Here is a 243875-nt window from a genome sequence, read left to right as displayed (position 1 = left end):
GAAGGGAAACATACCTCAAGCATCACAAATGAGCCTACAATTTATGAATTGTATCCAATTCTGTTATAAATGACATAGAAGCTGTCATCTGAGGGATCATTTGCCTTCTGTAGTTTCTGCCCATTCTTATTATCAGGAAGTTGGCATGCTCCAAATCCTATCATGCAAACAATGTTACTGGTGGGATCCAGGAAGTATATCTTCTCTATTGCGATGCCAGTCCTCAGGCACATTTCACCAGGGATTCTCCTGGCCTTATTTAAAAGAGCCCTTAAAACCCAGCCTTTTCCTGGGATACAATATATGGCTTAGAGATTTCCAGACCCTTGTTGTTTCTATTTTTAAATTGTTTTATATTACAGGTGGGTGGCCTTATACATTTAATAAATAAAATAAATAGATCAACATACCTTTTGTCTCCAAATAGCCTCTTTATTATATTTTGGGGTTTGGCAATCAAAATAATAAAATTTAGTTAATGTTCACATTAACTGTCCTTCTGTAGAATCCTTATGAAACATTAACATTTAAAGCCCTCTTCCCTCTTGCCTATTATTTATGGTTGTAGAGCATGAAGGTAACTTTTCATTTTTAAAGAAACAAACTGCTTTCTCTTCTACCAACACGCAGGAATTAAAATACATTTCTGGAGAGACAAAAGAAGTTCTTACAGATTTTATTTAAAAACAAATGTCGAGAATAATAAATGTAATATTGAAAATAGCAGAACCAAGTCTGCACCAGAGAAAAACTGAAACAGAAAAACTACATTAAAAAAATACAGATTATACATGGGAAGCAAACAAAGTATAATTACTCTTGTCCACAGCTGAAACTTTGAACTGAGTATCCAGCACCCAAGTGTATTGCAGAATATCAACTGAAAACAGCATGTGTGTATTAAAGTAGCTGGAATTTCCTACATCATTCTCAATGTTGGTTACAGGAAAAAGATAATAATTTTGTATATTTAAAAAGCTAACAATTTAAATAAATGAGCTATTCTGAATTGATACCACATGTGTTTTGTGCTGTGATGGTCATACGTAAGTTCTATTGAATAAAGCATACCGTACATAATATATCTACTAAACATAGAGAACCATAACAGAAACTTGGTTTAATTCTCAGGAAAATGATCAGTTAGTGCCTGGCTGTACATAAAAAACTATGAAGAAGTATGCTATTGTTAGAAACCATTTATAGTGAAACAATTTTCTACCTAGAAGAAGAATAATCCAATCACACAAATCCCCTACATATGAATTAAAGTTAAACAGCTAGGCTTAAGTTTACCACTTCAGCAGAAATCTCAGCAATTTGGGTCTACTCACTGTTCTGAAGAATTGAGATTTATATGTTAATATTGTGTGTGTGTGTGTGTGTGTGTGTGTGTGTGTGTGAGAGAGAGAGAGAGAGAGAGAGAGAGAGAGAGAGAGAGAGAGAGAGAGCGCTTTTTCCCAGATCCAAATCTTTCCCCCTGCTGTTTTTTTACCAATACATTAGGAGGCATTATCATGTTCAAATAGTTTCCCGTGGTCAAAAAAGCATCAGGAAAAGCAGATTTTTTTTCAATATATTCTCCCTTCTTTTCCACTATTCTGAAAAGAGCCTCTTCTGCTGCACTAAACAAGGATTATTACAGTATTAAGATACATTCTATGCTTATCCTGTGCAACATTAATTGGAGCCACAAGTAAGAATTCTGCTTCATATTTAATCCCTGAAAAACATGCAGTACTTGAAATCAGAAAACTATCTGGTTGTAGGCCAGAGTGGCCTATCTTGGGCCCTCCCGTTTTTCCCCCCCAAATGCAACTCCCAATATCCCTCACAATTACCCTTCTTAGTTATCGCTGATGGGAGCTGGAAGACAATAACAACAGAAGAAAATCATGTTACTCATCCTGGTTGCAAGACATTGAAACATGAAAATATCAAGTTTTAATTTAACTAAGCAGAAATATATTTTTTAAAAAATAAATAAATAAATGAGACTTATAGTATATCATAGCAAACAATCTAAAATGACATGACAAGTTATTCACCGATGCAGTAAAAAGTATCAACAACAAAAATATATCTGCCCTGGTAAAATTCTTAAAATATATATTAAGCTATGAGATGCTTTGTCTATTATTGCCATTAGATCATGCCTCCGAGCTTTAAAATATAAAAACATTCTGATTACATAAAATACAGTCGCGATTGTTCTCATCACCAGCATAATCTAATATAAAAATAACTTTCATGTTTACAAGAGGTTTCTTCTAGAAGGTATATATATGGAGAAAGTAATAGAGGGAGTGGGAATACATGGGTGGTTGGAGCAGGAAGCTACTATTCATATACCAGACAGCCATTTTGCTTGCAAGATTAATGCATCTCAGAACAGACGTGGTGACAGAAGCATATCCATGGCCAGGTAACTGTGGGCTCTATAAAACTGAGGCTTTTGAAGGAACCAGCCAATGACTCCAAAATCAGAATATACAAGTTTTGCAAATTTATCTCGTTCACACATTTCCTGGCATGTAGGCACGTTCACAGAGTATGGTTAAAAAAATAAATCAGAAAGGGCAACTATGATGCTGCAATCAAAGTTTCATCCATTTTTATACACATCCAACACACATAAAAACAAGTGGATCTTTGAACACACCATCGTGGCTGCCACCTTGAATATTTTCATCATATTCTGCAAACACCCCTCCTGGCATGTAATCACAAGTCATTTAAGCAATTTTGTTACAGCCTATAGTGTGGGCCTCTTTCAGTTTAGCAATTTGTTTTGTGAAAGACTGCATGTTGGAAAAAATGCTTGTACAAATAAGAAACTGTTACAGCAAAATAATGCAGAGATATATCTATAAATCGCAGTTGATCAAAACTATTTTCAGAATTACACAGAATCCCTCCATCCTGTATTCTCATCATCCTAAAATGATTTTTCCCCTTCTTTAACTACCTAAGTTTCCAAAGGCAGGATGCCTGGGGTTCCTTTGGGATTGGGCACTCAAAAGCCCCTTGTGTCACAAATATGTAGAGATAGTGCTGCTGCTAAAACCAGATTTAAAATGATGATTAAACTTGACTGTCCAAGAATCTGATGAACGTTTAGCATTCTGACTAGAATATGCTATGTCTAAGTAAGGAACTTTTGGGACATCAATTATTAGAGGCAAGTAAACTTTTGGTGAATTAAGCTGAGAGAGTGAACTGTTGTTGGTACCTGGCAGCCTCAACAGTTTCTTCAGGGTTACGAGATTCATTTTGTAGTTGGATGTGGGGATTTTGAAGTAGGATAATCCAGTAATGTCTTTGGCCAGACAGATAGTTCATGGAGGGGTAGGAAATAGTAGTTTCGTGTTAGGAAGATCCTAAAGACCTCGATCCATCTGAGGGTGAGGATGAGGCAAATTACCACAGTGATGAGCAATGGGAACTATGAAAGAAGAAGCTGTTCCTAGAGAAGTGGGGGTTGTCCACTTGGTCTGTCTCTTTTTCTTCAGATGCCTTTTCCCCGAGCTCAAGAGGCAGATTGATGCATACTTTGGCCTTGGACTGCTATGAATGTTATGTCCATATGTTGCCATTTTCAAGCCAGAGCAGATGGATTGAGTTATGAAGAATATGGCAACAGCCATGATCAGATCACTTCCCAGTCAATATGTTGTCTATTGGCACCAGTGACATCTGAAAGGGTAAGGACGGATTAGAATGAGCTACCTGAACACTTAACACTGCATCGTTTTCGGTAGCCGCTTATGGATTTTTGGTAGATAGTTGTGCCATGCAACTAGTCAAGCTCTGAAACTGAGAGATGAGAATGCCAGATGTGTTCTCTCCTGAGGAGCCTTTCCCTCTGCTTTGACTGCCCACTCATTTACCAAAAATTCTGGGAGATGAAACGGATGAAGTGATGTTGTATTACATAACTTCCACCTAGATTCATCTTCCCTTTTAATGAAGATGAAAACAGTATAGGACATTCTGGTAGATTATCTTTGTCAAGACCGACAGAAAGGTGAACTCTCCTGATCCCATAGACCTCTCAAAAACATTCACACCCTCCATGCTTTTCTTCTGGACCATCTGCTAGGATTTGGGGTATGTTGCATTGTTTTGCTATGGTTCCACTTCATTCTGTTGGGGGAGCTCCAGTCTTTAGTGCTGAGGGTCAGCAATGTAGCCCTTGATCATTTACTTCATGCCATTCTTGCCTCTGTGTTTAGCATTTGTATGAAACCAGTAGGAGAGATCATTTCTGGATGAAGTGCTATCAATATGTTAATATTCCATGGTGTAGCTCAATCTCAGGTCAAACTACTGATGCACTGGTAGTCCTCATATGATACCTGTAGTCTATATCGGATTAACAGTTGAAACAAGCTGAAACTTAAGTCCAATAAGAGTAAGGTGCTGCTAGTCCAGAAACTATCTGGTCCTTTGTTGATTACTATATTAGCTGTAGATAGGGTTGCATTCCACCTTAAAAAGCAGGTTCATGAATTTTGAACTCATAGCCACAATATGATCCACAGGTGGAAGATGTGGCCTTTGCTCCACTTTGACTGATGCACCAGTTGAGGCCCTCTTTGAAGAAGGTTTTGACAAGCATGGTTTGTGCCCTCATCCTCTCAAAATGTGGTGATGGCAATGCATTTTATTTGAGGCTACCCCGAAAACTACTAGAAAACTGCTGACAAGTGAAAGCTACTTCAGCCATGTAACTTCAAGGTACTGTGCTGTTTCAAATTAATTTCAAAAGATAATTCAAATTGCCGTTTCTGGCCTATAAAGGCTTTGCTTGCCAACTGTACATTCCAAATATGTGTCTCAGGAGATGTGGAGAAGCCTAGAAATGATCTCACTGGCTGCCATCATTATGAAATAATGTCTCCACAGAAATCCTGTTATCCTGGAACATTGTATCTTTAAGAAAGTTAATGAAGACGATTTCGCAAGTTATTTTGGATTTAAAATGCTTGGATGTCTTATTTGCAAGACAGAAGTTATATCTCTGTTACAATTTCTTATTTGTTCTTTTTCTCATTCCAATGATTTACCTGACTGGTTTAGAATTATACAACTGGTTTAGAATTTATACAGTATTTAATTAATCTTGTTTTATTTGGATATTTTATGATTGTGAGAGAATTGAGTCATTTTAAAATGCTGGGGTAAAAATACTGAAACAAATAAAAATATAAATTGCCACTATTAAAATAGCTAGGGACGAGGCAATGAGTGTAAAAGCTTTATTAAATGCCAAAAATTATGTTAATCCTCCTCTCTTAGTAGGGAGCAGGTTCCAAAAGTCTGGAGATGCTACAGAAAAGGCCAGAATCAGGATTACAATCAGACTAAGCAATGGCAGCTCTGATGTAATTCTGATGATGGTGATGATATGGGATAGGCACCATATTGAAGAACTCTGGTAATTCCTGGTTTGTAAAGGGCAAATTGCATGGACAATCATACCATGTTTCCACTGAAATGGCAATGTGACAACAAACAGCAATGTCTGTATATTGAAATACAAAATAGGAAACTGAACATTTAGAACAAAATCTCCCCAAAGCAATAAATCAAGAATGTTTGACGATCAAGTCTGAGATAATTGTTTAGAGAATATAGTATTTTTTTATTTTTATTTTTAAAAAAGAGCACTGCAGATTTAGTAGCCATTAAGTACTTTTGGGGAGAGTAGCAAGAAATAGCCTATGTAATTTAGCAGTTACATGATGTACTTTGTCATTTGGTTCCAATTCACATTTGATGATCCAAACACTGAGCTCATAACACAGGACAGGAACTATCCTATGTGTGCTCATGACAGTATTTATTACCCAGTGCTGAAAGTGAACAGGGAAGCCCTTGTGAATGTAACTCCATATGGGCTATAAATCGTGGTCTGTAAATTTCTTCTCTCTTAATGCTCTTTGGGACTTGTTTGTTCAAGTGAACTACAAACAAGATAAAGCATTTAGCAGTTCAGGTGATAATCCAGAGTTGTGAAAGAGAAATTTCAGAAATTGAAAATAAGGCTTTAATGCCATAAAAAAAAGTTTCACAGTATATAGGAAAAGCTACTATGCTAAAAATTGTTTTTTTAAAAACCAATATTTGCCTTAAAAATACATATACACTAAAATAATGTGTGACAACTTTAAGTCAGAAAATTGAATAAAAGTGTACTGTGTTATATTGTTTTAAAAGTTCTAAAACCAGAAGTGTTATTATAGGTTTAAAAATGCCAGAAGGCAAGTTTTTCATGTTTAACCTACATTTTAGCAACATGAGTGATTCACAAATCTCTTGTTGACAACCAATTATCCACACTACCATTTAAAATAGGTATCAAATGTTTAACACAACTCTTAAGGATTTAAAAAATAAACATTTGGCTAAAAATAAAGCTTCTAAATATATTTTCATAATTTAAAATAAATATGGGAGCAGGTTTCATTATTTACATATATCTAAATGACCAAGAAAAGCTCTGTGGGCAAGTTTGTTGTGCTGTAAATGCACCAGGCAAGTTTCCAGCTCCATATCAATTGGCTTTTAAATATAGCTATATTCATTTCTATACCATACTGAAACAACTTTATAATATTGTTTCTATGAAAAGGTTCCTTTCTACAGAAGAATGAATAAGCTACTCAGAAATGGAAAAATATTAGAAATCAAGCCAATAATGATACAGAAAATAAGTGTGTGGTCATTGTTGGTTCATTTGTACAGCCACTGGCTATGATCTCCAGCTTGACAAAAAACAACAAAAAAGACATATCTAAGCATTGGAACTAAAGGACTTTAATATTCAAAGGAATTCTCCAGCACCATCCCCTGTGTGTGGGGCTGGGCTTGAATACAAAGTCTAGCTTCCCCTAATTTAAAAAGGACTTATGCAGGAGAAATCATCATTTGTTTGAGCCTAAGGTCACTTAACCTTTTTGGCTGAGTCCTTAATTGTTGAGATTGTTAACATTTTTTCATCACCAGCTTTGCATCTTTAGGAAAACATCTCTTGCACAGGAAGGTTTTCTGGAGGAAAGCTCATCTTCCTGACAACTTGGTCCTCAGAGTGCAAAAGTTGAAAAAGAAAAGATGAAAGCATTTCTGTTCATCACTGGGGGACCACTTCTTTCAGAGAGGCTAATGCTGCGTGGATGCGAACATGCAGCCTGTTCTCAAAATCATACCCTGTGAATTCTTCCTGTGATAGAAAATAAAGGTAAAAATTAAACCCACAGCAGTAAAGAGGCACGACAACTTAAAAGGGATGTACGAGATAGTGTCTTATTTTAATTGTAAGTTTTTGAAAGTTAAGCATGTTTTCTAATTCCCCATGGCAAATTCAATAGTAAAGAGAAAAGAATATAGGGGGGGGGGTTTCACCCTAGTTAATAAGCCGCTTTCATGCAGGCTATGCACAGTGGTGGGATTCAGCCAGTTTGCACCACTTCAGCAGAACCGGTAGCTAATTTTTTGTTGCCCAGGCCCAGAATGCACTTCTGAAAGCGGCATCCACATGGAGAACCGGTTGTTCACATATTTGAATCCCATCACTGGCTCTACTGCAAAGAAAAAGAGACCCCAGCACACAACCAAGAAAATACTTAAAAGCATTCTGAATATTACCTTTGCCTGAAGCAGTAACACTTTACCTCTTGGGACAGACTGTAGGAAGAAGCAAATATCATTTTAGAAATTTCCATGTCACCTTCCAAAAACGGAAAACAAAAATAGTAACAATACAATATTTAGCTCAAAACAGAAAATAAAACTAATTAATATGCTACCCTTTTCTTAAAAGAGAAGGGTGTTTTCTCTTAGGTGCTCCATGTGGGAATTGTAAGAGAAGAGAAGAGTCATGTTAATCTATTGTAGCCCTTACTCACATTGGTTCTCTCTCTCTCTCCCTCCCCTCCCCTCCCCTCCCCTCCCCTCTCTCTCTTTACCTGAGGGTTTTCTAATAAAAGACAGCCAAGTTCATAGCAAGCATATGGTTGAACATAGAGGTTGTTCTGGTGGCAGATTTCATCTTTAAGGGCTCTTTGAAAGAACTGCAAAAGAAAAATTATCCCATTGTTTCTAAGAACAAAACGAATTTTTGCACTCAACTCAGAAACTTTATTAGTTATCCAGTCACAAAATCTCTTCATTTGCCAATTATCATTTCAAACTGATAAATGAACCAAATCAAAACCAGATGGGGAAATAATTGCTAGTGGCTATGGATAAATAGGTGACAGTTGCAAAATCTGAAACCTGCTGAATAGAAAAGACTTGACACATACACACAATCTCTGCAGTCACTATCACTAAATGTCATTCTTTCTTAAAAAAAGAAAAGAAAAGAAAAACTGTTAAAAGTATTCCTGAAATTCTCCGGGATTTCAAACAATTAATTTTTTTAAAACACACTAATTTACTGCAAGCAAAACTAGGCAAAAGAGGGAATGGGAAATAAATGAAGAAACAAAAAGGAAGGGGAAGAGTAGAAGAATTCTATGGGTTGGATTATGATTTGACAGTTTGAATTTGGCCTATAAGGTGAAGTTACTCTTGGCTCTACGTATTCTCATACTACAATTTTCATTTGCTTTATTACCATTAATGGTATGTTTTCTTGTTAATTGGTGTTTTTTTCTTATATGCTCAAATATACTAGCACATTTTCACAATTCTTAATTTACCTGAACAGCATCTTCAGCATTTCCTAAGCATTTATGTATGGCACCAAGTAGCAAGTTCTTCAAACCAACAACTGTTGAATCGTCAATTTCCTGGCAAGCTTTAGAAAGACAAAGGGATAGGGACAAATCACAATGATTAGAGTATACATTTTACAATGATACTATTCTTCCATTCCACAACCACCCATTCTCTAGATTCAAAATTCTTCAGAGGCAGGCCTACTTAAAAAGCTGCTAAGAAAGTTTTTAACCCAGCCTTTACCTCTAGTAACATTTGGACAAAAAGGGCTAATCTATTCTTAGCAAGGTATGTGTCCCCTTCTTGAATATTTAATTTTCATAATGCTAATTTGACAATTTGACATCGTATGTACTTCTGTGAAGTTTTTTCTAAAAAATTTGGATTCCTCTGTTCACATAAAGATAATATGCAAATTCCATTGCCTTCCTCCTTCTCCCCAGCTTCCAGTATTCCAACAGCCTCTGTTAGATTAGATTTTGTGAAGAAAAACAGAAATGATTCTTTCTTCTGGTCAGGAATTAAAATACTAAATGATTCAAGTATTTCTGAGTCAGATGAAATCACAGATGGCTAGTTTTTACAAATAAAACAAATTATCCAGTTTTGGAGTGTATCTTACTCACAAAATGTTATCATCTGTATTATTCCTTGTTCATTCAAATAGGTTACTAACATTCTGAAGCCAGATAAAATAATTTTTGAATTGTTTTTTCTAGTTAAATAGTACAGTTAAAGCACTTGTACAAATTTATTATAGAAAGAAATACAAGATTGGCTCCTTAATCAAATGAGCTATCGCTAAGTGCAAGGAAAAATCAAACAGAGAAATAAAACCAAGATGTAGACTGATATTAAAAATATCACCAAAGAGAGATACATGTTCTGTTTTATGTTCTTTATTATTTTATCCCATTGGGAATCAATTTTATTTTGTCTGGACTTGAATAAATTGCAACCAAAATTAAAAATATTACATTTTTACTTAATAAATATTTACATAAAATGTAAATATGTGCATTAAATAAAAGTTCAAGATTAAGAAAGGTACTCCCAAAAGAAAATAGTGATTAAGTTATCAATGCAGAACTAATGATTTAATGCGGTACATGTTTTTATTGTTGAAAGCTGCCCAAAGTAACTCCAACGGCAAGATGGGCGGCAAATAAGTTTAACAAACAAACAAACAATAAATAAAAAGTTGGCAATAACCTATCTCAATACATATGCACCCATTTTCTCTATCAATTCTATAAAAATTGTTATAAAGGTTTTTTATATATATAAAATGACTGGTGTACAAGCAACCAAATCAATAAGCTACAATAAAAAAGGCATTTACTAAAACACATTTGACACTTTAAAATCAAATTGTTAATGGTAGTCTTTGGGACAATTGAGACCAAAATTTCTATCACAAGTGATGTGGTAATAAAGTGCAACATTATGCGACCATACTACTTAATGGCAGTCCCCATTGCTGTCATTAAGTGAGGACTGGTGAAAAGAGGCAGAAATTCAGGAAGCAGTTTGAAAGGCAAGAGGTAGGAATAGGTGGGCAGGTGCTGTGGTCGGGTACTATGGTGTTTGGAGGGATGAGCAGTGCCACAGGAGTGTGGGTGGCCCAGCAGGTGCTGTGGATGGGTGCTACAGAAAGTGGGCAAGCAGGCCCTCTGAAAGGAAGAACAGGTATAAGGATGGACAGGTGAAAAAGTGGCAGAGTGGGAGCACCTTGTGACTTCCTGCCAGCTTCCCCAATGATTTTCCTTGTGGGAAGCTAGCAGGAAAGGTTGCATATGTGATATGGCAATCAGATAATTGGCAGGATGCTGCAACCATTGTAATTATGAGTTTTTGAGTGCACAAATGACCATGGGGAAACTGCAATGGCTGCAATTTAAAAGACTAATCACCTGGTTCAGTGGCATCTTAACTTTGAATGATCCCTGAACAAGTGGTCTTAACCTAAGGACTACCTGTATTTTCAACTTATTTCTTAATATGTTATGCGCTAGAATTAATCAGGTCAAGGTACAGGAATAAGATCAGGAAATCAGCTTCTTGCTTCATAGTGGCACAAACTGCTTGCTAGCAGGAACTGAAAAAAGGGACAGGGTAGAACATATTGTCTTGTAGAAGAAAGATTGTATGCAAAAAATAAAGCAGAATTCACACATGTACCTTGACTCATGTGCTGTAGATTGGTGAATGAACAGTTTGGAAGGGCCTTCCACAAGTACAATACCTCAATGGATGCCAATACACAAAGCTGTTTGGTTGGTTTTTGCTTTCTAAATCTATCTGCCTGCAAAACAGAACAGATACTGGCTTTATTTTCAAAATAAATATATATATAATTAGATTACACTGGGAAAACATGAAAAGCACTGAAAGTTCAACATAAGGGTCAACAATTTCAGAATGCTGAAACATCAGGAGTGAATGTAACAGAATAGAATAAGAGAATAACAGAGTAAGAAGGCATCTTGGTCTTCTAGTCCAGCCCTTTGCTCAAGCAGGAGACCCTATATTATTTCAGCCCAATCTTTTCTTAAAAAGCAGCAAAAACTTCCAAAGGCAAGCCACTTGACTGATGAATTGTTTTAACTGTCAGGAAGTTTTCCCTTAATTCTAGGTTGCTTCTCTCCTTGATTAGTTTCCATCCATTGCTTATTGTTCTGCCTTCAGGTGCTTTGGAGAATAGTTTGACTCCCTCTTCTTTGTGGCAGCCCTTGAGATATTGGATCACTTCTATCATGCCATCCCTAGTCCTTCCTTTCATTAACCTAGACATACCCAATTCCTGCAACCGTTCTTCATATGTTTTAGCCTCCAGTCCCCAGAATGTAGAGCCCTGTGACTCAATTTTTAGGGCTCCAGTCAGCCTAAGATAGGAACCCAAGAGTGCTGTTACTAATCTTTTTTTTAACACAGTAGTAAAGGTCACAAGAATAGAGACGGCTTTGTGCTGGCCCTGAAACAGATCGACAGAGAGATTGGGAGAATAATGATCCAGCTTTTGATTGTTGTATAACTAGGAATTGGAACGTAGAACAAGAAGACTGCTTGATCTCTGACACTCAGCTTGAACTTAGAAGCCTTGGCTCCAAATAAAGATTTTATTATTATTATTTTTGGAGGAGGCAATTTTAAATATACACATGAAAGTACAAACTACCCACATTAATCAAACAGTAATGAACAAATAAGTAGGGTTACAAGTCATAAAATATTTTTTAAAACTTACTGTTTCTTTAAGTGTAGCTTAAAGTGTAGTTTTTCCCCTTTTATAGTTTAAGATATTATCAGTTATTATAAATCATTGCAAAGAACAAGAGAACGCCTGTATTTCCCACAATTCTTGCCTTGGCTGGTACAAGCTAGCACGAAATAGGAATGACCATGACTTTCCCCCACAGTGCCATTTGGAGTAACGTATCTAAACACATTGTTAACAGAACATGGTTTGTACATGGTAATCAGATACAAAAATGTACACTATCTCATCTATTACATTTTGACGTCACTTAACCTTATTCCTCCTCCCCAAAAAATCACCTGATGCAAATAGAGCTGGTTCTCATACCTAAACTAGATAAACAAACTACAGTTAGATTATTGTCTGTCACTGTACCCACACTTTAACCGAATCAAGACAGAATATGTAGCTGATGCAAACTGGGGGGGGAAAGCAAATTAGGGTTTCCTTTCTTCTTTTTAAATTGCATTTGTTCTACCTTAGAGGCTTTCCTATCATTTTCCAGGGAGTTTTACTAATGAGCTTTAGCAGCACAGTTAGAGGGGCTGTTGAGGATCACAGAGGAGAGGGGAAATTTGAGATTTACATGTGGCCCTTTAGTTGCAGATTGTCCACCCATGTACAATTCAGACCAGTTTACATTCACCTGACCTTTTTGACTGAGAATTGTTCAATTTGGTTGTTTTTTCTTTTGAAAAGCTTCTGGACTTCCTTGAAAATAGCCTGCGCACTATTCACTTCACCAGTAGCTCCTTGACACACTGTAATAAAAAACAATTCCTTTCATTAATTTAAAACAAAAAATCCTGTCCCTTCAATTAGAATCCAACATGCCCATTAAACATTTAGAAAATTTTATGAATCATTGATTCTTAATTTGTTGGCTTTCCTTTTTCCTTCCTTTCTGAATCACGTCTGCTAAACTGCAAATCTGTAGGCAGATTCAGTGTTACTGAAATATAAAATGTGGTGCATTTGCAATTTTTTTGGTGAGATAATTGCTGTTTGTTGGGTTTTGCTCCATTTACCTGTTTGTTTGCTTTTAGTTGTTTTCTATCATTGTTACATTTAATATTAGGCACCCAGGGTCACATTTTGATTAGGTAGATATAGACCTATCAATAAATAATGCAAGACCAACGTATGTTCAAAAACTCATTATAAGTGACACGACAGAAATGCGCCCAACACAGGTAGTCCTTGATTTACAACCATTCATTTAGCGACCATTTGAAGTTACAACAGCACTGAAAAAAGAGGCTTACAACTGGTCCTCACACTTACAATCATTGCAACATCCCTATGGTAACATGATCAAAATTTGGGTGCCTGGGATCTGTCATGCATTTTCAACAGTTGCAGTATCCCAGGGTCACATGATTGCCATTTGAGACTTTCCCAGCTGGCTTCTTACAAGCAAAGTCAATGGGAGAAAAAGTTAGATTCACTTAACAACTGCATAATTCAGTTAAAATCTGCAGTGATTTGCTTAATAACCATAGCAAAAAAGGTTGTAAAATAAGGTGTGACTCACATAACAACTATCTTGCTTAGCAATGGAAATTCTGGTCCCAATTGCAATCATAAATCAAGGACTACCTGTATTTTTTGACATTGCTGTATTTATTTATATGAATAATTTTCTTAATAAAATATGCTTACACCAAAGAACAAACACTATATTATTTCCACCCCAACTGCACATACTTCTGAATCATATAACAATACTTCCCTGCTGTTAAGTAGGCATAATAACACTGGGACCATCTTGATTCATTTTTAAGACGTTCAAATGATACGAATGCATCCTTGAAGTTCATTTCTATCATGCTACACCAGCCTAAAAGGGACAACCAAAATTGTTGAACACAAAAATTATGTACGTCCTATATATTATTCATAACAAAAGAAGATAATTTTTAAAATAGCAAAATATAGTCTGCGAGCTGGCCCCCAATAGGTTTCTGAATGGAATTCGAAGTGCTAGTTATTGCCTTTAAAGCCCTACGTGGCAAAAGACTGAGTTTCTTGAGGGACCAACAGAAAGTGTATGCTCCAGGTTGCTTTTAGAAATTTTGTCATCTTATGAGACCTAGAAAAAAGTGTGCCTTTTCTGTGGTTCCCTCTGTTCTCTTCAACACTTCCCCCTCTCCTCCCATATAACAGGCCCCAAATCTTCTTGCCTATCTGACTCTTTGTTGTGATTCAGGGTCAGCCTGTGGGTTCGGCAGTTGAGTCGGACGACTCAGAGGAGGAGGAGGGGGGTGTTGAAGAGCTTGCAGATGATGGCCTTGAGGCTCCGCAGAGCCCTCAGCCGGGCCCCTCCCACCTGGTCACAACGGAGACCCAGCTGTGTGAGCCTGACAGCGTGGATGAAGATGACCCACAGCTGGCCCTGTTCAAGGACGCCCGACGCAGGAGGCAGTCAATCAGGAGTAAACAGAGGAAGGCAATGGGGCACCTCGGAAGGAGGCAGAGAGAGGCCACGCCCTGAACTGTATTTAAGGGGAATGTGTGGGAGGGCTGGTTTGCTGAAGGCAACCGCTTGGATAGTTCCTGTTTCATAGCTCCTGTTTCATGGTTGGTGTCTTGTCTTGCTCTGTTTTATGTTAATAAATTTGGCAGGCTTTAAAGGGGTTGTCCCTGCTTTTGCTGCAGGGCCGGTAGCAGGCTGGTACAGAACACTCTTTCCCTTGGCATTAATGGCTAGTTGTGTGCAACATGTAGTCGTTTTCTTGTCTGCCTGGTTGCCATTTTACATTTTATATTTATATGCTGTCTGTTCCTTGTTGTATGAGATTTTGTTTTGCTTCCTTTTGATCTATTATATGTTTATTCTATATGTTATCCAGAATCACAATGTTTGAATTGGGCAGCCCTATAAATTTTGAAAACAAATAAATATGTATCTGTTGGAGAGTGATTCATTCAGCTACTTATTATATCTATACAGAAAGGAAACATTAATGTTATCGTATACCAATTTCATAGAGGCAGACATGCTGAATCTCTCTCTGATCAGTTGCAAGTTCCAAAGCAGTATTGAAGGAGGTCAAGGCACTGTTGATTTGACACTAAGAAAAGAAGAAAAAAGCTGCAATCGAACTGTGGAAGTACATAAATATCAACTTTAGAAGTGTTCATTCAAATCATGCTACAATGATAGAAAAGAAAGTTAATTGCAATGATCGTCTTGTGAAATGCTTGCAAGAATTACAAAACGTGGACTAGTTATTGAAATCAATGTAAAATTCAGCACTCTAATCTTGTACTTCCTTGCACTCATGTTCTCCAAAACTGTCAGCTCATATGTGATAATGACAGAAAAAGCAACAACCAGGAGAAATGCCATAAAGAACATATGATTATATTTGGCAAAAGAAACAATGCTCCTGAGGAAAATCTCTCACTGTTTGTTGAAAAACAAATCAACAAATTCCCACACTATTCTGAAATATTTATCACAAACTACCCCCTACTGCAGGTCCACATTCAATTCTGAGTCCAAGAACCTGAATAACAAGGACTCAACATATGTGGACATTCTTTTTTTTAAACTATTACATCATAGAAGAATCTGAAGAACACCAAGGACAAAGCTTTCAGTACCTCTAACCGCTGTATTCTGCCTTTGAAAAACATAAAGAGAGATGAGTTGGGATAAGCAGCTTCTTTTTTCTGAAGAATCTCCTCAGCCTCTTGCAATCCTGCCTTGGTATCACTGCCATCCAAAGCAAAGAAAGGGCGAACCACTGTATGGTACCACAGCAAGGCTAACCTAAAAATATAAGGAGATATTGACATTAGCTAGTTCCATACTTTGGAAATTCAGAAGCATCAAAGAATATACAGTAATATGGAATAGTCAGTCCATTAAACAAATTGCTTTTTAAAACTTCAGCAACTTAGACTGGCAGGATGAGAGCATGCACACAGTATTATCTGCTGCTCCCAGTCACCCTCTGAAACAAGCAAGCATTCACATCTTTCTTTGGAACATGCTTGCAAGTAAATTACATGAATGGCTATAATAAAAACTTCCACACCTATTTTGTGTGAAGCAGTCTAGAATTTGATTGAGTTATGGCAAGCATGAAGAATATGTGGCCGCAGGATCCCATTTTGCACCTGAAACACTTCTGGTGTCTTCCTATGTCTCCTTTAAAAAGTGGCATAGTTTCATAATGTTTAGATAGACACTAAATGAAAACTGTACTAAATCAGTCTCATTCAGATATTCCTTTTGCCTATTTAAATAAAAATGATGTTACTCTCTATGAAGCATAGCTTTCTGTAACACAGATCTTATGTCTCAAAAAGTTTAACAGTGTCCAGTCACTAAATTATTACTTTACCAGAGATGTTTTATCAAAACATTAAAAAAAATAAGTTAGCTTTTACTCAACAAAAGTGGAATGAAACAACCATTCTTCAATTTCTGAAGCTGAAATCTGATAGAAGAGATATCCAATTCCCTAGAAAATGCCACTGAGCATACCAATTATACAAATTATAAATAAGCCTTCTAAATATATACAAATTAGTACCCAATAATTTTAATGCACAACAAAGTCACTCACAATGTCTGTTACTTCAGACATCAGAAACACTGCCACCATTGCCAACAAAAAAATTAAAGGCTCTCACAAGAGGAAATAAGAGTCCTTAATTTATTCTATTAGTTAGGGCAGCCACTAAGTATGAACCAAAGTTTATATATTCATTGTCTCATTGCAATCACCTAGGAGTTATCCAGATGGTTGAAGCACAGAACTAGAACCTTATGGTAGCTTAAACAGATTACAGACCATTTCAGGGAGTTTCAGTTCCAGATCCAAGATAACCTTAAACTTGCAGAATCTGTTAAAGAGGCTCCTCCATTGTGTTATGATGTTAAGTTGAGAAGAAAGGCTATATCTAAGAAAGATTTGTGTGTGGAAACCCTTTCACTGAAATGGAACCCGGATACAAAAGCTCCTTGTCAGCTGAAGAACAGAAGAGTGCCAACTCAAATATTTGCATTTTTTAAAAAGCATTCCACTACCGATTTACACAGAAGCATACAAATACAGAAAAATTAGTTCTCAGTAGAATGTTTAAATATGCATACTGAAGATATTTTACTAAGAGCTTAATAATTTTTTAACTGGAATTTGTTCTGAGTGCAACAATTTGCACTGAGTAAAAATAATTTGAAGACACAATAAGGTTCTTTTCTGACTTAAAGGCCCAATTCTATAACTTAAAGCATATCAAAATACAGCTCCTAATTTACTAGGCGATGTTATCATAAAAAAAAAAAGACAATGTTGCTATCTTACATTGGCTTGAAGTTTACTTACTTACTTCAGTTCTAAGCTATTACCAAAGCATTGCAATATAGCTACTCACGTAGCTAAAGGGGCCTTCATGTCCTTACTTTCACTTGCATACACCAAGGAAGAAAGCCCCTGCAGGCGGTCTCCAGGAAAACCCAGCAGATTGATGATTTTGAGCAGGTTTGGGGGCACCATAGATATGCAAAGATGAAAAAGTCCATATCCAAAGCTAACAGCACCTTTCAGTCTGTTAAGAGAATCCTCTGTAACACCTTCTGCAGCAATATGATTATCATTTGTAGCATCAGAAGTCAAAGATTCCTGAGTTATCTTCTTCTGATATAATTCCTGAAGTGTATTAATGTCTGTATAGCACTTATTGTAGATTTTCCAAGCTTTTCTAAGGATCCACCCACCTTTTATATAAGCTGAGGGGAACAAAAATATATAAAGAGATAAAAAGAGTTTAGTCAAAGAGAAAGGATTTTCTAAGTTAAGAAATTAACAACCTATGTCCCATCCAGATTTCCACATCTGTATGCCCTCCAGATTTGTGAATTACAATTCTATTTTCTCCTAGTCAAAATGTGAGAAAGAAGGCGTCATTATGTGTAGAAAGATTGTCATAATCATTTGGAAATATTAACAAACTGTTATAATTAAATACAGGTAGTCCTCTACTTACAACAGTTCATTTAGTGACCATTCAAAGTTACAACGGCACTGGAAAAAGTCACTTATGGCCATATTTCACACTTATGACTGCTGCTGCATCCCCATGGTCACGTGATTTACATTCAGATGCTTGACAACTAGTTCATATTTATGACGGTTGCAGTGTCCTGGGGTCATGTAATCAAATTTGGCGTCCTTCTGACAAGCAAAGTCAGTGAGGAAGCCAGATTCACTTAACAATCATGTTACTAATTTAACATCTGCAGTGATTCACTTAACAAATGTGGCAAGAAAAGTCATAAAATGGGACAAAACAAATTTCTCACTTCTCAACATAAGTTCTGCGGTCATAAGTCAAGAACTACCTGTACAATTCAACATAGTAAGCAATAAATCATAATAATCTGAACACTACATATTTTTAATTTTCTGAATTTGTGATTAGATAAATCCAAAGCTTTGCAATTGTAAAGAAGCAAGACACTCTCCAATTTAGTGTGTTGTATGTGCCCAATCATAAGGTTAGAGAACTAAGAAAACATAGTGTTCAATTTACTGTAGCACAAGCAAAATTGTTATATCCCTATTTATTATGCAATGGCCTGTAACACAGGGATGAAGATATTTAAACAACAAACATGGCCTGTAACACAGGGATGAAGATATTTAAACAACAAACATGTAACAGCAAAGGAAACTCTAACACTTTTCATCATATCTAGCAATCATTTGAATTTTTATAGTCTAGATATGGTAGATTTATTCTAAAGGATTAATGAAGCAAGTGTCCCCAAGATATAGAAAATCAAGCTGTCTATTGCAATAGCGCATTTGTTCCAGAAGCATGATTCAGCTTTAACAGGAAGCTAAAATTACTGCAAGACTGTGCTATTCAGTCACTTTCTGCTGCATAGCATATTTAGTTCTCATGTGGTTCACCACAAGATAAGCGTTTGGCCAATAAGTGCTCACCAATGCTTCAGTAACCATGGAGAAATGGACAAAAATTCTACCCGTTTCACCTTGGATGGTGCAATCACAAATAAAGTAAGAAATATGAGGAACATTTCATAAAAACTTTATATAGCTTTGCTGTTTTTCTAGCCAGAATATCTTTCTGTTAAACATCATTACTTAATTATACTTCATTACTTAAAGTATCTGTTACGATACCTTATATATTTCCATATATATATATATAATTAAAAATATTTTTGCCACTATTAATAGAAATTAGCAATCATATGCCAACAAGTGACTTGTGGTGTTTTAAAATTGTATTTTGCCATGTAGAAGGAAGCTATGATCAAAGGGAAATGTTAATAATAGAATGTTTAACAATAGAAATTGTGTTACCAAAAGGTGCTAGAATTAAAACTGAATTTCATTATTAATTTAATTAATAACAAAACATAGCACTCCCTTCTCATAACACAGAATGCAAGTGACGGAACTTCCAACCACATGCTACATCCAAACACACAAAATGTATTAGAGGCCCCAGCTTATTTCAAGTCTATATAGGTCGTCCTTGATTTATGACCACAATTGAGCCCAAAATTTTGGTTTAAGTAGTTGTGGTCATTAAGTGAGGCACCCATGGGACTGCCTCGCTCAATGATTGCAATCCCTCTTCCCAGTTGTGGTTGGTAAGTAGACAAAGTGAAAGAGCTGCCAGCTGAAAGAGCACAGGCAGTTCTCTGTGCACAGAAGGGAATTTCTCCACTGGGATGGAGAAATGAAGCTTGGATCCCCAAGATCTGAGCTTTCTTTCTCTGGCCAACTCTCCCCCCCTCTCCCTTCCCTCCATGTGCAGAAAGCAACCACTATGTTAGGAAAAGCCTTTCCACACTTCAGGAAGATCGTGTTTGCTGGAAGCTTAGCTCCAACCTGGCATCAAATGCTCCATGCTGCAAGTGTCCTGTGCTAAAAGAGCCATGGTGGCATAGTGGTTGGAATGCAGTATTGCAAGCTAACTCAGCCAACTGCCAGCGGTTCAATGCTGACCAGCTCAAGGTAGACTCAGCCTTCCATCCTTCCAAGGTCGGTAAAATGAGGACCCAGATTGTTGGGGGCAAACTGTTGCCTCTGTAAACTGCTTAGAGAGATTTGTAAAGCACTATGAAGCGGTATATACTGTAGGCCTAAGTGCTATTGCTATTGCTAAAACCCCTTTTGGCTTTCATTATGGACTTTTTCAGCCAGTGTCTTTGAGAGCGAAAGGGCTGCTTGGTGGAGAGACTCCACTCCACATAGGGCAAAATCAATCTGGCAGACAGCCCTTCAGCTCACAAAGAAACTGGATGAAAAACGGCATTCCAAAATGGGTCACAGCAGATTTTTTTCAGCCAGCTTCCAGGAACTGGAGGGAGTCCTATGGTGGCGGCTTGTGACTTTCCATGCCAGCTTCCCTCTCTGAGGAAGACAGTAGGGAAGATTGCAAATGGCAAATACAGTACATGATCACAGGGGGAGGGAAGGGGGGCAGGGACAGTAGTAAGGTTTTGTAAGTGTGAAAGGGTTGCTAAGAACCTAGACCATAATTATGTGACTGGGGGGGAGGTGTTTCTGTAATGGTCATAACTTCAGGCACTGGTCATTAAGTCCTTTCATTCAGCAGCATCATAATTTCAAACAATCACTTGCCAAATGGTCAATAAAGATTTATTCTCATATTCTGCCCAAATCACAAATTTTTGTATCAAAATAATCTATAGGTAAACTGGCAAATATAACTACAAATAAACTATATTCTGCTTGTATTAAGTATAAAAATTAGACATTTGTTTATAGATATGGTGGATATAACCAAAGATTAGAAGCTACCTAGCATTTAGAAAAACAGGTAATGTATTCACACACAAAAATTCATTAAAAAGAGAAAGTAACAAGCATGATAATAAATAAACATTGGAAGCGATGATTTTTTTCCTTTGATGAATGTTAACTTTTTTTGAGATACAGCAAGACTCGATACCTACCATCAATCACAAAAACTATGACAAAGGCATACCTGTTTATTACACTTAGAGTTGACTTAAATTAGAAATATTTATAATATATGTGGATCTTAAATTAATGGCATTCATAATTTATACAAGTTTTTATACTGTATGCTACGAAGTCAGGGGTGTCAAACTGCTGGCCCGCAAGCCGGATGCGTCATCCCAAAACCGCGCCCACCCCATTGCCGGCAATGGAGAAAAAGCTCCGGAATGTTGCACAACGTCACGTGACATCGCGAGTTTGACATATCTGATTTAAGTCATTGTAGTTTTAGATAATAAATGCTAATTATTAAAAAAACAGAAGTCATAGCTTACCCGATAATTCTTGTTTTACAAAAGAGAGCACAGCAAGGTAAACTTGACAGTCTGCCACAATGATTTGCCTTTGCAATCGATCCATCATGGATGAGGCAGTCTTCCTCCCATCAACCTATTTGAAAATAAGGAACAGCATATAAATCAGATATGGATAAAACATACCACTCTAAGAATGGAACATTCTGGGTCACACCAGTTACAGCCAAACGATGTGTGTGTATTTGTTTGTGTGTCTGTCTGTGTGTGTTGCGGCACTTTTCTGGAAGTTAATTCTCTGAATCAGAAATGCTTTATATTTTTTCCCATGTCACCCAGCTATTAAAAAAAACAGTGCTACAGAATGGTAGTTTTAATCTTATTAAAATATTAATCATTTAAATTTGGTCAGGACAGGGTGAATTGCCTTGTAATACATTCTATTCAAAGTAAAAAATCCAAATGGAAATTAGGCAGGCCTGTATTTCTTAACCTTTTTGAAATGTGCTTTGTTGAAGGAAAAGCTAAAACATTCACTATCCTTTACTTAAAAACTTAGGTTCCCTAAAATTTTTCATCAATATAATATGACACACAATATATTAAGTTTGCATCAATATAATATTCAGATTTAGACGTTTATACATACGTTATATCAAAAATATTTAAAGTATCAGTTAAGATATCTAGAATATCTTAATATCTTAATATGTGAACTTTGTAAGATATTTTTTTGTTATTATCTTTCACCAACCTTTCCCCCCAGCTCAGCAATGCCATTGCTTAACATGGTATACTACTGTCCCCCCAAGTAGATTGGCTCTCTTCTCCCTAGTCTTTTACAGCAAGTTTCCTACAGAGACTACATCAGGAAACAGATACAAAGACCAGCTCCACATAATCCTTTAGAAATTATATAGAATAGTGATACTAAACAAAGGGTTCGGATTCTATGCACGCAACATTAATAATGGAGTATGTTCTCAAAGGAAGCCAAAACTTAAATTATTTATAGACTATGACATTTATTACACCTAATTCCACAGAACTAGGAAAGATATGCAGCATGAATGTGACAGTTCAATAGGAATATTAGTTAAAGTTCACTCTTTTATTTCCATTGAAGGTAGATGCTATTATATTTACATGATGCAGGCAGCCAATTAAGTAAAAGCTATTTGTAGTTATGGAATAACCTAAATTGTTAGTTAAAGGCATAAAGTAAATTTGTGATTTTAATTTTTATTTTTAAGAGCTAGCAAGACAAACAAAGCTCCAAAGGCAAGCAAAGACATAAACTAAATCATAATGTTGCAAATATTTCCATCAACTAGGTAAAAGCATTAGTAAAATTCTGAATTCTGAAGGCTACGTGATAACTATGGACAGATATTATTGGACAACAGCTGCCATTTACTTCTTACTTAAAAAATGGAAACAGAGGGGAAAGAGAAGATTGGATTAAAGAACCAGGTAAGCATTTTGATGAAAAGCTCACCAACTAACCTCATTAGGGAAAAGAAAAGTTTTTATATATAGAACATAGCCAAATAAGATTATATTTCATTTAGGATATTAGAAGACAATAGACCAGGGGTGTCAAACTCAATTTCATTGAGGGCCGCATCAGCATTGCGGTTGCCCTCAGGGGGCCGGGTGGGTGTGGCCAGGGTGGGCGTGGTCTACTGGGTGGGCGTGGCTAGAGTGTGTATGGCCTACTGGGTGGGCGTGGCCAGCTCTACATCGTTCGCATCAAGGGTGCCTATGGGGGCCTGGGCAGGAGTGGGACAGATCTGAGGGTCTCTGGCAGAAGGGGGGTCTCTGGGCCAGGGCCAAGGCAGTGGGGGCCGTTTCCTCACTGTTTCCAGGATGGCTTCGCGGGCCGCATGAAACCACTTCGCGGGCCTGATCCGGCCCCCGGGCCTTGTGTTTGACATGTCTGCAATAGACTGTCTATCAATTATAAGAGCTAACTTTTAGCTGGAATTATTTTCTATCTGTTTAGTGATATAAAGGCCAATTTTTGTATAGAAATGCCTATTTGAATGGTCATTTGTCAGGTACTCTTGAAATAGGAATAATAGGAGACGAGGCCTCAGCTCATAAGAGAATATCAAATTTTTAAAAGCAACAAAACTGAATATGAGATTACTGCATATTACATGCTATGGAGTCCCATAGGATAGGCATATATAAACCAGTATCATATTGGCACAGGACTCGTTCATCCATGTATTGGCAATGTTTCACTTACATTCTTCTTAATTTTATTTTTTATTGTTTCTATAACTCCTGCTTCTTCACTCTCACATAATTTTTCGGTAGCTTTTAAATCGTCACATGCCAGCTGCATTTTCTCTTCTTCAAATGTCATCATGGCATTCTGTTAAAACATAAAAAGACTACTGTATTTAAAAGTGCCAAACTAATCTAAACCTATTTGCTATTTTACAAATTAATGATATTATATTGTTCTTTTAGAAGCTTTTTGAAGCAACTTCATTAACTAAGATATAATTATATATAAGAACCCTTCACTTAAAAGTAACTGTTTGGGAAGTTGAGAATTTAATAAAAATATTATTTTTCTGGCCTTTTAAAAACTAACAAATTATCATATAATGAATGTGCTACACTACAAATTATCACATTATGCAACAATAAATATATTAATCTTTAAGGTTTCACAAGGCTCTTTGCTGAAGAAAACTGGCATAACTTTGCAAAATCAAAAAAATACCCATGGTATATTTACAGTTGTGAATTACCTACAATGCTAGAAGGATGAAATCTTCTTAAAAGAAAAATAGTATACTGTTAAATACAAAATCAATGTAACTACTAAGATGTCAAGTAATACTCCTTCATAATCACGATGCCTCAAGTGTTTGTTTGTTTGTGTGTATGTTTAATAACAGTTTATTTTAAACTCTGTTTAGCAGTTTAGATTTAAGCAAATCTGAATTAGGATTTACAACAGAGCATGTATACTCCTTAAAATCAATGCCTTGATATATATTTTTTGCCTTTTTACATATGTAATAAAATAAATTTTGGTAATATAAAATATTAACAAGAGTCAGTCTATTTCTCAAATCGCTCCTCATATATTGCAGGTGTAATTTTATTAAAGCTGAAAAGGAATAATTAGCAATCAACTTGATAAGATTGTTATAAGATTACCAGATCATTATAAGATTTTCTACAGAGCTTATCTACAGTAACTACAAATATAACTAAGATATATAAATTCTCTTCTAGTTACTGCTATTGCCACAAATTATATCTTTATAAGTTTGCTAATGGAAAACAAAACCTATTATGTATTAAAAGAATTCTATGCCTTACACTCAAATTAAAGATATGAAGAAATGTGTTAATTTAATCTTTATTTCAACACAATACATTTTCCATTTTTTAAAATAGAATATCTAAATTACACTGGAACATAAACTACTGCAGCTATATTTAGAACAGAAGAAGCATTGCAGGATATAATATTGCTATATTGGATTGTTATACTCACTCAAAGATCCTACTTAAGTAACCAATCCATTTAAATAAAGGAGGAAAAACATATTTCCAGTCTCTTTACAAAAGACAAGAATATATTCAAATAAAACTCTTCAATTTAAGACTTATAAAACTACTTGTACATCAAGGAGCTTATCAAACAAGTTTTTCCTATATTTTTAGCGGGATTTCTTACATAATACCAATAAAGAATGGAAGTAGAGCTATTATATTCATATACTTGGCCTAGAAGTACCACAACGTCCTTTGTTTTTATAGATAGTGAAGCAACTACGTATAGTACATTAAAATCTTTCATTAACTTTCTTACATGCTCATGCAAATAGGATACTTGTTTATTAGCATCATAATAGATCATTTATTATAGAAATTATTGAATGGTAAATTCCAAACAAACCACATTTAAGCTTTATGCAATGTATGAATCTAGTCAGAGTGACAGAATAGAAGGGAATACTGACACATAAAATAATACTGCTAGATTTTGGTGACATATAACCCCAGCTAATATGGTTACATATGAAGCAGATCACAATACCTTGTTCAACAACGATTAAAGAACTGGCTTGGTTTTGTGCAGACATTGATAGCGAACATAGTACATATGCACATGTGAGGGGATAGTCTCTTATTCTACAATCTCTGTGTCCCCTGATTGAAAATTCTTTTAGGAATGTAGTAGTAAAACTAAGAGAGATACTTTAGTTCTATTCCTGTTGGGAAGCACCCGGCCTGGTAGAGAGGAGGGATCAATTGTGCAGTTAACCTGGAGTCATTGCAAAAACTGCAAAAGGCTAGGACTGACCCTTCCTAAGTTTCTTGGAGCTTATTCCCAAGAGTAGACTGCTAGACAGGAGAGATTCCTGTATTATAGGAAGAATATAGTAAAGTAGTTAGCTCGAACTCTGCACCTGTGGGCCTAGTTGCTCACATGTGACAATTCCCCAGAAAAGTAAATAAAATGCATAATGATCCATACAAGAACTCTTACACTTCTCATTTTATTCTATTTCATTGATGCAGCATTGGATCTTGTTGGGGAAAACGCGTACCGGTGTCTCCAAATAACTTTTTACTAAATCTACAGTTTCAAAATTAGTGATACATTTTCAAAATCAGTAAGGCAACAAAGGAATGCCATGCAGTAACAATATAAGTGTTTAGACTCACTTACCAAAAAGCTGACAAAGCTGGCTCCAAAACTCATTAAAGGACTATGATTTCTGTTAAAAAGAAGGGAAAATAGTTACTACAGATTAAAAAAATTATCCATTCAGAATGTATACAATGTTCAATTTTTCAATCATGAATCATCCCCAAATTTCCCCGTTTAAGCACAACAGTGTTATTCTGAATGTCAAATGAGCTATTTCAATCATTTTGGAAGTGTTTTACACTTAACGTAAGCCTGTTCTAAGTACAAAACATTTTATTTTGATCTTGCAACTATTCCAAAATGCTTAAAACATCTTGTGTCATGCTTAAAAACTATTTTCTCTTGAAATTAAAAATGTTATGATGATTTGCACTTGAACCTAACCAGTGTCTGTTGCTGGAGTTGCACAATCAATTTCAGGCCCTGCCCCAGCGTGAGATTATGGACTTCTGAAAATGTTTTTTTCCCTCTTTTGCCACAGTGTTTCAGGTTTAGGGAGAAGAGAAACTGGCTTCTTCAGAGAAGAATTCAATGGTGGTCACAAAAGAGAAAATGCCTGTGGTGGTGATGCTGATTCACTGCTGAAAGGAACAGGTTGTCTTTCACATGCAAAAATATGGGATGCAAGAAGAGAGGCTGGACTGAATAATCCAACCTGACTGCTATATTCTGTTTTGTGTTGGAATAATACTGACAGAATGTGTGTGGTAGAAGAATAAGGACGAACTAAGGAAGGAAAATTACAGTATTTGAAAAACAAATTGTTTTTTCATCCATACTTCTAAATGAAGGTCATGTCCCAAGGAAGGGATAGAGGATTCTGGAAGAAAACCATTGGCTCAAGAGCTGGTATGCCAAGATAGGCTGGATCTCATAAAATTGGGAAGAATGTATTTCAGTTCAGGCAGGCTTTAAACTAAACATGGGAAAGGAGGGAAGACCATACTCAAAGCAATAAACCTTACAACAAAAAATAAAGCAGCACTTAAGAATACATCAGGAGATGCAGTAAGAAAGTAAAGGAAAATACTAATCAATTACTATTCTGAGTACTAATGGCTCAGAAATGGAGAATACTGAGGATGAGGCAAATATGACATTGTTGGCATTAGTGATACCTGGTGGATATAACTCAAGTATTAGTATATAGTACTTAAAATATATAATTTCTTCATACCCAACCAAAATGGAGGGGGTTGCATTATACATTAATGAGTAGACCTAGTCCTAGATGGATATATGGACCAATGGTAAAAACCCAGCCTAGTATGAAATTCTGAGAAATGAAATAATTGAGGCCCAACACAAACAATTCCAAGTCAAAAGATAATAATAGGAGACTATTGACTGGCATAGCTGTATAAAGAACTTTGTGATGAACCAATAAACAAAAAGTACAAGTTTAAAATAAGAAAGAAGGGCATATATAAAAAAGAATATCAGGAAGGTTCAAATCTGTAAGGATAAACTCAGAAAGGTTAACACCCAGAAGGAACGGACACTCACAATGAATGCAAAAAATATATTAAAAAGGGGGTTCTGGATATGTATAGAATTGCCACTCTGCTGGTTGGAGAGGATGGCAAGGTGATGACAGACAGGAGGGAGAACTTCTAAATTCCTATTTTGCATTTTCTTCTTAGAAAATAGTGATGTCATGGGAAGTGGTAGTTCTTTCTGGGGGAGGTATGGCAAACTAAACACAATGACTGAGAGAAAGGATAAGAAAAAGATATGAGATCGCCAACATGTGTTCCAGATGGCTGCTCCTTGTGAGAACACAAGGGATAGCTTTTGATCTTAGAAATATTTCATCTCTTTTAATGTTTATTTAAAAAAAAATCTTCAAAAGCCTAATTATCAAAGACATTTTACATAACGTTTGACAATCTAACATTTAATAACACCAATATTCAGTGCTTTTTTTCTAAAAGAAAAGTGCTGTAACTCTCATCTTGGCGGGCGCAGGAGGGGTGGGTGAGTGGGCAGCGCTGCTGTGGTCACGGGTGCAAGGGGTGTTGGTGGCGGGCTGCCCCCCCGGGGCTGGAGCCAGCGCAGCTGGTGCAGCAGGGCCTGCTCTATATGGCGGCGCTGCGTGGGGTAGGCGGCGGAGGCGGTGCGGGCCAGGAGATGCAGGGCAGCCGCTTAGGCGCACAGGGCAAGGCAACGGTGGCACAGGTACAGCACCAGGTAGGCCACCAGCCTGGCTGACACGGGTGAGCACAAGGAAGGAGTGCACACGGACTCCACAGAACCCACCTCCCACTCCTTGTCCTCTCTTACTTACCTAGTTGAGATGGTGTAGTTAGGCAGCAGGGAGGGATGCAAACTTCCTGCCTACTCACCTTTGCTGCAGACAACTTGCCGGTGCAACGTTTGCCGGCCAGGTCTTTTGGCATGCTCAGCAGCAATTCCTATTGGCTTTCAAAAGCCAATAAGCTTTTGAAAGCCAATAGAGGGAGTAGCATAGCTTATGCAAAAGTTTTTGTGTGTAAAAAAAGGTGCCAGAACACCATTCTGAGCATTCTATGAGAAAAAAACCCCTGCTTTTATGTTTTAATCTTATGATTTTAAAAATATATTTTTTCCTATTGTAAGTTGCCCCAAACCTCGCCATGTGGATTGCATACAAATATTATATAATCGATAAATAAAGGTAGAACGTATGTTAAATATACATCAAATGATAATATGCTTCCCTACGAAGTCAATTCTTTCTCAATGACAGACCAAGGAGTTAACTCAGAAAGGCAAGAGGAAAATCTAGAAGAGATCTGTGCAACCTGTAGAAGGGAAAGGCCCACACTAATAAATTAAAAATCTTTGTGGTCTGCAAAGGAATGCTGGTGGGCTAATCAATGATTTGGTGACTAGAAGAGCATCTACAGTGTTGGAGCTTGTGGTCATGGTAAGCCATGGAGGCACTAGGCAACATGACTTTCAGGGCAGTGGTGGTGATTTTACTACTTTTTTTAAAAAAAAAGTCTGTGCTCTGTCCAAGGGTGCTTGGTAGGCTGTATGTACAGGCCTGGTCTAGAATTTATTTTGGAGCATTCATGTCAAACTCATTTTGTTTGAGGCAACTTCTTATAAAAGAATTGCTATTAATTTGTTTTAATAAAATAATTTAAATCAATTTTTCACTTGATTTCAAATTAAATGAATTATATTGGTTGACAATGAGATATTTTTTTAGTACAATTGCCAAATGCAATAAATTGGTTTTAGGTATATGTTACTGGAAGGAAAAAGCAATCCCTGCTGCGTTACTAAACCCAGAGAAGTATTTCATTGTATGCAGGTATCCTTAGGGTACCATAGTTATGGATGAGAAATATTGGTTGCAAAGTTGGCATTTCTGGATGTAATACAGATATTTTGGACTATTTTTGTTTCTTTGCATGTTTGATATTTTTAAAAAGGCATATGCTACTGATTACGCTTATGCACATATGTAACGTATTTTGCTAGAATACATGACCACTGCTTGTCCATAATGTGAAAAGTGAAAGATTGTGACTAAACATCATATATTGTTATGTATAAGGTAAAGGTAAAGGTTCCCCCACACATGCATGCTAGTCGTTTCCAACTCTAGGGGCCGGTGCTCATCTCCGTTTCAAAGCCGAAGAGCCAGCGCTTGTCCAAGGACGTCTCTGTGGTCATGTGGCCGGCATGACTAGACGCCAAAGGCACACGGAACACTGTTACCTTCCCACCGCAGTGGTCCCTATTTTTCTACTTGCATTTTTACGTGCTTTCAAACTGCTAGGTTGGCAGAAGCTGGGACAAGTAACAGGTGCTCACTCTGTTACCCAGCACTCGGGATTCAATCCGCCAAACTCTCCCTTTCCCCTCAGCATGACTGACTCAGGATTTCTGGGAGTTGAAGTCCACGAGTCATAAAAAAGGGCCAAGACTGCCTAGCCCTGCAATAGGCTTAGGAAAGAATAGAGGGAGCTTTTTTTGCAAAAATAAAAGGTGCCGGAACGCCATTCTGAGCATTCTATGAGAAAAAAAGCCCTGCCAATATTTACATAACTTGAACTATCAGCATCGACAAAATCACCACCAGTCAATTGCAAAAGACTTGGAACAGCTTACATCCTGCAACAATACTTTTAAGACTATCCAATATCCACATCTACCTAACCCAGGTCCTTGGGAAGACAGGGGGACAAAAATGTCAAATTCAGTCTGAACATCTGGCTAACTATGCAATGAACTATAAAAATATTCAATTTAATGAAAGCTAAATACTATTTTATATATATATAAAAGGTAAAGGTAAAGGTTCCCCCGGACATGCGTGCTAGTCGTTTCCGACTCTAGGGGCCGGTGCTCATCTCCGTTTCAAAGCCAAAGAGCCAGCGCTTGTCCGAGGACGTCTCCGTGGTCATGTGGCTGGCATGACTAGACGCCAAAGGCGCACGGAAGGCTGTTACCTTCCCACCGTAGTGGTCCCTATTTTTCTACTTGCATTTTTACGTGCTTTCAAACTGCTAGGTTGGCAGAAGCTGGGACGAATAACAGGCGCTCACTCTGTTACGCGGCACTCGGGATTCGACCCGCCAAACTGCCGACCTTCTGATCGACAAACTCAGCGTCCTAACCCACTGAGCCACCGCATCCCTTATATATATATACTGTATATATATATGTTTACTTCAGTGGTGGGATTCAAATATGTGAACAACTGGTTCTCTGTGTGGATGCCACGTCCAGAAGTCCATTCTGGGCCTGGGCAACAAAAATATAGCTACCGGTTCTGCCTAATTGGTGGGCTTTTATGTGAAATAGTTAAAATGCAACATTTATCTCAAGGGATTTTAAAGACTCATGATTGGCCACTTACAAAACTTTTACAGGTTGTCTCTTCTAATCTATAATTAAACCAGACAATTTTACTTTTTGTGTCTCTACTTTGCCAGCTTATATCCAAAGAGGTTTGCTACTGAACCAATAAAATGTACAGGATTCAAAGAAATATTTCAATTAAATAATTAACAGTTGAAATTCTACCAGTTACATGGTATTACAAACTTTGTCCCCCTTTCTGGGTGGGACATATGAGAAATCAATGTAGACTAGTATCGCATGCACATCTGTTACTAGCTGATTCTTACAACCATTTTATCCATGTTACTTCTGGGAGACTAGGTAAAATTTCCCCACAAGAGTTATAAGTAATGCCTAAGGCAACTGCATAATTCTGCTTTTTGCCAAAATTTTCTGGTAACAAACTTCTTAGTTCTATGTCAAGAACTTTGATTCACAGTTTAGGATATTTAAAAATAATGCCATTTTCCCCTAGTGTTAGATAGGAACTTCAAAACAATAATGGTAAATACCTAAAGAAGTATAATAGCTTTAGTTCTACTGGTATCCGCAGGATCTTTAAGTAATGTTAAACCATCAGATTTATAGGAACATTATAGCAGCAGTTCAACTTATTGTGAAAGGAAAGGGCCTAACAGACAGCTAGGAAGACAGAAAATAATTCTAAATTTATGATATTAGATTACAATAGATATGTTAAAAACGATTTGGGCACAGAAGCAGTAAATTTTATCTTCACAATAGCATTTAAATTCACTGTGCAACTGTTTCTTCTCATAATTTTACAATAAATAACCATTCCCCTTATTTTATTAGTCTGGAGACTGAAATGAAGCTATTATCTGAAACCAGAAAATATATGTCCATCTTTTAACCTGAAGTACAGTAGCATCTTGATTAAAGTATACTTATATATCACTGAATGAAAAAAGAAAAAAAACCTACATTACTGTAAAACACTGTAAAACAGTGTTTCTTTGTCTTTCAGTAGACATTCCCACTTTTAAAAATTATAAGAGTACCTCAAAAGCTTTTATTTGTATGGGTTATATTTATTAATATTATCTTATTAAAAAAAATATTTTTATTTTTTATTTTTATTAAAAATTTAAAATGGTGCATTCACTGTCACTACTGCTTCTCACAATTGTTTGGTAGGATTTTAACATAGCATTATTTTTCTTGATTTTCTTGAGTCTTTCTTGAGTCTTGAGGTCCATGGACCGCACTTTGAGAAACACTACTTCAAAAGAGAAACAACTGTAGTGTAGAAGTACAATTCAAAATTAGATGGTCATTTCCCAGATTTCTCCACTGTCACAATCAATCAGATTTCAAGGTAAGGTTTAAAAATAGAATATTAATGTCCCATACATTAAATTAATTTAAATTGTTTGACAAAATCTTAAAGGGTCCCAAAGTAAAGAAATATTAACAGGTTCCTTTATAACATCTAGTCCACAATGAACCACACAGATTACAACTAACTGCAAGAAAAAACAAGTTTTCCCAGTGCTTAATTAGAGCACACAATAATCAACAAAGATAAAACTGATCTGAAGGTCATTCTCCACAGCTTCAACTGCATCTACAAATCCATGCATATTCATATGCATAAATTGATATTTAGGTGTAAGGGTACATTATTATTGTATATTGATACATAATTGTAATATGTTCATTATATTTTGTACATTAATGTAATATATACATTACATTATGTATACCATAGTATATAACTGTACAACATTGTTGTATAAGTGTATATGTTCTGTATTAAAACATGACTTTATGACAAGGTAGGCCGAAACCTGTATTTCAAGTTTACTTACAAAAGCTCAGTTTTTCAATGTGAATGGCAAATACTATCACAACAAAATTGTTCCATAAATTTCAAAACATAATCCACAATACATTCTGGCTATATATTGGGGTACAGTCATACATTTTGGAGTTAAGTCTGTTTAATTAAACTAACTCCATCTTGGTTTTTTGGCAACAATACAACTGGTTTGCAATTTCTTTTTCTAGGAGGATTGGTTCTTTTTAAATTTCCCTACAAGTCTGGGATTTTTTTATAGTTTCTTATCCAAATACACAAGGTTCTGCTCAGGTGTTTTTTTTGAGACAGTTAAGAACAGCTGTGATTGTAAATTATCTAGGGACAAAAATCAAAAGCCATTAAGGCAATTTTAGAAGTCACAATATAATCTGAAAGCTTTCAAAATCTTGTCTTTACATAAGGAAAACTGATCAGGACAGGATAGGGGGGAGAAAAGAAAACATGTTAATATTTGAATATTCTTTGTGCCTTGTTACAACATGGGAGTGGACTGCAAACATGCAGACTTCATCTAGTAGGTGTGAAGCTGCTGTTATGTTAAATTCTCGAAGTTTGCTGAGGGAAAAGGGCACACAATAGGCATATCAGATACAGGTCTATAAAGTACATATAGGTGGAGTAATATTTGTTGGCATGCTGGATTTTCTGACAATTTAAAAATCTGTTCCTGTATCTCACTTTAGGAAATAATAAACTCATATTTGAGCTGATTTATCCTTAATTTCCACTCCAAAACAACTAGGCAATAAAACAATTGGTCAACATGATTCTCTAGAGTTGACACTCCAGAACATGGCTAATACTAAATACTCTTACCGAAGTTTATAACATTTCAGAATAATTAAAATCAGTAGCTCAAAAAAATTAGGTATAGTATAATAACCCTCCTATTTTCTTGAATGACTTCATTAATTAAAGGGACAAGAAAAAAGGTGCTTAGACAAGGAAGTAAGGGGCAGAAGAAAAGGAAATGTTCTAAACTATTATTTTCAACCATTTCTCGTTCAAACTGTTTTGATTATGTGGACAGTATGTTTACATTTTAGCAGCATTAAACAGAATGCAGTTTGTTTCTCCAAGTGGGCTACTACAGTTCAAACACTGTCAAAGCCATGGGGGTATTCAGGAACAAGAAAGGATCAGTCATCCCACCGCAGATATAAAAGATCAGTCTTTAAAGGAGCTGATGACATTAGGATGCATTGACTCTTGATCAGTGACCATTCTTATTTGTTTCCACTGGCTACTATGTAACCAAAGAAACTTAAGTTCTGGAGTTTATTTGTTCTTGCTGTTCACCATTTTCCTTTCCAACAGAATTTCAGAGTATTTGTAATCATCAAAACATTGAGCCTTATGTAACCTTACGAATATTTTCCAGAATTTTGGCCCAATAGTCTCTTTTTGAATGCCCCTCCCCATTATTTTCCAAAGCTACCAGAAAATTTCTACAGTTCACCTTAATATTGTCTTTTCTAGTTGTTTTCACAGTTTTTCCCCAGTACTATTGCCTTGATAAGGCTCGATTCCTTTGACCTAGAAATCCTCACAATGGGACTTATTGATTAAAAAAAAGAACAAATCTGTATTGACTACAGTTCTGTAGTTCTCTTCTCAAAAGGAAGTGGGGAGAGGAGGGGGGGAAGAACAGACAGTCATGCTGAAATATTAAAATATTGGACAATTGTAATAAAATTGCAATTCCTGTAGGGTGTACTGTAATTAAGGTGTTGGATTAGGAGTGGGAAGACCCAGATTCTAGTATATTCTCGGCCACAATAATTCCGTTGTGGCTTTGAACCAGTCACTTTCTCTTTCAATCCAACCTACCTTCCAGTCTTGTTTTTGGGGAGAAAATAGGTCTTCCCAAATATTAATATTAGCAGTTGCAAGTATTCCATTGCTTCTTCTGAAATGTTTTGAAATTGCCTAGTATAACCTAGAGCCCCTCAAATTTCCTGACAGTTCCCATCTGTGAATTAACCAGTCCTGCCCTGGTTAGCTTCTGAGTCCAGGTAAGGTGACTTATTGAGAACATTTAGTCTAATTATCTAGGGCGGCGTTGTATTAAAGTTTGGGAACCAGCACAAAAGTTGAACAAACAGTCAATGTAGTTAATTACAGAAAAGTATTAGTCCAATTGTATTTATATTTTATTTATATTTATATTCTACTTAAGCACTCAAGGCCTGAAGGCCAAACACTATTTTTTTTTACTTTATTACAGTTTCTCTTCCAACAAGTCATTAGATAATAGGTTACTAAGTCGATGGGAACATTACTTGTTTTAGGTAATTAGAAGGAAGGAACAAATGCACATGGAAAGAAACATAGTTTGAGCAGGATTCTTTATAAATAGTATGTGGCCTAGTAACACCACTCTAATTAGAACTCATAGGCACAAGGTATGCTTTTGTGAAAATTGTGGAGAATGTATTCAAGGTTTTATTGAAATGCAAATAAATACTGGAACTTCCCAGTACAGCCTGGTATTGTGTGCCTCAGATCAGACTGCACTGAATTCTTACAAACCTTGACCTTATTTCTGCCATGATCATCAATCTTCTGCTGTGACATGTTTGTCTTGGAATCCTTAATCTCTTTCTTCTCCTCGGAATCCAGTTTGCCTGTAAGAACTTCGTATATTAATTTGGACTGAATTAGTTTTATAGCACCATTTAGCTGAAATGTTTCTTTAATTTTCAGTTAACTAGACTGATCAGACCAGGATATGAAAACTCACAGTCAGCAGTTTCAAAGAAATCTAGTAAGCTTAAAAAGAGGTAAGAATATAATTTAGGAATGTTTAAATATTTGGAATCATACAGTAATATACAGAAAAAGACGGGGAGGGTGCTGTAAACTAAGAAAGTATTGCTAGCAGCAAGTCAAGGTAACTCAACAAAGACTGGAAAGCATCTGTTTAGTTAAATAATAATAAAAAGTTAAATATAAAAATATAATTAATATATACACATAGGGTAATTATTAAGCAATAGCTGAATGAATAAATACGCCATAAATATTTGATATATCTTTACTATTAATAAGGAATGCTGTCTGTGGAACAAGTATACCACTTCTATCTTACTAGAAACCATGATTGATCAATGCTATGAAGGTCAATATCTATAATCTTGTCTGTTGACAACCATTGAATATAGAATACTGGAACTTACAATATAAGATAAGAATAAATGAAACAACACATACACCCTGGAACAGTATTCCTGTGGATCCCACCCCCAAGGAATTTGCAAGTCTGGGAAAATCTGGTTTTGTTCTGAGGCCTGGGGTTCAGCTGTTTGTTAAACAATTTAACAGATTTTTGCAATTTATGGGTGATTTTGTCAGGGGATACATGTCCCCTTTCTCTTGTTACCGCTTCCCTCCCCTTTAATTATATAAGATGTCCAGAAGCATTTGGGGGATCAATCCATCTTAAATATATAATAAACAAACAAACAAACAAACATGACATAACAAATGAAGTGATAGAATGAAATGTTTCTATATTGTGAAACTATAAGAAAGGGAAAATATATGTGAATAAAGTTACCATGAACGTATGGTGTGACGCAGATGAATGCAAGAAAAAAGTAAAGATACAGATTTTAATTATAAATGAAAATGGTAAAATGTATATCCGAATGAACTGGTGTAATATAGTTTGTTTTGGAAGTGTATAAAAGTTAGGAAGTAGAAATCTAAAGGTTGTTGTTAGTTATATATTTCCTCATGCTCTGATGACCACTCAAATGTACTCTAGGTGGAGTTAGAATCCCACCAGTATAGAATAACACCTATATTAAAGATTAGAACTGATTGGCATCACATTTTTGTTGTTTTTAATGTTTTAAAACAGCTTTACAATATAAAATGATTTTATGGGTCTTTTAATTTTTGATAACCCTGAGTTGAAGGATGGATTACTATATAAGTGCTTTAAGTGAAATAAAATAAAAATGCTGCAGTGATGGCTAGTAGTCTTTGGGACACAATTCAAAGGGCTAATTGTTACCTTTAAAGCTCCACACAGAGCAGGACTGGAATTATTTCAGGTAGCGCCTTGCTGGAATTGAACCTGCTTGTTCAGTGCAGAAAGTAAGGATGATGTTCACAGAGATATTGTCATGTGGCAGGAAATCAGGAGTCCAGGCAGTTCAAATGAATATAGGTTTAATGTATGCTAATGTTTTCCTCAAGAATCTGAGCTAGTAATGGTCAAAACAAATTGGCGATAGATAACAGTCAATGGAATTCAAGGCAGGCTGGACTTAAGATTTCTTGTGGGCATGAAGAGACTCAAGACTGATGATGCATTTGATGCCTCCCTCAGGCTCAGCCTGGTGATCTCCTACAAATATGGAGGAACCGTTACCCAAGTAATGAGGACCGAAATATTGTTTAAGGCCTGATGAACTAGCTAAGCTTGTAAGCCGCCCTGAGTCTTCGGAGAAGGGCGGGATATAAATGGAATTAAAATAAAAAAATAAAATAAAACATTCGGATGCAGCTCAGATATATACCTTCTTGATTCACTGAGGTATAAGTGTGGGGAGGGGGAGTGACTTGCAAGGTTATGTATGATTTGAAATGTCTACAGGCCAGTATCAATAAATGTAATTCCAGTTTTATTGAAAAGTTAGTTTATTTATTTAAGAGACTTATATGGTCATGAAACATATGTGCCATAATTCCAGGCAGCTAACAACAGCAACAAAAACATAAAACGAGATAATAAAATACATTGGTGTGGCCAAGGCAGCAGGTCTACTCTCTGATATCGCCACTTTATGAAATACTTTCTTCCCAGAAATAGCTGTGAAAATATCTACAGACCTCTCACATCCTGGACATAAACTATTGCAACTTCTTCCCTCAAGACGACGCTACAGGGCATTGCACACCAGAACAACTAGACATAAGCAGAGTTTTTTCCCCCATGCCGTCACTCTACTTAACAATTAATTCCTGCAACACTGTCAAACTACTTAGTAAAGCTGTATTACTATGATACTCATCTTTTCTATTACCTATCCTTATCTTTTTATGACTATAACTTTGTTGCTTATATCTTACAATTTATATTGTTTTTTTAGTATCCTACTATGATTTATGTTGTTTGCTTAGCTAGTACTCTATGACTATCACTAAAGTGTTGCATCTTATGATTTATCAAGTGTTGTATTTTACAATGTGTAATGAAAGTATTTTCATATTGTTTATGATCATGATTATCACTATTACTTGTATGTACACTGAGAGATTATACACCGGAGACAAATTCCTTGTGTGTCCAACCACACTTGGCCAATAAAGAATTCTATTCTATAAGCCAGTGCCAGCATACCACAGGCTGCAGATATATATATTCACTAGTGTCATAAGCATTGCAATGACTGTGTCAACATTATGTTACACTTTCAATGATTTAAAAAACTCTAGTAAATCTTATATGTAACTTCTGAAAAAGATACACCGTTTTGTAGAACTTTTTTGTACATTTTTTTTAAAATGGCATCCATGTCATGCTAAAGTTCTTATTGGAGGATCTCCTACCTTTAGTTCAGACATGTCAAACTCGTGACATCACATGACGTTGAGCAATGTATCAGAGCTTTTCCCCATTGCCGGCAATGGGGTAGGCACGGTTTCATCGTGACACGTCCGGCCCATGGGCCAGCAGTTTTACACCCCTGCTTTAGAGGATTGGTTTAAGCATTTAAAACGTAACATCTCCTTAAGTCTGAGCTTGATTTGGGGGCTTCATGGTCATATCCAGATCATTTTTGTAGAAATAAAACAAACATGCACTGTCATCTTCTTGGTTGTGTTTTCAAGTTCCCAATCTAGTTTACAGCTCTGATATATCCCACTAGTCTCCCATCTGTGCACCAAGCAGTTTTGATTATTAAAGCTTTATGAGATTAAGCAAGATCAGCTGGGTGCTAGAAACTACATTTCAAGATATATATATATATATATATATATATATATATATATATATATATATATATACACCAAGTTCACTTTGACTGCATAGAAAAAAGTTATCTTGAAAGAGAAAGAAAGGGAAAAGGCTAAGAAAATTAATCTGCTCTATTGAACCAGAAGGAAAATGTAATAGAAGATGACAGTACTCTTCCAGCAAATACCTGCAGAAAGCAGAGAAATGCTCTCATTAACAAGATATGTGTTATTTGCATTTAAGCTTCTTTCTCATCAGTAGAACCAAGTACATCAATATGTTCTGCATCTTGTGAGTGAATATGGAGAGAGGAAATAGAATACACCCACACACACTAATAAAAACAAAGGACAAGTCAGGAAGGGGCAGAAATGGGATCAATGAAGTCAAAATGACATGGCAGTTTGTGCAGTAAAAAACAGCTGATCACAGGTTTCCTTGTCCAAGAGTGTCATGGGAGCATCAGATAAGATTGTAAATAAGATACACTGAAGAAGAATGTCTAAACCATTTTCCACTGCAAAGGTATGTTAAGGCTAACAATACGACTAGCAAAATAAGTCCCTTGTTATATAACTGGGGGAAAATTATCACCTGCTAAGTCTAGGGTTGATTAATAGTAAACAAAGGAAGCTTAAAATGAATCTTGTGATCATTACTTTTTCATTGCAACCGAGCTATGAAGACCTCTTTATGTCTCTATGTCCCAATTTGAAAAATCTGCTGGAAATGCAACCATGATCAGAAAATACTTGACAGATTTTTGTCTAGAAAGCAAGCTATACTATACTATACTCTAAAACCTAACTCACAGTGCTTTGGAGCAGTCTTCCACAGCTTGGTGCTTTTTAGATATACTGATAGTACAATTCTAGAAGCCTTAGCCAATCTGAGTCCTGGAGGTAGTTGGCTGGGAAAGGATGTTCTAGAAAAGCAGGAAAAGGAGAATAATAATAACATTCCACTAAATAGTATTTAAAATTGAAAAATAAATGGAAGAAATTCTAGGTGGTTTACTAGGTTGGGAGAAGGAAAAGTAGATACTAGTAGAAAGAATCTGATATCAAGAGCAAAGTATGGGCAGGAACAAGAACTCTAAGGAAAATAAATGGATAAATGATTATCGGTTTTAATACCACTACATTCTCCAAGTGAACATTAACTAGCCTACAGAAGAATGAATTTAGACCAAATACAACTGTTTATGTTCCTGGAAACCTCTTTAATATGGTATATAGGGAACCTCTGTCTAAACACCAAACTACTATCGGCAAGATGAGAAGGAAACATGGATGAAGATAGGAAGGTAAGTATATACACCCATAGAGAAATTAATATAAGGTTTGCTGCAATAATTCATGACGACAATGACTCTTGTATTCATTTATGGGTAAGTGAAGCACAAGTGATAGTGACTACAGTGAGAAGAATTGAAGGTGTCCCAGAGAGGAGTTTCAGTAGAATCAAAAGGAAAACAACAGCAAAACATTTCCATTTTATTGGTCTTCTTGTGACAGAGTGGCATCAAACTGTACTATAAGCATTTGGGGGGAAACAAGAATATCTGGGAATGCATAGAATCTATGCAATATAAATATAAAGCACAAGTCTGAACTATACCTTTTTTTCCTATGGTGCTTGGAATTATGGAAGTTCATTATACTAGCAATGATACATTGGAGCATTATTCCATTTCATTTAATTTAAAACTGATGTTCATGCATTTCTTTACTATAAGTCTAAACCTTTTAATCCAAAGAAATTTTTTTTTCTTGAAACCATTCTTAAACAGGTTGTAACATTTGCTAATAGGCAAGGTGTTTCGATATAGCGGTTAAAGTACCAGGTTACTTAAGACAAGCTTGATCTTTTCTACGCTGTGACAACACCCCTAAAGAAAACAATCCTTCATTTGGAAGTCATATTCTAGACTTCCACATCCAGACGCAGGCCAAGGCAATCGGCTCAGAAGCCCTGCTAATTAATTCAAGTAATTCAAACCCTAATGCAAAAATCAGAATTAAAAGCTGCTCCAGCGGTGCACTGCCTCCAAGAGAAAGTAATGCGTGGAGACGCGAGGGGTTCACCGCAGAGCAACAAAGCAGGAATAAGAAAAGCTGAAGAGGAAGCGCTCATCCTAAAAAGACAACAGAAAGTGCAAGGTTTTCTGGAAGGCAGTCACAATGACAGTCTGAAAAAAAAAGAAAAGGAAAAAAGGGGGGAAAAAAAGAACCCAAGTTCGGCGGCAGAGAACCTCGTTAAGGGCTGAATTACTCGTTCTTACCCCTTGACAAGTGCAGACCGCGCGGCCCTAGGACAAAGGCCTTTTTAAATATATATATATATATATATATATATATATATATATATATATATATATATGTATGTATGTATGTATGTATGTATGTATGTATGTATGTATGTATATATGTATATATATATATATATATATCGGCGCTGTGGTCTAGCGCTGGAAGAGCTGCACTCTGCTCAGTGACGCTCACATTGCGGGGGTCGAGGAGGCTCGAGGAGGGGGGGAATCCACACGGATCCGCTCGCCTTCCAACCCAGGAGGTCCGCTCAGCCGACCGTCAATCAGCCCCGGCTGAAAAATTCTGCCAGGCAAGGAAAAGAGCGAGAGTACCTGTATTTCCTGAAGAGCTGGTCGGATTCCCGGAATCCGTTGTTGAGCAGCATATTGATTCCCGCCAGCGCTAGGTCGGCGTCCTCGAAGGGCAGCGGCGCTTCTCCGGTGTCGCCGTCCTGCTCGGACCCGGCCATGGTCGTCCGCAGGTGGGAGACCCACCCAGCAGGCTCCTGGCGCTCCGCAGCTCGGGGGGGGGGGAGGAGGACACTGGAGCAGAACGAGCCACCCCGGCGTCGAAGCCGGCTGGGCAGCTCGCTCCTTGCCGCTCCTTCGGCCACGGTCGGCCGCTCCACCGGCTAACCGCTCCGACAGTAGCCGCAGCCGTGGCCAGAAGCCCAACCGCTGAGGAGAGACCTCGCAACCTTCGAGCCAAAGCTGGCGGCTGTCGCTTGCCGCTCCTAGGGCGCCTGCGCGGGAGGGCAGGAGTCTGCGCGCTGCCAGCTCTGAAGCGGCTTGCCCTGAGCGCCGGCCTGGCTTCTTCGCTTCAGAGCCGTTGCTCTCTTTTCCACGGGGAGAGGTCTTGGGCGGGACCCTATTGTGCGCTCCCGGTTGCTCATCCTTCGGGGAATAAAGGAGATTTTTTTTTTCAATATAAAACGGGGGCGAAACGAGACGGCCTACTAAAAACCCAAAGCAAGACGAAAACAGTACGCGGTCCATTGAAGGCAGCAGAGTAGGTAAATACACCATTAGAGAACCAGTTTGGTTTAGTGCAGGGGTCGGCAACCTCGGCTCTTTTATGACTCGTGGACTTCAACTCCCAGAATCCCTGAGCCAGCTATGCTGGCTCAGGAATTCTGGGAGTTGAAGTCCACGAGTCATAAAAGAGCCGAGGTTGCCGACCCCTGGTTTAGTGCTTTAAAGGCAACCTGTCTAGAAAGCAGGAGGAGACTTGAGTTGCAGTCCCGTTTTAGGCATGAAAGCCGGCTGGGTGACTTTGGGCCAGTCACTCAGTCTCAACCCACGAGTCTTCGGCAACAAGGTCCCTGTCGCAACCAATGGATTAACACTCTGGATCCGAAAAGCAGATCCTCTTTTTTACGGGGAAAACGCTAGGAAGAAAAGTTAAAAAAAAACAACAAAAACGGGTAACGAACAATGTGATTACAATTGGACAATCCCGTCCGAAGTTTCAGTATGGAAAGACTTTTCTGCCACGAGCTTTGGAGTTAGATCCAATCCGTCCTAAGCTACGGGGTAGGCAACCTCGGCTCTTTTATGACTCATGGACTTCAACTCCCAGAATTCCTGAACCAGCTTGGCTGGCTCAGGAATTCTGGGAGTTGAAGTCCATGAGTCATAAAAGAGCCGAGGTTGCCTACCCGTGATCTAAAGCCGCGTTTGATAGGAACTGAAACTGTCATCTCCCACACGTACCCTGAGACGGAGTCCTCTTGAATTCATGGGGGATTTCCACTAGCTTCATAAGTAACATAGGACGTATCTTTCTGAGTTTGGAAAGGAACAGCTGAAAGTTGAGAAATACTGAGTTATGCGGGCGGGATGTTATGTTTTTTTTTAAAAAAAAAAATCTGCCGCATGCTTTATTAGTGAAGATGCTCAATGGCCTTATCAGTGAGAATAGCAGTCAGATTTATCCTGCATTCCGTTAACGTTTTAAGTCAGGTTCTTAAAATTGCTAATTGGTCATTTTGTTACTGTTTTAACCGATACAAAAGTTCTTTTACATAACGAATAGTTAGTTGGGTTTTGATATTCGATAGCAAAAACATTACTGTTTAAAGCTCAATCAACATTTTTAACAGGTCTTCTTTCTGCACTTTTTTTTTAAAAAAAAACCTATTTATTTACACATTTTAAAAAGATCAATGCACCAAAAAATATTCCATAGATTCCTGAAATATTTCGGCAAGGATTTGCGTACTGTAAAATCTCAAATGCTTTTTGTTTCTTCCCGTGTCAGACATTTATTCATGTAATTGTTGTCAGTTCTAAATAAAGTACAAATCATCTCAAGATGTAAGCTAAGAGTTTATTTTTAGTCTGTTAGAGTAGAGATAAATTCTAAAAAAAATGGACTTATGTTTTTCATTAAGCTATAGTTAGTGTGCTTGTTCGTGCCACAGCATACTGTGAGAATTCAGCTGCTGTGCTTTGTAAACAATTGCTACCGTAATAGTTTTATTGTGTTTTGCCAACCCAGCCAATAAACTATAGTCAAACAAGTCATGCGCTGAATTCACTCACAGTTTCATTTTTCTTATTCCTTACCCTTCTTCCAGAGACATATGCTATGGGATATCAAAAAAAGTCAAGATTACAGCCACAACTGTGCAATTGAAGCCCCACCTCTTTTAAAGTCCATATATTGAAAAGGACTGTTTACAATTACAAATGCACAGGTAAGAAGATTCCACAACCAATTGCACCCTGATTTCCGTTGACCCTTAGGATCCAGATCAGAGTGATAACAACCAGATGACTGCAAAGAAATACAATCCTTCCACCACCATTGCCATCCTATCAGAACCTATCCTTCCATCCCCCTCAATCAGAACTGATTATGCTTCTTGGATGAGAAATGTTTTCTTCTTCTTTCTCAAGGAAAAAATAGTCCAGTTGCCTTTTGAAGAAAAAAGCACCTTTGAGACACATGTTCTATCTTGCTTTTTTTTAATTTCTTCTCTGTTCTTCACTCAAATTGGGAACACTATAGTGACATTTTAATCTTTATCATATAATTTAAGATAGTATTCTTAATCATAGAACTAGTCCAGAACATTTTCTCCAAAGCAAAAAGTAATTTCACCCATTTGCAAAATTCATACTGATAAACATCCCCCATATATGGCATTTGTCTCAATGCATGTTTCTTCAGAGATTTATATAATAGATCAGGGCAATACTATTGGACCAAATTCAGGTCCTTGGGAAAGACTTGATATGTGAGTAAAAATGCTAAATCTAATCTAAACATCTGGCTGACTTGTGATCAACCATAATTTATTAAACTTCTATGCCACCTTATTCTCCATGACTCCAGGAGGCTCACATCAATCAAAGAAATTATGATAAAATCAATAAAAACAAAGATAAAAGGTGATAAGCATGATGCAATGAAGTATTTCATTCTCCCCAATGAAGGCCTGGTGACAAAATGGAAAGAATAATAACAGCTGGCTACAGAAAATAGGAGGAAATTCTAGAAGCTCCTTGAAGACTGGAATTCTCATCTAAGGGAATCCATCCACTTGTCAGCTCTGAAAGAGAAGCTGAGTTGCTAAATAATTAGTTCAGATTTTTAAGCCCTGGCCTCATGTCATCATTTTATGCTTCTTCCAGACTTTGCTTAAGGACTGATTGGATGAGGAAAGAACAATGACTTAAAATGCAAAATCCAGTTATTAATGCTGAATTGTCCTTGATGATAGGCAAACATACAGCTTTAGTGGCAGTTGGGAAGCAAACACTGGGACAAGTCTGATTGTTTTTCTATCAGTGAAACTGTAGATAGTATATTGGAATTATGGGGAAATGTGCAGAATTCAGTGACAATACTCAACCCATTTCCAGATATCATAGCAAATAGATTCAGTATCTGGCCACTGACCACTGGTACTGGTTTTATATGCATATTATAGGGAGAATCAAATTAGGCAGGTTGGGATGGATTGCAGCATACATGATAAGGGACATGTATCTCTCTAGACAACGTAATGTAGAGATTACACATTATAGCATCACCTGAGAATTGAATAATCCAGGTTCATTAGATGACTCTCATAGGGAAAACTACTACAAGTTTATGATAGGGATAAAATATTGGGAGACTCCATTTTCACCTTGAGTTTCCAGAGAAATAATTCAAAGTGTCATAGATTATACGATAGATAGATAGATAGATAGATAGATAGATAGATAGATAGATAGATAGATAGATAACCATATGGCCTCTGCTTAAATATCTCCAGTGAAGAGTCTACCACCCTGCCAATGAAATCTATTCTATTACTAAATGGCTGTTACTATTAGAACATAATTCTTTTTGTCCAATCAAATTTCTTGTAATTCCTTGTAATTTAGACACTTTATTTTTGCTGTCTTATGTACAGGAATTCTACTCCCAATTCAGATGAAGAAAAGAGAGGAGGCTATTCAGTGTGTGTATTCTTTATGTATGAACAAGTGCTTCACCCAAATTAGGAAAACAATTTTCACACTGCAAGGCAGACATTTTCAAATTTAATATGGTAGCCCTATGGTACAAATATATAATGTATTGATTGATATCCTGTCTTTGATGTGATTGTTTGGCCCTTGACATTTGGATGGAATGTAAATTACTCTGCCGTAATAGAAGTGACAGATACATTTTGGGAGCAAAGTATTCTTCAAGGCCGGTTCCACTAACACTGATGCTGAATTTATTTTTACTCTTAGCCTTTTTATAACCACACTGACTGTTGTTGATACTATCATTAGAGGCTGTGAACATCAGTTGTGGTACATCCAAAAATAAATAAGTAGGTGTCCTTTGGGGAAGGCTGTAGAGTATTGTTGGAACTCTCTTATAACAAATACAAGATCTCTGTGTCACAAAATTCCTATAATTGGAATCCTATTCTTTTTTAAGTTTATGGAATTATTTCATCTATTTGATCCATTGACAAAGAGCAGAAGAATTACAGCAAAAGAATATAAGCTAATAAAACAATTTGAAAAATAAACATACTAAAACAGCAGAAGTTAATGACAAACGTTATATTCTTCTGCATGAAGCATAAAACCATCCAGGCCTGAACATCTAACAGTAACACTTAATAGCAATTTAAATTGGGGGAAATATGTCATCTTTTGGTATTTTGTGAGGTTCTTAGCTATCTTGCACATGGCTACTTGCTTAGATATATTTTAATGATCTCTTTTATCTTCTCCATACATCGTTGAGGCCACAGAATAAAATATGAGAGGAGGAAATAGGTCATATTCTTTTAAGTGAGGAAATGTCCTTGAAAAAAGAGCTAAATTCTTCCTCTCCCAACATGTCAAAAGTGGTCACATGTGGCAACTTGAAGTAAAAATATCCCACAGTTTCCATAAGCCACCCAAAAATGCTATCTAAGGATTGTCTTCTTTTAGAGAATAATATGGTGCCCACATTTGCTTGACTATGTAAGGACTTTTTATAGATTATTTTAATTTATAAACTTTGTTTTTTAATTTTTAAACAACTCCAGAGTGGGCAAGCATGTTTCTTTCTGATGTCTCATGTATAATTTGAAGATAATATCGTTCTACAGATTCTGCTGTATGTGCTTGAAACAATAATAAAGCTTAGTCTATAATTTAGGGGTGAAACTGATGCAAGTGCTCATTTTATTCAGTAACTCCCCAAAGTGGAAGAATTTTCCTCATTATACATTAAATGTGCATCTTCAAACATAATAATTTTCATGAACATTTCAACAACAGCATTTTCTGTATGCAGCAGAGCGTTAATGCTTAGAATAATCAGCTCAAGGCTTCTTGCTTTCATTCTGAAACTCTAAGCTTCGTATGACTATATTCTTCTGTCCTGGTATTAAAGAAAAAGCAGGTATGGAAGGCCAAAACCAGCAGTAAAGCAGCAGCAGCAAAGAATGCTGTTTACAATTACTCCTCTCAAAATGGATTTACTAGTCAAAATAGATACAATGGCACTCTGTTCTTCATTCTCAGGACAAATGGCCTGAAATGCTAAGGTAAGGGAAAGAGAGGGCTTGAAAATATATAATGGGAAATTGTTAATTACTACATTCTGCTGGTTTTCTATTCCAGCACTAAGTTTTCCTCTCTGAAATGTTTATGTAAACATCTCATCATCTCTGTGAGTAGATGAAAAGCTAAATATTAGCATGACCGATAACAAACTGTAGCAGGAGAACCTGCTAGAGGCACTGGCACAAAAGCGTATTTTCTTCTCTGTTTGCAACTTTGAAGCATCACAAAATGATGGGAAATGTTAATTATACTTCTTCCAAATATTGTATAGCTTGGCCTTCAGTGCAATTGCCATATTAGTTTATTTCTAGAGCACGGGCTTCAAATAAAACTTTCCCCAGTTTTATTTGAAGTTGGCAGTTTCAGTAGTTAAATAAAACCATTAGGAAATATATGATGTAGGGTAGAGAAGAGTAATGAGATTTCATCAACAATTTTTTTAGTATCATATGGCCTGACTTATGCTTCCTAAACTTGGACAGATAAACTGGTGCTCTCTAAGTCAGTTTTAACCTTGGCAACTTTAAGATGTGTGGACTTCAAATCCCAGATTTCCCCTATTAGCAGGGGAATTCTGGGAGTAGAAGCCCATTTTAAATTGCTGAGATTGAGAAACACCAATCTAGATGTTTGTGGGGGTTTTGATTTCTGTCAGTTTAAGTCAGCATGGCCAATTGCAAGTGCTTATGGGAGCTGTAATTCAAACCACTTTGAAAAATGTCTTGCGTTGTCCTAATGTAGCCTTATGTATTGAGTATATGAAATAATATTCCCCTGCTAATCATGTTAGGTATTATATACTGTATGTTATTAAAGGACGAGGAGAGGAAGCAGAATTTTATCCTTTATCTGAAACAACAAAATATGTTGGGCTCATCTTAACTGTCATTCCAAATCAGAAGAAACTGCATGCTGAACTTAATCTGAGGCTACGGCTGACAAATGCTGTAGCCTGCTTGAGAGAACATTGCTTCCAAAAAAGACATATCTGTTGTATTTGAAAAACAAAGCTGTGCATGATTTTTGCATCAAGATTCCACTGTTGAGCAGAAAAAAACATAGAATGCTGTACTAAAGCATTATTGAATTCAAGTATTTTTAAAGGTTATAATTAAACAAGGTATTTAATACATCAGTATTGTAGTCATAATCAAATCCTCAAAATTTTAATTTAATTTAATAATTTAATTTGTATACCGCCCTTCTCCCGAAGGACTCAGGGCGGTGAACAGGGCAATACATAATAAAAACCAGGATACAAAAAATTAAAAAGTAATTAAACTACAATGCCCGTAATAAATTAATACATATTAAAAGTTAAAACCGATTATAAAACCCAGCCCCAACCCATCAGACCAGGCCAGCTTGTTCAAAAAGAAAAGTTTTGAGATCGCGCCGAAAGGAGCGAAGGTCGGGGGCCGTTCGGAGCTCAACCGGCAAGCGGTTCCAAAGGTCTGGCGCGCCCACAGAGAATGCCCTCCACCTGGGGGCCACCAATCGACATTCCTTGATCAGAGGCACCCTGAGGAGGCCCTCTCTGTGGGAGCGCACTGGACGGAAGGAAGTTGACGCCGGCTGCAGGTGTCGCCGTAGGTAATCCGGACCCATGCCATGTAGGGCTTTGTAAGTCATCACTAACACCTTGAACCTCACCCGGAGAGCAACCGGCAGCCAATGCAGCTCGCGGAGCAAAGGTGTAGCATGGGAGTATCGGGAAGCTCCCAGCACAACTCGCGCGGCTGCATTCTGCACCAGTTGGAGTCTCCGAGTGGACTTCAAGGGCAGCCCCATGTAGAGAGCATTACAGTAGTCTAGACGAGAAGTCACGAGCGCATGAGTGACTGTACGCAAGGCATCCTGGTCTAGATAGGGTCACAACTGGTGCACCAGGCGAACCTGGGCAAAGGCCCCCCTAGTCACAGCTCCAATATGCTCTTCTAAAGAGAGCTGTGAATCTAGAAGGACCCCCAAGTTGCGCGCCCTATCTACGGGGGGTAATAGCTCACCCCCCATGGCCAGAGATGGAATAATCGGAATTTCCCGGGATGCCGGCACGAACAGCCACTCAGTCTTGTCAGGGTTGAGTCGAAGCCTGTTCTTCCCCATCCAGACCCGGACCGCCTCCAGGCAACGGGACATCACGTCGAGGGCATCACTGGGGTGGTTTGGGGTCGAAATAAAAAGCTGGGTATAAAATAATGTTTTATTCACCAGATTACTGAATGCACAGTTCCTTTCTAGAGTTAATAACTCTAAATAGAAAGATAGATGTACATATTGTGAGCTAGTGTTGTCAAACCTCTGAGGCTTTTTTACCTGCTCCAGGTTTTTCACTCAACAGCATATTAATTTTGTTACTGCAAAAAGGCTGTCAGCATATTATACATGCACAAAGAAATGATAAAATTTTAAGAAAGCAATGAATCAAAGGAATTTGCAAATGGAATAATGTCTTTTCTATTACAGTGTATGCAGAAAATGAAGGCACTTGCTTTAACAATACCACTAATTAACAGTTTCCATCAAGGAGTTTGAACTCTCAGCCTTCACTACTATTATTTATCAGATTCTAGACTGTGACATTCTAATAAGTGCATTAAGAGTTTATGATCTGTACTGTAACAACTTGTTCAGATTCATAGGTTGCCTTATGTCGGAAGTACATGATGGATTGAGTGTTCAAGAATTATTACGTTCAAGACTAAATGAACCATTCGAGGGGCAAGAAATCAGCAGAAAGAGATTAAGCATAGGTTCCTGCTACATATGTAATTTCCAAGAAAAGAGAATATTTGTATTTCAGGGCTGAAGCTGTATGTATGTAATTGTTAGATCTGTTCATTTCAGCTATCTAAAGGAAAAGCTTTTTCTTTCTTTCTTGTTTCTTCCTTGATAATTTTTGTTTTCTCCAAGTCAGAAATCAGGAAAGTTAAAGCAGAGCCCACATCTTTATAAGAATTCCATTAAAACAACTGCAAAAATGTTTTTGACCTGTCTTGGAGAAAATACAGATGGCCAAAGCACTTTTTCAAGTCCTCCATTAGAGTATTTGCAAAAACAAAATACTCTTTTTGGGCACCTTTCATTTTTCTCATTTTCAATTACAGGTTTCCTTATAAATGAAGAAACTATGCTTAGAGAATCTTAGAAAAAGTAATGATGGCCATATTTCATTGGATGAAACAAAAGAATGAGCAATCATAGCAGAAAGAATTTGTTGCAATATTCTGTTGAATTTCCATAATGTGACTTAGTTATTGTAAATTTTCTGTGTGCATTTGAAGCTTTTCTTGTACAAGAGAAGAATATTTCAGCTGACTTTCGGAAGCAGGAAACAAGAGGAAAGGAAGCATGGGAAAATAGTAGGATGAATAATTGCTAGTTGCAGCTGCAAATAGACACTTGTTTAATGATACATTAGATGCATATGAATGTGTTTGTCCCCTTTTTTAGTCACCAGATGTTTGTATACATATTATACAAAGTGGAACAAGAGAAGAGGGCAGTGGTGATTAGAAAACAAAAGAAACTGGTAGGGGCATGACTCTTTTATCCTGTGGTAAAATATAATGTCAAATTTCACTGCTATGGAGTGAACACATAGATCAGGGCTCCCCAACCAATAGTCCGTGGCCTGGTACCAGGCTGCGGCCTATTGGCCGCTGGACCCCAGGAATAGCTGGCGAGCCCTGCCCCCCTCACAGTAGCAAGAAACCCTGCACACAATCACAATCTAGGATATTTATAAATTGTTCAGCCAAATCATAAAATTATATTTTTAAAAAAGGCTTTTGATTACAGATCTTGCAACTTCAGGTTGAAGCTCCCAAAGGATTAAATCACCTTCATTTTCTTAACAGAAGCAAAATATCTGTTCAATTATTGCTTTTATTCAAAAAGCTAAATCTATCCTATATACTCGTTGTCTTTATTCAGTCAAGCTTTTTGATTAAAGTCAACGGGTGTATGTAAGTGCAATAAACATACTGATATTTTCCAAAATGAAAATTGCATTTATTTGGTCATAGAACTCTTAAGACTATCACCTCCAGTATGCCACATTTTTAAAGTGCTTCATACTCAATTTATATTATTTTTTTATCAATTACTCAATACATACAACAAAATAATTCAACAATTCAACAATGTATTTTATTTTTCCAAATTTTATCTGTGAAGTCCGGTTCTATTTGTGTCCAAGGACCTTCCAATTCTTTGGGGAGTTGTTTTCATTTCAGGAGCCTTATAAATCAGCATTTTGTCAATGTAATTGCTCTAAATATACACAACTGTTGTTGAAAGCAGAACATCACCATATTATATTTGAAGGTCATTTTATATTTCAAATGGCTTTTTCATAGACAGTTTGTACATAGGACAACAAAAGCTTCAAAAAAACCTCAAAGAAAGGCAACAGAGACCACAATTATGAAAACATACTTTTGAACTGTGATGGTAACGAGGGCAAAAGACCAAAGAAAGAGATCAAACCATATTGTGGCTATCCATACAGCACATTAGATGACTTTATCTTCAGAGTGTGTGTGTGTGTGTGTGTGTATTTGTTTTCGTACATTTTCACGGGTACAGGTATGTAGGTCTTGGCATATTCGGGTCTTTTCCCATGTAAGATTGAGAGTGTCTTCGCGACGTTTCAACGAGGTCCCACTCCTCATCTTCAGGCTTGGTGTCTTCGGCTTCGTGCTTTGCTCGCACAAGCACGAATCTGAAGACACCAGCCTGAAGATGAGGAGTGGGACCTCGTCGAAATGTTGCCAAGACACTCTCAATCTTACACGGGAAAAGACCCAAATACGCCAAGACCTATAACACACACACACACACACACACACAGATATATATATATATACATATATATATATATATATACATATATATATATATATATATATATATATATATATGGATATATATATATATGGAACAGTTAATAGACGGGACACCCTTCCAGGCTGACAACACCATGAATGTTTGACATTTTGTTTAGTAAGATAGATTTGTCATTAATTTTCATATTCTTTAAACAGCCAAGAAACACATCCTGAATTGGAAGCCATGGTGTTTCCAAATTCACTGTAAAGACAAAGCATAAACATTGATTAAATATATAATGTATGAACAATTGGATATTGTTGAAAATTACAGTCTCTGAGAAATTTTAATATTTTTATTAACATATATTTGAATGAAATAAGCTGTTCTTATTTCCATTTAAAGCAAACTATCAGTGATGCATAGCAGTGCTATTACCATTTCTTAAAATTTGCAATAATACATATTAGATATAGTCTGCTATAATATACATATAATATACTCCCTCTGTTCCTGGAGGAAACTGATTATCTGGACCCGTACCAATCGGGTTTCAGGCCCGGATACAGCACGGAGACGGCATTGGTCGCGCTGGTGAATGATCTCTGGCGGGCTCGGGACAGGGGTTGTTCCTCTGTCCTGGTCCTATTAGATCTCTCAGCGGCTTTTGATACCATCAACCATGGTATCCTACTGCAGCGTCTCAGGGGGTTGGGAGTGGGAGGCACCATTTTACGGTGGTTCTCCTCCTATCTCCTGGGCCGTTCGCAGTCGGTGTTGACGGGAGGGCAGAAATCCGCCCCGAGGCCTCTCATTTGTGGAGTTCCTCAGGGGTCGGTTCTCTCGCCCCTCCTGTTCAACATCTATATGAAGCCGCTGGGTGAGATCATTCGTGGTTTCGGGGTGGGGTATCATCAGTACGCTGATGATACCCAACTTTTTCTTTCCACCCCAAACCAACCCAGCGATGCCCTCGCCGTGATGTCCCGGTGCCTGGAGGCGGTCCAAGTCTGGATGGGGAGAAACAGGCTTCGTCTCAATCCCGCCAAGACTGAGTGGCTGTGCATATCGGCATCTCGGGTCAACCAGACTATTCCATCTTTAACGATGGGGGGTGAGGTGTTACCCCCCGTTGATAGAGCTCGCAACTTGGGCGTCCTCCTGGATTCACGACTCAGTTTTGAAGACCATATAGGAGCTGTGACCAGGGGGGCTTTTGCCCAGGTTTGCCTGGTGCGCCAGTTGCGACCCTATCTGGACCGAGATGCCCTACGCACAGTCACTCATGCGCTCGTGACCTCCCGTTTGGACTACTGCAACGCTCTCTACATGGGGCTGCCCTTGAAGACCACTCGGAGGCTTCAGCTGGTGCAGAATGCGGCCGCGCAAGTTGTGATGGGGGTTTCCCGATACTCCCATGTAACACCTCTACTCTGCGAGCTGCATTGGCTTCCAGTTGCCCTCCGGGTGAGATTCAAGGTGCTGGTGATGACCTATAAAGCCCTAAATGGCTTGTGTCCGGGATATCTGAGGGAACACCTGCTGCCGGCATCAAGTTCCCTTCATCCAGTGCGCTCCCACAGGGAGGGTCTTCTCAGGGTCCCACCGGTAAGAGATTGCCGGCGGGTAACACCCAGGGATAGAGCCTTCTCAGTGGGGGCGCCTGCCCTTTGGAACCAGCTGCCAGTGGAGCTGAGGACTGCCCCCGACCTCCGTTCATTCCGCCGGGGCCTGAAGACCTGGCTCTTCGAGCTCTCTGGCCCAGGCTGAGGATCAATTTTATTTTAACTGGGGTTTTATTTGACAGGGGCACATACAATTTTTTCTTTTTAAATCTGTTTTAACTTTTGTATTTCAGTTTTTTAATTACCCTGTAAACCGCCCTGAGTCCTTCGGGAAAGGGCGGTATAGAAATGTAATAAAATAAATAAATAAATAAATAAATATAGGAGCCATTTCTCTGATTTAGTTTGAATAACATTGTGAAGAATTAATGAACAATGACAATAATGATATGATGATGATGATGATGATGATGATATAAAGAATGTGTGATACTAAATGTCTGAACATTTTCCTGCTAGACAGGGGTGAGAAATTCAGAGTAATTTTGTCATCTATTAATCAGTTGGAGGGTGACATTCAGCAGCATTTAGAAAGCCGTAAACTCTTCTGTCATTTTTTGGTATATAAAGCCAAATATTAGTCATTCTAATAACTAAAACATTATATTATTTTAGTTGATCTGAAGGGGGTTAATGCATATTTATACAAATAAGCAGAAGGATGGGTTTCCTATGGCGAAGACAAGCGTGATACGCATTTTGCTTTTGCTTTTTGCAAAGACGACTCCATTAAGCTATATGTTGCACTCAAAGCTGATTTGTGAATATTTTCCAAACCTTGACATGTATAATTTCCAGTCTCCCCTGATAGCTAATAAAAGAAGATCCTCAACAGCAAAATGGTGGCTAAAATGATTTCTAGTACAGTATGAAACAATTTCGGTGATAACATGGAAAGTCAGAATAATGGAATACCAGAATACCAGAGTTGGAAGGGACCCTGGAAGTCTTCTAGTCCAATCCCCTGCTCATGCAAGATACCCTATACCAGGGGTAGGCAACCTCAGCTCTTTTATGACTCATGGACTTCAACTCCCAGAATTCGTGAGCCAGCATAGCTGGCTCAGGAATTCTGGGAGTTGAAGTCCATGAGTCATAAAAGAGCCGAGGTTGCCTACCCCTGCCCTATACCATTCTGAACAAAAGGCCATCCAATCTCTTCTTGAAAACCTCTAGTGATGGAGTACCCACAACTTCTGGAGGCAACCTGTTCCACTGATTAATTGTTCTCACTCTCAGGAAATTTCACCTTATCAGGTTTTTCTGGTATTTATTCTCCCAAATAATTTAAAGTGTCACCATCCAAAAGTAATCAAATATCCCAATATTTACAGTATAATCTTGAACTAGCACTTTAGGAAATTTATGGTACCTCTACATTGTTCCTTTCCCTATGTGTGCATACATGACAATAGCACCATAATTATATAGTTGTAATTAATACGTCTCATTTAAAAATGTATGTAAGAGTTACAAGAAATCCTGATCAATATTTAGAATGCATGGTTGGAGGGGACTGTAACCATTCTTCTGCTACACCTGTGCCCAAAAGATATTGTTCCCTGTAACAAACATCACTATAAGTTGCTTCAAATAAAGAAAAATAGAAGCAATAAAACCTTGCTTCCTGATGCAAAATAGCTAGTCGAGAACAAGGCCATATCTCAAAATGATAATAAAACTCCTGCTCTTGAGTGGTCTGATTATTTCTGACCCCCAGTTCCTATACATGTTTATTTTTTTAAAAAAAAGATAATAAAATACATTCAGGCAATTAACAATGGATTTTGCTTTGATCATCAGAGAGATGAAAGTTCATAATGGATGAGACAGAAACTTAGCTGTTTTTAAATGAGGATTATCAGAGTTACTTATTTTAATTCCAAAACAAAGAAATCTCATACCTGGAACTCTTCCAAAATAGAGCGGTTGAGCATGGCTGGTAGAAAGCTTAGATGATAGTGCAGCAGTATAATTTCTGTTTGTGTCTACATCTAAGTAGATAATATTCTGTTTCTGAGACACTATAAAAAAATCAGATGAAAAAATCAGTTCCATATCCCACCCAAAACAATAACTGGCTAACTAACTAACTAACTAACTAACTAACTAACTAACTAACTAACTAACTAACTAACTATAAATAAATAAATAAATAAATAAATAAATAAATGCTTTTCATTTAATTCTGTTTCTCAATGTATCTGAAAATAATTTGCTTTGTAACATTCTAAGTCAATCCCTTCAGTGATGGGCAAATGCAATAATCATGAAATTAAAAGGAAAATTATGCTATACTTCATGAAATATGTCTCATATTTACATTTTCTACCTTCAACCTGGTCTTTCTCATTTATTTATTTAAAAAAAATGTATACTGTAAGTCCACCTGCCTGTCCAACTCTACAACTACTCTTATGGAGTTGGTTATATTTTTATCCTGCAAAACCTTTTGCAGAAAGAAGCCCATTAAGGAGAAATCTCAGGGATTTCTCCCTTCTCTATTGCAAAATATTCCTTCCTCCAAAAAATAATTTTCAAAAGAGAAAATAGAAGTTAGGCCAATCTTATATTTTGATGACGTACAAAGTCATTTGATCTTCAATCACATACTTTTCTACTTTCATATTTTCATAGGAATTTAATTTAGAACATTCATTTATTTCTCTATTATTTGACTGACAAAATATATCAGAAAACTATTGAGGATACATTATAAGGAAATAGCAAAAACAATTATGCCAACTTTCATAAAACTTTGTTATGAATAAGCAAACCTCTAGTTGTCTTTAGGGATTACTTTGAAAGAGTTAAATTTGTCTCTTGGAAGAGAGCCTATACTTTTGTAAAGTTCTTTCACATTGACTTACACTTTGCCCTCTCCCTAAAGAGTGAATGAATGAAACTCCACCATACCTGCTACAGAGTGCCACTGTCCATCGCACAGAGACTCCTGAGGTGTGACTGACAGAGAAAACTCTCCAGCACCATTATTTCCAGAGGCAGTGAGCTGTGAAAAGGAGAAACCTTTTCATTTGCTACCAACAATAAGAATACATTTAAATATAAAAAATAGACACAAAGAACACATCTTTCTCAGATTTTCTGAGCTTTACTAATATTATCAGTAGCTTTAGAAACAGACTGCTATTCTTCAGATTGCTATGCTTCGAGAAGGTTTCCATCTCCTGACAATTCCCACAGAAAAGTTTTTTAAATTCTGTATTTCACTAACCTGGGGTTTTTCAACTGGTTTCCCCTGGGCCGAGACTGCTAATTTTACTGGTCTCTGGTAACTTACAATAACACACATATAAGAGACTAAGCTAACTAGTACTGCCAATAACAGGGGAAAGGGATAGATTTTTTTAGATTTTTTTTTACCAATCTCAGAAGCATTCACTCTTGAAGCATAAAACTCAACAATAATCTTTCAATATAATTCCATCCAAATACTATTTATAGAGCACCACCCTTCACCTGCCTTTTTTTTGGATACAACCAGACATAATACTATTGTATGATTTGTGTACTGTAGCCTAGTAGTTTGTAAAAGTAAAGAATATGAAAACCACACCTCCATAAAATTTCTATCTTTGGGGCTGATGGCTTTATCTGGAATGATGACTGCATGTTGTAGGTATTCAAATAAAAGGACTGCTATGAAAGGTAAAGCTAATTACAAAGTATTTGTTTCTTAAGGAGGCAAACTTTGAAGATTTTATGTGTCCTTTTGTGAAACTCCCAGGATACTTTTTACCATTTCCTCTTTATTGTTTTTGGAATTCACCCTCTAATAAGGCCTAGGTTGCACCATTTCATTCTTTAAAGAATTCCTAAGGCCTGTGTAAAGCCAGAGGCATTCTAGGAAATAAAGTGATGGCGGGATTTCCTTTGTTCAATGCCAGCTTCCCAGCTTCCTTTTAAGTAATCAGATGAGGCAAAGGGCATAATAGGCACCCCAGCAATGTCCATTGATATATTGGGCGATCACAGCTATGAAAGATCCTCTGAAAGGAGATTCAATAACAAATGGTAATGCACTTCAGGAACTCAAGACCAGAAACATTCCCTCCCTTCCAGTCCACAGCACAATGTAACATTTTAGATAAGGAAGAGGAAACAAGATAAAAATCATTCTTACCATGCCTTCTTCCATGTAAAGAGTTAAATAGTTTTCTTGGCTGCTGCCCGCATGGATTAAAATGCCAGTGAAACTTCTTGGGCGGATGTTAAATGCAATCCTATATTCCATGCTTATTAAAAAAGTGTTTTCTGGAATTAATAATGGGGGAATAGTTTTGTTCAAAAGAAAATTAAAAGTATTACCCAGTTTTACACTGCTTTCTACAAAAATTCTCTGAGTATCTATTTAATAAAATAGGGAAGTGCTATGGATTCCTTTCTCTGTGCCCATGGCGCTATGCTCATGTGGTAGGATAGCAACATACATACAGAATTTCAGATCAGAATAAATAACTCATCCTATTATACTCACCAGTCACAATGTATCCCCCTTCGTTGAAAAATGAAACACCATTCTCCAAAATATTGTCCAAGCAAGGCAGGACACCATTATTTTGCTGGTAAGTATACATGTGTTTTCTCCCAACTTGAAAGTTTCTCAAGCAACCCACAAAACTCTTCTCTGGAATATTCTGAAAATGCATATACCCAATACAGATTGCAATAATGATATTATTACATACATTATATTACTACCATCACCCCATGTAGCCTACTGATTATGGTAAGGTACTATATGTCTAGCAAAATGAAGACAGTCCTTCTTAATGAGGAGCAAATTACTTCAGGTTGAGCAAGCCCTTGTTTAAGGACCTCCAGTGATTTGCTCAATAACATGAACATCACATATGAACAAAACATGCAAAAAAAAAGATTTCTAGAATATTCTTTGGATGAAAATGACACTGCTCTCTTTATTAGCCTAGCTTCCATTCTGATGCTACATAAGGTTTTGTGTAGCTATAAAGTACCTGAATGTGATTATTCAAAATTGGAATTGAGTTTATATATTATCATCTTCATTTCCCAGTGACAGTCAAGATGGAAATATGATATGAGTATTATACTTTAGCTTTCCATTAATAACAAGGAATTGAAAGAGAAAAAGAAACATTTACTGCCTTGGCAATTTTAGATAATTTGAGGTAAAAGTGTACATAACCATTTAAATTCATATTGTACAACTTCTCAATTTTTACCTGAATGTTTAATGAAGGAGCAGCTCCTAGATATATTGATGCATCAATCTGGGAATAAGGATAAGAAAATGGTAGGTTTCCTTCGCGAGTCTTCAAACCATCAATTATAAGGCGCATTTTCTTTTCATTAATGCTGAATGCCACCTTTTTAGGAGAGAAACATAATCTTAAACCGATATCTTAAATGGTGATTAAGCAATACTTAATTGACCTTAGATTTTAAAAAAGCACATTTTAAAAATAAACACAATAAACAAAAAAATAGCATGCTGTGGAATTTTCACACTGTACTGAAAGCAAAATCTATTAATACATTTATCTGTGTGTTGGCTTTTGAGGCTACCTGATTTCAAAACAGCTCTGGGAATCTTACCATATTTAAAATACAAAACACAAGAAACATGCCTGCCCACACTGAACCACATCAGGAACATTTAAGAAACAGGGCAACCCAAATCCTCTAACAGAGGGGTCCCCAACTCCTGGTCCATGGACCAGCACCTGTCAGCAGCACGCCAGCAACCGGGCCAACAAATAAGTGAAGCCCCATCTGCGGGATGCGGGCAGTTTGATTAACCTATTTTTTGGGGGGAAACCCTACTTTTAAATATTTTTTTTAAAATAAAAAGATGCTCATAACTTTACAATAAGAAATGTAATTGTGTCCAATAGTGAAAGTATTTCTGACTTCTGGTCTTGAGTGTCTAGACATGTGATACATTGATATACTGTAACAAAACAACTAATAGCTGTTTAGAAAAAGCAACATAAGCAACCCATCCTCACCATATGCCACTGTCCATCATTGTATTTGGCTTTGCTCTTGATTTTTATCTTTTTTCCATCATAGGCAACTGCAAGGACATACCGTCCTTTTGAAAGATGAAGAGCAACATATCTGTTCCCCATCTGATCTCCCATGAAGAAGACCATTCCCCTAGACGATGATGTACGAACATCAACAGCAAAATGGGATCTTGAATATACAAACATATAAAAAATAAGAATCAGAGAAGGCAGAAAAAGAGAAAGCAAAGTGCAAGTAGAATGTGTTTTACTTCTCATTGTTTTAGTGTTAATACTCTGCTTCTATAGTTCTTATCTGATTTGTATTCTGATTATTATTATTATTATTATTTGGTAAAAGATGGTTAGGGCTTGCTAAAAAATTATCCACTGAAATTCTTGGTTAAACAGACATTTTAACTGACTGCAATCATGTCAAAGCCGCATTATCATAGAAATGACCAAATGCTATATATCTTTTTATATTACTTCTATTAAGCATAATTTGTTACATAAGGTAATGAGGAACATGAAACATGGGCTCATACAGCAGCATGTAGACACAAGGTGTATCCCAATGAGACTAAACCTAGGACCTAGTTGCCAGCTATCCAATATAAACATACACTCAAGTGTGTATATGAGAGAGAAGAGAGAGAGAACATACACACACATGATCATGTATACATATATGTTATATATTCCAAAGAATCAAAAGCTTGGACTTTACCTAAGGCTTAAATTTCATGTACTGGTTTCTATTTGGAATAAAATAAAAATTAATCCCATTACCTGTCTGTTGATGTTTGGGATACTGTAAACAATAAATAAGTTCCTGGATTATTGCCAAAGTGGTAGGCTTCAGGGACAAATTTTAAGCCAGCACGCAAAGGACAGTCATTCTTGTTCCGCTGTCTATTTGAATCCATCAAATGGGCAATATTTTTCCTCTTCTGGAAATGGAAATAATATATTTAGAATTGATGATTCCAGGAATACCAGATAGAGGTTTATTAAGAGGGAAAATCATTCAGGATTATGTTTTTCTTATAATAATCATGAATTCACTTCTCCTTTAGCAGGATGGGTAACAACTATTATTACTATTTGTATTATCAAACATTTCACTTTACTTCTTAGTTCCTGTCACAGATCTGAAGACATTTTTAGAGATATCCTTCAAAATGAATTCATCACTTCTAAATTTTCCTTCTGGGATTTTTATATATCATTTTACATATCATCCAGCTTCTGTTCTGTTCTTTAAAGTACACTTTACTTATAAAAATATAAATTCTCATGCTTTTTGAAATTATATTCCAATAATTGGAAACGAACAACAGAAATGGATATTGTTTGATTTTATGATTGCAAATTAACTGTTATAAGATGTGAAGAACATTCACTCTGAAACAATTATACCATGTTTGAAGAATTCCTTTTGTATGTTTGAACAAGCATTTTATTAACAGAGTCTTCACTAAAAGACTGTTTAGAAATTGGGACTATATCCACTAACTTACATGCATAATTTTACTTTTTTCTTATAGTTTTATAAACTGATTATAGATACAGTTACAATTCAATGAACAATGCTTACTGATTAATGATATAATCCTGAATGACTTGTTTATTTTCTGTATTATTTTTCATGATAAAAATAGGTAGCAAACTTTCTAAAACTCAGAAAAATTAAAACTGATGGTACTTGCAAATGACAGCATTGTAAGATAGCAGCCTATCACTTTATGAAAATTACTGACATGTTTTTTAGCTAAAGAAAAAGAGGGGTCTATAAGGATCTTAAACTATTTGCTTCTACTTAAATACCATGAGAGAGAGAGAGAGAGAGAGAGAGAGAGAGAGAGAGAGAGAGAGAGAGAGAGAGAGAGAGAGAGAGAGAGAGAGAGAGAGAGAGAGAGAGAGAGATTCATACATCTTTCATATGTGATTGTGCATTGTTATGTTACTACTTTGTTTAATGTTCATTTTTATTAGTAATGAATTTCACTATATGGGATCAATAAATTGTTGTTGTTCAGTTGCTACATCATCTGACTCTTCTCAATCCTATGGACCATAGTACCCCAGTCTCCTATGTTCTCCACTATCTCCTGAAGTTTGCCCAAATTCATGTTCATTGCCTCGATGACGCTATCTCATCCTCTCCCACCCCTTTCTCCTTTTGACTTTAATCTTTCCCAACATCAGATTCTAACGAGTCTTCTTCTCATTAGGTGACCAACAAATTGAGCTTCAGCTTCAATTCTAGCTTATGATCAGACTGCTATTCTTTACTCCTATCAATCAATCAATCAATCTGAGTTTCCTTATAAAAAGATAAAATTTCATAGCAGATTTATTTATTAAATCCATCACCTTCACCTCTGAAAGAACAAGCTGTTCTCTGCAATAAAAGTGGTGAAGGATGCTTCCCATCTCATTTAAATCAGTGCATAGATATAGAATACCTATTATATTGAATTATCTCTAGCTACTCTTCCATGAACTGCTAATGAAGATGCTGCCTTAATGTTCATAATTTGCTATTCATTATGGGACAATGCTGCAAAGAGCATTCTGAATATATGTGTTCTAATTGTGCAGTTCTACCCCTATTAGCTAATATTTAGGTTTATAAACTTTCACTATCAGCTGAAGATTTATTCCCTCCAAATTTTGCCTGAATTGTCACTGCTGCTGTTGTATTTTTTGACTGCTTGTAATTTTACATGGCCCTACTGTTTATTTTCTGTATTATTTTTCATGATAAAAATATGTAGCAAACTTTATATATACGGTTGTATAACAGAACACAGAAAAATTTAAAGAATTTTCTTTAACTTCATTCCCAACCTTTGAAATCTTTGGATGGTGTGCATCTGGCAATTCTTTCAACAGCATTGGCTTTTGTCGTTCTGGAATCATACAGAACCCTAGAGACACATCTCTCTTAACAGAACCGGTTAAATTTTGAACCTGAGCAGGTAGCTCTGAACTAATATGGAGATAAAAGAATAATGATACAGCATATTGTTGTTTATATAAATTGGTTAAGAAAAAGAACTTGCTGAAAGCAAAGCATGATGTAGATAAAGAAGGATGTAGGAATAACAAAAAGGCTTATTTCAATAAATTCAGAATAAAAGGGAAAGAATAAATGAACTAGCTGTTCATCTGACTAATACATTAGCTGCAAAGGACCTCAGCTTGCGTTCGAGAAAGGCAAGGACAAAGTCCTGGAGACTTTGAGTTTAAGTCTCCAGGACCAGAGTAGGACAAAGTATTTTTCTAAAGTTAAATAAATATTTTTTAAAAAGAAGAAAAAAATCTATCTAGTCCTGGAGATTTAAACTCAAAGTAAATAGGTATAGACAAAAGATTAAGATACACTTAAAAATGAACTTGCTGAGGTGATGCAGTACAAATCACACGTATGTTGTGTACTTTCTCCTGAATCACCTATCCTGGCGACTAAGAAACAGTAAGGAAAACAGAAGCAATACTGGCATGATGACTGGCATTCTGCATAATATAGTCTTGTCTTCTTCCAATATGGAATGCTATTGTAAATTTGCTTGGTCACTAAAAATATCATAAAAATCTATATACCAGTAAAATTCTTGTGACTGTAACCTTTAACTGGTTGAAACAATGCATCATAGGGCAAAACATTTTCAACCAAAGTACTTCAAAAGGGCTAAGTTACAGAATGCCGGGACTAATTATTCCCATTGGAATGAAATTTTGGAAAGTTCTTCCTGTTTCAGTGTTGTTAGCTGCTACTGTATACCATCATTACCATAGTAATTTGATCCTCATTTACAACATTCCCTAATATCTTCCCACAAGTCAATAAGGAAGCCTGGGAAACTTACAGGGAAAAAGGGTTTGTGTGATTGTAGCTAATGGTGGCAACACGTTAGTGGATTTGGACTTGCAACTTCCTTTCTGGGAAGCTTGCAGGGAGAAAGTCAGTGGGAAACTTTGCAGGGAATGCCACAAGTTGCTCCCACATCTATACAATCCCCACCGGTCCCTGCACTTCCAAATATATCTAAAAGAATGATCCAATTGATCATGGATTGTTTAGTACTTTAAAAAATCATGTTGGAAATTTCATGCTTTGCTCTATTAAAATGGTCACCATGTACAGAATATGATTACATAATATATTTACCTTTCTATAAAGACATTGGACATACACCCTTCAAAGTTAGTCCCACCCAGTTTTATTGGTTGATTCATTAATTTCCTTTCAGGTGTTACAACTGTTTTGGAGTTAGGCATATCATCAACTAATAACGTCAGCCTAGAAGGACAAAAAATGCATATAAGAGTGAAATTATCATCGCAAAACTATGATACTAAATAATAATTATTTACTTATATCATTTGTACATTCCCTTCCAGCAACTGTTACCAAAGTTCCTATTATACATCACATCACTATGTAATTTGGCTTAGAATCTGCCACCCTTCAAACACAGTAATTTTGTATTTTATTATTGATAATGCTGTCATATTCAGGAATACCTCTGTGAAAAACAAATCATTTTCAGGATCCAGATCCATTGACTTATTATTTCTAATACAGTTTAAACATTCACAACCTTTATAACCAAGCATCAAATTAAGCAATAAAATTATATTTTGACCAAAGCATTACTCAATACAATAATCATTTCAACATACGTATCATCTTCTTTTATCACTGTTATGTAATGCATTGAACCAATTTCACATTTTTTGCTAGATTGGATTTCTTCATCAGCCAGCTTTACAATTACATAGCCATTTCTTAGGAAAACAGTAAAATCAGCAAGCTAAGAGAAGGAAAAAGAAACAGACATTTTTTTTAATATTGAGATTTTGGATTTTGTAGGAAAGCAATCTGACTGAATTTTAGAAGACAACAAAAGATAATTCATGTTTCTTACCTGCATTTTATAACTTAATAGCATTCCATTAACTGCCAATGTGTGAAAACCAAATCCAACTTGGAAATTATCAGGGAATGGAAAATCTTTATCACTTAAGTCAAGAACTCCATTCTTGAAAAAGTTTGCGTTTCTCACCAGCTAAAAAATACAAGTAGATGATAAACACTTCCTTTTTAAAACAAGTGAGTGATCTTTATTTTGCTTGCTTCTCTATTATTTATAATAAGATTAACAGATCTTTCATAGTTTTAGAAATATTTAGAGGCATTATGATTAAATAATGAAGACGAATTGTGAACTAAAGAATTGTGAACATTATGGAGTAATAAAGGTAAAGGTAAAGGTTCCCCCGCACATGCGTGCTAGTCGTTTCCGACTCTAGGGGCCGGTGCTCATCTCCGTTTCACAGCCGAAGAGCCAGCGCTTGTCCAAGGATGCCTCCGTGGTCATGTGGCCAGCATGAGTAGAAGCCAAAGGCGCATGGAACGCTGTTACCTTCCCACCGTAGTGGTCCCTATTTTTCTACTTGCATTTTTACATGCTTTCGAACTGCTAGGTTGGCAGAAGCTGGGACGAGTAAGAGGCACTCAACTCTGTTACGCGGCACTCGGGATTCGACCCGCCAAACTGCCGACCTTCTGATCGACAAGCTCAGCATCCTAACCTACTGAGCCACCGCGTCCCTTTATGGAGTAATACCAAGTAATAAAATAAGTGGTGATTAATTACCTTCCAATCCTCCGGGCACTTTCTGCTGACACCAAAACTTTCAGAGAAGCTTATAGAACGTTCAAATGAGGTTTTAATATTCATCATGCACCCACGAAATGGTGGTGTGGATATATTAAACCTGCTTCCAAAAATAAGTAAATAACAGCAACGAGCAAACCACAGCTTTAAAGTTGATATTATGCAAATCTCTTGTCTTTTGGGGTAGATAAACTACTCTACTATCAGAAAGAATTCCATAAACTATGCAGGAAGAAAAGGGTTGCACTTGTAATCACTTCTTTGCTCTAGTGTTTGGTCTTGGCGCCAGGCTAGAAAGGAGGAGACCCTGAGTTCTAGTCCTGCCTTAGGCATGAAAGTCAGCTGGATGATTTTGGGCTAATCACTGTTTCTCAGTCCAGTTCACCTCACATGGTTGTTGTGGTAGGAAATAGGAAAAGGAAGGAGCATTAGGTATGTTAACTGCCTTAAGTTATTTATAAAAATAAAGGCGGGATAAAAATCTAATAAATAAATAAACTTTCCAATTACTGTAAAGCCAGGGTAAAGAATTTACATCCTCTTTAATGTTGTTTTAATTTTAATTCTAAGTGTCTGTGATGACTGCATTGTTGAGAGCAGAATTCACCATACAGGAGAAAACAAACAATTCTTACTCATCTCTAAATTATGTTTGGGTGTTCTCTTCAAAATATATATTTATTCAAAGAATAACGTATTTTTAAAATTATATATAGAAAATAAAGAGGTTTTTTTTCTTACCATTATTTATAATTACACACGTTTATACCAAGTGCACTTTTTTGTACAAAAAAAAGTATACTATGGGAAATTCTGGAATCCACATATATATTATAAAACTGTAGTTTTAGAAACTACAGAAAATAACAGCATCCTCATGCTTACTTCTTTTGGAAAAAAATATATTATGATTGTGTATTATGCCCAGATCATTTGAATGGCAAGCTCAATTTCCAGAAAGGAAAAGCTTTAGTTAAAAGTTCTTCATTCCAGCTTAGAAGAAGGAAAGAATTACCGTATATACTTGAGTATAAGCCGAATTTTTCAGCCCACTTTTTGGGCTGAAAAACTCCACTTCGGCTTATACTCCAGTCAACAAAAAAAAGAACTGTCCCTTCGTTCGGAACAGGCTGCTGAGAGAAGCTGCCTCGCCTGCTGCGCCCCCAACAACCGCCGCTGCCGCTTTCCCCCCCCCATCGCTCACCCGCTGCCCCCGAAAATGCCGCTGCCGCTTTCCCCCCCCATCGCTCACCCGCTGCCCCCGAAAATGCCGCTGCCGCTTTCCCCCCCCCATCGCTCACCCGCTGCCCCTGAAAATGCCGCTGCCGCTTTTCCCCCCCATCGCTCACCCGTGCTTTCCCCCCATCGCTCACCCGTGCTTTCTCTCCCCATCGCTCACCCGTGCTTTCCCCCCCCATCGCTCACCCGTGCTTTCTCTCCCCATCGCTCACCCGTGCTTTCTCTCCCCATCGCTCACCCGTGCTTTCCCCCCCATCGCTCACCCGTGCTTTCCCCCCCCATCGCTCACCCGTGCTTTCTCTCCCCATCGCTCACCCGTGCTTTCCCCCCCATCGCTCACCCGTGCTTTCTCTCCCCATCGCTCACCCGTGCTTTCCCTCCCCATCGCTCACCCGTGCTTTCCCCCCCCATCGCTCACCCGTGCTTTCCCCCCCCATCGCTCACCCGTGCTTTCTCTCCCCATCGCTCACCCGTGCTTTCCCCCCCCATCGCTCACCCGTGCTTTCCCCCCCATCGCTCACCCGTGCTTTCTCTCCCCATCGCTCACCCGTGCTTTCCCCCCCATCGCTCACCCGTGCTTTCTCTCCCCATCGCTCACCCGTGCTTTCTCTCCCCATCGCTCACCCGTGCTTTCCCCCCCCCATCGCTCACCCGTGCTTTCTCTCCCCATCGCTCACCCGTGCTTTCCCTCCCCATCGCTCACCCGTGCTTTCCCCCCCATCGCTCACCCGTGCTTTCCCCCCCCATCGCTCACCCGTGCTTTCTCTCCCCATCGCTCACCCGTGCTTTCCCCCCCATCGCTCACCCGTGCTTTCCCCCCCCATCGCTCACCCGTGCTTTCTCTCCCCATCGCTCACCCGTGCTTTCCCCCCCCATCGCTCACCCGTGCTTTCCCTCCCCATCGCTCACCCGTGCTTTCCCCCCCCCATCGCTCACCCGTGCTTTCCCCCCCCATCGCTCACCCGTGCTTTCTCTCCCCATCGCTCACCCGTGCTTTCCCCCCCCATCGCTCACCCGTGCTTTCCCTCCCCATCGCTCACCCGTGCTTTCCCCCCCCATCGCTCACCCGTGCTTTCCCCCCCATCGCTCACCCGTGCTTTCTCTCCCCATCGCTCACCCGTGCTTTCCCCCCCATCGCTCACCCGTGCTTTCTCTCCCCATCGCTCACCCGTGCTTTCTCTCCCCATCGCTCACCCGTGCTTTCCCCCCCATCGCTCACCCGTGCTTTCTCTCCCCATCGCTCACCCGTGCTTTCCCCCCCCCATCGCTCACCCGTGCTTTCTCTCCCCATCGCTCACCCGTGCTTTCCCCCCCCATCGCTCACCCGTGCTTTCTCTCCCCATCGCTCACCCGTGCTTTCCCCCCCATCGCTCACCCGTGCTTTCTCTCCCCATCGCTCACCCTTGCTTTCCCCCCCCATCGCTCACCCTTGCTTTCCCCCCCCATCGCTCACCCGTGCTTTCCCCCCCCATCGCTCACCCGTGCTTTCCCCCCCCCATCGCTCACCCGTGCTTTCTCTCCCCATCGCTCACCCGTGCCGCCCCGAAAATGCCGCTGCCGCTCGCCCGCTTGCTCGCTTCCTCGCCCGGGGACCAGCACCAGCCAGCCAGCCCGCCGGCGAGAAGCCCGGCCCGGAGGTGAGGGGAGGGAGCGGAGTCGCTCACCCGTGCTTTCCCCCCCCATCGCTCACCCGTGCTTTCTCTCCCCATCAAAGATCCTTGGAAGTAATGGTTGGAAAAGTTTGCAAGTCTTTGGGAAAGTTCAAGAAGTGAAAGGAATACCCTCCTCTTGAAAGACCAGATAAGGCAGACAGGGAGATGAAGAGTTCAACCGAGTTTCCTCTTTTGTTCAGGCATCTGCACCCGCTGCTTTTAAACTCGCCGGGCGCTGCAACGGCACCCGTTTTCCCCGGCGAGTTTTCCCTACCTGGCCCCTGCAGAATCGCGGCGGCGCCCCCGGAGAAGCCTACCCCGAGGCTGCGGCCGATTTTTCCTTCTCCTAGACTCTGCCACCCAGAGCGTTGTTTCTCCCCCTCGTGCGTGCGTGGGATGAGGCGAGAAACCAACAGCCTGCGTCCGTCTCTCTTTATGTATATTTCTGTATATATCTTATCTCGGGATCTAGACCTTTCGAAGGAGAAGGGGCGGCTGGAGTTCGTGAGTTGCTGTGGGACCCAAGGGTTGGGGGAAGAGAGATGGGAGGGAAAAGGGGAGAAACCTGCCGCTGGCTAGTTCTTTGTCTGATCGGGGAGCCTGAACAAAAGAGGAAACTCGGTTGAACTCTTCATCTCCCTGTCTGCCTTATCTGGCTTTTTGAAACGCACCACCGGCTGCTCCGTCCAGAAGCCCAGATTCGGGAGGGCTGCTTGGCTTCCACTTGAGTCCATCTATGTCCGCGGGCCCCCCCCCACTACCCCTAGACCTCCGCCGCCAGCGGAGGCTGGATCCGCGCTCCGCAGCGGCAGGGCGTGGATCCAGCCAGCGGCAGAGGCTTGTGGAGCACGGATCCAGCCTCCGCCGGCATGCAGGCAAATCCTGCTAAAGGGCTTTTCCCCCCCACTGGATCCGCGCTCCGCAAGCCTCTGCCGGCGGCAGGGCGCGGATCCAGCCGGCGGCAGAGGCTTGTGGAGCACGGATCCAGCCTCCGCCGGCATGCAGGCAAATCCTGCTAAAGGGCTTTCCCCCCCCCACACTGGATCCGCGCTCCGCAAGCCTCCCCAAACCTCCCCAAAAGAAGCAGGCAGGCAAGGCACGGAGATCCGGAGACCTGCCGACGTTTGGGGAGGTTTGGGGAGGTGCCCAAACCTCCCCAATCATCAGCAGGTCTCCGGATCTCCGTGCCTTGCCTGCCTGCTTCTTTCCGCAGCGGAAAGAAGCAGGCAGGCAAGGCACGGAGATCCGGAGACCTGCCGACGTTTGGGGAGGTTTGGGGAGGTGCCCAAACCTCCCCAATCGTCAGCAGGTCTCCGGATCTCCGTGCCTTGCCTGCCTGCTTCTTTCCGCAGCGGAAAGAAGCAGGCAGGCAAGGCACGGAGATCCGGAGACCTGCCGACGTTTGGGGAGGTTTGGGGAGGTGCCCAAACCTCCCCAAACGTCGGCAGGTCTCCGGATCTCCGTGCCTTGCCTGCCTGCTTCTTTCCGCTGCGGAAAGAAGCAGGCAGGCAAGGCACGGAGATCCGGAGACCTGCTGATGATTGGGGAGGTTTGGGCACCTCCCCAAACCTCCCCAAACGTCGGCAGGTCTCCGGATCTCCGTGACCTGCCTGCCTGCTTCTTTCCGCAGCGGAAAGAAGCAAGCAGGCAAAGCACGGAGATCCGGAGACCTGCTGACGTTTGGGGAGGTTTGGGGAGGTGCGCGCGCACCTCCCCAAATCTCCCCAAACTTCGGCAGGTCTCCGGGCGGCGGCGGCTTGGGAGAGGTGCGCGCGATCCTGGAAGCACCGAAGCCTCGGCCGCGCGCAAGTCCTCGGTAAGCTCCGGGCGGTCACTTTCTTCGCGTCTCCTGAGGGAAGGGGGGGCGACTGGAGCGGGCGTGTTTCCTCGCCTGCTGGGCGCCGCGATTTGCCCGGGGAACGCGCGGGCCCCGAATGGCAGCGTGGAACGAGGAAGCGGACAGCCAGGGCTTCCCCGAGAGCCGCGGCCACACAGGGTATTCCTGTGTATTCAGGCTTGCAAAATGGCGGATCGAGCCTCTGCTGGCGGCGGAGGCTTGCAGAACGGCGGATCGGCTTATACTCGAGTCACGAACTTTTTCCAGTTTTTGGGGGTGAAAATGGGGGTCTAGGCTTATACTCGAGTCGGCTTATACTCAAGTATATACGGTATTTAGTTATCCGGCTGGATCTTCTTTCTGTTAACTTACATCAAGCATGAACTTATAACCTACCAAGCCAAATGCACCTCGGTCATTATAAACAGTAATATTGCTTCTAGATGGCTGACAATATCCATACCAGGCATTAATACCAAACCCAAGAAAGGCAAAAGTCTCCAGCTAAACCACAATCCAGGTGCAAGAATGCATTCAGCATGGCCAAGGCCTAACATGCATCCTTACTCTGCACCAGTCCCTATCTTTAAGATGGTGCCACTTACCGTTCTCTTAGAGAGTTTGGAATTCCTCCCAAGTAATATGAATCAAAATGAAATGTATTCACGCTGGCAAATAATCTAAGTTTGTCAACCCCAAAAATATATTGTTTGGGGGAAACGTGTAAAATAACCTGAAACAAATAAAACAATCAGGTTTAAAGCCTTTTGTGTTATTCGTTATTTCCTTATGATTTCAACATTTACATTTACAAGGAGTATCTTTATTATTTCCAATACTGTGCCTTTTTATGTTTTTTGAATTAGTTTTTAATAATTAATTAAAACAATGAACAGTCAATATTATAGGTAAGAAACAAAAATTAAGACAATATTAAAGTCTAGTCAACAGGAAACAAAATCAACAAGAGGGGAGAAGAAACCTGAAGTTCCCTTTTAAAATAGAACATTGTCCATAGGGGTCGCGATGGGTCGGACACGACTTCGCAACTAACAACTACAACACAAACTTTGCCAGAAATATATATTAGCTTCTAGTTCTTTCCTAAAAGATAGAAAATGTTGATATGGCCAACAAGCACAAAGCATTTTCATTCCCCCCACCCCACCCATTACTTTCAAATTTCAAACTTAAAAACGTTTGCTTTGAACAACACGGGTGCCTCCGCATTATGCCGATCTTTTCCTGTAACCTTTTATTTTAATACCATCAAGTCCTAATGAGGATTTAACCTTCTTTAAATCTCTAAGACAATATAACTGAATGTGGGAAAGATGTAAGATAGTGCAGAGCCTTGATTAATATAGCAATAAAAGAGTAAGTGGATTTTTGCTAAATAATGATCCCAAAATGGAATTTGAAAAGAGATCTACTGATTTCCACAGATTATCTCATAACTGCTACCCCACTCCAGTTCTAAAATGACTCCTAACCCTCTTTCTCTGACAGGTATTCCTAGGCTTGGGTTCTGCGACTATCCCTCAAAATCCCTTTCTCTATATTAATTCTCTCCTCCTGCTAAGAGGGAGTGCTCAGCATTGCTAACCTTTGACTGGCAGTTCCACTCCACAGTCATTGCAGAGACAACCAGGCATGAGGCCTGAACATTACAGGCAGGGGATACATGAGCAGCTGGGGTAATATCTGCTGGCAGCAACTTACTGTAAATAAGATGTCTTTTTTCTCAGATCTGCATGAAAACATTCCGCTGCCTGAGGCAAACAAACGGACAACACCCCTTGCCTTTTTATATATATTTTTTAAAAAGCAACTGGGCTAGTAGTTAACAGGGTGATGGTTCCACAACCCAAAAATGCTTTGTTTATTCAGGAGGAATAGGGAAAGGGTATTCCTGTTCTCCATCAACTGCTACCTGAGACATTTCTTCATTGCTGGCTGACTCTGTCCATTTCCTAATTTTTACATAAACACTCTGCTGAATATTAATCATGTTTAGCCTTTTCCAACCTAAATGCAGTTTTCAACTCCTGCAATTCTCTAGCCAGCATGGCCATTGCCAAGAAGCCTAGGTGTTGGAATCCTCCCATCTTCTGCATACCCAGAAGATAGTAAAGTTGGGCAAGACTGTCTTATAACCTTCTGATATCAACCTTCTGATAATATGGAAGTTCCCAAACATGTTAATACAACCTCCTCCTGAGAACCTTTTGTCTGGAGGGGCAAAGCCAGAGTATGACAAATTTGGTGGTGGGACTGACACACAGTCCTAATCTCCTACATAATGTCCCCTTATGCTGACATATATATTTGGGAGCAATCTCACATATTTGTTTTAAGGATAAACTTTAAAAATTTCCATATGTGTAGCTAAGGTTAATAAAATAGCTAGCACATTGCAAAGGGTCGTTTGTGAGCATTTTCATAATGATAACAAGTCTGAGATTTGTTTTGTGCAGAGAAACTTACCAGTTTTTCTGCTACATTTTTCATGGTTCCATTTGTTATCTCTCTTGGAGGTTGTGAATCAACTTTGTATGTCAATATTGGGCGGTCATTTTCGATTCGCAAACTAATAAACCTGTCCTATAATCCAGAAATAATGTTTTATGCAAAATAATACAGAAATAGGCATTAACTGAAACAGGCATATTTTCTTTTATACTAAATAACATATTAATATTTATATCTTTTCCTAATAGTTTGATTGTTTCAGCTTTCATTTTTTAAAGAAAAAAAATGCATTGTTCCTTCTTAAGTGGAAAAAGAGGGCTATCCTTTCCCACAGATTTGATGAATTACAACTTGAAACATTTTTGAGCAACAACTGGGGAGTATTGTTGGGAAAGACTGATTGAAGCCAATGAAGACCAACATTTTCACATCCAACTATAAATCCAACTACAAATCCAACATCCAACAATTTTTCATTTTTATTCTATGAGAAAGCCATAATGCATCTTTCTGCTTTGTCATTTGGGCTGCTTGTTTCTATCACCAGACAACTATAAGATCAGGAACCTAAAATTTTATATATGCTCACGAATACAGGCAACAATAGCCCTACATTTGCTTGAGCATAGGCCAAGACTGGCAAAATATATGAACTAAAAGGACAGAGGTTTTAACAGGTAAACATTGGATTTTGCTTACTGCCATTCAAGCCCAACTACCATCCCTATATCTTTCATTTTCTTCAGGTGAGGCAGTAGCTCATGAAGCATCAGGGACTGGATCTGAGTGCTCAGTCTGATCTTTATAGCTACATTCAGACACTACAGTGATCAATTTTTCATTTATTTAGCCCCCCCCCCCAAAAAGACTCAGCATAAAGTTGTGAGAAAGTTAAGGTTATGTTCCAAAAACTTCAATGCAGTTGGCATCATAAGGGCTCAGGAAGTATTACTAAGCTGATCTGCTTGACACAATGTTAAGATCTGAAAAATGAGATTCAGAAAATATTATGAAACCTAAACCACACATCTGTAACCTAAAGGAAAACATAAATTCTGCACTCCACAGTTTATGGCTAAATAACTCTCCATGCAATATTTGAATATTCCTAGCTTACTGAGAAAAACAATGAAAACAATTTATTGCAGTCAACAGATATTATGGAAATTACAGCTGAGAAAGTAATGCCCAGAATAACATTTTAATATCTGGACATCTTTATTTAAAATATTTTAAAAACTATTCCTTTTCTTTTGGGATTATGCTAGTTAATACAACTATTTATGAGATGCCTTTAAGGTAAAGGTAAAGGTTCCCCCGCACATGCGTGCTAGTCATTTCCGATTCTAGGGGCCGGTGCTCATCTCCGTTTCAAAGCCGAAGAGCCAGCGCTTGTCCGAGGACGTCTCTGTGGTCATGTGGCCGGCATGACTAGATGCCAAAGGCGCACAGAACGCTGTTACCTTCCCACCGTAGTGGTCCCTATTTTTCTACTTGCATTTTTATGTGCTTTCGAACTGCTAGGTTGGCAGAAGCTGGGACGAGTAACAGGCGCTCACTCTGTTACGTGGCACTCGGGATTCGACCCGCCAAACTGCCGACCTTCTGATCGACAAGCTCAGCGTCCTAACCCACTGAGCCACCGCGTCCCTTGAGATGCCTTTACTATTGTTTAAATCAAATATTACTGAAGAGACCCTCAGGATGGGTGCAAACTGCAAACCGACAGTTCAGTTTTCCCACTCAGCTGGCCTCAACTCTGAATACAACATCACCCGCCAACAAACTCCATATAGTGGAATGAATGAGGAATCTGGATAAGGTGGGATCACTCCTTTGCTGGACATTTTTTGTAAGTTTTCATTAAAAACATTTAAGCAGCTATTCTTTGTTTATTTAAGTCTTAAAATAATTGTGTATTTTAAAACTTCCTCCAGATGCATTTAAGGCAGGGGTGTCAAACTGCCAGCCCACGGACCAGATGCATCTTGGCGAAACCACGCCCACCCCACTGCCAACAATGGAAAAAAGTCACGATACGTCACGACAAGTCATGTGACGTTGCAAGTGTGACACCCCTGATTTAAGGTAACATCATTCCTTAATAAGAGAAAAAAGATTTAAATGAATTAAGAGTAAGCTAATAGATCTCTAAGATGCACTTCCACCAAATCTATTTCTTCATATCACAAAACTATCAAAACTGTTTATGAATAATTTTTCCAACAGTACAATACAGTGTATGTTGGAATCTGAAATGACTGACTATTTGAATATGTGTTTCAAATTATTTTCAATTATAAGTTAATAGATACAAATTTGGGGTTGACATATTTACATTGGTTCAGAAATATTTATTTGCATGGATCTTCCTTTCCCTGTGCCTAATTTCATTCTTTTTTCTTCTCTGCCACCTTCCAGTTTGCCTGGAAACATTTACATGAACATTAATTACCTGATTTTCTGCAAAGAACACCAACCCGACATCTGAAGTAGTTTGAATGGTTTGTTCATATCTTATGACTCCTGGGCCTGGAGAAGCCTTTATTTGTGCATAACCTATGCCTTCAAAGTAAAATTCAGCAGATTGTTCTCTGTATCTGAAATAAAGAAAACTGCGGATGAAAATACTACCGTCCTACCAAGCATATTTGATATATCAAGAAATGTTTTAAACAAAGAAAACAGTCAAGCTAAGTGAAAATTGTGTTTCCCTTCATAAGGAAGTAAACTATATGTTAAAGATATAATCATTCCTTCAATTTGTTTTCTTATTCTTTTTAACAGTCCAATTGCACATTTATGAAGTTTAAATAATAGCTTACACTTGGTTTTTTGAATTCTAAAATAAAGCTGTGTCGGAGAAGAAAGTGAAAGTTAACCAAACTTCCTTTATCTTTCTTCAACCTACAGAGGAACAAATTTCCTTGAATTTCAAAACTCGCTTCACGAATTGCCCTAAGCTGTTTTTGTTTCAAACGTATTTATTGAATAAGTCACAATTCAAACATCATGCTAAGCACCAGTCCTCGTTTCAAAATCATGACCAGTGTTCTCATAAAGAGCTCAGGCATAAAGAGCTAGCATGGGACAATGGCTCAAAGACTGAACTAGGATACTGTAGGGGAACTCAGGTTCTCCACTTTCAGCCACTGAAGTTCTCTGGGTGACTTGGGACCCCTCCAGTGCATTGGGAGGGGAGGGAAGGGGAACTGAAGGAAAAGGTGCTACATAAACCTGAAGAAAGGTGGAATATATATCAAATAAATAACATACACTTGCAATTCAACTTTGATTTGAAGTGTGTGGATCACATTGCTTCAACAGGAAGCTTATAGCACCTGCACAAGAGTTAATCAAAGTCTAAATCTATTTGAAGGGATCCACGTAACCTGCCACTTTGAATCGATTCAGCAATTCAGTTCCAAGTTTTGATCCAACTGCTTACGCAAAGTCCTACCTAACATATTGCAATGGCATGTATGAATGATCTTGGAGAGACAGGGTGAAGAGCTGCAGACTACACGAGTGTTAAATAAGAGGCAGCTCAGCCATTAGAAGGAATGTAGATATGGCCAACATCTCAAAAGTGACCTTCCTTAGTTTGTTGGATTGTAAAGGGGAGGGGAGAGAGATGTACTTTCAGACTTGCAAGATTTTCCTAATGTAACCTTATAATAAAGATAGAACTAGTATTTCTGGGTGTGCTTCTCATCTGACTACCTCGCAAAGGATGATACATATGAAGTCAAAAGCAAACAAACCATTGCTTAATGCAATGTCAAAGCTCAACCACAGAATGAGGAAAGTATCAGAGAATGCACGTAATATTTTAACTGAAGCTCAGTGGGAATTGAAATATAGGTTCTCTACTGTACATGTGAAGGAGAACTTTGGCATACAGAAAAAAAAAGTTGTGAATAAGCTTAACTGTTGTTAGTCTAATTCCTTCTGCTCTCACTGACTGCATTCTTCAAGTGGTAATAAAATGCCCAGCCAATGGCAGCCTACATCATGCATTGGTCTCCTCAAAAATGAACCTAACCCAGAGGCATCCATAGGATCTACCTCTTTCATAAAAAAAGGACAGGAACAGTGCTGTGCCATGAACTTTATCCCTTTAATACATGCACATATTGTCACAATACATGTGGGAAAAGATTAAGGCTTGCATCACATTGGCACCATGCAGGTTTTATCCATTTTTCCTTATGACTCTATATTAATGCCACTGACTCCGTCTCCAAGGTTTCATCGTTGGAGTCAGTACACTCTGAAAGATATTTTGAAACTACTATCTCAGGAGGTGTCTCAGTCAAGGACTCCAGAGGGTACTTAAGTCACCCAAGCTCAAAGCCAAAAGGAGCCCTTCAATATTAATTCTGATCACTTGCCAGAAAATATTTCTTTGCCCTTTGGGGGGGGGGGTTACATAGTTTCACCATGCAGATCCTCAAAAATCATAATAATAACAAACCGCTAAAAGTTTCAGCCACCTATATTTGATCTTACAGATAACTAATAATACCTCACTAAATGGAGAGGAATACTTTACTGTAGATCAGACGCCAATAGGTGGAAGAACAAGGAGTAGCATGGCTATGTACGTGACCAACTTAAAATCTGAATATGATTTTAAAAGATACATAGAGGTGTAAGGCTGATAAAAAAAACTATCCATATCTGAATAGGAGAAACAGAATGTGATAGATTGTGCTTGATAACATTCCATAATAATTAAAGCACATCTAGTTTTAAAAAAATTACCTCCTGCATGGTTGCACCGCAGTAGTATTAAGATTAAAAGTCCTCTTGAAATTGTATAAGCTGAAAACTCTGTCATTTAAGCTGTTTAATTCAATGCAGCCTTTGTAATGTTGATAGTCCAGTGTACTAGGAGGCTGTAAAAATAAGAATACTCTTCAAGAAAAAAATAGCAGCATATTTCTATCATGCTCAATACTATATAAACATAGAAATTGCAATTGTCATGAGATTCTGTAGCCCCCAATGCATTTTCATTATTGCATTGCACAGACCCAATCATTATAACTATATTCAAAATTCCATATCCTTAAAATTCTCATTCTTAATTAAAAGAACTTAAAAAGAAAAGTTTTGGCTTTTAAGATTGCAAAAATAATTTTGAATATTTGGGATTTACTGATTCACTGAATGTTCAGCCTAAACTAAAAATCACACTTCCACACAACATTCCTCAATTCCTCCAACTTATTTTGAAGTCAACCATGCAGTTATATTTGTTCTTCAGAATAAAGAAAACAGGCAGAGAAAATGATGAGACAATTGGTGTTTACTCTTCAGCTGATCTATAGGTATGCAAAATCAATTATCCCCTCAGTGTCCCATCTAAAACTATTGCAACAAACCCTGTCACTCTGTAATGCAAAAAGAAAAGAAAATAGATTGAGAGCAGTTCTTCTATCCAGTACATATTTCTCATTGGTTGCAAAATAATAAAAAAACCCACACACTGACACATTTGTCACAGAGATAAAGATCTGGCTCTTAAGTTGTCATCCTTACAGTATAGGAAAACTGTGAAAATAGTGTGGTATCAAGTCAAGTTTGTAATCAAATACTTCTCACAAAGCCTCTAGCCATAGTTGGAAGCTAGAGTGATAAATGAAGTGGAAGAAACGGGATAATAAATCCTAAAGGATGCCAACAAACATACATCTGGAACAGGAGGCTGAAATTGCCTCCAGGGGCAGGGGAGCGGAAAAAGGGGTGTTCTAGAATAAGCAAAATCCCCCCCCCAATTTCATATTCTAAATAAAATAAATACAGTTAATAGCATGCCTTCATTCACAAATGAAGTTGGAATGGAAATTTTGAGCTCAATTGTGATTGTAGGTTTAGGACTCTCTGTAATCAGAGCATTGCATTCCTGTTCACACCATGCTGAAGAAAGAAAGAAAACAGACAGTACTCCAGCTAATGGTATATGATATTTTAAGTCTTTTTTACATGGGATGATAATTTTTGGTTATATCAAGCAGCAAACAGGAGTTTTTTTGGAATGTAATTGAAATTCTAACTAGCCTGATTGTAAGAGATGTATATAAGGCTTATAAGGTGGGTTATTGTCTCTGTGATAAGCAACAATAGAATACCTGGTTGCAAATTTATGGAAAATATAGTTAAAGAATGTTTACTGGAATGTGCAAAGAATCCCACAGTTTACATTCATCCAAGTGGCAGATGGATAATTTTTAGATTGTTAGATTTCAAATTTTCTTTGAAAATATTGAAGTTAAATATTGGGAAAGTAATGAAAAAGATGGTAATGTGCTAAATAAGCACATTATTTAAAACAAGAGAAACACAAGATAAATGGGCAGAGAATCACAGATATATTAATTTACAATTTTTCAAATGTATTTTAATATAAGTAATTTTATGATCTTGATGATATGATAGATCAACAGCAAACAAGTAATATTTTGAGTAAATTTGATATTCAACTGTTACTACAGAATTGTGCAGGGATTTTGAGAGCAGCTTTGAAACTTAAAGAGATATTTGAGACAATTCAGCTGGTGAAAAGTAGAAAGCCTCCAGCCTAAATGGTTTTCCTATTAAATGGTATAAATATTTTATAGATATTTTGAGCCTGATATTCTAAAAGATTTATACTAAATAGTTTACATATGAGTAATTGCCTTTATCTTTTTATGAGGCTTATATAAACTGAATTTAAAATCAGGTAAAGATTCTAAATTGCATGGAAAGGTATAGACCCATATCATTAATTAAGGTAGACACTATTAACTGTTTTGTTGGCTAGATCATTGCAGTGTTAACATACATAATTTATCCATCTCAGTCAAGATGTATTAGATTCTGCTACATTAAAATCTTTAGAAGCTGAATATCTTTTGAAATGGTTCAGATTAATTTTCTAAAGCAAGTTACATGTGGATGTGGATTTCCCCCTTCTTTAATTATAAGGATTGCAATTATATTTGAGAGCCAGTTTGGTGTAGTGGTTAAAGGTATTAGGCTAGAAACAGGAGACCATGAGTTATCATTCTACCTTAGGCATGAGGTAAAAGCCTCTCTCTAACATCCTGGAAGAAGGCAAATGCCAAGTCACTTCCAAAAATGTGGCCAAGAAAACTCCGTGAATTGACCATGTTCAATTTTACTCTAAAAATAGATGGCCCTACTTTACTTGAAAGTATATGCAGAATTTGGAATAGTAACTTTAAATCAATTATTTTATACTTATTATTTTAAGGAATTTTAATGGCTTCTTTTTTTGCCTAATACACCACAGGGGTAATATAATTTAACTGAAGCCTGCCTTAAGCAGATGCTTCAGATGCTTCAAGGAAACTGAAGTATTCTTGTTTTTAAAGAAATCTGCTTCTGAAATCAAATTGATTTTATATTTATTAAAAAAATGCAATAGGTTTGACAAATCTATACATACAGGTCGACCGCGAGGTCTCTCATTTGTGGAGTTCCTCAGGGGTCAGTCCTCTCGCCTCTCCTGTTCAACATCTATATGAAACCGCTGGGTGAGATCATTCGTGGTTTTGGAGTTGGGTATCATCAGTATGCTGATGATACCCAGCTTTTCTTTTCGACCCCAAACCACCCCAGTGATGCCCTCACCGTGATGTCCCGTTGCCTGGAGGCGGTTCGGGTCTGGATGGGGAGGAACAGACTTCAACTCAACCCCGACAAGACCGAGTGGCTTTGCATACCTTCATCCCAGGTTTATTCGGACATTCCACCTCTCGCTATGGGGGGCGAATTATTACCCCCCGTAGATAGGGCTCGCAACTTGGGAGTCCTCCTAGATTCACGGCTCACTCTGGAAGACCACATAGGAGCTGTGACTAGGGGGGCTTTCGCCCAGGTTCGCCTGGTGCGCCAGTTGCGGCCCTATCTAAGCCGGGATGATCTATGCACGGTCACTCACGCGCTCGTGACCTCTCGACTAGACTACTGCAACGCTCTCTACATGGGGCTGCCCTTGAGGACCACCCGGAAGCTCCAACTGGCACAGAATGCAGCCGCGAGAGTTGTGTTGGGAGTTTCCCGATACTCCCATGTCACACCTCTGCTCCGTGAGCTGCATTGGTTGCCAGTTGTCTTCCGGGTGAGATTCAAGGTACTAGTAATGGTGTTTAAAGCCCTACATGGCAGGGGTACGGAGTACCTTAGGGAACACCTGCTGCCGGCGTCAACTTCCCTCCGCCCTGTGCGTTCCCACAGAGAGGGACTTTTCAGGGTGCCACCGGTCAGAGAATGTAGATTGGTGGCCCCCAGGGGGAGATCTTTCTCTGTGGGCGCCCCAGAGCTATGGAACCAGTTACCGGTTGAGCTCCGGACGGCGCCCGATCTTCGCTCCTTTCGCCGCGATCTGAAAACATACCTGTTCGAACAAGCCGGCCTGGCCTGAGGGGGGATTGGTGGGGTTTTTTACTATCATTTTATTGGGGTTTTTATTAATGTACCAACTGTTTTTATGGGCATGTATTTAATTATCTTTTAATTTTTGTAACTCTGTGTTTTATTCTTGCCCTGTACACCGCCCTGAGTCCTTCGGGAGAAGGGCGGTATAGAAATATTAATAAATTAAATTAAATTAAATTTTAACCTTTTTCTATAACTCCAAAAATCAAACAAATCATGGAAACTGAGTAATTTGTTCCATTTTCAAAATTTTGCTTCTTTGTTTCAAAGCTGGGTAATGCTTGACACAAAATTTGACCAAAAATAAACAACATAACCTCTCGAGGTATATCCTGCAGTGGAGATATTCTTTCCAAGTACTTTTTTTGTAAGAACAATATGATAAAATTATGAGAGGTGTCATCTATTGGATTACAAAAAATAATGATCTGTTTTTTCTAATATTTGCATAAGACATAAAGCCGTTACCGTAAATTCTGGTGGATATCCTCCCACATAGAAGACCACTTTGTCAGGATCCAAGTTAAGAAGATTGTTACTATTCCTACTGGGAACTTGAAAAGGTTCGTATTTGACTGAAAAATCTGAAGGTGCAGCATGCTTGTATTCTAATTCTGCATACTGGTAAATTCTAGAGAAGAAGAAAAATGTATAAAACTTCCAATATGAGTGCAAAATAATTGGAAAGGATCTATTTTAAGGGTCCATACCTCTTAAATGTGATTTGATCCAAAGCTATGTCCCTGGTGTTTTTCTCATACATTTTTTCCGTCACTCGTATTTCATATTCAGAGCCTCCTAGGCTATAGGCGCAAATAAGATGACCACCACGAATAGCCATACCAATATAGCTGGAACGCTAAACATGAAAGCTTAAGTTAATTCTTCAGACAACAAATTATATAATCCTTTTTTTAAAAAAATCAGCAAACATAACACCTGCAAAGGAGGAGTATGCAAGCAAGATTCAAAAAAAATAAATAAATTCCCACATAAACTTGTGTTCACCTTGGGACAAAAGCTGCCTTAGAGATAAATCGAAATTCAGTATAGATATTCAATTTAATTGGATGGTTCAAATTCTCCACAGAACCCTGGTATTTACAACCCTTTAATTATCTGATAGATAATGCTTTCCCCCACCCAGAACAGACCTCCAGAGACCCACTGCTGCTACTCCCAATCTTCATTCTGGGTGGAGACCAGGAGGAAGCGTCCCCTGCCCAGAACGGACCTTCGGAGACCTTCTCCTGCTGCTCCCAACCTCTGTTCTGGGTGTGGAAGGCTAGGAGGCCTCCCCACCAAGAACAGACCTCCAGAGACCCACTGCCATTGGTCCTGACTTCCGTTCTGGGTGGGAGAAGCCCAGGGGCCTCCCATGCCCAGCATGAAGTTTGGGAGCAGTGGCAACAGGTCTTCAGAGGTCCATTCTGGGCGGGAGAAGCCCGGAGGCCTCCCATGCCCAGAATGGGTCTCTGGAATGAGCAGTGGGTCTCTGGAGATCCGTTCTGGGTGGGGGAGGCCCCCTCCAGGCCTCCCATGCCCAGAACGGAGGTTGGGAGCAGCGGCAACGGGTCTTCGGAGGTTTGTCCTAGGTGAGGAAGGCCTCCTGCAGGCCTCCAACGCCCAGAACGGAGGTCATGAATGGTGGCTGCATGGCTCTGGAGGTCCCTTCTTGGCGGCAAAGGCTCTTTGCAAAGATGGCAAAGGCTTTGCAAATGGATGGAAAGCTTCAATGTTTTAGCCCTTACCTCCATTTGCAAAGCCTTTTGCTGCAGATCTCATCTAGTCCTCCATTTGCAGAGAACAGAGCCCTAAAGTTCTGTGAGATCATGCAAGATCAGTGGCATGAGATCTTGTGTGATCTTGCAGTATTTTACATCTCCATTCTCTGTGAACACACAGAAGGCCTGAAGCAGCAAAACAGCTAAGAAGTGAAGACTCTCTAGGGAGACCCAGGGTGGGGGGAGGGTCATTTGTAAGGGTGAATGACTGCTGTGGTGCAGCAACATTCATAATTTTGGGACTTTTTTGTAAACACTAGGTGGCGCTTATTGAGTAATTTCAAACATTCACTAAGGGAACGTTCGTAATGTTCGGGGATTATATCCCGCCCTGAGTCTTCGGAGAAGGGCGGGATATAAATGGAATAAAAATAAAATAAAAATAAATAAATAAATTACCTGTACATACACAAATGCACACATAGTAATTACTGATTAACAGATTAAAAGGTGAAGTGGTGCTCATTTCAGCCAATGTCCTTTAAAAGGTGAATCAGACTTATACATGTCTAAAAGTTTCATATATGGTTCACAACGTATGGAAAACACACAATGTCCAAAGCTTCACATGAAACAACAGGCTTAAAACATTACATTGAAAGAACCAATTAGAAGAATTATAACAGGATGGGTAATTAAATAATCCATGACAGTACACATTTGCTGTTTTTAGAAAGTAATTATGTGGCTGCTTTGACATAATGACAGGAGCTTGGCTCTATTTTTAGCTATAATTCTGTTTATTTCCTGCATTAATGATATATTTGGAAGATAATTTTGAACGTTATTCACATGATAAATCCCACATTGAAAATAACAAGTAAATAATTTATTGGGGTGGAGGAAGTCACAGAAAAGTATGGTTTATGTTAGATCAGCTTATTGTTTAGTGCCTAAAACTGGTGAGACATGATCACTGATATACAGGTCCAAGACAACCCCATACATAAACATGGAACTGATGTCTCAAGGCCCAGAATAAAGTAAATATTTTGATTCAAAACAATAGAAGTCTTAGGATTTAAAATCTGAGTCTGCCAAAGAAACATACTTTCTCCATTCTGTAGTAGACAGACATTTTGCTTACATATGATTTCTTTCATGACAGACTCTTTTTTTAAAAAAATTGGAACACTGTTACATTGTTTTCAGTTATGAATTTTCTATTGATCTAATCAATATTGCTTGCTATTATTTCATGTGATCTTCAAGGATGTATTTAAAAATTAAGCTTAATGATTCTCTATACATAATACAATATTATTTATTGTTATTTTCCTTCTGTTTCTGATTTTTTTTCTTTCTCTTGTTTTGTTTGCTGATTTTTTTCCTTATCTTTTTTGGCATATTAAGGTTATACAATTTTAAAAATGCTATCTCAAATTAAACAGCAGTGAAGAAGGTGCCTAGTGCCATGTTCAAAGATACAAACACAATGCGCTTCCAGCTCATATACAGCATAGCAATCCACAAGAGGCTCCTTTTGGGGGGAAGAATGAAGAGCTTTTAGAGATAACAGAATCCAATAACTTAAAAGGTTCTGGATTGAGACCATGTTATAGCCATGACTTTTCCCAAAGGTGAGGAGATGGCCTCTGCAACAAGCAGAATGCCTCCCTTCACCTCAAATTTATTTAATTATGGTCAGCGACCAGCAAAGTTTAAAAAAGAAAACGACCCTCAGAAGCAATGTTAAAGGTAAAATTAAAAAATAAAAGTATTAGGCTTAAAATCAAAATTGCAGAAAAAAACGAATAAATTATAGTAAAATAAAATATATTTTGGCTATAGAGTTATGATCTTTTCAATAATGGCTCAATACGAAATATTCAATACTCACATCTTTGTTACCCAGATACATGACAAACATGTTAGGTGTCTCTGGTTGTGACGTGTCTTCCTTTTCATTAGGCCTTTGAAGAAGGAAAGAAAGGAATGTGTAGCCCTTCAGATCATCCAGGATATCAGGAAGTCGAACCTCAACTCCCGATTTGCCATTGAATTTCATAGGGATGGCCACCTAAAATAAGGTTTGTAAGTAATAACAAACTTAGGAAGCAAAGCAAAACTTCAACTTACACAGAATTCAGTATTTACAGTATATCATTCTTAAACAATTCAACCAACTTAGACTTATACAGTTTTGTGAATATTACTCTTGTCCCCATTGGCCTGACCCATGTAGGCATCCAAAATAAAATAATGTTGAGAAAGGATGCCTAAGAATATTTATGTAAGTATGTGAGAATAATTTTTAAAAAGGAAGCAAGAAATTTTTTGCCACACACCTTATTTGCAGCATCTCTGGCTTGCTGTATGAGCTCCCTGATGCGATTTATATTCTCAGTTATATTGCTTGTTGATATGACTTGCTGGTTGATATTTGTAATCTTGTTAAACAGATCTGGGAGCATGCTTGTTAAGTTATTTACTGTTGAAAGCATTTTAAAATGAGGGAGAAATATAGGATAGTACATATCACATAGTGATTGCCAGTCTACGTACTTATTAAAATTATGGCTAACATATCTATAAACTTAATTTTTAGTTATTAATAATACACTAGTTTAATTACTTGTCAATTATTAAACCCAAGTGGGAACGGAAAGGAAAATGATAATTGACTAGCTTGCTATGCCCTATTTTGTTTTCAAGAACACAAACTAGAAGGAATAGCTACACTGTTAAGATTAAACATATGAGAAGCCTTTTTCAGTCTTTCACATCCTCCAAATATCTTGGACTACAAAAATTATTCACCCATACTGTAATGTATTGGGCCTGTTTTACTTGAACTGTTCCACATCTTTGAATGCTGCTTGAGATTGCTTAATCAGGGAGTCTGTGTAATGGTCACTGACTTCCCAGACATGCAGTCTCCAGGACAATCATTGGTTGGCTCTAGGGCGGCAATAGGTTCCTTCAAACCTATTTGCTGCCGCCTACTGGCCAGCAGTATAAGTAGCTGCGTAGAAGCCTTGGTTACTAGTTCAGTTCCTGTTATTCAATAAAGCAATGTTCCTGTCTGAACTCTCTCGTCTCTCCTCCTTCTTGCAAGAAACCCAGTACACAACACATACCCTACATTCAAGTTGAGGAATTTGAGACTCATCTAAACACCCACTGGGAAATAGAATTATTATTTTGGAGGAAACATGACTAGTATTGTGTTATAAGCCCAATAATCACTCTCAAACAGTGTTATACAACAGAAAGTGGAACCTTTTCCTATATACAAAATGAGGCTGATGCAGGAAGTGATAGTCCTGTGCAGAGTTGCTTCACCATATAAACTTCCTTAAATTTAACAATGTGATCTGTTAAACCTAAACCTACCACCACAAGAAGTTAAACCTACCCATGACTTGATTCCTGAAATCATTACAAGCTGTATTCCCAGCTGCTTCAACCCAATGACTATGACATTAAAACGGAGGAAGGGGATTCAAACATTTTACTACTGCTTAGATTTTATCAAACTCTTATTCTCTAAAATTAGGTATCCTAGAGCTGCCTTCCATATGTCTATGCTATTTAAGTTTTGACAGGTGTTGCTAGGTATAATTCTAGAGTGAGGATCTAAATTATTTTGGGTTTTGATCATTCCAGAAAATTCTCCACAATGTTTGGTTCCATAACACTCACAGGTGGGTCTGTCTGCTAAGTGATGACTCAATAGGAGTTTTAACAACTGTCCTTTTTCATAAAAGATATCATATGAAAACTTGAACATTAATTTAAAAATAGTTTAAGGAATCCATGTAAAAGAAAAAAGCTACCTGAACGGCTTGCTTCTCTCAAAGCCTTGTTGAAATCAGTAATCTGTACATTTTCATAGGTCTGCTTTATGTTCTCAACTCCAGCTTTAATTGGGTCCAGTTCACTGAGTACATTTGTAGTAATATTGTTGGCATTCTTAATCATAGTATTTGCAATTGTGATTAAGCTCTCTGTATTATCTAGTAGGCAGATAAAGTGGCATATAAATTCAGGATAACATTTATTTTTAAGATACAAAAAAATGTAAAATGCTCTCTACTGAAATATATGAGGTTTGGATTCTGCACTATTGTAAGAATGTAATTTTTATACCATTTTTTTCTTTTCTTTTTTTATTTAATGCTTATAAAAATAATAATAATGTGTACAATAAATCCAACAAAATGTACATTAGTAAAAACCCACTTTCTATTACTTACCTCTCTTTATTCCCTGGAGATTATTTTGGAATGCACTAAGAACTCCCTGTACTGTAGTTTTTTTGCGTTCGGCTTCCTGAAGTTTGCTCCTCATATCATCAAGTGCTGGACTGAGATCTATAAAATAATCCACTATAAATCATCCTGATAACTATGGATTGTCCTCACTTTAATACTAATAGTAGTTTTACTATTCATGTTCCTATAACTCACTGCTTTCTGATAAGGTTTCTCTGCTTTCCTCTAGTCATTCTTTTGCCCAGGTGGCCAGACCATGAACTCATCACAGCCAAATTCATTATCCCTTTAATCCCACTAGGCAAATTTAACTACATTGAAATATGACTGGTTTGAGCGTTTTAGAAATATCACATGAATTGGTTCAGAGTCTTTCCCAGATAATTTACAATTACTGGTAGTCAATGGAAGGAATCCAGTTCAAACAATTCTGGAAGTTGAAGTCCATACATCTTAAAGCTGCCAATGCTGTAAGAGGAAGAAACCACTAGATTTTGTAGCCTCCCTTCTCACACACGCAGCTTTTACTAGCTTGAGTTTTGTAAGGTCTGTTTCTCGGTTTCAACCCATTCTGTTGAAAGGCCATCTTAAAACAAAGAAAAGCACTTTCACCACCAACTACTATACCCTTTTTATCAAATATAGTGACTGTGATCTAGGCTGATGTGAAAACTGCCAATTTCCAAAAAGGAGTCCGTCAGTGGTAAATATAACTTAGCTTCTAACAAGATCAGGCCTGGAACAATAGTAGAGGATGAAAACGTAAAGCTTTTTATTGTGTTTCCTAATGCTTGCAACGTATGGTGTGCTGATGATACCTTGCAATGTCTTCTGTGTTTCTCGTGCTTTGTTTAACACTTTTCCACTGTTGGTTTTCAGTCTTTCAGCCATTCCAGACAGATCTTTTTCATCCACTATCTGAAAATGAAGCACTGCCAGGTGAAAGGTTTGTACAGCAAAACAAGTACAAATTCAGCATCGAAGCCAGCAGTAGCAGAATTGCTGTAACTGTTTTGTGTGAATTCAGAAGACGTGGAACTGGAGGTTGGTGCAAAATGAGGCAAATGGCACAGAAAGAGGGCCAGGACAGAGCAATATGCTCCATAAATATTGCTGTTACAATACAAAAATCTATTTCTTTTGAAGTTTATTTATCTCAGTAGCCAAACACACTCACTCTCTCTCTCTCTCTCTCTCTCTCTCTCTCTCTCTCTCTCTCTCTCTCTCTCTCTCTCTCTCTCTCTCTCTCTCTCTCTCTCTCTCTCTTTATCTATCACATTTGAAAAAATTACCCTGGGAGTATCTCTGGTTCTATCAGACCAGAATACTGGTAAGTCTTTCCAGATTGCCTCTTTTTGTGCCACCATTTGTTCTATTCATCCTACCTATGACTGAAGATTACTATAAATTTTGGTGATTGCCACTATTATCTGTACTATTGTTACTAGATTATGTAATGTTATTGTATTTTATGTCTATTTCTTGGTTGTCGTTAGCTGCGAAGTCGCGTCCGACCCATCGCGACCCTATGGACAACGTTCCTCCAGGCCTTCCTGTCCTCTACCATCTTCTGGAGTCCATTTAGGCTCACACCTACTGCTTCAGTGACTCCATCCAGCCACCTCATTCTCTGTCGTCCCCTTGTCTATTTCTTTAATTTCATTAATTATAGGTTTATGTGTTTTCTTGTAGGGTTTTCTCTCTCTCTCTTTCTGTTGCTATTTTGTAAAAAAAAACAAAAAAAAACAAGTGCATCCCTCACAAATCTCCTGACAATATAAGATGTTTCTAGTGTTTCCTATCAACGCGATCACACAGCAATTATTTTTATTTAAGAATTTGTGAGAAGAAAAAAGATACCATAGGAATTACAAATGTAAGTTAATGTTATCTTTTTCCCCAATAAATTTCATTTGAAGCAGAGTAATTATCTGGAGACTGAGAAGGTACATAGTTGCAAAGCCAAGACAAAGAAACTAATTAAACAGCATTCTGATGAGAACAACTACATATATCTAATAAGCTTGGTCTCCAATCATTTCTCCTAAGAGTCACACTGAAAATTACAATTTAGTGCCAACTTTGGGAAATCTCCAGAAATTGCACTTCAGGTTTCTAGAAGTTATGTGAGGTCTTAGAGCCTGTCTCAATATGTTACTGTCCTACAAGCGCAACAGATAACATGTCAAGTTTGTTTATTTTTCTACTGGGCAGGAGGAGGGCAGCCTGAAAATAGTTCTACATCTGTTACCTTGTCATAATCAGACCAGATCTTGCTTTGAGATTTAGGCTTGCAGTGACTATTCTTTTCTACAGAGGTAAAAGATCAATTAAAACAGCCCATTAACATGGATTCAGAAGAGTTCTGGGGATCTTCTTATAGTTTGGTTGGTACTCCTCTTAAAGAATTAGCTTTTGCTTAGATTGCTCATTTTCCTTTACAGTGTAGAACATGTTCAGCCTATTAGCCTCTTACATTAAGGCAGTGGGCTCATTGGAGACAACTAAAATCCTGTCTTCAGGTTTTATACAGACAGACTAAGTTTCTACAGTTGGCCTTCCCAGCCTTCCCAAACAATGCTAACATCTCAGATCTACTTCTTTCATTGAATTTATTTGTATTAAAATATAAAGCAATTCTGTATGCTGTGCATTTAGAATACTCTTACTGATAAAGCTGAATCTGCTGCACTTGATGCTTTGTTGGCTGATGCTTCTGCTGCTCTAATAATATCAGTAATGTTCTCAAAAGTGTTAGCAGCTCCCACAGCACAGGTCACTATCTCATTCTTGCTGGCATTCTTCTGGAGTCTGTGTGGTGGTGGGAAGCCAAAATAGAGTACAGGTATCAAGAAAATTAAAATACTTCAGTTGATAATTTGGTTTTCATTAATTACTGTCGAAAGAGAGAAAGAAGGAAAGAAGGAAAGAAGGAAAGAAAGAAAGAAAGAAAGAAAGAAAAAGAAAGAAAGAAAGAAAGAAAGAAAGAAAGAAAGAAAGAAAGAAAGAAAGAAAGAAAGAAAGAAAGAAAGAAAGAAAGAAAGAGAGATGGATAGTCTATCACTTTGCTATTTTATTGAACACAGCATATTTTGTATGATAGGCTAATTTGAAATACTCTACTGCCATTTAAAGAAGAGACTATCATCAATTTGAAATAAAAACGAATCCATTCAGAAAACAGATTTTTTAAAAATGGAAATGTGTATAATTTCATCCCTGATTATTTCTCGCAGGGATGGATGGGAATGGATGGGATTAACTAGGGGAGGGCATAGTCTAAACCAGTATTTCTTAAACCATGGTTCAAGAACCCCTGGAGTTCCCCAAAAGTTCAGGGATCTGCAGAATCAATATTATTAGCCAAATATTGAAAATATTTGCAGAAATTTAAAACAATCTTACTCTTTTCATTATTTGGACCCCTCTTTGGGAAACTTAATTATGCCCCCAGAACCTTAAACGTCACTCATCTCTACAGTACAATACAGCAACCTCCCCCTTCCTCTTAAATCAGTTTCAGCACAAGTACATAGTTTACCTTTCCACCAGAAAGGAACCATAGTCCAATGCATAAAACACTTCGAGCAAGGAATAAGCCATTCTAAAACAATTTATTTACAAAATTGAAGACATACTCATCCAACTTTCTTGCCAGGTCTTGTAAAGAGTTAGCATGCATTTCTGCTTTCACTACCAAAGGTTCCTTACTGGACGATAAGAACTGGTTCTTTAGTTTTTCATCCAGATCTTTCTTTGCTCCATCCAAATTGGCAGCTAGGCTTTCATATTCCTGGAATTAGAAGAGAAATTTATGAACTGTGACTAACATGCATTACATATCTATAAGAAACAAGTGGCAAACTTTTGTTTGCTTTAATTTCTTATATAAACCCAAATGGCTGTGCATTTGAACACAATATGAAGATTGCATACAACAGATGAGCTAAAAAGGTAAAGGTAAAGGTTCCCCCGCACATGCGTGCTAGTCATTTCTGACTCTAGGGGCTGGTGCTCATCTCCGTTTCAAACCCGAAGAGCCAGCGCTTGTCCGAGGACGCCTCCGTGGTCATGTGGCTGGCATGACTGGACGCCAAGGGCGCACGGAACGCTGTTACCTTCCCACTGTAGTGGTCCCTATTTTTCTACTTGCATTTTTTACGTGCTTTCGAACAGCTAGTTTGGCAGAAGCTGGGACAAGTAACAGGCGCTCACTCTGCTACGCAGCACTCGGGATTCAACCCGCCAAACTGCCGACCTTCTGATCAACAAGCTCAGCATCCTAACCCACTGAGCCACCGCGTCCCTCACAGATGAGCTAGAGATCCCTTTTTTCATGTGAGTAGTAACAGCTCCTGTATTTTGCAAGCAGTTACTACTATCTACAAACCAAGTCATTATGGGTAATCTTATTTTCATCATAACATGAATGTTATTTTCCTCTTTTCAGCCTCATAAAAGCATTAATTCTTTCAAATTTACCTCCTTACTCTTCTGGAACAATTCAAATATACTGTTTGTTTGAGACACTGATGCTTTAGCAGAATTCAGAAGATCCTTTATGGCACTCTGTTGACCAGTCATTTCTTCTGTCTGTTTCTGATAGAAAAATAAAAAGTGATTCCCCTTTTTAATGCAGAAGTAAGTTCGGTGGCATAGTATAATTACTATTTATATATTAATTAAAATATGATTTCTATATACTGCCACAATCATACACAGACTCTTGGTAGCTCAAAATATAAAAAGGAAAACAATAACAATAGAAATTTTATAAAATAAAGCCAACAGACAATCCTAAACTCCAAAAGAGGTGAAGGTTTGGTGTCAGCTCCTAAGTGCTTTCTGTTAAAGCTTTGTTTCAAACAGCTTCTATCAGCACTGAGGCCAAACACATTTCTCATAGGAAGCCACTCCAGACGACTGGGCCAACAATGGAAAAACAACTTCCTGAAAATAGTGAAGGGCTACCCGCTGCTCTCCCAGTACTTGGGAATGGTTAAAATCAATATGATTGGGGTGAAAGTGGCTGGGCTGATTCCAGAAGAGAAATGCAAAGCATTAGAAGGTTTGCAATTCAGCCAATATCTGCCTCATAATCTCACTTGGTGATATGGTATAACATTTTTTAAGAAGGTGGAAATGTAGATTTGGTATAAAATGACAGTAGATCATGAGGTGTGAAAGTGAAGGGTTTTTCTTTTGAGCTATTTCCTCAGAAACATCTTCAGCGAATAAATAAATTAAACAGAGGCATTGTTCTGCGAGATATCGGAATTCTCAGAGTCTGGGAAAGAAGAGAGAGGTTTTCAAAACATGGCAGCTAAATAGAAGACAGATGCTTCAGTCTTGCCCCTTAAGCGAGATGTCAATCCATTTGTTAGGGATTCAGTGAGAAAGAAGTTCAAACAGTTCATCAACACTCCATCTTCATGTATTCACTAACAAACTAGGACTGGTCTATACTCTTCTAGTTACTAAAATTTTGTAACTTGGCATTAAACCTCATTTATGAGGATCTCTGTGAATTTTTCTCCCTTGGTCATATGCTGCTGTTAGGTGCTTAAATTACCAAACATCTGGGTTCATATGGCCCTCAAGGACTTGAATGAGGTCCCTTTTATCCCCTAAAGTCAATCCACTTAGTGCATGATTTATTTATGCTTTGTCTTTCTGCATGGAGACATGGATATCAGAGGTGAAGTTTCCATCCATTAAGCCCTGCCCTGAAAGGACAACTTTGTGGCTGAATTTAGCCCCTAGACAAGTCCAGTGCCTCACTCTTTCTTGCCTATTTTCAAAAGGAAAGACCTCCCACTTGAGGAGGTCTATTCTTTGAAAAGAGCCTGTTTGGCAACTAAGAGAAAATGCTATTCTGCATGAAATCTATCTTGTATTCATTGCTGAATAATTATTTCTTTTACTGAACAGTGATGAATATCTTAGGTATTTGGCAAGGAAACAGAACGTGAAATAATATTTTTTACATGTCCTGGTATGATTGGGTCAGTCATGGTACTTGCAGGACAAAAAGAATGGGCTGGGGCATGCCAGATGACTAAACATTTGCTTAAATATGTCTTTAAGTAAACTATGTTATAGCGTTCTAAAAAAATAAAATAGCAAAAAAACAAACAAACCACATAGTAGAAATCTAATTCACAGGATCTTTTACAGAATTGTCTTGAGACAGGTAACAAATCTATTAACACTTACAATAGTTTTTGCCAAATTTTCTCCAAATTATGGAATTTTCCCTATTTAATGCAACATGCATAAAGACCATAAGCCTAGATAGGTAAGTAGGTAGGCAGGTAGATAGATTTACCTTAATCTCTTCCAAAAGGCGTTTATTTTCTCCATTTAAATTTTCAGCTAGCTTGGTTTGTTCCTTTGCGTCTCTCAAAGATTCATGAAGATCATTGAGCTTGGATTCATATTCATTTAGTGAATCTCTCACAATTTTAATGAGCCCTTGGTTGTTTGCTTTACGCTTTTCTAGTTCATTCCTTATTCGATCTAGCACTATGCAGAATGAATAAAGCAAAACAGGAATAAATCAAATATCCTATGAGCATTAGGTCCTTCAAGTCCTTTTATCTTACAGTCTTTCTATAAATTAATTTCTCATCAAGAAATTATTTTTAGTTGGGTAGATCACCTGGCCTAGTAAGCGTAAATATAGATAGGAATTATCCAACCAGTCTGTATATTTTTATATTTCCAAATTTTCTGTAAAGTCTATATGACTGCAAAAGCTCAACCCAAGTCCTGAACTAGTTTCAAGCAGCAACAAAGTACAATATTTTTGAAGTGACTATTGGCAGTTTTCTTCATTATTAAACCACAACTACTTTCACACCCATGACAAACTCAGTGAGCATTTCCAGATAAGGCAACAGTCTTTCTCCATCTGTTCCCACCTCATCCAATCAAGCCATTTCTACCCAAAATATTTACAGTTTATAGTTCTTACAGTGTTGGGCTTTCCCTTTTTCCTTTTCTGCTTCTGTTAGCTGTTGGCCAAAATTACGGCTTCTCATTTCATTGATCATTTGCTGAGCTTGCAGAAGCTCTTTTGCAGAGTGTTTGGTAGACACAGAGGTTCCTTCTGTAGAAGTGTCGTCTATCTGTCCCAAGAGAACTGACAAAAAAAACATAATTTGAATAAATAAGAGACTTTTACCTATTACAAAGATATGTGGTGTATTTTTAAAGTAGGATTGCAGACGGGTGCTCTTCAGTGCAGTTGGAGGTCTCTCCAGGAGTCACATCCATTTGTGGGAATTTGTTAAAATATATTTGTTAAATATATGAGAAATAACTATATTAATGATAATAGGTTTTGTCTTGCTTTGACCTCTTCTTGGACTGGAGCCCTAGCAAACCAGTCAAAAATCAGATAAAATACAGAACCTGCAGGCAGTTGCACAGCCCTCTTTTAAATTTGAAAGGTGGAACTTTCTGTTCAACATGCTATAAGTAAATTATTAATAACATTCTAATTTATCTCAGTCGATAGAAACTGCCAATGTTCACAAGGCTTATCAAAACATTGCAGCCTTATCCATGGCTTCTCAGAAGTAAAGTTAATTTAGCTTAATGAGACTTACTCCTGAATACATGGCTCTAGAATAATAATATATCTTCCTTGACAGATGTCCCAGGTTGATCCCTCTCCTTTTAGTCATATGAGCAAGGTGTGACACTTTTATGTATCAAGAGGATAACCCACAAGTCAAAGATAAAAAGTCTATGGATGTTATGGCTCTCATGAAGGTGACAAACATATCCTTGGGGGAGGGAAATTGCCTCATGTCTTAAAACAAATGATTGGGCTGTTTTAGACAACTATTCTCCAATATCCACATTCTAGGGAAGATCATAGAGAAGGTGGTAAGTTAGCAACTATCTAGAGAACTCTAGAAGAAATGGATTGTCTAGATCATAACAGCTAGAATTCAGATCTGGGTATCAGATGGAAACTGCAATGGTCACCCTAGAGCACAGGTCTGCAACCTGTGGCTCCGGAGCCACATACGGCTCTTTCAGCCGTCTCCTGCGGCTCCAAGTCCTCTGCCATGTGCAGTCCAAAAAAAAAAGTGGGACTAAAAAAGTTCAACCAATCAATTTAAATATGCAGGGTAGGTGTATATCTCGCCTTGTGTCCACTCTTCAGTCAAACCCTGTTCTGCACATGCGCGCATGTACACGCATGTGCACGCATTTTTTGCGGCTCCCAGTTTTTCCTTTTGTGAGGGAACCAGTTCCGAGTGGCTCTTTCACTGTTTCAAGATGCTGACCCCTGTCCTAGAGGATAACCTTTTAAAGGCCAGGGAAGAAGGAATGAAACCCAGCATTGATTGGGGTATCCCTCTAAGCCAAACACAAGGGCTAAGGGATTCTCCTCCTTCTTGAGCAGTTACTTCCAGTTGGTGAGGCATAGAAATTGAGTGCTATAGGACACTGCAGAACTCAGCCATTTCCCCTTATGATTTAGCATTTAATTTAAGCCGCTAGAAAAGATCATTTGTCAATATAGGGTGACCTATCATCATTGGTATACAAATTCAGCTTTCCTGTATGCCTCTACTTTTGACAGGGCAGACAGGAAATGAAGGTCCTAACCCAGTGCTTGGAAGTGGTTAGGAAATAGATGGAAGGAACAGGCCCAGGTTGAACCCTACCACAATGGCATAGTTGTAGATTTGAAATTATTCTGAAACCAGATATATTTTACCTATATGTTAGCTCTGGGTGGGGTCATACTCACATATACTGAGCTGGTTTACAATCTGGAAGTTCTTCTGGATTTTTAGCTCCTGCTTGAACAGCATGTAGAAGGCAAAGCCATAAGATATTTTACAAAACACCCTCTGATGCACCAATTGCATCTTTTCCTGGGGGTATTATGCATAAACATTTTTTCGGGGGGGCTGTGTAAGACTTTAAATAAATTCAGTTTGTTGTGAATAGAAGCTGTTTCAAAACTTTATTACTGCAGTGCAAGGTATTGAGGAGGATAGTAATAAACATTTTTTACTAAGACAGACTTCAAAAACTGCTCCCAATACTACTGCAATAAGATTTTTAAACAGCTTCCACTGATGTAAAGCAGAAAATGGTTAAAGCCTAAATGAAGTGTAAAAATCCCCAAATGCATGAAAGAAAACAAATTGAGAACTGCCTGCTATGGTACTGGTGAATTATTTTGGTTCGCAGACTGACATAATTTCCTCAACCTTAATGTAGAAGAAAAGGCATTACTCTTACCATTGATATGGATGAGAATAGATTGGATCTTTGAAATTAAAGCTTTTCCTCTTTGATTAGTTTTACTAAAATTATTTGAAAGAGTTTGTGCTTTCTTGTAATTATCTTCAGCCTAAGATAGTGAAATAAAAATGAGATAACATTAGTAAAAGTTTGATTTAAAAGTAGTTAATATTATTGATTTATTTGGGTGCTTATGTACCATTGTACTTCATTAACACGTCTTGGTAGAAGCTAGCATAATTTGCTATTCTAATATGACTAATTTGGCCAAAGGATGAATTTGGCATTTTTTAGCTATTCTTAAAAGATTTTTTTTAAAAAAATGTATTCATTGCATAAAATTTACCAGAATTATTAAACAGACATCACACAAGAATAAAGATACAAAAGCAAAGGAACAGATAAGCAACTACTAATAAAACGTAAGTAAAACATGATGGAAAAACAAGTATTGATAACTTGTGAGAAATCTGCTTACTCAAGATAGAAATCAAAGCTTTGGAGGATAGATGCAACAAAGTATACTTTTGAGGGGGAAACTCTATGATGATCACCAAGTTTCTCACTAACAAACAGTGACAGAGAGAATACCCAAAGTGAAACACTTCTATAGATTTTATATCTCTGGTCAATTACATTGACAAACAGAAATATAAAAGAAATGATACAATTACAGGTAATCCTCGAGTTTCAACAATTTATTCAGCAATTATTTGAAGTTAAGGCTGCACCAAACAAATGGTGCTTACAGATAGTCCTTGACTTACAGCCAAAATTGAGCCTGGAATCTCAATTGTTGAGTGAAGTGGTCGTTAAGGAAGATGTCACATGATTCCCCATGCAATTGCTTTGCTCAATGACTGCAATCCTGGCACTCCTGGTTGTGGTTGTTAAATGACTATGAAGGTCATTAAGCTGACAGAGTATAGATACAGAATGGGGATACCTCATGACAGAGAGAGGCCCTAGGAGCTCCCTTTAAGAGTTGAAAATCCTCCCTGCTAAAATCCATGCCAGGTTTTCAACTCCTGAGTGAGAGATGTCAGGTGGAGTATGCACCAGTCTTCCCCCAGCCACTTGAGGCACCTGTACTGCCTTTCCTATTGTGTTGCCTCTCCACTCTCCGCTTGGATTTGGGGTCCCTCTTATCTCTAAGGGCTGGCAAAAAACTGCCTGCCAAAAGATGTCCACACATGGAAGGGAATACCTTCGGCAGGATGCAGGAACAAAACTCAGATCTTCTGGATCTGAGCTGCATTTCTCCACCCGACACAATATGGACATTAGGGTAACATTTTGCCATTTATTAAAAATACCTTGAGACATGGTCTTGAAATACCTTGAAATATGATCAGTAAACACAAACTTTTATTAAAAGGCCATGGACTGATACCAACATGTATAAGACTGAAACACTTACCTTTTCTTTCAGAGAATTAATATTTTGATTAAGGTGAAATAAACTTGTCTCCATTTCATCTACCTTTGAACTTTGCGTTTTAATGACAGAACGAGAGTGATTCAACAGACTCTGAAAATAAAGGCAAAACAAAATGGGAATCAGCAAACTGAACACAAATACAATATGGAATTAGGAAAAATGTACTGGACAGGAAAGCGCTGGAATGAAACTTTACAAATCAGCTCCTACTGCCATTAGTAGATGAAGAGATTACTAAATTGTAAGGCAGAATTCAACAGAAAAATGTTGCCTGGGTGCCCTGAGACTTGAAAGTCACAAACTCTGATAGCAATGAGGAAAAAGAAGGGAAATGTTAGAAATTCATCTGCAATGGGGCCAGAATACATGGAATCTTAAACGTGCTGATTTCAACAGCTTTAAAAATCTACCAAATTCTGTGTGGACAATGAATAATAGTGGATGCTCTTTATAAACAGCTGCAATTTCCTGTGAAATGAGGCCTTGTTTATTTAAATTTATAATATTTCTATTTTGAAGGAAACTCATAGGCTATGATTAACATTTAAATAAAAGCAATGTCATAGCACTGTATTTAAAATGAGGACCCAGATTGTTGGGGGCAATAAGCTGACTTTGTAATAATGCCGCTGGGGGGGGGGTGAAAGCCCTAATAAGCAGGCATATACATAGAATGAAGGCTATTGCTAAGCACATTGGTTTGTGCTTAAATTGTAAGCCACCCTGAGTCTTCGGAGAAGGGCGGGATATAAATGGGATTAAAATAAATAAAAATAAATAAAATAAAATTATAAGAAAAGCCAGAAACAATAAGAGCAGAATCAAACATTTCTAATGTTATTTAGAAAGTTTCAATGATTTAGAAAGTTTCTGCTTTGCTAAATCAAAGCAGACAAAAGAATAGATGACTCTAGCTGAGGATATTCTAAAAGTGAAGGGCTGCAATCAAAAAGATCCTCTTTTGTTTCTCCAGCCTACCTTCTGCCTATCTTTTATGGGTAGCATGAAAGTGCTTTCAAACATGAAATAATTCAGAAGATGCTCATATAGGAGAAGATAGAGTAGGTAAAGGACTTGGCTCCCAATCATCTATGGTTATTTTGAATTGTGCTTGGAAATGAATTTGCAGTTGATATGACTATTCTCACAAGATATCCCTGGTGGTAATTTAGCAGATGCATTTTTTTCCACAAAACTTTATTAAACTTCAACAAAAATATAAAATACAAAAATGAAAAAAAAATAAAGTTGAAGAGAGGAAAGAGGGCAGAGAAAAAGCAAAATTTGGGGTGCAGCCAAGAAAGAACAAAAAGCTGTAGGAAAGAGTAACTTCCAACTTTCTTTGGTACAGATTCAAGGATTGAATACAATGCTCCTTTGAACTAGAATAAAATGTACCGTGCAGTTCTTCTGCAGGCATAAACAGTTCTAGTCATCAAATCCCAAGGCTAAAAGTTCATTTATTTCCATTTCAAGCAAAGCTTTAGCACTATGCTTTTGAGTAACTAACCAGAAAAAGGCAATGGCAAACCATTTCTATACAGCTGCCAAAAATACACGTCCACGAAGTGAGCAGAAGTTGTGCAGGAATTGGGCTGAGTTAAATTTTAAAGAAGGCTTCTAAGACAGATCCATGAATAATATACTGCTCAAAAAAATAAAGGGAACACTTAAACAACAACACAATGTACTGTATTTAATAGTAGGATGTCTTATCTTGTGTTCCCTTTATTTTTTTGAGCAATATATATTCCAACAGTCTAATCTGAATTGGCTGCTAGGGTCTTTCTTCTGAAGTGGCATTAGAAAGAGCAATGGAATGGGTCTCATGAAAATTCAGAATCATATTCCAGCCCCATAAGAGCATTTAATATGAGATTTCTAAAGCACATTTCAGAAATGTATTCAACCTCTGGAAAGTGTAGCCAATCCCATGGAAAACCATTTTTTTTCAAGTTACCTCCAGTTGCTTGCTACGGACCTCCAGGTGCTTCATCTGGCCCAGCAGTTGGGCACTAGCGTTGATACTTTGCATTTGAAATTCAATCACTCGGAGCTCACTTCCCATTGTACTCAAATCCTCCAGCAATGTGATTACACAACTCCCACAAGCTAAACAAAACAGAGCACACATGGAAGAGTTTAAAGTGTTAGTTTTTGTATATTAAAAAAAAAGAATGGGTCTACTGAAAACATTTATGGGACAAAAAGATATTTTCAGAAAATGTTATCTATTACTATAGCAAATAACAAAACTGTTCAAATGGTGTCATAAAACTACGTTTGTCATACAACTGTACTGCTTGTGTGCACTATGTTAGTGTTACACCAAACAATAAAGCCATATATATACATGTAAGAAGGAAACCAAATCCTTGGAGTCATTCTTTGTAGGTTCAACCTTTCCTAACTTGCTGCCCTCCAGATGTCTTGGATTACAACTTTTAGCATCGTCATCATTAACAGACAGATTCCCTCTCATTACTAAGGGTTTAGATAACTTGTTCTGAATAGACCTATTATCCACAAGAAAACAGCAGATTTGCTCTTTCTAATCTCTCAAAACATAGTTCTTTATTAGTGCTACCATTTTCCCCAGAAAATAAGACCGGATCTTTTTTTTCTTTTTCTTTTTTTGCCTTCAAAAGAGGCACCAGGTCTTAATTTTGGGGGATGTTGTACTCACCTCCGGCAGTGACAGCCCCGCCCAGCTGGTCCACTCCTTCTGGGGCCAAAAGAGCAGCTTCATTCTGCAGCTGCATTCCAGCCTGCATTTTGCAGTCAGGCCTTTCCGGAAGGCCTCTGCAGCCGACTACTTTGCAGAGTGAATCCATAGCTCAGTTCTTGGCTGCACAGGCCTTCCAGAAAGTCCTGTGACTCAGAAATGCAGGCCTGGCTGCAGAAGATGCTGCAGAAGAAGTGGGCTGGTGAGGAGAGGCCTGGCTGCAAGGTAAGGGGGCGGGGGGCAGATCTACACCCCTACCCCTGCCCTAGCTTGATTTTTAAGTGTGTGCCTCGCCCCAAAACTAGGGCTTATTTTGGGGGCAGGGCTTACATTAGGCCCACCCAAAAAATCAAGCTAGGGCTTATTTTGGGGTAGGCCTTACTTTCAGGGAAACACGGTTTATGAGCAAGTTTTCAGATGAAATAAGGTTTATAACTTACAATTACAATCTTCATTTGGATCTATGTCTTTTGGTTCTTGGCTGATGCATTCTGGAAATTAAAAGAAAAAAAAGAGAGGGCGAAAAAGTAGAATTAAGGATGCAACAATTACAGGGTGTGACATTCTGAAATGTCAGAAAGCATTGTGTTACTGATGCCCTGAACACTGTTGAAAGCTGCACATTGTTAAGCAGATAAGAACATAGGTAACAAGTTCCCTAGAATCAATATTGTAAAATATTTTTTAACCATTTTCTTTCTTTACTTAATTTATATGCCTCCCATCTCACTCTCCACAGTGGGAAGCTTACAATAAAAATACATTAGAGAGGAAGTTTACAGGATCTTGTAGGGTTCTCCCCAAAGTCAAATTTCTTGTTTTTTCTTAAATAACAACTTCAACTAACGTGAACAAATTCTACCACGACATTGGGTCACCCTGCTGGGCTCTTCAGAAATCTAAGGCATTATTTACTAAATCTCTTAGCAGGGAGAAAAGCAAGGTAATTCAAGGACTCCTGAACTCGTCCACTGATTTAACTCATTGAGCTCGGAAACAAAAGATGGGGCATTAAATGGTAAAATATAATCAAAACATTCAATCAAAACAACCATATTTATGTAAAATATAATCAAAACATTCAGTCAAAACAACCATACTTGTGGTTCTTGGTAACACTACATTTAGCAGCGTTTTGAGCTATTCCTGTACAACTCCTTCCCTTATTAATCAGGGAAGGGTTTGGGTTAATGCAGGTGTCCACACTGTGGCTGCCTCTTTCGCCAGAATAATTCTATTATCCCAAGAGGAGGGATACTGGCCTCTAAAGGAGCCGTGCTGTCAAAACACTGCTGGCTGCCAAGTCTTTAAAAGACCTTTTTCAAAACAGACTCCTCTTCCTATACCCCAATTCAGTCCATAGCATGCTACAGTGATGAAATACTGCAAAATATAATACAGGTACTCACGACCACAATTGAGCCCAAAATTTATGTTACTAAGCAAGACATTTGTTAAGTGAGTTTTGCCCCATTTTATGACCTTTCCTGCCACAGTTGTTAAGTGAATCACTGCAGTAGTTAAGTTAGTAACATGGTTTTTAAGTGAATCTGGCTTTCCCATTGACTTTGCTTGTCAGAAGGTTGCAAAAGGTGATCACATGACCACGGGACACTGCAACCGTCATAAATATAAACCAGTAGCCAAGCATCTGAATTTTGGTCATGTGACCATGGAGATGTTGCAACGGTCATAAGTGTGAAAAAGTCATAAGTCAGTGCTGTTGTAACTCTGAACAGTCACTAAACAAACTGTTGTAAATCAAGGACTATCTATATATATGCAGCACAATACTTATATTTTGTGATTTCTTCCAATTTCAAATATCACCTCATCTCATTAACTTCAACCTCCATGCTAATGCAATTTTGCAGGACAAGCAAATACAAAATTCGAGGCTATCCTGCAAATATTGCTACTGAAAATTAAGTAGACCAGTTTTTTCAAGCTCAGTAATTTTAAGATGTGTGGCCTTGAACTATCAAATTTCCCCAGCCAGGCTGAACATTGAAGTACTCTATCACTTTTAATCACTTTTATCTCTTGACACATAAAGAAGAGTGCCAATTAAATATGTCATGTCACTGGCTAATAGGAATGAGAACATCCAAAGATATGTAATTATAGAATTCAATAAGCTACTGCGCGACCACAATTAAACCAAGGCTCAATACACTACAGCAAAACCACAATGACATCAGGATTTGCTAAAGCAACTGCATCTAGACTGAACTTGTTCTAGCAACTGTTAGTTTAAGCAGCAGAACAGCACTTTAAAATATGTTGTTTGAAATATATGTACCTACTTATGTAATTCTAGTAGTTTACATAAAGGAATTGGGAAAATAACATTGCCTTGAGATGGAAAGCAATATATTCAAATAAAGCATATATATTTCAAACTTTTCAAACATTTTAGAGACTAGAACTGAAAAATATCTGCAAGTCTCAAAACAAAAGTCAGATATGTGTCCTTGGCAAGTGAAAGTTTCTCAGACCCAGGCCTGGCCATGTGTCCTTGGGCTTGCCTTTGGCTCTGGTTGAGGAAATGTTCTTGTTGGTTGGGAAACAAGTTCTACTAGCTCTTGTATATTCTTGTTCTTTTGGGTTCCGTGGTTCAGCTCCCTGCTTTCTTGTTCTTCTCTAACAATTGCCTTTGACTCGGACTTGAAATGTAAGTCCTCCTGCATCATTATATGGGCTCCAAGTCTGACGTCTCCTCTGAGTAATACAGAGTGCATACAATGCAGGCTGAGTAGCAAATCTGTGGACCTTTAGATGTTGCTGAAATACAGCATCCTATATAGAAATAAGAGCGCCAACCCAGAAAATTGGATTCAAAAATCAAGGTGCAAAGCATCAAACTCTATAATACCTGTATGTATTAATTAGCAAGCACTATGTAAGTGAGCCAAAAATCAGTAATGGTATGTGGGAATAATTTTGGGAGACTGGGCCCAGAGTCACTGCCTAGGGAATGGTCATTCCCACATAGACTAATATTTTCTTTTAGGTAAAATTATATATTTTAATTAGTTTTTCAGATATATATTATAAAGTGGTTGTTTCTTTTTCTATTATCATCCATTAAAGTTTTTTAATACCAAACTTTATTTTGATTCAGAAATAGCTAAACAAAGCTAAAGAGAGACACATTATTGAAATCAACTGAAATCAACTGGAATAATTTGTGCTATACATAATCATAGAATGCATTTAGGATTGCTTTAATTCTTCTGGTAGTTGTGTTGTTAAAAAAAAGACCCACAGAGTTAAGCAATTTTACATTTGGAAATTCAAATTAAAACCTTCAGCATCTTTCACTACTGGCCATGTAGATTGACGCTGCTGGAAGCTGTAGCTCAACAATATCTGAATATATTCCCAGTGCCTATTGTTCAAGTTTATTATTCTTGAAACTTTGAAACAATCAACATTAAAATTGTATAGAAGACATTCATAATTCATGTGGATATCTAAATTACCTGATGGCAATCAGCAATGAAATATGTAGGATGGAGGATTTAAACATTAGCTAACACATTTAATTACTTCATTAAAACCAGAAATGTGTAAAGCAGTTTTTTCAAATACAGAGGAATTACAGCAGCAGCCAATGGGTCTTGGGACTTGTACTTCAGCAACATCTGAAGAGCTAGACTTTTTTCATCCTTATACTAGACTATCATTTGTAGTAAGAATGAACAGCTATAAGCACAGAATTTTATTTATTTATTTATTTATTTTTGGGACTTTTATGCCGCCCTATCTCCCGAAGGACTCAGGGTGGCTAACAACAATAAAATACAATGATACAAAAAGTTAAGAAGAATTAAATTAACAGCCCCCCCAAAATTAAAATTAATAAATTAAAAATTAAAAAACATTTTAAAATCCCTGTCGTCAGTCCAGGACAGCCTGATGAAAAAGGAATGTTTTAAGGCCGCGGCAAAAGGACCGGAGATCCGGGGCCATCCGGAGCTCAAGGGGGAGTTGGTTCCACAGGGCTGGTGCTCCCACAGAGAAGGCCCTCCCCCTGGGGGTCGCCAGCCGACATTGTCTGGCGGACGGCACCCTGAGGAGGCCCTCTCTGTGTGAGCGCACTGGGCGATGGGAAGTCGTTCCCGGCAGCAGATGGTCCTGCAAATATCCTGGGCCTAGGCCATGTAGGGGTTTAAAGGTAAGTACCAGCACCTTAAATTGAAAAAATATAACTTTTATTTGCACAGGAATCTTCCTGGTAGACTATTTTCAAATATTCCATAGTTTTCTTTTTAATATTATTCAGAAATATTTATGTCACTTTACATACCCCCAGTCAAGCGATCGCATTTTGTGAGCTGACCATTCTCCAGGCAATTACATTTTTGACAGTATCTGTTTTTCAATGGATTTCCAAAATAACCAGGAGCACAGCTGCAAAATAAATTAATGCACAAATAAAACACGCAAGTGATATAAATCAACTGACACTGAAAAGATTTCTGCTGCCTTAAAAATCTGCATCACATCCATAAATTTTAACAATTTGTGTTACAATTGTCTAACCTGACCAAATAATAGATATTGCTTTTTATATTTTAATTGTATCTATAATTTGATAAGAGACAGTGCAGTTCAAAAAGATATTTGACTTATTTGATATCATAAGAATCTGAGCATCGATACTTCATACAACTCTTCAGATTTAAAAACATCGATGAATACAATATCTGTATCTAATGTATAATTGGGCACTAGTGCAATTTATTTCAAAGAACATGAAATGAAATAGTCCTAAATGGGATGAACAGAGTATTCTGAAACTCTGAATCAAGGAGAGCAGCTTATGCTTACTAAAGAGAGCATGTGTGTACACATGAAGCCTTGTAGCACTTTGGACTCCAGCCCAATTCATGAAAATATGGTCTCTGTTTAGAAAACAATCTTTTCCAATATGTTAGTAGTTTCCAGTTGAGATCTGTTTTAACTTTCTACATAGTAAATCAGTATTGAGACAAGTCACATACCTTTCACAATGCTTTCCAGAATAGCCTTCTTTGCAAAAACATTGAATTTCTCCATTATCTTCCAGACAGCCAGAAGCAAAACTACATAGTAAAAAATACAGGAAACATGAAAAACCTGAAAATAGCTTTTTTTTTCTTTTAAGGCATATTTATACAGCTTAAGGGAAAAGAGAAAAAAGGTAAGGGTTATGTTACTGTCTGAACATCAAATAAAAGGCTAACAAAAATAATTTCAGTCTCAGACAAGTTGCAACTATTTTTGCTCATACATCATTGCCTATTACCTTTTTCCCCCAAAATCAGAATGCAGTCCTATAATCCTGAAAATATATTGCAAAATGTGCAATAATGAATTAGGGAATAAAAAAGACAATTGGATTATATTTTATTACTGAACAGTAGCTGAATCTGCATGTTTACCTGGGAAATGTAAATATCTCCAATGAAGTTACAAGTTGAAAGGATAATCTCCATGTTCATTAGATCATTGAACAATAAATAAAATGGTGTCTATATCTAACTAAGAAAATTATTACTTTTCTTTACTTTAATGTTACTCCACTTTAATGTGGAGAAAAGCAAAATTACTCCATTTTAATGTGGAGAAAAGCAAAGTTTTACATTTAGGCAAGAAAATCAAAGTTATTACAGAGGTGAGACGTGGCTCAAAAACAGTAACTGTGAGAGGGATCTTGGAGTCCTAGTGGATGACCACTTGACTATGAACCAGCAGTGTGCAGCAGCAGCCAGAAAAGCTAATAATATCCTGGGTTGTATAAACATAGGCATAGAATCAAGATCATGTGAAGTATTGGTACTGCTTTATAAAAACCCTAGTAGTATAACCACACCTGGAATGCTGCAACCAATTTTGGTCACCATACTACAAAAAAGATGTTGAGACTTTGGAAAAAGTTCAGAGAACAGCATCTAAGATGATCAAAGGCCTGGAGAATAAAACATGAAGAATGGTTGCAGGACTTGGCTTTGGCTATTCTAAAAAAAAAAAAGAAATAGGGGGGACATGATAGGAGTATTCCAGTATTTGAGAGGCTACCACAAAGAAGAGGGGGTCAAATTATTCTCCAAAGCACCCAGAGGGCAGGAAAAGAAACAATGGTTGGAAACTAATCAGAGAAGCAACCTGGAATTAAGGAGAAACTTCCGAACAGTGATGACAATTAACCAGTGGTACAGCTTGCCTCCAGAAATCGTGGGCGCTCCATCACTGAAGGTTTTTAAGAACAGACTAGACAGTCACTTATCTGAAATACCAAGGTTCTGCTTGAGCAGCAGGCTGGACTAGAAGACCTCCAAGGTTCTATTCTATTCTATTCTATTCTATTCTATTCTATTCTATTCTATTCTATTCTATTCTATTCTATTCTATTCTACAATATTATCAGGACAATCTGTGGTCTTCCTGAAATGGCTGCATTACAACCCCCACAATTGTTCCCCATCAGTTATAACTAACTGGAGGTTTTAGAAACTAGAGTTCAAATTACATCTGGAAAGTCATCATCTAGCCAGCTTTGTTATTGCCCCAGTTCCCTTCCTTTTTTGAAATCAACAGCATGTAATCAAGGAGAGTTCAGCAGCAAAGATGTGGTGCTCTATGCTAATAAAGCAAATACAGGCCTTCCCTAAAAAAAATGAAGGTATTGTTCATTACAGTATGTAGCAAATACAACCAAGTCTTTTAAGTGCTTGTAACAATGGGGAAATTAGCCTTTAAGGTATCACAACATTATTTTGGTTTTATTGAAATGAACTAATATGGCAAACTTTCAGAAAATTGCTCCAATATTCACTTTTTTATTTCTATTATTTTTTAATACACTCATCATATTCAAAGTAGAAGAAACAAAAGAAATGTTCATTGTATTTGGCAAAATGAATGAGTAAAAGCAATGAACTTGCTTTAAATATATTTTAAATTAATACCAACTAAATAAAATATATTTTAGGCCAAACTAGTTGACAAATTGAAGTCCAAGTCTCTTGCACCTTGAATTTCTTTTAAAGTAGACTGTAGTTGCGATGATACAGAAAAGAAACCATGTGTTCTCTCCTGTCTCTTCCTCAAGCTAAATTCCTCCCAAAGTGCAGATTTACATTTCAACAATGCCCAGTTAGGATGTTAGTTAGCAATTATGGTAATTATGGGGATTGATGCCTAGCACATCTAGAGGGTACCAATTTAGTAAAGGCTTTATGAAGGTCATGAGTCACACTGCAATAGAGCTTTTAAAAAATGTAATCCAGTAGGAGATCTGATCCAAGGTCATCAATATCTCATTTGAAATTTATTTATTTATTTATTAATTTTATTTGTATACCGCCCTTCTCCCGAAGGACTCAGGGCGGTGAACAGGGCAATACATATTAAAAAACAAGATACAAAAATTAAAAACAATTAAACAAAATGCCCATGAATAAGTTAGAACACATTAAAAAATAGATTAAAACAGATTAATAAAACCCAACCCCATCCCATCAGGCCAGGCCAGCTTGTTCGAATGGCTACTTATTGGTGGTAAATGCACTTACAATTAGAATGTGTGGAAATTGCTTTATGATTTTTTTTTCTTTACAGGAAATTTCTTATTTTATTTTTTATGAAGATGTTCAAGATGAGTGACCACTGTCATCTTACCATCCATGCATAATAAGCTGCAATGACACCTAAATTCTATCATTTGTGCTTCATAACATTATTGCACAAATGATAGAATTATCTAATAGCTGTTTTTACTGTCATAAAAACACAGGATTTCCACCAGGGCAACTTCAAGCAAAGCACAATAAATACAGCTTCCCATTCTCAGCTCAACAGAGTACCTGTTTCTGTAAGGGCAGAGACATTCCTTACAAAGTCCTTGACTGGCATCTCGAAAGTATCCTTCTTTACAGCGCTCACAGTTTTCTCCAGCAGTATTATGTTGACAGTTCTTTTTTAAAAAATATATATAGAAACCAGAAGGTTAGCAGTGGTCTTGTTTTTCAAGTTTATTATTAATACCAATGTGAGAAAATGACAATTGATATGCTCCAAGCCACCAAATACTTATCTTATTGCAAGACTGAACAAATAAATTAGACCAGTTAGTGTCTGGCTAAAGGGTGTGCATACAATTGTTTCCTGCTTAGTTGCAGAAGTAATGGCATAATGTTAATTACAGAGAGAGTCACACATTATTAATTTAAAGTAGCAGGTGTTTCACAATTAAGATACTCTTGGTCGGAAGTGATTTAGCAGTTATAATAAAGTTTACTTTCACCTAGCTTGTAGGTTCTCTTAATAAATAAATTAGTCTGATACTATGATCATCATCTTAGCTTGCATAGATTCATCGCTTAAAGCAATGGGGGTATAGCTCACCAATAAAAGAACAATTGGTCTCATGAGGTTTAAATATTCTTACATTTATACAGACTGATCTATGTAACTTGTTGATACGTATTTTTATTTATTTGTATCCCATCTGCATTATTTTTACAAATAACTCGAGGTGGTGAATATATCCAGCACACCTCCTATTTTCCCCCACAACAACAATCCTGTGAAGTGGGTTGTGAGACACTGACTGGCCAAAGTCACCCAGCTGGCTTTCATGGTTAAAGTGGGACTTGAAGTCATTATCTCCCATTTTCTTGTCCAGTGCCTTAACTATTAGACCAAACTAGCTCTTATATTATAGCTTAGAACAGGGGTGTCAAACTGCCACCCCGCGGGCCAGATGCGTCATGCAGAAACCGCACCCACCCCATTGCCGGCAACGGGAAAAAAAGTCACGATACATTGCGACATGTCATTTGATGTTGCGAGTTTGACACTCCTGGCTTAGAAGGACTGGAAAAATGAAAAGCTGCTCCACCAGCATGGAAATTAAAACTTACTACAGTATTAATCATCAGTCCTATTCTCCTGGCATTAATATAATTCCTCTGTCATAATACACCAGTATTAGGCACTGGGCAGCAAGGAACTTTATGGTGTTTAAAACTATATGGCTCCCTATCTTCTGGATCCATGTGTTTTCCAGCCATATGAACAGTCTACATCAGACATGTCAAACACAAGGCCCGGGGGCCAGATCCGGCCCGTGAAGTGGTTTCATGCAGCCCGCGAAGCCATCCTGGAAACAGTGAGGGAACAGCCCCCACTTCCTTGGCCCTGGCTCAGAGACCCTCCTCCTGCCAAAGACCCTCAGATCTGTCCCACTCCTGCCCAGGCCCCCATAGGCACCCTTGATGCGAATGATGTAGAGCTGGCCACGCCCACCCAGTAGGCCATATGCACTTTAGCCACGCCCACCCAGTAGGCCACACCCACCCGGCCCCCTGAGGGCAACCGCAATGCTGATGCGGCCCTCAATGAAATTGAGTTTGACACCCCTGGTCTACATGCTACTAGTTGATTAAATTATTTATTTGTGATCCTAAATTTATTATTGCTTTTTATCTAGAGGAACATATAATAACACCTTATAAATTATTTTAAAATCTCATTCAGTACTGTATTTCTGAATGGAAAGGAAGACTTAATTAACAATGCTAACTAGCTATCCAAATAGAATGCCTGCTATAAAAATTGATTGCAAATATGATATTTGTCTAATATGCAGTATAAATAACCATTGGGGCTACCAAATCTGGATTGCAAAATAAAAAACAGACAACTACTAGATCACTACTCTATGCTAACATTTAGGAGTCATGTGGACTTGTGCCACGCAATCTGGTAGCTCTGATGGGCATTAACGATAATTAGAACAAGACTGAAAAAGTTAATATTTAGAAAATTCTTGTCTTAAGGCAATGTACACTATCTAGCTCTTGCTGGTTGTATTTGCTTGTTATAGCCTGTTCCTCAATTGAAATGCCTTATGATTCACACCTATTTGGAACAGGCTGATTTGGCGAACAGCTCCTACATTTAAACTCAAAAGGGTTTGTCAAAAACAAAGTAAAAAAAGTATTGTGCAATGTCAAAGAACTCTGTGCAGGCAATGAAAAATGAGTAAGTACAAGCAAAAAAAAGTGTGGGCAAAGAAAGAGGCTAGGCTGTAAATGTATTTACTTAAGAAAAAAGAACTTAAGAATATTTTTTTCAGTATAGTATACTATAGAGAAAAAGGCAATGAAATGTTTTACAAGTCTAATATGCAAAAAAATGCAAGCCTTAGAACTTTTATTCAAAAAGTATTGCTCCTTTATACATATTTGCTTTGATTAACTAATTTCAAAAGGAAACCACCATTACTGTGTAAAGATCACATGTCTGGGTAGATTAACTTTAAAGTTCCTTTACCTGTGCTTATAAATAAATCCTGCTAATTTTTACTCTTTGGTGAGAACTGCTATTACATTCCATGGCTGCATATTATGACTCCAGTTTAATGAGCAAAACAAGTAAAATGAAACAAGTTTTAAAGCTGGCTTAACATCCTGGTTTATTTCATTGTTCATTGCTCAGATATATCATGAAACATAACTCTTCACAGGAAGAAAAGAGTGAAGTGATCTAGCATCTGATCATATCTCAGCTTGTAAGCTAAGTTAACTGCACAAGTGCAAACTTGGTAACTTGTTGAAAGAGAAAAAAATATGAAGTGCATGCAAGCACAGCAAGTGAAGATAATTCATGCTTCAAAGCTAACAAAGTTCTGTGGACATTTTTGCTGTAATAGATATGTCAGTTTTTACTGTACCTCAAAGACATTTCTATTTTTGCAGGCACAAGCAGTTTCTCTCAAAGTTATTACTGGCCTGAAGCAAAAGAAATTAATAAGAGCACCTGCAGCAACATTTGTTGTAAATACTTACAATACAAATTCCAGAACCATCCAGGCATTTATCTGAATTTCCATTACAATTGCACAGAACACACCTTCCTGTAAATAGACCCACACTCTCACGATAGAATCCTGGACTGCATTCCTAGTGCATAGAGAAGAAAGGAAAAGTTGAATAGTGATTTGAGAAGATTAGAAAATTAATTGTTTTAAAGTAGATATTGGAAGGTAGAAGAAATTTAATTATGGTACAGGATCACTGACATATTAGTACATATTACATAATGAAGCTGGACAAGTCACAATAAATTACAATATCTTGGCTTAATAAGATAAGATAATGAGACTTTTTCTGGTTTTGCATACAAATTCTGCCTTCTTTTCTTCATCCAAGCTGGCGAACAAGTCAGGAAATCTTCTAGTTTCTACAACAGGGGCATGCTAGCAACCGGGCCGCACAAACAAGCAAAGCCCCATCTGCGGGATGCAGGCAGTACACAAAACCATGCCCCCTCTGGTCCGCGGAAGAAACTCTCTCCACGTAACCAGTCCCTGGTGCCCAAAAGGTTGGGGACCTTTGTTCTACAATGTCCCTTTTCATCCAGATGTTAACAATAACCACTGGACAATTCAGGCTATTAAGCAAATCTTACAAAGAACTGTAGTCAGTGGAAGACCTTTTAGTTTGCTTGATTGCTCCCAGGAAGGGATCGTATGCATAGCCAAAGCTTATTTAAACCTCTACTTATTATATAAGATATGATTGAACACAAGTAATATCAATTTCAAAGTCCATGAATTACCTGAACACTGAAAAAGTAATTGTACATATTAAATTACAGAGGTTTGTCAAAAAATATTTTATGAATTCTATTACTACATTGATGATTTGATAGCATACTGTATATTTCATTTGCTATTCAGAATACTCTGAGATATATGTGCACCATTTATTAATATCTTTCAAGCATACAGCAATTAATTTCCAAAGTATTGCTATGATGGCAGTGTATTGATTACTATGTTGGACTGAAAAACTTTGGAGAAAATTGTAGACCGTATTTTTCAGCTTGTGGAAAAAAGATGGATGGAAATAATAATAATGCAAATCCAGCCTAAACTGGTGGACAGTGCATTGAACCATATTAAATACTACATGAATCCATGTTCTCTCTGTTCATACATACATGGGAGAAAGACCTCAGTGTCACCTCCCATTGGACTTGTCTTTGACCTCTGTCTGATTATGGGATTTAACTAAAGTGCCAAAAGCCACAAAGGTTGCAGACTACTGGGCTGATTGCCCCAGAGAAAGATAGGCCATTCACACACACACACACACACACACACACACACACACACACACACACACACCTTAGTCATCTCATGCAAGAATGCCACATTCATTAATTAAAATATCTTTGATAACTTATACATTATAATCTAGTAATAATTTCTAAAACTAAATGTCTTTCATAAATTGAATGAAAACTAGATTATTCTCATCAAAAAGGCAAGATACTACCTCTAACACATAGCAGATTCATGTATTTTCTTTGCAGCCTCTTCCTTGCCTATAATACAAGTGTCTAAGGCAGTTTAGTAGGCAACTGGATACTAAAGAAAGCGATAAAGCTGTGTAGGAGACAATTTTAGAGGGAAAGCTGCAGGAAAAACAGTTATTAAGAACCCCTCCTTTCAACATCTCTGCTGCAAACCATCTCCACTGAAATAATTCACCAATTATATATGCCTATTGGAGTTTAATTAATTTATTATTTATTTATTTTATTTTAATCCCATTTATATCCCGCCCTTCTCCGAAGACTCAGGGCGGCTTACAATCTAAGCACAAATCAAATGTGCTTAGCAATAGCCTTCATTGTATGTATATGCCTGCTTATTAGGGCTTTCGGGGGCCCCCCCAAGCGGCATTATTACAAAGTCAGCTTATTGCCCCCAACAATCTGGGTCCTCATTTTACCTACCTCAGAAGGATGGAAGGCTGAGTCAACTTTGAGAGCCTGGTGGGATGTGAACCTGCAATACGTAATTGCAGGCAGCTGGTGTTAAGGAGGCATTAGCCCACTGCTCCACCAAGGCTCTTGAAATTAATGTGTTGACATGTAATATATACTTCCATCTTTACAAACCATTATGTAGAAAATCACATAATGAATTAGTTGAGCAATGGAATATACTTACAAATGTACCTATTTACATGTGTGAACTTATGCAAAAACAGATCTTAAAGATTACCTTGAATATTAGTGAAACTCTTTGATTAAAAAATAATTAATCCTTCTAGTATAATGAGACTTCCACTAGTAACTGATTAGATCATATTAACCTTGTGCATTAATTTAATGGTACATTAAACATTTAGTAACATGCTTAATGAATGGAATTTATGGGTATAAATACGGTATAATAAAGCAGTGGTAAGTCTATGGCTAGCCAGATATTTCTTAAACGCAAATCCCAACAGCCTCAGCCAATATGCTCAATGATCCTAGAAGCTGCAGTTCAGGAGCATTTGGAGATCCACAAATGTTCACTGGTATTCATCAATCAATGCTAAATTCAATGGAGAGTGAATGTGATTCATTTAATAGTTGCAATAAGGATTAGATCTAATATTCGTCTAAAAGCCATTTCCCTCTTGGCCCAGATTGACTGGATTCACCTATCTCAAGACATAATTCACCACCAGATTGTTAGGTGTTCCATTATACGATGACAAAATCAAACCAATCATGTTTTGGCTTAACCCAATGACCACTTAACACTGAACAAAGTTATATGAAATAATCCAAATTCCCAATTTGTAAATATTGGGCTAATGAACTCCCTTACAAGATACAATAACATTACAAAGCTTTTGCAAATTAGTAATTCTCTGCGCATCAGTGTGCTAGGCATTTATGCTGGCAAAGCCAGTACAATGGACATTTAAGATGAAGGTCATTGCAAAGATATTTGGCTAAATTATCAATAAAGACAAAGGAAACTGCTAGGGACAATTAAATAGGAATTAATCATTTTAAACTGAGTGGTCAAGTTTTTGGTGTGAAATTAGCAAAAAAAAGCTATTTAAAGCCTTAAAAAACATTATTTTTCATAATATAATATAACATAATAGGAGCTGTCTTTTTAAACAGATTTCTTAGGTATTGAACTTGTTATGTGTAGCAAAGCGCCACACCCAACTGAATAGTAACATGTTTGCAGTCCGCATTTCAACCCCACAGGGGGAAAAATGGCTTTTTGTTTTTCATATGTTTGGAACAAGAATTACAATCTTCAGTACAAAAGGAAGCAAACTAACCATTTACTGACCTCCTCCACCAGTAGAGTCCAGTGTAGATTATGGCTATCAAGAAAAGAATCAGTTTGGCCCCAAGGGTCTACTTAACATGCTTTCATGTCAGGATTTTTTTTAAAAAATTCAGAACGAAAGTATAGGTGGGGTGAGAGTAGAGAAAGAGAAGCGTGGTTACCTGTCTTGGTTTAAAATCCCAGTGACCTTGTTGCTGTTGCCCTCGGCCAGAGAGCTGTGGAAATGCTATCCTCTGTTGCGAAACATGTCCCAGACAGACCCCCAGGCTTATGCAGAAGGCCAGCCACCCAAGGCTGCCCAGCTTCCATCCTGCAGCCCTCATTTTGCTGAGCCTGAAGCTGAGCTGCTGCCTTGCACAGCTCTTGTTATTATACAGCACTTTCCCCTTATGCTACTTCGTATTGTTCTCCTCTTGGCTCTATCCGTATGCCAGGCTCTGCTCCTCCTTTAAACTTTGTACGTGAGTCAGGTTGTGCAATATAGGGCAATGCCTGATGTTAATGACCACATTGCAATTTCTGAAAATGAGCGTATCACTGAATTAAGGTGTGGCAGGCATCACCTTTTCCCTCCCGAACATAGTGAGACAGTACTAGACGATGAAGCAGCTTGCAAATCACAGGCTGAGTAATTCTGAGGAAATATGTTGAGAGGGTGTGTTCCTTCCTGGAGTGCATCTAAGTCTAGCTTTTGGCTATGTATTTTCACTAGGCTAGAGAAAACAAACCCACAGACCTGACAAGGTGCGCTTAGGGAATAAAGAAAGCCACGAGAAGGGTTTAAATGCACGCTCGATGCTTGATCGGTTGAATATTTCATATCACAGATTATAAAATCACTTAAAAATAAAACTGAAAATGTTTTCAAAATGACTTTCAACCAGCCCAGTGTTATAACTTGAGCAGAAAACTGAGACGGGTACAGGCTAATCTTGAAAATATTTGCTTTGCATAAGGTTACAATGCTGCCAAAACAGTAGTGAAATAATATCGAAAAATAAGCAGGGTAATCAGAAAGGTAGATTGGCATAGCTCCATAGAAGAAGCTGTATAGAAAGCTGCAGAGGGTGCAGCTTCTTTCACTCTAACCTGACAAACTGCATCTTAAATGTTAGCGGCCTATAAAAATAAGGAAAGTCTTGTGCATTTAGCATCCTTTAATAATTTACAGAGATTTATACACTATGATTAAGCAAATCTTAGTTTAGAGTTATACATTAACTGGGTTACATTATGTTGGTCTTACATTTTATTTTTATTTATCTATTTTTTGTACATTTGCTTACCTTGGTTTTTTACCACATCTTTGAATAAATGTATTTTCTACATGAGCTTATGTGGATGCATTACAGTTTTTCACTGAACTGCTAAGATGATTCAAAATAGGTTTCTGCTACACTTTTAAGTCAAAGCATTGTGAATAATCCTTTCTTTTTGCTAGAGCCAAATCAATATTGTTATTCTGAGCAATGTCTCATGGGTGATGCAGAACAAAAAGAAAGACAATTCCTACCTGACATGAATCACCCATATATTCAGGAGGGCAGGAACATGTCTCTACAGCATAAGCGATATTACCATTTCCTGTACTGGTGGCTTCTTCCAGACCAACATCGCCCAGAGTTAACCGCTGAGTTTCTGTGAAGTAAAGACCTCTGATTTGTAATCCATTAAGTCTAGACAGGACCATCATCAGCTCCTCTCGAGATACTAAGTTATTGCTGCTGGTATGCCTGAAGTTCCCCTGCACATTCAAGATACAAATGAAATTTGGGTCTGGAATACACTGCAATAATCTCCTACAGCACAGGAAAAAAGGGACATCAATTTTCAAAGAAAGACACCATGAAAATCAGATGCTGGAAGACTAGGGGGAAAAGTTGCTAGCAAATAATTGTATCAACAAAGAACTAAAATCAGGCAAGAGATAATTAAAAGAATGATATGGAAGGTAGAATCAGTATGTACAATCAACAAATAATAACAGAAAATTGGGAGCAAAATATACACAGTATATATACAGTATATTGAAAATGTTCTGTTGTCAAGCGGCAAGAGCTCTTTGTTTATGGCCAGGGGTCTTCAAACTTGGCCCTTTTATGACTTGTGGACTTCAACTCCCAGAATTCCTCAGCCAGCGTGCCTGGCTGAGGAATTCTGGAAGTTGAAGTCCACAAGTCATAAAAGGGCCAAGTTTGAAGACCCTTGGTTTATGCAAACCAATTGGAGATATATATGTCAACACAAACATCTTGATTTTACTTCAGAAAACAAGGGGAGGGGGGATCCACCTGCTCCCACTGGGATATAAACAATTGAAGATCGGTTCCCTATATTATAACAATCTATTCAGGAGGGAACCAGCATGTGAGATGTAGTGGCCAAGCTGGTCTTTTCCAAAAAGAGGTATGGTTGATCATTTACAATTGGAAATAGGTGTTCCTTGCTACTCTGCTATCCTGAGGACTTCCTTGCTACTCTGCTATCCAAGTCTCTTTAAATCTCTGCTCACAAACTTGGAAACCTGGTTGGAAGAACCTAGTCCTGATGACATTATACAGTTTGCTTAGTACAGTTTTTGCCCTAGATCAGGGGTGTCAAACTCAATTTCATTGAGGGCCGCATCAGCATTGCGGTTGCCCTCAAGGGGCCGGGTGGGTATGGCCAGGGTGGGTGTGGCCTACTGGGTGGGCATGGCTAGAGTGCATATGACCTACTGGGTGGGCGTGGCCAGCTCTACATCGTTTGCATCAAGGGTGCCTATGGGGGCCTGGGCAGGAATGGGGCAGATCTGAGGGTCTCTGGCAGAAGGAGGGTCTCTGGGCCAGGGCCAAGGCAGAGGGGGCCGTTCCCTCATTGTTTCCAGGATGGCTTCGCGGGCCGCATGAAACCACTTCGCGGGCCGGATCTGGCCCCCGGGCCTTGTGTTTGACATGTCTGCCCTAGATCAAATCTCCCAGGAAATATAGTATATCTTGCCATTAAGTAGGAGAAAAGAGGCAGAAGGAAAATTGTTGGGAGTCTTCCTTGCCTTGACTGGTAAACTGGCCTAAGAATGGGACACAAACTGCTATTTCTGTCATACCATAATCTCCCCCTTCTCAGCACCTTCCACAATTGTCTCATCTACTCATATCTCTCCTGCACCAATATATCCTCCAAAAGATGAAAAGACATAAACCCCTCCCACTCTAAGATAATAATCCACTCACACATTCACCCATCACTAAATTCTCAAAAAATCCTTTCTCTAATTAACTGATCAAGCTTCTGCCCTGGAAGATAATGTTCTTTAAGAGAAACATTTTTGGCATCTTATTAGGTTAATATCATATCAGTCAGAGAGAATCAAATAAGTTGGGTATATGAAGGGAAGAACTGTTGGAAAATAAAACCGTATATAATCTTTCATTTCCAACATATTAAAATATTAGATAGTATGATGCTATGCATATACTGTCCACAGGTTCCATTCTTATTCATTTTGAATAGCAAACTGCATTAAATGCTATTCATTCCCACTTATACTACAATAAAAGGCATTTGTTAGACCATTTCTAGGGTGCTTTGGAGCAAGATTCAATTCCTATCTTCAGTTCTAATGTTTAACTCAGCCTCATACATCAAAATGTCAGTTTGGAATGGCCTCAATCTTCAAGTACATCTGTAATTGAAGGTTGATGCCAAATATCTTTATTTTTCAAGTCTAAACATGAATCAGCCAAGAACTCCGCTTGACTATTCAGGTAACCAGTGCAAGTAGCTGCTTAACTGCAAGGCAGCACATTATTGTACCATATTGCAAAATTATTGAATGCCAGAATAATCTGATGCTGCTTTTCTGTTTTGAAGGAAGAAATGTATCCACATAAGTAACCAAGCAAACCTATCTTTACAATCTAGCTCCTGGCAATATTCCCCTGAAAGTCTTCTGGCATGAGAAGTTCTGTGGTAGCACAACAGGCATATTTTTGTAAATAGATAAAGCACTGGATATATATAGTGTCTCTAAAATCTTCGATTAATTACAACATAGAAGCAAAGCAAGTGGAAGGAAAAGGACTCAAGCCAGTATGCAGCACAGCTGGTAATCCTCCACCAGAGTCCCAAAGACCCACTGAACCCAGGGACGCTGTCCCTCTTGCCAAATGCTGATTAAAAATGCTGTTCTCCCTTCCAAGTATAAACTTGCTATCTTCTGTAGCACATGAAAACTAATCTTGGGATTCACACCGCTGGTTTTTCCCCACTGAGAAAATATAATAATAATAATAATAATAATAATAATAATAATAATAATAATAATAATAATAATAATAATAATAATAATAATAATAATAATAATAATAATAATAAAGTTGGAAGGGACCTTGGAGGTCATCTAGTCCAACCCCCTGCTCAGGCAGGAAACCTTATACCATTTCAGGCAAATGGCTGTCCAGTCTCTTCTTAAAAACCTCCAGTGTTGGAGCATTCACCACCTCTGGAGGCAGGTTGTTCCACTGGTTAATTGTTCTAACTGTCAGGAAGTTTCTCCTTAGTTCTAGGTTGCTTCTCTCCTTGACTAGTTTCCATCCATTGCTTCTTGTCCTGCTTTCAGGTGCTTTGGAGAATAGCTTGACTCCCTCTTCTTTGTGGTAGCCCCTGAGATATTGGAACACTGCTATCTCAATTATTTACTGAATAAGAGGCTCGCTATAAAGATTCATTATGTACCATGTCAAAGAAATATTTACTGCACAATTAATGCATGCTTGTAAGCTTTTCCCCCCCAGTAGACAATGGAATATTCAGAAATGCAGAAATTATCCTTAGAGCAGGAACATGTACATTTGCTTTTTCTGTTGTAGATCAAAATAGGCAAAGGTTTGATGATATACCTTATCAGAAGTGAGTTAACATCATTCTTACCTCAACTAATTGAACTGATCCATAATACATTTTGTCTGGCAAAGGATTATTAGGATCTATATAGGATATTTTCATCTCCCTTCCCTGTACAAAAATAGTTCAAATCCAATGTCAGTACAATATTGTACCTATGTACCAAATTAGCATGCTTCCCACAGAGTTAGCATCATTAAAGTTATTAGCTCAAAATCTATATCCCACCATCTTCTTGCCAAATGGATTTATCATGTGATTAAAATGTGAGCTTTTAAAATTATAGACCAACAGTGTACAAAAAAGTTTGATAGCCACATGAAACAAAATATTGAGACAATATAACTACTTGTATATGAGGTAAATAATTATCACTTTTGAATTTCATCATGCATTGACATCATTATTGACAATTCTTTCTCCCAGCAAATCATGTACCTAAATATCTGCAACTTAGGATAATGCTTTCTGCATGGTTATGGCTACATGTCAAAGGAAATGCATGTAGCTAACAATGTATTAACCTTTGTGGTATCAGAAATATTTTTTACTCTTAGTATTGTATTAACTTTAGAAATACTTTCAGTATTAATAAATCTCAACAAACAAGAATAAGGGAATAAGCATAGCATAGTAATTTAGTATTATATCAGTCTGATAGTCACACCTACTAGTAGAAATAATGTGAAGGCCTTGTTTAAATGGAGATGAACCTAGATAGTGTATGGCATGCTGGCTAGAAATTATAACAGGTGCCAATCAATGTATCTGGAAGCTACCAGGCTGGGGAAACTCAAAATTAGAGGAAACTTAGTTCACACATTCATTTCTTTATCGACCATATATGTCCCTCTTCAGCCTGGAGTTGATCTGCATTGATAACTTCTCGTGCATGCTATTTATGAACATGGATCTGCCAGCTTTCTGGAAGACATTAGACCTGTGTCCAAAAATAGCTTAGATGACAGATTGATGGGACAGACAAGGAAAACTGACTAAAGAGGCAGGGGGAATTCATATGGTGCTCTGAGAGAGCTTCTTTCCCCTTCATCTGTGCCAATCCTGCATCTCCTTGATTTGTTACTCTACTATTTCTAGTTTATTTGAAAGAGGTTTACTTGTCTATCATTTGTGTTAAAGGTGAAAACTGGCAGAATTCTGGTCAACACCATCTCAGCTTATAAATATTTCAAAGTACTGCAAAAGAAAGCAATGCCAGCAGCAAGTGGCCATAGTCAACACTAGCAAGAGATATCTATGCAGTATGTAAAATGTTATTAAGGTACAGTGGGCAAAATGGCATCACACTAAAATAATTTAAAAAAAGAAAAGAGAGTATGGCCTAAATTACTCGTCAGCCAAAGCAACAGAAAGCCTATAATCCACTAATTTTGACAGAACCATCAACTAAGCTCTATCAGTTAAAATCAACAGGCAGTCTACTGTATTCTTTCTACAGAGTCTATTGTCTTTTGAAAGACTATGGAACATGTCTTTAAAAACAAGTCTAGTGGTCTTCAAGAAAGCCACCATTCCAATGTGTATTATTTTGGGGAAAGTTTGTAATGCTTGGAAACGGAGAAGGAAAGAGAAGAAACAACTTAGATAGTATCAATTACAGTAGTGGTGGGTGCACTGACGAAAGACTTGAAAGACCAGGACAGCCTTTCATCAAAGGACAGATTGTCATGGTGGCACATAACCAATTGATTAATGCATTTAAATAACCTGGATAATGTCTTCCCAGCACTTGGTTAACAGCACTAGGCTTACATGTGCCTCCACAGAAACTCCATGACCAGTTTCTATTACAGCCCTACTAAAAAGCCTATGGAGAGCAGTGCCAATGTAAGGAAGAAAACATGAATAGCATTAACTAGACTATAGGAATTTATCAGATACTAGCCCTAACCACAGGGCTATCATAATCAAGATCATTAATGGGGCATCAGAAATTATAAATATGCCAAGACCTATGGTCAAAGAAACCAGAAAAACTAGGATAAAGAACACAGTTTGACTGCTACTATAGTGGGTTGATGAGAAAAAGCACATATCATGAGTCCATGTCCTCTAAAAATGGTTAGTAAGGCATTTTCATGGCAAGTAACAGAACTTAAAGAACAAGAGTCATCAAAATGGCATATTTAAATAAAGACCTCTCAAACTTCCATATTTTCACATTGTGGCTGTGTAGTAAGCACCACATAAGCACAGAAAATGTGCTGATAAAGGATAAACATTTTTTAAAGCTAAGATGATGCATTCATGTTTATATATATATATATTATTTGACTTACAATTAGCTGTATATCTGGTCTTTTTTCCAGGAGAGCCATGCCTTCACTAGGTAAGCCAAAGGATTTCAGCTGATAGCTTAAATATCCTCCATATGAAGAAAGCTAAATAACAAATTACAGGAAATATAGAAATTGGATTTTATACTTTAAGATAATTCTGATATTTAGTCTTCACAATATCTTCAACTGCATTTCCAATATTGGTACAGAGAAGTCAAGAATGTAAAAAAAACCTTTGTCATTAAAAGGCTTTTTACTGATGTATCAGATTGTCATTTGCTAGAAACTTACTTTGCCTGAATTTACTTTGTTCTAAATGATACTATGACTTGTTTGGTTTTGGCTTTGCATGTTGTATGAATCCAGCTACTATAATTCATAAACTATACTTTACAGTCTGCCACATGGGAGCCCAGTCTGTATTTGGCTATTATAATAGAATAAAAAAGATAAGAGAAAATAGTGTTTAGAGCTGATAATGGGAGAATTTTAACAGATATTACAGAAAGGATCATATACCTTATTCCCCAAGTAAGATGATGGTGCCACCCAATATAAATTGTGTAGAAAGGGGGGTAATTCCTGGACATCAGCAACAACACTGTTGCTAATAGGATTGAAAGTTGTAGGAATCCTCATGGCATTACCCACTGCCTCCAGATGCCAGTTTCTCATGTCGGTGGACTAACAATAAAACAGAGGAGATACACAAAGTTTTGTTTTAAAGTAAGGTTTTTGCACAACACAAAAGTTAATTTGCAAGATGGAGTGGTATCTGGTAAAAACTTTTTCTTCTTTGGCTTGTATGAGAAGGTTTTCTGATTCCTACCACCAACAAAACCTGTATGATTTTCTTGCCATTACAAAATATTGGCTGTGTAAAAATTACCTATGGGATCTGCTTCCAACATCACAGTAACAGTAACAAAATTGTCCACTCATCAATACCCAATCAGTATCATAAGGCAGTGGCATAGAGCATACTAATCAGTCACATAATACATTTCACTAACTCCTTCTGTAGGTTACCCAGCAACATGGAGTAAATGCTGGAAAGCCAACTGCCCTGCTTCAGAAGTGAGGTGCTTTTCTGGAGAAGCAGGAAAATTTCCAGAGAGACATTGGTCTCTGGGACAAGAAATACATTTTGGGCATTGCAACTGTGACATATGTTAACGCTTCTGCTCATGGCAAACAAACAAGGCAACCTGTCTTTGCAAAAACCTGCTGAAAGCTAAAGAAAAAAAACAATAGCTTTAAACTCAACAGGATGGAAATGACTTTATAATATAAGGAACAGCAATGACATAAAGACACAGGAAGGGGGAAAATGCATCTTAATGTCCTCAGAACAAAAAGAGAAAACAGAACAGCATTAATGACCGCTAAATGTCTTTCTGTCATGCTTTTTTTTAAAGATTAAAAGTAATGCTCTTAGCATGAACAGATTTGGGACCTGGAAAGCCACCACTGATTTGTGTGCAGCCAGTTCAATCCCCTGGCCACCCTACAGTCAGAGGTCTGCTGCTCATTTCCGTCTCAATCACATCACTGCTTTTAACATACAAAGCAAAACTCCAATCACATATATTCATCTATCTGATCCAGTAGTCTCCTCCAAAGAATATATATACATATGTGTGTGTGTGTGTGTGTGTGTGTGTGTGTGTAGCATTGCATACCTTGATTCTACGTTTATTTGTACTGTGGCAAATATCAGTTGCTCCAAAACAAAAGCAAGAAGTACAACCTTCGGGATTAGCAGGGTCCAGATAAAACGATCCTGAACGGCACATGTCACATTGCACCCCTTCAACATTCTCCTATAAGTCATTTGGAATAAGTCATTAAATGTTTCCACTTAAAACTTTGCAGTTAATATATATAGAGAAAAATAGCTGTCAATTTTCAAGACAGTCTATGGTCTTTCAATACTCAATAGCATAGATGTTACTAAAATGATCTCTTTCGTAAGGAAAATGTTTGTCTGTTCAGTACGTAACAGCCATTGCCACCACCATTATGCAGTTATCAGTTTAAATAAAGTGCCTTCCAGACAGGCATCTCTGAAGTCTGTTGACACAAATTTTATTGCTGTGTGACTTAAATGATTCACGCTGAATGCACCTAATATTCTTGATCAAATCATAAGAAACCAAAAATCTGTTTCTGCTCTGCACTAATAAATGCATCTATTCTTTTCTGTTTCCATATTATCCTACCGTTATTTTTTTTAAAAAAACCCACAGATTTGCATATAAATAAGCCCTTCTAATATATTTCTCCTGAGACATATTTATAAGTACATTCTCAAATGCTTTTTGAACTGAGAACTCTGAAATATTAGGAAGGTTGGTAATTACATTCTTCTCTTCGCTTTAGTTCAAAAAGGACTGATCATTTAATTAATGAGAAAATTTAAAAAATCCAAAGCCTTCCTGCATTCCTAGTAAAAAAATATAGACTATAAAGACTGTTGCGAAGAAGCCTGCCCACCTCACATATTCAATAAGCGCACAACACAGAGCATTAATAATACCGCAGCATTTGTGTCCATGTGCACTTCAGCATTTTGCTTTGATTCTGATCATATTGCAACAGTTACAGGAATCTGAATGGAAAATAAATTGTCTTGCACTAGTATTATACATAGTTGAAGAATTTGATCAGTAGAGGAAGAAAATCGATGCTGCATTCATCAAGAGCCTTTTTGATTTAAAAAGTGGACTGGGTATGTTGATAAGGAGAAATAAATATGGTGCTGACTGATACCCAATCATTAATCCTATTACTAACTAGCAATTAAGTACTATTCATTGCAACTCTTGGAAAGTTTTTCTGGAAATATTATCACATTTTGACAATAGTTAGGGCATCAAGTGAACAATTCATATATTCCAGAAATGTTATTAAAATGTGAGATCACAGCTAAATAATATTGATTGGCCAGTTCCCAAAAACCTAATTCCACACTCAGTGAGCCCCCATTCATATCTAGAATGAACAATGCAACATATTTTCCTTTATTCAATTCACAAAATAGGTTAGGCAAGACACATACACTGCTGGAAAAACAGAGGTGTATGATCTCGTCAATAACTCTAGGGGACTTCCTAGCAATATTTTGTTTACAATAACAGAGAATCTATAAATAAACCCATTCAACCTTTTCTTAATAGTTCTTCCACATTCCTACTAAATGCAGTTGAAGAACTGAGATGCAATCTGTACTCAAAAATCAACCATATTCTCATCCGTGTCACCTAATTATAGATCTATACAATGTACTGCACTAAAACTTCTAGAAACAAATGTCTAGGTATATTATTTTTAAAAATAATTATGAGAATGAGTATGTTTACAATTGAATAAGAAGGCGCACATAAAATAATCACACAAACTTTGAAATGTCAAAGCATCTGACCTTACAGAGGCAAACTCCTGTTTGTGGGTTGCAGATGTCTGGTTCCGTTCCTCCTCTGTTACATTTACAAGGTTTGCAGTGGGGAAACCCATAAGAACCAGGAGCACAATGATCACACCGCCGCCCTGCTATTCCTGAGCGACATCTTGAACAACAAAACAAAGGCCAAAATTTACTTCTGAAAAAGGTTTTTTTTCCCCCCAGGAGATGCGATTGGTGCATAGGACAGATTGTATTAAAGTATTAAAGTAGTAGAGTAGTAGATGCAGGGTTAGATTTATGCCTGTAAAAAATAAACCTGCCCTAGATGTTGAGTGGATCTCCATTCCTTAAAAACCTCTTGCTAAGCATGACATTTTGCATTTCTTTTCTAGTGGCTAGCAAATTTCCTTTTATTTTCTATGCCCCAAACTAAAAACAGATATGATGCTTGAGATCTCTGATTTATCATTTGTGTATTGTATCAAAAGACTTAAATGGAATCATTCTAAATCATTTGAAAGTGAGAAGCAGAAAGGTATACTGGATGATAAGTTTTGATGCAACAAAAATAAAATATTATAACTTGGGAACATAAAGTTTGTGGAACTAACTTAACATTGATTTAGGTATTACATCATCATGTAGCCTGGAAAATGACATTGGAATATATAGGTACAACACTCGTTTTCCAAATACATTTTCTCAGAGAAAAATCAATTGTCAGCTTAGCCATAAAACATTCAGAAAGATCAAGAATGTTGATGGGATAGGGAAAAATACTAGAATGGCTCTGGAAACCAAGGATAGTTTAAGATAAACCCCATAGATCAGGGGTCTTCAAACTTGGCCCTTTTATGACTTGTGGACTTCAACTCCCAGATTTCCTCGGTAGTTGAAGTTCACAAGTCCTAAAAGGGCCAAGTTTGAAGACTACTGCCATGTTGTTGTTGTTAGCTGCGAAGTCGAGTCCGACCCATCGCGACCCTATGGACAACGTTCCTCCAGGCCTTCCTGTCCTCTACCATCTTCTGGAGTCCATTTAAGCTCACACCTACTGCTTCAGTAACTCCATCCAGCCACCTCATTCTCTGTCGTCCCCTTCTATTGCCCTCAATCTTTCCCAGCATTAGGCTCTTCTCCAGCGAGTCTGTCCTTCTCATTAGGTGGCCAAAGTATTTGAGTTTTAGCTTCAGGATCTGGCCTTCTAAAGAGCAGTCAGGGTTGATCTCCTCTAGGACTGACCGGTTTGATCGCCTTGCAGTCCAAGGGACTCGCAGGAGTCTTCTCCAGCACCATAGTTCAAAGGCCTCAATTCTTTGGTGCTCAGCCTTTTTTGTGGTCCAACTTTCACTGCCATACATTGCAACTGGGAAGACCATAGCCTTGACTATACGCACTTTTGTTGACAGGGTGATGTCTCTGCTTTTTAGTGTGCTGTCTAGATTTGCCATGGCTTTCCTTCCCAGGAGCAAGCTTCTTTTAATTTCTTGGCTAAAGTCCCCATCTGCAGTGATCTTGGAGCCCAGGAAAATAAAATCTGTCACTACCTCCATTTCTTCCCCATCTATTTGCCAGGAATTGAGAGGGCCGGATGCCATGATCTTGGTTTTTTTAATGTTGTTTCAAATTATTCATTATGTTTGTAGTTCTGCTCCCATCTCATAGCTTGGCCCTAACTAACTACATATCTAATACCCTGCTATATCCAATCAAATACATTGCTACTGTATGCAATCATATTTATGTTCTACAGTAATTTGCATAGGTACATGGAAGAATTGCCCCTTTTTAGCTCCACTTGGTACCCAGAGTACTGAAATAAGCAATCTGTTGTTCAATAAACAAGTTGTCCTTCCTTTTAAAACAAAACCTTGTCGGATAAAGTTTTTCTATAATTATAAATAATTACCAATTAGTACAAAATAAAAGATTATAAAAAGGTCACTCTCAGCTTTAGGATAAGTGCAATCCAATTCTTTTTATAGCAGGATTATAGCAATATGCTAAGGCACAGGTATTTTTTTAGTAGAAGAATATATCTAATGCAGTGTTTCTCACTCTTGGCTATTTTAAGATATCTGGACTTCAACTCCCAGAATTCCCCAGCCAGGATTGTGGGGATTCCAGGCGTTGAAGTCCAGACATGTTGAAGTTGCCAAGTTTGAGAAACATTGAGCTATGGTGAATGTATCTATAGACAGATACATAAGCTAGCTGCATAGCTGAAACAAAATCAGTTAGTAATCATGTCCTAACAAAACAGCCTATAAAACATTGTTTGCTGTTCCAATGTTAACCCCTTTCATTTCATGGTATTACCCTGGGAAGTAAAATACTTCTGGTACTTTTCACAATGGAAGGCTCCCTAGCTTTACTATTGGGCTGCCTGGCCAGTAATTAGCCATTGTCCTTAAAAACAGCAGAGCCCATGTTTCATACAGAACATCTCAAGAATTAACTTGGAGTAAATCCTTGGTAAACCACACTCAAAAAACATGTGAAGGAGATGGGACTGAGAATAAGAGATTGATCCAGATTAAATAGTGAACTCCCAAGTCCAATATTTTAACTATAGCAACTTTCTGTGCAAAAACAAAAACAAGATTCATTCCATCATAGAAAAACTTAGTTACCTGCACTGCCCATCAATTTTATTACATTCAGGATTCATAGCACTGATAACTCCTTTGCTTGAGCAATTGCATTTTTCACAGCCAATAAGTGGATGGTATCCAAAGTGCAACCTCACACACACTTCACATCTAGGCTTAACAGTTTGTGGGGGACAAAGACATTTCCCAGTGACATCATCACAAAGACGCCTTCCACAGCTGCAAGCTGGGAACAAGAATACAAATTATTTTGTACTCAAAGAATATTTGAATTACATACATTGTTCTTGTTGGAACAAAAATCCACTAGAACTTATTTTAATCTCATTCCAAAATTCATTTTTAAAAAATGAAAACTTGATCTGAATAAAGGTATGCTCAACAAATAGTAGTCATTTTTATCGAATGCATGGTTCCCCCGCCAATGTTATGTAAATAACACAAAAAAAGCTGCTTAACATAACTGAGCAAGAAATAATACAGTACATTAGAGATGAATCTCAGGTACTTGATAGTACCTGGATAATTACATCTCAGTTTAAGAAGCTGAGGTATGAATGAATGTTTTCCTCATCCACTCTTTACATCCAAACAAAGCAGGAAGTTTTTAATGAATAACTCAGAGCAAAATCCTTAAATTCAGAATGAAATCAAGAACAAAATAAAATATTCAGTTCTTTGGGCAACATTTCAAAAAGTGGGTAACCTCTCCCCATTTGGAATGGCTACTTACGTTTGCAGAATGGAAATCCATAGAAACCTGTCTGACACCTGCTACACTGGCGACCGATGACGTGTGGCCTGCAGTCACATTGCCCCCCCTCGGGGTTGCAAGTAGGGCTGGTGGCACCCTTTCTGTGACAATTGCATGGCAGTGCCCCATCATTAAAAGCAGCCACAAGTGATCGAGCTGAATTTCGACAAAATTCTGAAGAATTGCCAGGACTGTTTAACAGAGGGAGAGATAGAAGGAGAGCACATCTGACTTCCACTATTAAAAAGGCTATGCTCACTTTCATTTACATTTATATAGTATGTGTTTATTTAGTATGCCTTTAGCATAATTCATAATCTATCTTTCTTTTTATATATATTCAGTGACTTACACAATGTAAAAACTGTTGCCACCACACTGGCTGATGAAATCTGATGACCGAATCACACTGTCTTTATGAAGAAGTGGATAGCTGTAGCTATGTGCTGGAACAACCAGGATATGCTCCTTTAAAATGATAAAATTAAATAGCATATTTTAGAAAGCTAAAGTATTGAAGTACAGTTTCCAGACTGTCTCCATGCATTTGAAGGGTATAAATTGCTTGCATTGCACCTAACTTCTAAAAAGATTAAAAAAAACTTAAAATACTTATTTAATATTTATTTAAAGCAACTTTAATATATAATTATATTAAAAATTTGTATAATTATGAATGGAGGGAATGTCCATTCCTAAATGGGGCTTGCCTTAGTCTCTCTCATTCTTAAAGCTACCTGGCACCCCCTCTTCCCCCCATTGTTAGGAAACCTCTTTCCCAGAGCAAATCTTGAAAGGGGAATGAAATTGCTTGGGAGAAAAAGCAACTTCCAATTTCCCACTGACTTGTGGGAAGCTGGTAGAGAATTTGAGAAACTTTCTTTCTTTCTTTCTTTCTTTCTTTCTTTCTTTCTTTCTTTCTTTCTTTCTTTCTTTCTTTCTTTCTTTCTCTTTCTTTTTCTTTCTTTCTTTCTTTCTTTCTTTCTTTATTTATTTATTTATTTATTTATTTATTTCTCAGCAGGCAGGTAAGTGATTGCTGACAGGTAGTGGAGACAACTTGCAACCATGCTCTCCCTTGACTTTCTCTCTGCAAGCTTTCCACAAGCAAAGACTTCGCTAGTGGGAAGGTGGCAAGGAGTGTCAGCAATCACATTACTTCCTTCTGGCTTCCCCATTGACTTATGGGAAACTTTCAGGGAATGTTGAAAATGAGGATCACATGGCTACGGTGACCAGAGCAGCCACATTGTAATGTTGAAGTGGCAACAACTTTCCCAAATTTCATTCCCACAGGAGTCATGGGTTACAGTTACTTTGGTTTAATAATTCTTGCCGTTTACTTTCCAAAATTGTCCAATTGAAGGTTACAAACAATGAAACAGACATGAAAGTTTTAGTAGTATATACATAGGTCAAACAAAATACAGTTCTGAGCTAGATTTGCAGCTATCACAGTTATTGACATCAAGGTTAGAAACTCTTAATTGCAGTTTTACACATTTGGCAAGATATGGAAGGTTGGTCAAAGCTTTAGCTAACTGTAATTGGATAGTCTCTATCTCAGTTCAAAATTAAGCATATTTTAAACTTACCAATATCATTGTTCTTCCATTAGGAATTTTCATGGTGATTGAGATATCATGTTTAAGGATATCAAATTCAATATGATTTTCTGACATTACCAAACTCCGACATCCAGAAGTATGTGGACAAAATGAAGCATTGTAAGAACCTAGAACAGTTAGATAAGGACACATCTAATCGATGAAAACTCAAATGTCCTAAAAAAAATCTAAAACATTGTTAAGTCTTTGTTACCTGACCAGAGTTGTCCTCCATCCACTGATACTTGCACCGGAAATGTTGGATTTTCTGGCTGGTAAAAATGTATAATGATCACATGTTGGCCTATATGTGGAACTCTCCCATTCAGGGTAATTTGTTTCTATCAACATAAATATGTGGAAATTAATATATTGGTCATCATAAAGTGAACACTGAACATTATGTTTGCACACTAATGTTTCCTTGCTTTAATACTAAAATGAAGTGGAAGACATTTAACTTTAAGGTAAAGGTAAAGGTTCCCCTGCACATGCATGCTAGTCATTTCCAACTCTAGGGGCCGGTGCTCATCTCCGTTTCAAAGCCGAAGAGCCAGCGCTTGTCCGAGGACGTCTCCGTGGTCATGTGGCCGGCATGACTAGATGCCAGAGGTGCACGGAACGCTGTTACCTTCCCACCATAGTGGTCCCTATTTTTCTACTTGCATTTTTACGTGCTTTCGAACTGCTAGGTTGGCAGAAGCTGGGACGAGTAACAGGTGCTCACTCTGTTACGCGGCACTCGGGATTCGACCCGCCAAACTGCCGACCATCTGATCGACAAGCTCAGCGTCCTAACCCACTGAGCCACCACGTCCCATTTAACTTTAGACTTTAATAAAAAAAACTTTTTGATCCATTTTTGTTTAAACCCTCTCTTTCCCAGGAAATTACTTACAACTAAAATGGAACACAAATAAATTAACCTGCTTATCAAGTGTGATATTTCAACTGTATGGTGCTTCTGCTATTTTTAGAAACTTCAAATAGTTGCACCTTGTGAAGGAAAAATCATAATAACAATTTACTATTCTTTTTTACAATTCTCTATCAGACTATAGAAGCTCACATTGTAAATAAAAGCAACCTATCAAACACCAATATAGAGCATTCTCAGATTGTTGGTAAAGCTCCATTCTTTGTCCTCTGTCAAACTACTTTCTTCAACATGGTTGAATTTTTTCCAGAAATTTGATATAATGTGGCTCATAGTAAAATGTTATTATAAACTAAGCAATATTAAATAGTCAATCATCTCCTGGCAGAAGATTATAGTCCTTTTTTCCACTTCCTGAAATTTCAACATGGTGCCCTTTTCTCCTTCTCTTCTTATGGCTCAGTCAGCACTGTTAAGAAGTGAGAGGTCCAGCCTATGGCCGATTTTTTGTGATGTGTCGCATGACTCAGTACTCTCTCCACTCCTGTTTAACATCTACATGAAGCTGGTGACTGAGATCATTCACCATCAGAGGTTGAGGTATCATCTCCACCACAGTGATCCAAGTAATGTTGTTGCTGCCCTCTCTTGATGCATAGAAACTGTGGGGGGCCTGGATAGAGGACAACAGACTTTGGCTGAGCCCTAGCAAGTCTGAATGGCTTTGGATGCATGGAGCTTCAAGATTCAGGACTTTAACTACCTTAATTCTGGATGGGGTTGCACTACCCCAGACAGACCCTATTTGCAACTTAGGGGTCTCCTGGAGATGTGATTTCTGCTCGCAGAGTAGGTGACAGTCACAAACCAACTTTGTGTTGTGCACTAGTTGTGGCCTTTCCTGGATTGGGAGTCCCTACATTCAGTCATTCAAACCCTGGTCATCTCACATTTAGAATACTGCAATGCAGTGTACATGGGACCACCTTTGAAGGGCATCTAGAAGCTTCAATTAGCACAGAGTGGTGGCCTGAGCTGTTCTTGGGGCCCCTAGGGTGGCCCATGTTACCTCACTGCTCTGCGAACTGCATTGATTGCTGATTTGCTTCCAAGTCCAATTCAAGGTGTTGGTATTACCTTTAAAGCCCTGCATGGAATGGGTCCAGGATACTTGAGGAACCATCTCATCCCAATGGGACTGACCTGCCCCAACCAGACCCCATCAGTCAAGTATTTTCAGCTGGTGGGATCCAAGAGAAGGTCTTCTCTGCTGTGGCTCCTGCTGTTTGGAACCTTCTACCCCGTAAGACGAGATTGGCTCTTACACGTCTGACCTTCCATAAGGTCCTGGAGACTTAGCTCTACCAGATCTACCCTGCACATCCTACTCCTTATCTTCCCATCTTTCAACTATATTTTTTATCTTTGTAACTCCATATTTGTCCATTTTAATGCTGTAAGCTGACCAGATTCACTTCAAAATGAGATGGGCAGCAAATAAATTTAATAAATAGATAGATAGATAGATAGATAGATAGATAGATAGATAGATAGATAGATAGATAGATAGATAGATAAATACTGACTTTCTAATGATATAAACAGAAAGTCACGAGGTATTCCTCTCCAAAGTCAGGTGACAAAATGGCTAAACTTGATCATATACAAAAATCATAATATCTATAAAAAGAGCCAAATGGAATATGAGGTTCAAGAGTCATCTGAGCTACTACATCAAGAAGGAACTCTTTACTAGATGTCAGCTTCTTGCAAATCAGTTAAGGGAAGTACCCTTAACTTCAGCTATAGGCCTTCAATTTCATAGCAAGTAAGATTAATATTTACAAACCAATAGGCTTAAGGTCCCTACTGGACTTTTTCTACCTTTAATGAAAAAGGTAAATTACCTGTGAGGAAGACAGAATCACACCATTAGCTGAATGAAAAGAGGATAAAGGAGAACTCAGTGAATCCCCGAAGACCACATGTCTTGACCCTACTACAACTTCACTGTTCCTGCGAGCATCCAAAACTACAGCTTCAAGAGGCTTTTCATATTGCAATGGTATACAGGAGGCACTTCAAAGACAGAAAAAATGCCAAATAATTGTCAAATATGGCATGCTTTAAAAATGCTCACTGAACAGAATAAAATACGCCTCAAAGTATAGACCATGAGGTCAATAACTCTGTTCCCACAACAATCAAACTGCAAACCAGCATAACATTTACCCTAGCATGTTGTGCTAATCCTTGCCACATAGTTAGTTGCAAGTTCAGTGTGCTGTGTGAATCAGGAGAATTGGATTAACTCAAGTTCAGCTGTACAGTCAGCATTTAGGACACACCCAAAAGTTTTTACCATATGGGGACTTAAATAGCAAAATTATTCTTTGAATGTGAATCCTTTGATAGACAAAATGGCATAATTTACCTATTAAACAAAAGTATCAGCAACATTGGAAAGTCTTAAGATTAAATAAGTCTAATTCAATCAATGTTTCATATCTGAAGAGTAATGGAATGACAGCTGCATTGCATGATGGGCATTGTAAATAGTTGCAAACTGCTGAGCAAACTGAGAATATTAACACTTTTAAGTCTTAAAGTTCACTTCTGAAGAAAGCAAAAGAGAAGGAAGTATTTTACCTTAAACCACGGGTATATGTTGCAATGCAATAAACTTGAGGTTCCACATAGTCCAGAGAAAAATCCTCAGTTGGAATAATGCAAATTTTGTGCTAGGAAAGAAAGACAATGTGCCTGTTAACTTTTTCCCCATTAACAGGTTAACAGCAGCATTGAAAATGGAGCTGAATATTATTTAAACGTCTATTTATGCTTCTAGAAAAAGTAAAGTTAAGAAAACTTTCTAGCTAAAAGCTAACATAGTTTGTTGAGACTTGTGAGCACAGGACTTTTTGGTGTAAACCAGGGGTCTTCAAACCTGGCCCTTTTATGACTTGTGAACTTCAGCTCCCAGAATTTCTCAGCCAGGCACGCTGGCACAAGTCGTGAAAGGGCCAAGTTTGAAGAACCCCAGTGTAAAACTTTGCCTACAGTTTTTTGTAGAAGGATGCGTGAGTGTACTATGAGTGCAGCATGGTGTGTAGAGAGGAACTCATTACATGAGATTAACTTGGCCAACATTTAATCACTGTATTGTCTTAGACAGCTCATTTGCTTTTGTTAAGGAGAGAAGGAAGACACAGAAAGAGTGAATTGTCATATACCCAAAAGGTGGCAGTAAAGATCCTAGAATAAAACTACCATATTTGAACCTTTCAAAGAGAGCAATCTCTAGAGAAGTGATTGTTTTATCTAGTGTACTCTATGGTTCCAGAAAAACTATTTATACATTTACAACTTGACTTTCTTCTGAGTGTTCAAGGTAGCTCATGTGGGGGCTTCCTCTAGGTAAGCTGAGAGAGAGAATTGGCCCAGAGCTACACAGTAAATTACATGGTCAACTGAGGCTCTGAAACTAATTGCTTCGAGTTTTCTTCTGCATTCATAAAAACATGTATATACAATCATATACCTATATACAGGAAGTGCTCAGTGTATACAATCATATACCTATATACAGGAAGTGCTCGGTTAATGACGGTGACTAGAACCGGCTACCCCATTGCTAAGCGATGCAGTTGAAAAGTATGACAACTTGTCTCTTGTAGGGGGTTGGACTAGAAGACATCCAAGGTTCCTTCCAACTTTGCTATTCTATGTGTCTGCATTGACTTGCAAAGGCAATTCCAACAGTTCCATCTGCCATTGTTAGGTAAATCTCACATAGTTGTTAGGTGTGATATCACGTGATCATCATTTATGACTCCTGTCAGTTTCCCCATGGACATGTTGGAAATTGCCAGTAAAGGGTCCAAATGTCAATCACATGACTGTAAGACACTGCCATGGGATAATTGTAACCTAGTTGCCAAGCAACTGAATTACAATCATGTGACCGCAGAGACAATACAACAGCTGCAATGACAACTCCTTATTGTAAGTCCTTATTCAGTATTGTCGCTGAACAAAGACTACCTATATTGTCCCCTGGGCAGATAAAACACAATATTCACACAGTTATATACATTTACATTTATATTTCTCATTATACGTCTTCTGAATTCAGTCCCTATAGCAATGCTAACAAGAAGGAAAGATGGAAGGAAAAGGGAAGAGTCTTGGGCTGGAAGTGTAGAAAAGCTGGATTTGGAGTTGGGAGCAGGACCATTGATGGACAGAAGGATATAAAACAAGATGGGCAGGCAGTAAAGGAGGAAAGTTAGAAAGAATCATGACAACTGGGTAAAGCTATAAGACAGACATCAAAGCAGACATGGAGAAAACAGGTTTTATGAGTAGAGAGATGTGGGGAGGATACTTGAAGGTTGCTGCAGCCGTATTCTTGTTATTGTGATTTTATTGCAATTTTGATTTATTAATATTATATGTACTTTATTCTTTATTGTATGCTGCTTTGTTAACTGCTTAGATTCAGTTGTTTTGAATTAGAACAGCATAAAGTGTAATGAGCAAACCAACAGAAGGTGACTTGGTCTTTCATGCAGCATTCATGATTTTTTCTATGTATGAATTAAAAAAACGACAACAGCCTTGAGAGTCCTGCTAGATAAGAGGCTATCTAATTCAGTATTCTGCATTCAACAGTGGCCAGCCAGATGCCTTCTAATCCAGGTAAAGGATTTTAGAAGAGGATCTTGGCTTAAATCTTATTGTCTTGGGCTTCAGTCCCGAGTGATAAATATGGAATCTACCCTGAGTTGTAAAAATGAATGCCGAATTGCTGAGAATTTAACTCTTGACACTTTGGAGAATCTAAAAATTCCTTGTGAAACAAGATGATTCCCATACAAGATGATTTTGACTGCATAACAAGATAAAATATAAGCATGCAAAACACTCTGAAGTGATCTAGATGGTTTATAGATAAGAATTCATTAGCATCTTGCAGCAACCTTAATTACGACAAATTAATGACAGAGCATATCACTTAAACAAACAATAAGAATGGATTTTGTCAGAGACCCTAGGGAGCTGCTCAATCTGATATATAGAGCAGAAGGATAATTGGTTGAGCTGGAATAAGATAGCATCCTATATTTCCTATGTAAAATAGTGGCATATTTTCTTGATATTCTGTTTAGGAAAATATATAAACTTACCAGTAGAAAATCTATAGCTGATGATCTGAGATGTAATGTGGTATCAGCCAAAAGGTCAAAAACTGCAATACGAGCCATATCATCAATCACAACACTACGACAAAGAAAGCTGGAATAGGTTTTAAAAATAGTTAGTAACTAAGTCCTAATATTCTCTAATTCCAAAGAAGTTTTTTGCCTTTTTTCTGCCTTGAACTTCTCGTCTATAAAGCTATCACCAAATGCATGAACTGCATATCATGTTTAAATTAAACGAAGCCCAGAGTGAATTGAAAAAAAACCCCACTGCTTTCAATCAATACATGAGTATTACAAATTTCAGTTCACCATTCAGTTTGTTCTTCTATGCCTATGAAATAGCTGGTATCTAAGGGTATTCTACTAATGCAGGACTTTACAAAACATGACAAAAAAAGTGCTAATACAAGATTGATTTGAACAGAGTCACAACCAGGGTGGACAGATTTTAGGACAGCATGGGATACAACAGGATTCTAGTAACTAAATCCATGGTATAAAAAAGTGCTGCAGATGTGCGTTCAAAACCTAATAAAAAAGATATGTTGAAGTTATGTATTTAATCCAGGAATATAGGATTAAAAAAACCCAAATTGTGCTTTTATACAACTGCCCATAATTCCATTCCTGGTTTCATTTCCTAGTCTTCATGAGTGACTGACCATACAAAGAAATGTTTAAGTTATTGCTATAGTTCAATAATAGAAATAGCAATCAAAATACCTTTTATTCCTCTGGAAATCATCCCCTTCGGCAGTATGCAGATGTAATAATATTAATATCAAGAACTAGAATCTGAAACATCTGCCCTTTCTTAGCTTAATGTTTTTAAACTATTCCTATATTCATTTCAGTGTAACAGAAACAATCTTAAGTTTTTACATATCATCCACACTTCAATTATACAAGGAAAAAAACCCTTAATTAACGGTATGTAACTATTTGCATAAGAAAGAAACTACAGCTGGTTTTTTTGAAAGCAGAGGCAAAGAATTGAGCCTGAGAAACATACATGTTATTAAGAGTGCTATTTTTAATCGGGAAAAATAAAGGAGATAAAGAAAAGGAATTCATTGGAAACTAAGAATCCCAGGAAAGAAAGAAGAAAAGATAGGTATATTTAGATGATGAAAACCCAAAATATAAACTTATTACATTTTTCTCACCTATACTTGCAGCTGTATATATTAATTTTTGCCTCCATCACTTGCCCAAGACTCTCAGTCTTTATATTACCTACATACATTAGGTCATGATCTGTGATATACTCAAAGATGATTACATAGCGTCCAACTTGGGGAACCTTCAGTTTGATCTGTAGATTCACCTAAAGAAGATTCAAATCATGCTTGGATGTTATCAGAGTAATGGAAGGGTGGCTTCTTTCATACACTAAATAACAACCTAGGTTTTTAAAACAAAGGAGAGCAATATCAGGTCAAACAGATGGGTTTCCAGGCAGTTCCAGGTATTTTCTCACACTTTTTAAATTTAGCAAATACTACCTGAACCCTCAGATTAAACCGCAGCTAACAAGGGAGGTAAACCTGTCAATGCTTTTTTGCGAGGAAAATGATAATTATTTTCTTCTGCTTTCTCCAGGGTTAATACTTTCCCTATACATTTAGCTTCCAACATGGTGTCCATGTCCTTGCAGATATCTCTACCCTACCTGTTTTATTTCTAATTAAAATAAAACAGGTAGGGTAGAGATACTGTGCTGTAAAACAAAATTCTAGCATCCAGTGTCATCTTTATGCAGTATTTTAGAAGGCCTCTAGGGCTTACATAAGTCATAAAAACAAAGATGGTGGATGGCTGCATCCACTGGTTCACCAACCTGCCCAGAAAAAGAGAAGTACAGTGGATGAGGTATCCTGAAGTATAAATAAATAGAAGTAGAGCAACCATATCAGTCTGTCTTCTAATAAAAAGTATTTCATATTATTCACATCTACAATGGCAGTCATAAAATAAGCTCGTTGGCCATAGCTTTGTGAGAGCCCCCACAATATACCCCCAAAATTTACAATGTGCACGTGGAATCCAGAAAGAATATGCATAAAACTAAAATGTATTAATCTGCCACATGCTGTAACAAATCTACAAGTTAACAAGGAAGCTGTCAGAATTGTATATACAATTGTAATGAAATGTGTGGATTATCTTGGGAAATGAGAGGAAGAGATGTTGCCTAGGAAACAATCAGATAAGAGAAACAGGAGCCCCCAGTGGCTTAACAGTCAAGAAAAGAAACACAGGAAGGACCCACCCTAACTGATCAAGCAGTTATAAGTGGTGGTAGGAAGTTTATACTTTTAGACTCTCAAGATTCTGTTGATGTAGCCTTACAATAAAGTAGAATTAGTTCGCCTCATTGTTTTCCCTAGCTGATTTACCTCAGAGAGGTAACAATTGCTCACCTTCCCTTAAGCATTCAGAGGAGAAAGGTACAGATGCTACATTTTGTCATGCCCCATTTGGAGGGGGATGGTTATATAGCAATAGCAATAGCACTTTGACTTATATACTGCTTCACAGTGCTTTACAGCCCTCTCTAAGCAATTTACAGAGTCAACATATTGCCCCCAACAATCTGGGTTCCTCATTTTACTGACCTCGGAAGGATTGAAGGCTGAGTCAACTTTGAGCCAGTCAGAATTGAACTCCTGACAGTGGGCAGTTAGCCTGCAATACTGCATTCTAACCACATGCACACATACTGTGGAGGAAGCAAGAACTGTCTTTACAGTACTTTTACACAATATATATCCTGTGTGGTGTTTTCCGTTACACAGACTGTCAAGAGATACTGTAGGCCAGGGCTTTTCAACCAGTGGTACAGGTACCACCTGTGGTACATTGGCACCTGGCAGGTGGTATACAACCATCCTAGAAAAGTGGTAGCGGGGGAGGGGAATTAGCTGAACTGGTGGCAGTACCACACAAGCCTGAGCGAGAGACGGCTGGAGCTGCAGGGCTGTCAGGGCTCAGTGGAAGCGCCAGGATCAGTGCCAGGCTCCAGCTGGAGCTTGGCGCTGATCCTGGAGCTTCTATGCCCAGAAGAAGCACAGATCAGCTGAAATATCACTAAGCAAGGACTACCTGTACTTCATCACTTTTTTCCTTTTTTTGTCATCAAGTTTTTGACACCTCGCTAGGCAACTGGTGGTACTCGGATGTTGCCATATCCTAAAAGTGGTACAATGGGTGAAAAGGTTGAAAAGTCCTGCTGTAGGCACTATGTAACCAATTTTGTCCTATAAGGATATCTTACCTGCTGACCACTAATATGAGACATCACTGGATGTTTGACTGTTGGCTGTTGGAAAGTTGTTTTTCGGTATTCTCCCCCATGCAAGAAATATGTTACTTCTGTACCAAAAACACAGCGATATTTATCTACTGGCAAGTATTCATACTGCAAACAACTTGAAAATAAAAAAGGAAAGTGTTTAATTGGATCATCAACATAAATTTTAGATAACCATAATAGAAGATCCATTAATGTCCCTGAGATACTAACTTAGCTGTTGGGATATATCCTGAATATGTGCAAGGCTGTACGACTGGAAATTGCAAGATGGATGCTTCATAGTAGTCACTCGGTAAGAGGACTAGGTAATCCTGAAGTGACAAAACAATACTAGCATAAGCATATTAATAGCCAATAAAGTATTATATGAAAGTTTCAACAAAATTACCTAATAAACCAGCTTTCTCCAGCCTCTATATTCTCCAAAGATGTGAACTTCACTTTCCAGAATTCTCAACAACAGAAATGTTGGCTGGGGAACTGGGAGTAAAAGTCCACACATCTTAGAATACTCAATTTAGAGAAAGCTATAATATACATTTGCAAACAAGGTTCAGGCTAGAGTCCATTCAGGATTAACAATATAGTTCACATATCACATAACAGATATCAATTTATATGTAATCTACCCATATTGAAACACATTCCAAAATAATCCTATGTGCAATTGTGGTTCAAAAGCACAGGTCTGTGTTCACCATATCCAGCAGATCCTACTGCTTTTACAGGGATGTATCTCAAGTATAAGTCAAATTCTAGTAACAGCACCTGAAGAGTGTGACTGACTCATTCTATACACCAGTGTGAGATCCGATTTCCTGAATAGACATTTCCCTTTTAATTGTACTCCAGAAAAGAATTAGTTTACAAAAATATAAATATTATTGTGATAGAGCTTCTTCTTACCAGAAGGACACCCTCCACCATGATTTTAAACATCCAAGTTCCAGGTCCCAATAAAAATGAATCTGCAAAACCTTTTCCTGGAACAGTTACAAAAGCTGGATCTCTGCTGAGTGGGAAGAAGATGTCTTTACTCTGATCAGTCCCTGATGGAAAACAAATCAAATTAATAATTTATTGAACATTATTCACCCAAAAATAACATTACTTAATTCAAATTAGACAGTCAACCAGTGAAGAGTACATTTCCATATACAGTATGATCTTCCAGCATGGACACCATTCTCTGGAGACTTTGCAGCCTGATTCTAATGCAATGAGCTTATATAAATAAAGTGTGATTTAGAAGAACAGAACAAACCATGTATCCATATTTCCTCCTGTATCCAGCTTTGAAGGTCACATTTTGCCTTATTAAAGCTGGAATTTGCTGTGATATCTGAACTGAGCACCTTTAGTTAATCTCTGCTTACAGATAAAATCTTGGTTTGTAAGCAAAGATTAAAATATAATTTCCATATGAATGTCGTGTGAAGTAAGTTGGCTGTTGGGATACAAGTACCAGAGTTGGCCACATAAAATGAGGAAAACAATTTAGGCAAGAACATGGAGACTATTCTCAGGTAAATAAATTCAAATATATCTGCTGCTTATGGTACCTTCATTCAAACAAAAAGAACCCTAAATTTAGCCCTGAAGCTCATGAAAAGCAAACTTTATCTACTTTATGGCAACCAACTTAAATTTTCTAGTGAATGAATGCTCAAAAAAGTTATCAGCAGTACAAGATGTTCATCAACTATAGTTGTCTCCTAATAACACTCACAACCCACAGCTTTAAAGATATATAATTCATCTAGTCTAATGTTTCATAAACAAGCTGGCTAGGGAATTCTAGGAGTTGAAATCCACACATCTTCAAGTTTTCAAATTGAGAAACACTCATCTAACCAAATCTCAGTACAGGTACCATTCACATTGCATTAACCTCTCAGACAAAGCACCCATATTTCAAGTTCTAATCCCTCTGTCAAAAAACATAGCTGGCTGCGTAGAGGCTGGAAATGGTAGCTTTTAAAGGCACATAATTAAAGCCAAAAGCAAGTGCCAAAATCACTTTCCCTAAAAGCACCTTAAGAAACATCTGTCAGCACTACAGATCTAGTAATGGCAAGCACAGAGAAATATGGATTAATTATGAAGATCGTTAGCATGACATGCACATGTCGGCATCTTTTATGATACTAGAAAGGTACAGCAACTGAAAATTGTTTAATTTGCTGGGTTATAGGGCTTGTTTTCATAATCACTTGTTCAAACATAAACAAAGTTTTTTTTTCAAGGAAGAGCACGACATCTGAGTAGCTTGGGGGGGATTATACTTTTCTTTAGCTTGACCATGCTTATATCCACAGTGATTAAAACAATTTATTCTGGATTTATGACCAGACAGGACATTTCTGCTACTATGTACTTATATGTCACATTTGCAGCCATAAATAAGGGCAGACAGATCACCCATAGCCTAGTGAAGATGCACAGAATCTGTCTTGAACTGAGTCAGGATGCCAGTTCAATATATTTGCCTGAAATTTTGTTTGAATTTGGTTATGTGAGCTTTCAAATGTCTTCAGTCAAATGAATCTGTGAGTTAAATCACTCAGAACACCCACATCTATGATCACAGAAAACACTTAACTAATAACAGAATTATCCTAGTTTCTGTGATTACTTACTATGTTAAACTACGTAAATAGGCTGGAATAGTGTACTAAGTCAAATGCACACAGACAGACTTACAAAAGGACAATTACCACTAATGAAGCATACAATGGTACACAAAAGCAAGCAACTCATGGTTTATAAGAAAACCGATTTAGCATGTTGAACAAGCACAGCCTACATGTGAGGGGAAAAATACCTACAGTGTCCATGCAGGGGAAAAAATGCACGGCTGATAAAAGACCTATCAGAGGCCTGCCCAAAATGAAAGTTGGCAAGATCAAGCACCAAGTAAGAGACTACAAAATGCACAAAACTCACTGGATTATGTAAACAAGCCTTATTAAATACACCCTGAATTGCACTGAACGTCACTGCACATCATTCACTGAATTCTGTATCCGTCCTGCTTACCTACCTTTTAAGGTCCGGGACTGATAAGCTGTTATGTGGCCAGATACTATTGCAGTTCCAGGATTTATATATCTCAAGATAACATGAAATAAATAGGGTTTTGGTTTCTTCACACTCAAAGTTATCCTGACTTCATTCTGTAAAATGGAAGTTAATAAAACAAGAAAAAGATAGACAGCCATAAAGTGCCAAAAGGCTAAGCCATGCAAGCAAAATATTCAATGTCTATCAGGGGGGAAAAAACCCTCTCCTTTCTCTCTATAAATAGATACAGACATGCAGCTGAATACATAGAGAAAGAAGCCTTTCCTGAAGTAAGGAAGAGAGAAGATGGGCAAACCTAGCAAGAAATGTAATTGACTTACAAGTGTTATTAGGGTCAAAATGCTTTCCCTCAGCAACTGAGATCTTCCCTTTAGAATGTTTTGAAACCAAGCTGACATAGTGCAGTACTAGATGGAAGAGCTTAGGAGAAGCCACAGTGACAGGAACTACCACCTCTGGCTGGGAAAATAAGAAGCAAAGAAGAGGACAGGAAAGCAAATTACTTAATACTACCACCGAAAGACAGAAAACATCTAGAAACATTAGAAAATGCAAACACTATGGGTAAACTTTACTGTAGGTCCAAAAAGAATAAAACATTTCACAATGAAATCCAATCGAGTATATAAACTGATATATTTAGAATATTTGTCAATAGTCTGAGGCTCATCTCCAAGGCTCATCTACTTTCTTATCTTCATCTATCTGAGAGAAAGCCCCACTGAATTCAGCGTCTTCGTTTCTGGTATGATTGCCAAATGAATCCGCGAGGGACTGTAGTATCATGCACTGTTATCCAATTAACTTTGATATTAATTCAGTGAAATGTTGCATCCAACAATCAAATATTATATACTTTGTGTTATGGCCATTCTTTGACCAGTTTTATATTAGATATTTGAAAAGTAGGGTTTCAATATGTTAATATTTTGTTATAGCTCACTATCAAGAGAATCCAATTTAATGTTAACAATGCAAGGGATACAGTTGGGAAGAGTTCCATACATTACTCCTTTCATAATTATTTGAAGACAATTATTTCTTCAAAATTCTGCTCATAGAAATGCAACAATTTGGTTTGAGGTATATTACTTTCATTTTTCTCTCAGCAGTCTACCAAAATGTTAGTCCTACTCTCACTGTTCTTATTTTCAAATATGATGTTGACCAGTTCAATGGAAGCAGATGGGCTGTAATCTCATGTCTCATAAATCAATGTCACAGAAAATAGCCAAGAATAATTTCCAGTGTTGTCAACAAGCTGCCTTCAGTTTAACTATATATATAAATTACATTTTAATTGGTGTTTAGGAGACATGGATTTCTAACCAATCTCAATGCTAAATATACAAACTTCCTAAAAGGAATTTGATTAATTAATCAAAACCTAATTAATTTAATTTCTGAATATATTTCTCCTTTTTGGTAATTAGGCTGTACCAATTTTTTTCATAGAAAAAATCAGGTTTTGTAACACACAACCACTCTTAATGGGTTGAATTCTGTTAATTCCCAACACTGTTACTCAAAAAGAGGGATGTCAAATTTTTCTATATGGCTATAGAAGAACCATGTGATCTAAAGGTTTATATGAACCTTAAGCACATAATTGTCATGAAAATGTTATAGGTATATATGCTGTTCCAGGTTATCTTAGTTACTGCTGAGAAAATGAAATGGAATCATCACTTTGGTCTTTCTGCAGACTGTGTAATAAAGAGACCAAAGTTTATTGAAGGATGCTGTGTTTTCCATCTCCTCTTTCACCACCTAAAACAGTTTTTCCTAACTTTGTTCGCTTCAAATGTGTTAGATTACAACTATCATCTTTCTTGTCTTAAGAATGAAAGGTGATGTGAGCCAATAAATCTAGACAGGGAGTAGGCAGATCTAAAGAAAGGGATTTAAGTCTGTGAAAACAATTTCAGCAGGATTAAAGAGATGGTGCTGTCAGACCAAGATGAATTCACACAACATATCTGGACCAAAGTAAAGTACATGCCTGTATTGAAGACATCTGTACATAACCTCTCCAACTAAAGCCAGGAAATTCTTGAGGATTATAACCAAACCGGATTCCTCTTCCATTAGGAGATATACCATCCTCAATTTCAAACTTCATGTGATGTAAATCAGGTAAGTAATAATTCTTTTCAGGCCTTTCATAAATGAGATAATAACAGTGTCTTGCTTTCTTTTTGAACATTAATGTGCTTTATAGTAACATAAAACTCTACTGGATCAAATATTTGTTTAGCATACAGTTTTTGACATTATTGCATTTAAGATAATAACTTTCCTTCAGCTCACAGGATCCCTAGCAGAGTACACTGTCCCTTTGCATCAAGCTTTAATTTACTTAACATCAACAATATATTTTATCATTTATTCAAGTACCATTTTTCCTGCTTTGCCTCTAAAAATAACTTCAGATCCAAAATTCAAATCATGCTGTAACACATGGATACTTTAAGTATATTGTAGATTAATATAAAAATAGCAAAGAGAAATAGCACAGCCCTAATAAGCAAACTATCAGAATTAGCATTAATCCCAGACCTAAACAGAAAGGTAAAACTAAAAAGAAAGGAGCAAATGGGTAGCTTGTTGGGTAAGATTCACAACTGGAGTGTAGCCCCATGAAATCCATCCAGGAATGTAGTACAGGCTGCTTAAATATTGTAATTTTTTTATGTAACCACAGCTTATTTCATACTAAATTATCAATCATGAAGATTGCTTCTAGATATAAAATGCCTAATAATGCCTAACAAAAGACACTTTGTAGTTATTCTCTTTTTCTTTCCTTAAACCATGTGGATTTGTTGCAGCATGAGGGGAAACATAGTGATTTTTCTGCTTTGCATAACTGAGGAGGGATGTTACAAAACAAGTCTTCCCATTTTACTTACTCCGTACAAGTTTTCCCAATTATGTGCTTTCTGCATTGGCAGTCACCTGACAGGTCATTGCAGACATGACTTACAGACCCTCCCACATCACATTTGCATCCTGCAAGTGAAAAATAGAATTAAATCAATTTTTGGTCAGAGAACAAATACAACACACTACTAGAAGTACTGTAGGCCTCTATGGAAAGAAAGATGAACAAAATGTTTTCCAATCACAGAATGAGAAGGAACGTTGAAGACCATCTCATTTACAAGGAGTCTGGATCATACAGCACTTCCAGTAGCGGTTTGCCCATCTTTTCGTAAGGGCCATGACCAAACAAGACACCATTATCTTCTAACTGGTTCTCATACTAAAGACTAAAATATTTTGCAAAACATTGAATATTTATTATATTGACTATCTATTTTAAAATATGTCTTATTTAAGCAAAATATTTATCAAAGGCTACAATTATAAATGAGTTTGACTGTATTATATTGTAGCCAATCTATGAATGGTAGCTATGTTTGCTGCTTGTTCTATCTTGCCCTTGCCTCTCTTGAAATATCTATTCACTATCATAACTGAAGGCAGATGTAACCTCTGATCATCAACAAAGCTGTTATATAGCAATAATATACAAAAAACAATCTTTTCAGAAATTTATTATCCTGTATCAAATTTTGCTCTTAAAAAGCCATACTGTACCTTGACATCCAAAATAATTCTTGGTTTCCAGGCCATAATAACCAGCCTCACAAGTATCACAAGGACCTCCACAAACATTAGGTTTGCAGTAACATTCACCACCCAACTATAACAGGAGAGTTGGAAGGAAAAAAAACAAAGACAATTTCAACCTTTCCATTGATATCAACAGTAGCACAGAGGAAAACTTTGGACATTATGTGGCAAATGGGCATACCATCACAAACAAGCATATTTGATTGGATTGCTTCCTTAGAAATGCACAAGTTTTAAGTCTTCCAAAATTTAGAAAACAGGTTCCAGGTAGTAGAACAGACTGAAAACATTATCTTGTGATCTATCATATTTTAACTTTCAACTGCAGACACTCTTCTAAGGTGAAATATATCAGAAATTGTCCTGAGAACATCAGAACATACGCTCACATTTCTATTAAGCTCATTCTTCACAAATTTCAGGAGTTACAATCTGAGAGTCTTCCACTAGTGATCCTTCCTAATGAATTATGGAGGAAGATCTTTTTCATTATTGATAAGAGTAAGAAACTATTTATGGAGTACTGAACTTGACAAATCATCTACAACTTGAAATGTAGTAACTTACATTATTTTTAACACAGGAGGTTGTTTTTAGTGTTCTCCAGAACACTTACTGTATGATAAAGAAATTAAAAAGCAGAGGCAAAAATAAAGTTGAGCAAAACATTAAACTGTATCACAAATTTTAAGACTGTCTGTGTCTATGGACAGACAGTGTTTAAAAGATGTTACAGAAGATCAACATGCACTAACTGACAAGACTGAAAAAGAGTTAAAATTGATTTACAAATGACAGGCTACAAGAATGACATTAGATACAATATTAATACTGAACATGCAAAAAAACTCTGTTAATGTCTTAATAATTAAAAAAGGATATACAAATAAGAAATCAAGACTATGACATGCATAATTTTCATAACTTGGTTTTACAAAAGAAGCTTGTTAAAGTTTTGAAGAATTTTGTGAGAAGGGACAAAGAAGAGATGAAAAGAAACATAAATTCCAGTACACAAATTGAAGGAAGTAAAGATTAAGGTTGTTAAAAATAAAAGGAAGGAATATGACGTTGGTTTATTTTATCAAGGTTAAGATGAATATGTTGTTAAAGCTGGTAACCTTAATGACTTTTGCTGATCATGACTGAACAACAAGACTTTAAGGATTTGTTTCCGGATAACAGATTGGATATGGGAAGACGATTTGTTGTATTATAAGAGAAAGTAATAAGTCATTAAAATTGTTTATACTTGTTCTGATGAAGGGGGAAGTCATTTATTTATATATTTCCATTTTTTCTTCATTATAATCTTTTTTTCTTTCTTTTTTTGAATGTTTATTTTTTATTTTTATTCTTTTTTTAAAGTTTGTATTTATTTTCACTGTTGTAATTTTAATCTTTAATAAAAAATTATAAAATAAATTTGTATATTTTATTTCATAAAAAGCTTCTGTAATTTTTAAATGTAAACAGAATGTAAATAAACTGTTAGTAAATAAAATGCTTTTACCTGCTGACATTCCCTAATTCCACTTAGTACTCCAGCTATATTACATTGGCAGTCTGCAAAAGGAAACAAAGCTATCTGAATCCCAGCTAATGAGAAATTGATTATAATACTGTAGTTCACTAATCAAATGACAAATCCTGGACATTTTAGTTCTGGTGGTTTTGTACAACTGATAGACAGACTTGAGTTTCTTTACATAATACAAAAAAAAATACCGGCAATGATGCACCAGTACAGAGCACCTTAGTTTTTCAGTTCTCCAAACCCTACTTTCAAGCACAATGTTAAAAATCACGGAGATAAGGAAGCAAGGATCTCAAAAGATTAGAACAGAACAAAAATATTTGAATTAAAATATTAAATTAAAATAGCATTTACTCTTTCAACAATTAACTTCAACCTGGTGGCAGTGGAGAAGTACAAAAAATAAACCTGAGATGTGCCCTGCAATTTCCATATTTACTGGGATTCTGAGAGATGCGATCAACTGGACCATAATCTCTCTCTCTTACTTGTTCTTGGTCATGCTAAATATCAACTCTTTTCTCTAATTAGTCTGCTGCAAACATTGTTTTCTTTTTCCTAATGAAACTTCTTTGTCCAGCATTGATCATCACATTAATTAATAATGTCAGTTCAGTACTAATTTCTATTTTGATTGATGCAAGCACATAACTGTATAGATGATGTAATTATTTGTGGGAGAAGAAATACAGTACACATCAATTTGCAAAATACATTAGAAAGCATTTTGCCTCATAAACAAAAAAACAAAAACTCCATGTTACACATTGAAAGGCCTCACAAACACTCCCGTCTTTCAGTAGCATGGAACCACAACTCTATTCCTTTCAAGGCTGATGAACACAAAATAATTTTGGAAAAACTGGAATGGTCTGAAAATAATAGGAGGAAAATAGACTTGATTTTCATTATATGAACAGTTACCTATACATCCATAAGGATTAGCACTAGCCAGGTTCCAATAAAGTGGCTTACAGTTGCTACAGGTTTTGCCTTCTACATTTTGTAGGCACTGGCAATAGCCCTAACAATGAGGAGGAAAAGAAATTTGTTATTAAAAAAAAACTAAGCATCATCCAGGCTAATGATCCAGATCAATACAGAAAACTGAAATAGGGAACAATTTTACAGGTGTAGAACTGATTTAACAAACAAGCTGTCAATTATATCCACAAGTGAACCTTAATTCATAACTCTTAGACCAGGGGTCTTCAAACTCGGCCCTTTTATGACTCATGGACTTCAACTCCCAGAATTCCTCAGCCAGGCATGCTGGCTGAGGAATTCTGGGAGTTGAAGTCCATGAGTCATAAAAGGGCCGAGTTTGAAGACCCCTGTCTTAGACTATACCGACTGTAATATTTGCAGGACTCGAAAGAAGAGCTGAAGACTTTACATCAAAAAGTGGAAAATCTTACAGCAGAGGCAATCTTAGAAATTATTTTTTAAAAATACCTTACTTAATATAGAACTCTTCTAACAAAGACAAAAGTTTTCCACATGGCACCAAAAACACTAGTGTGTGCCACAGTGTCACATGGGTCCTTGTCCTCTTCATCTTTTCATGTTTTATATAGAAAATAAACAAGATTGCAAGAGCAGCTCATTTATTTGTCTGGAGAAAAGCAAGAAGGGTAAAAAGAAGCACTCAATGCTGATAAAGCTATGTTTTTATGTCACCCAAGGCAGCCATTCTGGGAATGGGCCAATATCCCACACAGCCATTTTGCCAAAAAAATCCATAACATTTTTTTGACCGTTCAGTGATTACTAGCTCAACAAAATTGAGATTCCTAGATATTTCTGAATGTTTAGCCTCTGTTTAAATACTTCTGATGAAAAAGCTTCAATATTTTACTTCCCACAATCAAGCAGCTCTTATGGTATAGGTAGACCTTGACTTACAACCACCAAATTTACGAAGGCACTGAAAAAAGTGGCTAATAATTGGTCTTCACACTTACAAATGTTGCAGCATCCCCATGATCACATGCTCAAAATTGAGGTGCTTGACAACCAATATGTATTTATGATGGCTGCAGCATCCCTGGATTATGTGATTGCCATTTGTGACCTTTTTGGCTAGCTTCCAACAAGCAAAGTCAATGGGCGAGCCAGATTTGCTTAAAACCATGATTCATTTAACAACTGCAGTGATTCACTTAACAAACCATGGCAAAAAAGTGGTAAACTTGGGCACAACTTACTTAACAACCACTTCTTAGAAATGGAAATTCTAGCCCCAATTGTGATCATAGATCAAGGACAACTTTTTTCCCTAATGTTGAAATGAAATAAACTTCCTTACCATTTCCTTCCACTGGATCTACAAATTAATTCCTTGTGGGTGATCTAGACACCTCTAAATGAATTATATTCTCTCACACAGATTAAACTTCCCCACTTTTCTGACATATCTGACTTCTCTGTCTATTCTGTATATTCATCACTACTTTGATCAGGGTTTTTTTTTAACTGCTATCACTTCATGCCACTTATATAATACTCTGCTAATTATATAATATAATACTTACAGAAAAAGAATCTCTGGTTCCAGCAGGATCACATTCATTGATGACCCCTTTTTAACAATTTAAAAAAAACGTAGTATTATTCTCAAAACTTTACTTCTATCAATTTATACAGGAAGTTTAAGTTTAAAGAATTTGACCTTTCTCAACAGTGACTCACCGTTTATCTCCAGGGCAGATTTCCTTCAGAATATGAATAATCATTTATAATCAAAAAAGCATTTCTCTGTGGTGAGTCAGGGCTGGTCAAAAAGCCCACTCAATTCAAGATGCCAAGCATTTTATCAAAAGCAATCAACTTCTTTGCAAGGTATGTTGGGAGCTAAGCTAATGAAAATCTCCTGATCTCAGACAAATCCATACCAGTGCTGATTGTACAATGTTTCTATGAATGAAACTGTCCTTGTAATTCTTACCTTGGCAATGAGGAAAAGTTCTACTTGTTGAGATACATCTGTCACATTGCTGGCCTATGAAACCAGGTCGACATTCACATTGGCCTGTGGCTGGATCGCATGTGTCTTGGTAGGAGCCATACCGTGAACACTGACAAGCTGCAAAAATATATGAATCTTAGAAAGAATGAAGGAGCCATGTGATGGGTGATATGCTGTGTCCCAATTCTGAGTCCTCATCTTTTGGTTTACAAATCCCATCTTTCCCAGTTGTTGGCATCTCTGTCTAAAGATTACATAATTCTAATTTCCCATCACCTAAAGGTCAGAATTTGGAAATCATTGCATTAAACCTTTTTCCAGCATGATTTTATAAATGCTTTACAACTGCTGAAGCAAGCTATGACTTCTTCTTTGTGGAATAATGCATTCCACATTTCTCTTTTGGACACAGGTGTGTAACTTGGTAAGTTCATTTATTGTAATCCCTACCTACACAAGTAAGCTCTTGAAAGAAAGGAAAGCTCTGTTCCTATCATATTAATGTCACCACTGGAAATGCTGGGGTTGAGTTCAAAAGGAAGAAAATCATGCAAATGTGATCAATATTAAGCTGCTTTGCAGGGCTCTGAACTTCTCATTTATCCCAGATGAGAAATGAGACAGTTCAACAATGAAGGGCCATAACAAAGAAACTACACCTGCAAAGAATGACAAAGGAATATTTAATAGCTAAAAAGATTCATGTTCTAGACATAAAAAAAATTATATGTGGAGGCAGACAAGAATCAGACAGAATGATGATGGAAAGTGAGCAGAACCAGCTAAGGTTCTCCTTTTTTCCTATTTGTTTATAATAACACTATACTAAGGTTATTTTCAGGGACGCGGTGGCTCAGTGGGTTAGGACGCTGAGCTTTTCGATCAGAAGGTCGGCAGTTTGGCAGGTCGAATCCCGAGTGCCGCGTAACAGAGTGAGCACCTGTTACTTGGCCCAGCTTCTGCCAACCTAGCAGTTCAAAAGCAGCACGTAAAAATGCAAGTAGAAAAATAGGGACCACTACGGTGGGAAAGTAACAGCGTTCCGTGCGCCTTTGGCGTCTAGTCATGCCGGCCACATGACCACGGAGACGTCCTCGGACAAGTGCTGGCTCTTCGGCTTTGAAACAGAGATGAGCACCGGCCCCTAGAGTCAGAAATGAGTAGCATGCATGTGCGGGGGAACCTTTACCTTTACCTAAGGTTATTTTAAGATTGTACTACAATTTAAGTATGCTTTCTGTACAAAATGGCAGGAAATTACCAACCATTTTTCAATGATCATTCAAACAGAGCTCAGCAAAGCAGTTGAACCAGAGAGGACTCCAGGGATCTCAGAAAAGTTTAGATCTATAACTACAATGCTTCTTCCTACAGGGTAGCCATTTTTGAATGAGACTAAATTTATCTAAAGGATTGAGGAAGCTGCATTAGACTTTAAACTCAGAAAACTAACAATACCTATTAGGAAAAACAAAAAAATTCCGAAAACCAGTAAGTCAGCTAAACTTTACTTGTAAATTGAAGTGTCTGAGTGAAAAGGCAGAAAATAAAGCTGATTGTTTATTCAGCACCTGGGGGGTCTTAATAATCATGAATAACTGGCTGTATCTGGACCCAGCATAACTTGGATGGCAAAGACAATTGCCCTAAAGGCCATATGTGTTGTCCATAAATCCAACTACAGCATAGTTGCATTCTAGATGAGAAAAATAAATTAATTTACCATGGTATTCTGTTTAAATCTTTAATTTTCTTTTGTGTCTCCAAAGCAAATTTCAAAGTAATCAATGAAACCTAATTTCTGTGGGTGAGGGGATTGTTTCCTCCCCTGAAAATACATGCTGAATTTAAAAAAGGAGTAATATTTTTTTCCTTGTATTAATGTTTGTTTTTTTAAAAAAACAATTCTTATATATCTCTGTATGAAATAGGTACCAATATACTACACAAAAAGTTTCTTATGCCTTTTCCTCCCCCCAGGTCCCAGTATATTAATACATGCAGGGTATTTTTTAACTAACTGGAAATTGGGAGACTTCCTGAAACATTCCTATATCTTTTTCTCTGGTGTATGTTAATTTAGAGACACTGCCTTCCATGTGGGAGACATCTAATATGCAGCACAGAAAACTGCATAGCAATTCTATCATCTCCGAGTTTTGATTTGGTGGATTGTTGATTCTATGTGTAGGTAAAATTTAATTATCTTACCTTTTGATCTAAAAGCCTTTTTTAAAGCACAAATATTTCTGAGTATATAAATACATGTGCCCCGGTTTTAATTTTAAAAAACAATCTTTTAATTTTTAGAAAGTTGAGAACTCTCAATTAGAACAAAATTCAGTCCTCAATATATTATTATGACACCTCAGTGACTGTTTAACTTGTGTTCATTTTTAAACTTTATAACCTGCCTTTTCACCTGATGAACGCCTTTTATAAATGCTTAAAATATAAAAACAAATCATGACCTACTTCGACAGAAAGAGTAATAGAAATATACCCAATCGCACATCTGTCACAGAGAATACCGTGAAATCCAGTCTGGCATTGACAATGAACCTGTACCGCGATCACAAATATCATAATTGAACATCCCTGAGCCATAACATTGACAGGCTTTATTTAAAAGAAATGAATTTAAAATGTTAACAATAGCCCCAGATTTCAGGAGTGAAAAAAAGTCTCCTAGCGATATTGCCCTGCAGTTAACTTTGGCATTTCCCAGAAGAATAGCAAAACGTACGCTGACAATGTGTTCCAAAATATCCTGGTCTGCAACGGCTGCCTAATACCGGAAGAGAGAAGAGCACGACAGAATAACAGCATTTGCCAAGAATATCTTGATTGAAGTTGCAAGGTTGGGAGAGGTAGATGCTGCCTAGACAAAGCTCTAAATAACTAAGGGAATTGCAGAGCAATAATCCAGGTGCAGAAACAGATGTCAAATAGCTTCTAGTTAAAGATTTCCTGTGCTAAGAAGCTTCCTATGCCAGAGGGCCCTGTGATGGATAAACTCTTAATCAGTAAAGGTTGACATTCTCTGCAGGTGTCTGCTGGTGTAGGTGTACAGTACTTACATATGCATTTTTAAATATATGTCTGTATGATACTCTTTTAAAATTCACATGAAAAGTCCATTCTTCTCAGCTGCTCATTCTGGCTGAGACCACTCCTACCACTTGCCAAAATGAACTCAGTGAGAAGAATATAGAGAATTATATAGACTAGTTATCTGCTAGTCTCAGGCCAGAGTATTTGACATCACTTGCTCCCATGGTTGGTACAGCATTGTGATGGAATAACAGAGGTTCAACCTCTGGAAAGCATTGTATTCTATCATTCAGTTACAATATTGAGGGAAAACTAACACAAGAATGTGACCTAGCCCAGTAGTCTGTTCTCATAGTTGCCAACCAACTGCACAAGGAAACCCACTAGGGTCCCAACAAATAGCCTTCAGATACCAACAGACTGCCTTCAAGCCATTGATCTGCATGACTTCCATGGATTGATCCAACCCTTTTTTGAAGTCAGCTAAACTTCAAAATAAGTAGGATTATTTATTTATTAAAACAATTTATACACTGCCCAACTCCCAATGACTATTGCAATATTGTCCAAACTTCACTGCCAACCAATAACAAAGGAAAGTCAAATCAACATTGCCAAGCTGATTGGGAAACTGACTAATCTAGTTTATGAAAGACTAGATGAACTTATCCATCTCTTGCTCAATACTCACTTTCTCTTACCTTGATTTATTCTTTCCTTCCAATAAGAATTTTCTCTCTCACAAAGTGAGAAAGAAAGAGGACTGGCTGTTGAAGGATACCCTGTAGTTTTTATGCATTCAGAAAATTTAGTAGGATAGAACTTCCTTCTTCCTATTTTTTTCTACCAAGGTAATATATTTCTAATTCTAATTGTCCCATTTTCTCTGTGTTTCAGCTCCAGCAATATCTCCATGTTAGCAAATACCTGCATCTTGATATTTATAGCAAGACTTTGAAACAATTATTCTTCTACTATAATTTTTAGTGACCACATTCTATAAGTGCTATAGTGGCACTAGTCTGAAAAACAATTATAGCATTGGAACATCAAACAGAGAAAGAAAAAAATTAGAAGTGAGGGGAGGGCAAATTCATCCAGACAGGAAGTGTGTTTAAAAATAGAGTTGCCTGATTTCCAATCTAGATAATTAATCTGTCACAGAGACTTGTAGAAGTTCAGCTTTAGCTCATATTTCAGAAAAGACTATTGCATGGCAATAAACTAAAATATTTACCTCCTTGACTTATTTAGAAGTATGACTTAGGAATGCTTAGAGGTAGCATTCTGATAAAAATGAGTATAAGACAATCTGGAATAAACAATGGATATTAATTTAGAGATTCATTGGACATGTTGTTATACTCACGGTAACAGAAAGGAAAACTGTGGTATCCATCAGCACACAGATCACAGGCTTCACCCTGATAGTTCAGATTACAATAACAGTGACCTGATCCTTCTTCACAGCCATTGGAATGTTCAGAGCTACACCTGCAGGCTACAGAAAATGACATCATCAAAAGCTTTCTTCAAACACATTTATTTCCTGACGTTTACTAAGTTTACTATAATTATAATAACAGGAATTCCTATTGTATACCAAATTGCTACTTTGCTTTGGCAGCAGTAGATTTAATAATTATAATATTACTTTTTATCTTGAAATGCTGTGTGAAGCCTATCACATCAATATCCTTTTTAAGTACAAAAACCTAAGCAATTATTACTTCACAATGGAAATACATTTATTTTGTGTGAAATCCGCTACAACTACATTCTAGAAGGTTAATACAGTGATCTGAATCATTTATCTTGTATCAAACACAGTTCAATTTTATATTCACGCCCACTAGTTCCCATATTTTAAGGACTCTTGTAATGGAATTGTATGACCATACTGTCAATGGAGCCTGTGATACAATGTTTCCCTTTATTTTGGCATTTGCATTCTGCTTCCATGGCAGCTTACCAAAAACCGTTAAAATGAAGTAAAACATTGTTTAAATCATACAAGTGCTCACACAAAGAATGTGCAAAGCAGCAGAAACATAGCAGTAGACCTTTTTTAAAAAAACAAAACAAACCTCTCAATAAATAAGAAATGGTCTTTAGTTCCAAAAAGAACATGAGATTTGATACTATACAGGTGAACCTCACTGGACATTGCACTCTATAAACAAAATTGTGTATACACATTCACTGAAAATATTTTCCTTATGGATACTTCTCTAACTTTTAAAAATTGGAGGCATGTAGGGAAATATCTCTAAGATGTCTAAAAAAAAGACTCAAAACCAGGTCCTTAGCTGTTAAGTTCTTCAAAAGAACTTCACCTCCCCATGAAGTGCCTTTAAGAATAAAATGGCAGACCATTAAATAATATAACCTCACTTGCAGCACAAATGACCAGATTCAAATTATCCTACTTCAGATACTGTACATTATGAGGCATGGGTATATAGCCTTATAGGAGATATATACAATATCAGACAGACTAAAACAGACAAAATGTATAATTGTCTAACAGGCTTGGCATTTGCCACCCTAACAGGGAACTTTTCCCATGTGATCTAAAATAAAAAGCATTATGCGTAGTATAAAACTTTACATGGTAAAATATATTAAATTATTTTTTCTTATTAAAATATATTGAGGGGAAGGGGCTAGTAAAAATAATAGAAAAATTGTCATACGTATACATCCATGCACTGCTGTGACTGGAATACCATATGGACGATAGTAACCCTTCAAACATTTCTCACAGTTTATACCAGCTGTGTTGTGCTATATGGGATAAAATAAAGGAGAAACTGGCGTAAGAGAAATACAATCAGAAGAAGAGATAAACAACTTAACTTTTGGCAACTTTTAACTTTGTTTTCAGAATTAAGAAAAAGGTTGATGTAGTAATACCGTGACTTGTGACTTCTGTCAGTGTATCAGGAATCCAGACTGAATCAGGAAATAGTAACTTTAGGTTCATCAGGGATTGGTAATATTTTCTGATGGTGAGTGCCATCACATGATTTTATATAATATCATAGAGCATCAAGTTTAAGGGAAAAGGCAAATAAAATTAAAAATGCTTACATTATCATGACATATCTGAATTTTCATATGAGATCTCATTAGATTTGGGGCATTTCTATTTTTAATTTTATTGCAGTATGATGATGAGGTTTTGTGGGTGCCACCTGATTGTATTATAGGTATTGCGCTGCCAACTTCCAAGGTTCAACTATTTATATGGTAAACAAGCAGAATTCCATCATGAAGTATCTCTTTGAGCAGTGTGGTGTTGGTACTTCACAGATAACTGGAATTACCAAGATTAACCACTCAATTTGCTCAACTGCAAGGACCATCAAGGAGCTGAAGGTCAATTTTGTCTAACCAATTATAGCTTTTCCTAGCTCTTTCTAATATATGACTTATTTTTTGTGTTTGATTTTTGATTTGTTTGTTGGTGTGAATTTCTGACCTATTAATTCTTGTTTCTATTGTCTCTGTTGTTTTCTTAACACAAAATGGATTTATCCTGTGACTCAAACTTAATATACATGGCCACATATCCAGCCTAGCATTGATAAAACATAAGCTTAAAAATATCAATTGTAATAAATTTAACCTTATATGGAAGATGAATTCAGTTCTAGGCACCCTATTTCAAAAGGAAAGTAACAACTGTTCAAGCTCAGAGGAGGACAACCAAGATGGTTAGTAGTCTGGAAAACAAGCCCCATGAGGAACAGTTAAAGGATCTAGCCTAATGAAAGGACAACTGAAGAATTGTACTAGCATTCAAATATCTTAAGGACTGTCATACAGAAATGGGAGTAGACATATTTTCTATTGCCCAAAGGACAGGGCCAGAACCAGTGGGCTAAAACTTCAAGGAAGTAAGCTCAAACTAGGCATCAGGAGGAATTTTCTACCTGTTAAAACTGTTAACTGATGGAACAGACTCTATTTAATCTTCAAATTCAGACTGTATTGGAGCCTGCCCATTACATTCATATATCATAATGGTGGCAACATTTTACAACCTTTTTTTATTTTATTTATTTTATTTTAATTCCATTTATATCCCGCCCTTCTCCGAAGACTCAGGGCAGCTTACAAGCTTAGCAGTAGCCTTCATTCTATGTATATGCCTGCTTATTAGGGCTTTCACACACCCCCGCAAGCGGCATTATTACAAAGTCAGCTTAATTGCCCCCAACAATCTGGGTCCTCATTTTTGCAGTGGTCATTAAGTGAAAACTGCAGTCTTTAAGCAAACCAAAGGTTCATTATAGGCAGGTTTTGTTGAAAACTGAAAGTGCTGGATTTCAGCAATACCATCATAAAACATGATCACATGACCACAGGACAGTTGTAAATGCGGATGTGTTGCTGAGCGCTTGAGGTTCAGTCATGTGACTGCAGAGAGGGCCCAACCGCTATCTAAACCATGTAATCTTAGATATTGCCCTACTAAGGTAAAATAGTTCAATTCTATAGAATAGTCCTGCATATTTTGCAATCAAAATTGAATAAAGCTTTGAGCGACAGAAAATTACTCTCTTCTCTAGCTCAGAACAATTGAAGTTCAGCATGCTATTTGCAACGTTCATGTAGTTATCAATCTACAAAAGGTGTTACAGGGAGTTTACCTGACAATCAATGCAGACTCCTCCCCCTTGATACTGTCCATGAAGATTTAAACTTTCTTTACGTCGTTCAATCTCATAATCATAATAGCAGTCAAGGGCGTGGCCATGACAGTTGCAGGCTGAGAAAGATGGTGGGTTAAAATTCTTTTTAACAAAAAAAAGAAAATGAGCAAGGGAACACTGATTTTTTTTTATTAAAAAAAATAGCATCACAAATTGCACACAGAACGTGTAGTGACTTTTTCACAATCAGCAGCAAGGCAGATAATATGTGCTCAGCTTGAAACAAGAAGCATTCCCACCTACCAACTTTAATTAAGTTTGCTTGATACAAGAGATAAAAAGGCCATTTAATTGCAGGATCATAGTTCAAATCTAAAGAAATACAGAACTACTGTGGGATTCATATCTGTTTGTATTATTTACCATTTACATGATTATTATTATTATACAATGTAAACCTTGCAAATGTGACCTGTGTTTACATTAAAGCAACACTTGTCTTTCTGCATGACTTACGTTCACAGAGATTTGGGCTAGTGGCTGTTGCAGGCTGCCAGCTTTTTTGATTATACCCTGGACAGCAATGATCACAGGTTTCTCCACAAGTATTGTGCTGACATTCACATTGGTACCTGTAAGTATTAAGTAATTCTCAGTTAAATTTCCTTTGTTGCATTTTTCATGATTTTTGTTGTACTTTACAACTTTTTTTGCAGCGGTTGTACAATTTGAATGTGTATGTGTATTCTCTGTATACAATTCTGTATATAGAGTGCACTGTCCAATGAGGTTCACCTATACAGTATCAAATCTCATGTTCTTTTTGGAACTAAAGACTTTTCCTTACTTACCGAGACCTTTTTAAAAAATTCTCATTCTACTGCTGTGGTTTTGCTGCTTTGCACATTCTTTGTATGTGCACTTGTATGATTCATATTTTATTTCTTTATGAGATGCTTTTTAAAAATAATATAATTTATAGATTATGTCCTAAACCAGGTGTTTCTAAACTTGTCAACTTTAAGACTTGTGGACTTAGCATCCAGAATTCCCCAGTCAGCTATGCAGGCTGGGGAATTCTGGGAGTTGAAATCCACAAGTCTTAAAGTTGACAAGTTTGGAGAGCCCCGTCCTAATCCAATGAAAATACAAATTCAAATGTTAACATATTTGTTTATGAAATGTATATCCCACATTTGTATGTAAAAGTCCATACAGGAAACTAATAACTTTTTCAAACCAAACTCATTCTATCAAAGCCATGGGGATGGATGAATGAAATAATCTGAAATTTTGGGGCAAGGAGAATTCCCAAATCACCCCCCCCCCATCATTTTATGAACATAAACTAAAATCATTTGTAAGAACTGTTGTTTTGATTGCATTGTTGGTTACTTTACCTGTAGGAATCTGGGTCAGTTTTCGCAGCACACACATCAGCATGTCCATGACAAACACACTGTCCACCAATGCTGATGTCTTTTATACTGTAGTAGTACTAGATAACAGAAGAAATAAGATTTGTAGAAAAATAGCAGAAGCAATCTATTTTCAAAAAGTTAGACACTTTTATGGATGCAAACTGAATACTAATTATTTGTTATGAATTATAGATTTGGCCCAAGTATATTCTCCCAACACGTATTACTTAATGTAAATCATTAGAAGGAGACTGGTAGCAACTCCTGCATAAGAGCAAAAGCCTTTTAGTAACATTTGTTAATCAGAAGAGATGTTACCAGACTTCTGGGGGGGGGGGGTTGCCTCTTGGCTATAATGGCTCTCCTACTACAATGCTAATAAATCATGCATTTGTTTTGTTTTCTACACTTTCTATATTTTAATGTTTTTTTCACAGATGAAAGAGACAACAAACAAGAAACAGTGGAAGGAAAGGAAGGGAATTGTATTAATACTGATAATAAACAGGTAAAGAGATAAAAAGCTGTACCTATGGGAAAGGGAAAAAGAGACACGTTACAGGCTTCCCCAGAGAAAAGTTGCAGCAATACAAGACTACAGGCATGAATGGAAGGCTGAAATCTTTCAGCTCAGCTATGGGACTTATTTGGTGTCTTTAGGCAGTCAGCTACATTAGAGGTCCCTTATCTTTAAAATTAAGATAATGTTTGCCTATTTTAAAGGTACTAAAAAGGCTAATGAAGACCACCTCATACGGTGACTGAGAGCCCTTCCATGAGTGCAGACAGGACAGTTAACTTTAGGTTCATCTCCAATGCAAAATTAAGTGTGCAAGAACATTTCTTCAGAGCACAATATTGGTATTCTGGAGCAGGCAGCTTCCCATTGTCACAAATTTTCATCTCATCCTATCTCTTCATTTCATCCCCTTCCTCAGCCTTTCACCAGCTTTGGTGTCACATGCACTGGATGGCTTCTTTTTCCCTTGCTGCAAAAACAACTCTATTGAGTTAAGGGCGATACCAGTTTCTATCCTGCCTTATTAGTCAGTTGGAAGGAATGATTTTGAGATTTTGGACAATAAACTGAATAAAGTAGGATTAAATATGGGCATTCTTTCAGCACTTGGGGAAAGTATTTGTCTATTTCTATTTACAGTAACTCCTGTTTTGGACACAATATGCCAAGACCTAACACTATTGGGAATGCTCTAATGCTGAGAAAAGTGGGGGGTGGGGAAGAGAAGATGACTAGTAATAACAGTTACAGTTGTGATGGAAAACCTAAAATATCAGGTTGGGTATAAATCATCATGGAAGAAAATCTATCAGTGTGGTTGCTAAAAGTGAACAATAACTTGATGGCACATCAATCCTTAGAACAAACTCTATTATATTACAGAGGCATAGTAGACAAAGGGGGAATATTTAAAAAAATCATTTTCCCTTCATTATTCTCTTAATGGTCAGTATAATGTCCTTCACTCTATTAATTCAAACACTTGGTCTTTCTTTAATATTATTTAACAAATTCTTTTCTGTTACTGTTTGTAGAGATGCCTTGAGCCAAATTAAAATCAAGGCTTCAAGCTTATAAAAATTCACATTGGGATAAATTTCCCTGAATCAAGTGGAACTTCTGAATAGATTAATAAAGAATGGCACTGAATTCCTATATGCTACAGTTTGAATCAGGCTCATTGGACCCAAATAATTCCAAGTAAATTAGTACATTTACTCATTTATTCAGAGTAAATACACATCAGATTGGGTTAGAAGTCGTTTGCAAGCCTTAGTAATCAAAATGGTGACTCAAACAATTAACAATTTATTATTTTGCTACCACTCCCTACCATCAGGTTATTTGTTCATAAAGTTATACCTGTCTGGGCTGACTCACTGAAAATGTCAATAAGAATGATATATATGTATATGTAAGAAAGAGATGTTCTTTACCCTACCAGCAATGCACTGATGCATAGTTCAAGAAGGTGAAAATGAACCAGATTTGCTGCTTTATTCACAGTGATCAGAAAAAGAAAAATGGATTATATTAAAAATTCTATTTGTATCTATATCTATAAATATCTATATCTATATCTTGAGAGAGGCGGTGGTGAGGCCCCTTCTCAAGAAGCCTGCTCTGGACCCGGCTATTTTGAATAACTATCATCCGGTCTCCAACCTTCGCTTTTTAGTGAAGGTTGTTGAGAGCGTGGTAGCACATCAGCTCCCTTTGTTCCTGGAGGAATCGGGCTTTAGGCCCAGTTACAGCACGGAGACGGCATTGGTCGCATTGGTGAATGATCTCTGGTGGGCTCGGGACAGGGGTTGTTCCTCTGTCCTAGTCCTATTAGACCTCTCAGCGGCTTTTGATACCATCGACCATGGTATCCTACTGCGGCGTCTCAGAGGGTTGGGAGTGGGGGGCACTGTTTTACAGTGGTTCTCCTCCTACCTTTTGGGCCGTTCGCAGTCGGTGTTGATGGGAGGGCAGAGATCCACCCCGAGGCCTCTTGTTTGTGGAGTTCCTCAGGGGTCGGTTCTCTCTCCCCTCTTGTTCAACATCTATATGAAGCCACTGGGTGAGATCATTCGTGGTTCCGGGGTGGGGTAATTATTGTAATTATTTTTAATTGTTTTTAACTTTTGTATTTCTTGTTTTAAATACCCTGTAAACCGCCCTGAGTCCTTCGGGAAAGGGCGGTATATAAATCCAATTAAATAAATACATAAATAAATCAGTACGCTGATGATACACAGCTTTTTCTTTCCACCCCGAACCAACCCGGTAATGCCCTCGACGTGATGTCCTGTTGCCTGGAGGTGGTCCGGGTTTGGATGGTGAAGAACAGGCTTCGACTCAATCCCGCCAAGACTGAGTGGCTGTGCATACCGGCATCTCGGGAGAACCAGTTTTGTCCATCGGTAACTATGGGGGGTGAGGTGTTACCCCCCGTTGATAGGGCCCGCAACTTCGGTGTCCTCCTGGATTCATGGCTCAGTTTGGAAGACCACATAGGAGCCGTGACCAGGGGGGCTTTTGCCCAGGTTCACCTGGTGCGCCAGTTGCGGCCCTATCTGGACCGAGATGCCCTACACACAGTCACTCATGCACTCGTGACCTCCCGGTTAGACTACTGCAATGCTCTATACATGGGGCTGCCCTTGAGGACCACTCGGAGGCTTCAGCTGGTGCAGAATGCAGCCGCGTGAGTTGTGATGGGAGTCTCCCGATACTCCCGTGTAACACCTCTTCTCCGCGAGCTGCGTTGGCTTCCAGTTGCCCTCTGGGTGAGATTCAAGGTGCTGGTGATGACCTATAAAGCCCTACATGGCATGGGTCTGGATTATCTTAGGGAGCACCTGCTGCCAGCATCAACTTCCCATCATCCTGTGCACTCCCATAGAGAGGGCCTCCTTAGGGTGCTGCCGGTTAGGGAGTGCCGGCGGGTGATCCCCAGAGGGAGGGCATTTTCTGTGGGCGCGCCTGCCCTTTGGAATGATTTACCTGTGGAACTCCGGACCGCCCCTGATCTGCGTTCATTTCACCAGGACCTGAAAACCTGGCTTTTCGATTTATCAGGCCTGGACTGAAGGGGTTTTAGCTTTTTAATATTGTTTTAATTGTTGGGCTTTAATTAATTTAATTCATTTTAATTTTATATTATCTTTTTATATTGTCTTTTATATGCTGCCCTGTAAACTGCCCTGAGTCCTTCGGGAATAGGGCGGTATAGAAAATAAATAAATAAATAAATAAATAAATAAATAAATAAATAAATAAATAAATAAATAAATAAATCTGCTTTGTACATTCGCAATTATTTAAAAAGTGCTTCATATTTTCTAATAGTTCTATCATGTTGGATTATGAAGCAAATTTTCTCCTTAGATCACTTGCCTGCATTTTATTCTGTCCCTGAAAAATATTGAAAATATGCATCACATCTTTGCTAGCAAAAAAAGTAGCTTTAAACAAAATACATATCCTGCAATAAAAAGGAAATCTGAGTCATGTTTGCCTCCAGGATTCATATTTCTTTAAAACTGTCCAAAATAGGGACTTTCCAATTTTCAGGGGATCACAGCATAGATATAATAACTTTGCAGCTAACAGCTGGCTAGCTCTACCCTGATACCACTTTTGCCAGTATCCACGTACACTTCTGCGGAGAGAAGCAGTTCATTAGATATGAATGCTTAATGATACAGCAATCTTTTTTCTGTCTATAAAATATATTTGCTTTAACATCCTCTTTCTTACTAAACAATTCCAATTGTCACAAAAACGCACTAATGAAATGAAATACTATTCTCTTGAATCAATGCAGGTCTTCTACAGACATTAACAGTCTGCAGGAATTTAATCATAATACATTCAAGAGGAAAATTGTGGTTTAGGGGGCATAAAGTGTTACTATAAAGAAGCTTTTAGGTTGCAAAGGTAAATTTATCCATGTACAGAAATTAACCATATTTTAGTAACAGATAAAAAGCCTATTTGATTTACTATATTGCTGAAGAGGTGATGTTTCCAAATACAAATATTGCATCTTCCTTTGCCATCTGAGTTTTTTTTAGAAAGGCTGTCAGGTACAAGAAGTGTGCACAACCATTTTGCCTAACATTCTGTAAAGATTTTCCTGGTTTAGGGAGAGCTAAACTCAATGGACAATATTGTTACTCAATAAAAAAAATTACCCACATATGACAACATGCAGACAAAAAGGTTTTTCAGTTTCTTGCTCTTGCTATCTATCTGAATTTCAAGCAATAGGCCACAACATAATGTATAATATGGAAAATTTACATGGAATATTATATCCTAAAATCAATAGTAAGTACAAGCTGGTTAAAAATTGGTCAAAGATTTTGCAGAATAATGCCAATATTATCTATTGGATTTCCTCTGTCAAAAAGAACAAGAACTCACTCTGCGTGTCACAGTTGGATCACACTGAGCTTTAGAGATCAAGTGTCCAAGTAGAGTGTTGGTTCTGAGGAAATGTAAACGAATATTTGTGGCTTTAGTAAACTCTCTAAGTATGGAAGAAGGGCTGAAATAATTTGCTCCTGGACGGCCATTTACCAAGGATATCACAATCTGGTTAAAAAAAAGAGAGATGGATAAATCAATAGCATCTGCTTTACTTTCAATATTTTTAAAAATTATAAGAATACATCTATAAATGATTATAACATTCATCTTTATGTTTTAATCTTTTTATTGTTGTTGGAAACATTGACTAGGATAAAAATTGAATAAATAACATGTTCAAAAGAATTACAATTTTTACAATTATCACTAATAGATATCTGTACATCACTACAGGACTGAATACTGTTAACACTGATCAATGTGTATTTATTTCCTCCTGTAGCATAAAGAAATATTGTAAATAAGCAAAAAAAGGACTTTTAATCAAAGGCTTTTATAGCAACAAGAATATACACAATGTTTTTATGGAACTTCCCCATCAGCAAGAGCAGGTTCAAAGTTCTTTTTAACAAAAGCTCATTGTAGAATACTAATGAACTCTGCTAACTCAGAATACAGTTCATGGAACAAATTTTATGAACAAATTGGAAACTTTATTCATAGGAGTAAAATTTTATTGGTTTAACAAAATTGACTGTTATGGGAAACAAGTCTATCTTTATATTGATGCTCCTAATTCCAAACTAAGGTATTTCTTTCATCTCTCTTTGGTTGTTATAGAAAAACAACTGTGCATAAAAAAGAAAATAATAGCCTCAAAATGACCAGAAAAAGGTGGCCACACAATAAAGCAATGAATGGTCAATAGTGTAACTTAGAATAGACTTGAACAGCTTTTCTCAACCTTGGCAACTTTAAGATGTGTGGAGGACAACTTTCAGAATTCCACAGCCAGCCATGCTGTGGAATGTGGGAATTCTGGGAGTTGACAAATATCTTAACATCTTAAAGAGCAGTGGTCTTGAAGTCCACAAGTCATAAAAGGGCTAAGTTTGAAGACCCCTGGACTAGAGAAACAAGAAGGGATATCTGGATGAAGGAGGTTATCATCAAAGTGGATTTTCCCTTAAATCGGATTATTACTGAATCCAATTCACAATAAAGTAGGAAAGGAGGATAACCTGAAGTAAGGCAGCAAATGTGACCATAGATATGAGGAGGAATATTCACTAATAATTGCAAACCAAGTTCCTAGAATTTATGATGCTAGAAGTACTGAAAGAATACATGCAATAATATTTGAACAATGGCAGAATGGCAAGCATTTAGAACATGGATGTCTTCAGCTTACCTCTCCATTTTCTAAAGGCACTATCCGAGAATATTCTGTTGTGCAAATGACATCATTATCCTTTCTGAGAGGACTATTAGCTTCTTTTCTGAAACGTTCCCAACAATCTGCCTTAGAATCTATTTTTTAAAAAAAGAAAGTCACTTTTAGTTCAGTCTCTGATATGTTTTACTTGTGTCTCCTAGTCTTGATAATAACACTTATAAGTAAGACAAATGATATCATCAAAGCAAAAGAGTTCACGCTGAAGCAGCTTTGGTGTCTTCAAGTCCTGCTCCTTGCCCTTCAGTTCTCCAAGGTTGATGGACATTCTCACAAAGTTTTGTCAAAGTATTCTTGGCTCAGTAAAATATTTATGTTTAATGAATCTGAAACAGGGCACAGAATGAAACAAAAGGAAGGTACACAGTAATCTACATAGAAGTAGCAGAACCTCCACATCAGTTCTGAAAAGAATAAAGGTACCTTATGAATTCTTTTAAACAGTAATAAAATTTTTGGGCCATCATAGGCATGAGCCAGAACATATCTTGGTCCCACTACTATTACCTGGCTTTATTGTTTATCTTAACTATGAATCAGGGAACAGCATTTTAGACTGTGTACAATTCAACATGACTAACTATAAAATTCAGTTAGCTTGAATTCATTTCTTTTCTTCTAAGAAAAAAAGTACTATAAACATTGAAAGAGCTCTGTAGTTGATACTCACAGGCAAAATATTGCCATGGTGTATATGTTCTTCCAAAATCTATTGATCTCTCTAATACCCACAAATCTGGACGAGGAGAATTTGCAAATTTGATGAGGACATAGGCCACATGGAACAACTGGTAATAAAATATATAAAGGAACATTAGAATATACCTGACAGCACTATGATACTATAAAGTAGAATGAGTAAGCTAAGTTTTTTATTGGTGGTAAGCTGGCATCCATTTCTAGGTATCCTACAGTATGTACTTTTAAAGGAATCATTAGCATAAGATTAATACTGCCCTGGGCCCTGTGGTTAGAATGCAATATTGCAGGCTAACTCTACCACAGCCTGGAGTTTGATCCTGATAGGCTTGAAGTTGATATAGCCTTCCATCCTTCTGAAGTTAGTAAAATTAGTACCCAGATTGTTGGGAGTAATATGCTGATACTGTAAATCATTTAGAGAGTTCTGTAAAGCATTACCGAACAGTATATGTTTAAGTGCTATTGCTATTTGATGTTATGTATGAATTAGCTAATGATCATTTGATGTTTACTAACTTAAGGGTTGAAAACAATGACTACATTAGACATGAGAAATACCTTTGAGGGCAACCCCAAGAGATTTTCAAAACTTATTAGCAAATTAAAAACTAGTGTAACAACAGAGTACATGAGTACATGTATATGCTATATGTTAACTGAATTAAATTATAATTACATTTAACTATAAATTGGATGAATTCAAATTTCATTTTATTTCTGATGAGAACCATCCTTTTTTAAAAAAATTAAAGGTAAAGGTTCCCCCCGCACATGCGTGCTAGTCGTTTCCAACTCTAGGGGCCGGTGCTCATCTCCGTTTCAAAGCCGAAGAGCCAGCGCTTGTCCAAGGACATCTCCGTGGTCATGTGGCCAGCATGACTAGACGCCAAAGGCGCACGGAACGCTGTTACCTTCCCACCGTAGTGGTCCCTATTTTTCTACTTGCATTTTTACGTGCTTTCGAACTGCTAGGTTGGCAGAAGCTGGGACGAGTAACAGGCGCTCACTCTGTTATGCAGCACTCGGGATTCGACCTGCCAAACTGCCGACCTTCTGATCGACAAGCTCAGCGTCCTAACCCACTGAGCCACCGCGTCCCTTTTTTAAAAAAAAATTATGGTGTGCCAATCAAAGGTTAACTGTGGGCCTTTGTTCCAAACACGCTGTGCCTTTCTATTTATCAATATAGTTCAAGGTTCATCTAGTCAGACTTCATTGAACAGACTAAAAAAACAAAGAATTTCAGAGAAAATCATATTACTGTTGGATAATCGAATAGAAAGGAATGTATGTGGACTTTGTCAATAGGACAGTTGCCCTGGGGGAAGTATACAGAGACTGCACCATCCAAAGTACAGTTTAATATCTGAAAGAATTGACGAATCAAACATACTCATTCAAGACAGAAAAGCTTGTCATTAAAATATCATCCCAAGACATTTTACAATATTTTGAATTTCTCAACTTAAAATTCCTTTTACTAGATCACTGAGATTCAGCTGAACAAAAATTACGTGGGCAAACAAAGAACTGTCAAGAAAGGTGATGCGGATTCATATGACTATTTTATTATCTCAGAATCTCAGAATCTTTTTTTTAAAAAAAGGAAAAAAACCCAGGAAGCATGTTTTGCATGCCAAAGCTCTCAAGTTCAAACCCTGGCAAGAAGGATTAGCTAACAGATATGTGGAAACTCTTTCTTGGCTTGATGCTTGGATAACCATTGCCAGTCAAAACAGGTGGTTGCGTGATTTAAATGGATTCAAAGTTTAATCTAGTATGAGAAAAATGCCATAAATGTGTAAGATTATCTATGCTAAAGCAGAGCAAAGAACTTTTTAACTTGGCTACTAGGCTTCTATTTTATCTCCACAGTGGACTATCTCTGCTTATAGGAAATCCATAAGCAGGTCATAAATGCACCTGTTTTCCAGCGTACGACACTGAAAAGTATACTGGTCTTCATATGGGAAGTAACCACTGAGACTTTTGTCTACCATTAATGTTTAAAATCCAATATATTTAATTTAGTAACCATGCCTTTGGTTTCTCAGCTGATTGGTTTAAAAATGTAATTGATTTTACATGAATTCATGTAATAGTTTAAGCACTTTAGTTTTAGTTTAATTTGATCTTTTTAAAATTATTCTACTTTTATCCAGTAATTGTATTTTTATTACCCTTTTAACTATCATTAGTGAGAAAACCTGAAACAGCAGTATAAGCAATCTAAAAAATCATCACAATATGGTTAGCCTTCTCTAACTTTGTTACTTTAAGGATATTGTACTACAATTTTACCGATTGTCATCTAAGAGCCTTGGTGGAGCAGTGGGCTAATGCCTCCTTAAGTAACACCAGCTGCCTGCAATTAGTGCAGGTTCGCGTCCCACCAGGCTCAAGGTTGACTCAGCCTTCCATCCTTCCGAGGTAGGTAAAATGAGGACCCAGATTGTTGGGGGCAATTAAGCTGACTTTGTAATAATGCCGCTTGGGGTGTGTGTGAAAGCCCTAATAAGCAGGCATATACATAGAATGAAGGCTACTGCTAAGTTTGTAAGCCGCCCTGAGTCTTCGGAGAAGGGCGGGATATAAATGGAATTAAAATAAAATAAAAATAAATAAAATAATCTGAGGAGGGGCCAAGCTAGCTGCAATGATGGAGACTGAAATTCACACTTTTGGATACCTGACAGGGACCCACATTAGTGAGTCTGCTCTATATTATTTATTCTATAATGTACCCACTACTTTTGATGAGTCAAAATTGGATAAATATTTTTAACATTTAAGGATATGTTTATAAATCTGCAGTTCATTCAATTATAACTTGCTTAAATATAGATTATACAATAAAATAACATTGGCTGAGTTTTCATAATATACTAATTATATTAAGATTTAACATGTTGTACAACATTATTTAAATGTATGACTGCTTGTTACATTTCTGTTTTCTTATCAGTAAATTTATGGTGTCTTTTTTTTCCAGGACAGAAAGATGCCGGAAGACAGGTGATCCCATTTTCCACTAGAACCATTAGAGAAACTTACTGAAGGGAAACTATGGTTATTACTGTTTTTTAAACATGGCACTATCCAGATGAGGAAATGGGATTCTGTGGGATTTTACAGATTCCTATTTCAAAGTAATTATAGTAGTATTGTTTTGGATATTGTGCTCCTTGGCCTGGGAGAAGAACTTCATTTGCTGCTGCATTTTAGATAATACAATGTCTTATGCTTGCCCATTTCCCATCTGGGGTCTTCATTAAGACTGGTGTTCTGCTGTTACAATTAAGAAGAAAAAAACCTTCAGTGGTGAGGATGCCAAATGTGAGAATTGCATGTTTCTCTGAGCAAAACATATACCTCTCAAAAGTAAGATACAGTGTTAAAAAAGATGAAAAGGGTGAGAAGAATTGGATTGAATATATATATCATATCCATGTCTCATGCTGCTTTCTCACCTTAGCAAGGATAATTTTTTAAATTATTCTACTTCCCAAAAATGTGTCCAAAATATTAATATAGGATATGTCATCGTAAACTAAGGAACATTTCATCAGTATGATATACCAACCAAATATAAAAATGTTTTAATAAAAAAAATTCATTTCCAAAGATAATGTAACTAGACTTCAAATCAAGGAGGGGTATCAAACTGCCGGCCCATGGGCCGGATGCATCGTAATAAAACCGTACCCACCCCATTGCTGGCATTGGCAAAAAAATCGCGATACATCACAACATGTCACGTGACAATTTTTATGTTATTTTGCTTGGAACACTGTCATAAAACTTGGACTGTTTACTCTTTAACATTAACCAAATTTATTAAAGTAGGTAAGCCCACTGTGTATTTGATGAAAATAATACAGTACATTAAGATAATGGAATACCTTCTAGTCCTGGATTTTTTTACTTATTTTTCAAAGTTGTTCAGTTGTCTTTCCATAAAATCTAAACAAACTCAATGTCAGGTCCCAGAGAAATCAGAAAATCCAGGCAGTTCAAGTGAATATAAATATTTATTGCAAGCTTAAGTTCTCTACAAGAATCTGAACTACTACAAAACAAATTGGCAGTAGATAAGGATCAAAGGAATTCAGTGTGCTAAACATAGATCACTTGTGGGCTCAAAGGGATTCATGACTGATGATACATTTGACCACTCCCTCAGGCTCAGGCTGGTCATCTTCTACAGTCAAAGCTATAAATAGAACAGCAACTTCTCCCAACGGACAGGAAAAATAATAGATGCTGACCATGTAATATGTTGGAGTTGCTTGGATTATGCCTCCAAAATAGAGGTGTTATAAATAAATCTGCTAGTCTGCTGAATACAAGTACCGGTATAAGTAATTTTTCCTGCCAATCTTCTCTATCCAGTGGGCCAGCAATTCCCCAGACCAAACATCCCAAGTTCCTTCAGTCTACCTTTAAAGGGCAAATCTTCAAGTACTTTTGTTGACCTTCTCTGACTTTCCTTTATTTTGTAATACACCAGTGATAAGTGACTTATTTTAACCAGGCCATATTTTTGCGATACTTGTAACACTTTTTAGGGTGCTGTCATTTCTTCTACTATTCCTAAAGCTTGTCATTCTGGAAGCTGACTGCATATAGCACTTTCCTGCTTTTATCTATAATGCAGAGAAAAGGAAGGAGGGAAATGCTTCAGAGGAATTGTGTCATCAGGCAGGCAAGGCTGGACCGGAATGCAGAAGTTAGCAATCCACATAAAAAAACTGGAGAATTCTGTTTGATTTACATTTTTTTCAGAAACGGCACATTAAAAAGATTAAAAGGCTGAATATGAGGCTCAGTTGTATTTGTACACTGATCAAAATTAGTGGAACTAGCCTGGATCTAGCCACAGAAGAAGCTTTATTTAGCTTGCTTTGTTCTGACTTAACTTGAGAAATGAACCCAGCCAAGTCAACAAGCCATGGTTTAAAAGTCATAGCTTGGTGTAATGTATGAATTTAGCCACTGAGAAAAGGAGCTGTGAATTAGCTGTGGTTAAATTTCCTTTGAGTTAATCTGACTTCACTGTAAATCTCATTTTAAATAGGGCTGTAGAATTTTATAAGTATCTATTTCTTTCATGCTTTCTGGTTAGACTTTATAAACAAAACCAGATTAAACAATTATTATGGCCTAGGAAGAAGGTTAAACAATATCCTTTATGAATATGGGCAACAAGAATCTCCTTTCTGCATGCAAGCCAAATACACATTTAGGTTTTTTACTCTGCAGAAGAGAAAACGAGAAGATTTTGTCCCACCTTAATGAAGTCTGAAATCCTATATTTATCACATAGGAAGAGGAATTATTCATAGAGAGAATAAGAGGAACATGGCATTTTTCAAAAAGTATTTGGATCTGTTTGCAACACTTTTCCTCTAATTGTGCATATTTTAATGAATGGCTTACCATATAGTAGAACTAATGTTTCCTAACAATGCAGTGCACGTTTCCCTAAGAAGAAAAAAGAACAAACAAGCTAACTGGATTAAACCCCAGTATGGGCTCCACCTGCATAATAGAAACAGCAGCAGGAACAGCTAAGAAAGGGTTTAAGGACTTTGATGTCTTTTTTTAAGTTTTATTGATTTTTAAAAATTACAATCTTTAGTGCTTAATAAACAACGTTGTCTGGGTTCACATATTTAACATTAACGTCTTCAATACAAATCTGTTCAGTACTGCAAAATCCAGTATTTTTTCCCTGATCCTCCTTTCTTCCCCATATTTTTTCCATTTCCCCCTCATTACATAGTTACAATTCCTGTTACTATTGATGTGTACAAAGTTAGATATAAACATCCCCATCATATTTTACTTGTTGTTGTTGTTAGCTGCGAAGTCATGTCCGACCCATCGCGACCCTATGGACAACGTTCCTCCAGGCCTTCCTGTCCTCTACCATCTTCTGGAGTCCATTTAAGCTCACGCCTACTGCTTCAGTGACTCCATCCAGCCACTCATTCTCTGTTGTCCCCTTCTTCTCTTGCCCTCAATCTTTCCCAGCATTAGGCTCTTCTCCAGCGAGTCCTTCCTTCTCATTAGGTGGCCAAAGTATTTGAGTTTCAGCTTCAGGATCTGGCCTTCTAAAGAGCAGTCAGGGTTGATCTCCTCTAGGACTGACCGGTTTGATCGCCTTGCAGTCCAAGGGACTCGCAGGAGTCTTCTCCAGCACCATAGTTCAAAGGCCTTTGAACTATGGAATTTTACTAATATTATACAAATAACAATAATATCCTTTCATAAATCAATATCCTCTTTTTCCTGTTCTTATTAAGGTTTGATTTCCCATCAATATTTGAAATACCTTTATCTGTTATGATTTTCTCAATGTTAATTACATTTATTTAGGTCAAATCTTCTGTTTTTTAAATTGACTCTCGCTTTCTTTCTTTGCCAAGTAGCTTTCCAAGCCAAGGCAATTAAATCACTCAGGAATTTTCTTTCTATTTCTGTAAAAGTTGCTTGGCATGAGGAAGACAATTTAGGTAGGGTATTTTTTTTTTGGGGGGGGAATTCCGCCCATTTATATTCCTTAAGCAACTCCCACTTTCCTTCTCCCTCATTTTCTCTTTTCATTTTTTGTCTCCCAAGTTGTGACATTTCCCCTGACTACTCTATATTCCATTTTTTTAAAATCTTCTTCCTTATCATCAGGTATGTTTTGCAGACCTAAGGGGTAAAGCATCTTTTCCATTTTTGTTGTTATGGCTAAGTCTTGCAGTATTTTATATGTATTTGTTGTTGTTAGTTGCGAAGTCGTGTCCGACCCATTGCAACCCTATGGACAATGTTCCTCCAGGCCTTCCTGTCCTCTACCATCTTCTGGAGTCCATTTAAGCTCACGCCTACTGCTTCAGTGACTCCATCCAGCCACCTCATTCTCTGTCGTCCCCTTCTTCTATTGCCCTCAATCTTTCCCAGCATTAGGCTCTTCTCCAGTGAGTCCTTCCTTCTCATTAGGTGGCCAAAGTATTTGAGTTTTAGCTTCAGGATCTGGCCTTCTAAAGAGCAGTCAGGGTTGATCTCCTCTAGGACTGACCGGTTTGATCGCCTTGCAGTCCAAGGAACTCGCAGGAGTCTTCTCCAGCACCATAGTTCAAAGGCTTCAATTTTTGGGCGCTTAGCCTTTCTTATGGTCCAACTTTCACTGCCATACATTGCAACTGGGAAGACCATAGCCTTGACTATACGCACTTTTGTTGACAGGGTGATGTCTCTGCTTTTTAGTGTGCTGTCTAGATTTGTGATGGCTTTCCTCCCAAGGAGCAAGCGTCTTTTAATTTGTTGGCTACAGTCCCCATCTGCAGTGATCTTGGAGCCCAGGAAAATAAAATCTGTCACTACCTCCATTTCTTCCCCATCTATTTGCCAGGAATTGAGAGGGCCGGATGCCATGATCTGGGTTTTCTTAATGTTTAGTTTCAACCCACGTTTTGCACTCTCCTTCTTCACTCGCAACAAGAGGCTCTTTAGTTCCTCTTCACTTTCTGCCATTAGAGTGGTATCATCGGCATATCTTAGGTTGTTGATGTTTCTTCCGGCAATCTTAATTCCAACTTTTGATTCATTTAGCCCTGCCTTTCTCATGATGTGCTCTGCATATAAGTTAAATAGGCAAGGCGACAGTATACAGCCTTGCCGGACTCCTTTCCCAATTTTGAACCAATCAGTGGTTCCGTGTCCAGTTCTCACTGTTGCTTCTTGGCCCGCATATAGGTGTTGTGACTCAGGGTCAGCCTGTGGGTCCGGCAGCCGGCTCAGATGTCTCGGATGACTCAGATGAGGGGGAGGAGGAGGGTGTGGAAGACGAACTGGCTGATGATGGCTTGGAGGCTTCGCAGAGCCCTCAGCCGGGGCCCTCTTCTCAGCTGCGTGAGCCCGATAGTGCGGAGGATGATGACCCACAGCTGGCCCTGTTCAAGGACGCCCGACGCAGGAGGCAGTCGAGCAGGAACAAACAGAGAAAGGCTGTGGGACTTCTCGGGAGGAGGCACAGGGAGGCCACGCCCTGAACTCTAAATAAAAGGAGTGTTTGGGGAAGGGCTGGTTGCTGAAAGCAACCCTTCCGTTTGAGGATTCAAGTTCCAGTGTTTTTGTTTCTTGTTCTGTTGTTTGAGTAATAAATCTTGGCAGACGCTTTTCAGCCTCAGACGCTCTCCAGTCTCTACTGTTTGAACAGGGGTTTGCCTTATTGCAAGGCCGGTAGCAGGCTGGTTCAGAACAGTTTGCTTTCAGCCTCCCACCCCTTACTACTACGATGGAGCAGCTACGTGCCGAGAATGCTCAGCTCACCCAGCAACTCACTTTGCTGGCAGCTCAGGTGGCTCAACTGCAAGCTCAGGTACATGCTGCACCCCCACCCAGGAGGAAATGTCAGATAGCAATGCCGGATAAATTTGCTGGCAATCCAGAACTGTTTCCTGCCTTCTTGGGACAATTCCAGCTTTTTATCAGCGTGAGAGCAGCTGATTTCCCCACTGACCGGGATAAGGTGGGATTCGTGTTAAGCCTTCTTTCGGGGGATGCAGCTCGTTGGGGCACGCCTCTGCTGGCACAACCTAGCCCTTTGTTGGATAACTTTGGGGGGTTTTGTGACCATATGCGCCTAATGTACGAGGACCCAATTAAGGCGCAGACTGCCACCCGACGCCTGAAAGCTCTGAGGCAGGGTCAGCGCCCCCTACAGGCCTATATCAGCGATTTCCGGCTGCTTAGCCAGGATTCCGCCTGGAATGAGGCTGCGCTCGTGGATGCCTTCCAGGATGGATTGTCGGAGGAGATGTTGGATGAGCTGGCCCGCGTGGACATTCCCTCAGACCTGAATGGGCTGATCCATCTTTGTCTGCGGATCGATGCCCGGCTGCAGCAGCGAAAGAGTCGCCGTGCCACCCCACAGACCCCTGCCGCGCCTGTTGTGCGTGAGCCCCCAGTCCAGAGGGAGGAGCCAATGGAGCTGGGTGCCGCCAGGTCCCGTCTATCGGTGACGGAAATGGACAGACGACGATCGGGGGGGTTGTGTTTTTACTGTGGGGACCCTGGACATTTGGCTGCTTCTTGCCCAAAGAAGCGTCAGCGGGCATCAGTGACCAAGCCTGCCCCGAGAAAGTCTCCTACTTTGCTGTCGGGAAACGGCCCGAGCCCGATCTAGACGGTGTGATAGATCGGGCGACCCACAATGACCACGCCGAGCGACGCCGTTCCGACGGTGCCTGTGAACCTCCACGGCATTTGATTTTGGAGGCACGTCTGATCCTTCCTGGCAAGCCAGAGGGGATTCCGGTCCATGCCTTAATTGACTCTGGGGCTACCACAAACTTTATGGACTCGGCCTTTGTGGCCAAATGGGCTGTTCCCCAGTGTCCGGTGGATCCGCCCATGCTAGTGGAGACTATCGATGGTCGAGTGCTCCTGTCCGGGCCTATTACGGCCGCCACGCAACCAGTGTGTATGGCCATCAGTTCCCATGTGGAGGCCATCCAGTTCTACATCACTTCGGATCTGCACTTCCCCGTGGTCTTGGGACTGGCGTGGCTCCGGGCACATGATCCACAGATCTATTGGTCTCAGAACTTGGTCACCTTCCCAAGTTTGCAGTGCGTGGACCACACCCGCCATATCTGTGCCGGCCAGGTGGAGGGTTCCTCAGGGGTTTCCTTGCCTCCCGAACTGTCCGACTTTGCTGATGTGTTCAGCGAGTCAGAGGCGGATCAACTACCCCCGCACAGGCCCTACGACTGCTCCATTGAACTAGTCCCTGATGCGCCTCTCCCAGTGGGGCGTTTGTACTCCATGTCGGAGCCCGAGTTGGCTGCATTGCGGGACTTTCTGACAAAGAATTTGGCTCGCGGTTTCATCCGGCCCTCGTCCTCGCCAGTGTCTGCGCCCGTGCTCTTCGTCAAAAAGAAGTCGGGCGAGTTACGGCTTTGCTGTGACTACCGGAAACTCAACGCCATCACGGTGCGCAACCGTTACCCGCTGCCCCTCATCCCTGAGCTCTTGGACCGACTCCGGGAGGCTAAGATCTTCACGAAACTGGACCTGCGTGGAGCTTACAACCTCGTCAGGGTTCGGCCGGGTGATGAGTGGAAGACGGCGTTTGGTACTCGCTATGGACATTTCGAGTACACGGTGATGCCGTTTGGCCTGACCAACGCCCCCGCTGTGTTTCAGCATTTTATGAACGACATCTTTCGGGATCTGTTGGACCAGTTTGTCGTGATTTACCTGGACGACATCCTGATTTACTCCCCGTCGCGTGAAGTGCATCATCAGCATCTCCGTCAGGTCCTGCAGCGCCTCCGAGAACATCGGCTGTTTGCCAAGTTGGAGAAGTGTCAGTTCTACCAGGTGACCATCGATTTCCTGGGTCACCGCATTTCTCCTGAGGGCATCGCCATGGAGCCGAGTAAGGTGGAGTCGTTGCAGAGTTGGCAACCCCCGCGTCGCGTGAAGGATGTTCAGCGACTTCTTGGATTTGCCAACTACTATCGAACGTTCATCCCTGGCTTTGCTGCCTTGACAGCCCCCCTCACCCGGCTCCTGCAGAAGAAGACTCGGTTCCAGTGGAACGCACCCGAACAACAGGCGTTCCAGGCTTTGAAGGACGCCTTCATGAAGGAGCCCATCTTGAAGCATCCTGACCCGCAACGGCCGTTTGTCGTGGAGGCGGACGCCTCCGACATTGCCATTGGGGCCGTGTTACTCCAGGCAACGACGCCCAGCGGTACCCTTTTCCCTTGCGCGTATCACTCTCGGAAATTGAACCCCTCAGAGCGCAACTATACCATCTGGGAGAAGGAGCTGCTGGCCATCAAGGCGGCGTTCGAGGCTTGGAGGCATCATCTGGAGGGGGCGCGGCATCAAATCGAGGTCCGGACGGACCACAAGAATCTGGAAAGCCTGCAGACCGCTCGGAATTTGAACCAACGCCAGATCCGGTGGTCCCTTTTCTTTGCGAGGTTTGACTTCCGGGTGCGGTACATACCAAGCAGGCACAATCAGAGAGCGGATGCTCTGTCCAGGAAGCCCGAATACACCCGAGCGGAAGACAAGCTTCCGCCCAGGACAGTGATCCCCGTCGAGTCTTTTGCTGCGGTGCGGGAGCCGGTTGATTTACGGGCTCGGATCCGGGAGGCGCAGCAGCAGGAGGCGTGGGTGGCTCAGCGGAAGGAAGAGGTGGGGCCAGATTCGCCTTGGTCGGTCACGGATGGACTTTTGTATTATCGTGACCGGCTCTATGTTCCGGGAGGGCCACTCAGGGGACTCGTCCTCAGCCAGTGTCATGATAACCCGGCTGCGGGGCATTTTGGCCTGTTCAAGACTCTGAATCTGGTCTCCCGTACCTTCTGGTGGCCCCGAGTCCGACACGACGTCCAGTCTTATGTCACCTCCTGCATCCCATGCAGGCAGGCCAAGTCAGCGACAGGGGCCCCGCCTGGTTTACTGCAGCCTTTGCCAACACCCAAGAGACCCTGGGGGGCTGTGTCCATGGACTTTCTGACGGATCTACCCCCATCCTCCGGCTTCACGACAGTGTTTGTGGTGGTGGACATGCTGACCAAGATGGCGCACTTCATCCCCTGTCGCGGCTTACCGTCAGCTCGCGCCACTAGTCGCATGTTCATCCAACAGGTGTTTCGGCTGCACGGCCTTCCCGATAGAGTCGTCTCCGATAGGGGGGCCCAGTTTACAGCCCGCTTCTGGCAGGAGTTGATGCGTGCGTTGGACATTAAGGTTTGCCTCTCGTCCGCGCATCATCCTCAAACTGACGGGGGTACCGAGAAGGTCATCGGTATCCTAGAGCAGTATCTGCGCTGCTACGTCAACCTGCAGCAGGACAATTGGGTGGACTATTTGGCCATAGCCGAGTTTGCCTTTAACAACTCGCAGCACACCTCCACGCAGATGACACCGTTCTTGGCCAATGTGGGTTATCACCCCCGGTTTTTCCCCCTTTCTCCCGTGGACTCACCGGAGCCGGCAGCGAACGACTTCATGGCGGAGTTACAGGCGATCCATCGGTTGGTGCGACGGCAGCTGGAGAAGGCCAAGGCCGACTACAAGAGGTTCGCCGATCGGTCGAGAAGGGATACGCCTCCACTATCGGTGGGGGATCGGGTCTGGCTGTCCACCAGGAACCTACCATCCACACGGCCGGCGAGGAAGCTGGACCACCGTTACCTTGGACCGTTCCCAGTCGAGGCTGTCATCAATCCGGTCGCCTATCGTTTAACTCTGCCACGTTCCCTGCGCGTGCATCCCGTCTTCCATCGGTCCTTGTTGGTCCCCGAACAACCGGCTTGTCCACTTCGCCAAGCGGAACCTCCCCCATCAGGACCTCGTGATGGAGGCAGCACCCCCGAGTACGAGGTCGCCAGCATCAGGGATTCCCATTGGTTGAAAGGTCGCTTCCAGTACCTGATCGAGTGGAAAGGGTACGGGCCGGAGGACTTCACATGGGAAGACGCGACCGCCGTTCATGCCCCTGCGTTGGTGACTGCTTTTCACGAACAATTCCCATCCCGACCGCATCCGGATCGGCAGCCCCGGGGGAAGGGCCCTGCGGTGCGGGATAGTGTTGTGACTCAGGGTCAGCCTGTGGGTCCGGCAGCCGGCTCAGATGTCTCGGATGACTCAGATGAGGGGGAGGAGGAGGGTGTGGAAGACGAACTGGCTGATGATGGCTTGGAGGCTTCGCAGAGCCCTCAGCCGGGGCCCTCTTCTCAGCTGCGTGAGCCCGATAGTGCGGAGGATGATGACCCACAGCTGGCCCTGTTCAAGGACGCCCGACGCAGGAGGCAGTCGAGCAGGAACAAACAGAGAAAGGCTGTGGGACTTCTCGGGAGGAGGCACAGGGAGGCCACGCCCTGAACTCTAAATAAAAGGAGTGTTTGGGGAAGGGCTGGTTGCTGAAAGCAACCCTTCCGTTTGAGGATTCAAGTTCCAGTGTTTTTGTTTCTTGTTCTGTTGTTTGAGTAATAAATCTTGGCAGACGCTTTTCAGCCTCAGACGCTCTCCAGTCTCTACTGTTTGAACAGGGGTTTGCCTTATTGCAAGGCCGGTAGCAGGCTGGTTCAGAACAATAGGTTTCTCAAGAGACAAATAAGATGGTCTGGTATGCCCATCTCTTTAAGGACTTGCCACAGTTTGTTATGATCCACACAATCAAAGGCTTTAGCATAGTCAATGAAGCAGAAGTAGATGTTTTTCTGGAACTCTCTAGCTTTCTCCATGATCCAGCGTATGTTAGCAATTTGATCTCTAGTTCCTCTGCCTCTTCGAAATCCTGCCTGTACTTCTGGTAGTTCTCGATCCACATACTGCTGGAGTCTAGCTTGTAGAATTTTAATTTTATATGTATATGGTAGTTTATAGTTTATATTTCCCTTCTTTTATCTCTTCCATCTCTAGGTCCATTTCCTTTGCTTCATCTTCTGATTTCTGGTTTATTTGTTCATACTTTGTAGTTGTTGTCTAGGAATTTTCTAGTTGTAGATTTAGTTTGGAGATTTGCTCATTTATATTATCTAAATTAGTTTTAGTCTCATTATGGTTTCTTTTTGTATCTTCTTTGTGTGCAACAATTGTTTGGTGAATTAGTTGTAGCATAGAGTATATTTCCTTCAAAAAAGTGTTTATTTTTTCTTGAGGCACCATTCCTGGAGATCCTCTAGTACAGACATGTCAAACTTGCGATGTCACATGATGTTGCACAACGTAACGGAGACTTTTCGCCATTGCTGGCAATGGGGTGGGCACGGCTTCTGAATGACGCGACCAACCCATGGGCCGGCAGTTTGACACCTCTGCTCTAGTATCACCAATCTTAATAAGAGTAGAACAAAGTTTCATCTAGTTTTCTGGTCTTTATGTTTAGCCTTTATAATCCAATAGGTTCCAAAATATGGGTCCAGTCCTAAAAGCAATATTTTGTAGTAATCTTTTGTCTCAGGTGTTCAAGAATTGTCGGTCAGGCAAGATTGTAATCCACAATGTTCAAAGTGCTCAAAATGTTCAACCACCCTGAAAACAACTCAAAAGTCTCTCCCAGCCAGTCGTAGTCAAAAGTCAAATGTTTCTTTCTCTCCCAGTAGTTCTTGAGATTAAAAGTCCAAGCTCAGTAGGTGTTTATAGTCCAAGAAGGTCAGGGTGATAAGTATGCCAAAATATTTTCCTTTATTGCCAGCTGTTCTCCGTTAAGTAGGAGTCACCAAGCAGCCAGGAAGCTAGTTGTAGTCCTATACTCAAATCCACCACTAGATGTCATTCAAAATCCATTTTCCACTCTTAAGACAAAGGATTGATTTCATATATCTCACCTCAACGTTTTTTTTTCAAAGAGAAAATCTTAACAATTATCTCAGTTCTCAAATTTATCAAAGCTGTAGCTTTATGTTACTTCCACTTCAGTATTATGTCCCCCATGAAAGAAATTAAAATGCCACTTCCGTTCACGTTCAGAGGTTTTAGCTTCTTGAGAGCCTTTCCCAGGAAATTCAATTGTAAAACAGTAAAGAAAGGATCAATGTTCTCACCCAGTTCCAAACATGCTGTTTATGATGCTAATTAGTGTTTTTCTTCTTTGGTTGTCAGCAGCTAATGGCTGGCCACAGGAATGTAGCAAGTCTTTCCCCTACCGGTTTGGAGGACTTTCCTCAGATCGAACAGAAAGACCGCCATCTCTCCGTGATTGACGAGGCACCCCTCCTTTTTGATCACCCAGATGGGAGCATGCTATGATGGAGGTGATTGATTGAATGAGAGATAAAACTCCACCCGACTGTCCATGCTCTTGTTTTAACCCTTTCTTTAATTGTAACTAATATTAATTTTAATGTTTTATAGCTATGTTTTTAGTCTATTGTAAGCCACCAAGAGTCATCTGGGACAGTGAGATGGCCAGCATACAAATTTAATAAATAAATAAAACCTAGACATAGTCTTTCATCCTGATTTGCCTCTCAAAGTTATTGCAAAACTGAAGGGGATTTTTTTATCATATCAATAGGGAAATATATGAATTTTGATCCTATGTATTTGAAGGATGTCATGCTGTGAGAGGCTGCTAAGGTTTATGCATACCACCTTACAACAAGATGCTTCCATGTTCCATGTTGGACCACGTATACAGAACTTCAACCAACCCATACTAAGTCAGCCACAAGGTAAGCAGAATCTGTACTTACCTGTCCCAGATCCAAAGTAACATTCACTTCATCATACTTCAAACCTAAGGAAAGAGAAGGACTTTGCCACCAACGTTCTGTTCCATCTATAGCATAATCTATTGGATGAGCCTTATTAGGATCAGCAGCATTGCAATAGTCGCAAAACTGGCCCTGAAACAAACAGGTAAACAAAAATCTATAACAATTATCATTCAAATTTTAGTGTATTGAAAGATTCAGAAGTTGTACGGTCATTTCCCATAAAGGCCTAAAACAGCCTAATTCAGAAACAGAAATAAAAATAGATTCTTCCAGAATAAAATTCTTGCATTACTGCAGTTACTTAAAGCAGAATTAAAGTGTGATTCCAAATGGCAACATATTCTAAATAGTCAGCAATGTTCTACAGCCAAAATTCGCTAACTTGAGCCTCTAAGTAAGAAAATTAATATTAAAACAACTAGAAAGCTTTCAGATACTCACTAATTGAGTCTAACCAGTGGTGGGATTCAAATATATAAACAACCGGTTCTCTGTGTGGATGCCACTTCCGGAAGTCCATTCTGGGCCTGGGCAACAAAAAATTAGTTACCGGTTCTGCCGAAGTGGTGTAAACTGGCTGAATCCCACCACTGAGTCTAACTGATTGCTAAACTCCATCAGCACCATACTAAATAAGGAACAATGAACAGAAGCAACAGGAAAGGTCCAGTTAATCTAAAAGCCTTCACAGTGCTTCACCTCCTAACATTGCACAGATTGGAGTAACAACCTATTTTCCAAAGCACCAGAAGACCAGACAAGAAACAATGAATGGAAAATAAACAAGGAGAGAAGCAACCTGGAACTAAGGAGATACTTCCTAACATTGAGGATAATTACCCAGTGGAACAGCTTGCCTCCAGAAGTTGTAGGTGTTTCATCACTTGAGGTTTTTAAGAAAAGACTGGACAGCCACTTGTCTTGAATAGTACAGGTTCTCCTGCTTGAGCAGGGGGTTGGACTAGAAGACCTCCAAGGTTCCTTCCAACTTTGTTATTCTGTTATTTTTGTTAACTGGTCCTTGCACTTCAAATTAGTCAAGTGATCAAAATTTGAGTGATTCACTTAATGAATGTAGCAAAAAAAGGTCTTAAAATTGGGTGTGACTCACTTAAGTGATGGACACTCTAGTCCCAGTTGTAGTCATATGTCAAGGACTACCTGCATCGTTTGTATTCGATTGACATTATGCAGGGTGCATAAGAAAAAAGATCTGCCTAAATGAAACCATTAGAAACTCCAAAAGTAAAGCACTAATAATTCTGTAAGTCACATAGGTCAATACAATATATGCATGCCCTTTTAAAGCAGTGATGAGAAATCTCTAGGCCAAAGGGCAAATTCAAGGGACAAGGTCCCAAAAATCTCATAGAAAGGCAAAAAGTGGACATTTAAAAACAACACTTTCAGGTCACATGAATAACCTGAAGTATTTATTCTATTGAAATTAACAAGTATATTGAAATTTTGTATTTTCGGAAAGCATCTGAATGGGGTGAGTGAACGGAAGCTACCTGTATAGGTGAGGGAAAGCAGATTATCCTGATCATTGCTGGATCATGATCTTCAATATTAATTCATAGAAAAAACGCCTACTATAAAAATACTATCTGAATTCATTTAAGCATTATCTTAAATTGCCTCTCTGCTTTATCCTATGAAACTCATTAGAAACTGAGGAGATGCCAAACGTCTACCATGAAGATTTGCAAGGAAAATGTTATGGGGATACTGGAGAGCTAATTAAAAATTGCCTATTCTAGCCAGGAATGGTTCTCTCACCTTAGGCAGGGTAAAGTTTTTTCATTATTTTTATCAATATCTATATAAAGATAATGATGGAAGCCAGGAATTACATTTTACTTGCAATGTGCAAATGTTTTGGATATATAGTTCTCCCTTTTTGCTCCCATATATGTTGCTTTGTTGGAACATGATAAAATCACCCATTATAACTGCCTCAACCCAGAAGAACTTCACAACTAGACACATGTTTAGTCTCATTTAATTCCTGTGGAGTCCCATAAATTATGGATTATTCCCAGAAATCATGTATACATGAAAGTTCTAAGAATGCATAATTAAATATCAATGCAGATACGATGCCACTGGCTAAAGTTGAATTAAGAGAACAATTAAATATTACCCAGGATCCTGGGTGTTTATACAGTGTTACCTTGTAGACACATAGCATTGTCAGCAATCACTTTGGAAAAAATCTTGGAAAAAGAACATCTTATCAAGCTATACTTAAGGCAGGACAAGAAGCAATGGATGGAAACTAATAAAAGAGAGAAGCAACATAGAACTAAGGAGAAATTTCTTAACAGTGTGGACAATACCCAGTGGAATAGCTTGCCTGGAAGTTTTTAAGAAGAGACTGGACAACCTTTTCTCTGAAATGGTTAGGGTTTGCTGGCTGAGCAGTGGGTTGGACTAGAAGACCTCCAAGGTCCCTTCCTATTATTATTATTATTATTATTATTATTATTATTATTATTATTATTATTATTGTCGTCGTCATCATCTGTAAACTTCATAGAGCCTATGCAGATTGGTGTGTAACAGATAAATTGAACAAATAAGTAATAAAATAAACAATTTTCAGATAAATCTCCAATTCTGTATGTTGTCTATCTTAGCTTTCTGATTATCTGGATTGTGCTATTTTCCCCATCTGTCCCTTTCCCCTGGCTATATCTGTATGCATGTGGACATGTTCGCTTAAACCTTTAGTTTAAGGTATTTATGCATGGTACCCAATTTTATGTGAAAATAATTCTAGTAATTCAAGTTGAAACAGTATGACAATATATGCATTGCTGTGCTGATTTCCCAATCTTTTGAAAGAATGTAGAAGCCCTCTTGAACCACAGTAAGAGGTAAACTACAGAAGTATTCTTGCTATGTGTCTCAATGAGGCGTTGTTAAAACTGCAGAGAAGGACTTTGATAGCTTCCCATTAAATCAAATATGCAAGCAGAATGGCATGTTTTCTTGTGCCAGGATAGATCTGCCAAAAGTCCTACTAAGATCTTGGACATGGCACAAATCATATCTGACCTCTTACCCAAAATCTCCAAGGCAAATATTAAATAAGGAAAACTCTATTCTTTTTTGTTCTAATGTTGGTCAAGTCTATGGCTACATTAATTTGAATAAACCCCAGACCTTTCATTTCATAAATTGGCAAAGAAGCACCTGTATTTTTTCCTTTGGTTAGATCACTCTTGACCAACCTGATGCCATCCAAACGATATGGACAACAACTTCTAAGATAATTGGCCAAGGTAGATAAGAATTCTGGGAGATGTAGTCTTAGTGCAGTTTCCCCAGATTGGGAAAGTCTAACATGGATTTATGGAAATTCTCAGTTATCCAGGTCATGGTTGTTCCAAAGGTGCTTTTTGAAAAGCCAACTGGACTTTCTTTGTTCTTCCTTGAAGACGTTTCACTTTTCATCCAAAAAGCTTTTTAAATTCTTAAATTCTCAGTTCTCAGTTTTCAGAACTGAAAAAGTTTCTTAGATGAGAAGCAAAACATCTTAAAGGAAAAACAAAGAAAGTCTAGTTGTCTTTGGGGAAATCTAACATGGATTATTTTAAAGTGACTAAATTTGCAAATGTTTTTAAAACATTTTTGAAAAACCAGGTTAGTATTCACAGAGCAGGGATACAGAACCACTGTATGCTCTGAAAGTATTTTCAAGAAGCCCATAAAATATTATGCTTAGGTACCCTGCTTCTCATGGACACTTCCTTGGACAGTGCTACTATCAGGCTGTCCATTCATAAGTAAATTTTCTTGAACGTAAAGGCGCTTATTCCAGGATTCTGAGTATAAAAATGCAACTGTACTATTATTATATATGGTAAATCTGTAACTCTAAATGTATCCTTCAGGATACTATTACTTTCTCAAACATCCTATTGTCCATACAAGTATTTTCTAGCGTATCATATCCAATAGATATTACAAGAAAAAGAAGAACTGAATCTTTTTTGTGTGTCTTCATGCAGAGACACACAAATATACTCATATACATTTTTCAGAACTCAGCTAAAATGCATGAGGCTCAAATACACACATGACAAACAATTGGTTGATTTAGAAGGGGACTAGTAGCTAATTTTCAAGACAAACACCTTAAGCTATTTTCAGTGCATACGCAGAACTGATGTTGTGTAATAGTGGATCACTTGTGTTGGATTTTATTCTTCTTCTGACTCCTGACAGACAAGATCCTACAAGTTGCTGCCAAAACACCTGAAGGGAATTTATTTTCTTTAACCCAACCCTGAAAAGTTGTTGGTGGATTCTTCTTTTCACTATAATAAAAAGAGGCTGGTAATGCCACAATGTTGTTGTCCAGAGACACTGCTTTGGTTATCACATTGGCCTAGGAGCTTTGAGCAAGAAACTTCTCAAGTAGTACTTTTATGTTGGCTAATATAAGTTTCTGTGTTGGTTAAAAAGAGGCCCATTTGTTTAAACCCCTTTGGCCCGGCAGCTAACTGAGTAGATTGTGAGGTAGCATTGCTTTATCATACACAAAAGGAAACCAGGAGTTAAGACTTAAAGAATGCACATGTTTTCTTTAATAAGGAAGATGATTATGCAGTAGAGGACAATCTTTCTCAGCCAAATGCTTTCTCAAACTATTGGATTTCCTCTCCTGTATGTTAGCCATAATGATAAGTTGACATGCTAGGAATAATGGGAAATGTAGCTAAACATGTCAGCAGGGCATCTAGTTTGGGAACACTGACTTGCCTTCTTTATACTAGGCAGCATTTGATGAACAAAGTATTTGAACATGAAAAAAAATCTAAGCATCAAAGAAGGACACTCATTTCAAAAATCTGGTTTTAATCATTTTTACTAGAAACAGCCACAATGATGATCATTAGAAAAGGGAGGCAGAGATGAAACAAAGCAAGAATTTGTAAACAGTTTAATCACATATTCATTCACTGGCAAATGGAATCTTCTTCCATGGAAGGTAAGCTCCAAGGGAAGGCAGACCAGCAACTATTACAGATTTTAAAACTCTGCCCATAACAATGCTCAGTTATTTTCCTTTTGGAGAGATGTAGTTTAGCATCCCATCTACACAGTAGACTTGTTAATCAGAGCAAGGATGGTATCCTAGCTCTGCATTCATAATCCATAACCTGCACTGAAGACCCTTTGAGCTTTCATTTATTTTAACTTTTCTTGGCCACATTTATGGGCAAAAACCTATGAAAAGTTCAAAAGATAAGTTCACAATAGAAGTACAGTATAGCGGTACACAGGGGTGAGGCTCATGTAACGTGGCTTGCTGCCTCAGTGTGTGGAATAGTTTGCTTTCCCAGGTAAAGATGCTCTCTTCCTTCTTGACATTTAGAAGGTGACTGAAAAAGATTAGCTTCTGCTGGGCCCTGGATCTTATTTTATTGGGAGTTGTGGCTCATGTATGCAACTGGCTGGGATTAGTACTATGAGTGTTTTAGTTTCCTTTGGGTTAGTTAGAGCCAGAGTACTAAAAATATTCTTAAATTAGCAAATCCCATCAATTAAAACATTACAACATCTAACTATCAATATAGGATATCATTACAGCTAACAAACCCAGTGCAATAAAACCTTTCATGCCTTAAGCATGTATAAAACATATATTTTGCATGAATAAAACACAGGCAGCTGGAATGGCAACTCTGGAAGACAGAAAGAGAACTAAAATCACACTGCTGTCTTTTTTTCATGGTGGGAAAGGACTTAGTATGTGGGCACAATAAATGCCATTAGAGTACAAGGGTAGCATCCAAGTCAGTCCCTTTAGAGGAATGTAATGTTATCTCAATAAAGTCATTTCCTAAGTATTATCAGACACATTCCAGTTATATAGGTCACAGTATGATTGACAATGTTTTCTTTATCATTGCTATGTAGCAAATCAAAAGTATATAACTGTTAGATTTGCATTATTGGGGGTTTATTTGTGTTCCTTTTAGCAAGGAGACCATGATCAGTGTTGTTATACATACCAATAAAGAATACCTTGTTTCAATTACCTCCTGTCACTTTGGCTTCTAATTTAACTGAATATTTTTCTTACAACAGTTTGGCATAGTCAGAAAGACTGGAAAGACCAATAATGAGGGACATCCCTTGCCACTTTCTCAGGTTCATGGCTTCTGCCTGTACCATCTCCAAATACAGAACCTGTTTGGAGATACATAATTGGGTTGCAGTATTAAATTGTGTGTCAGGGACTCTGCGGGAGTGAGTCTAAATGCAAGTCTATGAGTCTTGTCTACTGATTTTGCAGAATTTTCCCAAAACAATTACGTATGGGAGAATACATTGAAACTTTGTAACACTGCATATACAATAGGCATGAAGTAAAATTCACCTAGTATACATAATTCAGTGCCCTCTAAAAGTAAATCAGATAAGAGGGATAATTGGAAGGATGGTACCAAAAGCTATTGAAAAGTATACAAGCATTAGCAGGCATACATTTTTCTCATCCATTCCTGGTATAAATCTACCAGAGCTCAACCCCAAGCTGAGTTTGAAGCCTATTTGGAATTATTTTGAATAGTCTATGTTGTGCAATGTTGCCTGGACTGCAGGATCTATGTTGCTTTTAAGTATTGTTATCATCTCAAAATTAACCAGCTAGAACAGGGGTCCCCAACCCCCGGTCCGTGGACTAGTACCGGGCTGCCAGAAACTGGGTCACACAAACAAGCAAAGCCCCGTCCACAAGATGCAGGCAGCACACAAAACCATGCACCCTCTGGTCCGCAGAAAAACCTCTCTCCCCAGAACTGGTCCCTGGTGCTCAAAAGGTTGGAGACCTCTGAGCTAGAACCAAAGAGAGGAACCAATTAACCTATGAGCTCAAGTAACTGAGATAACTTCTATCTACAAATACCAATGTATCTCTGAATATTGACAGGACAGAGATTGTAATACTTTGAAGCAAGCTTAAAAATGGATCTTCTTAAAACAACTGTGAGTTGAAGACCCTTATTAACACATTGCAGATATGTCAGAATAGATTTCATTGTCCTTTTGCTCACTCCTAACTTCTTTGCTCTTGTACTATTAATCAGAAGTATTAGTCATTAGAATGAAACATCTAATTACAGAAGTCTTTAACCCATAGAAACACCAATCTATGCTTCAACAATGAGTAGAATAAAATGATTTAGACTGGAGATACAGGAGTTAAATTAGACGAAATACCTTTCAGCATGTAGGGTTGTCTGGATTTTCCTGCCCCCAGACATAGAAGCTCAATTGGCACAAGTGGTTTTGTTTTTTTTGACATAAACTTCTGATGAGGAAGCTCTCTACCTAATTCACTATATAAGTATTAGAAATTAAAGGTAGTGATAACTCAGTCACAGCACACAGAGCTTCCTGTTTATTTATTTATTTATTTATTTTAATTCCATTTATATCCCGTCCTTCTCCGAAGACTCAGGGCGGCTTACAAGCTTAGCAGTAGCCTTCATTCTATGTATATGCCTGCTTATTAGGGCTTTCACACACCCCCAAGCAGCATTATTACAAAGTCAGCTTAATTGCCCCCAACAATCTGGGTCCTCATTTTACCTACCTCGGAAGGATGGAAGGCTGAGTCAACCTTGAGCCTGGTGGGACTCGAACCTGCACTAATTGCAGGCAGCTGGTGTTACTTAAGGAGGCATTAGCCCACTGCTCCACCAAGGCTGATGTATATTTGAACTATACACATACATGATCACACTGGATCAGTGCCACTGGTATTAGGGGAAGAAAGAGAGGTTCTATATTACCTTGTCTTGATGAAGACAGCTATTATTCATAGGCGATTTTATGCATGCCCATCCAGGGAAAAAAAGTCTGAGATTCAGAGACCTCAGCCCCAAGAATACAGGATTGCAACCGTGATGGTTACTATCCCAAGAGAAGTAACTAATCCAATTTCGAAGTTTTAGGAGTGCTGCTGCTCTTTCCGTTCTTCTTCGTCCCAATCTCTCTACCCCACCACCACCACCACCACCACCATCACCATCACTCGCCCCTCCCCCACGGTCATTTCTCTCACCTGGATGGTTTGTCCGTCGGGGGACGCAGCGGGTCCCCCCACCAGCTTGCAGAAGAGCTCTAGGCGGGGCCTCCCGCTCTCGTCCTGCCCGCAGGTGGCAGTTGCCCAAATGCGGGTTATCTCCGCCAGGTTGAAGTAAGGCGGGTGGAGACTAAGCGCCCGCTCCCCGGCGCCCAGGGCAGAAGCCGCGAGAGAGCCCGCGGGCTGGCAGCAGGACCAGAGCGCCAAGACCAACCCGGCCAAGGCTGCGCCCGGCGGCGCTCCAGAAGTCAAGAGAGGGGCCGCCACCCGGGTCCTCGCCATCTTCGCGCCCCTTCACTGGATTTGTTTACGCCGTCCGCGGGATTAATGAGCCGAGAGGGACGGCCTGCCTCCGCCCCTCCGGTGCCCCTTTGTGCTCCGATTAGCTCGGAGGGCACCGAAAAGAAAGCGGGGGAGGAGGAGGAGGAGGAGACACCTCCTGCTGCTCCGCTGCCACTTTTCGCGGGATCGCGAGGAAAAACGCCGCCCAGCGCCACAGGGAGAGGAGGAGATCGGACTACGTGGGCCCCAAGGAGGCGAAGGCGGTGTGGTGACCCCCTGAACGATCTCGGCGGAGAAAAACACCTGCAGCTCTAACAACAACCCGGCGCTTGCTTCGGTTAGCCGGGAGCGCCAGTCCGGCGTTAAGTCAGGCGAGGACTGAGGAAACGCGTCACTCTTTGCTGGCTGCAGATCGGATCAGATTAAGGCTTCGCTCAGGGCTGCGATCCTGTACTCTCCGCGTTTCTTTCAGCGCAACTGAACTTCGTGGAATTTGCCTTTGATTAAATGTCCATTACAGGGTGCTTGTGGGTTTAGGGGCCGAGGCTGGCGTTAAAAACACAAGAAAATTTCTTAAGACGACCCATACTTTCCACCACTTGATTGCCTTGCAGAGACTTTGAGGTTGGGAACACCATGTTCAGCATTCCCACAGTAGCTAACTTCAAACAATTCACAACTGCACATTTACCTCACTTAAGCTATATGAACAGGCTTCATCTTGGATTTTCAACTCAGTTCCATCTTTTTTTCCTCTCTTTAAAAAAAAAACTGACTTCCACAAATCATTAAACTAATTTTTGGAGGGTGTCAGGATCATCTTTCATTCACTATATGGAAATTAAGACATTTCCTCTGGAGCAGCTACTTCAGCATTCAAGGTTACAGCAGCATAAGTAAAGTGCCAATGGTTTATTATAACTGATTTTCAACTGATTTTATCTGTCAGGTGTTTGATAAATTCCTCTCCATCTGAGCCCTTCTTCCCAATGAGAGACCAGGTGATCTTGAATTAGGGATGCAGGCGACACTCTAGGGATGCAATAAGACCCAAGAAATAGTGACATTTTGTTGCTCTTACTGCCATGATGTAGAGCTTAACAATGGCTCTGACCCGTGTCAAATCAGATGTGTTCTTAAGTTTTCCTCCAGCAGTGCTCTAGGCATCTTTTGGCTCTTTCCAGCATCTTCAGCTCCTCCACAAACCATAGAGAGTTTTGGGAGTGATGGGCCAGAAGAGGGCACATGGGTGTGATTCTCTCCAGGGCCTTGGCTGCTTTCAGGTTGTGGCCAAAGCCTCCACAGGCTAGGGCTGCAGAGCCCCCAGAACATTTCCTAGCCTAAGTGGGTGTAGTCACCAAGGACGAATAATTCAAATAAGTCTTCTCTCTTTGCAGGAGGAAGCAGCACTGGAGATTCTTACAGCCACCAGGGCATGGTCTGACCATGCTAGAGGGGATAATGACAGATCCCCCATCAGATCAGGCTGCCAACAATACAGTCATATTCGGAGTGTGACCACTGTCCTGATTTGGACCTTGGATGACCTGGTGTAGGCCCATGGCCACCATGGTGGCCATGAACTCCTGAGCTGCTTACGAGGCCAAACCAGATTGAAGTCTGGACCATAAACTAGGGGAACTCCCCTGCCAATCCTGAGCTGGCATCCAGCAGTTCAGGCAGGGAGGCAGCACAGAGGCTGGTACAGCAGCAGCAGCAACATTTCCAACTGATCCTGTGAGACCAACAGGGCCTCACACCCAGAAACCTGTGGAGCATGATGCCTGAAAAGCAAAAAAAGATTCCTGGATGACAGCCATTAGGCCCCCTCCTCTGCCCTAAGGCCTTGGCTGGTTGCAGACCCTAAACCCAGCTGGACACATTTCCAAGAGAGAAACTCCCCCCTCTGGTGTCAGCCAGGCTTCAGTAATGCATGCCAGGTTGGCTTATTCCTCCCCTATGAGTTCAAATTATCTTGTAATAGGAAAACTGTATGACACATGAACACCACAACACAAAGTAATTTACCAAGTAAATACTGATAGTTGTATGAGTTTAATCTTCTGCTTTGGAGAATGCTGGCTGTATTTTAGCAGTATTTTAGCAGTACTTCACAGGAATAAAATATAGACCCTTCATTCATTGCTGAACTACAATATCCCTCATCATTGCTGGAATTGCTGCTAGGAGTTAAAATTTCCTCTCTCTCCTCTTAATTAAATATGGCTGAAACACCAACTCCATTTTTCGAAACTGTTCTTAATCTTTAAAAGTGTACATGTATAACTTACTGCAATGCCCTGATATTAAATGATACATTAAAGAAAGGAATTCTGGATTATTATACTGGGAGCCACTCATTCTCTCAGAGCCCTAGGAAGAAAGTCCTGGCAAGCCACTTCTGAAAACGTTGCCAAGAAAACTGCAGGGACTTGTTCCTCTAGCCACCAGGAGTCAGGATTGACTTGATGGGCCATAACAAGAAGACTATCATAATGCAGTCCTGTTCAAGGCTGTACTAAACACAATGAAAGTATTCTTATGAAGGTTGATATGTGACTTTTCTTATGCACTTCTCTCTCTCTCTTTTTGCAAGGTGAGCACATCAAAAGCCAAAAATAACTTATGTTCCTATTACAAACAGCTTGCAGCCTGAATAGACACCCCTAAAACAGGACACTTCAGGTAGATAACAAACTTGGCCTACCTTTTCAGTTATTCTGTTTTTACTAAACAATAGTCTCAGTTCCTGATCTGTAGTTGTTCATAACCATATATAACATAATGACTTTTAGTAGCATAAACACTATAGCATATTTTTATTTTATCTGTGATTTGGATTCTTGTTTTTTCCAACCAGCTTGTGCTAAATTTCCTGACTTTCTTCCCCAGGGTTGTTTTTAAATAGCTGCAGATGTTTTGGAATTGCCAACATGCACAAATGGAAGGCTCTGAGGTTTTATTTTTGCTTTCAGCCAAATTCCTGGTGGAACACCTTTATTTGGGGAAGCCGCGTGTACCAGGGTTTGGCCAATTGACCCATCAGCAATGCCTCTCCCCCTGGTTTAATCTGGGACGGAATTCAGTCAGAAGGCTAGAAGCCAAAACCCTGCTATCCATCTTTGCATAGTCACATAATGCTCCATTAGGGCCCTTAAATTAAGTTATGCTGAAGTATTTTGTGAATGCGGCAAGGAGAACCTTTTGACTAATTGTCCTGACAAAGCTTTAAGAGCTGGTTTCTAATCTAAAACATACAAGAAAGTTGTATGTGCTATTTTAATCCAGGAAAGCAAAGTAGGCAAGAGAAATCTTTGTATACAGCATTTCAATATTTGGCTTATTATTTGGAAAAAATTAAGCACAAAGTACATTATACTTTTTCCCTACTATGTAATTAGAGTTTTACCCAGACCAACATGAAGAAAATAAACATTTTCATTCTACAAAAGCATAATCAAAATAGATTGAAAATCATGCACAGAGCAGAAGCAGACTTTAGAACTGAAGGAATAAGTATCTTGGTATAGAAAGATTACAACTGACTTGTGTAATCTACTGATCTTGCCAAATCTACATATTACATTTTATGTCAACAGGTATTGATGGAGAATAATGGACATCAGCAACTCCAGTCTGCTTGTTTTAAATGACAGATTGCCAGCTTCTACTGTATCATGACTAATATACAGTATAGTAGTGTTAAATCTTTTTTTGTTTCATATCCTGTTTTTAATAAAATACAATACTGCCAGTGTTTCTCCTAACTTTTTAGCTGAGGAAAGTGATGACAAATGTTTTTTGCCACTGTATTTAAAAGATCAACTTAAAACATCTGATGCTGAGTTGTGCATGTTTCTGTTCAAGAAAATCTGAAACACAAAAATGCGCCAATAGTGAAATAGATCGTTATATGTGCCAGTGGCTCACTGTAAGTCAAAGAATAGATGAGGAATAGATGAGGAACATTATTTATGCACAGATAACATCTCTTATATTATCCAGATTGGGAGAGATCTAGTTACTGTGCAAACATGAATATGTTTTCTTTATTCAGATATTTAACAGCATTAATCAGGCAGCATAGTGAACCTTATCAATCCAAGTTCCAACTATAAATTCCTTTTCTGAATATAGACATTTTTCAGTGCTGCATTTCTTTAAAGCAGACATGTCAAACACAAGGCCCGGGGGCCGGATCCGGCCCGCGAAGTGATTTCATGTGGCCCGCAAAGCCATCCTGGAAACAGTGAGGGAATGGCCCCCACTGCCTTGGCCCTGGCCCAGAGACCATCCTTCTGCCAGAGACCCTCAGATCTGTCCCACTCCTGCCCAGGCTCCCATAGGCACCCTTCATGCGAACAATGTAGAGCTGGCCATGCCCACACAGTAGGCCATACGCACTCTAGCCACACCCACCCAGTAGGCCATGCCCACCCAGGCCATACCAACCCAGCCCCCTGAGGGCAACCGCAATGCTGATGAAGCCCTCAATGAAATTGAGTTTGACACCCCTGCTTTAAAGGAAACTCTATGTCAGCAATGGGCGGTGTCTGAGATATCATACTCACCTAATTTTAAGTGCACATGTATATTCCCATTGCCTCTCTCTTCTCCCCTTTGTAATCAGTCTGCAACTTTCCACCCTCTTGCTTTTGCTTCCTGCCCTAAGATCTGCCTTGTTACCTGCCTCTAGTCTGCAGGATTCCATCATTGCTACAAGTAGAGTAAGAGAAAGAGGAAATAGGAAAAATATGTGACTTCAGTCCTGTAGCTTAATTATGGAATACAGTTGTTGCTCACATGAATAGACAAGAAGATATCTATGGAAATATTCCTTGATAGTTGTGATGAGATAATTTTGTTCTGTTAAAAACAAAAAATTGGGCACAACCATATGAAAAGGGAGCTATACACCTAAGTGAACTTGTAAAGAGGGAGGATGAGAACAGAAAGGCAACTGAAACTTGGCCAGAGTAGCAATAGCAATAGCACTAAGACTTATTTTTTTATAAATATTTTATTAATTTTCTAATTTTACAATCATGAGTACTTAAAAAACAATGTGTTGTCTGGGTCCATTGGTAATTCAGTGGTACATACTAACTTTCTCAGTCTACTTCCAATACTACACCATCCAGTGCTTCCTTGATCCTCTCTTCTTCCAGTGGTATGTATTTTTCCGCACTGGCCAAATACAATTCTTGTTACTGTTAATACATATACAATTAAATATAGACATCTTCATCACATTTTTCTGGTATTATACATAATATCGATAGTGTCAGTTTATAATATTTTTTCTAGCCAGAACATATCTCAATTGCATTTGCACTTAAAATCCATTTGTTCAATCAATATCCTGTTTTTCCTGCTTTTTAAAATTTTAATTTCCCATCAATGTTCAATGTTCTCTAATGTTTATAATTTTCTCGTAATAAATTATATTTGGGTAACCAAAAGCTTCTCTTATTCAAATCCTTTTAGAATTTTCATATTTCCCATCTCATAACAAAGTATAATATTCTAGTTACAAATCCTATCCTTCTAATTATAATAATACTTCTATTTCTAATAGTTATCTATTTTCTATACCATATTTAAACTGTTTAATAATATAATATCCCATCTAATAGGTCAAAACCTCTATTTTATTCAGTCTTACTCTAGCTTTCTTCCTTTGCCAAATAACTTTCCAAGTCAGTACATTTGAACCATCAAGTAATTCTTCCTCTGATTTTGTATATATTATTTGGAATGAGGAAGAGAATTTGATTGAAGTATTTTTGGAAGAACGCTCAACCCATTTATATTCATTAAACAGCCTCCATCCTTCTCCTTCAGTTTTTTTATTTCTTGTTTGTCAATATTCAACATTTCTCCTAATAGTTTTATCCGTTCAATCAGCTTTTCTTCATTATCCTCAAATGTGTTTTGATCTTAACAAGTAAGATATCTTTCCCATTTCCAGTGTTATCACTACATCTTCTGATTTTTCATTTGTCTGTATCTGTCTGCTAATTCCTTCCTTTATGTCCTCCATCTTTGGAACCGTTTCTTCTAATTTTTCTTCTGTGTTCTGGGTTACTAGTTCCTTCTTTGTAGTCATTGTCTGGATTTGTAAGTTTAGGTTAGAAAATTGTTCTTTTATCCCACTTGTGTTATTTTTAGTGTCATCATGAAATAAAACAATTGTCTCTTGGATTTATTTCAACATAGAATTTCTTTCTGAGATCCATTAACATTTTCTTGTTGGTACATCAAGCTGGAGTCTTTGGAGACAAGTGTTAAAGATAGTTTTCTATCATTTGAGGCTAGGTATGAAACACCCATTTTGTTTTTGTATGTAGTCTTTATAGTCCAATAGGGTTCCCAAAACAGATAAGCAGCCCAAGAGGGTTTTTTTTCCCTTTTCCCAGCTGCAGTCTGCAAAAGTGAAAGTTTCCAGGAACAACAGGCTTCAAGCCAAGTTTCCTTTAAACATAACAAATTGTAGTGCTATAATTCGCCACTAGATGTCATTGACACCATCTTCCAGCTTTCCAAATCCAAGCCTATTTTAAAGACTTTCAAATATCTTTTCTAAAAAAAAAAATCTCAAAGGTACTTTTGTCTCCACATTTCAAAGCTATATATCTGTATTAATTCCAAATTGATCTTGTAGTTTTCTCTATTTTTCCCCAAAGCAATTAATTCGCTGCTTTTCTTTTCCTGAGGGAGCGGGGCAAAAACTTCCATTTCCTCTCTCATCAGGGAGGATTCTTTGCTTTGGGCATTCTTTTTTCCAGGACAGTAGTATTAAGGTTGTAAAAAGAGGGTAAAGTCTCACCCAGTTCCATCTACGTTTCTCAAAAATTGCTAGTTAGTGCTTATCTTCGGTTGTCAGCAGTTTTTGACTAGCCATACGAATGTAGCCAGTCTTTTCCCCATCGGTTTTGACGGCTTCCTCGGATTAGCAGAAGGGCCACTGCCCCTCCATGATCAATGAAGGTCCCCTACTTTGTTGCCTCTCTGGGGTGACTTTCAACCCTTTTTAGGATCCCCAGAGGGGCAAAATTGAACGTGGAAGACGGAGCCCCATCTTTCTGCACCCATCAAAGTGCGATGACTAACCGGAAGTCAGCACTTAGACTTATATATCACTTCACAGTGCTTAACAGCCCTCTCTAAGCAATTTATAGACTCAGTAAATTGTCCCAACAATCTGGGTCCTCATTTTACCAATCTCGGAAGGACAGAAGGCTGAGTCACCCTTGAACTAGTGAGAGTCGAACTGCCAAAATGCTGGCAGTCAGCAATCAGCAGAATTAGCCTACAATACTGCATTCTAATCATTGTACCACCACAAGTCATTTTATAATTAAGCTTGGAAGATTACTTTGGTTGATATATCTCTTTAAACAGATTCTATACTATCTGTTCATACATTGTTTTAAATTATATTTTAATTGACCATAATAGTTTAACTCTTTTGAATACCTGGGAGATAGAATATAATAAAATCCAGTCTGTTATTACAATGTCTGGTAACGTACACCTGAGAGGCAAGAATGTCTATGTAAGTTTAAACTTCAACAAAATTATTTTACATGGATTACTCTGAGGTTGTGGGTGGCAGCAAGATTTTAAAGATAGCTATGTTTCCACACAAAAAATGTAACAAATGATGATACTTGCCTCCAAATCAATATTGGTTTCAGCAGAGCTGATCAAATTCTCTGCTCATTTAGAATCTTTCAAGATTGTTTTAACTCAAAAAACTTAACATGGGAAGCTGGCACTCTACAAGGCTTTCATCTTTATGAAAAAGTCCTTTCGACTTCAAACACATTCTTAGAAAATTAAAAAATAAAAATAGATGGCTGAACCCAGTGCTTTGTCTGGTAGTTTGTCTATCTGCCCAGGAAAAAAACAAAAACAATGGGTAGTAGAGAAGGCTAAAGGGAACAACTTCAATTCTTTGCCTTCTGGTAAATGGCTAGGTAAATGGCTGCTTCTCCCAGGGGAGCCATTTTATTATTATGTATTTGATTTGTGTCCAGATATAATTCATTTCTGCCAAGAGGGCATTCTTTATGAGAGTGCCAGAAATATGATCTAAAATTGCCTATGTGCATGCCTGTCCAAAAAGGTTGCTTACTTCTAAATTAGAGCATGTTTCTGAAGAAATGTTCACCATTCTCACTGTGATGCCTCAGGATTGGCTTTCAGATCATGCACAATGGAATTTTGTTTCTTGCATTCTTGGTTGCTGTAGAAATTAGGAGATGCCAAGTCATGAAAATACAGAAAATGCTCCATATGATCTATAGGTTGCCATACAAATCATTATTTCAATGTAAACTTTTGATCAAGATCTTCCTTGTTTTATTGCTGTTCTGAAGCAAGAACCTAATTTCGTTTAGGCAGCCACTATTTCCAACAAAAAAACTTTTCAAAATAAATGTTTGTTCTCATGTGCTTCAAGTGAAAATAAAACTGCTACTCTGCAAGAAGGGCAAGATAGAAAAGCAAGAAAAAGCTTTTTTAACTAAAATGGAAAAGTAAATACAGTATATTGTATTTGTTGTTGTTGTTGTTGTCATATCCAGCATCATATCGTTTTGCCTTTTGGTACTGTCCATAGGGTTTTCATGGCAAAGATACTGGAGTGGGTTGCCATTTCCTTCTCCAGTGGATCACGTTTTGTCAGAACTCTCAGCTATGACCTGTCCGTCTTGGGTGGCCCTGCACGGCATAGCTCATAGCTTCATTGAATTACGCAAGCCCCTTCGCCACGACAAGGCAGTAATCCATGAAGGGGGTATATTGTATAGTTTAGTTTTTTCCATAAACTTATTAAGACTTAATATTGCTTTCTGTAAATTAATCCAAAAGAGATGGTCTAGGAACAAAAAGAAAATGTGATTGTAGAATAATTCAAGTAAATCATTTTTATAATTACCTTATATCTTTTTAATTTATTTTATTCAAGAGATTTAGATACAAAGTCATAACCTGATATTTATTTAATTCTGCATAATTGGTATTGTTTTGTGACATACCATGCAATCCAATTCTGTGTATATACGCTGGAAGTTAAACTCCAAAATGTTTTATGACAGCTGTTCCTTCCTGGACTATAAAATAAATGCACAATGTCCTCACAATAGTAATTTCATATTATTTATTATTACAATATGATCTTTCAGATAAGACCGTGCTGTTCTTCTGTTCATGTTAGGAACAAATTGGTACCTCTACACTCAAAATCCATGGGGCTAAAATAATGAAAGACAGTTTATTGAGCACTTTCCCCATCTATTTACTATTGTAAACTAGGATTTGTAGCCTTTTGAGTGTAGCACATATGTAAAACTTAATTGGAAAACATAATGTACTTAATAAAGCTCCTCTAATCTGGTGTATCCATTCCTGTTTTAGAAGTAAGAACTCTTGAAACTTTTTCATATGCTGCTCTTTTCTTGCTTAATAACATTTAAATGCTTTTCATTACCAATCTGAAATATTTTTTTAACTCTTATCTGCTTGAATATCCAAAAGTGGAGTGTAAATAGCTTAAATGAAATACAGGTAGTCCTCGACTTACAACAGTTCATTTAGTGACCGTTCAAACGCCACTGAAAAAAGTGCCTCCTGACCTTTTTCACACTTAATGACCATTGCAGCATCCCCATGGTCACATGATCAAAATTCCGATGCTTGGCAAGTGGATGCAGCGTCCTGGAGTCATGTGATCACCTTTTGTGACCTTCTGAGCAGCAGTCAATGGGGAAGCCCGATTCACTTAACAGCCGTGCTACTAATTTAACAACTCCAGCGATTCATTTAACAACTGTGCCAAAAACGGTCATAAAATGGGGCAAAACCCACTTAGCGAATGTCTCACTTAGCAACAGAAATTTTGGGCACAACATTGTGGCTGGAAGTCGAGGACTACCTGTACCCCTTTAGCACAAGTCCTCTAATAGCCCAACACGGTTCTCCCCCACTTTTTGTCTTCTCTGCAGCTACTTTTACCACCTCAGGCAGGCTACGAGCAGGTGGCCCAGGACCTGCAGCAGGAGGCCCGGAGCAAAAGCCTCGCCTCCCGATCCTTTCACGAGAGTTTTGCTAATTCAGCAACTCCCGCTTCCTGCTGTGACCCAACAAAGCGCGGGAATCTTCCGAGGGCACAACGATGAGCCAGCAGAGCCTGCGGCTCGCAAGGGAAAGTGGGCCTCGCGCCGCTGGTTGGCTGGCAGACAGCCGCCGCTGTAGCTCAGACGCCGGCTCGGGCGTGGGGCTACTGCTCTCTGCAGCCAAGCGCTGCCCTGCTCCGGCTGCTCTGCCGAACGAACGTTCGCCTGCCAGGGCCAGAGGGAAGCCGGGAGGAAGCGTTGCCGGGCGGCCAGACGATGCAGCTCCACTTTTGGTGGTAGGCATGAGCCCCTTAGAGAGCTCAAGATGTCTTTCAAGGTAAGTCCGCAGTCGAGCCGTGCCGGCCGAAGCTGCCTCAGCGGCTGCTGTTCTCCCGCTAACGTTGCAGTCACCCGCCGGCGCAGGCCTGACGGAGCGCCTGCCTCTTGACGTTAGCCTGGGTTGCAGACCAGCAAACGATATGGGAGCCGGGGAAGAAACCGGCTGCTCCAGAAAAGCGATCTTTGGCGTGTCACCGCTCGCCGCTGGCGGTGGAGGCAAGCGCTGAAAGATGAAGCTTTGTGCGGCTGGGGTGAGTCCTTCTTGTCTGCGTTCATCTTAGACCCGCGGGGTTGTCTGTGCGTGTAGATGGAAAATGAGCCCGGTCAAAAAAATCATCGCACCCACCCACCTACCCCGCCTTTCAGTCTAATGTCACTTATAAGGGAGACGGCTCGCGTTCAAAAGACACGGGAAACGGCTTGTTTTGAATTTATACGGAAAGTGGTGCAAAGCCTCCTGCCCTTGAGAAACTGTCAGAGAAGCATTCTGGGAGGGATCTTTCTGCAGAGTACATAAATTGTTATTTATTTAAATACATTGGTCACCCAACTCCAATGGAGTTTTAAGGGGGTAAGTCTGATGGAGGCTGCTAGGAAACACTGGTAGGCCTGAATTTTATAATCATCATTATCATCATCAATCTTTCCATAGGCAATCTTGGGACCCCAAAAGCAACTCACTGGATTTTTAAAAAATTAACATTACTGGTTATTAAAATGCATATTAAAACAAATTAACTAGGTGCCTGGCCAATTTTTGCTGAAACCAGTTGGCTATAACTCCATTTGGCAAAAAAAGCCACACAGGGCAGGGTTGTTCTGCCTCTTAATTTTTTCAGTGGGTTGAAAGCCACAATCTAAAGGGCTTTTTCCACATCTTTATGGCGCATTTCTCCACATGACAACTTGACCATAACAATCTACTTTAAACTGGATTAGTACCTGTACTGAAAGATACATAAAAATGTATAAAGTTCTGCTTTATGCAGTTATCCACAGAATCCCTCCATGTCAGGAAGAGACCTACATAGGTATCTCCAAATAAAGCTCTTCCTGATAATACATAGACCCCCTCATACTTGACTCAGCCTTCCATGCTTCCGAGATAGGTAAAATGAGGACCCAGATTGTAGGGGGCAATAAGCTGACTTTGTAATAATGCCGCTTGGGGGGGGGCCCTAATAAGCAGGCATATACATATAATGAAGGCTATTGCTAAGCACATTGGTTTGTGCTTAAATTGTAAGCCACCCTGAGTTTTCGGAGAAGGGCGGGATATAAATGGGATTAAAATAAATAAAATAAATAAAAATAATACTGGGAAAGGGATAGTGCTGGGATATGATGAGATAGGTGGGAGAATTTAATTAGGGATTATATGTTGGAAGTTTAACTTTGGGGCCATGTTTTTCATTTTTACTGTTTTAATAGCATTAATATGGTTTTTGTTGTTTTATTGATATTGTTTTAATTGTTGACTGGGAGCTACCCAGAGTTCAATGTAAGATGGGCAGCTGTGTACATTTGTCAAATAAATAATACAATTTTTACAGCACCAAGAGGTTCAAGTTGCATAAGGAGATCATATGTATGTATCCCACTTTATTATTCTTATGAAATAACTCAAATTCATACTCCTTCCTCTTCCTGTTTTTCTCACAACTTCTCTGGGGGGGCTGAGAGAAAGTGACTGGCCCAAACCGAGCTAACCTTCATGCTAGAATTCAAAATCTAGTAGTTAAGGAACAGTGGCCTGGTTCCTTAACCACTAGATTCAAATTAATCTCTGCGCTCTCCCAAAGAATTAGTTCTTGTTGCCCCATCTTTCCTACCAATCTTCTGCCACCTGGATTATAAAGTTATTTTCTTTAGACAGCGTGGATTTCTCAGTGTTATTGTCTCCTTGATAATGATCTACACTACAGAGAGACCTCTTTGAGGGCCTTACTTACATGGGAAAGACTTGATGGAAAAATCATTCTCCTATGTTAGGTATGTAGCCAATATTCTCTGTCTATCTCATAGAAAAATCTTCACACTGACCAGACTATGCTTTGGCCTCGTCACTGGAAGAAGATTTAATAACCCCTGTGTAAGAGCATTACCTGACAGACCTGGGTGAATGGGAACTCCATAGACATTGTCTGTCAGAGAAAATGGTTACTGATGCACAGTGGATTTCCAGATCTGCACTACCCTTTTAATCTGGCCTGATTAGCAGATCTTCCTAATAGCCATGATAATTTGAAAAGGAAGAATGTCTATAATTTTTCTGGATAATCAAATGTGCCAGATAGATAATTAGATATCACTTAAATTTAGTTTTCTCATCTGTTTTAATGTATATCTTTACATATTCTTGTTCTTTGATTATGGATCATGATGATGATGATGATAATGATGAATATGGAATGCAATTTCTTTTCAAGTGAAGGGAAGTTGATTGATAGTGGGAGTTCAAGGTTTCAGAAAATGTTCCCATTACCTATTACTTCATTCTTAAAACAGGTTTTTGTATTGAGGGTTAAATCCAAGATCCCTTGAATGGAGAACAAGGCAAAAGTTTGTGATAAATACAGTTAATCCTCGATTTACGACCTCAATTGAACTCCAAAATTTCTGTTGCTGAGTGAGACAGTTGTTAAGTGAATTTTGCAACCTTTCTTGCCATAGTTGTTAAGGGAATCAACCATGATAACTTATAACACATTTGTTAAGAGAATCTGGCTTCCCCACTGACCTTGTTTGTCAGAAGGTCGCAAAAGGGGATTACATGACCCCAAGACATTGCAACCATCATAAATATGAGACAGTTGCCAAGAGTCTGAATTTTCATCACATGATCATGGGGATGCTGCAGTGGTCATAAGTGTAGAAAATGGTCATAAGTCACACTTTTCAGTGCTGTTGTAATTTTGAACGGTCACTACATGAACTGTTGTAAGTTGAGGACTACCTGTAACATTCTAGAATTTCATGAATTTGCTTATCACATTTAATATACAGGTAATCCTCAATTTACAATCACTCATTTAGTGACCATTCAAAGTTACGGCACTGAAAAAAGTAACTTATTAGTGGTCCTTACACTTATGAGCACCACGGCATCCCCATGGTCATGCAATCAAAATTTGAGTGCTTGGCAACTCGCATGTATTTACAATGGTTGCAGTGTCCTGGAGTCACGTGATCACCGGCCAGCTTCCAACCACCAAAATCAAGGAAGAAAATGGATCTTCTTAATGATCACATGATTCACTTTTCAATAGCAGTGATTTGCTTAATGGCCGTGGCGAAACTAGGTACAACTAACTTAACAACCCCCTTGCTTAGCAATGGAAACTCTGGTCTCTGGTCTCAACTGTGGTTGCAAGTCGAGGATTACTTGGTACTATAAGTTTCTGCTTGCTTTTAACATAATTCCTAATTCAAGAAAGCACTAGAGACAGTTGGCTGGATTATCATTCAGGAATAGGGAGATTAATGCTACCCTTCTATAGTCCAGTACATATTTACCTGAGAATAAACCCACTGAATTAAATGGGGCTTACACAGGTTGCAGTGTTATGCTTTCTGGTTGATGTTAGTAAAAGGCCTTATCAGAAGGGAATGAACGGACATTGCATTAGCATCCCTGAGATACCCCTGTCAATCCACATATTTACATCCCCATGAATGCAAATGGCACCTTGGAAGCTTGCCTCTTTGCCTGCAGGATAGGGTTTCCTATTCTCAGCTCTTTGAAGAGTAGTTATTCACTGCAGAGGGGTTACTAAGCAGGATCTCTCTTTTCCTTTTTTTGTAGTGTCATTGAATCCTGCCTGAAAAAATGCCGATGCTCCAATAAACAGATATTTCTGATAAATGTCAGCTAGATATTTTTGTATTATGTTACAAGATAGCATTTTAAGTACATAATACTGTAAAATGCTGAATTTCTCATACTGTCCCCATAAATTTACACAAATGTTTTATCACAATCTCTCAAAATACTGTATATTTGCTCTCTGGAGATTTGAGGGTAATAAATATCTCAACACTCAATTATAACACACTATACCAAACCTGCAGGAGAGACAGGTAAATCCTTTATTGGCTCAGGGAATACTGAAGTCAGCAAATAAATGTTGTGCATTTGTGTATCACAAATAGTTCTGGTGTAAAATTAGACTGCCAGTGGGGATTAGCCACAGTCTGCAGGCATGTAGGATATAATGCAGTTATGCTCCTAATATCTTTATCCACTCATTAACTTCTCCTTCCATGGCAATGTGTTCATCTGGACTAATATGTGTAGTTTAATGAAGAGAAGGGTGAGGGGTGACATGATAGCAGTGTTCCAATATCTCAGGGGCTACCACAAAGAAGAGGGAGTCAAGCTATTCTCCAAAGCACCTGAAAGCAGGACAAGAAGCAACGGATGGAAACTAGTCAAGGAGAGAAGCAACCTAGAACTAAGGAGAAACTTCCTGACAGTTAGAACAATTAACCAGTGGAACAACCTGCCTCCAGAGGTGGTGAATGCTCCAACACTGGAGGTTTTTAAGAAGAGACTGGACAGCCATTTGCCTGAAATGGTATAAGGTTTCCTGCCTGAGCAGGGGGTTGGACTAGATGACCTCCATGGTCCCTTCCAACTTTATTATGATTATGATTATTGTTATTGTTATTGTTATTAATAGGCTCCCATTATTTATTGTGCATAGGATAAATATGTATGTGTTCTTTTGGGGGCTTGCTTAATAGTGATCTGATCCCTTAAAGTTCCAATACATTTATTGAACTATTGAAGTACTACTTTACACTTTTAAAGATAAAGAACACTGACAACAACAACAAAAGGATGTACAAGGTGCTCCAGATCGGTGAGATTCTCCTTCCATCGATTAAAAGGAAAAATAATGGTGCTAAATTACTGGTGTAATAACTTTGATTTGGGGTAAAGGTTTATCAAGATACCCACCTGCTTGTATGTAACATCATGAAACAGGTTTTAATTATTCTTGTTATATTTGGATTTATTAACAGAAGGAGACACCACTTGCAAATGCTGCATTCTGGGCTGCAAGGAAAGGAAACTTGGCACTGCTTCAGCTGTTGTTGAATAGTGGGCGTGTTGATGTGGACTGCAAAGATAGTGTAAGGGCTTTCTCCATGGAAAAACATATGATTTGCCTCTGTTTTCATAATACACTGTGATAGGAAAGACACAAATACCGAGGAATGTTTTGGTGTTAGTTTCTAACTTTTGCTTAAAAGGAATTGCCAAAGAATTTTAACTGCAGTTCCATGCTTGGAACTTTCCATATTTTTCTCTTCCTTAAAGAGAATATCACTTCCCCCCCCCCCCACATTACTGACTTACTGTTAACAAAGGGGTGGGGGGGGATTTGAGTGGGAATTCCAGAATTGAGGAGTGCTATTTGAATGAAGACTGTGAAACAAGGAACAGGATTGGAAAGTGCTAATGAGTGCTATAGCCTTAATTCGTATGTTCTCTCACTATTGCTTCTTTGAAAAGTTTGAAACATTTCCGTCAAGATGATTTGAAATATTATGCTTCTTGACTTATAAACTTTTGTTTAGCAACTGTTTGAAGTTACAATGGCAGTGAAAAAAATCCAGGATTCAGAGTAGCATTTGGATCAATATAAAGTAGTCCTTGACTTACAGTGGGAATTGGAACCAGAATTTCCATTGCTAAGCAATGTGATCACAAACTGTGATAGCATATCTCAGTGATGGCAGCCCCAGCAGTCTGGTAGCCATCAATAACTGAATCACATGGACATTAAGCAGCTTCTGCTGACTTTTAATAACCAAAGTCAATGGAGAAGCTGGTAGGAAGTTGCTGAAAGGCAGACTGTGCCGTGTGTGTGTGTGTGTGTAGGAAGCAAGGGATAAGGTGTGTGAAGTTGCAGTGAGGTGTGCTAGAAGTGTTGTGTGGAGTGGGAGGGTACAAAGGGGTATGCAAGAGGTGCTGTATGGGTTGGAGAGGGGGCCACAGCCATGTGCTATTGGACAGGATGACACAAGTGCAGAGGAGCTGGAGGAAGGTGCATGGGTGAGGAAGACTTACCTCAGCAACTTGCAGCTCTCCCTGCTGGCTTCCCCACTGAGTTTCTGAGGAAGGTAAAGTTTTCTGGGGAAAATGGAAGGTCAAAGAGCATCAAAAATGTGGAAACATATATGCAATAAATAAAAAATAAATTATATCGAATGTAGGGTCTTTGGTGTTCTCTGAGCTTGATTGTTTTCTTGTAGACATTTCATTATCCAAACTAGGTAGCAATGCTAGTAAGGAATGGGGTTGGCTCTCAATTTATATTCTAGTGGCTTGCCCTGTCAGTGTTGATGGGAATGTAGCATACTAATCAATTAAAATCCTCAAAAACATCCTAAGTAAACCAAACAATCCAACATCCCCAGAGGGAAAAAAAGGAGTCATCTACAACCAACAGTGTAAAGACTGAAACAGCCACTGCTTAGGACAAACAGGAAGAAGAAAAGCAGAATGCATCCATGAACACCAAGTAGTAATCAGAAGTAGAATAGAATAGAGCTTGAAGGGACCTTGGAGGGCTTCTAGTCCAGCCCCCTGCTCAAGCAGGGGAACCTATACCACTTCAGACAAGTGACTGTCTAGCCTCTTCTTAAAAATCTCCAGTGATGGAGCGCACACAATTTCTGGAGGCAAGCTGTTCCACTGGTTAATTGTCCTCCCTGTCAGGAAGTTTCTCCTTAATTCCAGGTTGCTTCTGTCTTTGGTCAGTTTCCAACCATTGTTTCTTGTCCTGTCCTCTGGTGCTTTGGAGAATAATGTGACCCCCTCTTCTTTGTGGCAGCCCCTCAAATACTGGAATGCTGCTATTATGTCTCTCCTATTTCTTCTTTTCTTTAGACTAGCCAACCCCAAGTCCTGCAGCCGTTCTTCGTATGTTTTAGTCTCCAGCACTTTGATCATCTTAGTTGCTCTTCTCTGAATTTTTTTCCAAACTCTCAACATCTTTTTTGTGATATGGTAACCAAAATTGGCTGCAGTATTCCAGATGTAGTCTTACTCGAGGTTTATAAAGCGGTACTAATACTTCGCATGATCTTGATTCTATGCCTTTTTTGGCTGCTGCTGCAAACTTCTAGCTCATAGTCAAGTGATCGTCCACTAGGACTTCAAGGTCCCTCTCACAGTTGCTGTTTTTAAGCCAGGTCTTGCCCAATCTGTACTTGTACCTTTGATTTTTCCTGCCTAAATGTAAAACTTTGCTTTTCTCCACATTGAAACTCATTTTGTTGGATGGGGTCCATTGTTCAAGTTTGTCAAGATCTTTTTGGGTCCTGAGTTTGTCTTCTCGGGTGTTGGATACTCTGCCAGTTTAGTGTCATCTGCAAACGTGATGAGTTCTCCTTCAATTCCCTCATCTAAATCATTTATGAAGATATTGAAGAGTACTGGGCCCAAGATGGAACTTTATGGTACTCCACTGCTTACTTCTCTCCATGTGGATATAGTGCCATTGAGGACTACTCGTTGGGTACGGTTTGCCAGCCAGCTACAGATTCATCTAGTGGTGATGTTGTCTGTTCCATTTTTCTAGCTTACCAAGGAGTAGGTTGTGGTCTACTTTATCAAATGCCTTACTGAAATCTAAGTATACTACATCCACAGCATTTTGCTGGTCTACTAGATTAGTCACTTTATCAAAGAATGAAATAAGGTTGGTTTGGCATGATCTGTTTTTAACAAACCTGTTCTGGCTACTAGTTACAACTATGTTTGCTTCTAGTTGTTTACAGATCTGTTTTTTGATTATCTTTTCTAGGATCTTTCCAGGTATTGATGTTAAACTGATTGGTCTGTGGTTTCCTGGGTCCATTTTTTTCCTTTCTTGAAGATGGGAACCACATCAGCCCTTTTCCAATCCTCATGTATTTCCCCAATGCTCCAGGATTTTTGAAAGATATGGTGCAGTGGTTCTGAGATAACATCTACCAGCTCTTTCAGAACTCTGGGTCAAGTCCTGGTGATTTATATTCGTCAAGGTTGGATAGGTGTTCTCTTACCATTTTCCTGCTTATTTTAATTTTTGTTTCTAATTTGTTTTTTGCAGTGGTTTTTTTTTTGTATGTTGGGCTGTAGTTTCTTTTTGTGTGAAGGCTGATGCAAAGAATGAGTTAAGCAGCTCTGCTTTCTCCCTGTTGCCTGTTACGAAAACCCTTTAATTTCACAACACATGAACAGTCTTAACCATAGTTTCAACTGGAAACATGACCATCTTAGATCAATCCAAGTCAAAAATGCTAAAGAATTCCTTGAACCCTGGCATCTGACAAATTGGCCATCAATAGACACATAGACATAAACAACATCTACATGCTGTGCAGAAAGGACAATGAACAAGCCAAAAAAGGAACAAAAATACCAAAACACCTTTCCATCAGCAATCAACACCCAGATGAGCATAGATTAACATCAAGATTAAATCAGTCAAGAAGTAAATAATACCACAATCAAGGAACTGCCAAACAAGCTAACAATAAACAGTCCAACCAAATCAAACTCCTACCAACTCTGACAGGGCAAGCTACTAAAATATAAGTTGATGGCAAACCCCATTTCCTACTAGCACTGATGATGTTACCTAGTTTGGGTAATGAAACATCTGCAAAAAAAACCAAGCTCAGAGAGCACCAAGGACCCTTCTTTTCAACCCTGAGCTACAAATACTCTCTTTTATTTTATTGTCTATGAGCATATTGGCGTAGATTTCAACAGTGTAAAATACAGACTTGCCCAAAAGTATTTTGTCTTCTATTTGAGCCTGAAGCTACAGAGAAAATAAAAAGAGGCTCCATTTTTAGGACTTATTTACATATTTAAGGTATTTACTATATTGCTTTGTGCCCAGCTTGGTTCAACAGCCCTTATGGTAGCATCATACTATGGCCACAAAGAATGTGTGCGAGAACTGGTGCTGCAAGGAGCTGATATTAATCTTCAGAGAGAGGTATGTTAACTTCTGTATTTAAAAAAGAAGAATTATCCCTAGGGATTGGTTTAATTAAAAATTCAGCACCCTATTGCATATTTCAAATGTGCTATAGACATTAAGCATAATTTTATTACTTAAAATATACTTTTGTATACCTTTTATTACTAGAGTCTCACAAATGCTATCCCATGATCTCAGTAATCAGAGATTCTTTGATCTAGCAAGGTTTCCACTTGTAGAATGAAAGGAAAACTGATTTGTTTGTTCTACAAATGGCTTTTCCAAACTCCACCTACTTCAGAATATTAGGAGCATCTTCAGGAATATGTTCCTTCCCATTCTGCTGATGGAAGATCTTTCATATTCAAAGAACCTATAAATAAGCTGAGTGACTTCATAAGACACAACCTAATTACTGCCCAGAAGATTAAAATTTCGTCCTGGTTTGTATAGATAGCTGACAAAAGGCCTGAAAATTCAGGCACTTGCTGTTAGGTTTCTGTATAGTCAAGGGCGATGACTGAACAAGAGATACATTTTCCTAAGAATGGGGTTGCTAATAACCCTTTTTAATCCTCAATTTTCTATGGTCTTTAAGTCCTTGCATGAGAAGGGTTATAGGATATAATGATAAGGAAATCATTACTGTATTCCAATTAATCTTGTTCAGAGGCAGAATTTTCACTATATTTGTATACTTTTAACACATTATAAAAATTGTTAATCTCATTGCCACCTTTTTCTCAGCAATGCTCCTTTGTCCTCCATGAAATAATGTGTCAGATGTTAGATGATTTATATGGCTGCCCAACTCATAGGCAGTTTTTCATTATTGCATGTCATTATTGGTGGTAGGATGCATCTGTCCCAGGGCTCTTAAAGGCACAGATGCCATATGAGAAATGGCTTCCTCAGTGATTGGCTAAAAGCTCTTGTTTCTTTCTGCTGTGATTAAAATCTTATGCCCAGAAAGTTTTTGCCTGCAATGGACATAGTTGATTGGTATGATATACTTGATGTGATTACTGCATGGATACATAACTCCAGAGAACTGTTTACCATCAATAACTATCACACTTGACAGGAAGAAAGCACAAGGCAGAAATAGTGGGAAATAAGAGGGTGTAATTGATTGATGCATAAAACTCACTGGCAAAAAAGAAATGAGAGTGTAGATGATCTTCAATAGTAAAATATTTTTGTGCTTACATGTAGTCTGTTCAGACTTTATTTTCTTGAAAATATTAAGCATGGTCTTAACTTACCATGTATTTTTCTCATTATTAGTAGGACCTGTCTACAAATCTAAGAGCAGATAATGTGAGTGTTGGTTACATAGCTATATTAGAATTGAATTAATCTCAAATCAATGTATGGAGGCAGTGAGCATTTGGATGAACAAAACAAGTTCAGACTAAGTCCTACAACACTGACCTGCTTGTTGCCAGCAAACAAAGCATTACCTGGATGACTGAGAATCTCCATAGACATTGTAAATAACTAATGAAGAAAGATTGATCTTTATTTAGTTGACAAGAACGGAGGCTGGGGGAATGGGCAAAGTTAACTATGTTCCTGCTCCTAACCTCCCAGAGTTGCTGGGATATGGATAGCATATAAATGTAATTTATGGACATGCCTTTCTGATACATGAAGGAAACATCATGGAATCTTCAAAAGAATAATCTGATGGGAATGTCTTAATTTAGGAATGGTTGCTGCTAGAGACTTCTGGTTTAATTCAGCACTTCCATCATCATATTTTGTATGAAATGCCCTGTCATATTTGCTAATCTATGGGATTTCTGATTCTCATTTTAGACCGGTGCCACTGCCCTATTCTTCGCTGCACAACAAGGCCACAATGATATAGTGAAGTTACTCTTTGAATATGGAGCTTCCACAGAATTCAAAACCAAAGTAAGAAGTTATACTTGGCTTCAACATGTTGGTGAACTTAGACAGGCAGGCAGGAAGGAAAGGCAGCTGTTTTCTTCTGATCCAAGGCTTGGCATGGAGAACTGACAAGAGGCCCACAGAATTAATTTTGCTTCTCTCTGTACTGTTCTCTGGCAGGACGTTAAGTTGTGTATGACTCTTGTTGCTCAGTTTTCATTATATAAGTATCACTCAATTTGTTTGTTATTTTTGTCATTTCAATTGGAAAGGGCAAAGCCACAGCTGATTATGAAAGCAAACTTTAAAAAAGAAATGCTTGATTGACAGATTGGAAATATATGAAAGTCACAATTACAGACTATATTAGCTCAATTTAGAAAACAAAGCAACACTGCATTTTGTATTTCTTAGGGACAGGAAGTGTTCCCATAGGGTGCTGTAGGTTGTCATAGAAGTGTTCCCATATGATGCTGTAGGTTGTCATAGCATGTTAGCTGGGAATGATGGAAGCTGTAATCCCACATATCTGGAGAAACTTAATTTGGGGACAACTGCAGTATATAAACATCCCACCTGAGATTTTCTTACTTTTGCACTAAATAGGAGGCACCCAGATCTGGAGAAATTGTTGCCATTGTAGATTTCTGCAGATCACCTGTTGAACTACTTTCTCTTTGCTGCAAAGGAGCCCATAACTGTGCAAATGGAGGAAGAAACTGTGCAGTGCTAATAAAATAAATAAAATAAAATATATCCACAAAGTAAATCCACCAAGGGGACAGAGAACATCAGCCATAACCTGTGAATAGTAGAATCTTTGAATCTTGTGCCACAATCTACAGTAAGTAATGTGGCTCAAGGGTCTTGCCAATCAGATTGCAGATCATTCAAATAGGACAATTGTTTTCTCTGTTCCCATAGTGTAAGGAAGTGGATCTGATTAAACCAGCTTTGGCTTCCTCCTTCAGTTATGTGTTTTTGGAACAATGACATTTTGTCTGAAAAGGCCAATGACAAAAAACTGGACCCTGCTACAAGGAAAAAAGTTAAAAATGAAGAGGGAGCCAGGCTGTTCTCCAGAGCACCTGAGAGCAGGACAAGAAGCAACGGATGGAAACTAGTCAAGGAGAGAAGTAACCTAGAACTAAGGAGAAATTTCCTGACAGTTAGAAGAACTAACCAGTGGAACAACCTGCCTCCAGAAGGGGTGAATGCTCCAACACTGGAAGTTTTTAAGAAGAGACTGGACAGCCATTTGTCTGAAATGGTATAGGGTTTCCTGCCTTAGCAGGGGGTTGGACTAGATGACCTCCAAGGTCCCTTCCAACTTATTATTATTATTATTATTATTATTATTATTATTATTATTATTATTATTATTTACTTTTAATTAAATGAATTGCACTTAATACAATTACTTAGCATGTATTTCATTTTCCTCTTCTATTATTAGTTTAGTGGCATCTTTTTGAAGGACCACTGCATCCTAATCCAAAAGTTTTGGAGACACAGTCTTGGAACTACAAGTTGTGCACCCCTGACTTGCATTAAGTGTTTAGTTGTTTCTGACATCCTGTTCCATTAATGTGGAAACTGCATTTGACAGGAAGTAACCCATTGATTCACTACCTGTTTTCTAGGACTGCATGTAAATAGAAAGTTGGCTGCATTTATATCAGAAACTCCTAGCATTTGTTTACTTAGAGATTCAGAATATAGAGTTTGTGGGGCTTAATGTAATATAAAAAGTGTCATCAGAAGGAGCTTTCAGCACTAATATAGTAATATATTGCTGTTCAGCTTATTAGTTGTTTGTGCCCAAAATATCTTGGAGGAATTCAGACTACTATGGACTAATCAGCTCAATATGCACAGCATCTATTGTATAACTTATACATTTGCTTTCTGGCTGAAAAGGTCTCTTGTGCTTCTTCATCATAGCAAACCCATTTTTTGGTAATTGTTCTGTGATTGAGCAAGTCTCTTCATTCTGAGATCTTTGTGTGCAGTTGTTCTAAGACTGATGTAATTTCTCAGAGTTTCCAGCATGTTTGCCAGCAGCACCAATGCTGTTTCAGTTTCTAATACACTGCAGATGTGACCAACTTTTTGCCAAATGTAATATGAAAAGTGGAACTCCACACTGGGCATAATGAGAGATAGTACATATATTAATATGAAGCACTATATACTACCGTGTTTTCCCAAAAATAAGACCTTACCGGAAAACAAGGCCAAGCATGATTTTTCAGGGTGCTTGTAATAAAAGCCCAACTCCAAAAATAAGCCCCAGTTAAGATTGTCAGCCAGACAGACACATTTAGTACCGTATTTCTCCAAAAATAAGACCTAACTGAAAAATAAGCCCTGATGTGTCTTTTGGAGCAAAAATTAATACAACACCCAGTCTTATTTTGGGGGAAACAACGGTATCTAACTATTTCATTTTTGCAAAGCTGCTTAGCCAATTAGATAATCATATGTGCCTGTTATGGAAGAATTGAATTTTGCATTGTTCTCCTAAAACAATGTTGTCTTTCTACACGAAAATATAGGCCTGCAATTAAAGAAACATAGGCTATACTGCATATTTCCTTAATAAATAGGAAGGCATAAGGCATAGCTCTGTGGCCCCCTAAATTCAGGTTGAGAATAGTGGTTAGCTATTCTTGAAACATTCCTCTCATCTATAGTCAAGAATTGAAACAGCTCAGTTCTAGTTCTTCTGAACTGAAATTGAACTGGTGTTTTCCACTTCTCCCAGCAGAAATTTTGCAATTTGAATGAGATGCAAAGTTGTATTCAAGTGTAACTGATTCAGCAATGTGATGGGTGTGGCTCGCCCAGCCCTTATTGGCCATTCTTGGCTAGTGCAACACCTGCCTTTGCTGCCCTTAGCGTGATAGTTCACCCTACTAGCCTACTAGCATGGATGCTGGTACGTTATTCCTTCTTGTCCATTTTGCTTACCGTATATACTTGAGTATAAGCCGAATTTTTCAGCCCACTTTTTGGGCTGAAAAATTCCACTTCGGCTTATACTCCAGTCAACAAAAAAACTTACCGAGGACTTGTGCGCGGCCGAGGCTTTGGTGCTTCCGGGATCGCGCGCACCTCTCCCAAGCCACCGCCGTCCGAGACCTGCAGGTCTCCGTTCCTCCGCGCCCTGCCTGCCTGCTTCTTTCAGCTGTCTGCCCATCAGCTGTCCATAGGGATGCTGCAAAGCTCTCCTTCTCTAGGCCTTGGACTCCCTCCTGGCTGAAGAGTAGATGAACCAAGCCAGCAAGGAGACAAAATGTTTCTGCAGCTGTTTTTCCTCTGAAGGTTTTTTTTGTTTTTTTTTTTAAAGTAATCTCCGAAGGTTATGCCAGAAAATGGAGGACGCTGGGTCTTTGCAAGCTTTAGCTGTCCGCCTGGCTGCCTGAAGGCCGCCCTTTTCAGGCAGTCTGACAGACAGCTAAAACTTGCAAAGACCCAGCGTCCTCCATTTTCTGGCACAACTTTTAGGGATTTATTATTATTATTCCTACTACTACTATTACTACTACTACTACTTCAGGAGTAAAAAGTTGCAGAAAAAAATTCTCTCCTTACTAGCTTAGTTCCTCTACTCTTCCATCTGGAGCCAAGGTAAGATTTTAAAAATGGATATTGGTTGGAAGGCAGAGGGAGAGTTTAGTTTTAGCATCTAAAAAAAGGGGGGGGGGGAAATCAGCGAGTACATCCCAACCAGCTTTTTATGTTTTTGTTATTGAAGAAATATGGGGGAGGGGGAGGGGTTCTGGGGTGGGTTGGGGAGGGGATAATATTGTAACTTCAATAAAAATTTTCAATAAAAAAAAAAGAAATATGGCTTTCTGGGGGAAGGTGGGGAGGGCGTTAAGGAAGGAAAGGGTTTTTGGAAGCTCGTCCTGAAGCTGCCTTTTGTGCAAGGGGCCTTTTCTCAAAGCCTAGAGAGGCAGCTTTGTTGCCTGCCTCCCCGTAGACAGCTGATGGGCGAACACCAAAAGCTCCAAAAGGCTAGGGAACTAGTCCCAGAACACCTTGGTAGGAGGAAGGGCAGAGGCAGAATTGGGAAAGAGGTAAGACAGGGTTTTCCTTCCCAGATGTTTCTCTTTGGCAAGACAGCCAGCTGTGCTGAAGCCCAGTATCTGGGGGTGGGGGAGACCTGAGGCAGGCGGGCTGGTGCTTGCATTAGGCCTCCCAGGATCCCAGAGGCTTGCAGAGCGCGGATCCAGCCTCCGAGGCATGCAGAACGGCGGATCGGCTTATACTCGAGTCAACAACTTTTCCCAGTTTTTGGGGGTGAAATTGGGGGTCTCGGCTTATACTCGAGTCGGCTTATACTCAAGTATATACGGTATATCCTTTTGCTAAGAAACTTTTGCTTCAACTAGCCTTGCACTTCTTTCTACTGACCCACTGTGTGGGTGATTTTCACCTTGTCAATATTCATGGCAGTGGTGACTCTGACTCTTTTAGGACAAACCTCAAACTTCAGCAAGATTTATCAATCTTTCAACACTGGTGCTGACACAACATGCCAGAGATCTTTTGGATCCCCGTCCATTGTAAAGTGATGCAGTTGAAGTGGGACTTCTGATTCAGCCAGCACCTCTTCCCCTTGACCTGTCCATACATTGCAAAGTTATTGTTGGTTGAAACAAGAAAGCTTCAGCCAGTCTCACCTCCCCTGAATGGATCATAAGGAGATCATGTGGAGTATTCAGGAGATAACAGTACATGGTCTTGTCTCCCAGACTGCCTCTAAAGAACATGGAGAAGTGGTGTGGAGTAGGAGCTTTAGTGGGATGTTGCCTACTCCCCCAAATTCAGTTTTGAGGAAAGGATAAATCTACCACTCTACCCAGAACCTGTTGGGTTCTACCTTCTATTTGAGCAGTTGGTAGACACTTTCTCCATCGGCAGGGAAATGCACAAGTTGCTGCATCTTAAACTACCCCACAGTAAACTGTTTTCATAGTGCCATTTATGATTATTGAAAAAGACTACAGCCCAACTGTTCGTAGAGAGCCAATTTGTGCTATTGTACTTTATATCAACTCATGGACTGGACAACACCTTTAAACTGGCTATCTGGATGAGGATAAAACTCCTGAGAGCACTTTTAGACCAGTGACATTATTCAGGTAATCTGCAGCATGCATTCGAACAAAAAACTGAATCTTACCAGTGTGTAGGGTAGATAGGATATTTTGCAGTTATATAAACATGTTGGGAAAGGTAAGTATGAAGATATTTTGCAGCCTGCATGTGTGATAGGAGTAAAAAATGGAAATTATTTCCTATCATCTCAAGCTCCTGGAAGATTTTTAATGATCAGGGCAGAATTTTGTTTATGCTATATATTCTATGATGCTCCATTTAGTATAAAATCAGGGCAGAATATGCATGCAGTTGTCATACAGGGACAGGTTTAACAAAGGAAAAGAGAAATGGGGAAACAGCTGTAACTTTACCAGATTTCCCAACTTTAATCTGCTATGGAAACTGTAGCCGTTATAGAATTGAGTGAGAAATTTTATGAGGAACAGTGTTCTGTAATGGCCATGGTTTGAAATAAGGAACGAAGCATGATGTGGAATGACTTTTATCGTAAAAATGCAAGTTTGCTCGAAACACAAATTATAGGACATTATAAGAAATGCAAGTGTGAAGCAATGAACCTTTCTCATAGCTTTTCTGTGGTCTGTCACTAAGGCCACTGTTTCCTTAGGTTCCAAAATTAAAAGTAAGCCCTACTGATGTGGTTGGTATGTGTATAAGAGAGAAAATAAAATAAAGGGAAGCTTTCAACAGTTTTGGGGAAATGGCTGAGCTTTGCTTTTGCTTTGCAAAGTGAATCTAGCCATAGTTCTGTAGAAAGCCTTATTTAAGATCTTCTATTGTTTCTTACAGTTTGGCCTTAAATGACACTTCTTAATCCTGAAAGCCAGGTTTCTGCTAGAGGAAGGAAAGAGAAAAGCACAGCCAAATTTTCCCCTTTAAAAGAGGCCACTGAATATAAATCTATATGGGGGAATATTGTAGTAAATGTAAAACAGTAGGAATAAAATGAGCATAAAATATTAAGAGAGGTCTGCTTCCAGTTAAGGTTCAAAATGTGATTTCAAATAAATAGGAATTAGGATGTATTTTCAGGGAAGCAAATAACTTTCCCTTGTATCCATTTGTATTCTTTTCAGGATGGTGGTACTGCTTTGTTAGCTGCTTGTCAATATGGGCACATGAGAGTGGTGGAAACCTTACTAAAGCATGGGGCCAACATACATGATCAGCTTTACGTGAGTGTCCTTGAAATCTTCTTTTCCATCAGTGGTAAAAACTGTTTCCAGGATTCCATTTTTTTAAAGTTTTCACAAGAAAAATCTTAGAATGAACATGGTCTGTAAAAGTACGGAAAACAGATCCCTCTTTTAATCGAAATAACACATTCCACCAGTACACACTGAAAAGATGGCTTGTAGAGGTGCACTAATGTCCACTGTTCTTAGATCAAAATGTTTATCTAAAGGCGTGTGTGTGTGTGTGTGTGTGTGTGTGTGTGTGTGTTTTTTTCTCATAGAACGCTCAGAACGGCAGGGCTAGGCAATCTTGGCTCTTTTTTATGACTCGTGGACTTCAACTCCCAGAAATCCTGAGTCAGCCATGCTGAGGGGAAAGGGAGAGGTTTCCAAGCTGAGCCATGCTGGCTCAGGAATTCTGGGAGTTGAAGTCCTTGAGTCATAAAAGAGCCTGCACTAGAGGAGGAAAATTATTTACAGGGTTACTTCTTTAGGAACTAAACTTTTAGAATCTAAAACAGCTAATTCAAAAAAGCCAACAGGAAAGAACCTCACATTTTTCATCTGCTTCTGTCATTTGGAAGGTAAAATTAGATAACAAAATAATCTATTTCCTATGTTAACATCTCTGCAATGAAATCAATAAAGATAACAGGAAAGAAATGAGAAACATTTTTCTCAATGTAATATGTCTAATTTAGCTGATGCTAGAAAAAAATAGTATCTTTTGTACATACTCTTGAAAACTATTTTGAATCTAATCATCTATTACAACAACCACTTTAAATTAAACAATTCTTAAGAATGAAATATACTTAATTTGGACTTTACTTTTACTGTTTGGATTGTTGTGTGTTTTGAAAAATAGATTATTTAGAATCTAGTTATGTTGCACTTCAGTCTTTAAATAATTAACCTAGTATATACATAACAATATATGATGTTTTCCATGGTGAGCTTAACATCAATAACATTTATTAAAAAGGCTAAAATAATTTCTGGTGGTATTATCTGTACATTAAAATTTTGTTTAGTCACAATCTTTCACTTTTCACATTCTGGAAAAGCAGTGGTCATGTATCCTAGGAAAAGATGTTACATATGTGCATAAGCGTACTCAGTAGCATATGCCTTTTTAAAAATATCAAACATGCAAAGAAACAAAAATAAGTCCAAAATATCTGTATTACATGCAGAAATGCCAACTTTGCAACCAATATTTCTCATTCATAACTATGGCACCCTAAGGATACCTGCATACATGCAAATGCTTCTCTGGGATCAGTAACACAGCAGGGATTGCTTTTTTCTTCCAGTAACAGATTGCTGGGAAATACCAAACATGGCCTTAAGAATTCCAATGTTTGTTACAAATTTTTCTGGATGTGGTTGGAAAGAGGCCTAGAAATGCCAGCACAAATACATCACACTTGCTGAACGTGCACACGCAACTAATTACAATTTTAAATTATATGTAATATATTTATTTATTTATTTATTATTTTGACTTCTATACTGCCCTATTCCCGTAGGACTCAGGGCGGTTTACAGGGCAATTAAAACCATACAATACAAAAGTTAAAATAATTTTAAAACAAGTAATTAAATTTAAGCCCCAAAATTAAAACTTTAAAACCCAATTAAAAACCCCTCAGTCTAGACCAGACAGCTCAAAGAGCCAAGTTTTAAGGTCCCGGCAGAACGAACGGAGGTTGGGGGCAGTCCTAAGTTCCATAGGAAGTTGGTTCCAAAGGGCAGGTGCACCCACAGAGAAGGCCCTCTCTGTGGGAGTCACCCGCCGGCAGTCCTTCACTGGCGGTACCCTAAGAAGGCCCTCGCTGCAGGAGCGCACAGGACGATGGGGAGTTGATGCCGGCAGCAGAATGCATCACAGCAACAGGCCTTCAGATGGCTCAAATCGAAGGAAATGCGATCCGTACAGGCTAATTTAAAAGTGGGAGGGTAAGAAGGCCCGAGTGTGAACAGGTTGCTTAGCAACCTGCTTAAACAGTCTCTGTAACTTTCAGCTCCCGGTGCCTTTCCTTTTTTAAGCTGGGAAGTTGACAAAAAGGCTAAAAATAAGGCAATAGAGTGCTATCAAGGAAAATGTATAGATATAGCCAGCAGACGTTTAGGGAACCTTTATTTTTCATACACTGTTCGAATTTTGTTTTAATGCCATGGTGATACACAATCAAATGTAGTCAGTCTTTTTTTTTTAATCCCAAAGCATCTGTTCATTAAATACAGTATAACAAAGTTTTGGATGATGGAATTATTTTTATCTAAGGATAACTAATGATAACAGCTCTTAAATCTGTTATTTTGTTTTATTTTTGCACAAAAATTTTTATAATTTACAATTTACATTTACAAATTACATTTACAAATAGAATATGTTGTTAAAATGTATTGGTGTTGAAATAATTAGTGCACACATATACCTAAAACCAGTTTATTGCATTTGGTAATTGTACTAAAAAATATCTCATTGTCAACTAAAATAATTTATTTAATTTGAAATCAAATGAAAAATTGATTTAAATTATTTTATTAAAACAAATTAATGGCAATTTTTTATAAGAAGTTGCCTCAGACAAAATGAGTTTGACATGCCTGCTCTAGATAGTTGAATGCACCAAAATAAATTCTAGACCAGGCCTATACATGTAGCCTATCAAGCACCCTTGGACAGAGGGAAAAAAAAAGTAATAAAATCACCACCACTGCCCTGAAAGTCATGTTGCCTAGTGCCTCCATGGCTTACCATGACCATGAACTCCAACACTGTAGATGCTCCTCTAGTCACCAAATCATTGATTAGCCCACCAGCATTCCATTGCAGACCACAAAGATTTTTAATTTATCAGTGTGGGCCTTTCCCTTCTACAAGTTGCACAGACCTCTTCTAGATTTTCCTCTTGCCTTTTCGAGTTAACTCCTTGGTCTGTCATTGAGCAAGAATTGACTTAGGGAAGCATATTATCATTTGATGTATATTTAACATGTTCTACCTTTATTTACCGATTATATAATATTTGTATACAATCCACATGGCAAGGTTTGGGGCAACTTACAATATTAAGATTAAAACATAAAAGCAGGGCTTTTTTTCTCATAGAACGCTCAGAATGGTGTTCCAGCACCCTTTTTTGCATACACACACAAAAAGCTTTTGCACAAGCTATGCTACTCCCTCTATTGGCTTTCAAAAGCCTATTGGCTTTCGAAAGCCAATAGGAATTGCTGCTGAGCTTGCCAAAAGACCTGGCCGGCAAAGGCGAGTTGGCAGGAACTTTACATCCCTCCCTGCTGCCCAACTACACCATCTCAACTAGGTAAGTAAGAGAGGACAAGTAGTGGGAGGTGGGTTCTGCAGAGTCCATGTGCACTCCTTCCTTGTGCTCACCCGTGTCAGCCAGGCTGGTGGCCTACCTGGTGCTGGACCTGTGCCACCGTCGCCTCACCCTGCGTGCCTAAGTGGCTGCCCTGCATCACCTGGCCCGCACTGCCTCCGCACCGCCCAGCCCTGCCATATAGAGTGGGCCCCACTGCTCCTACAGCACCAGCTGCCCCGGCTCCGGCCCCAGGGGGCAGCCCGCCACGAACACCCCTCGCACCCGTGACCACAGCAGCACCGCCCCCCCGCCTCCTGCACCCGCCAAGATGAGAGTTCCGGCACCTTTTTTTTTAGAAAAAAGCACTGTGTGTGTGTGTGTGTGTGTGTGTGTGTGTGTGTGTGTAAAAATACTTTATGTTAGGGATGTTCAAACAAAATTATATTGATTGAGAAAGTGATTAATAGCAACACATAGTAGTTCAAATTTTAATTTTCAAGTTTAGACTGCATATCCCAAATGTATACATTAAGAGAAGGGCAATGAATATAGAGTTGTTTTGCTTTCTGCATCAGTCTGTTCCACTATCAATCAGTTTGCACTGTCAAGAAATTCTTCATCTTAAAATATAAAGTTATTTAGGTCCTGCATTCTGGGGCTAAAAAGAATAAATTTATTTCATTATCTATGTGACAGTCTCTCAAATAATTGAAGATATCTGGAACACCAAATTAATACCTCTTCCATATGTTTGCAGAATGAAGTAATTCAGCTCTAGCTTGTTCACGAGATTGCCATAGCAATTAGATTCTTTTAATATTTCCTAAGTTAAAAAATAACTACTTAGCAAACAAGAACCTCAGGTTTTTGCCTATCTCTCTACTATAGTGCTGCTTTAATTTATGCTATGCAGAGAGTTTATTTTAAATGGTACAATCTACAATTCAGTAAACATAGTTTGCATAATGTAAATCAGAATGGGATTCTTTTAGCAGCTAAGGGTTGCCCTTGATTTTTTTTCTTGGGTGAGAAACCCACTCAGGCTGTGGGTTGTGATGAAACAGGGGAGGGGAAAATTCCTTTACTCCAGAACTTTAAAAAAAATACAGCAAACCTAAAATTTCCACTTCCAGTATTAAAGTGCAATAGTACAAGTACAATTTTGACATAATAAAATGTTGCATCAAATAATTACCCCTGTATTTCAGGAAAAAAGTAGGAGGGGTATGTAGGAGCTGCACGAAAGCCTTGGGAGAGCTGCATGCAAACTATAGTTGCAAGGAAAGAGAAATAGTTCACAGGTGTCTGTGATTAGAGGGCATTTATATCTGTCTTCCAAAGTTCTGTAACTCAAATACAATAACTTGTGTAAGTATCCGATGTAATAATTGTTCACCAGAAATATTCATTTACATATCAATACATTGGCATATCCCAACTAATTTTCATTTCCCTCTGTTAAATGATTTAAGGTAAACTCTTGGTTGTGAGTGTGTGTTTGTGTGTGTATTTGTGTGTGTGTGTGTGTGTGTGTGTATGAATAAACCTATGTGATAGAATGTAAATACAAAGATGATAAATAAAATACATGGATAATGCAGTATACCAACCAGTTTCTTATTCTGTTCCCCAGTATGCAAATCTATAATTGATTTCTGTATACTACTAATCTTTTTTAAAAAATTAAAAGAATTTTAAAAATCAGCAACAGTAACTTTTTTCTGCAATAATGTCTGGAAAACCTTCATTTGTAATATACTATTATACACCTGTATAAAGCAAGCAAGGATTTTGCTTAAAATTCAGAGACAGCTGTTTAGAGTGGAATGATCATACAAATTGTGCAAGGTTGTTTCATACAGCAGGATTTTCCCCACTTAGACCCCCTAATGAACAAATATGGCAAAAAACCCTATTATTTATTTATTTATTTATTTATTTATTTATTTAATTTAATTTAATTTAATTTGTATACCGCCCTTCTCCCGAAGGACTGAGGGCGGTGAACAGGGCAATAAATACCAAAAATACCAAAATACAAAAATTAAAAACAGATTAAACCATAGTGCCCAAATACAATAAATAAATTACTTAAAAACAATAATTAAAACCCCAAACCCATCGGACCAGGCCGGCTTGTTCAAACAAATAGGTTTTTAGATCACGTCGGAAGGAGCGAAGGTCGGGAGCCATCCGGAGCTCAACTGGTAAACGGTTCCAAAGTTCAGGCGCACCCACAGAGAACGCCCTCCCCCTGGGGGCCATCAGTCGGCATTCTCTGACCGGTGGCACCCTGAGGAGGCCCTCTCTGTGGGAGCACACTGGGCGGAGGGAAGTTGATGCCGGCCGCAGGTGCTCCCTAAGGTACTCCGGACCCATGCCATGTAGGGCTTTATAGGTCATTACCAGCACCTTGAATCTCACCCGGAAGACAACTGGAAGCCAATGCAGCTCACGGAGCAGAGGTGTAACATGGGAGTATCGGGAGACCCCCAACACAACTCGCGCGGCTGCATTCTGCACCAGTTGGAGCCTCCGAGTGGTCCTCAAGGGCAGCCCCATGTAGAGAGCGTTGCAGTAGTCTAACCGAGAGGTCACAAGCGCATGAGTGACTGTACGCAAGGCATCCCGGTCTAGATAGGGCCGCAACTGGCGCACCAGGCGAACCTGGGCGAAGGCCCCCCTAGTCACAGTTACTATATTATCTTCTAAAGAAAGCTGTGAATGTAGGAGGACTCCCAAGTTGCGAGCCCTATCTACGGGGGGTAATAACTCACCCCCCATAGTAAGAAATGGAATGATCTGAGTTTCCCGAGATGCCGGCACGCACAGCCACTATTATGATTATTGTATTCCAAAAAATTTAAACCTTTGGCATTTTGTTGCAGTGCTTTTCTCTAAAAAGAAATGACTTGGATTGCTCCTTATTTCTAGTCATCTTAGAATCTGTTGGTGATGGATATTTGTTTCTTTCTGGACATTCCTGCTCTACCTATTAGAGTAGTATATGAAATTAGGCTGGAATCTTCTAGCCACTAACTGAGCCATGATACCTACATCTAGACACAGTATGAACATATCCTAGCACTCTCTTTATTTTATTGTCTTCATGAGCTTGCCTTCAGCTTGTCTGTAATTTGTGAGTGGGGTTGTTAGGCTAAGCTGTCCTTGGCTATTACAGTTTGAAAATAGTGTTTTCTCTATGAAGCAGGCTAGGTGCATGACCAGTAAGTGCAGTCGGTTAACATGTAGGAAATATGGACAATCTGGTGCCTATTGATCACTTAGTGCTGGTATGGAGTAACCTATTACTTGGATCTGAGGCACTTTTCTATACCACCATTCGTTTTTACTTTTTTTTTAATCCAGATTTTTGCAACTTGCTAGACAGCTGTTCTATGGTTGGGAAAGTCTGGTACTGAAATTCTTTAGTTTACCTTACCCTTTTCAATTTTGACTGATTTTGCTCTTTTGCTTTGTTGCATGTGTACTGTAAAGCAGTAAAAGTTACCTGTCAAAATTAATTCTGTCTCCAAGCATCATAGATACCAATTCCTACATTATTGTCCTGAACGGCTTTTTGCTTGCAGGTTACATCTGGGAAGTTGGACTGAAGCTGAGGATTTTGCCCAGTGGTGGGATTCAGGCGATTCGCACCACTTAGACAGAACCGGTTAATGTTTTGTTGCCCAGGCCCAGAATGGACTTCCGGAACTGGCATCCACACAGAGAACTGGCTGTTCACATATTTGAATCCCACCATTGATTTTGCCCCTTGCTTTGCTTAACATGTAATTTCCATATCTAAAATCAGCAACAAATGAGAACATAGCCCATAATTGCTGTAGGGAGGTTGACAGCATATGATAGATGAGTGATGGTTTTTAGCTCAACCACTCTGAGAGGAAATGTACGGTACTGATCATAATATATGTAATGTTACCAGGAAGTTCCTAATCTTCTTACAACATGTCTTTCCCATTCCTTCCTCTTTTTCACTTTTCTTTGCAACTGGGTAAAACATTCTCCTCTAATTATTCTCTTTACATTTTCAGGAAGGATAAATAAGTTAAATCAAATACTTGATTTATATGCATCTAATAAAATATTTTAAGGGACACGGTGGCTCAATGGGTTAGGACGCTGAGCTTGTCGATCAGAAGGTCGGCAGTTTGGCGGGTCGAATCCCAAGTGCCGCGTAACAGAGTGAGCGCCTGTTACTTGTCCCAGCTTCTGTCAACCTAGCAGTTCGAAAGCACGTAAAAATGCAAGTAGAAAAATAGGGACCACCACGGTGGGAAGGTAACAGCGTTCCGTGCGCCTTTGGCGTCTAGTCATGCCGGCCATATGACCACGGAGACGTCCTTGGACAAGCGCTGGCTCTTCAGCTTTGAAATGGAGATGAGCACCGGCCCCTAGAGTTGGAAACGACTAGCACGCATGTGCGGGGAACCTTTACCTTTAAATAAAATATTTAAAAAACAAGGCAATGAATAAAACTAGGAAAAAATAAGTTACATTATATGGTTTGTTAAATCAATAAAGTTATAAAACAAAGATAACAATATACAAACGAGCAGCGTATATCTTTTGGTGCAAACTTTTAATTAGATCATTTCAAAATTTTCAATAAAAAATTAATGGAAATCTTTCCTCAAGTTGTGTTTGATAGTTTTTAAATGGTTTAATATACTTCAAAGCAATGAATAAACAGAAGAACCTGGTTGCCATTTGTCGTATTTGTTACTCAGCTGAGCTGATAAAAGGTTCCTGATTGGCAAAGTTCCTCTATAGGCAGACCTCACATACTCCCTGCTGGAACAATTACTCACAAAACAGTTCCATTCTTTACATTAACTACATCCAAGCTAGGAGCAGACTAATTAAAGAGCATCTTTGTATTTTACCTTCATCAGTGTTGCAGAGTTACATTAAGTGGCAGGAGGTGTTTAATGGATGTGGAAAACATTCTTAAGTACAAGTGGCATTTTTATATGCTTGAGGATTCATGGAAGAAGGAAAACATTCATTGGTTCTATTATGGACATTTTTATTAGTAAACAAGCTAATTATTTTTGTATTTCAAATTAAGGATGGAGCTACCGCACTTTTCCTGGCTGCTCAGGGAGGCTATCTGAATTTAATTCGGTTATTACTATCTTCAGGAGCAAAGGTCAACCAGCCAAGGCAGGTAATATTCAGCATTGTTAAGATATAGATTTCATTTTATTACTGACTATCTATTACATGCTAAAATTAATCAGCCACATCTTAATACTCAGTAACCTCTAATAATTTTTCTGATTTTAATATGGAAGTATTACATAGACCTTGGGTTTCCATGATAATAGACTTTCTGCACATTGCTAAATTTCTTCTGATATTTGGCAACATGTAATGGTATGTGAAAGTGATCTTGGAGATGGGAAGGACAGCCACAGAGATTGGACAAGCAGTGTGTAAAAGGTACCTCAGTTCATACAGTAGCAGGGCATGGGAAATGTTTCAGAAGAGACGATCCCTTGGTTTTGGAGAATTAAAGGAAATGCGAGGGGTCCTTGATGCTCCCTGAGCCTGGTTGTTTTCTTGCAGGTATTTCATTACCAAACTATGTAACATCATCAAACTATGTAACATGTTGGAAGGGATGGGATTTACTAGTGACTTGCCCTGTCAGTGTTGCTGGAAGTGGTGTTGGTAGTCCCTTGATTAGCCTGTTTGTTTACTGCTAGTTTGTTTGACTGGGATATTGCTTACCTCTTGATTGTTGCTCTAGTCTAGTGTTAATCTTGGTATTAATCTCTGCTCATCTGAGTGTTGATTGCTAGCGATGAGGTGTTTTGGTCTTATTGTTTCCTTTTTGGCTTTTTGATTGTCTTTTGATTGTGCTTGTTGATGGCTGATTTGTCCTAAGTGCTGGGCTTCAAGGAATTCTTTAGCTTTTTTTTGGATTTGGCGTGGTCTAGGATACTCACAGTTTCCCAGTTGAACTATTGTTGAGTCGTTCAATATGTTATGAAATTAAAGAGTTTTCATCATGTCTTCAGCCTGCTAGTTGGTGTTCATGGATGTGCTCTGCTAGTCTTCTGCCTGTTTGTCCTATATAGTGGCTGTTACTGTACACTGTATGTTGTTGTATGAGTTACTGTATTACTGTATGTATTTCCTTTTGAGGCTATTGGGTCTTTTGGTTTACTTAGAACAGACATGTCAAACACAAGGCCCGGGGGCCAGATTCGGCCCGCGAAGTGGTTTCATGCGGCCCGCGAAGCCATCCTGGAAACAGTGAGGGAACGGCCCCCACTGCCTCTGCCCTGGCCCAGAGACCCTCCTTCTGCCAGAGACCCTCAGATCTGTCCCACTCCTGCCCAGGCCCCCATAGGCACCCTTGATGCGAACGATCTAGAACTGGTCACGCCCACCCAGCAGGCTATATGCACTCTAGCCACACCCACCCAGTAGGCCACACCCACCCAGGCCACACCCACCCAGCCCCTTGAGGACAATCGCAATGCTGATGCGGCCCTCAATGAAATTGAGTTTGACACCCCTGACTTAGAATGTTTTGGAGGACTTTCGTTGGTTTGTGTGCTATGGTGATGCCATGTGGTTGTAATAGATTGTTTATGGTTTCTAAGATGTTTTTGATGTACGGCAGTGTTAATTCTTTTCACAGATTGTGTTGATTGTGCTATATTGGCATGACTGGTCAGCCTAAATTTGCATCGGTATCCATTTGGATGAAAGATGTTTTATAGATAATCTATTTCCTTCTGATGTTCAGGGTTGCTGTAGTGTATTTGTGCTCATTTAAATAGTGTTTCTCTCATGGGAAGTTAAGATTGTTAGTTTGGTTTTATGTGATATTAGTATTGCTTGTAGTCATTTCATATGAGCTAGAGTGCGATAGACTTAATAGTTTATTGTTGTTAACATATGGTTGTTTATGATTGTTTTTTGCTTTTATACCTTGTATTTAGCTCTGGGAAGTCGGGGAGGGGGGAGGGGGGAAGGGGGGGAGGGTTAGGGAGGGTTAGGAAGGGTTGGGGGGAGGGAGGGGGGGAGGGATTGTTAAAGATAAAATGTATTGTAAAACTTTTCAATAAAAAAAAAGATTGTTAGTTTGGTTGTTGAGCACTTGGTTGGTATGGATATGATAGATTTGTGCTTTAATTTGCCATCACTGCCTCTGAGGATTTCCAGGAAGGGTAGCATATTGTTTTCTATGTTTCTTCTGAATTTTATTTCTTTGAAGATGTATGTTATTGATGGTTTTCTCTAGATGGTCCTTTGAGTATGACAAGATAGCAACTACATACCGGATCCATACTTTGGATTCCAGGCATTATGGTCTCCATGAGTCCTGAAAGCTGTAGTCCCAATTCCTTTGATTTGTTGTATATTTGTCCATCAAGTTGAAAATATGTGGTCAAAGGTTGATGAGGTCCATGATTCTGGGTATTTGGTTAGATCAGGTGTGCTATATAATATTGCTGTCATGTATTCGTCAATTCTGTGTATGCAAAGAGTGCTATCATATCAAATGAGAAAATGATTTCAACTATATTTCAACTATTTTCAGGTCTTTGATTCTTTGGAAGCATTTGTTTCCCACTGTGAGGTGTCCAAGCTTTCTTCAGCGATGTTGTAGGTTGAGGTACCTGGTAATGATACAGTTGGACAGTTTAAAGAAAAGGAGAGGAGAAATACTTTAATGTAAGCGTGCAATAAAAATAGAGCTAGTTCTCCTGGTTGTGCTTCTTGTCTAGACTACTTTGCATAGCTGCTCAGGTATTCTGCTTTGAATTGTCAACCTTTTATTAACTAGAATCCATTTGTTGCAAACAGTGAAAGAGATATGTGTCACTGAAAGGTTAGAGAATGCATACCAATTCAAAGAATCATTCATTCCATGAAAACAGAATGATATATTTACATACATTTAAGTATACTATAGCACAGTGCCATCTACTGAATAAAATACATAATCACGCTATATTATGTAATTGCTTATACAGCTTTTATTGCATTACTGATAAATATAGCATGTAAGATAGCATAAGCAAAGCAGTAGGTAACATCAGAATATACCTCAGTATAAATAATGTATTCATGTGACTAATCCCACTTTCTAGTCTTAAATGCTTCCGTTCCACATATATGAATCTACTACATGTACCCGTGTTTCCCTGAAAATAAAACTGGGTCTTATTTTTTTTTTTCTCCAAAAGAGGCACCAGGTCTTATTTTCAAAGGGGGGGATGTCTTTTCCACTCACCTCTGGCACCGAGAGCCCCGTCCAGCCAGCCACTTCTTGTGCGGCCAAAGGAGCAGCTTCATTCTGCAGCTCAGAATGGAGCTCAGGCCTGCATTTCACAGTCAGGCCTCTCCGGAAGGCCTCTGCAGCCAATGACCAAGCAGTGGATTCAATTGATAGTTCAGTTCTCGGCTGCAGAGGCCTTCCAGAAAGGCCTGACTGAGAAATGCAGGCCTGTGGACACCGAAAAAGTGGGCCAGTGAGGAGAGGCCTGGCTGCAAGATAAGTGGGTGCAGGGCACGTGGGGCAGCTCCACACCCACACTCCCACCCTAGTTTGATTTTTAGGCATGTGCCTCTCCCCAAAACTTGGTCTTATTTTTTGGGTAGGGCTTATATTAGGCCCACCCCAAAAAATCAAGGTAGGGCTTATTTTCGGGGTAGGTCTTACTTTCAGGGAAACATGGTAGTCCTCATTTAACAATGCTAATTGGGACTGGAAACTTTTGTTAAACAATGTGGTCATAAGCCATAAAACCATTTAACCATGCCATTTAGCGATGGCAGTTCCAGAAGCCCTGGTTGCTATCATTAAACAAGGACTCTGTAGGTTGTGTAAATGAGGACTTCATATGACCATGACTTCCAACTTCCAGCCAACAGGATTTCACTTGTGGGTGGCCAGCAGGAAAGATTACAAATCTTGATCACGAGGCTACACTGCATGGCCATATGTACATGTATCATTCATTCAGCCCATTGTAAGTTCAAGCAGTCACTGAACATGGGGTCATTAAACAAGGAACATTTTCTTTGTTTACGTCTCTGTGCACCCAGATATCCTATATAGAAAACTGATTTTCTTTCCTTAATATCTTGATAAGTAAACCTCAAAATAATATATACCAATTATTGGAAGTAATTAGAAATTGGTTTCTTAATTATAGGCCTACTTTTATCTGCCAACATGTGACACATAACTAACCTGAAGGTTTCCCATTTCTTTTAATATGTGGAAATACTTGTTGACATTAGATGCCATATAAAACAGAATTAACTCCTGTAATGATTATATTTTTATTCATTTCACATACTCTTAGTTAACCCTTATTACCTTTGAAACAAATCAGCTTTAAATCATGGATATGAAATTTTCTTTATCAACCTGTTCTGTAGTGTATTTCTTCTGATACACTGATAACTTTACAAGCTTGGATTCAGCACTGCTTGATTCTGATTGAGATGGTGACAAAACTAGTCTTTGCCCAGCTTTGGATGTTTTTTCAGTTTTATTGGGGAAGTGCTGCTGTCCCTCATATGCCATGCTTTGATCACCTCATGTTTAGTCAGATATTGTAAGCCATATGATGTTATTCTTGAAGAGCATCTAAGTGCAGCAGCTAATGCAAAATGGGTCAGCCAGACTGCTGTTTGCAAGCTGTTCTACACTTCAGTTTATTCTAAGATATCTCAAAGTAGACTATGCCAGTTTATGCTGGCATAGTTTGCTATTGGCTCAAGGATTGGGAGATAGTACTTTAATGTGGCTATCTACAAGAGTCCATAGTCAAGAGTACTGTTATTAATTCCATTGCCGCTTCTCTTAACATGACTAAGTCTGGATCTATCCTGAGTAGTTTTTAAAGAAAAAATAGTGATTCAGAGTGATGCCATTATTTCATATAGGCAACAAATATTTTGTCTATACTATGCAAAGGTTTTTTTTTCCAGGTTGAAGACACCCTAATTTATATGCACATTTGCATTTCCACTTGTCCTGAGTACTATTTCTGTCCAAGGAAAGGATTTCATTTGGATATCCAGGTTCATTTTGTCCTTGAACTCCAGCCAGAATCTCATTGTAAGCTGTCAGAAATTTTTAGCACTGCTTGAATTGACTTGATTAATCCTGATCCATTTTTAAATTTTCCTTCAGGATGGGACAGCTCCGTTATGGATAGCCTCTCAGATGGGACACAGTGATGTAGTGCGAGTGATGCTGCTCCGAGGAGCAGATCGAGAGGCTGCAAGGCTTGTAAGCAAGCACTTTAGTTTTCTAGATTTTACGTTGGAAGAAAGAATGATTCTATAGTAAGGTTTGTTTATGGTAGTTTGGGTGTCTATTCTGGCTAGAATACTTTCTCAAGTATTTCTTGTTGCCTGGCACATTAGAAACTGTACTTACATTGCTTAATAGTCCAATTGTTGCTTCATGACCAGAATTAACCAAAATGAAAGGAATTTATTCTGAAAGGAATTTCTCTCCCATAGCATTCATTTACATTTTAAGTATGCATGTAAATATATTTATTTATCTTACAAATGCATACCTTACAAATAACCCATAGGGTTCAGTTATTGAGTTTTTCATAACCCATGTTTCAAAAATCATATTTTAACTCTTTCCTCATACTGTATTTAACATTACTATAAAGGTAAAATAAAGAAGGAAAGGAACCATAGATTTTATTATAATTATTTATGGCTTCTACTTATTAGGGAGAAGGTGAAATATAATGAAAGTTAAGGAAAATTTTAAAAATTATGAAAGGGAGGTTAGGATAACTGCAGTGTTGTACATTATAAGAGGTATATACCATTGTCTAGCAATTTTTATTAAAATTAGCCAAAGGTTGCAATTATGTGCTTGTTTTAAGGTTAATCTGAATGCTTCATTAAGTTATAAAAAATCAGCAAATCCCTACAGTATACTTGTTAACATCATACAGCAAATATCAGATTTATATCACTTCTTTTTGGAAGTCATCCTTGAATCATGTTATATAAACTGTTTATATTTTATATAAATTAATTTTTTTATGAATTATGAAGCAAGTAATATCTCAGTCACATCTAAAGAATGAGAGAAATCTTCCTGCATAAATTCTGAAGAGAGAAGTGAAAAATGAAAATGAACTTGTGTGCAATAATATCCACTTCCTTCTTTCCCCTGTTTCTGTTGAAGGATGGCACAACTGCTTTACTTAAAGCTGCAACCAAAGGATATAATGATGTTATAGAGGAATTGCTTAAATTCTCCCCTGCACTTGGCATCCTGAAGGCAAGTTTTGAGGGATAAAAACTTTGGAATGTTCAGAACTATAATTTATGACATATTGTAAAATAGAACTATAATTTCTTACTGTGTGCATGTGTGTATAAAATTTGTACAAAGAGATTTTTTTAAAACAGTACAGTACAAAACAATACAAATATTAAGCTGAAAATAATAAAAGAAAAAAGGAATAGAAAAATAGAAAATAAAAATAATGTTACAAAAAGTGGCTTCTGATCTTAACAGTAATTGTAATTCTCTTTCTTAGATTACATCTTCCTTCCATAATCTATACTTTTTCCTCACCAAATTCAAAAATCACAAGGTTTTTTTTAGCAAAAAGTCCATAGGGAGTTTTTCAGTCACTAATAAATGTAGTAGTTTTATCTTTTTCTAAGCAAACAAGTTAATTTTGCCATCTTTGCTTGTTTTTTTATCTTCACCGACTGTTCCTCCATTTTGGATATTTCAGAGAATTTCTATTTTCGTACATATACGATAATAGCCTCACAGCAGTAATGATATATATTAATCTTCAATGACTTCAGTTAATCCCAACAAAAAAAAAGTTCTGGTGTCAGTTGAATATTAATTTTCAGAATTCCTTGTATTATTGTGTGTATTAGAACCCAGAACATTTTACTTTTTTACAAGTTCATCAGGCATCAAAAAAATGATCCTTCGTGTTAGCCACATTCCAATATAAATTTGAAATATCTTTATATATTCTAGATACTTTTTATTCAAATCCTGTATCAATGATACATCATCAATTTTTATAAAATTCTCTTTTAAGTTATAACAGTGTAAATTTCAGTCCTTTTAATCAGGCATTTTCCCGCTGCTATGTTAATATATTATGGCCAAAGTTCTTACACATTTTATTATATACTCTTTCACTTGTTCTTCCCTTTCAAATTTCAACAAAAGTTTATACATTTTAGCAATTACATACTCACCAATTGTACGTAATTCAACTGCAAACTCGATATTTTGCTGTTCAGTTCCAAATGTTATTTACCTTAAATCTTTCTCTTAACTGTGCATACAAAACCCACTGAAAACTATATCCATTTGTTCTTTAGATTTTATCTTATATTCTCCATTCTCTTGTTTACTTGCTGTTTGTTTCCTATAAAATGCTTCTTGTGCTGTCCCATAATGGCAAATTAAAAATTATTTTATGTAATTCATTTTTACTTCTATTTTCTTATCTTCCAAAAAGATAACTGCCATTGTAAATGCTTAATTTGTTGTGAAATAAATTTATTCTATGGAAGAGAGTTTAAACTTATTTTATTTTTAATCTGATCTAAACTTGTCTTTTGTCTAGTGTTTTGTTTGCTGTTATGCTATATAAAATGTCTTCTCATAACAACTACTTGAATCCCAAATCATATTTATTAAAATTGTCAAACAAACCTTTCAACTTCTTTTTCAAATCTTTACATTACAGCTTCTTTGCAATCTGAACCTCCATCCGAAGGAACTGATTTTCTTTTAAACTCTAAAATCACTGGGTTGATCAGAAAAAGTCTTTGGCAGTTATCTCCTCTTTTTGAATACTAGTGGCCAAATTCTTAGATATACCAAATACATACATTTTTGGAAAAAGATCTGTCTTTCAGAAGTACATTATTTTCCATCACCATTTTTATATCTATGGATAATTTAGAGCTTATAGATGCATGAAGATATAAAAATGGTAATGCAAAATAATGTGTGTGTGTGTCTGTGTATATATATACAGTATATTATAAAAATGGTAATGCCAAATAATGTTTGTGTGTCTATGTGTGTGTGTGTGTGTGTGTTAAGTGTTTGTTAAGTATTTAGAATACCTTGCTAGGCCCCAAACATGGGACAAATCTTATTTCCTGTTTCAGCCTAACCTTTAATTAATTACGTTTCCCTTTAATTCTTTGTTAGCAATCCAAAAATTTTTACATACATACATACATATATATATAATCACATTATTTTGCATTACCATTTTTATATCTTCATGCATCTATAAGCTCTAAATTATCCATATATATATATATATATATATATATATATATATATATATATATATATATATATATATATATATATATATATTCATTCATTCTAATTCCACTTAATTTTTTTCTTAAAAAAAATCTCTTGCTTTGTGAACTGAACTTAGTCTGAATCTCTGTTTTAATGTGAAGATTACTCCTTCCATTTCTCCCATGAAAATTCTATATTTTTCTGTTTAAGCTTGTCGATCAAGAAAAAATTTCTTTTTGCTTGTGCAGTATTCTAACTGGGATTTTTTTAAGTACAATCACATCTGCATTATTAATATTCAATCTGGTAGTTCTTGATGTCTAATCTTCTTCCTAAAAAAGTGTACAAGAATAGTCCTTGTACATTTCTTAATTTTGCAAACCAAGTATTCATTCCATATACTTCTCCCAGTCTCTGCTTCCATATCATCTTTACCCCATCCAATATGTTTGTTGAAGATTGATCAACCTTTTTCTGTAGTGTCTTCTCCAGCATCTTCTGGAATTGCTTTGTCTCGAGCAGAATTATTTTTCTTTCAATTCTATTAACACCAATTTGTCTAAATCCTTTTCTGTCTGTGTTTATTTATATTTTAATTTCTAAAATTTCCACTTTGTCATTGATTTGTTTTACTCCTGCGCTGTCCTATTGATTGTTCTATTTTTTTTCAAAAAAATATTCTTTCATCTCCTTTCATCTTTCTTTTATTCTCACTTAAAAGCAACCAGATCACTTTTGATAGAATTGAGATTCAGAAAATTGCTTCCTCATCTACTCAAACATTTTTTGTAATATTTCTGGAGCAATCACATTTTCTGTCCAATTATCCTCTCCTCCTTCACCAAAACTTTGCCAATTTTTGGTGGTTGCCATTCTTTGATTTACCTTTACGTTTGTATTATAAATGATGAATAAAGTAAAAGGTAGGCTTCTCACCCCTACCTTTCACCTTTTCTGTACCCTTAAGGCTTTAGTCCAATCTGTCTTTCCATAGTTTTAATATGAGTCCATCTCATATTACACTTACCTCGTTTGGTAAAACGTATCAGATATCTGTGGTGCAGGTGGGAAATCTCTTGATCTTTCCTTTATATGGAAAGACCTCACAGGCCAGAAACCACTGATGGCCACTGTGAGAGCGACATCATTCCTCCTTCAGAGATGTCTAGTCTACCATAGAACCTCACTTGAAAGCCTCAAAATGTTACTTTAATTTCAATGGTGCAAATGCAGATTATTCATGTTCACCCTATCCTATATTACTATTATAGTGTAGTCTTGTGCTAGAACTTTAATGTATTTTATGTCTTCAAATGTCATAAAATCAATTCATGACATAGCTGACAAAGCTTGGTTGTTAAAGTTTTGTTGTGCTTTGTTCCTGTTTTGCAGGAGCTGCTTTTATTCTGATTAAAAAATGAGCCGTTACTCAGCAGGTGTAATACATGGATGCATTTATACTTTTTCTGTACTTTCTAGAATGGGACATCTGCCCTTCATGAAGCAGTTCTTGGTGGCAATATTAGAGCCGTAGCATTACTCTTAGAAGCAGGAGCAGATCCATTACTTAAAAACAAGGTATCATACTTTATTTTACACTTGCTACACATTTTCAGCTGTAAAACAATTGGGCACAGTATTTTAAATTTTTAATAAAAACATTCTGAAAATTCGTAGATGGTTAAAAAGATATTGAGACTCTGGAAAGAGTGCAGCAAAGGTGAGTAGAGAACTGGAGGCTAAAACATGAAGAACAGTTGCAGGAATTGGGTATGTCTAGTTTAATGAAAAGAAGAATTAGGGGTGGCATGATAGAAGTGTCCCAATATCTAAGGGGCTGCCACAAAGAAGAGGGAGTCAACCTTTTCTTCAGAGTCCCTGAAGGCACCACAAGAAGCAATGGATGGAAACTAATCAAGGAGAACCAACCTAGAACTAAGGAGAAATTTCCTGACAGCTAGAACAATCAGTGGAATGGCCTATCTTCAGAAGTTGTGGGTGCTCCATCATTGGAGGTTTCTAAGAAGAAATTGGACAACCATTTGTCTGAAATAGTATAGGGTCTTCTGCTTGAGTAGGGAGAGCGACTAGATAGAAGACCTCCAAAGTCTCTTCTAACTCTTATTTTGTTCTGTTCTGTTCAGCTGCAAAAAAAAACCCAGAGCTATCCATTAGAGGGCAGCAGAACTTTTGGGAATAATTATTTGCATTCATTACAGTATGGTGTTTATTTCTATCAGGACAATTTTTAGAGACTCATAATGTCTTAAAAACCACTAAATGTAGGACAGGTTTTCAGTTACTGTTTCAACATTTAGTACTACTTTGGGGGGCAAAAGGCATAGTTTATAGATAAAATTATAAAAAATAGACATATTAAATGGGGAGCGATCTAAAGTAATAAACCTTTATTGTCAAAGTACAACATGTGTACATTGAGATTAGCTGAGCCTCCCCCCCCCTGCTCTCTCCCCCCAACACACAGTGACAACAAACCCTCCATCCCACCACACTATGTGAACCAACTACACCACACACCGGCCTCCCAAGTCAATTCTGCATAAGATTATGTCCCATTTAAAAGCCTAACAGCCCACGGATAAAAGCTATTTTTCAGCCTGTTGGTACGGCTGGCTATATTCCTATATCTCCTACCGGATGGTAGGAGAGTAAAGAGATACCGTCCAGGGTGTGAGTCATCCCTGAGAATCTTCCTCACTCTTCCAAGGCAACGATTAATCCAAAATTAATCACACCCTTCACATCAACAACTTTTCCTACCTGTAATATCTTCATTTTAACTGGGGAAGGCTTATAGCAGCTAGCCCCATCCATGCTAAAACCAATTTTTCCATCAACTCACAACTTCAGCCTCCCTGGATTAGCCCAGGGAGACCTGTGTGCTATTTTGCTGAAATTTATTCCAGATTATAATTGCCTTCACATAGAAGTTTCATGTAAATTTTAAAAAGCATAATAAACTTTTGAAGCACTTCAAAGATCAATTGCCATTGAAGACAAAGGATTGTTTTAAGATATGTTCTGGATTATTTCTTCCAAAGAAAATTGAAGTCATTTTGACTTCATACACATTACTACAATTCCAGCTAGGTAATTATGGTCATTTTTACGAAAGGCCAATGACAGATCCAGGAAATTAAAACGTAATCTGTCCATTCCTATGTATGTCATCTAACCTCAATCCCCTTTAATCACCTCATTTGCTAAATTTACTGCATGCTGGCAAAAAGAAGACAAACTCTGTAAGTGACTTACCTTGATGAGTGACTGCTGAAGAGTAAAGGAAGCAAGCAAAGAAAATCTTTCTACAACTTTTTTTGCATTGAAGAAGCTGAAGAAAAAGCTCAGCTCAAAAGAAAAACTGGCTAAAGCACAGATGTGCAGCAAACGGCTGTGGTAAAAGCTGGGTCCTAAAAGGAGCCATACCAGTAGCAAAAAGCTTTCCAAAGGTTTGGAGGGCAGAAGAGAGTTTGGTTTCAACATCTTATTTGAGGGGGGGGGGGAGAAAAAGGTCAACAAGTCTGTTCCTCCCAACTTTATTAAAGAAATGAGGGAGGTTAAACAAAGAAAAGGTTTGGAGAAGCTTGTCCTGAAGCTGCCACCTCTGCATGCAGGTGGCTGGCTTTCCCAAAGCCTAGCAAGATCAAGGAGAGGTTTTCAGTCTCATGACAGCCAGCTGATCAGGGCAGAGGTCCAGACCACAAGCGACTTCATCAGTCAAACACACAGGCTTGTTTGGAAGTCTCTCCAGCATTGGAACATGAGTCACAATTTAGCTTTTTTCTGTTACTGGGCTATTTTTGACTTTGCAACACTTTTTTCAGCTTGTTTGCTTCCCTTACAGAAATAGCTGGGTGACAAGTCTCCAAGGACCCTATTTTCAATGACTTGTGTGTTCATTTAATGGTGGCATCAGAAGAGAAGGGGTAGGAGTAATTAAGTGAGGCTGTTCCACTTAATGATTGTCACTACATGCAACCATAATGGGCAAGGTCCATTACAGTCATAGGTCAAGAATTACCTGTGATCTATAATTGAATGAAAATAATCCTGTTGATTTGTGTCTTAAACTTGGATATCAAAGTTAAGCACTGACCATCCTTTTTCTGGTTTTTCACTTATTTGTTTCAGAAAAATGAATTGCCTTCAGATCTAACCAAAAATGAGCGCATTCTACATCTCCTGCAACCTAGAGCAAAACACAGAAAGAGTTAATATCACTTGACAACTTGAGAGATGATGAATCCTGTCCATATTAGATCTCAAAGATTGGTTTCTGGTAGAAGCGAAAAAAGGTTGCGATTCAAGTATTTCCTGTCTCCTACTCTGTGAATGAAGAGTAGGTAAATGGTAGATTTAAGTTGCTATGTTCACCAGGTTTTAGTTGCTGGCTTTGGAGTAGGGAAGACTGGTTCCACATTATAGCTTTCCTGAAAAGCAGCTCTCATTCAACTAGAAAAAGACTCTCTTTGCTTTAGTGTACTGTATACCTTGCAGTAAATTTCCTAATTTGTGTCCAATATTGTAATAAATATTAATGCAAGTATGGAAAACATATACCTCTCCTATTGTTGCTGAACTACACCTCGCAACAACCAGATGGAAATTATGAGGGTTGTGGGAGTTACACTTATCTTGCAGGTCACATATTACCCTAATTGTTCTATTTTTAAAAAAAATATGTTGCATAAGCTGTTTTCTGTTGGATATTTTAGATGTTGAGGTACACAAGTGCCTCTCATAGGTTAGTGTCGTATGACGCATCTGGCTTCTTTGCAGTGATTAGACTACTATCATTTTACTTACACACACACACACACACACACACACACACACACACACACACAGAGAGAGAGAGAGAGAGAGAGAGAGAGAGAGAGAGAGAGAGAGAGAGAGAGAGACTCAGATACAAACACACATAATATTGAATTTCCTTTTGTATCATTTATTACTGTTAACCTCAGAGACTTCTATGCAGATTTCCTTTTATGTATGTAATTTTGGTTTTTGTGTATTTTTTCCATTACGCATGTATAAAATCATGACTCATAATATTTTTCTTTTATGAATTATTGTAAATTCATGTTTTGTACATCTAGGAAAAGCAAAATTTACTGGTTGCATTTTGTCACACATTTTATGCATTACAACAGATTTAATGGATGCCAAATAGCTTTTGAAAATCTGCTGAATGTGCATTGGTAGCAGGCCAATAAAGACATGAAATAAGGATTAAACAGAGTTGCTTTCATTTAGACAGTTCTGTGTAATGACCATTTCTCATATCAGGACATGTTTGCCTGAATATTTTTATGGAGACTATTATGGACACACCATTAACATGCTTCTTTTCTATTTCAAGAATCCTGGACAAATATGTCACAATATCTCCCCTATTTAAGTTAATTTGGAATATGATGCTTTTATTTTGTGAATAATTTACTTTTCTCATTTTCCTTCTCTGGACATTTAAACTAACACAAACCTAATAACTTTATTTTCTATGTATTTTCTATTTAGTTATACTATATTACAGGGATTTATCATCTTTATTTCAGTTATTTTGTTATGCCTACCATCTTTGTATTTTGTTTTAGCACTAAGCATTCTAGTTTCTTTGGTTAAGAAATTTCTAGTACAATAATATTAGCAATATTTAAACATCTCTACATGGAACCTAGCCGTTTGAAAGCACGTAAAAAATGCAAGTAGAAAAATAGGGACCACTATGGTGGGAAGGTAACAGCGTTCCATGCGCCTTTGGCGTCTAGTCATGCCGGCCACATGACCACGGAGACGTTCTCGGACAAGCGCTGGCTCTTCGGCTTTGAAACGGAGATGAGCACCGGACCCTAGAGTTGGAAACAACTAGCACACACGTGCGGGGGAACCTTTACCTTTATCTTTACATGGTGTAGACTTTTGTAGTGTTCTTTTTTGTATAGTTTCTCCTGATTAATCTCTATATACATACATTGGCAAGTTCTGCCCTATTTCCACTTCACACCAATATTTTAAACAATATTTTAACCCTTAAAAAAAGGATTTTAACATTTTTTACTTTGTGTTGGTATCTTTTTCACGTATTTCCCCAGAAATAAGTTCTCAAGCTGTTCTGTTTCTGATAGTATTGAATATTGTTGAGATACATTTCATTGTATTCACATAGTTCATCTTTAGATTGTAAGCCGCCCTGAGTCTTCGTAGAAGGGTGGGATATAAATGGGATTAAAAAAATATATGAAAAATTCCAAATATTCTCCAAAACCTGCAATGAAATCTTTTTTTCTTAACATTGTGTTCATATTTGGATATCTTCCACATTAAAAACAAAACATTTCTGACACACAATCATGAAACTCCAACTAGCAATCTTTTTTTTTCCTAACCAGAATATATTTCTAACAGTCGCCTTCCCAACTTTTTCAGTGAAATGGACAGACCTGTACACTATGCATCAGGAATTACTAGCAAAACAATTTTGCAACTACCATTTCTTTGCAAGGTGAGGCTTTTCCACCTTTGCCTTTCTTGTCAACCTTTGTCACAGTCTTTTTAAATTATTATTACAAGTATAACTTTGAATTTCTGATTACTGCAGTTGTAATAATTCAAGTGAAAAAACAAATAAGGAATTTAATTTTCACAATGAAGAAATGATTACATTGAAATAATTTTGAGTTATTTTTAATTCAATTTATTTCAGTGGGTCTACCTATAGGTCCGGAATACCTCGGGGACCACCTGCTGCCGGCGTCGACTCCCCTCCACCCTGTGCGTTCCCACAGAGAGGGCCTCCTCAGGGTGCCTCCGGTCAGAGAATGCCGGCTGGTGGTCCCCAGGGGGAGGGCCTTCTCTGTGGGCGCCCCGGCTCTGTGGAATCAACTGCCGGTTGAGCTCCGGATGGCACCGGATCTCCGCTCCTTCCGGCGCGGGTTAAAGACCCATTTATTCGAACAAGCTGGCCTGGCCTGATGGGGAGTTAACTTAGGGTATATTTGTATATTTGTATATTTTTACTGTTTTATTTTGGGCAATAATTTAATTCTTTTTTAACTTTTGTACTTTTGTATTTGTATTTTTATTATATGCCCTGTTCACCGCCCTGAGTCCTTTGGGAGAAGGGCGGTATAAAAATTTAATAAACTAAAACTAAACTAAACTATTAGTACATATCCTATCAGATATAAGCCATTTGAATATTTTTTTTAATGGTCTGCTCCTAAAATAAAGCTAACTATATTAGTAACATAGTACTAATAGTACTAGTATATAACAATTTTACATCCACCTGTATATTAAGCAGCAATCTTTTTTCTTCTTCATAATTTATTTGGTGTAATTTTCCAAAAACATTTTACTTGAGTTAGGATATTGTTCATACATTGTAATATACTATTTAAGTGCTCTCACCTACTAAATTGCTGTGTTAGATAAACAGCAAAGTTCAAGGGTAGATTTTGGGGGCAGATATCTAGGGCCCTGCTCAGCATAATGAGGATATTTTCCAAATGATCTTTCTGATATGTGGAACACTGTTTTTTTCTGAGTAAATACATAGATGACTGTTGTGAGTGAACTAAATAATGCTATCTAGTAAGATCATTAAGCTCCAGTAAAATTATTAGGGCTAAACACTAATTTTTTAAGTTCTACATCTCTGAGCAGGTACTAAAATAGTAATAACCAAGTAGTGGTCTTCCATGATGTCTTCTTCCCTGCAACATATATTAGCCATGAAATACATATATTATGAACAATGCATTTATTTGTAGTATTTACGAGGCTTCGTATATTGGTTGTATTCCATTGACTGAAGATCAGTTTATAAGGCATTGGTCTTACTGAATATATATAACACCAATTAGGATAATTGATGTCCATATATGGTGCTTTATAAAGTCTTTTGTGTCTGATAATTGCAATAGCAAACTAAAAATAACTACAGTATGCAGTCTTCCTTTCATGTTTACAGCTATGTTAATAACAGATAAAACATCTATCAGCACAAGGAGTCTTCAGTATAATTCTCAGCATGGTATTATATATAGCTGGACATAAAATTTATATCACCCACTTTGAAAATCAGTTTTTGTCAATTTCAGTCAGCTTCTATATTTAGGAGGATAACTTTGGATGAGGTTTAGAAAATGTGATTATCAGTAATAGAATGGCTTCAAAGGACAGTATCAAATTTCAGGAAGCACTAGACAAGATGAGTCAATGGATAGAAACTAGTAAGATGAATTCAGGAAGTACAAATGCAAAGTCTTATGTTTGGGCAGGGGAAAAAATCAAACTCATCAGGATTGGATGAGCCATATAGGGTAACATTAAAAAATAAGGGGTATCTTGGTGGATCACATAAACCAAAAGTGTGATGCAGCAGCAAAGAAAGAAATAATTAAAACAAAATAAATGCAATCCTGGGCTATGCCTGCTGGAAATATAATATCAAGATCAAGAGAAGTCATAATTCTCTAGTTTGCATTGATTAAGCAAGACCTGGAATATTGTGTTCTGTTCTGAGTACCGCACATTAGAAAATACACTGACAAAGTGTATCCAAAAAAAAACCAAAACCCCAACCAAGATAGTTGGAAGTTTCGATATTTTTAACCCAGAGAAAAAAAATAGGCAGTCATTAATCTATCCTGGAATTGGATAACTTCTAAATCAATATTTTATTTTTAAAAAATATATTTTATTAATTTTTTAACATAAACACCTTAATATTTGGTAAACAGCATGTTGTCTGTGTTTACATTTACAAAGTAATCATTAACAGTTACGGTAGTTTCTATATTCCAAAATCCACTTAATAGCTTTGCTTGATTTTCTCTTCTGCCAATAATATTCTTTGCAACCTTAAATTAATACAATTCTTATTAATTTGATAGGTAACAATTAAATATAAAGATTTTTGAAAAATTTCTACCAATAATGATCACATCAATATCATGCTTCCTTTCTTGGTCATCTTGGTTGCCTCGTCATAAATCCTGTTTACAATTCTTATTTAAATTTATTTTCCCTACAATGTTCAAAACATTTCTAACTGGTTAAAATTTTCCCAGAATTAATTACCTTAAAATATTGAAATCTATTTTCATGTCTTAAAAAAT

General features: G+C 38.2%; 3 protein-coding genes across 5 annotated transcripts; 1 reads left to right on the top strand and 2 right to left on the bottom strand.

Annotated features, from left to right (window-relative positions):
• Positions 1-660: 660 nt before the first annotated feature.
• On the bottom strand, positions 661-41639 carry TTC39C (tetratricopeptide repeat domain 39C). The gene is made up of 14 exons (XM_081324857.1): positions 41269-41639; positions 25990-26038; positions 23536-23664; positions 21303-21417; positions 17378-17732; positions 15596-15764; positions 14967-15060; positions 13710-13826; positions 12638-12747; positions 10909-11032; positions 8709-8806; positions 7971-8075; positions 7651-7689; positions 661-7225 (listed from the first exon to the last, which is right to left on the bottom strand). The coding sequence occupies exons 1-14, from the start codon at positions 41403-41405 to the stop codon at positions 7136-7138; spliced, it is 1731 nt and encodes a 576-aa protein (XP_081180983.1). The 5' UTR covers positions 41406-41639; the 3' UTR covers positions 661-7135.
• Positions 41640-51940: 10301 nt separating this feature from the next.
• LAMA3 (laminin subunit alpha 3) lies at positions 51941-192082 on the bottom strand (the record flags this gene model as incomplete). Its single annotated transcript, XM_081324856.1, is given in 74 exon segments — positions 51941-52086; positions 55355-55474; positions 56367-56460; positions 57595-57725; positions 57949-58108; positions 58676-58819; positions 59462-59651; positions 60254-60414; positions 62318-62459; positions 63642-63773; positions 64157-64287; positions 64402-64542; positions 65134-65254; positions 70488-70615; positions 72370-72486; positions 74810-74954; positions 77122-77255; positions 81274-81436; positions 81516-81664; positions 84430-84609; positions 84878-85020; positions 86369-86548; positions 86789-86905; positions 87625-87724; positions 89476-89617; positions 90445-90599; positions 91289-91405; positions 93135-93331; positions 93783-93950; positions 96080-96191; positions 97503-97613; positions 99484-99635; positions 100689-100739; positions 104561-104664; positions 105258-105338; positions 108102-108211; positions 111090-111203; positions 115911-116141; positions 119309-119392; positions 121582-121683; positions 122101-122265; positions 123264-123404; positions 125006-125150; positions 127621-127825; positions 128333-128544; positions 128706-128821; positions 129949-130088; positions 130175-130301; positions 132745-132916; positions 133487-133578; positions 136027-136135; positions 137211-137371; positions 139322-139475; positions 139571-139671; positions 140267-140409; positions 142765-142897; positions 144444-144603; positions 145357-145456; positions 146048-146153; positions 147597-147649; positions 148545-148644; positions 150155-150201; positions 150568-150705; positions 153335-153376; positions 155012-155143; positions 156339-156429; positions 158301-158419; positions 158820-158935; positions 159704-159801; positions 164661-164831; positions 166018-166136; positions 166730-166847; positions 181980-182132; positions 190090-192082. Coding segments are annotated over 74 exon segments (9882 nt in total). The 5' UTR covers positions 190393-192082.
• A 7627-nt stretch (positions 192083-199709) lies between these two features.
• ANKRD29 (ankyrin repeat domain 29) lies at positions 199710-240153 on the top strand. Of its 3 annotated transcripts, XM_081323004.1 has the most exons (11): positions 199717-200850; positions 202406-202440; positions 205881-205991; positions 209759-209857; positions 211664-211762; positions 217948-218046; positions 226477-226575; positions 231577-231675; positions 232606-232701; positions 236209-236307; positions 238882-240152. In XM_081323004.1, exons 4-11 carry the CDS (start codon positions 209777-209779, stop codon positions 238963-238965), a joined length of 756 nt encoding a protein of 251 aa, XP_081179130.1. In that variant the 5' UTR covers positions 199717-200850; positions 202406-202440; positions 205881-205991; positions 209759-209776; the 3' UTR covers positions 238966-240152. The 3 variants fall into 3 exon arrangements, with proteins under 3 accessions (XP_081179128.1, XP_081179130.1, XP_081179129.1); XM_081323002.1 differs by lacking the exon at positions 202406-202440 and having other exon boundaries at positions 199710-200850; positions 238882-240153; XM_081323003.1 differs by lacking the exons at positions 199717-200850; positions 202406-202440 and adding an exon at positions 202702-205143 and having other exon boundaries at positions 205535-205991.
• The last annotated feature ends 3722 nt before the right edge of the window (positions 240154-243875 follow it).

This window comes from Vipera berus (assembly GCF_964194415.1).
Source record: "Vipera berus genome assembly, chromosome: 3".
Lineage (NCBI taxonomy): Eukaryota > Metazoa > Chordata > Lepidosauria > Squamata > Viperidae > Vipera > Vipera berus.
Note: the sequence above shows the minus strand (reverse complement) of the source record. Positions and strands in the feature narration are given on the sequence as shown.

What these genes read in the sequence shown, in the direction of transcription:
- TTC39C (XM_081324857.1), bottom strand. Translation starts at nt 41,405, where the DNA reads ATGGCCGGGTCCGAGCAGGACGGCGACACCGGAGAAGCGCCGCTGCCC. An exon ending in AAAATAAAATTAAGAAGAAT is followed by an intron (nt 21,418 to 23,535) that starts GTAAGTGAAACA and finishes ATTTTCAAATAG; the next exon opens with GTTGATGGGAGGAAGACTGC. An exon ending in TCTACAGCACATGAGTCAAG is followed by an intron (nt 8,807 to 10,908) that starts GTACATGTGTGA and finishes GTCTTTCTAAAG; the next exon opens with CTTGCCAGGAAATTGACGAT.
- ANKRD29 (XM_081323002.1), top strand. An exon ending in ATCGAGAGGCTGCAAGGCTT is followed by an intron (nt 231,676 to 232,605) that starts GTAAGCAAGCAC and finishes TTTCTGTTGAAG; the next exon opens with GATGGCACAACTGCTTTACT. An exon ending in CTGCACTTGGCATCCTGAAG is followed by an intron (nt 232,702 to 236,208) that starts GCAAGTTTTGAG and finishes TGTACTTTCTAG; the next exon opens with AATGGGACATCTGCCCTTCA.